General features: G+C 40.6%; 2 protein-coding genes and 3 long non-coding RNA genes across 15 annotated transcripts; 1 reads left to right on the top strand and 4 right to left on the bottom strand.

Annotated features, from left to right (window-relative positions):
- Positions 1–28374: 28374 nt before the first annotated feature.
- LOC140697834 (uncharacterized) lies at positions 28375–33694 on the bottom strand. The gene is made up of 3 exons (XR_012075200.1): positions 33644–33694; positions 32426–32543; positions 28375–28742 (listed from the first exon to the last, which is right to left on the bottom strand). It is a non-coding gene; the product is annotated as an uncharacterized lncRNA (long non-coding RNA).
- Positions 33695–114088: 80394 nt separating this feature from the next.
- On the top strand, positions 114089–191129 carry CEP162 (centrosomal protein 162). 4 transcript variants are annotated; one of them, XM_072965564.1, is made up of 28 exons: positions 114089–114500; positions 115534–115646; positions 120756–120867; positions 124108–124254; positions 124588–124771; positions 127234–127301; positions 132445–132560; positions 134172–134202; positions 136754–136870; positions 141695–141886; positions 142478–142559; positions 146705–146984; positions 147860–148121; positions 155302–155435; positions 155708–155935; positions 156445–156585; positions 158393–158505; positions 159898–160003; positions 164539–164665; positions 165369–165532; positions 166985–167089; positions 168859–169071; positions 171654–172116; positions 172201–172318; positions 175034–175175; positions 177092–177190; positions 181023–181157; positions 189555–191129. In XM_072965564.1, exons 2-28 carry the CDS (start codon positions 115590–115592, stop codon positions 189762–189764), a joined length of 4146 nt encoding a protein of 1381 aa, XP_072821665.1. In that variant the 5' UTR covers positions 114089–114500; positions 115534–115589; the 3' UTR covers positions 189765–191129. The 4 variants fall into 4 exon arrangements, with proteins under 4 accessions (XP_072821665.1, XP_006200386.1, XP_072821663.1 ...); XM_006200324.4 differs by having other exon boundaries at positions 171666–172318; XM_072965562.1 differs by having other exon boundaries at positions 171654–172318.
- LOC140697644 (uncharacterized) lies at positions 131919–145066 on the bottom strand. Its single transcript, XR_012074805.1, has 3 exons — positions 144719–145066; positions 134355–134535; positions 131919–132000 (listed from the first exon to the last, which is right to left on the bottom strand). It is a non-coding gene; the product is annotated as an uncharacterized lncRNA (long non-coding RNA).
- LOC140697643 (uncharacterized) lies at positions 155971–167825 on the bottom strand. Of its 2 annotated transcripts, XR_012074804.1 has the most exons (5): positions 167612–167825; positions 166979–167077; positions 166288–166387; positions 162842–163166; positions 155971–156181 (listed from the first exon to the last, which is right to left on the bottom strand). It is a non-coding gene; the product is annotated as an uncharacterized lncRNA (long non-coding RNA). The 2 variants fall into 2 exon arrangements; XR_012074803.1 differs by lacking the exon at positions 162842–163166.
- An 8747-nt stretch (positions 191130–199876) lies between the features above and the next one.
- Positions 199877–242994, bottom strand: MRAP2 (melanocortin 2 receptor accessory protein 2). 7 transcript variants are annotated; one of them, XM_015235973.3, is made up of 4 exons: positions 242802–242994; positions 223064–223196; positions 211647–211746; positions 199877–201465 (listed from the first exon to the last, which is right to left on the bottom strand). In XM_015235973.3, the coding sequence occupies exons 2-4, from the start codon at positions 223188–223190 to the stop codon at positions 201072–201074; spliced, it is 621 nt and encodes a 206-aa protein (XP_015091459.1). In that variant the 5' UTR covers positions 223191–223196; positions 242802–242994; the 3' UTR covers positions 199877–201071. The 7 variants fall into 7 exon arrangements, with proteins under 7 accessions (XP_015091459.1, XP_072821656.1, XP_072821662.1 ...); XM_072965555.1 differs by lacking the exon at positions 242802–242994 and adding an exon at positions 242592–242680; XM_072965561.1 differs by lacking the exons at positions 211647–211746; positions 242802–242994 and adding an exon at positions 242592–242639.
- Between the last annotated feature and the right edge of the window lie 45364 nt (positions 242995–288358).

Raw genomic sequence — 288358 nt, 5'->3', positions numbered from 1 at the left:
GTTCAAGAATGCTTTATCTCTGGTCTGGAAAAGTTATGAGAAAACCATGCCTTGCGCTTGGGTCCTTCAGCTGATTTCTGAGCCACGGCTTGAAAAATGAGACAAGAAACATGGAGTTTTTCCATAGGCCATAAAACTTCAGATCATTATGAAAGTCGTATTTACGCCTACCCTTATGAGGTGGTTTTTGCTCTCTTCATTCTGTGTCCTTTGGTGGAGCCATTTGAAAGTTTCATTGCCACCTTATCATACAGAGCCCACTAATGTGCATTTTTGTGGAAAGATTCTCTGTCTTTAAATAAACTCACATTTATACACAACTGTTCCCCTCATCAGTAAGGAAAACTACAGATTTCAGCTGTTCACAAACATGTCTAATACAGTCAATGTAAAATAAAAATTTATTTTAAATGCCCTAGTTTCCTTGTATATCCTACAGACCTCCAAGATCCTAAGGTCAAGTGAATGTCACCTCTTCCTTGTGATTTTTTTTTTGTAGATTTTTGCAAATTTACATTGTTGACTTATTTCTTGCACAAAGAGCTATACATGTAGTGGCATAACTCTTTGTATTTTCAAGAGCAAACAGCAGCCGTGAAAAGATATCATATGGGGAAATTTTTTATTTTTCCAAAACGCCTAAGTGAGAACAGCGTGAAGCATTCAGGTGTCAGTCCTGGTGGTTCTCTGCATGTTTGTTTTTGTGAAATTTTGCTCTCGTTGAAATTAACTATCCACCTGACACCATAAAACAGTACGACCACGACATAAGCCACTCAGACTGGCCACATCTGCAAATATTTTTTCCTCCAAATTTTAGTCCCATTAATGAAGATGTGATTGTTTCTCCGTGACCTTTAGCACACTCCAAATCCTAGGAGACGAGCTGCTTCTCTTCCTGACCCTACTGCACCACAGATGTTCCCGTTCACACTGAGCATCTCTTATCTCACAAGGCTCCTGCCTCAGCAGTCAAAGGAAGGCTGCCCCCTCCTCCAGATTCGGGACTGAAAATGAAGCGTAAATCTTACGGGCTAATAAGCGCGGCAGTTACTTCAATAAAATGTTACTTAAAAGTCAATAGGCTGCACATGTTAAAGACATTAGAGCTGTTAACAGACCATTGTAAAGTAAGCAGAATCTTTAATAACCTGCATGCAACATTGAACAATTCCATTTTCAGCTCAGGGCAGGCTTAGCTCTGGCACTGAGGTACCGCATTTGTGGTATGAGCCCCTCTTGCGTTTTCAGAGTTAACAATCCACCCAGATGGGATCCAGGATGAAAATCCCAGGCTCCTAGTAAGGCTTTAAACCCAGAGTTTTGCCCTACCCCTGTGGTGAGCGAGCATCAGACCCAGCATCTCTAATGCCTAGATCCCTCAGCCTCCAGCCCAAGAGGCAGGAGACACAGAACTGAAGGAAGAGAGACCTGTGAACTCCCGGCAGCTGCCGTCTTCCCTGGGCCAAACCCAAGGGACACCCCTGGAGCGCACATCTAGAGCCCAAACTTGCAGGGTCAGAGAGGGCTAATAGTGGGAAGCATATGACAACAGCAAAAGAACAATTAGACAAAATTAATTTTGAAGCATTTATGCCATTTTTCTCCCGAAGAAAATCAAGGCATTTGTTCTTTTGTCTAAGGAAGTTTCTTTCATACTGTTCTTAAATGGCAGCTACTTTACAAGACACCTAAACCCACAGACAGAGAACAAATAAAGTATAAACATCTTACTCCTTAGAGAGCGTTCCTGCCTGCCATTCTGATGTTTCTGGGCACGCCTTCATTTAGGGAATACGTCATTTTCTAGATGGAGAAAAAGTCAATGAAGAGAAATAGATTTTCTTTCTAGTTCAGGTAGCTCTTAAATATGACAAATAAACTACAGAATTTTAAGTCTGAATTATTATAAGAATGAGACCTGATTAGAAATTCTATTCAGATAAACAAGATTGTACTGTGTAGCACAGGGAAATATATACAGGATCTTGTGGTGGCTCACAGTGAAAGAGAATGTGACAATGAATGTACGTATGTTCATGTATAACTGAAAAATTGTGCTCTACACTGGAATTTGACACAGCATTGTAAAATGACTGTAACTCAATTAAAAATGTTTAAAAAAAAAGAAATTCTACTCATAACTTCAACCTAACTGATAACCTTTGCCTTGTGGTAATCCAGCTTGTATCCTGGTCATTATTTTCATTTAGAGATGGAATTTCTGGATCTTCCAAATTGAAAACTGAAAGAAAGTGATCTCAACCTAAAGTTGAGGAAGCCATGTCACTGAAAGTACTAATCATTTGGGTTAAAGAGAAAAGGGATGAATCAAAGACTGGGTTAAAATTGAGGATGTTATCAAAAGAACATGACAACTTTACAGAAGTGTTTGACATTTGAAATTTTTGATAGTCTCATCATCCAAATCATCTATATTCTTGTTTTACAGATTCTCGATCTTCATCCATAGGCACACAAATTAATCAAATTATAATAAACATAACATTTTGCATTGTGTTATTTTTCACTTAACATTTTATCAAAACCATTTTTTTTGCATTTCTCTATTATCTTTCTTATGATCACTTAAACTATTTCACTGAGTCAGGGTATCCTAAATGTAGCCATTCTTCAATTGTGTTTAGATCGTGACAGGTTTAGATTGCATTTAGGTTGTCAATTTTTGTGATAACTTGTTTGAAGTACTTACTCTGAGATCCGTTTTTCTGATGGTTAATGGAAAAAGGTTGAGATAAATAGATGCAAAAGAGTATGTCTGAAATAGCCTCCAGGTAGGTCCTCCAAAACACACTGAAGAATTCTGCGGACGGAAGCAAGGGAGGCAGAAGATGGTTGGATATAATAATTAAGAAGGGATGTAGTAACTAATGATCAGGCAATATGGCAAAAAGGGGGCATAGAGGATAAAAGATGCGGGGAGTCCCACAGTCACCTAAAGGTAGGATGGGGAGGGAGGAGAGGAAGAGACACCAGCAACAACAACGAAACTAGGAAAAGCAAAGAATCTTGGCATCCATCTCTGGGAACAGAGCCAGAGGCAGCAGTAGGAGACGAGGCGTTCCCCGGAAATTTCACAGGGACCGACTCTGCGCGATGACTGGGAGGAGCTCCAACAAGCAAACGGGGAGGAAGTTGGATGAGAAAAGGAAGTGAAGGCAGCTCTCTCTGTGAGCATTTAAGGATTTATTCAGTTGTCGAAAGCCTTGGTTTCTGTTCAGGACACCGAGCTAGTTCGGCTTCTATCTCTGACATAGAGGGTGGCCCGGGGGAACCTCTTTCTGTTTAGTTTCTCTTCAACTGTCTCATGAGGGGACCAGCTTGGAGAGCTCCTGTGGTCTATTGTGTGGGCTAATGAGCAGCTGTAAAGCACGGCTGATGTGAAACGTACGGTGTAAAACAGCAAACACCTCTCTTGAGAAAGAAAATCCTAATTATTCACCTCAATCTGTCTCCCTTCCCCATGAATTCCAGTTCAGGAGATTCACACGGTGGGTTTCCCCCAAAGCCAGCATGTGCCGAGGAAGGACTTAGACAGGTGAGACACTGAAACCGCCCCCCTCAACAGAATCACAAGGCCCTTTGAGGCATCACTGCCTGCAACAGACCAGCCAGCCTGCCCTCATGCTTTGCAGGTAATGTTTTCATAAGAGAGGTTTCTTTTTGCTCAGTTTGCCTGGTAAGAACATTTAGGGAGTAACGAGTAGCTACTGAAGCTAACCAGGGACATTTTTCTACCCAGGGAATTTTCATTATGTTCAACATTTGGAAAGTTCAGCTAAAGATAATTGCAGGTAAGCGTTCACCAACAGATGTGTTCGTTTTCCATTGTAGTTTCTTAAATGGGTACTTGTACACAAAAGACCTCCTTCCTGTATATTTCAGCTCTCCAGAGTACAATTACATGAAATTATTCAGCAGCCAAGTTTGCTTTGTATCACTTGACTGGGTAAGGACACAGAGAAAGCTGCTCCCTGGGCCCTGAAAGCTGCAAATCTTTTTTGCCTAAATGTGTAACAGCCACATTCATCACAGTCTAATAACAAGGCCTCCCACAGACAACATAGTTCACTTGTTTTCACCCTCCTGTTAAGAGTCTACCAGAAAGACCAACTCAGGTCTTGACATTGATTTGATATTCCAACTAACTGTACGCTGGCTAAAATTGCCCTGAATGTTCAACACATTGGGCTGGTCCAGCCCAAACTGGTTTTTCTTACCCTTTGCAACTTTCCAATGCCATCCGTAGTTTAAATGTTCTCACATAATATTTACGTTTTTGAGTGACAAAATCTTAAATAGGCTAGATAAAGTTAGTGACTGGAACACACCTTATGCTTGAAAAGCATTTCACTAGTTATAAAGCACACTGGTATGTTGTACATTATTTCATTCATTCCTTAGAATAACTCAGTAGCGTAGACATTATTCTTAGCTTAATAACAAGATCAGAAGATTTCTCATTTGCTTCTGTTCTCCTCAAAAATCATAAGCAAAGCTGGGCATAGACTTTATTCCTTTAACCTTCAAACCCCTGCTGGTGGTCCTTGTTCACTTATTAGTGTTTTGTTTTTGTCTTCTTTTTCAGTTTGATGTTTACTCGACGCTGCGTGCGAGAAGCAAATACATAAATCATCACATTTCAGCAGGAGACAAGTGAAGAATCTGACTGGAATTTATAGATGTCCTTCAGTTATTTTCCTCCAGAAAATAGCAAATGTATATTTCTATATGGATGATGCATGAGGGTAACAATAATACCCCCGCCTCCACAAAGATCTTGGCTATAAAGGAGCGAGGTAGAGTTGCTTTCTGAGAGTTAAATTGTAAAACAAAAGAATAATGGAAGAGTTTAGTGATATTAAAAAACAAAACAAAACAAAACAACAAAAATGACTTTAAGGAGGGTAGACTGTCTTCCAGACCAGAGCCAGAGCAACACTGTTACTCAGTCCAAGCTCATTCTGTTCACTGCAGGACAGGCCAACAAATTGACAGATGAGGTGTTCCGGCAAGGAATAGTAACATTATTAGGAAAGCCAGCAGACTGAGAAGATAGTGGATTACTGTCCCAAAGGACCATCTTAACCAAGTGAGAATTCAGGCTGCTTTTATTCTAAAAAGGGAGGAAGAGTGGCTAGTTTTCGCAAACTTCTTGGTGCCAGCCAGATCTCAGAGGGGATGCGATGATCTTTGGTTCCCACACCTGTCCCCATAGGTCTGGTCATGCGGTTCCTATAAACCTTCAGTAAGACAAATGTCATTCTCTGTTGTGCAACCTTCTATCTGTATGTGAATGAGAAGTGTTATCCCTTTAAACATCAAGCCTGGGAGGCAGACCCTTGAGAGTGCACTATAACGTATTATTTCGAGATATAGGCAACGTTCTTTTACGAAAGTGCAGAGACAGCATGGCTTAGCACTGACATCAGAGCACAAGGGTTACAGCTAAAGGAATAGATCCAATATGGAGTCAGGTCTGTTCTTCTCTGCTACGAGACCTCACTGCAACCATAAATTTTAAAAAAGAGAATCGACAAAGATATTGGTCAGTCATGGAAGCCCAGAAAAGGAGACTTACAGAGGTGCATATTCAGGGGAGAGGGGCTGCTGGCTCCAGGATGTGACTTAGCCAGTCCAAAGACTAAGTTACTCTTTGGGACAATTACGGTTCCTTGCTACCGAACGTTTGAGTACCAAGCAAACCCCATGGCTTCTAATTCCATGGATCACAAACCTATTCTGATGAAGACATGGCTTCCCTCCCAGATGCTGCCAGGAGAGAACCCACTAACAAATCTCCTATAGGTGCTTGCAGGTCTCAACAGACAATGTTAGTGCCATATTTGCCCACCCATCCCTGTAGGTTCTGTGAATTTGAGCACACCCCTAAAAGGAGACCACCAGCAAGGTTCTAGGGCTGCAAACCTGAGGACTAAGTCTGGACTGTGGATAAAGTCACAAGGGAAATGCCAGCACTGTGCTTTCCCAAGACGCCTTTTGTTTTGTTTTGGGTTTTTTTGAAATTTCAACATAACAAAATGTCTTTTATCCATGAGAGCTTTACCTGCTCCCACGTAAGACTAAAGATCATACTAGGCCATTACAAAAAATTTAAGATGCTTTACTATCTTTTTGAAAAAAAAAAAAAACTTCCAGAAATAAGAATAAAACCGTATCTTATTTAAAGATGAGGAAAAGGAATCCGAGAGAGATTAAATGATTTTCTCAGCACCATTCATTAGTGAGTGTCAGAGTCAGAAGTAGACTTCAAACCTCCTCCCTGTGCAAGGTACTCACATCCCTCAAGGACATACTAGTTGCTCTAAGTATGTCTGAACGCAAGAGGATTTCAGTTGAGGATTTGCGTTTTCCTTGCATCCACCTTTCATTTCAAACACAACCATCACCTACCCACTCTTCCCTATCCCTTCCCACTTCTCCATTTTTCTTAAATCCCTTCATCCTTCTCCTGAAACCTCCACTTTAAGTGAAAAGAGACTCATGCTGTAGAAATACCCTGAAACATTTTTTTATTAAAAACACTTACCGAAATATTTTACATTATTTTTCTCATACCAGGTCTTCAAAATCTGGTGCATGTTGCACATTTACAGCATATCTCTATTCAAACATCAAGTGCTCAGTAGCCACATGAGGCCAGCAGTTACATATTGAACTGCACAGGTGTGGACGACTGGCTGTGGGAACCAGAGTGGAGGCATAGAGGCCAATGGGAGGCCACTGCCCAGGGAGGGGCTGTGGTGGGCTCTGGCTTCCCCCTAGACACCAGTTCAGGTGGGATACACAGAAGGGACTCGGAATAACATGTCCCAGCCTGCACAAAAGGCAGAACTGACTGGTTCTGGTCTCTGTTAAGTGTCCAGTGGGCAGGTTGCAATGTTACTGAGTCCAAACTCGTTCTGCTCGCCATACAACAGGCCAGTGAATCGGGAGATGAGGTGTTGGGGCAAGGAATAATGACTGTATTCAGAAAGCCAGTGGATAAAGAAGATGGTAGGATAATGTCCTGAAGAATCATCTTCCCCAAGTCAGAATTTAGGCTCCTTTTATACTAAAAAAGGAAAGGGGATGTGGTTGGTTGTTGCAGACTTCTTGGGGTTGGAATTCTTTGTTCTTGCAGCTGTCCGTGTAGGTCAGATCATTTTGTCCCTGCAAACCTTCAACAAGACAAATGTTATTTTCTATTCTGCACTTTTTTGTCTCTATATGAATAGAAAAGTGTCATATCCTTAAAGATCAGAGCCTTGAGAATGGGCTAGTCTGTATATTTCAGGCTCTAGGCAACATTCTTTTACAAAAGGTGCAGAACCAGCAAGACTAAGCCCAGGAAACAGAGCCCAGGGTTAGAGCCAAAGGAACAAATCAAATATGGAGTCAGATTTTTTTCTTCCCTACTACAGCAAAGCCTTTGATACGGTCATGTTAGTTATAAATCCCCAAGGAAGGTGTAGGATGCATTATCCTTGAGCTTGTCTGACAAATCTTTGCACGGAGCATCACAGTCTAGTGACTGTGAACACACATTTCAGAAACGCTGCATCTGAATGTCATACTGCATGGGCTTTTTCCTTCTGACATTAGATACTCTTAGCCCCAGGAAGCACACGAGGCAGTGGCAATGGAGAGAGTTGAAAGATAACAAGAGTGGTGAGTGGAGAAAGTTAGCAGAGCCATTTAACACGCCTGCCTGTAAAACCCACCAACTAAAGTGCTATAGTATTTCTTCACACAGGTCCAGAGAGAATTCATTAATTAGTGTTTGAAAAACAGATCACTGGGGAAGGTACCATGTGAATGTGGTAATCATCAGCACCGCTCACAATCACGTCAGTAACATGTGGTGATGGCATGTTGACTCTGATCGTGAACAGTTGTTGGTGTTGATAAAGCTGTGAACTTTGAATCATTAAATGTGCTTGCTTTGTGGTTTGGAAACCCCATAGCAGATGTTACGGAGTAGAGTTAAGTTATATCTTGAATAGGTTCCTGGAGTCCGAAGCTAAAAAAGAAAACCATCAAAGAGCTCAGAGCACATGACAAACAGGTTTTGACAAAGCCTCTCCCATGAGAGCCGCCACTGAGCAGTGATATGATAGGTTAGTTCCATTGTCCCATTTCTCTTTTCTGTGAGAGAGCGTTTTGCCAGCTCAGCTTGCAGTACATTGAAGTTCACAGCGCACTGTCAACCTTAATACATTTCCCGTTAACTTTTATTCATTCTAAACACAAAGCACCAGGAAAAAAAAATCTTGATGATCAAATACATTCCCAAATGACTCTTCACTCCTTAAAATGGATAGAGCAATTTGAGAATAATTTATGAAAATGGATAATCTTCTGAAAAGTCCCCATGAGATGTTGCCTGCCCACTCCCACTTGCCAACTACATCAACCTACAGAAGACTTATTTATTTCATGCCAGAAAAGGGGGAGCAAGCGGGGGGAAGGACCGAAGCCCAGAAGTGTAACTGTCAGCCATTGAAATGCGGTGTTTGGCTGGTTGTGAGAGGAAGACCGGCTATATTGCTTTGACCTCTAACTTCTATTTGTCCTTTGGCTATTAACCTAATTTTGGTTCACTCCTTGGCTTTCTCAACTAGTACCTGAATTGTCCCATATTAGGCTTTTCTTCAGTTTCCAGACCCCAAAAACTTGTGCTGTCAATTTCTGGACCATTTGCCTACCTTCTGCTATTAGATTTTATTATCACTGCCTGCTAACAGACACTTACATGGATAGGAATATTCTAGCAGGACATGCCCCAGCTTAGAGCACCCAGCTTTGCTTTGACCTTTCTTGGTTCTGCTGCCCACGGTGTTTTAGCAAACCACTGCTGGCTGCACTCCAGACTTACCGAGAATAGATTCTGAGCTTTCTTCCATGCATTTGAAAAAAACAGTGGCTAGGCTTGTGGCTGAGGATATAGGAGGTAGTATTCTTAATGTATTTCTGGGGACGAGGAAGACAGTTGTATTAACACACTGCAACAGTAAAAAGTCCTTTATAATGAACACAAAGATTTTCGTGAATCCTCAGTTTTTTTTTCTGAACTTCACGTGATCATAGAAGGTGCATTCTAGTTATAAGAGAGATGAGATCCATTTTTTATTTTATGGACTCTGGGTTCCCATCACTGCTTTTCAATAGCTTTCAGGCAGGGAGCTGAGTTCCTGGTTCTCAGCTGAATGGACAGAAGGCGAATTTATCATATAATGAGTTCTGAATAGGTAAAGGGTTCATCCACTACAGTCCTAAAATGTGCTATAAAACTTGGTGATCCTGCCTTTTCTCTCTTCCATAGTCCTGTGATATAAAATGCTCAGTGAGGGAGAATGTTCAGTGTTTATAGTTTAGTTGTACCCCTTTCACTCTTGTTGGTCTCTTTTCGTTTTCTATTTTTCTCTGTTTTCATGTTTTGCCCTATCGTTGTCCACTGTATTTCTTTCTTTTTATTTTCTCTCTGTCTCGCTCTCTCTTTTTTTTTCTTTTGTTTATTAGGAGACTTGATTAGGGGAATAAAAAATACGGGGCTCAATAGAAGTTAGTATGTTTTAAGTAGTGAATCTGCTTCTGTGTTTTATTCCTGATCTCAATTTATACCTCCTCATCATGCTCTGTCCTCTAATCTGCTTAATTTTTCTTCCTGGCACTTACCACCTGATGTGTGATAGATGTATTTATTTTGCTTACTACTATAGGTTCAATACCTAGAAAAACATCTAGCATATGGCTCTCGCTCTCTCTCTCTTTTTTATGTTTTTGCAGTGAGCCTATCAGATTCCTGAAGCCACTTTTAAGATGAGTTGTCATGCTCTGCATTAGAGAAATTCAGATCATGCATTTAATATCCATTCTTTTATTGGTGTTTGGGTTACCTGTAAAGTTTCTATATAAATAAGATAACCAGCACATACATAGTGCTGACTCTGTATATAAGCTCTTTATAATTATTTACCCATTGAATCCTCACAGCAGCTCTCTAAGTATAAGCTCTTATTATGCTCAGTTTATAGATGATGAAAATGAAGCACAGAGAGGGTAAGTATCTTGCCCCAGATCACACTGCTCTTACATAGCAGAGGCAGGAACTGAATGGACAATCTGGCTTCGGTGTTCTTGCACTTAATCACTAAGCAACATGGCCTAAAAGTTCACACTGGACTTCATAATAATGTATTATGTATGGTCTTCAGTTGGGCCAATTGCTTATGTTTCTGATGATCTCTCTTATTTTGGTGGAACTATTAGAATTATCACCACTCAAGGTGAAGATTTGTAACAGGCGAAAGCTTTGCCAATTAATCTCAACATCCAGAATTTATTGAATGATGGAAGCAGATGATTTCCTATTTTAGTTTCCTGATCAAAGTAATGAAGCCAAAGGAGGAAGATGTGACTTTACAACCTTAAAAACATTTCCAAAATAAATTAGTGCCATATCTTCTTTTGTCTACAGGGTATATTCTTCCAGCGTTTCCCCAATAATCCCAGAACCAACACCGAACAAAATTCTACCACATTTCTCAGCAAATTCTAGGAAGGGCCCGGCAGCAAGTATATACATAACCACATACATATGTATGTAGAAATTTACAAGCTACGATATCCAGACATCATGAGGTGAGGCTCATAATTTTCTCAACCTTGCCAGACTGCAGCAACATTTATGATCTGGAGGAGATTTATTGATTTTAGTTTTTATCCTCTCATAATAGGAAACCACCCTTTAGACCATTGACCTCCTCCTGTTATAATGAGGGTGGAATAAAGGAATATATTTATACTAGCATTCATGGAAACAGGCAAGCTTTTTTAAGGTGTTATAAAGAAGTGCTGGTACTCTAATGGTGGTGGTTGTAGCAAAGGTTATAAAATAGCCGTTTAACACTTGAAAATAGGAGTGCTTATACTGATTGGATTTCCCCTTGTCTTATTACTTGACCATGTTTCATTCTGTAACTGGTTATTTAAATAACTCAGTGACAACATTTCAAAACTCTGTACTCTAGAAAGCAAAAGCTCTCCAAAGAAAATCAGATGTTAGAACAGGTCACGATCTAGTCTTGAATATGGATTATTCTAGAAGGAATTTTATTAAAGAAAGACAGAGAGGGAGAAAGTATTCTCCTCTAGATAATGAAGCTATAGAAGCAACATCCTTCTAAACTTTTACAGTGACCTTGAGAAGAAGGTGAGGGAAATAAATACCCAATATTTGAATTCTCTTGAATTTAATAGCTGAGGGATCTGGGCGTATATAAGGCACTAAATCTCTCCATGGCTAGATTCCTCTGTAAAAGCAGTCAAGGCTATCCCCTGTCTCACAGAAATACTTTGTTTAAAAATAAATTCATTATACGTATAAGCTGCTACGACGGTTAAGAGAATTTTAAAGATATTAAATACTACCTGTTGCTAACGTTTGACTGAAAATTTAAGATATTTTGTGTCTGCCTTCAGACCCCCAAACTAATTCAAATACGACTTGTTTTTATCAAATCAATATGTGTAAAATAAAAGGAAAATCAAAGGAGCTGCGAGGTGGGTCTAACGGAAGATGGAAATATATCCACAGGAGGGTGACGGTGCTGAGTCTCTCCACTCCACTCAGCCATGTCCTCCTAATTCATAAACCCATTCCAGCCCCGGTGTAGGGCTCTCCTGACCTTGTACAGAGGGACCAGCACCAGGCCTGCACACTGACTCCCACACAACCATGATTTGAGCCAACACCTGGTGGAAAAGGTGGAAGGACATCATAGGAGCTATTCTGCTAGCAGAGGTTGCCACTCAGCATCCCTCAGATCAGAGGGGTTCCTCCACACAATTGACTCGGGTACACTCAGAACAGCTGGCATTGAGCTGAAGCATTCCAGACACCAGGAAAAATGCTTGGCCATCTCTCCTGGCTTTCTACTGACCTTAGAGTTCAGCAGAACCATATGACCCAGCTCTCTTGATTATTCATTTTGACAAACCCAAGTGGCCTGCCAGTATTACATCATGATGGCTCAGTTAGTGGTGCTAACATGCAAACGTAGTGAAAGAGAGCTCCGATTTTACCTCATTTATAAATCAAATTGTAAAGAAACAATTGAACATGTGATATCCTCTCAGAAGCTTAAAACTACACCCTCTATCAAAGTTCTAAAATAATTCAGGACTCACCGAGCCCCTTTTAATCACTCTTGTCTATTGAGAGCTTGCTTTATTCCAGGAACTGGGCTAAGTTTTTTACATATATCGTCTTACTTAATCCCTACAACAACCTAATATGATAGGGATCAATTTAAACTCCAATTACAAAATGGGAAATATGGTTCAGAGAGGTTAAGGACTTCACCCTTGAGGCTCAGACAGCAAGTGGCAGAGCTGGAGTTCTAATGTGAGGCACCTGGGCTCCACAGCCAGTGCAAAGAGCTGCTAAACTCGCCAATAGAAATACTCATGGAAGGAATATATGCAGGCTGAGTGTCCTGCTGTAAGCTCATGATTAACGTATGTAATGAAAATTGAATTTCTAGTATTATGAACTTACATCCAAAATGCCACATCTAGAATTTGCAAACTTAATCCTTGTGGAGACCCAGCATTTGAACTGGGGAAGAAGCAGCCTTTTTTTTTTTTTTTTCAATTTTATTCCCCCATCAGGTTCAAATCATTCCTTTGCACAATGTTTCAAAGAGAGGGTCTCTCTCAGTGCCTTTGTAACGCTCCAACAGGACACGCCTATCACTCCTTACTTAGTATTTGTTAGTTTACAGGTGGGGCACTTTCTCTGCTGATCTGATTAACCCTCAGTCTTGTTTAGTGAGCCGCTGTGTCCCTGTATCTGGGGTCTATGGTCTTCTCAGAGCTCCTGTCCCTCCCCCAGGTGTAGTTCCCGGCCCAGCACTTCCCTTAGGACAAGAGGTTCTTCTTGTTTGTTCTCTGTTCGCTTCTCTCTAACTGCATTGAACTTTCAGTAGCATCCTGGAAATGGCTGTGCCTGCTACACTCTCCAATTTCCCCCACGTGCACACATAGTTTAAAAGGGTTTTTTTTCCATAGGGAAGGATGTGGGTGAGGCTGTGTGCCTATTCAACAGTGGCTGCTGTTCCCTGCCCCTGGCTTGGTCCATGAGGGACACTCTCTCAGGCCCCTTGTCAATGTTTTCTGAAGGTACCTATGAGCTCCGTGGGGAACGGGCTGCAAGCGGGTGAAAACTCTCTTTGTATCTGCCTCTCTAAAGGTTTCTGGATTTAGCCTTCATTTTGCCTCTACTTATTTAATAACTTTGGCTGATTTCTTCTTATCAGCATCCCACCGTGTCTGTCCCAGATAAGCAGTTTATGTCTCGTTTCTCCCTGAAGTCTCTGTGAACTCAGTTTTTAGATAGGTCAGTTTATAAGTTGTGAGTTTGCAATTGGCCAGGCTTATTTATTATTTTTTCATAGTATGTGTGGGACCTGTGCTCTTTCCAGCTTTCTATACCCCAAGCAGAAATTTAAGAAGGTCTCAATATATATTTTAGGTTATAAAAGCAATACAAGTTTATCGCAAAAACATGGGGAAATGCCCAATAATATAAAGAGAAAATAAAAATCACCCACAGCATGAATATTCTGGTGCATTTCTCATATGGGATATGTATTTCTAAAGCAAATTTTGATCAGACTGCATGTATTGCTTTGAAATCTACTTTTATTCCCTGCTTGGGTGTCCTTGAATCTACAGACAACAGTTGATGTGGTTGTGGGCTCAGGATGGATTCTTTCTTAGACTATTCACCTTAATACTACTATCAAATATTGCTACTCTGGATTGCTGGAATTCAGCATAAACCCTTAGGACAAGCACCAGCAGTAAGCTTTTTTTCCTTCTCCTAGGGTTTCTACTTTGTCTTTATTTTGAGGCTCTGCATAGTCCTTCCTTTTGTACCAGCTCACTGATATATTTTAAAAGATGATTTTAAATACTTTAGCCAGAATATTTTTGTTCCTTTGAGTAGAGTCCTTTGGACAATCACTTTGGGGATAGAAGTCAAAAGCCATTTCATCTTCCTACTCCTCTTTAATCCATCTTGTTTGGTCTTAACTAAGTTAAAAATGCCTGATTATATTATTAGCCTTTAGGTGTGGGTGGATTTTTCCACAACTCAATGATAAATTGAAGGAAGGAATAGCTCGTGTTTTAGATTCTTTATGGTCTCTGAAGGCTCTTGCAGAAGATACTGCATGTAAAAGGTGGTTAATAGATAGTTTTCTAATAATGTATCATTGATGTAAGCGCCATGTGTTCTGTAGGTTGGAACGTGGCCCACCAATATGAACAATGTGAACAGACAAATATGTGCAAACTCATGACCATGAATTTGCTATTGAATTTGAGTGGAAAAGTGATGTTACTTTCCCACTGAATAAGAAATTAATTTCTTACTTTGTAATATAGCTCTTCAAAATTTATCTTAAGGTTGAATACAGTATAATTTAATGGAAAGTCCACAATGTTGAAGTGTGACCAATGTGAGTTTTGAATCCCAGCACTGTACTAACTAGCTACACGACTTTAGTTATTCATTATTCAGTCACTCATTCAGCAGTATTTACTGAGAACCTGTCATGTAACAGAATTTTACAAAGCATATAGTTACCAGTGGCACAGACAAGACCCTTGTCCTCATGATGGCTACAAACAAGCAGGGATATGCACACTGACCAAGGAAACACATGAATTTATACTACATAAAAAAATGCAATTAGTTTTTATTGTCATTTCTTACATTCTCTCCCCTCTCTCTTAAAATAGACTTTTTCCATAAACATTGTAAAAAGTGTCAGTAAATACTTTCCGATACCTAGCCGGTGCCTCCCACTGGTCACACACAGAAGACATGGGAGCCTGGAAAAGACAGCCTCTGAGCATCAGTCCTCCTGTAAAATATAATATAATCAGTCCTCATTCAGAACAGAGGATGGGTGAGGACTGGGTAAGAGAGTAAAAAGTCTAAGAACTGACACAGTGTCCACTAACATGATAGTCGCAATGGACCATAAACCTTCACTGATTAATTACATCTAAAGTCACGTATCTGAAAATAATACAGTATTAGTTGCAATTATTAGGGATCTGAGGACTGTTTTATTTAATCTGAAGAACCGAGAAAAAAGAATCTTTTTCTTCATCAAATCTGAACTCAAATTTGTCCCACTGCACATCTTGGCATCTAATGTCCTTGGTGACCTCTTTAAAAGCTTCCTAAGCAAGAGTGTCAGAACAATGACATTCTAAACAATAAGAGGAAGCATGTTTTCCCATGTAATTTTTAGGTACTGACCACTTCACTAAAGCCCACTTTTAAAGTCTAGTAGTATTGTTTTGGGGATTTTTTGAAATGTTGTTTTAAAACATTTATTAAACTGAAAAAGTTGACATTTAACACTAGTTTCATCATTATTTGAAGTTTGTTTATATCGTTTTGGGAGAAATCCTTTGTTTAAGACATTTTCAGTGACTTGCATATATTAATTTGTGTGATTCAGGGACTCAAACTTTTCAAAATAGTGATAGATTTCCATGCAGCAAACAGTCTGTGCATTAGTTTAACAGCCCTTGAGGGATGTGTATTAATTTAATAGCTATTGGTCTATAGAAAGAATTGGTTTAAGTTACCTTTTCTCACAAGCTTTAAATAGAACTTTTAAATAGAATTCAGTCAGATTGAAAAGAGTATTTTGGAATCCTGAAAGTGTAGACTGCTACCAGCATCCAGGTTGCTCATAAATACATCAGGTATTGTCACATGGAATGGACCCAAATGGACTTATTACACAATTTTAAACTCTTCTTGTCTCATAAATGGTGGAGAGAAAGATCAGCCGTTACCATACAGGGGTAGACTCAGGAAACCCACGAACGTCCAACGTCAGACACACTCACCAAGGAGTTGCCTAACCCCAGGTCTGCATGAGGAGTAAATTGTTTTGACAGATCCAGAAAAACAATGGCACTTGCTTCTCTGTTAAGCCGGCAAAGCCCCCAGTAGTGGTGAATTCTTGATACTCTGTTTATCCCTTAATTCAGAACTCCCCCCAAAGTGTGCACATATATACTGAAATCATGATATAGAGGCCACAGAGGCCAGCCTGAGAGAAGTGTTACAACCCTTAGAATCATCTTAATGACAGTTAACATTCAGGCTAAATGCTTACATGTGTGCATGATGTCATTTAATTTTCACAACAACCTTCTAAAGTAAATGCCATAATGTTCTACAGTTCACAAGGGTACTGAGTCAAAAAGAAGGTAGGTAACTTGCCCAAGGTCTTAGAGATAATAAGATGCAGAACCAGATTTGAGTCTTGTCTAGCTGAAGAGGATGAAGCTTAATGTACTATCTGTTAGTGTCTTTCATACACTTCATCATTTCAAGTACTTAACAAATATTTATTGTGTTAGTCACTGTAATATACAGGCTGTATCAGAGAGATACAGGTTCTCTATCACTAAATTCTAAACTTCAGTGCATAATGCTTATCATCTAGAGCACTACTCTAATATTAGGGGTGATTTTTATATTGCTTGATAATATTTGATCAGAGGACTTGACTGGGATTTTTGAAACTTACCCAGAAAAATTATCTCCTTCTTCCATAAGGCTCCCAAAAGAGTTATACACACAAAGAAAGAAGACTCAAAGTATCACTGTCTTGTTTAATATGCTCATGCCCCAAACCCCACAGCGCTGAGTTCTGATAAATTTGGGTTGGATCACGCAGCTTCAACTTTAATTCTAAACCAAGCCTCTGTCTCCTTTAAACCAGAACCTCAACCTTGGGTTCTCAGACCCCTGGTCAACCACATGATGCAAACTCCAAAGCAAGGACCTAGTGTGCGTGAGAACGGAGAAAGATGCATGGCTTGCCCCAAGCCAACATCTACCTAATGATCAGTCATGAAGAAAAAAGGAATCAGAGGAGATGGAGACACAGCAGCACAAGACCACTTAACACACACTGCCTCCCCCACCACAAACAAGGTCTAAGAAGTTCTCTGTGATCTGCACAATTGCATCATAATCCCTTCTTCTTGGGAAGAAGAAAGAAGGAGCAAGGACATTCCTTTGTTAGAAGGAATTCTTCTCCCTAAGAAGCCTGGGACTAATACCTCAAAAAGTGATGCCTTCACAGACATCACTGATAAGAAAAGTATACCATGGCGACAATAACCCAGTGAGTAGCAACTGGCAAATCAAAACCAACAGCACAGAATCCGTTCCCTGCCTGTTCCCTTTCCCTCTGCAACAAATCAGTTCTAGGACTTGAGCAATTTAAATAACTTTGGGGTTTAAGAATCTCGTTTTTGAAATTAAGGAATTTTTTAAACTAATGATTAAGCTCTAGAGAGTGTATGATTTCCCAACTGAAAATAAGCCAATACCTTGACAATCCATGAAACACAGAGACCCTGAAGTAACACAGTAAGCAGGAACCCACTGCCTCTTTATAGGAAGTTGTTACTGGAGCCAAGTTAAAAAAAAAAAATGGAAACGATCTTCCAAGATTTACAGACAGACAAAAGTAATGTAACCAAATGTATGTAGACAAAGTCTCAGAGACGTCACCATTCTTCATGTTAAAGACTAACTTGACAGCTGGCAAAGCACATTGTTATTCTGTATTGCCAGAGAGATCCTGTGCAGAAGCCTTTGCATCTAAATACTGAACACACTCTCTAATCCCAGGGGATAGTTCAGGATTCCCCATCTCTACCTCCAAGAAGGAGAGACACTGACACATGTCAAGAACGTTCCATTGTAGGAAGTGGAGCTTTGGATATTGGAGTAACTTTGATATTTCTTACTTGTCTCTTCCTTTCCCATCTATTGTGGGTGCTCATGGTGTCCTGTCAAGATCCCCTTGAAGCTGGAGCACCCATGCCCCAGTGGCTGTGAGTATCAACTGCAAAGGGCTCACAGCTGCCCACTTCTCCAGAGAACTGCCCTGGGCCAAACAGAAGTAGAAGAGTTCCTCCCCGTCCTTAAGGATGGCCAGTGGCTGACCTGGGGGCAGGCCAGACCCATTCTCTTGCCTCATATTGAGAACAATTCTGCAGTGCCCTTCATGTCTAGGGCTTTCCCATGGAACCAGGTGGAAGCCAGTTTCCAGGCTAAACAACTTTCTTGCTTTCTCTCCTGACTTACACTGCTTCCTTCATCCATCTTCTTCTGAGAATATCCCATCAATAAACCACTAGAAAAGAATCCTCACTGCATGCTCTGTGTGCAGGGAACCTAACCTAAGACATGCATATGAGGCTGCTGATGGAAGACAGGCTTGGAACCATCTCTGAGATGCTTCAGGAATGTCACTGGACCAGGGGTGTCCAAGGGAAGGATGGCTGAGGTTCTGCATCACCGTGGGAAAGGATTTGTTTCTGTTCACTTCTCAGGCCTCTTCTCATAATCAGAGTAAAAAGATCAAGAAATCTGAGATCAGAATATGAACTCAAAGAAGTGAGATCAAGAAAGCCACTTGTCTTACACACACACACACACACACACACACACACACACACACAGGCTTTAATGTGGTCCACCTTAGTTCAACATACGACAGGGAGACCACAGAGATTTGGAGTCTGAATTCCGGCTAACAGGAAGTAATGTGCATGTATCCAGAGGATCTTCCAGCAATTATTGAACAGAAGGAATGGCCAGTCACAGAGTTTGTTATTCAGATTTCTGGCCAGACTGCCCTCTTGCCATCTAGAGATCAACTAATATCAACTATTGCTCGACACCAGCTGTACCCAGTGTAACGTGACTTTATACACGGGCTGCATGGACCAGCTCAGAATGGTTTCTTCTGTTTCAAGCTTTCAGTTGGTCTAACGATGTGACATTGGGAGAGAAAACTCTCATGACCAGGATCCACAGAGAAGCTTAAACCAGGAACAGATAGAGTTAATCTGTGTCCATCTGGTTTTATTTTCCTCCAGCCCACTCCATCAGCCACTACAAAATATTCCCATGTGTTTCAGGGTACTGTTGAACACGACATCTGGAAACAAGCATCCTTGTTTTTAAACAATGATAACAACAGAGGAATTAGAAAAATTATGTTAAATGCTGTATTATTCAAATGGGGAAAGTCTCTAGCCAGGGAAACTATGTTAATGCCCATATTAGGAAGCGTGCTCCCCTACTTGTCTTGTCCCAGTTCACGGGTCTGACTGGCAAACTTACAAAGGAGGTGGGGGGGCGTGGGCCAAAAGGCAGGTCAGGTCAGGTGGTTGTAGGAATCAAAACAGCCAAGCGATGTTCTGAGTTAGGAAAAAAAGAATCAAGTCAGGGGTTAAGGACCTCCAGGCTGTCTCCAATAAACAGCAAACACCAAAGGAATAATAAAAAAAAAAAAACCACGAAAAGAGGACATTTAAACAAATAAAAACACTCTATTAGATCACACGTGCATGGATTTAGTTCTCTCAGTTCAGAGAGAGAATTATGCCCTAATCTCAGTTTAAACGTAGTCATGGAGTCAGAGAATTTTAACCCGGGTAGGACCTCTGCGCTATACCAAGGATTTTGCTCATTGTACACTGAGAGCCAGAACAGTGAAGGAATGGCAGCTGATGGGAGAACCCAGGGTTCTGCCGCCCATGTCCAAGTACACTGTCCTACGCTGCGGAATGGGACAGCTCCCCAGAGAAGGGGACAGCTCCCTGGAGTGGGCTGTGGTCTCCAACGCCGCATTTAAAAACTCACCAAGACTGTGTTGAACAACATCCTTCCTCAAGAAAAAATTAATGTATTCAGCACAGAGACGTTAGCTCTGTCGGTAAGTCTCATTTCTTCCTTGCAGACCCAGAGGAACAATCCTTCCCCCCTATTGTAACAAAAACTCACAGCAATGAAAAATGCAATGATACTTAACAAACACTGGGGGTTTTGTTGTTGTTGTTGTTGTTGTTGTTGTTGTTGTTGTTGAATTGAAACAAATATCACTGTATTGCTGATACATTGGTATAAATTATCTCCAGATCAAAGCCAGGACACAGTGAGACTGGCTACAGCCCGTGTGGAAAGGGCACAAGGAAAGGGAAACATTAAACCAAGGTACCAGGCTGACAATTCTGCCTCTCTTCACGTCAATGCCAGAAGGGTAACCAAACGCTGAACTCCTGAATCTTCCCAAGCTTCAAGCTGGGACACAGAGCTCCTCTGGCCCACCCCACTAGCATTCCCTAACGAGTCCTGAGCTAGAACAACTGCCCACCCTGGAGTCGACGCAGTGCAATCTTGTGCTGGAAGGATGACTGCCCAGTGCAGAGACGCGGGTGCGATTAAAATTAAACAAAATCCCTCAACTCCGCTAGAGCTTCGGCAGCTTTAATTCTGTCCCAACCAAGTGGAAGACTCGGGCCGCCCTGCTGACATCAAATAAAAATGGATTAATTTGCACTTACTCAGGGTTGCCAGGTAACCATCCCCTCTCCCCCCATTCATTAAAAGCCCTCCAGATGTGTAAATTCCAGCTTACGTCTATATTCTTTCTGTAGTGCGTTACAAGTCCCCTTTGTGGGTTTTAACGGGGATAAAAGACGAGGCTGCACCTGGGCATAGCTACGGCTCAGAGTACGAGCTGTGGGATTTTTTAGACGGCCAGACACTGCCAAGTAGAAAAAAAAAAAAAAACCCAGCAGATTCCATTTTCTTCTGCTTTGGGGTCTTGTTTTTGATAACTCCCCCTGAAAAGCTGAGGGTCACCCTGCTACCCTTTGTGAGCAGCATGCCTGGGGTCAAACAAAGGCCAGGAGGAGCCTCTGGGACACCGATGGTGACATCCCTCCCTCTGAACCTTGACGTCCCTTGCCATCCCTTGCCAAGCCACCTTAAGAGGGTGTTACATTTAAAGCTGAGCTGGGACTATGGTGTCCCCACAGCAGGCAGTGTGTGCGCAGTAAGGAACCCCTACCTTGCTGGCCCTGGAAGGTGCCTTCGTTCATTCCATAAACATTTACAGCCTGCTTATGATATGCCAGGCTGCGCTAGGTGTCAGGGACTTAGAGGAGAATCAGAAAGTCCATGCCCACCCGGAGCTTGGTGCGCAACGCTGTAGCAGGGTTCATTGGCCATTCTGGGCTTTATTTGTTCACTTATTTCAGTTTGCTCCATTGGAATAAGAATTTTTCTTTTTCTTTTTTCTTTTTTCTTTTTTTTTTTGGTCGGTGTATGCCTATGTTTAGGAATCTTTGTCCCTTTCCTGAGGTTTTATTAGATCTGAATATCCTTCTCTTCATGACTAAAACCTTACTGATGCTGAGGATCATTCAAGTTAGCAGACAAAGCAGGAGTTGGTGCTGTGAAAGGTGGTCGGGCTGGGGCACCGTGGGGAGTGCTGAAGAATTAGAACAGCCTTGCTCCCTGCAGTGCCCCATGCATAGGACCTGTGCTCAGAAATCTACCTGGATACCTGCTAGACTAATCACTAGATTAATATGTGGAAGATAGTAATAAAATGCAATCCTAAAAGGTTACACTTAAAAAGGTCTTAGATTTCACCTCTTTTTATAGAGATGCAAATTGGAACGTAGAGCAAAGAGTTTTACAAGGTCACACTGACTGCAGCAAGACCTTGAAACACTGGGTCGTGTCTGTGTTTTCATGGCAAGCTCAGAGCTTGAGCCCAGAGGAGAGATGACGGGAGGACTGGAGGAGCCTGGCAGGCTGGCAGAGATCTCTTGTAGAAGACAGTGTCTGGATGCTCCTCTGATTCCACCAAGTAGATGTTGCCCATTCCAAGCACCCTGCCCCGGCAGCTGCCCTTGCCGAAACAACTTCTGTGGCTGTATTAGGGTTCTTTAGAGAAACAGAACCAATAGGACTGATTGACTGATTGGTAGGTTGGTTGGTTGGTTGGTTGGTTGGTTGACTGGTTGATTGATATTTGTTTATGCAATTGTGGAGGCTGAGAAGTTCCATAATCTGCAAGCTGGAGACCCAGAGGAGATGTAGTCCTAAGACTTGAGATCTGGAGAGTGAATGGTGTAAATTCTAGTCTGGATGTGAAGGCCTGAGAACCAGGAGCACCAGGACAAGGGATCAATGTCCCAGCTCAGTAGTCAGCCTGAGTCTGCAATCCTCCCTTCCTCCACCTTTTCATTATAGGCAGATTCAATGGATTAGGTAATGCCCACCCACTCAGGGGAGGATAATCTGCTTTACTCAGTCTACTGACTCAAGTGCTAATCTCTTCCAGAAACAGCCTCACAGACACACCCAGAAATGATGTTTAACTACATATCTGGGCATCCTGTAATACAGTCAAGTTGACATATAAAGTTAACCATCACAATGGCATTAGTCACACCCTCACTTGCTACAGAAGAAAATGGAACAGATGGTGGTGGTCTGTGTTCTTTGATGTGCTCTTCTCTTTGGAGTTTTTTGGAAGAACTCTTAAAAAGAATGCATTCTTTTATTACAAAAGAGTTTAAATAAAGATATTTTTACAATGTGTAGAAGTGCAGATTAATGGAAATTGATTGACATCTTTAGCTACTGCCATATTGATTAAATTGATTTCCCTTTCTTTCACGCTGTATTTTTTTAAGTGTTTCCAGGAAAGGAAGTACAAGTGAGGATGGGGATAGGGGCATGAGAAAGTGGAGACTATAGAAACCTAAAAGTAATCCCGTTTAGGTTTAAAAGAAATCAGGCAGCTGTAATAACAGAAAAATAAAGTCAGCTCTGCTATTATGTTTTTCTAATTGACCCACAAGTCTTTATAGACTTTCTCATATGTTCAAGTCACCATGGAAGACAAAAGATGTAATCACAACCGCTACATTCAAGGAGGAAGGAGGAAGTAGGGAAGAGACACACAACAATTTTACATTTCAGAGCCATACGCCACAAGTGCCAAATGAGTGAAAGAGATCATCAGTTACATCTCAAATATGCTATGTCTTTATCTCCATGGTCACCTCCCTCTTAATGGCTACCATTATCTCTTGCCTTGACTAGTACAGAAGCTTACTAACTGGCCTTCCTTCACCTTCCCTTGCCTCCTGCAATCTATTCTTCTTACAGGAGTCAAAGAGATCTTCAACAAAATCCAAATATGACTGTCACAGAGCTGCTTGAAGTTCATTTAAGGCCTCCTACTACTTTCAAGATCAACGTCCTTAACATGAGCTACTTGACCCTGCATAGTCTGGCTCCACTCTTACCTTCAACCTCATCTCCTACATGTCTCTCCCTCACTCACCTCTCTCCCGTTGTACTGGGCTTTGCACTATTCCCAGAATGTCCCAAGTTCTAACCAGTTCAGGACCTTGAGGATCACACTGCTCTTCTCTTTCCCTCCTGCTTCATCCTGCCCATAAATCAGGACATAAATTCAGTGTCACTGCCTCCAAGAGGTCTTCCAAGATCCTCTATTCTTGAATGGTTCCCCCATCATATATAGTGCCTTCTACTTTTCTCTCACATAACTTATCTCAGTTGACTATATGCTCTAAGAAAGCTGGAATGTTGTATACATCCATCAAAATTCATCAAATTGTGCACCTGAAATATGTGTAGTTTACTGTACAGATGTTATATCACAATAAAGTTGCTTTTAAAATTTTAATTTAATTAAAAAAAGAAAGCTAGAATGTTGATCAGTTTTTTTACTACTTTTTAATCAATGAACATATTAATATTTGCTCAATAAATGTTTTTGAAAGAATTATTGACTAGGAGGTCAGAGGAGACACTAGAGCATGACTATTCGAAGCAGTGAAGGGAAACTGAAGAAACTGGGTTCAGAGCCAAGCCTTAAAGATTAAGTAGGACACTAATGGATGGAAAAAGAAGGGAGGAATTATAAGATTAGGGTGGCTTTGAACGTGGTTATAGGACTTAACAAAAGCCAGTGCCATTTTTCAGGTTGGTTCCATTTTCATCTGACGTTTTACAGAAACAGTGGCTGAGTAGCAAGCCAGCTTTTGAAATACCAATCCAGTTGCTTTCCTAGGAGTAATCCAAACAGACTCCGTGCCACTGCTGTCATCACTTTGAATGCCTAGGTTAACACTTGAAGAGAAAACCAATATAGATTTGAAGTGGTTTCACCACAGACTACTTGAGAGTGGATGTGATGCTGAATCACACTCACATTAGCTGTGGTGAGTCGAGGTGGGGGGAACACCTAAAGGGGAGGTGAAGACGATTCTGCTTTATGTGGGCGGAGCCTATGCACTTGATGAGGCCAAAGTATGTAGGGAAACTTAAACATAATTTGAACTTGTCTGCTAGGCAGCTGTTAGACAATATGAATTTTTAAAACATTGAACTGATTAAGGTGAGTTGTTAAAAGCATATGAGGCTACATCACAAGTAGTTGAGAAAAATGCTTATCTATCATAAGGAGAGGTATAAAAGCTAAGATGAGTTTTCTCACTAGAGAATTGTCATTTCAAGTCGTAGATATGAAGACAGATGGAAAGGACCTGGGCATGAGGTAATTCTTAATTTGTGCATCTTTTTATTTTGTGCAGTAGAGCAGGGTCCCATTTGACACTTGTTGTCCCTGTCTTGCCCATCTGGTTTTGCTGTTCATAACCTCCTGCTCTTTTTCCTTGATTCCCTAGATTGTACCAAGCTCCCACTTGACTTTGGCCTATACATACACATCTTCCTTCTTCCCGAAGACTCTCTTCCAGCATCTTCACTGACTGGCTGCTGTGTATCCTTCAAGTCTGATCTCACACCAGCTTGCCAGAGTTCCCACCACTCATTTTACATCCTCCACACCATTACTCATTTACATCACCCACCAGGATCCTAAAGGCTGTTGAATGTGAACTGAAACTCATCTCTGGCCTAAATCACTGCTGTCCTAATGTTCTTTCATTTGCAGTTGAGGGACAATTTGACTGAAACTTTGCAGCTATGATACTTATCTGATTAGCTTCTTGACTGAGGAAAAGAAACCCAGAAATGAGTTTTTTGGCTCTATAGTGATAATGATCAGCTTCATTTAAACCAAAGAAAATGCTGAATTCTGTTTTGCCCTTTGGATTCTAAATAATACAGATACGTACTTAGCATTTTTTGCCTTACCAGTTTCCTCTCTAAGGCTTTTACTAAGTCCTTGTTTGTAAATGACATAGCCCTGGGCACTGCTCAAAGAGAATGAATTGGAAATGGCCAGAAAAATAACTAATTCAGACATGGGGATCGATCGATCGATCTATCTATCTATCTATCTATCTATCTATCTATCTAATCTGTCTTTACTACACACACATACATTTTTATTACACATATGTAAAATTTCTAGAAGTAACACCACATGTTACAATTCCTCCTCTCTAGGTAGGACGCCTGGCAGCATCTTGCATCAGCGATCATGTTCAAGATGATTAGCTTCACTGTCAAAATCCTTTAGCAGAGCCCATCTCCTTCCATGTCTTCCACGTCCACCTTAGTCCTTTCCCTTGTTCAGCAGCCCTCTTATTGGCTTCTCTTAGGTCAATCTCAGAAACTTCTCCCAAGCCGGAGATGTCTTTCTTGTCCTTTAGGAATATGTCACGACATTTCAGGGCTGTTCCCACTGCTCTTCAGCTATTAGACCAAGCTGTGTGAGTACAGCAGTCCTTCCTTCTTCTAGCCCAGCTGGCATGGGAAATGGATATATCTACTTAAGTATAAGTCCTGCCCTAAATACAGCAGGTGTAATTTTCAGGCCACAGACTCGGGCACACAGACAAACACAAATCTCTTTGTTTTACCATAATTTGACTTATTTTCTATTCCCAACTCCATTCTCACAGATGGAAGACTCCATCGCTGTTAACTCCATTTTCTAAAATAGTACTTTTATCTGGCTACAAAAATAAAACAACTTCATTGTAGAATATTATAAAAATACAAAAGAAAAGCTTAAAGAAGAAAATAAAATCACCTACATTTCCATCACTCAGAGATAGCCACCATTAACATTTTGATATACATACTTAGTCTTTTTCTCTACATAAAGATGTGAATTTCTTATTACAAAAATGTAATGGTAGCTCATATACTATTTTCTAATCCTTTAATTTATTGTGACCATTTTCCAAGTCATTAACTATTCTTCTAGAATGATTCTTAATGGTTGCTCCAGATTTAGTTATGTGTATACACCATTATCCATTCATCTAATTCCCTATGGTTCAATATGTAAGTTGTTTTTAATTTTTTGCTACTACTAAGAGTACAACTTTCTTTTAAAATAGTAAAGAGGAAGAATATGAAAAGGAATATATGTATGTATATGTATGACTGGACTATTATGCTGTGCCCTGGAAAATGACAACATTGTGAACTGACTATAGTTCAATAAAACATAATAAAAATTTTAAAAATAAAAATAAAAAATAAAATAGTAAAGAACAAATTGCTTTGCTATTACCACTAGTTTTTTGTTTTGTTTTGTTTCATTTTATTTTCAGAACAGTACACAAATTTAAATAATGCTTTCAGGGAGTGAAAGAACCAGAAAGAGAGGATTACTCTCGTAACAGTGTTGAGATTTTTAGAGGTTGTTTAAACTTAGAATAAGAAGTTCCAATCACCAGGGGGATTTCCAATCATTTGGGCTAAGACTGTAAGTTAGGGCTCATCACAAACAGAAATGTTGTGAAGGAAAATAACAAGGATTGAAGGTCAAGATAATCCAGACTCCCAAGCGGGGATTTTTAAATGATTTTTTAAGAAGCAATTTTGTTGACCTTAATGGCAAACAAGTCAGGTGCTGAAGTCGATGGAAGGGCCCTGAGACAATGTGATGCAGCCAGCTTCTAGACAAGGACTTTTGCCTCTGTGCTCACAGCTGTGCACTGGGTCTTAACCTCCAGCCAGCCCAGTTAACACACTGATGTGTGGTATTTCAGGACATGAAACTGCAGATAGGCTAAGTAGGACAAAAGAGTACAAGGCTGCAAAACTTCATCTACATCCAAAGTATCTCTGGAAGGTCCACTCTCTTGTGACTCATTTGTCCTACCCCATAAGTAACATTATTTTGAAACGATTTTTAGCACAAACAGGAATTTTCCTCCAAGTTGAAATGGGAACATGAGAAGATGCAAAGTAAAAAAAAAAAAAAAATTGAGTCAGGAAGCATGTATTCCATGTTCAAGACATTCAGAATTGCTTAGAGAGACCACAGATACCTTCAAAGAAAAGGAAGTGGACATGGTTCCCCAAGACTCTTCCCTCCTTCCAAGTACAGCCCAAGCAACAGCCCATTAAGAGCTCTGACTCTGACCTTCATTTGTGTCATGATGTTGGGGAAAGGCAGTGCCCACATTTTTTCACTCCTTAGATCTTTGCAGAGAGATGTTTGCATTTGGGCAAATGAAAGTGTTCGTGACATTAAAAGGCAACGACCTATCCCGGACTCCAGTGTGAATGGCAAGTGACTGGTCTGAATTGCTTTCCTACTCAGGAAAGTTGAAAAAGAAGTTCGAGGATTAAGTTTCCATGTGTGTCTCCACTCACAACAGATGGCCTCCACACGGACAAGCTTTACGCATTTGGTGATCTCCAGATGGGCAAATAAAATGCCATTTTTGATCTTGTTGTAAATTGCGGGAGGGTGGGCAGGGGGCAGGGTGTTACAATCTCTCAATCAAACCAAAAAGAAGAATGAATTTTCTCCATGTAGGGACCTTCAGCTAAAAGAATAAACATTAAGACTACATAATGATTCTCCATATATATGTATTAGTTTTCACTGAAGCTTAAGGTTTAATTCATTGTAAGCCTCAAAGAAAAAAAAATGAATAACTGTTGAGCATTTTTGATAGGCTATACATACAACATATTTAAGAAAAATTTAGTATTAAACTTCTGGTAAATCCTATGAGATTCAACACATATTGTGGAAAAAACCCTCTTAAATAGTTTCATTTAATATTTGATTTTATAATTATCTTCCTATTTAAAACACACACTTTTAAGATTCCCTTTCTCTTCTTCTCTCTCTTAGCAGTCAATTTTCCTCATTATTCCTAAAATGTTTCCTTTCCCCATGACTAAACCACAGCCATATCATCAGGAGCCTCTCTGATTTATGCAGTACAACACACCATTGACATCTTGTCTTTGATTTGGTGTTTCATTCTGTTTCCCTGCCTAAGCCAGTGTCTCCAATGTTCTCCTCAATTATGTGATGCCCCCATCAACAACCACACACACACACACACACACCCATGAAAGCATCTGATTTTAGTAGCTACCCCATGACTGAAGTCCAGGATCTCAACTGCAGCCAGGAAGTTTAATTAACAATTGAGTAAAAAAAGGTGCTGTAAAAACTTCAAGTCAAAAAAACAATTGCTCTGCTTTAAAAATATGACAAAGGTAATGCACACATGTTTTGATTCTCTAATTATGTTTAAATATCAAAGACTTTGCATTTCACACTAGGACACCACATAGCCAACACACTTACATGGAAATACCTGATTAATGCCTACATCTTTCATTAAACCAAAATACTTCTTGTCTTCTGCCACCTATGGGGTGCCTTTCATCAGGTTGTGGGGTTTATATCGCTACCTGCCCTTCTTCCCCAACAAGCCTTCCGTTCATCTGAATCTTCTCACTTGTTCTTGCTCTGTGACAGCAAACTCTTCACATAGCATTCCCGCAGAAGAGTTGTCCACTTGGTCACCTGCTAGAAAAGGAGCTTTATTTTGGCTTTTAAAGCCTTCATTAGTTGAACACTGAACATTTCAAAGAAAGATTCTTCAGAATATTTTAGAAGAAAAGTCATATGGGAGCTCATGACAGAATGCAGTAATGGAAGAGGCACAAACCTGGAGTCATAAGCTCTATGAGATCTGCACCTGTTACAGGAAGGTTAGCATACGCACAGTGCAGGCTTGTGACGTGCAGGGAGTGAAGTAATGCGAGCATGTAAAATACCCGGCGCCCTATGTGAGGCTTTAATGAGGACCCCATTCATTTTCCACACCTCCTCTCTGCCTGCCCTACATCTCCCCCTCGGAGTTACAATAAAGCAAGTGAGAAGACGGTCATACACACCAAGCATCTCCCTGGAACATACATTCTTGGCCCAGAGATCAAGTTTACTCGTAGGCTGTGGGGATGAGGAGGCTGTCAGCACTGGGAGGAAAGGTAATAATGGGTTCACGCTTCTGAAACAAATTCTAGCTAAGCTGAAATGTTACATCATGGCTGACTTCCTGAGAAAGGTGTTGTCTTCTTTGTAGGTCTGATAAATGAGTAAGGAATTGCAAAGAACTTCAAGCAGAGCATTAGTGTGTCAGAAGACGGAAGAATAACTGGGGGGTGCAGTTCACCCCAAGGATCGGATCGTAGATGGCTTCTTCCGGAAGGGGCTGTTTCTCTTTTCTGGCTGTTCCAACAAAGTGTCATAGGCTGGATTGGCTTATAAACCACAGAAATTTATTTCTCGAAGTTTTGGAGGCTGGAAGTTCAAGATCGGGGGGCCAGACTGCCAACCTCTTTTTACACCTTCCTATGGCAGAAAGAGAGCAAGCTTCCTCTCTGGCCGCTTCTGATAAGGGCACCAGTGCCATTCCTGAGGGCTCCGCTCTCAGCACCCGATTACCTCCCAAAGGCCTCGCCTCCAAATGCCGTCACGTTGGGATTAGCGTTTCCACATATGCACTGAGGGGGACACCAACCTTCAGTCCATGGCAGGCTGGGTTTCTTTCCTCTTTCTCTTCTGCTTTTATCTTTCTTCTTTGATGCTGTTTCCATGTGGCCCTCACTTTGTGAAAGCATATGACGGATTTGGGTTATAATTTCAGGCCACACAGCCTGCCTCACACCTGGTTTTTTTCTGTTGTCATCTAACAACGGCTTCTTCTTCTTATTATTATCCATTTTTTTTTCATGTCCCCACATGGGCTCATTTTATTCTTAGTAAGTATCTCTCCGTGAGCACCATCCCCAGCAAAGCCGCACTCTCTTAATGCTGGATATTAACTTTGTCAAAGCATCCTTCTCCGCTGTATTTGGTTTTGCTTGAGGGTCAGAAGAGATGACTTTATGGAAAGTAAGGGGGCTTTCTGTACAAAATGTGCAGCGTGTTTCTCACTTGCCCATGGTTATGGATGCCCATGGTTATGGACGTCCATGGTGACTGACAGCTCTGAAAACTCTTGCTTTGAGCAAAACTTGCTCCTGATTCTCTAGAAGACTCAGATGCAGAAAACATCAACTTTTCATAGGTTTCTCTAAACATTTCACCCTGTGGCCTAAAACTTCTGTATTTCAAAAGGAGTTAGGCTTTTTTTTTTTTTTTACTTTAATGAAAAAGGATTATAAACTCAAAATGTCGTCCTCTGGTCATGTCCTCACCTACTCCCTGACACTCAGAGATAACACTCAAATGGGTTCCCCCTGTGAGTTAAATTTATTATGTTTAATATACTTAAATACATAGTGCAGACCTTTAGGTTTTGGAAGGAAACAAAATTATGGTGCCTGGCAATTGTTCTTTTTCGTTCTCTGCGAAAGTGACTGCGGAACTGTCTCTGAACTCCCTAGTCTTAGAGACACACATGTGCTAAGTGTATAATCTCATGAGCTCTCCACATAACACATGCATTGTTCTAGAGCCTTAGCTCTGCAGGCACGCTTCTGTGAGTTAAGATGCCAAACGTATTCATCAGTTTTTCACGATCAAGAGAAAACAAATAGATTATTCGTACATTCTTAACCATGTACTAAACGCGAAAGATGATCTCGTAGACTCTGTGGTCTGGTCTCAGCCAATGCAATTATGCCAGAAGTTCCCTGTAAAAGTAATTAGGGAGGCTGAAAAGGCGAGCGCTCCCCAGATGTGATCTTACCAGTGGCCTTAATATATGACATCAATGAGTTAAATGAGGAAACTACCAGAGGCCAAACATCTAGGTTTTAAGTTTCAGATGAAGTTTGTGCTAGTGCTCACTTCAGGAAATGAATATTGCATTCATAAATTGTTGCTCTTATCCGGGAGATGAACCATAGCAGTTTCATTTAGCCCTAGAGTATTAAATTTCTTTAACACTTTGCCACATTAGAATATGTTTTCCATCTGAATATGATGATGATGCAATATTTGGAGGGAAAAATTGTTAGCCAAGTGACATTCCATAACAAGCTATAAAAGTTTATGACGCACATAGTAGGATAATTGGCACGAGAGGAATTGAATACTTCCTTATGGATAATATTTGATAAGATATGGCATGTATAACGATCATGACATTTCAATCGACCAACGATGGCTACTTTAGAATGCATTTATTTTATTGTTTCCATGATGGATTTTCCAGTGCCAGAATCATTCCTCCTCGACCAGAAAGATGAAAAAAGGGCCGTATTATTTTGCCTCCTGCTTTTATTTTCTATTGTAGTCATTGGCTGGTACCTTCCACCCTCCCTCCCTTCGACTAGATTGTTTCCCCAAAAGCTGCTGACAAATGATTTGTTGAAAACCAAAGCTAGCAGACAGCAATGTTTTATTTTCCTTCTTGAGTCGGCATTCTTTTGCATGAAGTCCTTTTACAATATTAATTAAATCATTCGGAGACAGTGTCCTTTCTCCCAGTTTCCAGATTTCCGAAACCTCACACCTGTTTTTCTTTGGGGATATGTGCTCTATCAGCTTATAAATCTTCCTCTATTTCCCAGTATAGCTTCTTATGAAATAACATTTTTTTCCCCCAACAAAACTTTTACCCAACTGTTTTCAATAGCGGCAGTCAAGCCTGAAGTTGTCAATCAAAGAACAGCTTATCAGTCTGAGCTTTTTCTTTTTAAGCTTTTACTCAGTGACTTTTGAGACCTGTCAACACCCAGTTGATTTTAGCCCTAACAATAAAGTCACACTCCATCTCCCACATAGAAGCTTTAAGATTAAATTCTGATGTCATATACGCCATATTTACATAGTTAAAACTCATAACAAGCAACCCACAGGCAATAGGATGTAATAACCATGCAACAGAGCCATTTCCTGTCCCCCTTTTTTCTCTCACACTATGTTTTGTGCAGTTTATTGGATGTGAATGTTATGAAAATGAAAATCGTCTGGGAGAAACCTGCTGGCCAGGTCTGAGGTTTAGAAGAATTCGAACTGGAGGAGTATATAGAGTTGTAAATGCTTGGCCACCTCTTACATTATAAAACAGAAACACTTTCAACATTCCTTTTACTTCCAGGAAAAGGAGAGATGGGAGGCCACAATTACAGGCTCTAACAGCGGACTTTTAATAGCTCTAATTCTTCTACTATTAAAGGAAAACAACTAACTTAGAGTCAAAAAACATGAAACACCAGAAGTTTTACAGGTTTCGTTTTTAAACACAAAGCACCTACTTCAAATGCCCTGCAAGGTGAACTTGAACTGCGATGAGATGTAGGAGTCAAATCTGCCGTGGCGCTTGGAACAGCCGATTTAGAGGACTTAAGCGTTTTCTTGGTAATCACTTCAGAGCTAGAAACGTATGTGCCATGTTAGAGCAGGGAAATGAAAGCCACTGCGTCTGAGAGTGAGTTCTTCGCCGCATCAAAAGATGAGGCTTTAAGTAAAAATAGTGACAAGAAAATAAGGCTCTAATGAAGCACATTATAAATTATTATGATGTAGGCATTTTTCATAGTTTCACTCTTTAAAGAGAAACAGAATGAAATCAGTCTCTTCATAGTGTTACCCTGGAAAACCTTCTGTATAAACATAGCCTAAAATACCATTTTGGAAAATAAGGGCTTATTCCTTCTGGGGCTGATCTTTCTTACCATTCATGTAAAAAGATGGACACTGAACTCTAACAATTGGATTTGATTAATGTGCTAGAACCCATCGGCACTGACTTTCTGTAATGCATGAAAAGCAGAGTCATATTTCTCATATGATGAAATAATATTAAGAAAAGTACAACAGAATTAATATTCCCTCGTGGTTATAATTGTATCTGAAAACAAATACAAAAAAAAAGCACTATAACACCATTTTTCATAGTCTCAAATTCCATAGCTTCCATAAAAAATTAGGTTTTATCAATATTTCTTTTGTTACATTAATTATTGTACAAAGCTAATTCTTGGACTCATTGATTTTTGTTCCAGCAAATAAACTTCCTAGAAGAACATAAGTTTTTTTTTTAAGTCCCCAGAAATGTCAGTAAAAGATGCATTTACACACCTCCCCACCCGCTCTCTTTCATGCATGCACATGCACCCATCTACGCCACGTACTCACGGGAAAACTGAGAAAATTCAGGAGAGGGCTCCTAGATCCAGAGCTTAGTGCTCCCTGGCTCAGCCCAAGCCTGAGGTTCTACTAATAGAACCCATCTCTCCTTGTTAGGCATTTTGTCTCTGATATTTCTCAGTTCAAAAGAAAATACTCCTCAAGTAGGAGGCTGTGGAGTCCCTGAACCACCCTACCACCACCCTAAAGACCTAAGACACTTAGTTAATGTTGGTTGCACATGGAGAAAGAGTTTACATTTAATGGGAGACATCATCATTGCACACCCAGGAAGGCACTGCTCTAGGCACAGTGGGGAATGCCAGGATGACTAAGTCTCTTACCTTCTAGGAAGCAAGAGACACAGGTCGACCTTGTCAAGGAAGAGGAGAGAAAGAAAGGACATTTATAATAAAACAGGCAGAGGAAGAGAAGCCAAGAAGCAAAGGAGGGAATTAAAACAGGAAACCAGAAAATGCCAAAAGCAAATTTCTTCTCTTACAGATTTGCGTAGCGTAACCAAAGAACAAAAATGTTGCAATAATTTGTCACATCTGCACTTTAGCTCCCCTGCTGCAGACCAGAAAGACTTTCAGAATAAAAAAAAGTCACGCCCAGGAGCATTTTTTAATTACACAATATGACATTTTAACCCAACTATTTGTCTGTATAAGTAAATGAATACTGTTAAGAAGTCTATAGAATTACAAACTTTTGCATAAGGTTTTATGAACTTTAGTTATTAATATAATTGCTATTGAAACATGAAACCAAGACACACCTCCACAGGAAAAAAATAACCTCTTTGTCTCTGCCTGATTCTTCCACTTGTGTGCTAAAGTAAACCAACGGTGGAGGAAGTTTCAAACTGTCTCTCAGAACTGTAAATCCTGTTGAGTGTAAGCCACTTAGAAAAGGATGATTGCTCAAAGATTATTGGTCTCTTTCAGCTGGTGTCAAGTGTAAGAGTTTGATTCAACTCCTGGAGTCTCTGATAGCAATTACAGATGGAGTGAACTTCAAACAATTTGAAGTTTGTGTTTAATTCAGAACAGCACGTGACATCTTGGACAGATCCCAATACACTCATGAAATTACGAATGGAGTTGGAAATCTCAAGAAATAAGTCAAAGATATCAACCTTTACGAGGTATGACTATAAAGTAACAGGACTGCTTTTGAACCCAATATTACAGAACCTACATGTGCACGTTGAGTGTTGCCCCTTTAAAAACAATCATGTTGGAATCTCTGCGTTCATTCAGTTATTGCTGCCGGAAACTGAGCCACCATCTTTCCTCACCAATGGAAATGCCTCTTCTTTGGAGGACAAATTTGAAATCTGAAAGCCTCAATTCTGGTGATTAGAGTCAGTAATTAAACCGAGGGACAGAGTTCAATGGAATGTAATATGTAACACAAATAGCTAACACTTGAGTTCTTACTATGTGCCAGGCACCGTTCTAAGCAGTTGACACCCATGATTTTACAGAAGGCCCACAATAACCCCACGATGCAGGTCACATCGTCACCATTTTAAAGTGAGGGAAATTGAGGCACAGAGAGGGAAAATAAAGCCCAAGACCACACAGCTAGCAAGTGGCAGAGCCAAAGATTCAAGCCTGGGAAGTCAATTCCCAAAGCCCTTGCTTTTAACCACAGTGCTCTACGGCCTTCCCACAGTGTCTGCAGGGGACTGGCTTCAGGAGCCCCCGCAGAAAACAAATTTCACAGATGCTCAAGTCCCTTATATAAAATGGCGTAGGATAGTCTGTCCTTTCTATCTGTGGATGTGATAGCCACGGATACGGGGCAATTTCATCACTCCGAGAGTGATGCTAAAGGGAAGACCTGATCGAGTGCCGGTGCAGCATCGCAGGCTGCGGGGTTTAACATTTCCTCATCACCACCTCTAAGCACCCACAGTGGAATGATGGGCAAGTATCCTCTGGCTTGGACTTCACGTTTTTGGCCAGCTCGCAGAATCCCAAAACGTAACCAGTGGCTGAGCCTCACTGAGCTCCCACAAGCCCATTTCAGGACAGCTTTGTGACAGTCGTGGAGAAAAGTTTATTTTCAGACCCCCAAAATTCAGAGGGACTGGGATGCCTTCTGAATTGGGGAGTTTGAAGATTCTCAAGATACAGTGTTTGCAAATGCCAACCTCTCTTGTACTCTTACAGGTACAAACCTCCATAATGGCTACTTTCAGTGACAATACTTAATCGGATTTCATTAAATTCAGGGTGTTTGGAAATATTCTAGAGAATGAGGGATCCTGGCACCTGCAAGCATGCTTGCTAAGGGCCTCAGGTCTTAGGTAAGGCAAGGAGCAGAACAGCATGATATGCCAGTAGGAGTGCAGACTTCATCATCAGTCAGACCTAGGTCCAGATCAAGAATCTTTCACTGATTAGATATGTGACCTTGGGTAACTTGGTTAACTTCTCTGAGCCTCAGTTTCTTCATCTGTAAAATGGGGGCTCCAATGCTCACAGGTGTGAGGATTAAATAAAATACAGTTAATCTAATTTTACCTGGCACAATCTACAGCAGTATGCCTTCCATAAATATGAGTTTTCTGACTTTAAAGAAATATCCTTGGACTCTCCAGTTGAAAACAAATTTCCTCCAAATCACTGGCTCAGCTTTCTGAGTGTTTAGGACTGTCATTGCCATACTATAATTCAGAGGCATAGAGAGGGTTATTTTTACTGGCCTTGTTCACGATTCACCCCTGCTATTTTATTTGCCTAGAGTTTAGTGCCTGCAGCAGGCACCAACTGGGTTCCGACTGTAGAGACAGCACGTGGGAGGGGGTGTGGGGCTGACAAAGGGCTTGCAGCTGTAGAGAGAGCAAATGGATTAGGCAGCCAAGACCAGAAGCATCTGGTGAAACAGACACTTTTTTCATGAAATTGACATTTCTATCATAAACAATAATTCCCAGCTTTCTTTTAACTGCATTTGGAAACTTTCTTTTTAGTGGTGGGGGAGGGAGGTGAGAAGACAGGGGTAGTTCTCTGTCTGTTTGATTATTCCTTTCTTCAGAGGAAGAGAGGAAGAGCTTTTCTCTGAGAACAGCAGAGGCCAAGGAAGTCGTCTGTGTTTGTGTGTGTCTATGTGCCTGAGTCTGTAGCACAAAGAGGGTGCAAGGGGAGGCATGGGCCCAGGGAGGCTGGGAAAATTCACTAGGGTGAACCTTGGGGGAGACAACAGCAATTTTACCAATGAGAGGTGTGCATCAAGATTGTCAATCAGATATCACTGCTCATCAAACATCATCAAACAGATGTGCCAGGATGTCCCTGAATTTGCACTGTCAGACGTTGCCCTGTCCTCCTTTCCTCATGTAGACCAAGTACCACCTTGCCCCTGAGGGGTGACTCCAGATGGAGAGAAAAGGAAGGAGGTGGCACCTAAACAACAATGCCATCCCACTTCTCAATATCCCTTAGGAGGCTGGAGTGTTTGCGGGGAGAATGTGGTGATTTTATCCACCCCAAAGAACACCCTGGTTCAAAACCCAGGACAATCTGAAAGCAAAACTAGACTCAGGCCTGGCCCAGGATTTCTCTGGCCTAAGGATGCTCCATACCCCAAGAATAGCCCAACGATGGCTGACCATCGCTCTCAATAATTCAGTCAGTAAACATTTACTGAACACCTATGGTCTTCCAGGTATTGTTAGTGTGGTTAGAAGTTGAGAAGTAATCACAAAACCAACAGAAACCTCTGCCCTCCTGGAGGTGCTCTAGGCTATGTAGATAGTGTGCCTTTAGGTGTGGCTTTGGAAAACCTACATTTAAAAGAGAGTAATAAAGGAAATGAGCCTCCTCTGTGATGACACCCCAATTCGCAGATAGTGTCCTCTGTGCAATTTTTGCCAGTGAAAGTGGACAGCTACCTTGGGTTTGTTTGCTGCTTGTAATTTCAGGTGGACCACTCTTGTTATATTGTGTACATTCAAAAGGAAGAGGGGAAATACATATGATAATCATTTCCACTGAACTACTTTTTACTTCCAGCAGGTAGATGCAAGGAGCAATGCCGGGGTGATGTCTGCTTCCTGCATCTTGACACACAAAAGCCTCCCCCAATACTCCACATTCAAACTGATGAGGAAAATTGAAATCGCTAATGAAGCTGCTGTATTTATGAATATTACTGAATAAAAACTGCTTGGATGGTTTACCTTAAAAAAAAAACCTTGTGGCAGGGAGAGAAATAATAAACAAGCTAAATAAATAAAATATACAGTAGAGTAGATGGTGATTAGGCAGGAGAAAGGGGAATAGAGAGTGAAAGGGGTAGTTTCAACAAAAAGTGATGGAGGAAGCCTGCTGGCAGTTGGGGGAAGACGCATGTCCAAGTGCAGGGCTGGGCTGGGGTGTGCACCGGATTTGAGGACAGCAGAGAGGCCGCCGAGGACAGAACAAAGGGGAGAATAATAGATGGGGTCAGGGGGATGGAGGCAGGGACAAAGGCTAAGAAAAGGGGGTGGGTATAGCTCAGTGGTAGAGCACATGCTTAGCATGCAAGAGGCCCTGGGTCTAAGCCCCACTATCTCCATTAAAAAAAGGAGGGGGGGCGGCTAGAGAGCCTTTTTTGCCTTTTACTCTGAGTAATATGGAAACAGAGCACCTACAACTGTCTGCTCCAGGCACTGAATGAGGTATTTCCTTACCAATAGTCTCTCTAGTGCTACTGAACAGATAAAATTCGCTCCTTTATCAGACAAGGTAAGTGGAACTGATAATTAAATATCAGTGCAAGATCATACTGCTACAAAATGGAAGCACCAAAGAGGCAAACCCAAGCCCACATAGGCAGAACTTCAACCCATGCGTCCTGCGGGGCAAGTAAGGCTTGGACGAGTTGGAGAGGGTGACACCTGCAGTGTTGCGGGGCTGCCGAAAAGCAGTCCTGTTGTCAGGAAGTACTGTCGTAAAATAGCTCCCTCTCTCTTACACCCCAGTGCTGTCTGCCCTGGAGCACTGTGAATTACTCATGGTTTCCAAGGTGGTATGTATGTGAATCACGTGAAGCATTTTTGGAAATACTGACTTCAGAGCCCCACCCCAGCCAACTGAATCAGAAAATTACGATTCCCAAATCATTCTGATGCTGGAGCTGTTTTTTTCACCTGGAACACCCCATAGATGTAAATATTAGGCAGAAGCATTTTGGAAATGAAACCATAAGTACAAGTCTTGTGGTGTGCAGATACAGATGCCAACAAATTAAAGGACAAAAATAAAAGCCTTAAGTGTGGCTTGGTTGGTTGCTTATGTAATTGACTTACTTCTTTATTTATTTTCACATTTTGGGGTCATAGCTATTGAGTGCTTAATAAATGTGCTTGGCTGACAGTTTTGGAAATAACTTTTTTTGTGGTCCACTTAACTGTTTTAATAAATACAACACTCTACCTGTTAAAAACAAAAATCTGAAGCCAAGGAAAACAGTTGGTTTAAACCACAAAAAAGTTTTCACAACTACTCCCATGCCTGTAATTTTACCATATTTATAACAGAGAAGTAAATTCTGCTTTCTCAAGAATTAATAAAATAATCTCCCAAGGACCACCATGATCAGTAATTGTTTAAAAATCCAGACCAACATATGTCCCCACGTTTCTTTACCAAAAATGTCATCTTTTTTTAGGGACCATGAGGTGGTATTCCTTTCTGAATTACTGAAATGTTTGTTTCAAATGGAATTATTTGCTTATGCTACCCCATAAGCCATAAGTAACTTGCTATTGTTCTGATGGGAGATGGGATGGGAGGGGGTGGGGGGCATGAGAAGAGCTTTGACTGTTCACATAGTGGAAGAGCCTGAGGATGTGTGTGCCCTGGAGCTGTCATAACCCTCATTTCCCTCCTACTACCTGTTCAGCTGCTCAGTGGCCCAAGGATAGAAGAATAATCTCTAAAGAGACCCAGCCTCACCAATCCACTGTGGCAGAATAGAAAGCAGTTTTTGGGGGGTTTTTTGTTTTGTTTTGTGTTTGGTTGTTTTACAGGTTTGTTGCTGTAAGATCACATTCTACTGCTTGAAACAGAGCAAACATTATAAAATCCCTGCTGATTGAATATCGATGAATATTCACTTTTCAAAAATCACTTCCTGATAACATCAACACTTAAAATTATTTTAAGCACTTTACCGTGTCTTAATCAGAAGTGGCTGAAGTTAAAGTGACACTCTTTAGCTAGCTGAAGGAGTGTGAGTTTATAGAAATTATTTTACTAAAATAGTCATAGAAGTCAGAGTCTGAAACATCAACATTCTTAAGTATGCATGGTACAAATTGTGGTACTCACAATGCATAGTCCTCCTTCCTTACATTTAGGGCAGAGCACATGCATAGTTCTGATTGATGAATTGGGAGTGGAAGAATTGAATTGCCCAGGAAAGTCTTCCAGGATTCTCTCCCACTGCTATAGCAACCATAGAGCAGGTGGACGTGATGGGGCCCTGAGACTGAGACACCTGGATTCCTGGGTGACCCCATGGAGGACAGTTGCCCTGACAAGACAGTCAGACTTGCAGTAGACTTTGCACAAGTGAAGGATAAAATGTGTGTTGCACTAAGCAAGTGAGATTTAGATGCTTTTTGTTACTGCACCATAACCTAACCTAGCCTGACTAATACAGTGTGGACTAGAGAAATATGCTTAACAATGCCAGATGCCAACATTATAATAACTTCATTGCAGAGAATTGAGCGGCTGACATTCTGTCCATTTGGGCCCCTACCCACTCTCCCCTTTTTGGATAACTTTTTCTTTTTTGAATCCATTTATTATGACCAAACATTTGTGATACATTGTTTTCACTGTCATCTCCAAACAGGATTCAATATTCATGTATTAGTGCTACAAAAACATTAAATACCTCCAATGTCTTCCTCCTGATCTCCTACATCATTACTGTTCTATTCTCTAGGTTCCTAGAATAGGTTGTTTCCCACAGCACAGTCAATGATTAGGAATACAGGCTTTAGAATCAAGCAGACTCAGATTAAAGCCACTTACTAGCTATTTCAATGCTCCAGTTTCCTCAGTGCAGAACTACAGTGAGTCTCTGATTTTGTTTTTGTTTTAAGATGAATAAGACAAATGCATGTAAAGCATTTAGCATAAATGTTTCTTCAAGTGATTTAAAGAGGAGGGAAACTAATATTTGCTGGACAGATCTTATTTTTTTACATAAATTATCTCACCTAAAACTCACAGCAGCCCAGCAAGACTAAGGAAACGAAGACTCTGAGAGTTTAAGGAATTTGCCCAAGCTCACAAAATCCATCACTGAGCCAGCTGTGAGTGGACTCACGTGTCAAGGGCCAAGCTGACTGCTCCTTTCACTCTTTCCTCACAGTGACAAAAAGGAAAATTTTCTGGGCACATGTTTTTAAGAAGCATTAAGAGGCAACAATGAAACTGTTAAAAATCCACCCACAGTGACTAGGCGGTAGTTTAAAGCAAATATTTATATCATACACTAAAGAATATTTTAATTATTTTCAAAATAAGTCATTTACATAATCAAGTCAAGTTTACTGGCACTTCTTCTTCCTTTAATTCCTTAGTCAATCAAGACTCCTATCAGCAAAGTCCATCCCTTTTGTTGCTAAAGTGTTAAAAGCCATTTGGGGAAATTAATTAGATCAGTGGAACCAACATCTTTCTCTTTAGGCATATCATTTGTTAAATATAATCTTAAAAAAAAAACCTTCTAGTCAAAGTCTTTTGCTGGAAACATGAAGCAGTTACAAAGAATTGACTCCTTTTGTGAGTCCCTTCCTTCTGTAGGGGTTATATTTTGTTTTTCTAGGTTTCTCTGGGGGCCTTTTCCATCACCTAGAGAACCCATTTTATAAAAAATTATAACCTTCAAAGACTTCACCCAGTAGGTTACTGAAAACCAATGGATAAGAAAAATCAAGAAAGGAAGGATGTTCCTTTCAATTTTGAATGTGTTTGGTTTTGAATTACCTCCACCTCTACATGTGCCCTCATTTTCAAAATGTAGCTGATCAAAGTGATTTACTCCTGAAATGGCAGTGCAAACAGCACCACCACGTATTTATTCAAACTGCAAATAGAGAGCTGCTAATTGTGATTGGAGGTCCTTTTTTTCATGGCCAGTCCTGTTCATTTTTTATGACTCCCAAATGAATTTCAGTCTGAAAGGGACTGGAAATCAAGGTGATAAACAATATGTCTAATTGCTGCATTAATATTTTACACACCCTTAAATTTGGAGTTTTGTATAATTAAAATTTTATTTTTAAATAAAGAAATAATTGACCCCAAGGCCACTGCCAGCGCCAGTGACGTCCTTATTGGAAGAAAGCATGGTACCCGGAATGCTCAAGTGGCACCTTCTGGACCTTTCTCCACTTCTCGTGGGGACCTGCCCCCTTCCCTGAGCCAGGGAAATAGAGACTGTACCTGAACAACAAAGCTCCACTTTGTTTCTTTCTGTAAGTGGTATATATATTTTAGCTTTCAAAATAATCTCTTTTTTGGAACAAAAACAATCTTCCTTTGAAATTTATGACCTCCTTTAAAAGGCTTGATTGTCAAACTAAAGGTTAGTTAATGTCTTGGCTTCAATAAAACTTGATTAAAGCTGAAAGATATAATGGTTACAAAATCATACAAAATAGAAAAATGACATTGGATTTTTTTAACCTAAATCTCAGCAAATATCTTGAAAGTAGGATTTTCTAGAAAGAACCAAATGGTAATTTTTCTTTATGCAATATATTTAAACTGTTTTGTAATTTCCCTGCCCCAGAAGAAAAATTACTTTTACGGTTAAAGAAAAAAAGGGGTTGGCTAAAAGATATGGTATATGTGCTTTGTTGATATTAAAAAACTTAAGGGATCATGTTTTGTAAAAAAAAAATCTGTTAAAAAACCATTTTTAATTTATCCCTAAAAAGGTACTATAAATGCCTATACTGTACAAGTAAGTGCTATATTATCTTGGAAGTTAGACCAAAACTTAATTGGGAACTAAATGAAGAGTTGCAACTTTTTTTTTTTTTTGGTTTAATGAACCTGCTTGAAGTTTGGAAAAATGCATCAAATTAAAAACAACCCTCAATTTAGGCTGCAACACAAAACACCCACAGACCTCAGGAAATCACCAGGCTCATTCACCTTGACCTTTGGCCTCTCACACATTCTAACATTTAGCTTTCTTCCTTCTGTCCATCTGCTTGAACCATTAGTAAAGTTCTTTTGCAACAGCTTGCACGAGTAAGCCAGCTGTCATCGAGCATATTTAAACTCTGCCTCTTAGTTTCCACTGAATCATGTGTTTGCCCACAGGTCTCATTAAATACAAGGAAGGGCAGTGGTGCAGTTTCAAAATGCTCTGGGGGAACAGATCGTCTACATAAAAGGGTGGTCCAGGGCCCTTAGACTAATTTGTTTGCTTACTTTTTTTTTCCCTATCTCCAGATGAGTTGTCTATAAAGAAACAAGATAAACAGAAAATGTATGCAAGGTGATCTATAGCAAAAAAGGTAAGTACATTCACAAAAGAAAAAAGAAATCTTTCTTGAAAAATCAGCTCTTATATAAAGAAAGAACCAAAACCTCTTGCACAAACTCCCATTGTTTGATTTGATTTAGGAAATAAATGACTCATTCATGATAATTTCCTGATCTCACCACCAGGAGCCCAGGAGAGAAGGAAATTCAAGAAAATGGTTAGATACAAAATCAAAACTGTCACACCTACTGCTCAAAGGTTAATTGAACTGTCTTTAGTAAAGCCCCAAAATGCATCCATTTTCCAACTGCAGAAAGGGTTAAAGGACTGGACTTCCAAGTGAACAGGATATGAAATAGAAAGGTCTGTTCTAAGGGGTAAGGCCAGGAAGCAATTAACACCAGGTAAACCAGGCAGATTAGAGTGGATATTGGGGCACTCGGGGTTCCATTTTTCATAGGTGCAGCATAGATATTTTGGCTGGTCTCCTAAATACCTTTCATTTTCACTGCCATTGGTCTGCTGACACTGCGGTCAGACTGCAAAATCAATCATGATGAATATTAACCAGGGCACACTCTGCTAAAGCCAGCCCATCAACAGAATGATCAGAAGCACAAATCAAGTAGCAGGGCTAAGAGGTCTCACCTGTGCATCACTGGAATGGCTGGTATATTTGCATCCGAACCAATATTGCCTACTCCAAAGGCAAAATTAACAGCAGTATTCCCCAGGTCTCTCTGAATCATATACAGCTCTGATGGTTCACGTCACAGCTCGTGGGCTCTCTCTGCTTTTGCTCTCCCCCTCCCTCTCCTCGTCGGGTACACTCCCACACATCCCACACATTACCCCCCCACCCCCGATCACCAGATACTACAAAATAATGTGTTATTAGTGTTTTCATGGGGGAGGTTATTGCACATAGAAATCCCTTCTGTGCCAGATACATTTTAATTCAAACTCAGTTTGTGGTGGTTTACTTTTGTGTGTTACTATTCTGGATTACTCTGCGGACAAATCCTCAAGGGGAATTGTTAAGAATATTCACAATTGGTGGATAGGGAGGACTTCCCCTCTATGCCCCTTTCTTCACATTTAAGCTTCTGCCCTTAAAAACTGCCCCTTCTCTGGGAGTGTGACATCTCCTCCTCTCCGCCTAGCCTTCCCTCACTTCTGAGAGACTGAATATACAAAGAGACGATGCTCAGACCATGTCTAAAAATGGAACTCTGACCCTACACCCTGCAGCAAACTTCCCAGGAAACCGACCGCTTTATCTGTAACAACCAGCTAGGAAACCAGCCGGCTATCGGTCAGACTTGTAGGAAGTCAGACTGTTATCTCTGGTAACAATTCAGGAAGCCAAACAATCAGCCCCAGAGAGGCCTTGATTCATAACTGACGGCATCCCTAATTTTTGTTTGTACTTCCAACTGAGGACCAACCAGAGAAAGCCCGATATGCACCCTGACCAATCACACAGAGCTCCCCACTTCCACTTAGCCTGCCTCCAGCCCCTCCAGGCCAGCAGGCTCCATGCAGGGCACACGAGAAGCCTCCCTGTTGTTCTGCTCCAAAGCCAGCCAGCCTTTGAGCTCCTGCCAAATGCAAACGATGGTGCTGAACTTCCTTGTTACAGCAAGCTCCGAATAAATAGCCTTCGCTTGTTCTCGTTTGATTGGCCTTTGTTTATTTCCACACTTCCAAGAAGGAGCAGCTACTCTGAGTATCCAGTTGGTGACTTGACTAAGGCACATTTTTTCCAGTCTTTTTGGCAGTAACTGAGTTCATACCAAAAAATGGTAAGATCATCACTCATGTCCCTTTTATCCCTGCATGTATCCCCTGTCTGCCGAAACCTCAGGGCAGGTGAAATGGTTATCAGCACCTCCTATTTCAACTCACTGTCTTACCACAGGGGTCCGCCGGGCATAGGCTCAGGTGCTGGCATTTTCATGCCAAAATACTCGACGGGAAGATCAAAGTTCTTTCGATGATGCAGACAGTTGGAGCCCTGTGGGCCTCCTTGGCTGTAGACTGTGGCCGCAGCAGCTGGCTTTGGCTCCTGTGGGCTGAGGTGGTTCATACTGAGGCCACGACTAGAGTTGTAGGCTGGCATTAGATCAGCAGAACTTGAAGGTCAGAAGGGGCACAAGGATGTCAAACTTCTGCAAGAATTTCGGGGCACCATTGTTTCTGATGTGGGACCTTTAAATGGTTACTGGCAAGCATTTCACATGCTTGGTAGCATTTGGGGGCTCTTAGATTCATTCAGTTGTCAACAGGCTCCTGGGGTCCTCAGTGCCCCACCCCACCACGTGAGGAGCCTCTGAGACATCTAAGTAGTTATGCCAAGTAGTCATGAAGTACGAGTCGGGAGCGCAGATGAGGAGTTTCTGCTTGAGAAATGAATTTGCAAGTTATATTTGCGTTGCTTATGAGGCAGAAATCAAGCCATGGGCATGAATAAGACTGTCTCAGGGGAAGCCAGATAGTGGGAGAAGGCGTGAGGAACTGAGACTGATGGAATCCTAACCCCTCCTGTCCAGACGAGGAAGGGGAGCTTGAAGCTGACTGAGAAAGAAGGGCTGAAGAGGAAAGAGCAGAACCAAAGAAATATGGGGCCCACCTCCCCGATATTCACGCCTCCCCAGAGAAATAGAGTATCTGATTATTAAATTTCCTAAAGCTTCATCTTCATAGTGTGAGGGTGTTGCAAGTAAGGAGGATTTTTCAAGTAGAAAGTTGACTCTAGTTTCAAATGTTTCTGATAGGTCATGAGAGATAAGGATTGAAAACTGCCCTCTGGATGTAGCAATGTGGACGCCAGTGGTGACCAGGTGGAGAATCAGCGGAAAAATGAGAAGGAAGCCAGGGAGAGTTGGGTGAGAGGTGAGAGGTGAGAAAATTAGACAATGAATTTAGACTACTTTTTCAAGAAGCTTTGCTTTGTAGGGAAAAAAGACAGATAATTTGGGAGCTGCCAGGGTGTGTGTGTGTGCGTGTGTGTGTGTGCGCGTGCGTATTAAGAGAAGACACCTCATGAATTTACCTGTTCTTATGAAAGGGTACTGTCGACTATCCAGAAAAGGGTAGTTAGCAGTTTAAGGCAGAAAGTTTGACTCTAAAGCATTGTTGGAGGAATTAGATAGGTGATAGGTGATAGAAAGGAATGGAGGGAGGGAGGGGAGAAGGAAGGAAGGAAGGAAGGAATGATGGATGGAAGGAAGGAAGGAAGAAAAATAATACAATATACAAAAAATGACAGTAATGGTACAGACGAGGCCAGGGGTTTGGTGTATGAAGCTGAGGAACTCACTCCACGTAATTGCTTCAGTTTTCTCTTCTGTGGGGAGGTAAACTTACCTGCAATGCAGGGGCGCCCTGAGGCTCCTCTGGGCCAGAACAGTTTCTCAGATTTCCCTTGTTTCTGATGGCCTTGGTAGTTCTGAGGAATGGTGGTCAGGCATTTTGTACAAAATCCCTCAGTTGGGATTCATTTGATGTTTTCCTAATAATTTGACTGGGGTTAAGGGTTTGGGGAAGGAAGGATATAGAATCAAAGTACCGTTTTCATCACGTCATATCCAGGGCGCGTCCTGTACACATGCCTCATCACCGGGGACATTAACCTTGATCGCCTGGCTGAGGTGGTGCTTGTCAGGTTTCTCTACTGTAAAGCCACTCTTTCCCGCCTTTTTTATATGTACTCCTTCGAAAGAAGTCACTGTGTGCAGCCCACACGTAAGAAGTGGGGAGTTAGGCTCCACCTCCTTGAAGGGACAGTATATATAGAGATAGATATTTTAGGAGTATTTTGTCTATTTGTCCCCATTTATTTGCCTATTTGATCATTTCTTTATATCATTGTGGACACATGGCTATTTATTTTATGCTTTGGGTTATAATTTAAGGCTGCCTTATGTATATATGTATTTTTTGCTCAAATTGTTCTAGTGTTGGCCATGGGAGCTTTTTCAGTTGGTTCCTGTAGCTCTTTGACGCCGTCCATCATTGTGGATTTTCTGAGCACTTCCTTACTTCCTGACACTACAAGATACTCCAGGCACATCTTGTATATTCCCGAGCTAGTTTTTCCTCCCGTATTTCCTCCATACTAGTACTGTATTCTATACTGTATCCCAGGAGACTGCAAACCAGTTACCAAAATAAGGTGTTTATTCAAATTGCCAAGAATTTTAACTAACAAGATAAATAAAACAACAACAATAAAAATCATGAACATACTCCAAAGATATGTCAAGAATTTGCAGGTATCCAAGATATGAGCTATAGAGAGCATCCTTCCTAACAGAAAAAAAATGGATCCTGAAAACTCTTGTTTCCATATGAGTAACGTTAGCAGGTCTGCTAAAGAAAGGCCTGTTAGCAGACCTCTCGGTTAACACTAATTTAGAATGCTGGGTAATTTTTAAAGTATCTTTTTGGATGCATCTATAATTTGTCAAGGAAATAAGAAATTTCCAGACTCTGATAACTAAGGGAAACAAGGAACCCAGAGCTATTAGCCACGGACTATGAACAGTTTACATTCTGAAGGCTGACTCCAGGTTAACTGGAGCTTTTGTTTTCAAGGTTTACCAAGCTTTGAAGACGGATAAAGGCCACCCCTAAAGGCATCATCCGTGTTACAGTACGCTATAAATAAACACACCTTCCTCCTCGCCCCCGAAACAGCAAGGGAATGGCCTCAGAAGCTGGTGCTAGGAAGGGAAAGGAAGCAAACTCCCTGGAAAGATGTGTAACCACAAGCGTCCTTTACAAGTGGGATGGCCCGAATGCGCTCTGCCGTGAAGACAGGAAGAACCTCAAATCAAGAGTTGCGTTAATGTTATGTTCACATGACGTATTACTAAATCAAGAGATTAGAAAGTGCCAGTTTAGTACATATGAATTAACTTTCAAATGTAAATTAGCTGAATAAAATATAAAGTAAAAGAAAAAAAAAAGAATTGAGTTTAAAGTGATTCCGGGTAGGCAGTATACCGAGTCAACTAGCAGAGCGAATATAAATCAGCCCTGGAGAAATCCACCTTCAAACTAGCCCTCAAAGAACTCACACAGATGAAATTCCAAGGAATTAGAGGTCATGATTTAATAGAATTCCTGACAGGTACAAGGAAAGAAGGTGCCGTTGTTAGAGAGGAAAAGCGCAAGATCAAAATGGTGTCACTTGTGCTGAAACCCACGATGCCAAATCTAGATTTAACACCTTTCCCCATTACTATAATTTAAAAATGCATTTTAATACCTGATAGAGAAGGAGCATCCTTATCAGTCTTAGGTTTTATTGCCTATTAATACTTACAGATGATCTTCAAAATCGTTAACAAGCATAACCATTATTAGTAGTATAATTAAGACAGCATTAAATTTATAATGTTTCCAACAAGAATCAAGAAATACCTCTCCATGTATTAAGACTTCCTGTTATGTCATTCCATAAAGTTTGCTAACTTCCTTTGTATAGTACCTATAATTCTTTTAGAGTTATTTAAATGTATTTTCTTTTCTTTTTTTTTTCTCACTATTTAGAATGCCATATTTTTAACATCTTCTTACTGGTTGTTTCTGCAATATTAAAATATTATTTATTTTATGTCTGATAATTTTACTTAATATTCTTATTATTTTTCAGAGTTTTTTATTCATTTTTTGTTTTTACCAAGTATATAACCATATGGTCTGAAATAAAGATGTATCACCTTTCTAGTTATATTTCACCTAATTTTCATATCTGATTTCATTGGTCACATATTTAGGAAAAAGCTAAATAATAGTAACAGTCATGAACATCAAATTCCTCATGCTATCAGGAAAGTCTCTATTATTTCACCATTAAATATGGTGGTGTTTCCCACTGGATTATGGTAGATATTCTGCACCATGGAAATACTCCAGTTTCCCATCTTTTTTTAACATTTAGATCAGGAATGGGTATTAAAGGTATCAAATACCTTCTCAAAAATCTATTGAAATTATCTCATGGCTATTCATATCACACCCACTGACGGAAATGTATTAATATTTTTAAATGTTAGGACATTTGGGCATTTCTAGGGAAAAACTTGATGGGTTGGGGTGACTGATTCTTTAACATTTATAAATTTTAGCATTTGTACTCTTTTTAGGTAATTATCTTTAAAAAAATTATTTAGTATATAATTTTCTTTTTGAAGCTGTATTTGTCAAATTTTGCTATTAGGATTTTGCTAGCATCACAAAATTTAAACAATAGCTTTATCTCTTTATATTCATGGTAACAAATTATAAAAATTATTTTTCTTCAGTAGTTTTAAATAATAACAGGCTATCAGTTGAAATTAATTCTATGCCTGCTACTTTTTTGAGGTAGTTCCCTACTAACTAGAATTTTCCTCATAATTGATGGTCTTTTCAAATATTCCACTTCTGTAATCATTTCATGTTCTAGAACAGGACACTTGTTTTACCAAGATTTTCTAATTCCTAAGTATATCAAAGCGAGTATAATATACTCTTATTTTGTAAATATTCATTTGTCTCCTGTTTCTTGATTATATTTTTCATATGTTTTTCTATGTTATTTCTGGCTTGTTTGTTTGTCTCTATTATCAAAAAATCAATACTTGAGCTTTTCCAACAGTTAGCCAGTGTGGAAATCAGTTCCGCCCAATTTTTCTACCCTGAAATATTTCTTAGTGTCTGGATAGTTAACAGCTCAGGAATAGTAAAGCTGATGAGATGTTTTAATTGCTCAACTGATATAACTTGTTATTAACCTAAATTTACAGTTATTAGCAAACCAATCTGGATTAGCTGTAATCTCTTGGACAGTTAATTTACTACTATTTATAAACAACGTATTCATGAACTTTATAATAACTTAGAGACCAACTAAACGGTCAGATCTCATAAGTCAGTATTTTGGATTGTTGAAAAGAAAAGCAATAACTGGAAACAGTGATATTAAAACAGACAGTGGGGATTTAGGTACAATTTTAAAACAATCAAAATTCTTCACCATGTAAACCAGGTGTACAGCATGTCAGGTTTGGAGTTATTGTCCTGCCGTATATCTCTCTGAGAGAGCCCACAGGTGCCCCAGAGCTCGCAACTACAAACAGCTAACATTTTATAAGTGCTTACTATGCAGCAGGCTTGTCTCTAAGCACTATCTAACTGCAACAAAATCTCTGTGAGAAAGGTACTATTCTATAGATGAAGAGGTCCAGGCTTAGGCTGATTAACTTATCCAAGGTCAGGAAGTTCTAAGTGACAGAATTTGGACTTGAACCCAAATTTATCTTTCAACAATATTCATTGAGTATCCAGAGTATGCCAAGACTTATGATAGGTACAGGGGATCCAGAGGGAAATAAGATAGACAAGGATCCTAATTTTATGTGGTTTTTGTTCTAATAGAGAGAAACAGATACTAAGTAATAGGTAAATATTTATGTATATTTATACACACATAATTCTTTCAGAAAATGAATGAGCTATGAATATCTATCTCAGACATAATCATTTAAAATGTCAGGAGTGAACACGAAAGCAAATCCTTGATTAAACTAACCCTTCTGCAGAGTTCAAAGGAACAGAGCTCCTGAGGACAGAGGTTTTATTGCATAAAAAAAGAGACTGACAATATTTTAAGGTAGCAGTGTTAGTTTAAATCATTTCCCAGAAACTGTTAACATTGTCATCAAAGAAAAAAGATACCAGGATGTTATCCTGAAACTCTTCAGACCCAAGGCTGGAGTGGCTTATGAAAACCTCCATAGTCTGTTCTGCTCATCTGGAGGCTCCTTTCCCCTCCCTGCTCCCTGTCTCTACACCCCATTCATCACTTTACAACAGTTCATCCAAGAGATACTGAGCACAAAGATGGTTCTGGCAGGCTTTCCTGGCAAGGTGAGATTGGAAAAATAATTTAATCATCGATGTCAGCAGAACTCAGGAGCTGACAATGACTCTGGTGAGAATTTAGGGAACTTAAGATTTCCATCTCAGCCTCATAACTTGGGGGTAAACTTCCTCAATCCACAATGAAGTCCTATTTCTTGCCAGTTGGTGAATTTCTTTCCCCTGACAATCAGCATCACTTTGGTTGAATGTTAAGCCATGTGGATTTCATCAGGACCCCTGTTTTAAACAGAATCTCAAGGAAACTGCTCTGTTTGGGCTGAGAACATACACACTGTATGCTCTTGTGTGGAGTAACCCTACGATAGAGGTGGATACAAGAAGAGAAGTGCGTGATCACCAGTTCTTCCATGGTTAGAAGTGAAATGGCACAACTGCAGTAATAAACTTTACACTTAATGTGAAAATGATTTCTGACTGTGATGCTCCTTCCACACCACCAAGGCAGAGACCACCACTGGCATTATCTAGCAAGAAGAAGAGTGTGTATGGTTTCCCCTCAGCGTAACTCAGTTTCCAAGGAGAGGCCGAGATTTACCAGGTTTGGCTTGGAGATTCTTTTCCTGATGTATAGAATGCCAGAGTGCCTTTCATCACTCTTTCCGCAGCACAAACCCCCAGTGAACATCTCAGAAGAGAGGGCAGTAATCAGACCTTCTATGAGACTTCACACAATTCTGAGGTGACATCCACTTCCCCATTTAGATCTAGCCTAGATCCATCAGGACTGACTGAGCAACAAACACAAGCATAAACATACACACTTGTTTACTCATTTGTTCCTTGTCTATTTCCAAAGCTGATTTACTAAGGCAGCTCAGAGTGAAAGAAAACAGAAAACACTCTAACACTGGCCTTGGTATCCTTCCAGCGCACTTTTATTCCGTCCGCGGTACTTGATTCCATAAAATGAGCAGTTTCCCTTTTTTCTGGGTGATGTCATTGTTTTTCTTCTTAAATCCAATTCATTTACTTAATTTATTAAATGTGTATTACCTTAACGTCTTCCAGAACTAAAGTTAACAATAAGAGGTCATACAATGAAAAATCTATCTCTTACCCCTGTCCCATGTTCACCTCGTTCCCTCTTCCTCCTCTCAACCCATCCTAACAGGAACCTCTCTTGTGAACTTTCTTATGTATCCTTTGTGAGTTTCCTCAGGCACATTCAATATACAGACAAACCTCAGGGACATTGCGGGTTCAGTTCCCGACCACCACAATAAAGCGAATTTGGCAATCACAAATTTGGCAGTCACACAAATTTTTTGTTTACCCAGCGCATATAAAAGTTAGGTTTACACTATTTTATAGTACAGCAAGTGTGCAATACGTTACATCTAAAAAATATTATGCATACCTTAATTAAAATACTTTATTGTTTAAAAAATAACCATCATCTGAGTCTTCAGCCAGTCTTTTTGCAATAATGAAACATCAATATTTTCTATTTGCAATAGTAAAGATGATCTTGCAACATCAAAGATCACTGACCACAGACCACCAGAACAAGGATAATAATAATGAAAAAGTTTGAAACATTGTGAGAATTACCCAAACATGACACAGAGACACGAAGTAAGCAACTGCTGTTGGAAAAATGGTGCCGATAGGCTCGCTCAATGAAGAGTTGCCCTAAACCTTCCACTTGTAAAAATTGTAGTGCATGCAAAGTGCAATAAAGTGAAATGCAATAAAAGAGGTATGCCTGCACATGTAAATTATATACATGTGTGTATATATAAGTCTGTGTATACACACGTGCACACACATATACATACATACATAAAATCTTTTTTACACTGAGCACCCAATTTCATGCCTTGCCTTTTTTAACATAAGTATCTCGGAGGTCTTCCCAACATCATTTAATGAAAAATTCATCTTTTGTCATTAACTTAAGATGAAACTTAGAATTCTTCATCTATTTCATTGGTCTGTCTGCCTGTTCCTGTGCCAGTACCATATTTTGGTTATCAAAGGTTTAGTAGCATATTACCTGAGAAGTATAGTTCCCCCTTGTTTCTGTTCTCTTTAAAAATTCTCTTGGCTCTTCTTTTGCTTGTTTTGCTTTCATTTAAACATTATAACCACCTTTCAAGTTAAAAATTTTTGCATAGTTTTGGGAACATGTTAAATATTTAAATTAAATCAGTGTGTGTTGACCCGTTTGTGGTTATTGAGATTTTCTATCTAAGAACATGGTATGCCTCTGCATTTATTTTTGTCTTCTCTTGTACCCTTTAGAAATATTTTAAAGCTTTCTTCGTATGTGTTTTGCATATTTATTGTTATATTTATTCATATGGTTTTTTTTCCTGTCTGTTTGCTATAGAAAATGGGATCTTCTATTGCAGCTTTGAAATTTCTTCATCACCTACTGTATATCAGATAAAGTGATAAGCAATGGATTTCAGCGCAGAACAACAACACCAAAATATCAAGTTCTCTGCCCTCTGAAGTCAGTAAATAAATAGCAGTGGTAAAGCCATCAGGTAAATAAATAGTCACACCAACAACCAGAGGATTATCATAGTGATCAAGCCCATGAGGGGAAGGTAATATGATTGACTACAAATAGGAACATAATCTAGACTGGAAGTTCAGATAAGAGTTCCCTGAAGACACATTAGTTTAAGATTACAGGGAGGAGGTCCCATCTGTATACTCAGCAAATCTTAAATAACTTCTTGGGATCCATTTGTGCTCAGCATGGACACCATTTACTAACTGTGTCCAGGCTCATTAATAAGACTGGGCCACACTTGTTGGGGACCAACACTGAGGTAAAGGCATGAGGATGAGGGGTTTTGGACTATTTCTGTTAAGGCCACAGTTATTCCTTGATGCACGAAGAGAAGCACCATGCTAGGTATCCTGGAAAATGGAGCCGAGAGTCAGGAACATGAAGGAAGTCAGTGCTGCATTTGTGAAAGAGACTACATGGAAGAGAGAGGCAGAGATTCTAATGAGGGTAGGAGATGACGAGGTGGATAGAAGAGAACTAGATACCAGCTGGTTTAGAAAAGGAATCAAGAATCATCAAGTCGGTCAATACAGAGAATCTCTGGGGTACAGACATTACCTACAGCAAGCAAGCAGTATTTTTCGCTAAGCCTGGAGTGGGCCCTTTAAATCTATTCTAGGAAAAGCCAATTCAGACCACCTGGGCGAAGACTGGCCTTAATTATGGAAAAGTCTGAATTAAGGAACATTTGAAATAAAATGCAATTTTTATGTTCTCAAGTATATTCAATAACATGGGTTTCTCTAAATGTGTAAAACAATCTTGCACAGCATAATCTTATTTATCCTCCTAATTTACCTACAATTCTTCATAGATAGGACAGAAATTAACTGTAGCCCCTGCCTGGTCCAAATGATGAAAGATACTTTATTAATGAAGCGAATGAGGTTTGTTAATGAGGTTTTCCCTGCTATCTGGCTCGCTCGTGCCCCCTCTTTCATTATGAAAGGCAGCCATCATCTGTTTTGCTGCTTCTCAGCCTACTATCCTCTTCTAAGAACTCGGGCTGTTGCGGCAGGGGCATCCCAGGACAGAGTTATACCTAAAGTCCTTCCAAGACTGGAGAGAAGTGATGCTTAGTTGAATAAGAAGGCATAGCCCTCTGTGACAGCAGCATCTATTAGATTCTCGCACTGGTTGCTTCCCCCGGCTACTTGGAATCGAAATTCCCTGTGGCTGGAAATGACTTCCCCAGATGTTATTCTTCCAGAATCCCTACAGCCAAGTGTTGCTCTTATTCAGGGGGCGCAGGAGATATATATATTTTTAAGTACCTTCCAGCAGGGGAAATCCGTGTTCACCTCCTTCCATCCAGAATAATAGAGTAGACGACTCTGCTGAGGCTGACCAGGAACACTGGGGCTAAAGGCTGGCAAAGAAGGGTCCTTTCATGTACTGGCTCTGCTGGGTAATAGCTGTCTGGAGCGTGCCTCTGAGAAAGATTCTAAAGGACACCCAAAATCTATGGGAAGGTGTACCGCGATGAATTAGTAATGTCTGCCATGGATGTTGAGGGGAAGAGGCAGAATGCAGGCTGGTTCTGTGCCATTACCAGTCACAGTTGCCCCCCACCCCCCAGGTTACCTTCTGAAAACTTCTTAATGGGCATCTAGGACTCTCCTGGTTGTAAAAAATTAGAAGAATCTACTATTCATACAGAAACAGAAAACAGAAAGGAGCTACAGCCTATTGGGAAAGTATCCACCCACCCTGGAAGAGGGCCCTGATCTTGAAGGGAGAAACATTGTGGCTTGAGATGAATGTTTGATTAGAAGAGGGGGGGAAAAATCCTTGTTTTACAGATTCCTGGTGAAAAGAGGAAGAAAAGGAAACTAAGGGAAGGCTGATGTTTCCTGGTTGCTAAAATTACGGAAGCTTGCAGCAAGCCAAAACTGTTTACATCCTATAGCAGTTTACGCTAATTATACGGAAAAACCCACAAAGAAAAGTGAGGAGTTCCCTAGTGATATATAGTGCCTCCCTCTCTTTTTTGCCACCATTGGAAGAACTGTACAAATGCTCACACGTTGGTTTTTCACCTCTGGCCTGTTTCTGAGACAGGATGACACCTGCGACCAGGGACCTTGTGCTGCAATGCCTGCACTTGGACAAGTGTCTCCTCAAGCAACAGAAGGCAAAGAAACTATACGGGACTAAAAATAATTGCATGCGTGCCCAGCTGGGGCAAGTTATGGACAACAAGACACAAAAAGACCAAAAACCCAGCTGTCATTTCTGAGGTGCCTGGAGCAAAGGTGGGGTACTGGGCATGACCCCTCCACAAAACGCCACCAAGGGGATGAGCAGACCAGCGAAGCACCCCTCCCTGGACCTGCCCCTGCCCGCACTCCATTTAAGGGACCAGCTCCCCCACGCCCCACCCCACCCCCAACTCAGGGAGCGAGCAAGGGAACCTGGGACTTGTTCTCACTTCCCCCTGCTGCTGCACGAGTCCCAGTAACGCCTTGCCTGAATTTCTTGTTTGGCCTCATATCAATTTCTATTGATTAAGGAGACCAAGAACCCTGGCCAGTAACATTTCCATTCCTCCTGATGCTGGTCCTTTTTAGTATAACTCATATTACTTCATAAAAGAATGAACTAAATATTGAGGTTTTTAAAAACCGGCAAACCTGAATGAAGACTGCTACTTCATCTATGAGCACAGGGAGGTTTTACATTAGGGACAGGGCCTCCAGTTTAGGAATGATGCTGTTGAAGTTCTGTACCACGACTTCCACATGAAGTGACTCCTTGGGGCCAGCTGGTGTAGATTGTACTCCAACAGCAACAGCAGAGTACCAGACCCTTCATCCACATGTTCCTACCGCACGGCATCAGTGGCAAGAGGCGGTTCTCTTGGCTCGTCAGGACAACTGACAAATCACCGGATCTTTTTCCACAACACTGTGCCAAATGGTGCCCCGGGTTACTTAGAAATCACATCCGCTTTCACACACTGTGTTATGAAAGAAAAACAAAGTCTACCAAGTGCCTCCTTTCATTTTAAGTTCTTGTTTGTTCTTTCGCATTCTTTTAGCATTTCAGCTTGTTTTGGAGTGTGTGACAGGAGACGGGAGCAAGAGGAAGGGGCAGAGACTTCCCCTCACTGCTTGATTCAGCTACATGATGCCAAAAGCGAGTCACACCAATCACAGTGTGGTACCCAAGAGCCAGGACTGAGCCTGAAGACTTGGACCATGATAATGCAGGACTCACCACAGAGCAAGAGGGCTCTTCTGAGATCCACAGAGAAGGCTTGAGAGAGATGAATGGAAACACGACAAGGTCAAAGAAAGGCTAAACAAGAGATACAGTCACAAATCCTAAACCCTGTGTTTGTTTCACTGGGAGTGGTTCTGGGTTTTTGGGTTTTGTCAGTCACTTCTAAGATTTTGCCTTTATCCAGCAATTTGAAAGAATAATCTTCCAAGCTTACAGAAGAAAAAAAAACTTGAATACTTCATGTCTTTGTGAACTCTAGGTTTCTTTGGGCTTCTAAATTAAACGTCTGATACTGTCAAGTGCTGCTTCTCCATCAGAAAGCATAGAGGACCTACCCTGACATCCATCGCCCTCTCCACAGCCAAACCCCTAGGTATGTGCTGTGTTGGATTCCCCAGCTACTCCCCAGAACTTCAAACCAGATACATAATCCAGAACTTGCTCTCTTGCAATGTAAAACTTGTTGTCAACTTCAAAGATTTACCGAAGATTTTATCCAACCAGTACCTCTACATTTCACTTGCAGATTCAGAGTGCATTGCATACCTCCATTCCAAATCCAGTCAGCGAGAATAAGAAGGTAGCCATCAGAGTGTCTGACCTAAAGAGATGCTAAATATGCCTGTCACAGTATCATCATAAGGCTGATTATTTTGTGAAAATGCTGGTGTAGCTTGACAAGTATCCAGTACATCAGTTTTTTATTTTGAGAGTGGAAGTTTTTTTTTATTTTTTATTTTTAAACAGAATCTGTCATTCTCATAGACTTGGTTCAAAACCAATATCAGCCTACACAGTAGGCAGACCTATTCAATGCTATTCAACCTCATCAATCAAAATTCATGCCATGTTGTATGGAGTTGATCCCACTGAACCAGAATGAGGGTTCAAAAATGGCAAGGCAGCGATAAGTGACCACAGCAGCCCCACCCACGGTGGCCCTTTCCCCAACCAACTGTATCAGAATTGTTCAGGAATGAGTTACCTCTTGGGATAAACACAAACTAAATAGAATTAGGCAGTGTCAATGACTGCATATGTACAGGCATGCCAGCTGAATTTAAGACCGAAGGAGATCCAAATAGCAATGGAGGTGGGGCAGTTAGGGTACCTGAATATGAATGAAAACTATTGTCTGCCATCTCAGTAACAAAGGATGCTGCAGCCATCTGCCATCTGCCACCACCACCCCCTGCCCAAGGGTAAGCTCAGGATGGAGACAAGCAGGCTGCCTGCTGACAAGTCCTCAGCCTCTGTGGCCACCCCCAAGGCTGCCCTCTGAGGTGGACTCAGCCTACTGGCATTGTATAAATATACAACTTCTTTTTTTTTTTTTTTTGAAAAAGTAAGCATGTCCTTAAAGCAAGAAAATTCTGGTAATTTTAAAATAGTAAACTACACATCTATAACCAATGAAATGTCAGGTCAATTTGTGTTTGTGAGTAGATTTTCATTTTTTAACTTGATTCTGATTTCCAAATTATTTTTCCTATGCTTGTATCACTTTTATGATGAAAAACACTCATAAAGCTTTCAAATAAACATTATCCTAATGAGTTAACCCTAAACTTCTTAAGTTTTTGCTGTAATCTTTTGTTCATAAGTAAGATGCAGTAAGACATACCAAACTATACTAACAGATATGAAAAACCCTTCTTCAAAGGTTTTTTTTGGGGGGGGTATTTTATCATTCAATTCGGCTAAGACATTTAAGGATAAAAACTTTATTTTACATAAACAAGAATACTAGCTTCCTGACATCATTGAGGAAAGGAAGAGCTGTGCCTGGAAGAAAATATCCAGTGACATCTGAAGAGCAGAGCTGGACACCGGAAAAGCTCCCCGGTTTCCAGGGAAACACGGTCTCCCAAGAACACAGGCTGCTGGCGGGGGCTGGGAAGGTGGTGGGCTGCAAGTCATTCTGGATGCTCCTAACCTTCTATCACTGATGCAAAGATCAGAAGCAGCCCAAACATTTTCTCCATCTCCACCAGTAGTCTGGCAGGAGGAATACAATATCCAGTATCCATGAGGATCCGAGCTCCAGGACTGCTCTCGTTAGTGACCAGAAGGGAGCCTGACATCAGGAAATACTTTATAAATGTCTGTTGAATGAGTAAAGCACATTGAAGAAACATGCAGTATTTCATTCAGCATTTTTGATTTTTGTTTTGGTCATTTGTTTTGGTTTTTGTCCATTTGTGCCCATTACAAAGTAAACTCTCTTCAGGGCAAGGACATGACCTTCTCAGTATGTAGTTCGGTATTGGTATATAACTAATTTGAAGGAGTGTCCAAAGTTCTTAAATTACAGGATAACACTATGGAAATAGGCAATACAGTACATTGGTTAAAAGTTTAGACACAGGGACCCAGCCTGCCTGGTTTCAAAGCCAGCTCCACCCTCATGAGCTGTGCAACCTTTGGCAGGCAACATAACTTCTCTCTTAAAACAGAAATAGTAACAGCACCCACCTTCCCCGGTAGTGCAAAAACTAAATAAATTGAAATGCCAAAAATGCTTGGAACAAACTAACTGCATAGTAAGTCTGATATGTCTTTTGTTTTATTACTGATTTTAACATTTAGCCTTGGTTTGAAGTCTTTTAACTAACTCTAGCCTCTAGGTTTTTTAAGTTTGTTTACTCTCAGGAAAAAAAACAACTTCCTGTTTCTAAGGAGGGAGAAAAACTTTTAAAAGTTATAAAAAGACTCAAAGCCTCTTGGACATCAAATAGCCCTTACAAAACAACATTTTGATGAGTTAAGTGTAAAGGAATCAAAAACATACGGATTAAATTTCCTTTATAATACACATGGGCTTAAAATGAAGAGAAAAGTGCTTAGCAAAACACACTTTGGGTTTGCCAAACCCAAAACATTGAAAAACACTTCAAGACATTCTGCAGACCCACAACAGAATGAGACTTTCTCCATCCACAGTTAACATCCCCGCTCCTCCGGATCCCTGAGCTCCAAATGGGTCCATAGCTTGCCATCTTTTGCTCCATCTTCTCAAAGGGTATCCTCCCCGTAATTTACGAGGAAGTACACTGCACCTCAGGAGCAGTGTGTAAGCAATTTATAAATTAGAAGACACAAATAGGTTATCATTTACATTTGATTTTCATTTTAATGTTTTATTGAAGATCTAGAAATATCGCATGTGAATGCAATAATATGTGCTGTGTCTACTAAAACTAAGATGTAGACAAATGTCTTAAAATTTTTCTGTTTGCAACATAAACAGGAGTAAGAGGTAACTTGGGCATTGGAAAGTATTATTCAGGATCAAATAATATTCTAAAAAAATTTTCTGCATGAAAATTAGTTTTTCTAAGATGATATTCACTTTGAGTCTTGATGATGTTCACTCTGTTTGTATGTTATCAGGATTGGAAAACGTGTAATTGCCTGACCTGGATGCTCTTGCCCTCATGTATTAAGTCTATGAGATGTTCTGTAGCTCTCATTTAAGAAAATTTAAGTTTCAGTTTTTATATCTCTTCTGAAATAATTCTCTACATTGAAATTCTTTACATAGTTTCATAGAGGAGCAAAGAAAAGCAGCCTAAAAAACTAACTGATACCCTAGAAAAGCAGACAGGAATAAAAAATGAATGTTAATATTAATGACCTGCTCACATCTAAAGAAGCAATGTTTAATAACACAGGCAGTTATGATGATCTGCTATTTTTTCCTGCTACATTTGAATTTATCCTGTAGTAACCTAGATCCAATATCATAAGATTTAATGCATCAGTTAATGTCTCCTTGAAAGTTAGTTATTAGGATAAAATAGAAAAGAAGCTAATATTTCTGAATATACCTTAAGTTTAGATTGGGGCGTGGCAAAAGTAACGTAAAACATATTTCTCTATTTTGAAATGGATTACTTTAATTCTTTTTTCTTAATGACTTAACTAAAAAGATGCTAGCCTTGAAAGTATGTTTCCCCATTTAAGAGCAACGTGGGTGGCTGCTTCCTTTAGGGACTGTCAGATTCTCTTTGAGTAGGAAGTTTGCCACCGAAAGAACTATTTTCAACACAAAATGTTGATCTGATATGCATGTACATGGTCTAATTTTTAGAACTAATAAATTTTGATGAATAGAGACACTAGTTTGCATTTCACTAGTTTTGTAGAAACTATCATGGAAGGAATCACAGAGGAACTGTTATAATCTCCACCAATTCCCTACCTGCTGTTCCAGTTTGCCTAAGAATCTTCTTTTTGGTGAATTCATAATCCGATTCTCTACAGGCAGTTTACCTTGGCTCACTAGAGACTGGGGAGACCTTGATCAGCCATGGAAAGGGTTTCAGCTTATAAAATAAAAATAACCACTCTGAAAGTAAAATTTTATGAGGACCATTGCACTTTATTTTCATTTTGATTTCTCATGACCAAAAAAGATAACCTATCTCAGATATCTACAATTTTTGCCATGGTAAAATATGTCAAAATGTCCCAAATTTCCTCTTTAGACAGGAGGATCAATCAAAATTAGACAAAAGACTATGTTGTGGATTATTTTCAAGAATATGCATTTGAATTAATTTAAAATTTTTGAAGTGACTCAGAATAATCTAACACAGTTACCTATACTTCAGTGATTGGTTTGTCTACATTTGTTATTATTCATATGTAAATGAGAATTTCTGGAATAATTTATAATGTATAATGCAAAGTGAATACTTAATAATATAAACTATTCTGTAATAGTATAAACATTTCCCAGAAATCTGGATTATGACATTAATCACTTAAGAAAGAAGTAAAAACAATTCAGCCTGGCCAAAGCCATCAAACCATCAAGAACATCAAATGAATGAAAATCAAATTAACAAAGTATTGGTACAACTAATAAAAGTTATGCAAAGGAAATGGCCACAGCTGCTCACTGCGCAACCTATTTCATGTCTCGTGAACTGGATGGAACTTTAAAATCAATAACTATAAGAACAACTGTGGTCTCTGACTACTTGTGACTCAGATATGCAAGTATAATGATTCTCTGATCACACTGAGATATTTTAAAAGCATACCTGTATTCATCACAATGAAATCTGTAGGTTTAAGAATGTCTGCTGAGAAAACCTCTAATTAACCTTTCTCTCGTGGAAGCTAATGAAAAGGACTCTAGGTTCACTTACTCACCAAACAGATGCTGAAGATCCAGGAGACACTGGCCACTGAGGAATCAAAAAGCAGTAAGATGGCACAGTTTAACCATATGTTATAATTTATTTTAAATTAAGACTTAAAGGCTGACAAATTACAGGGCTGAATGTGACCTCAGAGATCATCTCATTCAAACCTCTCTTTTAATCCCCAGAGCAGGTAAAAGATGTGTCTAAATGAAGTGCTGCTTGGTGTGTTTAAAATTTAGAAAAGAATGATGCATTATTTATGCTCTTTTGACATGTAGGTAAATTCTAGTGCATTGATGTATGCAGCAACCATTCATCATTTTGTTGCCTCATAATTGTGTATGCCATTCTTTGACTCAAAATAGGTTTGTTTGCTGTTTCCCTGAAGCAAAATCTCTGGCTGAACATCCACTTTGGAATAGCACTAATTAAATCAAGGCTGTGTGTTGATTCTTCCCTGGACCAGTTAGTTTGGTTATGTGTCATGGTCTTAAATCTCAGTAGGCATCTCTTAAATATAGGTGAGGTAATCTAGGCAAGACATCACATCTAAATGAAACAAAACCCATTAACTTTACTAGAAACACTAAGCCTAAATATCCTATTGAAAATCAATCTGTAAGTAGAACACGGACCTTGCTGATAGCAAGGCAAAATTATTCCATGATCATTCAAGGATCATTCAATTTCTTTTTCTCTCTCTAATTATCTCCATATCAGCTTGCCATGCAGCAGTAGCTAAAATCCATTCTCTGCTCATGTTCAGCTGAGTGTAACTACTTTGAAAAAGACATTAGCCATGGTGACAAGAAGACCCTATTCATTGATCTCCCCCTTTTTCAGAAACTCAGTTTCATTCGGTTATTCATTACTCAGGCAAGTGATCCTGTGATTAGTTCTAGACAATGGGATGTGATCAGAAGGCAAGATATTCACATCCAGAGTGTGCCTTTGCCCCTCTCTCACCCCCGTTCTGCTGCAGCCTTGGATTTCATGTACGAAGATGGCGGCATCATGTAACTCTCCAGCTTGAGATTTGTCTGGAGATACCTGCACTGGACACTGCATGAGTGAGAAATATCTGTATGAAGATACTTCTCTAAGCCCTATTTCTTCTTCAAGTACCAGAGACAAGGTGTGTCATAGAAGAAAGAGTAAAGCTATCTACTCCCACATCTCTATATGCAAACACTGTAGATATTTTACTCTGGATACTTTTTCACTCAGGGTTTTGGTTTCATTATCAGTAAAAAGACAGGGTTAGGACCAATGGTCTTTAAACTTCCTATAGGCATCACATTCCATGATCTAGGATGCAGTGTATCCACTATCCCTGCCGCAACACGGGCAAGAGGAGCCAGTACTGGTGATTTGAACATAAACCCAGAAACAAAAGTTCTGGAAAGGACAGTTTCTGGGCACTATGAGGATATACAGTTGGGGGACTAGTGCTGCATATATGTTACCTGGAAACTGTGACACTGAGAGCCCATTTGGCATGGGACACCGATACCTAAGCTTAAGCGGGCACAAGGAGCATCCTTCTTGCGTGAATCCCAAAGGACCACCACAGGCTGAATAGCTCTAGCAAACATGGCCTTGTAGATGGCTTCTTAGCTACATTGGCTTCACCATCCACATCAGCGCTCCACTGCCGGAAGCTCAAAAACAACACTAAGGGCAAACTTAGCCCATAGCAGGGCTGCCTTGAGATGAGGATTTGAGGAACTGGCTCTGAAGGCTGTGCCTCCTCTTTCTATAGGAAGCCTCCAGGGAAGAAAAGTGCCTTAGGGACCAGAGTAAGCAATCAAGGGTTCCTAGGGACTGTCAGGGGTGGCAAAGCCCAGGTTAAAAATTGGATTTCCTGCTAGTCTGGGTACATGGGGGCTTAACAGCCATTATAATTTAACCTAAAAATAAATGTGATTTTATTTTGTAAGCTGAGCTTGTGAAGTAAAATATGTCAAGTATATTATTGGGACCATTTTTTGAAATGTCTAATAGTGGACATTTTTTTCTAGCACAGAAAGTTATTTGGATACAAAATATCTTCTTTTTAAATCAGGTGTGGTTACATAGGTTGAATAAAATTAGGCCCATTATATACCTATTATAAAATGACTTGGTTAGTGATAAAGAATAAATTAAACAGGACACTGACAAATAAAAAAATAACCATTTGTAGTAATATTGAACAGTATCAGAATATTAATGAGTGTCCTAAAAAACAAAATGTACCTAGGTGCTGTCAGATAAAATCAAACAAAATATGCTCTGATTAACTAGGGTTACGGTTCTGTCTGTTCTATAGTTGTATTCATACCATATTTTTTGTCTGTCATATACATAGACATATAAATATTGGTCGACTTCCAAGAGGTTAAATTTTAAATCACTTCCATTAGTTTTTACTAACCATATCCTGGAGCATGAGGATGAATAGTGACCTAGGGAAAAGTAGTTTCATGGAATTAGGGCAGAAGCCTGGTTGGAGTGTGTTGAGTGGTGAAGAAGTGATTATCCTGAGCTGATTGGCTGTGAGAGCTCAGGAAAGCATCTCCAACCACAATCCTGGTACCCCTGCCCCTTTCTAAAGTCTGAATAAAATAACATTTGAATAGAATATACATATATGAACATATACACACATAGGTACACACATGTATACATGCATTCATGCATATTGTTTCATTTATCTTGTTTGATTATACATTGCTATATCTCCTGTGGCTCACCATAAGAGATAGTCACTTAAACTAAGTTTCCATGTGATAACCTCAAAAATAGCTCTAGAGACTTAATTTAACAAAAATATGAGAATACTTCAAAATATGCTTAGATTAGCAGGGCTGATTGCGTTAAGGTTTATTTAAAATTTGTTTCATTACCTGAAATCTACTCCCAGGTGCTTTAAACATTTCCTCTGAAATTTGCTTAGACTATTAATTTAGAAAACATTGTTTTTAGATGCTTTACTAAAGCTTTCACCCAACCTTTAGTAACACCTCCTGACACATTTTCAATATATTCATGTTCCCACCATTTAGTCTATCAAGTGCTACACCAGCTGGTTCTACACAGGCTTTGACCAGCTTCATGAGATGCTGTGATCAAACTGCACCTTGCATTGTCAACAGGGTCTATTTCTTCCAACTTGACATTCTTTTGAGCCTGGCTTATGATGCCCAATGGAACCCACTCTGCATGTGCCTGTACCCAACGCAGAAGTGTGGGGACTTACACTGTGGGCCAGCTCTGCTCAGTAGGGGATGGGACAGATATAGAAACACTCTGTTCTTATATTGTCCAGGTATTTCTGAGTTCTGAGATGCATTTCATGAAGTTCTGTGAAATATCCCAGCCTCAAGTAATTGTAGAGCAGGCATCTTCATAACATACCCTCGTGTCGGTTTTCCCTCTTCCTCTTTACTGACCTTGTCTTGCACCCTTACTCTCTGGGATCACTATGAGATCAATTACCTGCATGGCAAGACTACTTAAGGTTCTGCCTTCAGAACTCTATTTTTATTAATTGGGATGTATTTCTCTTTTTTTACATTTTTAATTTAATCTCAGGTGATGATATGGTAATAACAGACTAGAGTGAAACATGTGAGGATACTGAGAAGTCATTGCCAGTGTTGGTGACAACGTTTGTGGACTTTCCCTAACCTCCAGATAAATACAGAGAAAGCAATTATATGATAAATCAAAAGTCTCATGAACAACATTTCCCAACAAAACTAAGCAAGATATCTCCACAAACCCCAAGATATATGCAGGTGGAGACAAACCAATAATAACATAAAACCCTATTAGTTATCACCATCTTTGTGAGAAAAAGCAGAGGGATGCAACAAAGCATCTGACAGCCCTGAGAAACTAAGCAACAGTAGCTCCTGGAAAGTGTATTAGGCCAAGTTGAGAAGAGAAGCTGAAATCAGGTGTGACTTTGCCCACTCCATTGGTATTGAGTGCAATCCACTGCTATACTCATCAACTCTCCAATGTGACCAAGCAGATCATTTTCAGGACAGGGCTTCACAGTGAGCAGAAACTTCTGGATGTGGAACAAAAATCAAGCAGAATGGAACAATGGAGACAAAGGGAAAAAAATTTCAGATAAAGTGTGGGAGAGGAAAGGAGCCAAGAAAGCTCAAAAATCAAGCCACCATATTTTTTAATATCACGTGAAAACTACAGAAGAGGGAGTTCTGTAAAGTTAGAAAATCTATCAGAGCCAAGCCTCCTTCTGGAGTTCTGGAAAATGAAATTCACATAAAAATAAGCAACAGAAAACTATGATGGTCAAACCCCATGGTAAGTTACTATAAGAAAAAGGAGAAGGAGGAGAATCATAGCCTCGTAGACAATTACAGCACTCCAGAACCACGCTCGAAAACACAGATTAAAATTGTAATGCAGCATTTCAAAATGAACTAAAAGACATTAAGAATATGATGGTACAAGACATGAAAGACTAACCTAAGTCAGAATTACAAAAGTTCCAAAATGAGGTGACAGATTTAAAGAAAAGTTGAAAATCAAAGAAAAGTATCGTTTTTAGAAATGAAGACTCACGAAACAGAAGGATTACAAAAGTAAACAAATACAGTCCCCAAAAAGCCTTAAAAGAACTAGGTGAAATGGATGAAACACTTGAAAATCAAAAATAAATGGAGGGTAGAGCTCAGTGGTAGAGCACGTTCTTAACATGCATGAGGTCCTGGGTTCAATCCTCAGCACCTCCATTAAAAAAAAATTATAAATAAACAACCAACACTAATTATCTCTCCTCCCCAAAATAAAATAATTTTTAAAAGTATATAAAGAGGGAAGAGGGACTGGAGAGCTACTGTTGAATGGTCAGAGAGTCTCAGTTTGGGAAGATGAAAAAGTTCTGGAGAGGGACAGTGATGTGATGATGGCTGCATATTATGAATGTGCTTAATGCCACTGGGCTGTACATTTAAAAATGGTTAAATAGTGTATTTTACATTCTGTGTATTTTACCTCAATATTTAAAAAATAAATGAAGAAAGAGATTAAAAAGTAAAAGAGAAAAGGAAAAAATGACAAATATTATGGATAGTCAAAAAGTTCCTGAGAAAGAAAAAAGACAAGAAAATGAACAAACTAAGCACTATGATTGAAGAAAACATTGATGAAATTTAAAAAAAAATATTGAAACAACATATTAGAGCAATGCACCTGAGAATATTGACTGAGAACAACTATTATCTACACATAATTTAGAAACCAATGAACTTTTGAAAATAGGAAAAGAATCCTTTTCACATCTATGCTAAAATAGCACATGATTTATAAAGGGAAAAAAGAGGTGATTATAGACTTTTTAACAGCAGCACATAGTAACAGAAAAAAATAGATAAATGAAGTAACACGTTGAAGACACTCAAGGGAAAGAATGCAAAATGTATAAAGGCCATTGACAGACTGCCGCCAACATGTAGGAACTCAGGGAATATCATTCCTGTAGGTCTTTCCTTCGGAATTTATTAGAGAATGATCTTCAGACAGCTAAAATGACTAGAAAAATGTGGACATAGAGGCTGGAGTTGAGGAGTAAATATCTTGTTACTTATAGAACTAAAATTTAATGAGAAAAGGTGTTCTAGATGGTAAAGAGTATATGATCTGATGATATAGATACAATACAACCATTAAAAAGGGAGGAAATAGTGAGAGTCGATGGAAACAAACCTAATTGCCTTCAGTAATCATGATGGTAATCTCAGTAGAAGCTCTGTTACTCTGAGACTGTCCATGTGTAACACGGGATAAAGGAAATGAGCAATGCAGGAACATTCCAATTCTATATTGTAAGACAAAGAAAAGAATGGCTGAGGAACCTATAGATTAAAAGAGGCATAAAAGATGTATCAAGTTTAGCAAAGGCTGAACTAAAGATGCTCACTTGGATGACGAAAGAAGTGCGGGGAAGTGCTTTCTATACACAAGCGGATTGTGGTTACTTTTCGTGGGGTGAAGGTACTGTGATTGGGACATGTTCACAAAGGTATATCTGAAAAGGGTGCTGTATTGGTCAGGAAAGAGTCTAGAGGAAAAGAACCAGCAGGATATATGGAGAGACAAAAGTGTGTAGGTTCTTGCAATTTTGGAGGCTGAGAAGTCACACGATCTGACCTGCGGTCTTGAACCAGAGACCCAGGAGAGCCAGGGGTGTAAATCCCAGTCCTAGCGTCGGGAGATGTCCCAGCTCCACGGTGAGGCAGGAGCAAAGAGTCAAACACTTCTTCTTTACTTTTTGTTCTATTCAGACCCTCAATGATTGGATGATTCCCATCCACACTGAAGAGGGCAATCTACCTTACTGAGTGCACAGATTCAAATGTAATCTCCTCTGCAAACATCTTGGCAGACACAATGCCCAGAAAGCAGTGTTTAATCTGAGCATTCTGCAACCTGCCCAGTTAACACATAAAATTAGCCATCACAGCTGGCAATATTCTTAGTTCTTAAAATGAGTGGTGTTTCAAAGCTGTTTGCCTTACAATAATTTCCTAAACTGTACATTTTTGTGTATGCATTTTTCTGTACCTGTGTTTTATTTTATAATAAAAAGTAATAAAGTATAAGCATATTTCATATCAAATATAATTTTATATCTATATGAGCAGTGCATTTTGTAGGCAGGAATATTTTTCAAATGAATCATGTATAGTGTTCCAACTGCTGTGCAGAGCCCAACATTCTTAATATAAGTAGAGCAAGTATTATTAATAGTGTAACCTCTTTAAACATAGTCAGTGCCTTAAACATCTTTATGTTATCCCACAGGCCTGGCACAATGGTGAGAATATAACAAGTATGATTTACTGAGTGTTCACCCATGTGGTAGGCACTATGCCAATTGCTCTACATGACTTATCTCATGTATCCTCCTAAAACCTCAAAAAAATAGTGATTTTAATTGTTTTAAAGAACATTCCAGATAAGGAAACTGAGGCTTAGAAAGGTGAAGTCCCATGCCTGAGGTCTTCCAACTCTTACGTAGCACAGCTGGAACTGGAACCCATCCAAAGTAGATGTTCAGCGAATACTTGTCTAATTGAATTTTTCTAAATGGAAAACATTTTGTCCCTCTACTTTCTGTTCATTGCATCACTCACGACATAAAGAAATCAGACAATTTGTGTTTGAGTTTGAAAATGTTATAACAAATTAATGTAAATAATATATCAAATTGATGAAACACAATATATCAAACAACACTTGGCAATTTTCACAAAGCATAGAATCCCATATATAGTGAATGGTTGGGTCTGGCAGTTTAAAAAAAAAAAAAGGAAAAAAAGAGAAACCAATCCTCAGATTTATACTCCGTAGGAACATAGCTTCATCTCCCAAAGCCCACTTCCTCAGCAGCCCTCCTTCCATTTCTTGGGGAATTCTCTTAATTGACACTAAATAAACAAAGTGAAATGGACCCAAAGGTGTTTCAAAGAATCCATGATCATGTTGATCAGTTTTTTGTTTTTTTAATTTAAAAAAATTCTTAAAACATTAAACATAAAATACTGTTCTGTTTTGGCTGCCTTGTACACTCTGCATTAGAGTCAAGATGAATCTTTGTCTCCAGTAATTTTCATAATTTTAACTGCCTGTTTAGGTAAATAGAGGAAGTCAATACTGCATAGAAAAAATAACATAATTACTTCTATCAAATTAATACACATGAAACTCTTTAATAGGAGCATCTTTATAAGTTGTTCTGCTCAAAACAGCATTTATATCATCCAGATTAACCGGAGGTGTTCTAAGAACAGTTCATATAGATGAGATTATTGGATAATGAACTATCCAGAAGAACTGACTCCTATAATACTCCTGTTTGCAGTTGTGTGAAGATAAGGAAAGCTCATAGTATTACTAGAAAAGATTAACGAATGTGAACACCTGAACTAACCTCCTAAATTAATAAATTTCTGATGCTTTATTAAGAAAGGAAGAGGGTGGAGGGAGTGGTAAGGAAAATTCCACTCAAATAAGAGCCACAACAAGAATTATGAGTTCATGTTGCAATATCTGAATTTCAGTAGGACAAATTTTAATAAAATTGTATGTGGAATACTACATTCCAGAACCTCACTGCTTTTAAGGAGCATTTTACATTATGCAGTTAAGCTTTGGAATCTACATAAATATCAAATGGTCTTCAACACACAGTGAGGTGGTTATGGTCCTATTCCATATTTGCTATTACAAATACTGTTACTAACCTCATTAAAAACAAATTGCTTTTTACTGTTATCATTGTATTCGGTTATACCCGGTAATATTCTGTGTGAGTTTTGTTAACTGTTATTATTTCCAGATTCTAAATCAATTTAAAAATCCACTTACCCTGTAATATCAGTCTACCACCCTGTGACATCTTTTTCTTTCCTCCTTTCCTTCCTTCTGCCTTCCTTTCCTTCTGACATCCACTGAACAAATAATTGTTAACTGCCCACAATGTACCACACCCACGCTAGACAACTACAACACGATCCTGTCTTCGTGTAGCTTAACGCACTGGGGGTATAACACACACACACAGATGAATATCACAAAATGTGATATTTGCAAAGTTGAAATAAACACTGGATGGCTTGGGAGCATCAGGAAGAAGCACTGAGCTCCACCTGGCCAGGGAGGTGGAGAGTGACACTTCTTTGAACATCCCCACCACCAACAATGAGGGCTACTGCTCCAAAGCCAGTAGATAGAATCAAAATTTCTCCCATAGGATTGTCTGCAACCAGATCCATTTCCTTTCCATAGCCCCCAACTCATGGCTCTCCTGAGCTAGTCTATCCTATTTAAAGCACCACTTAAAAAATGTTGCCCTTAAAGGACTAAGATCAGGAAACTGACAGCTCACAAAGCAGTCTGCTGGCACCAGAGCTCAAAAGAACAGCCCCTAAAAGCAGAGGCTCCACTCGTTAGCCCAAACACAAGTTGTTATAATCCCTTTCGGCCTTCTGTGCTTATATAATACAGACCTTCTTCGATTACAAGACACTTTGAAGATCTCACCTTCTCCCATTACTTGTCTTCTACATAAAATACCCACAGATGTGAGTCTGTTAGAAAGTGTGAGAATTGCAGTTGATAATTTATAAACCAATACTTCCTAAGGTTTGAGATTTGTTAGGATTCAGTGGCACTGGGAGAGGGCCTGTTGCTGCAGGAGCACCCCCTACTGACCGCAGGCCGAGGTGTCGTAAATCGGGAGGTGGAAGCTGACAGGCCTGGAAATAATATTCCCCACTTCCCATCCAATAACAAGTATTTATTGAGTGATATTTTGAGATACAAGAGGACTGAGATTATATGTGCAAGCGGCCAAAGCTAGTACATGTATTTTTAATTTTAAAAACTAACACATTTAATAATTTGACCTCTTCTAGAATAACAATCACAAAAGGAACTCTTGGTTTGGCTGAATTCAAGTATCATGGAGGTGCTTTGTTTTTGTTTTATTTCTTCTCTAAATGTAGTCATGTTATGTTCCAGCTGAAGAAGAATTGCAGGACACAAGAGGGCACCTAAACAGACCATGTTCTTGCATGAGGACATTCAATAATATGAAATTGCTGGGGGAGGATACAGCCCAGTGGTAAAGTGCCTGCTTAGCATGCATGAGGTCCTGGGTTCAATCCCCAGTACTTCCATTAAAATAAATAAGTAAATAAACCAAATTACCCCCAAAATTTAAAAAGTAAAATAAAATAAGACAAAGCTAAATAGCTTTGATTTAAGGAAAAAAATAGTATGAAATTGCCAACTGCCCCAGATACATCTATAGATTCAACAAATTCTTAATCAGAACCTAAATGAAATTCTTTTATAAGTATGACAAGGTGAGTCTAAATCTCATCTCTAAAAGAATAGGCAAGAGAGTTTTTATTTGATATGCCAAGTATCAGAACACAATAGAAAGCTACAGTAACTAAAACATTGTGGTGCTAGCGAAGTCAGTGCACCAGGAACAGACCCAGAGTTTAAGGGAATTTAGGATTTGATGTAACTATCTTTTAAATTAATTGGAAGAGGATTCAATAACTGATGTTAAGATCATCAGACACAATTCCTATCTTAAAACATGCACCAGAATATGTTACAACTGGGCTTACAATCAAAGTGAAAAAAAATCATAAAAGCAATAGAAGAAAATATAGAATGACATTTTTTATAATGCTTGGAGGAAGTAGGCTTTCCTAAACCAAACATAAGTGAGCTATAGTTTCTAGCCCCAAGAAATATGTATTATCCTACAACTTACACAATATTTAACATATGCATCATTTATTTGCCCCCTGCTCAGTTCTGTTCTTCCTATCCTTACTCTTAACACACATTTTGCTATTGTTACTGACTGGTTACCTTTTTTTTTTTTGAGATAGGAAAATAAAGCACATGGAAATGAATCTACTTGGCTGATAAGTGTGGAACCATGGACATAGATTCAGAAATTCAAAGGTATAAATTGTCCTTTTAAATACTTATACTTCCTCAAACTAGTTCAAAGCTTGCAGATGCTAGCTGGATTATGTAGGTGTCTGGGGCCTGTTTTGAATTCTCTACTTTTCTCCGAAAAACTTTTATCCTAGTCCAGAAAACCAACCTCCTCCCTACCCCGAAGCAAGGAGTGGAGACTAAATCCTCTTCGCTTCTAGAGAGAGAACAGGTAAGAGGCAAAAGACTTCAGCTGCCAGAAAATTCACTTTAAAGCTAACATACATAGGCACCTTAACAACCACGCTGATCTGTGGGAGAAGGCCACTTCAAACGCCACCGTCGTCGGAAACTGGGTAAGGAATCTGTTGAAGAAGCCACTACCAAAATGTAGCATTCCAGTAATTGCTCCATAAATAGGCCCTTGAGCCACTGTGTGAAGGAAATGGTCTAGACAGCCACTCTCCAAGAATGTGCCATTGTGTGTGGAGCAGATTGGGTTTACACTCCACTCCTGATTCACAAAGGGGAGCCAGTGTGCCAGGGGCCACCTGCCAGGATGTGGGTGGTGAAATGAGTGCTCTTGGAGGGAGCAATGTTCTTCTGGGAACCGCATCAGCACACCAGCTGAGCAACAAATGCAGAACCTCTGAATGAAGTTAGACAAGCAGATAAATTGGACGTGCTTTTTCCAATGTGTAGAGGGTGGGCATTCACCAAATTTCAAAATTTTTCCAGACTGTCAAATTTCCAGGCAATTCTGTGTAATGATCAATGTTTCCCTGTGAGATTCACATGAGAAAGACTTGCCTGTGCCACTAATAGGTAGGATTCTGTGACGATACCCACATGTCTATATTTTTGATGCTACTTGAATGATTTGATTGCACTTGTATAACTATAACTACATTCCATTTAGATTCAGATGGGAGGATGGAACATAGGGACAGGAATAAATGTAGATGTTTCTGAGTGGATGTGCAACACATTAGAAAAAAGAGCCTCCTGCCAAAACCATTTTTTTCTTAATTCATTAAAAAAAGAACCTTAAGTCTCACGTCCTTCATGAAGAATTTCATTGCTTAATAACAACAAAAAAAAAGTTGGTAATTTCGCCCAGACCTCAAGCTGTTAAAATTCATTTCTCATGGTTTTATATATTATATATATATTACTTAAGAAGATATATTATTTGCCTCTGACTAATATAAATATGTTTATATTCAAAGTGTTTAATCTAAGGAATAGTTTTCTGATATTTTTTATATTGCTGCCTAGATTTTAAAGAAGAAAAAGTGTTTATAATAAAAATTTCCACACTATCACATTTTTCCCATTTTCACAGAAATAATGCTGCTGTCACCAGACTCACTAATGTAAAGCTCTTTTCCCCATCAGAACAAGGATGGGATTGAATAAAAGACCTCAATTCTATTCCGATGAAATGCATGTCAGACATCTAACCTACAGAACTGGAAGAGAAGACACTGTTTTAAACTACTGTGTTTGGGGTAATTTGTTCCAGCAACAATAGAACACTAACATTTGCAGAAACAAGGGCACTTAGTTCCAGGCACACCAGGCCCAAGAGTCAGATACTCAGGAAGACCTGGGAGGAAGGAGGGCAGTTGCAGCCCCAGTGGCTGCTTCTTGTCAGGGTGAGTCAGCAGATCACCAGGCCTGGGTGTGTGTGTGTGTGTATGTCTCTGTGCTACAAACTAGCTGCTGCTGCCCTTCACTTCCAAATCTCCCAAGACTCTCCCCTATGGCCCACGTCATTAGAAAGAGGATTCTGGGAAACTTAATTCAACCTAGCCAAAATGACACATCACAAAGCCATTTCATAGGTTTCTCATGCCTTTGACTTCTCCTCTGATTTTCCTTCCTTCCCTTTGAGAAGATTAATATCAAATTGATTGATATTAAATTTTTTCTGAAAATGCAAGGTGTTTATTTATTTACTATTTATCTACAACTTTTTTTAACGGAGGTACTGGGGATTGAACCTGGGACCTTGTGCATGCTAAGCATGTGCTCTACCACTGAGCTATACCCACCCCATCCTCAGGTGTTTTATTTAGAAGTAGAGAAAGACTCTACTCCCCATGAGTCTAGAGTACTATACATTCACATTACCATATGTTTTACATACAAATTTACTTATTTAATGGCTTACAAAAGGCGAGCTTTGCCTAAACAAACAACAGGTTCCTAACTGAGACTAGGCTATTTCAAAATGAATATTTTACGAAGATACATGGTTTCTCGAAAATTGTCACGACCGTAAAAAAAATTTACGGTCAAAGATGCAATGCATCGAACATGGGAAAATGAGTAAAGTTATAAAAGGCAGAATGACTATTTAGGTTCTAGCTCCCTCCCCACTGTGTCTGAGCTGAGCAGGCTTGTAAAAATCAAAATTTAAATTTAAAAATCCACCTATTTCTCTGAAATTTAGTTGCCTCATCTGCAAAACGAGAATGATCTACTCAGCTACCTTCAATTCCAGGAAATTTATAACTTTAAATTATTTACGGTTTTCTGAAGTTGAAGGGTATGTGATGAGAAGAATTGCTACTATCAAGTGGTTGTTCTGAACAGGATTCTTACCTGCTTGATCTAATCAGCCTCTACCCATGTAGAAAACAGCCAGAAAGCGACTAGATAGCAGCCAGTGAGACCTGTTTTTCGAAAACCTTAACTGAATAGGACAGTAAAATCCCTGGACACACAAAAGTTGTAGTTCCTCTCTTTGGGGGCAATCATAAGCTTTCGAAACATGTGGAAAGGAAACTGGCCTTACCTTATCCTGAAAAAGAACACAGCAGTGTTAAAAAGAACCACAGTTATGTAGCAGATCAAGCGAGCGAAAGCTTTGACTCTCTACTGTTTTACAGTGAGCTGTAGTGATCTTGGTCAGGGATGTGCTTTTCTGATCCACAACTCTAAAAAAAGCAAATTTGGACTGTAAAATGTATTAAGAATTTAACTGATTTGCCATGTGTGTTATCTGAAAAAGAGGGGGGGAAAACCTGCTGTGAAAACATTAAAAAAAAAGTTTGACCACATTAAAAGAGTGAGGCACAAAAGGACAAAAGGATAATGATTTTTTTCCCTAAACTCCTGGCCTGAACATAAGTCCTCCAAAAGTCCCCCTTACCAGATGGCTAACCCAGCGAGGGAAGACAGCCAACTTGATTTCAAATGTGAGAGTGATTTTTTTTATTTAAATGAAAGAGAGAAACTGTCTCAACTTTATTATATCTAAAAAGAGAGCTCAAGTGTTCAGCATGTGGGTCTGGTTTAAGTAAAAGTGTGTCTTTTTTTTTTTTTGAATAGAAATCATATGTAATCCCAGGCAGCAGCCTAAACCATTTGCTAATACTAATTGTTGTTGGTTGAAAGCAGAGTAGGAGATTGTTAAAGTCTTCCCTGGCAGAAACCTGATCTGTGGAAATGGACTTCACAGGAACTGCGATGTGGTTTGCAGCTGGCAGGAGAGGGCGGCGGTGTGGACGTCGCCGACGTCCCCATCTTCCCTTTGGCAGGGGAATGGAAACACGTGAAACAACTCTGGGAGTTCGCCAGGGGCCCAAACGCAGGTTTGGCATCCTTTCCCTCCCCAGCCCCTCCTCAGCCCAGGATTTGACAACAAAACCTGAAGCGAGTGTATTTCTAAGAACATATATTTTCAAAAAATTATTATTTAATGATGTGGCTATTTTGAACTATGATTAATAGAAGCACATTTAAGATACAACATTGGCAAGTTAGAAAACCACCAAGTAAGGCCAGATGTCTAAACTGACTTGATGTTTTAATTTAAAACACCAGCATCAAGTTGAAAGGTCTGTTATTGTATGAGTCAAGTCGCAGAGAATTCATACACAAAGTACACTTACCTCTGCTTCCTGGAACCTAGAAATCCCTGCCTTCCAGCATGCTAACTAGCTATCTATACACCATCAAGATACGTGGACTTTGTTAGTGAAAACTTGGGATTATAAAAGTGAACTTTGATTTTGTGCTCCTCGTGACAATATTTGAGAAGCCAGTTGTAAGATATAATATAAATTATCTTCTGTTTTAAATTGTTGTGGGATGTGTAAAATTTTTGCAAAACTACTCTTACATTCTTTCCTGATTGAGCTTTCATTCACTAATAGCTAGGCATTTCTGCCCCCACCCCTACCCCAATCGACAATGCGAGAACTCTACATAAATCTGTCGATTCAGTTTTATTGGACATTGCATGGCTTCCTGCAAATAGTAGAGAAAGTTACCTGGGCATAGTTGATTAGGGAAACACGTGACAATATCAAGTAGATATTCTAAATGTACTTTAGAGAATAAAGAGTGACACCTGTCCCCACTACTCATACATGTATCAGCTTTTATAAGTATAGAAACCTGCATATGGTTCTTTCCCATTTCTTAAACTTAATACTCTAGCTTTTCAGCCAAACGTTTACTGTCACCGTTTTGCAGACAAGGAGATACAGTCCCAGCGTCCTGAGCAGAACTGGGACTCAGCACTCCTACTCTTTGTGACACTTACTCATCTAAAAAGTGAAAAGGAAGAGAAGTACAGATCCTCCTCTGGAAAAAGCATAGCGTGGTCCACCCCACGAAACAAAAAGCAAAACAAAGAAATAAGAGTCAGTGTGGTTTATCAGATTTGGGTCAAAAATGTCTCAATATCTTTGTAATGTTACAGATTATAACCCTATGAGAATGCTGCCATTGTCCTGCTGCCTGGCAGAGCCCTTTAGTTCTAAATATTTAAGAGAAAACATTGTTTTTTTCAAGTTAGTCTTTTTATAGTATATTTTAAACAAATTATATTATGCAAATTTTATCTAGAAATACATTGTTGTTTTAAAGCAATTTTTCTAAAGCCTCCTTGATTTGTTTTGGACTTTGTTTTGCTCTAAAATCCTTAGTGGAGGCTGGAGTCCATAGGCAAAAGTAACAGCGTACCATCCACAATTTCCTGGCTCCTCATCCTCATGTAAGCTCCAATGTTTCCTCTAGTGAGTCCTTCTAGATTTCTGTTCCAGTTTCTCCAGCTACGAAACAGGACAGTTACCAAATATTTACCAGGATGTTCCCCCCTCCTCCTTTCGCCGGTGCACATTTGAACGTGCGTTCCACACCCAGTCTGTAGCTCCTCGCCATCCCCCACCTCCAGGCTTCTCTTGCGCTGTGATGCACTTGAAGGCAGGACCTCTATCTCAGCCTCCAGGACCAAGTCTGGCACGTGATCGAAGTGAACTGAATTGCTTAATTGGAACTTGCAGTTTCCATATAACAGGTAATCCCATCTAATAGACCAATGCTTCTCAAACTGGGCTGTGAATTAAAATCACTTGGGGAACTAATAAATTTTTTTAATTAAAATTAAAAATTAAAAAAAAAACCTAAAAGCAAAAACATTAAAATTAAAAGTAAAAGTAAATAAAAGGGTGAACTCAGCCTCATGTTTAATAAAATAAGAGGACACTTTTTAAAAAATGCTGGTGCATGGGTCCCACTTCCTGAGAGCCTGATTGGATTTGTCTGGAATATGACTTGAGCATCAGAATGTTTTAAAGATCTCCACGTGGTTCCAAGGAGAAGCCCAGAGTGAGACTCGTTCTAATGATTAGATGCTTCCTGAATTGATGAATACTACAAGGGATCCCATGTTTGTTGCGTAACTGCGATGTCCTAGGTGATACTGGACAGATAGTTATTTTCCTTCCCTCTATGATCCCATTCCCGCTCTTTTGGAATAAGCAAAGTGACGGTTAAAATCAGTTATTGGCTGATAAACCAGTATTTAAATCCATGCAACACGAAATGCTGCCCCAGCATCCAGTGAAATGCATTTAGATCGTATTTTGAGTTGGTTCTGAGCAACTTTCTTCTAGGGGGAAAAAACCATTTTACAAGCCCAGGCCCGGGGGACATGAGGTCTCTCACTTACTGCCTGTGATCTGCCAATAATCTGAAAAATGTTTGTAATCTCTAGAAGACACACACACATTATGCTAATACAGTTTTATAGAGGAAGACCACACAGAGGTGTTTTGGGAAGTCATTTTTGCAAATAAATTGGCATGATTCTTGCACCAATAGACAATGTTTGTCTGAGCTCACTGGCTTGTGCTCCAAAGTGAAAATTAGCTCCTAGTCAACTACAGGAATACATGACTGACAAGATCCTTCGTGTTCTGGCTCCTGCCTACCCTTATCTCTGTTCTTCGCCCATCCCTCCCTTCCCCTCCTCTCACTCTCGGCGCTTCTTACACTGCGAAGCCCTCCTCCCATCCCATGAATGTGCTGCTGGCGCTGCACTGACCTCACTGTGCAGCCGTCACTTGCTTACATTCTGTCTCCATCAGCAGACTGCAAGCTTCTTGCAGGGCCATCCTCTGTCTTTGGGATCTTTTTATCCCTAATACCTGGAACAGAGCAGAGGCTGGGAAGACATTTGACGTGTTGGATGATTAAACTCCAAAGTTCGCGCTCTTTTCAGGACCTTTCTACAAGAGCAGTCAGAGAAGGTTAGGAGGTAGATAGCTTGTCCTGATCCACCACAGCTCTGGGTGTGACCTGGATGTGCAGACCTTGAGTCAGTGTGTTAAATAATTCAAAGAAAGAAAAAAACAACATGAAAGGTGGCTGTGTGTTTTCAGACAGCACCAGTGGATTAAAATAGCAGAAGTTTATTTATATTATTAAGTCTGTTTTCAACACTTTCTTGGTGGAGGAACTTTAAAGGATCAGTATCTCTCTGTTTGAATCTACTTGGAACACTGGTTAGTATTGATCTGTTTCATCTCCTTCATTTCTGCCAGAAAAGGAAAACTAGCCTATGTGTCAAGGTTTACCCCCAAAGGACTCAGGCCACTATCATTATTATTATTATTATTATTATTATTATTATTATTATTATTATTATTATTATTATTATTTCCCTTAAGGGAAGCAATGGGGATTGAACCCAAAACTTTGTGCACACCAAGCATACGCTCTACCACTGAGCTATACACACCACCCTAAGCCACTATCTTAGTGTGGATTCTCTGCTATTCATTCAACTTGATTTACTTATCTTGAATTGCAATCAGGTAGACTTTTCTATTTAATAATTACTCATTTGCAAATAACTTGTACCAACAAGCAGATACTTAACACCTCGCTCTCATCTGTAATAGGCACTGTTACCTGGCCACTGAAGCTATTTGTCTTCCTGGGTAAGCAGCAAGACTACGTGTTCCAATCCTTTGCTGTCCGATGTGGTCACCTGACATGAACCATGGAAATGGCGTGAGCCCCTCCCAAGCCCGGCCCACAAACATCTCCAGTGCACACTGTCTGATGATGCTTTCTCTTTCCTTCTCCACCAGCTTGATGCCAAGTGGTCAAGACAGACAGAACCACCAGATGGGAAGAACCTTCATCACTGAAACTGCGTGGAGGAAAACTGTCTGCAGGGCTTCACGTAAGCATGAGTAAGCACTGAACTTCTGCTGTATTAAGCGACTGAGATTTGGAGGTATAGCTGTTCAGTGATAACACACAACCCGGCCCTGGTTCCCCTTCTGATGGAAGTCCACACACGATGCAGAAATGGGCAGCACAGCTGCTGCTGGTGTCTGGGAGACTCGGCACCCTGAAGCCCTCACTGCTCGCCCTCTGGGAACTGGGGACCCACCAGGGCAACACCCGCCAGAGCCTCTCCCTGGTTCCTATCACTTTGCCCACCAGCGGAGCAGATCGCCACCAGAGCCCCTCTTTACTTATGTTGCTTCAGAGTGTAGTGGTGGTGGGCAGGAGGGGAAGAGATGAAAGAGAACATTCGTGAGCATCCATTATGTACCAGGTACTGTGCTGTGGGCTCCGTCCTACATTATCTCATCTTAAACATCACAAAACCCTGTGAGGGAGGCATCATTATCCCCGCTCTATGTCCAAGGGAAACTAAGCAATCACACAAGGTTACCAGATGGCAGCAGCAGGATCTAGATACAGAGTGGCTCTTCTGTCTAGAGGCCAGTGATGCCTCCGCTCCCCACGAGCCCTCCCAGATAGGCACACACCCAGCCTGCTTCCCTGTCCTGGGGCTCCCTTGGAGCCAGCGCCTCTGGGAAGGGCAGTGTGGGAGCCTCTCCATGGAAGCCAAGTCGTTTCACAGAGACCAGAGTGGGTGGGGGATGTGTTACTAGCCTCCTCATTTAAAACTTGGAACACATTTTTCCATGGAAAAAAATATTAGACGGAGACAGTCCATTTTTTTTAACGTATGCAAAAGCACTTTGCAAACCATCCAGAAGTATATAATATGCCTATAAGGAATTACTACTCTGCAGTACATTAGCACTATAATTCCGACACTTTGTGGATTAAATAGCTTTTTGTGAAGTAGTTGGAGAATTTAACCACCGACTGTTACATTGTCTCAAAGGAAAAATACTTTCGATAGCCAAACAGCTGACTTACAACAGACATTTGGAACCCAACCCATTCATAAACTGAGAACTGCCTGGATTAACATGAAGAGGACACATCATCACCATCTTCATCAAGTATTATTTATTAAAAGCGGTGCATGGGGTGAAGGCTTCGGGGTAAAGGAAAAAAAGAAGCAAAGTGTTAATCTAATTTTTTAATGGCTAAAATTCCACATCCCCATTTGTGAATGAACTCAAGCTGTTCCCAAACCTCCCTCTCATCTTTCTCTTTACTTCCTTCCCCTCATTTTGCATTTCTCTTTGACCTTCTTTTTATTTTCCTCTTGCCATTCCATTTTTTTGTCCATCTTCCTCATTTTCCCCATTTATTCTTGCGCTGAACAAACTTGTTTGAAAAGCTAACCATCTTCTCAGACTCTATGATAAAGTCTAGAAGTACCAAGATGAGTAAAGTACTTCTAAACTAACTCATTCTAAACTAAAAGAGTTCTCAGCATGGTTACCAGTGGGTAAAGGGGGTGGGAAGGGATAAACTGAGAATTTGAAATGTGCACCTCCTGGGGAGTGATGGAAATGTCAACGATCTTGATTGTGGTGCTGGTTTCATTGGTGTAAACATATATCAAAATTCATCAAATTGTGCATCTGAAATATGTGTAGTTTACTGTACAGGAATCATACCACACTAAAGGTGTTAAAAATTAATTTTAAAAAATAAAAAATAAGAGTTCTTAGCAAAATCCTTGATCTGTAGGGGAGGCGAACCTATAAACAAATAAAATTCTGTCTAGTGTGATAGAAACACGGAGGCACGTAGGGAGCAGAGAGGGTGTTGTCCAAACAGGAGTTAAGGAGCAAGTCCTGTTCCCTTTTTGCTCATCTTCCACCTGCAGGCTCTCTCCCCTGCCACACCAGTTTAAACCTTTATTACTTCTTTTCTGAACTACTCTCAGCTGTCCTAACCCATCACCAGCACTGCCTCTCTCCACTCTAATCTAATGAATATACTGCTGCCAGAAATGTGTTTCTTTGAGATGAGTCCAATTACACAGTGCCCCCTATTTATCTCAGTGATCCTTTTTGCTCTTGGAATTTTATAATAATTCCTCACAGTGCATTTGGAGGCCCTCCATGGCTATCTCTGTAGCCCATCCCTACACAGAGCTCCCTTACTAGTTAATCAAGTCGAACTGTGTGTTATGCCTCAAACATGCTTCCTTCCTTATGCTATTCCGTCCTCCAGAACAGTGCTCTTCAAATCACTAGCATGAAATTCTATGATCCTTCAATACCCCTCTCAAAGCCCACTTACTGGCAGAGCATTCCCTAATGCCCTCAGCTATGGCTCCTTGATTCCTCATTTGGAGGGAGGAACTAGTGTTTGTGGAGCATCTTTTATGCATCAAGCACAGTACGGGGCAGTTTTCACGGACTACCATGTTGAGTGTTCACAGCATCCCTATGACGTCACAATGTCGGTTTCCCCACTTCTCAGATAAGGAAACCATGGCTCTGAGAGGTAAAACAGTGTGCTCTTGGTAAGGAAGTGACAGAGCCAGAATTTGAACTCATGTGCATCCAGACTTCAGAGCCCAGGTTTTTCTCTTTCCAGCAAGCCCTCATTGCCCCCTTCACTATTTCTCTGATAATAACAGGTTTGGAAAATGATATGTATACTCACCAACATCTCTATGATTTTATGGATACTTTCAGGTTCGAAACTTGGTCTTAAACATCTCTGCATACCAGGGTGCCAGCTGCTGTGCGTGGAGCAGTAGAAACTGAAATAATGTGACATTGATATGAAAGTGTCCCATCGGCATGACATTGAGAGGGTGAGATCAGCAAGCCGTATCTTGTTGCTCCATGCAACGTTAACTCATCAGCAAACAACCACGTAATCAGGTGCCCACAGCTACATCAAAGCAGAGACTCAGGGACGGGATTCTCACCAGTGGAATTCTCTAAAGGAGATTCTAAACAGAACAGAAACTAGAGAAATTGGCCCTTGGTGTTCGCATCTGGCAAAGTTTGAGAAGGAAAGGATAGTGAGTGTCAGCAAATACTGCAAATGCTTTGTTTATTTGCTTAAATATTCAAAGTGAGTCATTTGCCAAATTTACAGACCCAAGTACATGACTGAGAAACAAACAAGTGTTTCTTCTCAGCCAATAATAGCTTCTAATACCATCTGGAAATCTACACCAGTTAAGAAAGAAACAAACAGGCCTTTTTTTCCCCTTTTCCTGCTAAGACCTCAAAGCTTATAAATCTGAGGTCTGTTGGGTAGGGGAAAAGGAGAAAGTTCCAAAAATGCCCCCACCCCATAAAACTCAAGCCCCCTGGCAACCAAGACTTCAGATCACAGGGGCCAAGATCATGATTATTCTGATCTCAGTGGCTCAGGAACAAAATAGAGGTTGTTGTCATCTCTGTCCGCACTGAAAGAGCCCCACTGTGACCCAAATGAGCGCTCAGTCCAACCCTGTAAATTACTGTGATATTTTTATTGATGCCATGAAAATGTACCCTCGTTTCTCTATTGTCTCAAAAGCATGTTGTTGAAACACTTAAAATATCTTGGCACACTTTAAAAGTGCTTTTTGCAAAAGAGACATGAAATTAATGGTACATTTCAGTCAACACGTCCCTCACAGCGCTCTCTTTTCCCTTCCTCAAAGCTACAGAGTAAAACAAAGCGGGTCCAAACGAGAGCTCTGAACGTTTCTCTGATGATCATAACATCTGGGTACCCAGGAATAGGAAGCATTGTGACAGCCTCCTCTCATACCCTAATGTACACATGAACAGCATTAAGCTAATTTTATCATCAGATTTCACTTTTTAGTGAAGTTTTAATTACCAGCCCTTACAATGTCATTTCTGCCAGGGCGTTTTTGTAGTTTACCTCCCATTTTCTTGCTTCCTTCTGGTGGGCTGCAGCCTGTTCCTTTTCCCACCTCCTCTTTGCATCCCCCATTTCAGAAAGCTTCAGACCCAATGTGACCGCTCAGCACTCCCTTGGCATGATTTTTTTTTTTTGAACCCTGTATTATCCTAACCACACAACAGTTTCCAGCCATCAGGCACATAATCTGAGTTGCACATTAGCCTGGAAATGGGCTTTTCCCCCATTTGGTTATCTTATCCACAACATGTGCAATGATTACCTCATCCATCCTTGTGCTGGTTCCAGAGATTAACCCCCCAAACTGTCGTGATAAATGTATAATTTAAAAAATAGTCAGTTTCCTCAAACTTTGTCAGTCTTGTTTTAAATTTCATCCCCTGTTATGACGTGGCTACCAGAACTTGTCATCTTTTATACTGTCTCGTTTCCACACGCTGGAGCCAAGCATGATGTCATACGTCCCTCGCAGCACAGCACTTATCTAAAGGGAAAAGCATACCCAGAACTGTTTCTAATGTTTTTATTTGTTATAATAACACACAGAGCACAAGTTGGAAAACATATTTTTCAGGGAAACCAATGAGACAAGCTTTAACCTTTAACCATGAAAAGGATTCCTTAAGTATTTCAAAGGAAAGACAAATTCTGTTCCTGAGACAGACCGGGCACTGACGGGCAGAGGTTTTTTCTCATGAGCCTTTAGTCCTGGCAAAGTCACTCCATTTATTAGTCAAGCAGCAGTTTTGTCAAAAGCATCATGCGCATCTTATGGAAAATGTTAAGAAGTGAGAGATTGTGTTCCTATCCAAAGGGGCTTCATGTTTTATCTTGTTCAACAAGGAAACTAAAACAGCACTAAGTTTCTCCCATTTTCTAATTAGCACCAGGCGCTTACTATTGAATCAGCATAAGCGGAAGATGGAATCATGGGAAACAGAAGCCCGGGGCATGGACGTAGGAATGTGACACTGGGCAAGTCTCTTACTTCTCATTTATTAGAGATAACTGGTTTTATCTCAGAGTGCTTGAGGAAGCGCAAACAAGTAATTCATGCAAAAGTGCTTTGAAACTGTAAAGCATTATACAAATATATGGTATCATCACAGCCAATTTTTAGTCCCCACTCTTAATTTTTAAAATGCTCAGAGTTGGCACTCTGCTTCAGTTCCACATTGTGCATCCTTCTCTCCCAGCAGTGACCAGCCGTGTACTGTAATCACATCTGCGTGATCGTGCCTCCTGCTAGCTTCGGAGATCCTTGCAGCTCCAGGGCAGAGGTACATCTCAGGCGCATGATTAACTTGCCAGGTGAATACTGACAGAGAGCCCCCAATTTTCATTAGCACATTTCTCACTTTCCATCCTTCCCTTAAAGCCTAAAATTCTTGTCTTTGCCTCATTACTATACTGTCTACATAGAATAATTCTAACTTTTGTTCTATCTCCCAAATCTTCCCCTACTGTTACTTTTCTGTGGAATGTTCCCTTTGGCCAAGAAGAGAGAATCAGAATCAGTCCCATCATTGAAGTCACCACGTGCCAGAAACTTCACTGAAGTCTTAGGAGTTACTCTTTTAAAATTCAGGGAAATTCTGAATGGAAATTCATGATTTCACTGAATTTATCCTAATAAAAATAATATTTTTTGCCTAAATATTTGAGTCAAATTGGTGTTTCAGAAAAAATGGGCCTGCACATTCAAAGACCCAATAGTTCTGTATCTTGGCCACCCAAAGGCACAGGAATAATCTGTATTAAATATTTTATTAACATATAAAGATTAAGGAGGAAATTTGATCTCACAAATAAAGGTAATTTAACTGTATATTCTGAACATACTGTTACCACCAAGAAAATTAACTGAAAAGTCCAGGGAAGGTAAGTAAGCTGATTTTTTTTTAAACACCCAGGAACGTATTTGTTTGTTGGCTTGTTTGTTTAATAGAATGGACAATCCAACTCTTGTGTTATTTAATTAGTCTGTTAGGCCTCCTGAAAGAATGTTTTTAAGCTTCCAAGATGCACGGCCAGGGTTGAGGACTTCTGAAGCCGACTCAGAATTGAGACGCACAAGAGGAAGCGTAACCGAAGAACCTGGGAATAAGGAAGAAACAACTTCTACGAGTTAAAGTCCCAAACAGGAACCCAGAAGAGACAGAATGGCTCTCAGATGCAGACTTTACTGTACCTCATTATGGGTGTTGATAGGACCCCGAAAAAGGCAACTTCAATCAGAAGAAGGCACTGATCACCAATGGAAGCATGGAGAAAAGAATCAGAAAGATCAGTTTGGACAGAATGACTACAGCATTGCTTTAGGGAGAGGAACTCTAACCTCCAAGTCCATCCTCCAGTGAAGGAGGCAACATCACCCTTGAATGTCGGAAAGAGTCTTAGGTTCAAAATGACCTCTGGCTAAACCCTGGTTTTAATCACTTCTCAGCTGTGTGATCTCACATAAAGCCCCTAACCTCTCTGATCTTCATGTCCTCATCTGTAAAATCGTTTTATCATGTTCAAATGTAAATCTATGTAAATTAGCACAATGCCTCCTATGTAGCAAAAGCTCAAAATAATAGCTAGTGGTTATTTATTATTATTATTAGTTACTGTAGGTTGATGACACAGTTATTGAAATCATTCAATTAACACTCCTTTGTTTTCATGCTCCCCAAGCAACTTTCTAATTATAACTTTGCTTTCCATAAAGATTTATTTATTGGGAAAGAATGTAATGATCAGTGATCAGAAGTGGCTGATCCACTGAAGAGCTCTGTTTCTCATCAGAAATCAATAAATTAGAATTTTTGTTTTTATGTATCAATCTTTTGTGAATGTGGTTACTGAGTTCCCTGAGATAAAGTTACCTACACTTAATTTTAACATTGAATGTTTTAGCTTTAGCCTGATGTTGAGAACCAGCCCCTGGGCTGTAGAAATCCAACCAGGGACCTCCTGTGTTGCCACTGGACATGCCCCAGACAATGTGTGTTCTCTTTTTCACTGCCTCCTGCTCCAAACTACAACACAGGGGGTTAAAGAAAAAATATATTATTTTTTCTTTTTTTTCTTTTTTTTTTTTTGCAGTTAGATCCCCAGGTTTCTCACTAATAAATAAGGATAACTTCTTTTGCACTTAAAGAAGACCCCTTAGCATTTCTATTGGGGTAGGGTTAGCATTGATGAACTCTGTTTTTGCTTGTCTGAGGAGTCCTTTCTCTCTGCTTCAATTCTACATGATAATCTTGCTGGGTAGAGCATCTAGGTGCAAGTGGTCTCAAGCAGCAGGGAGGGAGGGCGGGGAGAGGGGACAAAAAGGAAATGCCAGCTGGTTGCCATCGAGTGCGAAGAGCACTCAGGCTCCAGGGTTGCTCCTTCTGAGTGGACGTTCATCTTTAATGCATATAAGTTGTAGATAATCTGAGTTATGTTTTTTGAGGGTTTGTTTGGCAATTTCGGGGTAAGAGGGAATTTCTTACAAATTCATCTTTAATTCTGTCTTGGTACTTTTTTATCTCTATCCTGAAGAGTGCAAACAGCATTTTCGTATTCCCATACGAAAAACCACTGACAGAATTTGATTTCCTTTTTTGACTTCCAGTAGCTCTTGATGAATGATGTGTGGATCATTCAAAATAGGTTTTCTAGAAATGTCATTGAATATGTTTCATTTCCAGTTAAGAAACAGCTGAAGGATTCTATGCATATGACATACTTACTTTACATACTATTTGCAGAATTTTACGTCAACCCTTGCACATCAAGAAGTGGGCGTCTCCATACTGATAACAACACGGTCTGCATTCAAAAAGAATAACTGTATCCACGAGGAAACACTAAAACAAAAAGAAACATGTGTACCTGTATTTTTTATTGTTGTGTTGTTTTCATCATCTTTGTTTCTGACCCAGAGACAGAAGGTGATGCTGCTGGAATTTCCATGTATCTCTCAGCCACCCCTTTTGTGGGTCATGGGTTCTTTACAGGCTCTGATGAATGCTATGGTCCCTTTCTCTCACAATTAACAGGCACAAAATTTTGCATTTAGTTTCAGGGGCTTGTGGCCCTATTGAAGTTTACCTGTCCTAAAGGCCCAGATTAAAAACTTCGGCTCTAAGAGATTGCAAAATCTGGCCACAGCAATCTCATGGTCTCTACTACACTGGAGCCAGATTCACATAACTTACCTGCACTTACTGGATTCAATTTGTGGGTGAAACTTCATTCATCTGTCCCTCGTAAAAGAGGAAAGGCTAGGCACTCAGTACCTGAGCTAATTCCTCCTAAGAAAGCCAGTCGGGAGCACAAGGCTTACAACTCCCCATGAATCTGGAGAATAATGTGAACTAGCAGGAGCCATACTGAGAATGGATGCATTTGTATCCACCAGAAAATAGGAGGAGGAGCTCTAATGTGTATTTTATTTGATTTGAGCCTTTAAATCCCCAAAATTGATAGGAAGCCCCATAATATAGAAATATACACCTACATGGGCAATTGTTGACATTTTATTTCTGTATGACTTGAACATGATGAGTCCGAACTAGGCTGCCTTCTCTCTTTAACCCATTGCCATAGGAACACTGTGATGCTTTCTGCACTGGCCCCTCCTTGTAGCCTCTTATCTTATAAGCAGCTAGGTCTGAAGAGATACAGTTAGAACTAGAGAAAAGACTCTGAGAGTATGGATTTTTATTTCCTGCCAAGCATTCTATTCTCATACACCCTTGTGACCCTATGGAAATGGGAACCACAAAAATATTTTCTGGCTTGGAGGTTAATCTATAGTTCACTTTCTCCAGTGTACTCCACCAAAGACCAGATGGGATACTAAAATGAACTAGATTCTAACTACAAAGCACCCTTGTAGCCTGAGGCAGGGGAAGGCATTACAAGTATGTGTGCTATGTGGAAGTCCCAGCGGGATTGCCACAGAGAGCCTGTCTGAAGACACATGTCCACTCTGGGAAGCAAACCACTCCGAAATTCCCAATTCACTCTGAGCACTGATCCTGCAGCATGGGCATGGGGGCCAATTGGAACCATGTGTATGGGTGACAGCTCTGGGCGGTCTGCAGTGCCCTCACCTCACGGCCTTGTGGTCACGGCCCGAGAGCCCTCCCAGCTACATGTGCAGAACACGCCTTAGCCTCCTAGAAAAAGGTTCCTTCCTGTGATGGGGAAACAAAAGCTTGGGCATCATTCAGTCCTGGGTTGAATTCTGGCTCTCCCACATTCTAGCTGTATAATTTGGGGCAAGTGATTGAATCTCTGGGCTTTGTATCTTCATATATAAAAGGGTTAATGACTCCTATCTTGTAGAGTATTACAAATATTAAGTAAGAAAATAGAGTATTCTAGAGAAGCAAGCTAGCCAAATGGTTAAGAGCTTAACAGTTCTACGTTGTCAGTTTCAGTTTCCTCATCTGCAAAGTGGATATAACAAAACACTCAACTAATAGGGTTCCTGGTAAAGATTCAGTGACTTAACATACTTAAAGGGCTTAACATTCTTAAAAAGCCAGAGTTTGACACATGTTCAATGTTCAGGATACTCAATAAAGGATCATATTATTGAATGACACCCACAGAACACCTAGCAGAATGCTATGGTCCAGTAGGAGCTCAAAAATGCCAATATTATTATCTTTTTATTTCTCCCTAAACATATTATGAACGGTAACTGTAATGTTTATTACTGTGGTGCTACAAATTCAGTACATTTAATGTCCTGAAAACTATCCCTTATAAAATACCCTAAAACTTTGTGTACCATATCCAGATTGTCTGTACCAAACTCAGTCTGTGTCAATTCCCCAGATCTTCTAAGAATACAAAGCATAGGCTGGGTTCAGCGAACGCTAGACAAAAATGCACAAGGAGAGAATGTGGGTCCAGGATCAAAGGTGTGTTACAGAAGAATTTAGCAATCTCTACCCACGATACTCTGGTTCTTCTTGAAAATCTCAACAAGGAAAAAAAATATGTTTTCAAAAAGCAATCTTTTCATAGTGGCCAAATGAAAGATTTGTACAGTGTTTTACACAAAACAGCAATTTTCATGCTGCAGCCAGGATGCTTTAAAGAGGAGGAAGCCCAACTGTGTGCACTGCCACGAAAATGATTCCAGGTGCAACGAGCCCTCAAGATTTATATAACTCAGCTCTTAATTTATTTCCTTTAATCCACACGATATTTCCCGGCTTCTCAATTGTCAGCCATATGTTTCTCAATAAAGACCTTGGTGGCACCAATTTCCAAGTTAGATGCTGTGAGTGTATTTCCCGAGTGTCCAATACAAAAAGTAGTTACTGTTTTTAATAATTATTTCTCTTGTGATATTTCCAGAGGAAAAAGTCAAAGGTTTAAGGTCAGACCTTGGTCTTCTGCACCGAACCAGTCAACGTACATGTGGTTACTAGAAAGCCAGATATTCAAACTCTGAAGTTAATGTCCATCCCCACGTGTCAGATCACAGCAAGGAGCAGCACTGGGAGAGAGAAGCAGCTATCTCACAGGTGTAATGCATGGAGCATGAGGAGAAGGCTGCTGATTAAAATCGAAATCCATTGCAATCTCAATATAGAAGCATTCTTTGAAAAAAAACTATAATATAGGAATATTACCCAATGTGCAATATGCTCTTATTATCTATGCAATGAAGAAAAACAGTGTAAATCTGTGTAGATAACCACAAGAAGAAGGTCTATAATACAAGTTTTAATGAACAAAAGTTCAAACTCAGTTATTAAAAATCAATCTTTTGATGGGTAGAAATAAGCTATTATCTATAAGAAGTTCATTTTGACACCTGCCTGCTTGCACTTCTTTACCTGCAAGACCAATTTCTTGCAGCCAATTAAGCAGAGGTGATTATGCAAACAGAAAAATTTTATTACATTTTCTTTCAATTATATCCATAAAAAACTATGTAAAATTAAAAGTTGAACCAGATTGACACTATTCACGCCTTCCTCTAAGAGGTCTGAGTGAGAATTCATTCGAATGGCAAGGTAATTTGTGAAAGCTTTATATGAAAGGTGACATAAAAGGGGATCCTTTTCATATTAAACATAATTTATTACATCTTCTCTTAAAAGTAGTGAAATCTAGTCTATGCCATCAGCCACCGCTGAAAATTCCAGAAGACACCACTTTGTGACCTCACGGTATTTTCAGAGCCTTTGTTAATAGAAGGAGCAGTCATCTCTGGCTGTGCAACTGGTGATGCTCATTTATTTTTTTAGGATGGAACATCCAAATGAGCAACTTTTCACACTCTCTGAGTGTGCTGTTCATGTCGACATCAGGCAGAACAAACATGGCTTGTGAGCAGAGGTTAAACGAGAGATAAATCATTTCATGAGCAGCGTGGTTAAAACCCTCTCCTCCTCACGGCCATCAGTGCCTTGGTGCTGTCATTATCTTTGCTACAGTCTGCGTTCTTTACTTTTTTCCCCCTGTTTAATATGATTCCCAGCGTTTTGATGTCATGTGTTTTGCCTTATTCGACCATTTGGAGTACAGGTGTGCCACTGTGTTTTTGATGGAGTGTTGCTATTCCAGAAAGCCCCATCCAAAACACAAGCCCACACATGTAATCCAAGCCTGAAGAGGCGTCAGCCATCGTGCCTCTGCTCCAGTCCTTAAGAGAACGCCTCACAGAGCGCCAGAGTATAGAATTAGTAACACACGCAATCGTTAAGACATAGACCTGAACTTTAAAAGACCTCAACCTTCCTCTGTGAATTTTCCAGGAAAGTTGGTTTTTAAATTCTGCGTGCATTCTACTAGAAGTACAGTCAGTGTTTTCAGATGACAGAAGTCTTTCCTTGGTGACTAAACCCCAAGGTGCATGCCTTATACCACCTCAAAAATGGGAACATTCTGCATACAGGTTAAATGATTTCTCCCATAAGAACAGGATGCTCAAGAGAATGTCTTGCAACAGAAATAGTCCCTAAAGTGCTGGTCGAGACTATATTGATCCTGACAAACACATCACTGAATTCCGATTTCTTTGAAAATGTTTCCATTTCTCATCTCATTAAGGAAACGACCACTTTCAAAACTCAGAGAACAGGTTTAACCTGGGTATTATTTCCAAGACACACTTTGGAGAGAGTCTTCACGTGCTCGGCCGGAGGCTTGTCTCTGCCAGTGTTTATTTCTCGTGCTGACGCCGTTCAGAGGTGATCAGTGAAAAGGATGCTGAGAGAACGGGAATAAGCGAGTGGACAGGTGTCACATTCTTTGTGCTGTCATTCCGAGCTCACACAGCCAATTCCTTGGTGGCAAATTTGGTGCTGTGTGGGTGGCTGCCCACCTCACATGCTCAGCTGCTCCGGCGCCCCCGCACTGACAGGCTGCCTCCTCCACTCTGGGTTCCCCAGATGAGGAGCCTCTGACCCTTTAAACAAAAAGCCTGAGCACCATATGGTGACTTTAAAAAGTGCTGTCTAAAGGTAGGAACAAAGACTTTATGAAGAACACTCGGGCGCATGGGGTCGGTTCGTTCTATTGCCATTGTTGTAAGAAACCACCTTCCAGTCTGTATCCTTTCATAGATGCAGAGCCACAGACGAATCAAAGTTTAAAGCTGGGAGGAACTTATAAACCATTTAGCATCTAGCCCAAACTTCTTCGAGGATTAAAAAGATAACATGTGTGAGGACACTTTGTAAACTGAAAAACTCTCCTTGATAGTCAGGTACTTTATTTTGAAGAGAGGGAAAGCAGTGACAAGAAAATTATGACTTATCTACCTCACCTTTGTCTGGTGGACAATGGAATAATCAATTTGAGCATTTTCATGCAGTTTGAATCACAATGTTCATTTAAAGTGTATCATTAGATCATGGGGTCCATGACTTCTACTTGGCTTTTTCTCTTCTTTTTGTTCTCTTTTCTTGTGCTTTGAAAACTAGAGAAGTTCCTTTAATATTTCTTGTAAAGCTGGTTTGGAGGTGCTGAATACTTTTAGCTTTTGTTTATCTGTGACGCTTTTTATGTCTCCATCAAGTCTAAATGAGAGCCTTGCTGGATACATGACTTCTATTTTGAATGTATATTTTGGATGAGGAATTCAGGACATTTTAGTGCAAACGGTCTAGCTGACAAGCAACATGTGACATTTCAAATAAGATTCGTCCACCACAGCCAGGACACTTCTGGAAAGGTGACCACACAATCTGGCCTAATGGACATAAACTGTTGTGTAGTATTTTAACACCAGATGTCTCTCCCATGCCTTTGTCTAGGGGTATCTGCAGTGCAAACAGCAGAAAGGCATAGGTGCCTGCCCAGAGTGGGGCCATCAGATTTCCAAGTCTGACTCCAAGGATCCCTGGACCAACAGAGCCACAGTGGTACTGAGAAGGAAGTTCCAGGGCCCACTGCCATGTGGCATCGCACAAGGAGGCACAGGAAAGAGACAGAAGTGCCAGACAGGCTCAGACCTGGTTGATCTCAGTCCGGGCACTGGACGCCGCAGTAGCCAGGAAGCTACGTGCACCTGTACCTCCACATTTTGGGCCCATCCATGGTGCTCTCAGGTTTAAAGGAGCAGGGGTGAAATAATTGTTCATTTACTTATGCATGCCCCAGAGTGTCCACAACTGTCATGGAACCTGGGACGGTACAAGGAAGGCCTGCACATCCACAGGAAGTGGCTTGAAGGGGCCTGGCTAACGGGCGGGAGCTGTGGAGTCATGGTCCCTGCGGGGGTCTCAGCTGAGCCCACCAGCCTGTTGCCTCATCCTCTTATATGAGCTGAACGCCTCCCAGCCCTCTGCACGGACGCCAGGGTTCCCTGGCCCAAGCGTGCCCCTGCTCTTCCCCTAAAGCCCTCCCCTACCTCCGCCACGGTACCTCTCAGAGGCTCATAACATATTAAAGAAGAATCAGGGTGTTGGTCCACGAAGAGAGAAGTTGAGGAATTCAGAGAGAAAAAAGGAAGGAAGTGGGACAGAGTTGACTACTCAAAGTGAAAAGCCCCATTAAATTCCTTATTTTAATTTGACTGTCTTTAGCATCTCCAGTTTTAACTGTGGGCATCAACAATATGGGAGGAAATGGGTAAGAATACGGAGCGATTTTCAAGTTATGAACTAAATGTGACTAAATGTAAGACAATCCTGAACAGTGAGTCTGAAATTCAGGGCACTTTGGTGACTTCCCGAGCCCGGAAGATGCCAGATGTCCACTCTTGTATTTCACTACCAGACCCCCTTTCGTTTGTTTTCTTTGACAACTTGGTGATGCTGGGGACGGGGACACATACTGCCGCTCGTTCAGGAGCTCTGTCAAAGCTACTGCTGACAACTGTCAGCACATGGACCACCCCCATCTCCCTGGTGAGAGTCCACCTCCAATTCGCCAGGCAGCGGACCCAGGAATCCAGTGACAAAACCCAGACAGACTTTATTTCTCAACTCCACTTAGGGGGAGAATTTCCATCTACCCTGACTCCTGTGATTCTCTTCCATTTCCACAGCTGAGGCAGAAGACTGCATTCAATTACTCCGAGGTCACATTAGGAAATTTCAAACAGCTATCCACCTTCATGACTTACATTTTGCCCCAATATACCTCCCCAGCTAATAAGAAGGCCGAATACTGGTTACAATATTGAGCACAAACATGACTAGAGAGAGAATCTCTCTCGCAGTGTGAGGCTGAAGATAAACAGACATTCACATACTGTTTATTATACTTCAAAAATTAAAAAAAAAAAAGCTTAGTGTGCAGAACATTTTTCTAGCTGTATTTAGAGAGTGACCTGAGATGTGGGAAAGTTGTCTATTGCTTATGTTATTTTTTTTCACCCACTTTTGAATTCTTTGAGGCTACATTTCCCCTGAGTTAAGCAGAGATTGCCACCCACCTTGGTTCTTCCTGCCTCTGCCCTGACAGAGCCTCTTTGTTGTTTTATCTAATCAGATTCAGAGGCCCTGCTATGGTTGGCTCGTTTGGATTTTTCAAGGAGGTTATATTACTTATTTCCCAGGCTTCAGAAGAACTAAAAATAACTGGGTGAAAATCTGAAAGGCAAAGCTGCTCTATCTGCCAGCATTATAAGGAGATAGGATCAGACTGAACCAGGACCTTCCATGACGATTAAAGCAAACTTGGCCTCTGATACTGGTTTGGTAGCTGGAGCCTCTGGTTGGTTTTATGCTCATATTTAATAGACTTTACATTTTTCTTATTTGTCCGTTAACAATATTCACATGAACACCTATGCTTCTGTGTAAAAATGAAACTGCCCTTAAGTCATGCTTGGCTTTTACCTTTCTGTATCTAACAGTAAAAAAACAAAACAAAACAAAAACACCAAAAAAACAAACAAACAAACAAACAAAAACTAGTAGGGTAAATTTCAAATAGCGCCAATGGAAGGTGTTCCATGTGAATGGCCGCTCTCAGCATTTGTCCACTTACAGATGCTCTCTGCATTGTAGTCTACTGCTGATTCTTTTCCCTCCCGATTTCGAATCTTATCCAGAAACCCAACTGGTGTGTGGCCCTAAGACTCATGATGAAGGATTTGCTAATCAAGACGAGCAGTTCTCTTTTCATGAGGCTTTGCTGGCGGAAACATCCATCTCTATGTTTTCAAAAGACAGATTATGCCCATGAAACCTGGGAGAGGGCACATCTGTCATATAGGAAAGATAAAATATATCTGGCTTTGCCTTTTTGTGTGTTTTTTTTACAGTCATAAAAAATGAAGAAACTAAGTCAGGGGAAAAAGTTCAAAAAAGGAGTTTGTACCATTAACTCCGCTAGGGCGTCAGAGGAGATATAGGGTTTCAGGTCTGAACTTACAAATATGTGAAACTAGAGATTATGAAAATAAATATTTAGCCATATTCTTAGTTGTCTTTTTGTAAAGGTTAACAGTTTCATACTGAATTAAAAGCAAACAAACAGCGGTGAATTAAGAGCTTTGTTCAAACTGCTTTCTTTGTCATGTTCACAGCGATAATCCCGCCTTACAAAACTAAGCAATAAAAAAAGTTGAAGACTCTCCAAGATAGCACTAAAAAATGACGTTGTTATTGGAAAGCATTTTCATGCAACATGGAAATTTTCATAAGTAATTCATCTGAAGTATAACACGTGCCTATATAGAACATACAAATATAAAGGAGTTCAATCATCAGATTTGCCAGACAAATTGTTTCATATAATTGAGTTAAGCCCTAATTGATGAGTCAGAATAATAGCACTGACTTGAGAGGGGCTGGGAGAGCGATGTGTCCATCAGCCTATGGGAACAGGGAAGGGATCATTGCCAATGTCTTTTTGAGTTTTCCACACTCAATCACAAAAATGGTTGGTGGAGATTCTCGGTTCTCTATGTGGTTTCCACAAAAAAAAAAAAAAAAGTCTATTTCTGACTATTTTTAAGCTCTGTCCAGGGCAAGAACATCTCTACCCTAATTCACAGCTCTTCTCCAGAGCTTATCAGTCACTGGTGCTCCTAAAATATTTGTTGAATAAATGAATGAAGGAATGAAAGTGTGAATAGAGGAGAGATGGTCTCATTTTAGGTGATAGATTTAAAATGGCAAATATGAGAAACACAAAACTTTTTGTTAGCATGGCTGATAACATTTTCCTTTCCCTCTCACTGTAAAATATTTTTCCAATGTAAAACTTTACAAACAAAGAAATAGAAAGTTAAAGGCATTCTCTGCAAAACTGAAGTCTTCGGTCACTAAATAGTTATTCCATGCAAAGTTTTATTTTAGAGGCAGAAAGGATAAATGGGTGAGCAAAGAACAGGAAATCAATTTGAGGAACTTTGTGTCTGATATAAAGTGACAAAGAGAAGAATATGATACAAAAACGCCGCAAGTAACTGACAAAACACTATCTTATGAAAACGAAAATGTCCAACCTCTGCATTACTTTGCCTTGACCAATAGCCCTTGTGCTTATTTTCATCTTCCAAGCTTATTTTGCTGGACAATGCTTTTAAATCACAACAGATTGTTCCAACCCTGCTAGGTGTTTGGAAGCAAAAGACACAAACACTTTGGCACCATATTTTCGTAGGTTCAGCCTTGCTCACAGATCATCAGTTAGAAATACCTTGACAATACCTATGCAGTTCGATCATTGTGAAATGGGATCTCGCACACACAGAGGTTTAAAAAAATACTTTATCTCCATAATAAAGAGAAGACATAGTCCCTCATACATATTAAATGACTTTACATACTCAGTATCTCTCTCATCTGTGTGTAAGTACATGCCTCTTCTGCGATACACATGGGCGCGTGCACACACACACAGGACAAGTCGGTTTTGAATGAAAAAGTCAGAGAACAAAGTGGAATCCACTTCAAAGGGCAGATGATAAAGACACCCATGTTAAATATCTAGGCAAATAGATCAGACCCATTTCTCTTAATTATTTGCCAATTGCTTGCCAGAGCCAAGTTTATTACCAACACGATCTTGTATCTTAAAGCCCTGAGAAATAAGCATTATTGTGATTCCCATCTTATAAATAATGAAACGAATGCTCACGGAGATGAAGTAACTTAAAACCCAAGCCACACAGCACCAAATAGCATAAATCAGATGTTGTCCTTGGTCTTGTCACAGAGCCATAGTTCCTTTCAAACCAGCCCAGTGGTTTGTAAGTGGTGTTCCATATGCAGCAGGGCATTTTGGCTGATGGTTTAGATACAACCCCCACCACAAGCATTCGTACATTTGCATATGCCCACGAGCACACCTTCACAAATATGTCTGTTTGACTTCATTTATGTGCTTTTTGTCTCTTTATCAGGGTGAAAGATAGTAAAAGAAGTTACAGCTGGGAGGCACGGTATGGTATCTCTTTCCATCTGGATCATTAGACTGGGTTTATTTAAAAGACAACAGTTATAGGCAGATGGAGATGTTCAGGTGTACTTCGGGCTGTGCAGCGAGGTATGTCAGAGTGTGGGAGAGAAGGCCCTTAGGCCCACCTGTGTTGGACGCCCAGTACTGTTCTGGCATCCAGGCTCCGGAGCTTGGAGAGTGCCCTGCAACAGTGCCCTTGGCGTGGACACTTCGGGGCATTGTGCAGCTCCCCTCAACATGGCACTGCAAGCAGTCACCAGAGGCAACAAGAGCCAGAGAGGCAGACGAGAAACAAGGCAAGCCCCCTGTTAAGGTAGGGAAGGCGTCCGGGACACTTTGGAGGAGGCTGTGGATCTAGGGTTGCAGACCCACATATGTGTATGTGCAGACGTCTGTTAGCCATGGAGCCTTGGGATCTGAGGAGGTGCTTCAAGGGCGTGGTCTTGGGAATTGAGGAAACCCAGCATGTGGGACTCCTGGCCTCCCTGCCTATTTCAACCAGAGCCTCTCTATTTTCAAATGTTTTATAAATTGGGGTTCCAGGCACTATGTCACTTGAAAAAAAGATTCTGCTGCTTTAAAAATGTAAATTACAAATCTAAACCCTAGTACCTTTCTTTTTTTCCAATTAACATTGAGTCTGATTGTGCTTACACAATTTATACCACAAAATGACAGGTAATGGATGCAAGAAGTTTTACAGCAGCTTGTGGAGTGGCTGCTGTTGACATTGCTGAGGCCATTGTCTTTGGCCAGCTGTTCACTCACCTGTAACTGTCCAAGGTGCTTCATCTGCTCTGAACACCCGAAAGTCCGTCTGTGTCTTTCCATCCCTCACTGCTCGGCTCAGATTCAGTTTTGTATTATGCACCTGCCTGCTGGATATCTCCAACTGCACCTTAAATGCAATAATTCAACACATCAGACCTCTTCAGCTTCCGTAGTTAATGACCCCAGCACCTATGACCCACCCATTCATCCAAGCTAGAACCCTCAAAGTCATCATCAACTTCCCCTTCCACCCCACTCCGTGCGTCAGCAATCCAATACATGTAGCTTCCGAAAAATCTCTCAAATCCTCTCTCCCTCTCTTCCTCACTACCGCTTTCTTTTAAAACTCTTATTATGCTTGCCTGACCATCATAATAGTCTTCTACTTGAACCCTTTGTCCCCATTCTCCCTACCAAACTCAGCACAGACAACAGGGCTATCTTTTTAAAATGCAAGTACGATTATAACATTCCCCTCTTTTAAAGTCTTCAACATGAAAGAAAATATTTCGCATGGCATATGAGACCCTTCACACTCTCTCCCAATCTTCCCAACTGAAACATGGACACTGTTAACCTCAACAGGGTCATTGAGTTGTAAGAATTATGGCTGATAAAAGAGGAAATGAATTCATGGCAAGCTATATTGAGTAGCTCACAGAAGTTTTGGAAAGTTTGAAGAATCAGACTCAGGGAAGGCAGAAAAAAAGGGAGGCTAAGCAGAAAAACCACACAGTCAAAAGCAGACTACAGAACCCAGAGAGCTGAGACCCACCACTACTGCCACCACAGAACAGTGGTCTTGCACTCTGATTTGCCAGCTCTCTCTCTCTCTGGACACTGGGCATGGCATTGGACCCACAGCCACTGCAATGATGCTGTTAACACCAGAAGGGTTTTCCACTCAATGTGTTTTTCTGCTTTCTTGCTCCATCTGATGGGCAGAGCCTAAATTAAACATCCATTCCTTGCCAAGAAAGAGGGCAAGGTCTGTGAAAACAAGAGGCAGGCTTTTCAGCTTCATAGGAAGAAACGGGTCATAAAAAGTAGAATCAGATGCTAAACAACAAAAAACGAACAGAAGTTCAATCTATGCTTCAGCCACTAGGGCTATGCAACATGCTCCAAAGGAGACAGGTTCCTTTTGCCTCTTTAAAAATGCTGTTCTCAATATTTGGAAAGATGATTCCCTGTTTCCTGATAAAAAAGAACCTACTGAACCCTCATCCGATGTCACCCTCTCTCTGAAGACAGAGCCGGCACTTCTTTTGGTTGTGGTCACCACATTTTATTGGATCACTTCTCACAGGATGTCGTAATTATTATGTCAGGTCACGATTCAATCTTCCCTCTCAACGTGAGTCTTCTTAACAGGGACTATGTCTTTATCTCTGCCTTTGGAGCCAGGCATCATGCCAGGGACAAAATATATTCTCAGTGAAGTCTGTTGAATAATTTTTGTGGCTTCCCTAGAGAGATCGTGTCGGGGTCTATGAGTGATCCATGGAAGATGCTGGCCTCTCCTGCCAGTAGTAGAGGCATCATCTTCCTCTGGTCCAGGAACTGACAATTCCCAGAACTTTACAAGACAACTGCAAGCTGGAAGGCACTCCTGGTGTGAACATTGGCCGTCAGCCTCATAATCAGTAGCTCTCAATTCCTTTCTCAGTTCTAACATTCATTACGGTGTGGTCTTTGGCATAATACTAAGGTTATATCTGTACCAAAGTTTATGTACCGCTGGTTTATTACCTAAATTAATTTTAAGTGGGGCAGTATAGCAACTGTGAAAAGTTGTCCATTATTTTATAGATGAAGATTAAAGCAATTTCAAAAGTAATCAAATCCCATTGGGTAATGCTCGTACTCACTGAAGTTGATATTGTCTTCCCTGTGTTATGAAGACAATAAAGAACCTATTGTCTCTGCCTAGATTTCCAGTTGCAAATAAGATTCCCTAAACTCTTTTTTTTTCAACAATAAAAAGGAGTTATTTATTGGTATATGCAACAACATAGATGAATCTCAAAATAATTGTACTGAGTGAAAGAAGTCAGACAAAAAAGTAGGCATTGTATGATTCCATTCATATAAAATTCAAGAAAATGAAATCTAACATAGTGAAATAAATTAGTTCATTCCTTGAACTCTTTAACATTGCACAATATGTCAGTATAACTATAAAACTTGATAAATTTCAGCATATATTATAGCTCTTAAATTTCTGAAAACAATAAATTTCACACTAAGTATTAAATTTTTTGATCAATAACATAAGTGGAAGATAATGTATTCTTTATACTATTAATATTATCCAAGAGATAACAGAAAGCATCAGTGAATAATGTTCATTGGTTTCAGGGATGAGATATTCTATCTGATATCCCCTTAGATGCTGGCCTAAAAGCAATATGATTCTTCAACAAACACCACTGCGGGATGCCTCTTGGAGGCACGGGGAACTATTGTTCCTTGAGCATTTGAGAGATAGTGGTGAAAAAACATGGTGGTTATCCCACCAACAAGCACCAAGCTTGTGAAAAGGAAATCAAACTGAAATAGCTAACTGGAGAAGAAATGATACTATAGTTTAAATGGGAAAATTGTGTGACAAATAAATATATATAATTCATGGGGAAGTGTAATTATTCCCTTGCTGTGAGAGTCTGTGATATATTGATTCTTCACATACGCAAACTTATTTTCTCATTTCACAACTTATGGACTTCATCAGTGTGCCTGGGAAGCCTTGGCATACCTGCAGTCCTCAGAAATTAATTTTGATAGACGTTCTTACTCTGGGTTTTTGAGAGTCCTTCTAGCCACATAGTCTTGCTTGGGTTCTGTCAGAATATGTTGGGCCAGTGCAGATGTGAGCAGTAGTCTTATGAAACTATCAACAGGGGGAGGGTATAGCTCAGTGGTAGACAGCATGCCTAGCATGCATAAGGTCCTGGGTTCAATCTCCGATACCTCCAGCAAAAGAAATAAATAGATAAACTTAATCACTTCCCCTCTAAAAAAAAATTTTTTTTAATGAAACTATTAATGTGTTCTTTTTGTCTCTTCTCTACTCCTACCTCTAAACTGCATTCTCTTCTTCACCCTGGGCCCCTGCCTTTGATCCCGTACTCCCTGAAATCAAATAATATGTGAGTCTCCAGCCTCAGGAAGAAATGTTTAGATTCACCGTGACCTAGATACATAACAATGGAAGGAGGACGTTTTATGACAAATCTCAACCTGCGTAGCCACCATTCCTAGCTTAATATTTATTTATTTATTTTGCTATTAGAGCTTTATTACTTTGGACCCCTTCTGCAACAGAAAATCTTCCTTACAAATGTACAGTAACTTATTTTATTTTCATTTAAACTATAAATATTCTTAAAAGTTTACTGATTCTTCAGTCTTCCATGGATTTTTTAAAACCTAAAACTCTCACATTAGGAACTGCCCGTGGAAGAGACATAAACATGACTGATACAGCCATGTTTACAACAATTTCTCAGAAAATTAAAGGCTTTATTACTTTTTTGGATTAGAAATGTATTTTTAAATAGAAATTAAACAAAGAACTTTAACTTCACCTCTGATAATTGATTTCTTCCCAAAAAATCTCAACCAAAAAAATTTTTAAATGAAAACAAGGGTAGTGCATATTTGTAAGTTTCATATGTAACTTGGTGTTTGCCCTTTTTTCAAAAAGACTGCACTTCAAAAAGCAGATTGTGGGGGAGGGTATAGCTCAGTGATAGACAGCACGCTTAGCATGCACAAGGTCCTGGGTTCAATCCCCAGCACCTACATTAAAAATATAAGCAAAACTAATCACCTCCAGAAAAAAAATTTTTTAAGATAATTAGAAAAATATAATAAAGTATAAATAAAGTTAATCAAATATGCCCTCCCAGCCCAGATAAGTTTCATGTATGGCCTATGCATTTTTTTCTCTGAGATTATATGCATATGTATGTATTTAACAAAATTCAAATTACAAATTCTAAACTTGATGTTTGAAATTCTATCATATCCTGAGATTTCAATCTTTAAAGACTAGAGAGCTTTTCAAAATATAAAAAGAAACCAAAAAGAAAATAGTCCTTTGTTCTTGAAGAGTTGCCAGAACTGAAAATGTAAAACAAATTCAGTTTAGCAGTATATTCTGGTTGTATTATCCAGACTTTAAAAGACTGTTGATCTGAGCCAAAAATATATAATTCTTTTTTAATGTCAGATGCTACCTTCGCAGTAGCCTGCCCCAATTGGTTTTCATTCCATTTCCTGCTAGCCCTGCCAGCCCTGCCTCCCCGCTCACATAGTTAACCTGCCTGCGGCTCGCTGCGCAGGACTGGGGGTTCTCTGTCTGTCCAATTTCAGCCTCCAGGATGGTGGACATCTCTGGTCATTTGTCTGCCATATTCCTGAATGTTTGGGTTCAAAGTATATTTGTGATGGTGATGTTTCCAAGCTCTATACAGGGTCTACCTCCAGGTTAAAATCATAGCTGGGACTCTCGTGAGAGTCCCCTTACTAAGCCTATGGCTTCTTCTTACATTTACACAAAAAGTATGTTTTTGTTAATATGTGACTTTACTTCCGTGTTACATGACGTGTCCGTGTTACATATTTTTAGATAAAAGGCACAATTTCAACTAAAATTAACTCAAATTTATCTCCTTTAAAACAGTATCAGGAAATCAGAGACAACCTTGAAATACGGAGGTCATAATCTCATGGGGTTTTTTGTTTTGTTTTGTTTTTTGTAAGAAAAGTAAATCATTAACTCCTGTCTTCCCAGTAGGGAAAAGGGGAGGGGAGCATTAATCCTGCATCTTTACCTGTGTGCTAAAAAATAGCCTTTCAGGGTAGGTGAACAGCCTAAATGTGTTTATTTTTATAAGAGAAAGGAAATAAAACTGCTGAAGATAGTTACTTTAACTTGTTACATTAATTTATGAGAAAAATATGGTAAAAATAGCAAAGCTTCTTCAGACTCCTCAAAGATATCGGGACCAGTATCTTGTCCCAAAGGCCATCACCAATGGTCTTCCTGATTCTAAGGACTCTGAGGAGCCCTATCATGAAACAGTAAGCAATTAGTCAAGATTATTCATTTGTTCTGAACCTTTCAGAATTAAGACATAAAATGAGAGCATTTCCCATTGATGTGATATTTATCCAGATTAAAAGAAGCAACTCATTCATCCATTTACTAGACCCGGGAGGGTGGAGACGTGTATGTTGACTCTGAACAGCTGCTGAGCTGTTGGAAAAGATGCTACAATTCCCATGTGTCTGGCAGCGCTCCCCTTAGACATTTGGTTTTCATGGCTATCGATCCCTTCTCGGCCTTTTGGCTAAGATCAAGTGTGGTTTTCATGGCTATCCCTGAAATTAGAGAAAGTAATAATGGATCATCACCATATTTACTTAATTTTTTTTTTTTTAGGTCAGGGGAGGCAATTAGGTATTTATTTATTTATTTATTTATTTATTTATTTATTTATCTATTTATCTATTTATTTACTTATGGAGGTACTAGGGATTGAACCCAGGACCTCATTCATGCTAAGCATGCACTGTACCACTGAGCTATGTCCTTCCCCCCATCACCACACTTAGATTGTAATTTTGATTCTTCCTACCTAGAAATAATGTGGCTGCCTAGGATCAGGCCAAAAAACAATCTCTCTATCCAATACACGGGGGTGGTTTAGTAGTGGGGCAGGGCAGCATTACCCCTATACATAGAACCATCATTTTAGAAATGTTTTAAGTTATAACAAATCATGAGAAAATAAAACGGAACCAAGAAACAGCAAAGCCAATAGTTTCAACAACCAGCTCTGCAACACCTACTTGTGCAAGACATCGGTCTGATACAGAAACTAATATAACACAGCACCCACCCTCAAAGAGTTTATAATCTAGTAAGGGAAAGGAGAAAGAGCAGGCATTCAACAAGTAAGTAAATAAGTAAATAAAAAAAATTTTTAAAGCTAAATAACTTTCCTACTGGTAATAGAAGAACTCGTGTTTTCAACTTGAAGTATCAGAAGGTCTACTGAAGGCTTGGGTATGAGCTTGAAATAAAGCTGAATTTGATGTCCTTTTGTCCTTTTTGCAGTTTTCTCAAAGTTAAATGGATTCCTTAAATAAGGCAGTGGTGATATAGAACTAATGCTACTCTTAGTATCTTTGATTATCGAATGTAGAATAATGCAGATGGTGGGTTGTTCCAGATTTTTCTTTCTTTGGCTTGCACCATTAGAACCAGTTCATTGCTCATTAAAACCTCCTGCAGAGGGCAAACAAGGGAGGCGATGGAGATGAAATTCATTTTGGAACCTGTTAGAAGCATTGGTGAAAGGTTTGGTGGAATTGTAGAAACAGCCTCTTTATATTTTCTTTTTCTTTCAAAGAAACCTTGTTTTCCATCAATGAGATTTATATGGTGACTAGAAAATGGTATGTGTACTTTGACTTCCTGGATAAAGGAGTTCTTCAAAAAAGGACTTCAAGAAAAAAATCAAAATTGTCTCCCATTTCATATCAAATATTAATTTATATTTTCCTCTTGAAATTGATTACATAGCCAAAACCAAACCAAAATAAAGTATTTCTCAACTAACAGAACACATCTCTATTCACGCAAGTAGCAGAATCTGTTTTCACGTTAAAATTGATGGACCCTAAATTTACTAAAACAAGCAAGTGAGAGCAACAAAAACTCTAAAAGTAAAATTTTTGAAAAATCGAAGGAATGACTTTAGAATAGTGATTATTATCAAGAAAGGAGCATGAATTAAAATAACAAAATCTAGGGTGTAGGTTTCTGAGGCTCCAGATGCTAATCAGCCTCCTTGACCATCACACACCCACGGTCATTGTATGTAAAACCAAGAACGATTTCAGACAGAAGCAGGCTGCACTTACAAAGAGAATGGAGGCTTCCGAAACTCTGATTGAACCCAGTAAGAGAGAACTACCTCAAAAAAGAAGACAGAAGTGAGGGGAGGAACAACTGCATGGACATTAGTGAAGACTAAGGTTTGGCTGTTTAAACAGATAGTCCACAAAATGAATTCTTCTGTGAGTCACAGACTTGTGTTTTTATTACTTTTAAGGCTTTTTGATGGTGGTGATGCCCCTGGGGTTCCAAGAGACAAACGAAAAGCATCTTTTTATACATTAGATGGAAAAACAGAACAATTAGTGGTGTTGATAGGCCACTCCCCCTCTCTCCCTCTTCAGAGACGGCCCGCACTCTGTCTACGGAGTGTGTACCTACTTTTACTCTAATATGAGCACACAGCCCCCACACCTCGTGGCCTTTCTCTTGCCTTTTGATATATCTCTAAATAAATCTACCTTTACTCAACTGTGGCTCACTCTTGAATTCTTTCCTGCACAAAGCCAAGGACCCACACTTGGCGGGGCACAGCCCAGGGGCTCAACCGAAGCCTGGGACAGGGCCCTCCTCACGCCCCACATCCATTTTTCTGCATCATCTCTTTGGTGCCCAAAGTGAGGCATTTGCATAGAGAAACAGGGCTCAAAGGGCATAATCTTGATCCGCCAATTGGGCTACGGTTCCCCTCTCTTCGGAAGGTGGCAGGGGGGTTTCTCCAGGGCCATGCAGATTCAAGTAGCCCTTAGGTGGCGGCTGACACAGCCTGCAGGATCTGGCAGAGACCAGCTCTCTAGCCGTGAAAGAGCCACCAGCCCACCAAACCCAAGGTTTTTCTCCCTTTGATCTTTTCTCATTCTCTCCTCTATTGCTCTATCTCTTCAGACTCGAGAAGATCCACTCGAACATCCAAACTAAGACCACATGGCAAGTAACTGACAACCTGCCTGGGTGAGCTTCCTTGAGCTCAATTCCTCTTCTCTACACCGTCTTGGTCCAGTTCCAGGACACCAGAACTGCAAAAGGGGCCCCAAATTAGGGGACTCCAGGTGTTCCCCTTTAGAATTTTGTGTCTTGGCTCTCCCCAAGCGCCCTCGGGGGATATGGCCTCATTGCGTCCGCAGGCAGGAGTCACGGGCAGGTGTTCCCCTTGCAAATCGTGGATTCTAGCACCCCTTGGTGGGGTCACAGGTCTAAGCACACCTGAGTGGGAGACGCGGGTGGGCACTCCCTCAGTGGGCTGAAGTATCTAGTCTAGGAAGCGTTGTGGCTATAGCATTCCTGTTTTGTCCTAGATTTCTACCTTTTGAAGCACTTTCGTTTCCCCTTCTTTCAAAGAAGGTAATCGCCTTAGTTAACTCAGGACCAAGGTCTCCTTCTTCCCCCTAAGGGATTTAGGCCCTGGGACCCTAGTCACCTCTTCTCCCACTGGCCCTCACTCCTTGACTGGTCCAAAGGAGCCACCTCAGGCTCACAGGAAGGACATCCCAACCAAGATGCAGACAACTACAAGTATTCCAAAGGACTCCCTGTTAGGATACACAGTAATTAATTGGGAAAAGTTTAAACAGGATAGTTTGAGGAAAAAGGAGTTAATTTTCCTTTTTTTTAATTTTTTTTTTAATTGAAGTATAGTCAGTTAACAATGTGGTGTCAATTTCTGGTGTACAGTATAATGCTTCAGTCATACATAGACATACATATATTCCTTTTCATATTCTTTTTCATTACAAGTTACTACCAGATAGTGAATATAGTTTTCTGTGCTATACAGAAAAAAACTGTATATCTAGTTTATATATAGTAGTTAGCATCTGCAAATCTATAACTCCCAGTTTATCCTTTCCCACCCCCTTTTCCCCTCTGGTAACCGTTAAGTTTGTTTTCTATGTCTGTGAGTCTGTTTCTGTTTTGTAAATAAATTCATTTAATATTCCTCTGTAATACTGCGTGGCCCCTATACAAACTAGGGGGCCAAGAGGTCTGGCCAAAAAAAAAGAGTCATTAAATTACAATGCCATCTTACAGCTAGACCTGTTTTGTAAAAGGGGAGGTAAATGGGGGGAAGTCCTGTATGTCCAAGAGTTTCTGACCCTACCCCAAGACCCAGGTCTAAGGAACACCTGTCGGATATGCCTGGCTCATGCCCCTTCAAAGCGGCTCCCCTGCAGGAACTCAGTGTTTTAGATGACCCTTTATGGGTCCACCTCTCCAAGTTCCACAGCCAGGAGCTTTTACCTCCCCTGACTCTAAGGGGGGATAGTCTTCCCAATTATCTGCCCTAAGGCCCCTTCTGGGCAGCTGGGGACCCCAGATCACCATGAATCAGCTCATGGATCTGACGTTTAAAGTACTTAACAATAGAGACAGGGTTAAAGAGGCAAAAAGGATTCAGGGACAACAGTGAAAGGCACAATTCTTAGCAGCAGCCTTCATCCCTGCACCACCTCGGGGTTACCCTCCACAAAGACCCATGGCAAGGACAGGATCCAGGATGCCTGGATCAGAGCCACTGTCTCGCCAAAAAGGGACCTGTTTTAAGTGCAGCCGGGAGGGCCTCTGGAAAAACAAATACCCCATGTATGGGGAAAGTCCACTGGGACCCTGCCCAATATACAAACAAAAAGGCCACTGGAAGTGGGACTGCTCCCAGTCCTGAAGGGGGCTTGGGGCTCCCAAACCAATGATGGCCGAGGTACCTGAAGACTGACAGGGCCTGGGACCCTCCCTGGCTCCCAAATGACACCTGGTCATTTCGCCGGAGGAGCCTTGGGTAACCCTTGACATGGCAGGTAAAAAAGTTGTCTTCTTATTAGATAAGGGAGTTGCCTACTCTGTGCTGACTGATTTCCCTGGATTCTTGTCCTCCCAATCCCCTAAGCTAAATGAGGAAAAACAAAACTGTCTCTGTTTTATAAATCGAGTCTTTACAGAACCAGAGGTGTGGCTCCAAAAAGGAAACAAAGCCCACCAATCCTTCTGCCACTCCCCAAACCTCCCCTACGTATTTATTTTAAGAGACAAGTATTGAAAAAAGATTTTTTTTCTGGCCTTAAAGAAACATAGTCTTCCTAGGAGAAACTCGCCTTCCTATGACTTTGAGATACAAATATTCTACTGTGTCTTCTCCAGGAACTCTGATGCACCATCTTTTTAAAATGCAAATCTCAAAAGAGGGGGAATAAATAATTTGGAACTTAATTTGCTAAGGACAAGAAAAATTTTTCTCTCCTTTTCATGAATATTAGCAAAAAGGCTTAGCCATCTAGATGGGCAACTTTGATTTGTTCTATTTGCCAAAAACCCAGTTTAAATCCAACCTCTTGTAGCTAATGGGTTTTACTTTGTTGTATCTGATTCATGACTAAAATTTTAAAATAAAAACTACAAGGCGTCTGGTTTGTATGTAATAGGTGTATGGTACTGGTAAAATTAAATGGTAAAAGAGCTCTTTAATTAGCTTAAAGGAAACTAAGTACTCATATAAATATTCAAACATAGAGAAATTGGCTAAAATAAATTTCAGGGTCACGTTATCTAAAAAGTATTCAGTACTGGTATTGGTATTGAAGCTAGCTTAAGTCTGTTGGTTTAATTAATATACGCATGTCTTTGGAGACATCAATGTCCAGTACAATACTTCTGTTGTGCCTAGGCTTACTAGAGGGCAAGTAAGACTTTATCATATCTGTTATAAATTTGTCAACAATAAAAAAACTCAATGTAAAACAACTTTCAAAAAAGTAAACAAAATGAGAGATTTGGGGTAAACTTTATAGGAGTTTTATTTTGGAAATACCTATCTAAAATTCTCTCTCCAAATGTTGGTACTTAAAACTTGAAACTAAGTTAAAAAGTTCACTGATTATCTGTGTCATTTATAAAATATCAAAACATTAATTGCTGGGCAGGTCTAAGTTTATCTACCTTTGCCTTAGGAGAAAAAACCTAAAACATAAGTTTACAGTCAGGACACAGTGATATGACAACCAGTTCACAGTTGCTTGCTTCTTGGTTTTTGTCAGAGATTTAAGGTTTTTAAGGGTTAAAATTATAATATATGTAATTAAATCTCCTAAAATAGTATTTTAATATACAGTGGGAAAGTAAGATGTACATTTTCAGTAAAAGAGTTTCATAAAAAAGAAATACTAAAAAATTTCATGCATAATCAGGATTTTAAGTATTTAACAAACTCTAAAAGTTCTTTGTAGCTCCAGCTAACTTTGAGATGCTTTAAAGGAAACCTGAGGCATCTTAGATATTAAGTTAACTAGGATTATTCGATATGTTAAGTTAAATATAATCAGTCATAATTCTAGTAATTACAAGCAATTCTGTTTATCGATTACAGATGTTTAACCATGACTTTTAAGTCTTTTGTCATTATGGACGGTTAAAACTGCTATTACAAAGGTACTTCGTCTTTAAAAATATTCATCAAAAGTCAGTGGAAACAGTGGGTTACAACAGTTCCACATCAGAGGATGGCAATGTGAGGTTTCCAGCCCATGCCGTCCTCTGATGCAAAAAACAAACGGCAGCCCTGTCCCTGGGGCCCCTAGATAAGGCATTCAGAGATTTTTACTCCCTGATAGGCAAGGTCAACGCCCCTACTCAGCCCAGAAGTAGTTTCAGAAGACAGACCATCGCCCCTCTGCAACCCCATAAAATTAAGGGAGTAAAATCTCTGAGTGGGGAATGAGATAGGAAGAGGGCAGGGCACAGCCATTCAAAGAATAACACAGCAATTAACACCAGAATGGCTAAAGATTCAACCCCTAGTAGGCCTTGAGGCTCAAGATGGTGGGAGACTTGACTTACAGTAGACATTGACATTATATAACCATTGTAATACAATAGCATTGCAAATAACATGCTCACAGGCACCATGGCAGCCCCAAGGCTAGCCACAAAAGGTCAAACAGAGTGGGAAATGGACAACTTCCTGGGAATCCCGGCCCCTTCCCCAGGCTAGTTAGACTGGTCCTTCCACTTTTTAGCATAAGAAGCCACAGAGCCCATAAAAACTGGCAACACAGCGCCTCCTGGCCGCAGTCCCCTCTCTCTCTGCCCGCACTCTGTCTATGGAGTGTGTACCTACTTTTATGCTAACATGATCACCCGCCACACCCTGTGGCCTTTCTCTTGCCTTTTGACGTATCTCTAAATAAATCTACCTTTACTCAAAAAAACAAAAAGCTGATAATAATAGGTGTCAAACCATTGTTTACCACATGTAGCATATGACGTGCTTCACAAAAAACATGATCGCTAATGTGCATTGAGCACTTTGATGTACAATCACTGATGAAAATTTTTAAATGTTTTAATTAATTTATTCCTCTCAACACTATGGTGTAGATTCTTTCATTATATTTGTTGGATCAATGAGGAATCTAGGTGGATGGTGTCACATTTCAATCTAAATTTCTTGTGTAAGTCAAATACAATTTCTAGCAACCAGGATTTTGATTGTCCAATGTCAACTCATATGCACAGTATTTTTTATCCCCCATTTTAAAAAATAGTGGTAAAATACCCACAACATAAAATTTACCATCTTAATCATTTTAAGTGTACAGATCAGGAATGTTAAGCATAAGCACATTGTTGTACAGTCTTCAGAACTCTTCTCAAATCTTCCAAAACTGAAATCCCATACCCATTAAATAATCCACAGACCCACCATTTTACTTCCTGTCTCTATGAATCTGTCTACTCTACATATTTCATACAAGTGATCCACACAGTATTTGTCTTTTTATGACTCATTTATTTCATATGTTACAGAATTTTTGAAAACATATAAAACTATGCTAATGCAAAAATACTAACAATCATTTTATAAGGTTTTTATTATTATTATTCCCCCAAAAAAGGGCCATGACAACTGACAACTTCTGTGTTTTTTATAACCCAAATGATTATCTTAATTTATTGTTCTTTTGTATTTCTAATCATTTACTTAAAGCAAGAAAGGTTTTAATCAACACATGCTACCTATGACAAAATATGTATCAATAGTAGATATTTAAAGGAAAATTTATGATCAATAAGATACTTGGTACATTTTGCATTGCCAATTTCTCAGATGAAGACTTTGAGACACACTTTACTACGCTTTATGAAGTAGATGCTATGTTCACTAAGAAATGTATTCCTAAACATTTCTAAGTTTTAATTATATTTATTTCCTTTCTTTTTTAATAAGTGGGATAATTTTTGTCAATTATTAAATCCAGCTGAAATTAAATATTCTATATTCCCAAGACAAGTAGTCATCAACATTTCGTATTTAAAATTTTATTCTTAAACTACAAATTGAGAGCACCGAAGTCAAAGAAGAGTCTCATGTTCTTGTAAACTACCAGATAATTTAATTCTTAAAAATTATTTTTCTTCCTTAACAAGTGACATTAAGTAGATAGTGGCTTTTCCTTTGTAAAAAGCCTCTTAAGAATGTTACAGTTCAGGTTTCAAACTTCAGCTTTTTCAACAAAGCTCAAATTTTCTGTTCAACATTGTTCTTTCATGACCTCTGATGGCGAAAACGTAAATTGACTTTACAAATACCAACAGAAATAAGGCCACAAATTCCATTTACCTTGTTACTGAAGACACTTTCCCTTCTTTTCATATTTAATCACCTTGAGAATGTAATGATATCAATTATTCAACAATGTAGAAAGAGCATTGGACAATTTCATGCTACTTCAAAGCATAAGAAAGCCCTCTTATTTGCAGTATATAAATCTCAAAGTGTATGTGTGCACATTACATACAGTAGAATGAACATTTTAATGATATAATGACTTACTACTGTGACTACTGGCTCTCAAATGGAAACTGAATAAAGTTTGGATAAGTTGAAACAATTATTTTAATTTACAAAACCATCATTCTTCCTAAATCTCTGTACATATGAAAAAGGCAACAAAATTGTATAATAAGATCTGAATTATTTGTATTTATTTATTACTTAAACTTAGTTAGTGAGATTACTGTATTGACCTAAGTTCCTCCCAAAAAGGCCTTCCTCAGGGAATTTATCTGGGAATGTGACACCAGAGAGCAAGTATAATGAACAAGTGGTGAAAATGGGGAAGAAGGAAAAGCTGAAATAAGGATATGTTATCAAAATGACTATGGCCAACCTGTGCTGGATTCCATAGGCCTTCCAAGAGGCCTCAGTGAAAGCCAGGAAGTAAAAAAGGAGAAGGATTTTTCCATGGGCTTCCATCACTCATGGATTTAGTGGCCCCTGGACTTTGATCACCATATAACCACTTGTAGGCTGCATGAGTATGGCAGCCCAATGGGCATTCCGCACCTGCACTTCTTGTCAGAAGACTTCCAGGGAATCTGGTCAAAGTCTATGAGAACTGGTAGTAGAAGCAGTGACCTCAGTAGACTACAGGGCCAAGAGGATGTTAAGTAATGCACAAAGTGGTTGCTGATGCATTAGAGCCTCTGCACCCCTTAGTCATGCCATGCCGTGCCAGTGAATAAGGCATTTTGTGAGCTCCAAGTTCATGGTGCTGGTGGAGGCTTTGCTGGCAGAGAATTAAAATGCATTACCGTTGAAGGTTTAGCAGGGATGAATTGTTACCATCTTCAGGGTAGAAGAGATCCAATAAAGTTAATCTGATATCAAATGGAGGGAAAATATATCACAGATTCAGGACAAGTCTCTGCTGTTGGCAAGCTGGGCATTCAGAAAGGAGCAGTGTCTAGATATGCATGGTGCCATATCTGTTCATGGGTCAATTGTCCAAACAGTGAGGTCTCTAAAGGTTATGGATAGAGTATAATTCACATTCGCAGAACAAACTAAGCTGTCCACATGGTTGTTGAGTACCTTCTATTCAGAGAACGCTCTTTGGTGGGCATTAGCATGAGACAATGATCTGCAGGCTATATACCTACCCCCATAGATCCACCTGCCTCTTTCCCCAGATTTCCTTGTCTCTGTTTTTTTTTAAATCTTGCTTTATCAAGGCACCTGACAAAAAGCCAAGTCATTTGTTATTTCCCAGTAGTGTATATGTATACGTATATGTGTGTGTGTGTGTGTGTTGAATTCTCTTGTAGATTGTAAGGGTTAAGTGAAGTGATGCATGTACAGCTCCTATCAACTTAAGTACTCAATAAATAGTAGCTTAAAAAAAAGCTCTGTTATTTTTCACATCTTTATCATAGGGCAAAGTTCCTGGCACGTACACATTTGTACTGCAATAAATACTTGCTGAATGAAAAGTTCAGGATGGACATATATATATATATATATATCTCCATATCTCAGGCCACTTCTATCTCCATATAATGTAATTTATGAATTGTTCTGTTTGGAGCTCTTCCCACTGAGAGGATTTCCCTTTAAGGATACATTCCTTTAGGGATACCTCTGGGTGAAGCAGCAGTGTGACAACAGCTCATCTATGGCTGCCATCAATATATCACTCTAACCCACATGTGAACCAGTAGCTTTTTAAAAAATCTGTTATTTTTCACATCTTTATCAAACGGCACAGCTCCTGGCACATACACATTTGTACTGCAATAGATACTTGCTGAATGAAAAGTTTAGGATGGACATGATAAGGTCCTTAACTATGTCTGCTGGTAGCGATACGTTCAACTGCTACTGATTTTACTTTCAGTATCCTAAATGCTGTCCTCTGAAACTCCAAAGTGCATTTTTTTTTTGGAGGAAGCAATAGCAAAAATAAAATTAAAAATATAATAATTGTAAGATGCCTCTATAGAATGGGGGGAAAGGACAGGTAGCGGGGAAACCAGAGAGATGCTCTGAGATGAGTAGGGCTTGGGGTGTGTCTGTGTATTTTCCATTTCTTGTCGGCTAGAGGGTGAAACAGAGTCCCATATGCTGGTAACAGAGTTCTTTTCTCACAGGTTTGAGTTTCTTTCAGGTGGAAAGTACAAACTGAAAATCACTCAGAAAGTTAATTATTTTTTTCCATTCTTCCCCTTAGAAAGCAGAAGGCTGAAACGACACACAGAGGGCAAGGTTGGGAAAAAGATGAGCAGGGATGAGAAGTGCGGAAATACAAAGACTAGCGGAGCTAAACTACATTTCCCAGGAAGCCACGGGCCGGCGCACCGAACCCATCACGCCTCTTCCGGCTCTCGCGACCCTGCCGTCCATGCGCTACTCCCAGGAGCGCAGAGAAGGAGGCTGCATATCCTCCACCGGTGCAGCAGTGACCGCTCCTGCCCGCCAGATTATCCTGGGAGACGGCGACCGCTCCAACTGCGCCCGGAAAGGCGAAGAGACAGTAACCGCCGCCCCTCGGCGCCCGCGAGCCACGTGACCAGCTTGGGTCATGTGACTCCGGAGCGCGGCGGCTGAAGCCCGTTACCCCGGCAACCCCCAGGCCCTCCTTAGACCTTCCGGGAAAGCGCGGGATTCAGAGGCAAAGGTAGGCGAGGTGTGGATGCTCGCTGCCCGCTCCGGACCGCAGGCCCGCGACTGTCCTCAGACCCACTCCTCGCGGCTTTAGTTTCGGGTCACTCCCCGTCGCCGTCCCGCTCGGCTGCGGATGCGCTCTTGTCCTCCCGCAGTCTCCGGAACCCGCGCTTCCTGGGCCCGGGGACCCTTTGCTTGGGATCAGCCTTTGACCCAGAATTTGCGGTCGAGACCTTTACCGCCCTCACCCAGACCTGAACAGAATCGCAGGTGAGGGGGAGGAGGTGTTATTGTGCAGGTCTCCACACCTCCCGCCTCTGCGGAAGCGAGCGAGGGTTAGAGCTGCCTCAGGGAATTACAGTCCGGAAGCCGGGGCAGAGCCGAAGTTTGATTCCTTAGGGAGACAGGAGAGGTTTTTGTTGCAAGTCACCATTGCATAGTTTTTGTTGGCCTTCCCTCGCCCCCAAAGAAACATAATTCGTTCTGATGTGTATATATCCCATTAACTGTCTTTTAGGTAGATTCAGAGTCTTTTAATTTACTAAAATTAATACAGAAATTTGTCTGTGCCTGGAAACGTCTCCAAATCAGGAACCAGTCTATTGGCAAAACTGTTAGTGTAGATTGATAAATAACTAGCTGAATGACAAGGCTGCACAAATACTATCCTTTGCAAAAGGAGAATGGTCTTTTGGATTTGCTAGTTTATAATTTTTAAAAGATTCCTTGTTTGTGTAAGGGATGTTAGAATATCACACGCACACACACCACAGATATGCTTGATTTAGGAAATATTTTGGCGGCCACTTTAACAATTGGATGTTAAGAATAAAGGTGTAATTCTAAACCCTAAGTACAAGGCAGACTGTGAAAGCTGCGTTTCCAAATTGGTTTTATTAATGAATTAGAAACTTCTTGTCCAAAACACTGGTCAATAATTGTGCATATGAGCTAAATCAAAGGAGAAATGTCTAAAGTTTATGCCTCGTAGTTTTTATGATGTGATGAATTTCCCTAAAGGCTGTTTCTTTTCTCTTGTCATTTAGTGTTTCCAACGTAAATACCTTGGAATGTTTACTTTGGGTAATGAAAATTATTGATAATGGCGCATTATTCCAAAGAAGAGCTGGATGAAGAGTTTGAACAGTTTATGAAAGAGGTAAGTTTCTGTTTTTAAAAGCTATATTGTATTCATATTCTTTTTCATTATAGGTTACTACGAAATATTGAATATAATTCCCTGTGCTGTACAGAAGAAACTTGTTGTTTATCCATTTTATACATAGTGGTTAGTATCTGCAAATCTTGAACTCCCAATTTATCCCTTCCCACCAAATTTATTTATGTATGTGTATGACTGGAACGTTATGCTGTACACCAGAAATTGACACAACATTGTAAACTGACTATACGTCAGTTTTTAAAAAAGCTATATTGTAAATTTGTCTCATGAGGAACTCCTTCAGTTCTCTCTTTCACCTCTAAGATACAGTCAATCACCAAGCTCTGTCACCTCTGTCTCCGGAACATATCTGTCATCCATCTAGTTCTCTCCTTTTCACTGCCACCGTCCTCATCCAGGACACCGTCATCTCACCTAGGCCACTGAAACAGTTCCCAAATACTGTCCCAGCGTTCCTTCACCACAGTGCAGCCAGCGTGTCTGTGACATAAATCAGACTCTGTTACTCCCCAGTGTAGAACACTCTGTTGGCCTCTCATCACATATAGAATAAAATCCAAAATTCTTCTTGTGGTTTGTAAAGCCCTGGGTGGTTTTGCTCATGTCCACCTTCCTGACTTTATACCACTCTTCTCCCTTGGACATTCATGCTGCAGTGGCTTTTTTTCTCCCCAGACACACCAAGCTCATTTCATATTAGGAGATTTGAACTAGCTGTTCCCTCTGTCAGTGGTGCTGTCTGTTTCCCTAATCTTCACCTGGCTGGTGAATATCTCTTCTTAAAAATGTCTGCCTAAGAGAAGTTGTTTTCTGTTGATCAAGTAAAAAACTAACCAAGTCCCTTCTTAGTACACTATGTACTTCAGTTTCTCTATGTAGCACTTAGAACCATTCACTCTTTTACTTGTTTATCTCTATGTCCTGCCTCCCATAAGAATGAATAATCTATGACATGATGGCTGTATTTTTTTTTTATTGAAGTATAGTGGATGTACAGTATTTGTTTCAGGTTAGTATAGCATAGTGCTTTTATATTTTTGTAAGTTATTGTAAAATACTGGCTATCTTCCTGTGGCATACAATTCTTACATTTATTTTATACATAGTAGTTTGTACCTTTTAACCTGCTACACTTTTTCCTGTTTTGCCTCTCCCCGCTTCCTTCTCCTGCCCGTAACCACTGGTTTGTTCTATCTGTGAGTCTATTTCTGTTTTGTTATATTCATTCATTTAATTTTTTAGATTCCACGTGTAAGTGATTACTTACAGTATTTGTGTTTCTCTGTCTGACTTATTTCACTCAGCGTATACCTTCCAGGTCCATCCATGTTGTTTCAAACAGCAAAATTTCATTCTTTTTATGGTTGAATAATACTCCATCATATGTATATATATATACCACATCTTTATTCATTCTGTTGCTTCCATATCTTGGCTATTGTACATAATGCCCCTGTTATCTTTAGAGTTAATGTTTTTTGTTTTCTTAGGATATATACCCAGGAGTGGAGTTGCTGGATCATATAATAGTTCTATTTTTAGTTTTTTGAGGAACCTCCATACTGTTTTCCATAGTAGCTGCACCAATTTACATTCCACCAACAGTGCACAAGAGTTTCCTTTTCTCTATATCCTCACCAGCATTTGTTATTTTTTACCATTTTGACAGGTGTGAGGTGATACCTTTTTAGGGTTTTGATATGCATTTCTCTGATGATTAGTGATGTTGAGCATCTTTTTATGTGCCTTTTGGCCGTGTGTGTATCTTTTTTGGAAAAATGTCTGTTCAGGTCTTCTGCCCACTTTTTAATCAGATTGGTTCTTTTTATATTGAGTTGTATGAGCTGTTTATATGTTTTAGTTGTTAACCTCTGTTTGTCATATGACTTGCAAATGCTTTCTCCCATTCTGTAGGTTGTCTTTTCATTTTTGTCAATAGTTTCTTTTTTTTCCCCCGTATATTTTAAGTGTATTAAACATAATCACTTTTTTGTTTTTGTATTCTTTTTCATTATAGACTAGTACAAGATATTAAATATAGTTCCCTGTGCCATACAATGGAAACTTGCTGCTTATCTATCTTATATGTGTAGTACTGAGTACCTGCAAATCTTGAACTCGCAGTTTATCCCTTCCCATCCCCTTCTCCTCCTGCTAACCGTAAGTTCGTTTTCTATGTTTGTGAGTCTGTTTCTGGTTTGTAAATAAATTCACTTGTCTTTTTTTTAGATTCCACATATGAGTGACATCATACGGTATTTTTCTTTCTCTTTCTCTTTCTGGCTTACTTCCCTTATAACGATGATCTCCAGGTCCATCCATATTGCTGCAAATAGCGTTATTCTATTCTTTGTATGGCTGAGTAGTATTTCATTGTATAAATATACCACAACTTCTTTATCCCGTCATCTGTCAGCGGGCATTTGTGTTATTTCCATGTCTTGGCTATTGTAAATAGTGCTGCTATGAACATTGGGGTGCATGTGTCTTCTTTTTTTTAACTTTTTTTAATGAGTTATAGAAATTTTACAATGTTGTGTCAAATTCCAGTGTAGAGCACAATTTTTCAGTTAGACGTGAACATACATATATTCATTGTCACAGTTTTTTTCGCTGTGAGCTACCACAAGATCTTGTATATATCTCCCTGTGCTAAACAAGATTATACTGTATAGTACAGGGATGGTTTCCTTTGTTGTGTAAAAGCTTTTAAGTTTATTGAGGTCCCATTTGTTTACTTTCCTTTTGTTTCCTTTGCGGTAAGAGACAGATCCAAAAAAAAATATTGCTACAGTTTATGTCAGAATGTTCTGCCTGTTTTCTGCTAGGAGTTTTTATGATTTCAGGTCTTAACATTTAGATATTTATACATTTTGAGTTTATTTTTGTATATGGTGTGAGAAAAATGTTCTAATTTCATTCTTTTACATACAGCAGCTGTCCAGTTTTCCCAGCATTACTTATTGAAGATGCTGTCTTTCCTCCATCGTGTGTTCTTGCCTTCTGTGTTGTAGATTAATTGACCATAAGTGCATGGGTTTATTTCTGGGTTCTCTATTTTCCCTTGATTTAAGTGTCTGCTTTTGTGCCAGTATTACACTGTCATGATTACTTTAGATTTTTAGTAGAATCTGAAGTCAGGGAGCTCAACATCTCCAGCTTCTTTTTTCTCAAGATCGCTTTGGCTATTTGAGGTCTTTTGTGGTGTTATATAAATTTTAGGGCTATTTTATCTAGTTCTGTGAAAAATGCCATGAGGTACATTAAGTCTGTAGATTGCTTTTGGGTAGTATGGGCATTTTAACAATATTAATGTTTCCAGTCCATGAACACGGGATATCTTTCCATTTCGTTGTATCATCTTCAGTTTCCTTCATCAATGTTTTATAGTTTTCAGACTGTGGGTCTTCTCCTCTTTGGATAAGTTTATTCTTAGATATTTTATTCTTTCGAATGCGAGGTAGAATTATTTGCTTGGCAGGTGGAAATGTGTGTGTAGTCATTTCGGAAGTTTAAAAAGTCACCGAGGTAAGACTGTCCTGGTTGGGGGACTGTATAGTGTATTCCAAAGTGGATTTAGTCAGAGAAACCCGAGTTTGAATCCCAGCTCTGTATCACTTAATAACAGTAGCAACTTGGGCAAGTTGCTTAACTTCTCTGAGTTTATTTCTCCATTAGTAAATCTCTACTGGATTGTTTGGAGACTGAGATAACCTGAGTATAGCTTCTGACATGGACAAGGGAAGTTATTAATAAATGTTGGTTTCTTCTCCAGAAAGAGTGTGTAGAATGAGGATGAAAAGGATCAAGAGCAAGTCCTGGGAAGTCTTGTGTTTAAAAGAAGGGAAAAGGGCCGAGAGCTGTTAGAGTTGGTTAGAAAAGGTCACAGACTACAGTGTCACCCGGGCAGTGGTGCTGCGAAATCAGGGGGGAGAGTTTGGGGAAGTGAGAGCTGGTCACGGATCCAGTCTGTGGCGTGATCAGGGACAATGACTGACAGTGGTCCTTTACTTGTGGCGTTCAGGAGGCCTTTGGTTCCTGGAGGAGAGCTGTTCTGGACGGGAACCAGATTTCAGAGGGCTGAGCAGTGAACTTGTGAAGTTGGTATATACATAAAAAAGAAGTGAAAGGGAGGTAGGAATAAGTCTGTTTGTTTTTGTTTTGCTTGCCTTTTTCCCCCTTCTTTTAGGTAGAGTAGACTTGAGTGTTCATTCTTTTATTGCACAGTTGTGCCGTGTGGTGTGCGAGCCCTGGGGTGCAGGTTTATACTGTGAGGGGGGAGGGTGGGGAGATGGAGGAGGGAGTGGCCATACAGAGATGCAGTGGGATAACCAGGGAAGGGAGAGCCTGGCGAGGTGGGAAGTGACCCCTCTGCGAGGTCTCCTTGGAGTGGTGGAGCGAATTTCTCTTCCGAGAGAGGAAAGAAATGTCCTAAAAGGTGAGTTTAGTGGTGGAGTAAGGTTTTGACCAGAGGTCTTTATTTTCTCTGTGAAGAGAGAGGCCAAGTTATTGACTGAGAGTAAGGGAAGTAGATTGGGGTTTAGAGTAGGGGATACAGGATTGTACTAAAATTTGGACCTGAAGAATAGAAAAGGACAAATGAAAGTTCATTAATCATTGTGATATATGCTAATTTCTCTGGTAAACACCTGACACTCAGTTCTTCCGGTCTTAGAATTTTTTGTTCTTCTAGAGTGATGATAGGTAGTTTTTCTCAATCATTGTTTATTCCTAAACCCTAGAGAGGATTTTTGTCCTTTATACAAGAGGATTTTATTCTTTTTTTTTTAACCTTTCCTGATTAAGATTCTTGATCAAGTTTTCTTTATTTCTTTGTGTTTTTTTTTGATGTTTTTTTCCCTGGTTAACGGCTTGTTTAATGCTGGGTGTGAAATCAGTATTCCGAGGTGTATTCTTGGTGTATAAGTTATTTTGGCCACATATGTTTAGAGATATAAATATATACACTACTACTGATAGGATTGTTTATGTGACAGCTGAACCATGAGAGAACTAACAGAAACGTTTTTAGTGGGAACTTTGGGATTCTTGAATTTAAAATTCAGTGGCTTATATCTGATTCAGCTTTCAGATGATTCTTTTGAAAATTCAAACAAAACACCTAGACAACCTAGAGAAGTGAAGAAGAAAGACGCAGTGCCGTGGTGGATAACTGAGGATGAATTTGAAGATGGTGGTAAATATTAGTTTTTAATTTTAAGTTATTTGACCACAAGGGGGCAGTCAAGACTTTTAATTCTGGGTTTTCTTATTGTGCTATAAATATATAAAGAGAATAATCCTGATAGTGTGGAGTTTTGAGATTTGAATTGATTTTCATATTACTTCATTTTATTACATATTTAGTATATAATTGAGAACCTGTGTTTCTGTATTATCAGGTTATTTTACGTTGAGATAATTTATATGTACTCAAATTAAGATGGTGAATAATGCAGGTATATTTATATATTATTGTGTTTAGTAGTAAATTGGTTTAAGGTGATTTAATAAGATATTCTGACAATGTATTTTTTTAGCAAATCAAAGGTACCTTTAAAAATATAAAATCATGCAACAGAAAGATTGTTCAGAATTTTTTTGTACATTAGATTTCAAACAGCATACCATCAACTAGGAAGAAAGAAAATATTAGTTTGAGAATCAAGAGATTATATGTCAAAGTTGGACTAAATCTTCAGTTGTCTCCAGATTTAAAGTTCTACATTATCTATTTTGTTTGTTTTCCTTTTATTTTATTTAGTTTTTTATTGAAGTATAGTCGATGTGTTAATTTTTGGTGTACAGCGTAGTGATTCAGTTATACATATATATGACAGTGTATTAATGTCATTGCAGTGGGAAGGTTTTAACAAATCTATGGATTTTGATATCACTGTCTGTTAATAACAGTAGAAAAAATAATTTATTGCCCTAATGGTGAAGAACTCATTATTGATCCTGCCTGGCACATGTGTATACCTCTCCTAGAACTCTTCCTAGTCACATCTTTACAAATGGAAACTTCTCTCTTGAATATTTTCTTCAGTATACCTACTGTATGTGATGTTGCCATTGTCTGTAAGGACCCCCAGGCTGTCTCTAATAAGTATGTATGTTCACACTATTTGTGGATTATTAAGCACCATTTTATGAACTGATAGCATTTCTATATCTCTCCTCTAGGGGAAAAAAATTTACCTACAGCTTTTGTATTTTCTTCTAAAAATTGAGCCCAAATCCTTTAATGTGACGATCAAGGCTCTACATCCCTAGCTAGAAAATGTGCTAGAAAAATCAGTGATTCCTCTTCCCCGGGAGACACCACTGGCGCCACGCCTCTGTGCAATAGCTCGGGCTTTCTTGCCACGGAGCCCTTCCTGTCATCATCCTTGTCCAGTAAAGCCTGGCGTCACTTACAGTCCTTGTCTAACTGCTAGCTCTCTTGTCAGCATAGTTCCTTATTTTCTCCCTGATTTTGATGTCAGAACATCATGACAGTACTTACACATTGTGTTTTGGTCTGTAGGGCTACTCCTGAGGGTGGGAACTTTGTGAGGGTGGGAAGCACTTCTTTTTCCTTATATCCCTGACCCTCAACAGTCAATATAAATATGTTTATCAATGAATGTTACGGAGAGTCTGATAGTCACTTCTCTGTTTTTTTCTTAATACTATTTTAAAGGAATTACCTTTTTAAAAATCTAGTGTGTTTTTTTCTTAAATCCCCAGACCATGCATAATGTTAAAGTTTACATGTAAAAGATTCTTTTTGAGAACCTTTCCTTTTGTTGGTGCTTGAGAAGGGCATCATATGATTAAGTACTATTGAAATTATTGACAAAAGATTTGAGACTTAATTAACATTAAAGTCTCTTTTCTAGAAAGTAATGAATCAGATATAGAAGACACAGACTTACCCTAAAGGGAAAGAATAGGTTCTAGATCTATTCTATAACCTGACTAAAGATACTGAAAATATCTTTAAAAGAATGTATCAATCAGAGTGGATTTGATTATAAAGGATGCAAAGGATCCTGAAGAAGGAAACTTTGACAGTGTCCATTTAAACACAAGGGAGAAGGTTTCTCTGCCCAAGGGCATAACCTGGTCCCTGGTTCAATCACACTCAAACATGTATTGAGTTCATGTTATGTTCTGAGTACTAGGCACTAGTATACAAAGACAAAATATGGTTCCTGCCGTCAAGAGTGCAGAAGTTGCTAACGAAGAGTTGAACACCCCTTTTGTGGGGAATGCATTCCCAATCTTAGGTAAATGCCATTAAACATCAACATTGAGCTACTCTGACCTTTTATGCTTTCTCTTTCAATTACCTTAAGGACAAACTGTTCTGCCTAGATGGTGAAACTATCTAATTCTTCTACTGGCTGTACTCTTTACTAGAAATAACTAAATCATAGCTAAATCAGATCGTGGTTTCAGTTGTATTAGTCGCTTGTGAGGTTGGCTAGTGTGGGTCACATCCCTGAGTCCAGCCGCAGAGCTGGGGTCAGACCCTGGACAGATGCCCCAACACACTCTGACCTTGGCATGTGTGTTTTCATTTAAAGTGCCTACAGATAGATCTCTTGATTTTTTCCAGTTCTGTGGAAGTTATTATTTGATGCATTAAAACTATTATTCACACAAAGCCGTGAAATAGTTTGATTCTGAACCCTTTCCACTTGTACACTAATTAGGAAATTGAAGTTAGAATTTGTGACTTAATAAAGCTTCCTTCTAAGCAAAAGTGATTTTTCTAATCTTAATATTCATATCATACAATATAGTTACTTACTTTTTCCATATATCAGTTTTTTTTTACAAGAAATACATACTACTAAGGTAAAGAAATTTTGATACTGTAGAACTTCTCCATTGTTTTCTGGTGCTTTTGGATAAAGAGCAAAACACTACCCCTGGCCTGTGAGGATGAGTATGGTCTAACCATTGACCCCCACTTGGGGGTTATTTCCTCCCAGACCACCCTCACTCTGCGGCCCCAGCCTCAGTGGCCTTTCTGCATCCTCAGACGTGGCCTGTTCCCCCCAGTGTTGACCCTTGGGCCTCCTCATTGCCTGCAGTTGTCTCCCCTTCTCCTTCACATAGGCAGGAGATACACTTTAAAGTGGCCTGGTGTACCGTATTAAGTGCTTCTGCTTCAAAATAATTTTTAAAAATCTTGTCTCATTATACAAATTTTTGAATTACTCTATTTAATACAGTGCAGTGCAATCAAATAGAATTGTAACTTTTTTGTGAATCTTTGGTTTGATGGATTTTTATTTAATAGACAATATTTATTTTGTAGATACTGTCTACGTATAACTAGTATAACTGGAAAAAACTAGTGTAACAGTACTACCATTTTGGCATAATGATCAAAATAGTCTTGTTAATATAAATATCCAAGTATATTAAATCCCCTCCCTAGGACTGCTTGGAACAAATGTAAGCTATTTGAAAACGAAGAAGACTTCTCAGCCTGCTATGGAAGTAGAAGAGGAGTCTGCTGAAAGGATTCAATTTCTTAAGAGCAGTGGAACCTCTATCTTAAGTATTGACAGCTTAGAAGCCAATGGTAAGAAATGTGAGGGCTGTGAGTTGACAGGTTACTGTGCTTATTGTCAGAATTTTTAGAAAAATTAATTTATAACCATTGTGGAGCCTCCTTTACTGAAGCATGTAGACAGTTTTAATATCTTCCTAGAATGTTTAGAATTAAACCTCTGGAGAAGCCTTACATCTTTACATATCATTAAGAATGTAAAGCTATATTTAGTGGGTAAGAGTAAAGTAAAATATGTTTCAAATTTTTTTAAGTTTTATTATATAATATCAATAAATGCATCATTAAAATTAATTTTATCAAAATTCTGTATGTTAATAAAATATATTTGTGCTTTCCATTTAGACATAGTAGTTTCTGAGCTCAATCACAGTGTTCTCGGATTGGGATTGGACACATTAGAAGAACAAGAGGAAAAAGAGCAATTTTTTGCCAGGCTTGAGAAAGGCTTAACCTCTTCCATTGATTATTCACGATTAAATAAGGAATTGGATTCCAATGGCTCCATACATTTTAAAGCTTTACCTGGGTAATGTAAATATAATATAAACTAATCATTAAATGATATTTGTGTCTTTCTATATTTTTGGGAGGCTGGTATATGCATGGACTTAAATGTGCAAGTATTATAACAGGCGAAAGTTAAATCTTATTTTTAATTCTCTTCTCTGTTCATTAGTTTGGTTGGAATTTCATGTGTGTATGTATACATATTCATATATACATATACATAAATATGTATGGAATATGTTGATTTGTATTTGAGAACCTCCAAATATCTGAAATTTCATGCCTAAGATACTATCAAGTCTAATAGCACATTACCAAAAAGACGTAACTAAGTAATTTATTAAGTGATTTTCCAAGATAAGGTAAATAAGAGAATCCAGGTAGCTCTTACAAACTCAGGGGAGATAGGAACAGAAAGGGAAGGAGGAACCAGGGAGCGAAGACTGATTTGGTTTGTGTCCTACCTTTGTGTGTGGTTGACCCTAATGATAATTAAGAAACCTCTTTTATCTTGGAAATCCTGCTCGTTGACCGAGCTGGTGCGGTGTAAGTGCAGTAGACCTTTGGCATTCTCAGGACTTTTGTGAAACCTGATCTCTTTAATTTCCTCAGTTTCAGTTTTTCATTTAATTTTTAAAAGTATAAATGGAAGTCATGTAGCGATTTAAGACTTTAAGAATACCAAACTACAATTAAATGAAGGCTCAGGAGAATCATAGCCTCTGGTTACTAGAGTGCCTGTTCTCCTCAGGATGCTTCATTTTTTTATGTAATGGACAAAGCAGTGATTGTCATGAGCTGCATGGGGTAAGAGATTTTTAATCTACTTGCAAGCCAACAAGTTGTTATTAAGTCAGTTTTATGGATGCTGACAACAGATGCAAGATTCCTGGATCAGAAGCAAAAGGACTTTATTTCTTATCACAACAGAAGTACCTGGATGTCACACTTATTTGCCTGGGTTTCTCATGCCCTTCAACGTTCTTAGGGTCCGTGACGGCTGTCCCTCCACGCAGTGGCCTGCTTTACGGGAGAGGGTCACTGAGCCTGGGGCAGGAAGTGGTGACAAGCCTGCTTTGAGGGCAGAAACACTGCCTTGCCTCATGTCTCCAGGTTGCCCGCTGCAAACAACCCTGAGAAATAACCGAGAAAAGGGGAGTCCAGGCCTTGTGTTCCTGGCATACCCCGCAAAGATATGCAGAGACACTCAGGGCCCATGGTGATTGCCTATTCTAACAGGGGATAGCACAGACTATAAGCATACATAGGTTTGCTGGCCACAAGTTTTTGCCCCTTTGCAATATTTCTTAATATTTTCTTATTTAACAATATTCTTTTTAAAATTTGATTGATTGATTGATTTTGATATATTTTTTTAATTGAAGTATAGTCAGTTACAGTGTATCAGTTTCTGGTGTACAGCACAATGTCCCAGTCATGCAAATACATACGTATATTCGTTTTCGTATTCTTTTTCATTAAAGGTTATTACAAGATATTGAATATAGTTCTTTGTGCTATACAGAAGAAATTTGTTTTTTATCTATTTTTATATAATGGCTAACATTTGTAAATCTTAAACTCCCAAATTTATCCTTTCCCACCCCCTTTCCCCAGTAACCATAAGATTGTTTACTGTGTCTGCAAGTTTGTTTCTATTTTGTAGGTGAGTTCATTATTCTTAACTACTGACAGATATCTCTCTACTCAAGAACAGTATGGTATTGCTGTCAGAGCAGTGCAGTACTGAGTGTGCAATAGTGTTTGCTATTAGAGTTTATAGTTTCTAGGATCTGCTAATGATCTCACTTAAGACCCAGCTGGGGGACTGAAGAGGTAGAACTGATTTCTTGGTTTGAAAGAAAGCAGTATATGAACTAACATATCCAATAGAATTAAAACTTGCTCAAGTTCCTTTGTCACCTTCTGAATATTATTGGTTTAAGGCTCTTATTCAGCTTCCATTTCAGGGTTAAATGACTTCTCGGCATGTAAATGCTGGCTCTGGCTTTTTTTCCTGACTTCTAGTAGACTTCACTGGTTCCCACAGCCTGTGGTCAGTTCCTAATCTTTAGTGTGGAAAGGCTGTCTGGGCCCTGAGACATGAGATGTATACGCATTTATGTATAAAATCGTGTGTATTTGTGTATAAGGTTAAGAACTACAGCATTTTTTCCTTTGTATTACTTTGGCAGCTAGCTACAGTTAGTCTTAAACTTTGAATCTCCTTTATTTTCAAAACATTTTCCTCATAGCTTCCAAATATTTAGCTTTTGATAGAACAGGAGTTCTTTTTTTTTAACATTTTTTTATTGATTTATAATGATTTTACAATGTTGTGTCAAATTCCAGTGTTCAGCACAAGAACAGGAGTTCTTGAGAAGACATTTGTACTGTTAGAGATTTTTTTAAATTTACACAAAAGATTGCATGGAAATGTACTGTTAACATGTAATACTCAATTAAGTAAATTTTTTTTAGTAATCAAGCTAATGTGGAACTAACTGAAGATAAACAAGAGAATGAATCAAAACATGAAGAACTGGCAGGTAATTTCATTGGCTTTAAAATTTACAATATTTGAAGAGATAATATAGCTTTCAATAAAGACATTAAGAGAAAAAAGGAAAATTGTATTATTTTGGAAAGAGCTTGAACGGGTAAGTAGAGTTGCCTATGTTACAGTCTGAACTACTAAGAAATTATAGGTGCCCTGCCGCCTCATTCATTGGGAGTGGGTAGTGGACCCATTGGGAAGACAGAAAAAGGATTTTTATGCTTGGTTGGACCAGGGGAATCCATGAAGCCAGGACAGATACCTCCAAAGCATGGTTGGGGAGGTATAACTTTTTCCGTCTCCAACTTTTAAGGTGTCTGTTTTTATATTTGAAATGGTTTTCTTATAGATAGCATATAGCTGAGTTTTGCTTTTATGTCCAATCTGACAATCTCTGACTTTTAATTGAAATGTTTTTACCCTTTGCAAAAATATATTCACTAGTATGAATGTATTTATTTATTTTTGCCATTTATTCCTTTATCCTTCTATCTTTTTTTGTTACTGCTTTTTTGTTCTGAATTTTTTTGGATTGAGTGTTTGTAGTGTTCCATCTTAACCCTTATTTTGGCTTGTTAGTTGAACTTCTCTGCTGTATTTTCTCTTTGTTGTCCTATGGTTCACAATATGCATCATTATCTTATCAGAGTCTACTTTCAAATGACGCTGTACCACTTTATATGAGTCCGTAACCATGATAAACTCCCCCCAACCTTTTTGCCATTTTTGGCATATTTTTTTCTATTTATCTTAGAAACCCCATGATTCATTATTACTACTATTATTATTATTATTGCTTTCAGTAGTCTGTTACCATTTTTTTTTAATTTTAAGGAAGATAAAAAATTTATATAAAAATTTATATTTATCCACATACTTACCATTTTCAATGACTTACATTCCTTTGCATAGATTTGAATTTGTTTTTTCTTTCACTTTTTAAAATAAGGTATAGTTGGTCTATATAACATTAGTTTCAGGTGTACAACATAGTAATTTAATATCTGTATACACTGTGAAATGATCACCACAATAAGTCACCACAATCTGTCACCTTACATAATTACAAGAAAATTATTTTTTCTTGTGATGAGAACTTCAAAGATCTACTCTCTTAGCATCTTTAAAATGGTTGCTATCTAGTATTATTTTGAGTTTCTATCTAGTATTTTTCTTCAGCATGAAGAACCTCTAACATTTCTTATAGTGAGATCTAGGAATAAATTCTCTCAGTGTTCATTTGTCTGAAAACATATTTTGCCTCTGGTTTTTTTTTCTCTTTTTTTTTTTTGGCTTGATTTAAAACTGTGGATTTTTTTTTTTCTTTGAGCACTTTAATCATTTCATTCTCTTGTCCTCTGACATTATTTCTCATGAGAAGTGAGTGCTAATTCCTGGTATTGTGATTTTGTACATATTGTGTATTTTTTCCCCTCTTTTCAAAATTTTCTCTTTATGCCAGTTTTGTGCCAGTTTGACTATGACGTAACTTGGTGTGCTTTTGCATGTATCCTATTTGGAGCTGCTTGAGCATCAGTTGATCTGTGAATTTATATAGTTTCCATCAAAATGAAAAAAATGTTTCTGCCATTAATTCTTCAAGTATCATTTGCTTTCTGTTCCTAACGACAAGTATGTTAGAAAATTACATTTTTTCCCTCGGGTCACTAAGACTTTCTTTTTTTTAAAGAGTTTTTCCTCTCTGCTTCAGTTTTTATTGCTATGTCTGTCAAGTTCACTGATTTTTTTCTTTAATTTTCTGTTAATTCATTGAATGATTCTTTTTTCTTTCTGGAAGTTTCTTTTGGATTTTTTTTCCATCTCTTTAGTGTGTTTCCTCATGTCCTTTTTTTTTTTTTTTTTAAGTCTTCAACATTGAGCACATTCTGCTGATCCCAGTGTTCGTTTCTGGGTCACTTTCTATTGACTGCTTCTTTTTATTTTTTTATTTTTATTTTTTTATTTTTTTTACATTTTTATTGATTCATAATCATTTTACAGTGTTGTGTCAAATTCCAGTGACTGCTTCTTTTTATTGTGGTCACTTTTTCATCCTTGTAATTCTAGTAATTTTTTTAATTCCTGTTGGATATATTGTAGATTTTTACATTATTGAGTGTCTGGATTTTGTTACCTTCTTTTAAAGAGTGTTAAGCTTTGTGCTGGCTGGTAGCTTGATCCTTTCAAGGCTTTCCTTATGCTTTGTTAGGGGACGTCTAGAGTAGTTTTTATTCTAGTAGAACTTGACACTGCTTCCAAGGAACAGCTTTTTAGAGGTTTCTACTGAATACCTCTCCTGAACAACAAGGAGTTTTTTCCACTCAAGCCGGTTAGAGCTTCAAAGTCCCTTACTCTGTGTGAGCTCTGGGAATTGCCCGGCCTGCAGCTTTTCAGCCGTTCTTTGTTCAGCCTGCGTGTAAATGACTTGGTATTCAGGAAAAGACTCGAGGGGGTCCCATGCAGATTTCTAGTGTTCTGTTTCTGCATGGGTGCCTCCTCTCTTTGTCGCTGCCCTGTGGCTTCTCATCAGCTCATCTTTTCTGTACTTTTTTATCTTTGTCTCCTTAACACGGTGAGACTGTCCTGATCTCCCCCTCCCTGCTCGGTACTCAGATACTCAGTACATGTACCTTCAAGTACTCCTCTCACTGGTTTATTTTTTCTTAGGAGTCATTTTTTTGCATTGCTGGTTGTTCAATGTCTGAAAACAGTTGTTTTTATATATTTTGACTCATTATTTACAAAGTCCTTGAAATTCAAGATGGCAGAGGAGAAAGTCCACTAGATTACATCATAGTTAAATTAAAATTTTCAGCCAGATTTTCCAACAGAGAATGAAAAGTGTTTCCCAAATGTATCTTCTGGGTCTTTTACAAATTGAGTGTTATTTACTTATTTTCTGTTTACGCAAGTTATATTTTCAAAGTTGCAAGAGTGTGGAATATAATAGTAGAAATAGTACCTTGAATGGGTAACAGCTTCTTGCCAAAAATATCAGAACAATAAAAATTAACATTCTTACTATTTTTCAGTGTAGAAGGGCTGGGTATTATTATCTCTGATTTTTCTCTTATGAGAATCACCTTCTTAGTTGGGTTTTATTCTTTCATTTTTATATAAACGTAATTTGCCTATGTGTTTCTTTCGGAAATCTCTGATATGCTGTTTTCCTCCCTTTTATTTCTCGTCTGTCTCATTTCTCTTTGTGTCAGCCGGTGATATTTCTTTCTTGCTTCAAACCTAGTTTATTCATGACAAATTCCTGCAGAGGGAGTTGGTCATTTATATATTGGACAGTAGTGCTTGCTGATAAACAATTCAGTTACTAAGTGCACCTAGCAAAATATAGTTTTGAAAAGTGCATATTAGATTAACACTTTACTTTTCTTCATCAGAAGTAACATTTGGCTTTGTTAACTTTCAATTCAGAATAAGTGCAACACAAGCAATAATAATACTGACAAAGATAATTATTACTACTAAATATAATCAGCAATACTTTGAAGTAAATACTATTATCATCCCCACTTTAGAGATGGGAAGAATGAGGCAAAGAGGGTTTGTGACCTGCTGATGATTCTATAGCTGAAAGTGATAGAACCAGGAATTGAATCCAAGTCTTCTGGCTCCTGGTTAGGCTCTTAAGCATTTTGCTGTCCCACCAGAACTGTATCTTATACTGCTTCTTTGTAGTGACATAAACACTGCATCTCCTTACACTGATTTCAGATAGTTCCCAAATCCTAAGTAGTTGTCTGAGTTTATTGTCATACCCTCCCATATCTCCTCTCTCCTTGTTTATCGTCTTTACTTAAACAAAACTAATCTCCAAGGTACTAAAATTCAATGATTCCTGCCTAGACTATTAGAATCTTAATCATTTGACATTGGTCCTAGCGCCTAGAATTTGTCTAATACAAAGTAATTTCTCAGTAACTGTTTTGTGAATTTAATTATATCTACTGATACTTAGAAAACCCCTGGAAGAGGAACAAAGGTGAGCCTCTCAGCCTCAGAATATAGATATTGACATACTTAACCAACTCCCCTAGCTTATCCACCTAAGTTACAGTGCCCATGCTGCTCCACTCTTGTGTCCCTGTGAACTAAAATGGAGATATTTATGTAAGTAGTCTCACGGGAAGCATCTCTAACTTACTCATTTTCATACTTTCTTTGTTAATTACACTCAAGTTGTCCCTCTATTCTAAGAGAAGACTGAAAGACAGTCATTCCAGAAGCAGACTCTGTAGTACCTCCTGTAGTCTTTCTCCCATCAGGCCATCCTGTCTCTGAATGTGATCTACTTTCTGAGATACAAATAGGATTATGTTTATTTCTAGAATGATAAGTTTCATACTGAAAAGGCCATTCTTGTCTACAGCCCACGGCCCACTTCAGTCTCAGTCAATCCTTTGACTGAAGGGCTACAAACAACAAATTAAAAATGGATGAAGAGGTCCTGGCCGGGTAGTCCCTGCCCGCTTTCACCACAAGTAGTCTCATGGCATCATGTTGACGTGGACACTTTTTCCTTCTGCTGCAAAGCCGTTGAGATATAAGTTGGGACTTGAGCTGAGAAGTGCCCAGGAATGGGAAACAGTAGAAGTCAGATAAGGCTAGTATTTACCTGAGGGAGGGGTCAGAGACAACTTTCCATGAGTGCTGCTCAAGGGTTATAGGAGAGATACCTGTAAAGAGCAAACAAACAAACAAATAAAAAATCAACTTAAAAACGTAAGCAAGATCTAACCTTTTGTTGAGTGTCTCCATTTCACACTAGTGGTGCCTTTTGTAAGCAGTATGAGATTTTTATCTTTAAAAATCAAGTAATTAAAGTTTCTTTTAAAGATATGAAATCCTTTGAACAGCTCTAGAAGTTTTTAGTTGGTTAATAATGCAAAATATTAAAGATGTAAAACTCATAACTATTTGAAAGTGCAAGACACGAAATAAACCTAAATCTTATGGACTGCATTCTCATTAAATCTTTGCCCCCAAAGTATGTTCTTAGAAGTATCTTTATGTTTAAATAAATTATTCTTATGCAGACTTCTTTTGGAAATCAACAATATTTTCTTGAAATTTGACATGCCAGTATGATCCTTGAATTTTTTTAAAACCATTTTCTTCAGAATATTACAGTGATGATTTTGAAGATGAGGAGGATCTTGATGCACCGTTGGCTCCTAAAGAAGAGACTAATTCCAAAGAAAATTCCAAATCAGAAAAAATAAATGTGCCCAAACAGGTATGTGTCAATTATACGTTTGACAGTCTAGAAGCTGCTTTCATCACCTTAGCTGACTGTTGCTGTATGAAGAGCTGTACAGCAGAGTTCTTTATAGTCTTGCTCATTGCTGTAAAGTTACAGGTCTCCTAACTCTCAATTAGATGTGTTCTTAACTCAGGATGTCAATGTAAGTCTGAATGAAATAACATGGCAGTTGGTGATTTTCTAAAGGATTTCTTCTGGCAAGTTTCCTTAAGCTTTAGAAATTGAAAACTTTATGAAGATCTCAAATCTAATTTTTGAGCAGGTATATTAAATTATACTTTTCTTTGGTAGGTCTTAGTCTCATGAAATGCAGTACATACCCTCCTCGGTATTTGTGCTAATAGTGACATTACTCCCTAAAATTTACTTAGCTAAGATTGTGACCTCAGTTATTCTGTTCACACTCATTGTCACTGTACCCTAGTTCTCTCATTTCTCAGTTCCTGCCAAGAACTGGCCACCAAGACTGGCTAAGGGTGCTGCTCCATATTCCCTGCCAGACAGAACTTACCCTTGAAGCTGTCTAGAAGTATCCAGTAGGACAGATCCTTACTATTTGTTGTGTTGGTCTTGACTGTGTGTTAGGACTGGATGTTTTGAACATGTATGAAACCACAGACCCTCTAAATAAAAGCAAGGATCACTTTCTGGGTATTAAGACATGCTCTTGTTTTTTTAATTTGCCTAAAGCTTTGTCCTTGGGTGTCTTTATGTCACTCAGTTTGGGGGAGAAAAGAAGATGGCCTTGGAAGTACATGAAGATTAATGTGATCTGATGATTATTCTTGGAAATTTAATGGGATTCATACTAGGAATATGGCAATTACAGTGTTTTGTATTATGATCATTTCTATTAGAAAAATGAAAGGTTACGCAGAAGGCACACAATAGTTTGGTATATTAAGAAAATCTAGCCTGTGTAAAAACGTGTCAACCTAAATGTGGAAGCCTACTAGAGAGCCATCTGGGTAAAGGTCAAAATAGGAAGGAATTAGAGCTGTGCTGTTACGGGTTGCTCCTACACACGGCCTATCCAAGTGGAGGATATAGGTGACACCAATGAGAAAACTTGCTCTGAAGGAACCTCTAATTTTGACAAATTTCAGCTATTGCTATTTGATGACCTGCCTTTTTGAAGATTTTTGTGTCAAAATGTAGGTGAAACAATGAGTACATGTTCTATTTGATCATTAATTTTGAACAATAGGATAAAGTGATGGGTGATGTTATAATAGCAGGAATCTTACATAATTAGACATCTTATCTTGGAGTTCAAAAAATGGGAGAATTTCTGAGTGAGGCAGATGAACAGATGGGATTTAGATACTTTAATCAAGGCTCATAAAGACTTGAATTATTTCCTGGTAATTGCCTAGATTCTAGAAGTTCTCTCACAGCTACATTCTCTAGTCTTACAGTATTGTTAGTGAGTGAGAGCGATGAGAGAAACCTAGAAAGCACATTTCTTGATCTTTTCATAATGGAGTAAAGCACTGGCTCTCAAATTTTGTTACTGTTTGCATTGTGATTATTTTATATAACTTTGATTTCAAATCATATAATCATCTTCTTTTTTTAACTTAGGAAGAAGAGAAAACTGGCATGCTGGCCAATGGTAAATATTATGTTCATAGATTTTAGTTGACAAAAACTGATCTGTTTAGAATTACATGTAAGTAATTCTGAATAAATTACTATCTTTGTTTTTAAATATCTTTAATGACACAAGTTTGTAAGTCTTCTCAATAACATGTTCTTTACACCTACCTTAAATCCTTCCTGTTGTATTTGAGAATATTTCTTTTTTTAAAAGCCCAGGACCAGATAGATGCCTTTATGGGTAAATTCTACCAAACTTTCAAAGATGAGTTGATATCAGTCCTTGTTAAACTCTCGAAAAATAGAAGAGGGAATTCTTCCAAATTCGTTCTGTAAGGCCAGCATCACCCTGATACAAAAACCAGACAAGACAAATACACCTCAAAAAAGCAATTCCACTAATAGTAGCATCAAAAAGAATAAAATACTTAGGAGAACATTTCATGAAGGAGATAAATTTACATAAAAGTATAAAACATTGATGAAAGAAATTGAAGAACATGCAAATTAATGGAACGATAATCTGTCCTCGTGGATTAGAAGAAATAATACTGTTAAAATGTCCATACTCTCCAAAGTGATCTACAGATTCAATATAGTCCCTATCAAATTCCAGTGACATTTTGCACAGAAATAGAAAAAAAAAATCCTAAAATTTACATGAAACTTCAGAAGACCCCAGATAGCCAAAGCAAGCTTGAGAACGAACAAAGCATGGAGGCATCACATTCCCTGATTTCAGAATATATTACAAAGCTATAGTAACCAAAGCAGTATGGTACTAGCATAAAAACAGACATATAAAACCAGTGAAACAGAATAGCCCAGAAATAAAGCCATATATTGATGGTCATCAGATCTTTAACAGGGGTGCCAAGAATTTACAGTGAGGAAAGATGATCTCTTCAACTCTTCGTGTTCATAACACTAGGCATCCACATACAGAAGAATGAAATTGGACCCTTATCTCACACCACATACAAAAATCTACTCAGAATGGATCAAAGACTTAAATATAAGACTGGAAACTGCAAAACCACTGGAAGAAAACAAAGGAAATAAGCTTCTTGACATTGCACTGGGCAGTAATTTTTTGGATATGATCTCAAAAGCACAGGCAAGAGAAGGAAAAACAGACCAATGGGACTGCATGGAACAAAAAAAAATTACTGCATAACAAAGAAAACATCAGAGTGAAAAGGTAGCCTATAAAATGGAAGAGAATAGTCGTAAACCATTTATCTGGTAAAGGGTTCATATCCAAAATACACAGGGAACTCTTTCAACTCAGTAGCCAAAACAAACAAACAAAAAAGCAAAAGTGGGCAAAGGACCTGAATACACACTTCTTAAAAGAAGACATACAAGTGGGCGAACTGGTATGTGAAGAGACAACCTCAGTAGTCATCAGTGAAATGCAGATCAAAACCACAGTGAGCCTCACACCTGTCAGAATGACTTATGAGAGAGGAAAGAAGTTTTGGTGAGAATGTGCAGAAGGGGGAACTCTTGTACACTGTTGGTAGGGATGTAAATTGGTGCAGCCCCTATGGGAAACAGTGTGGAGGCTCCTGAAAAAAATTTTAAAATGGAGCTACCGTATTCAGAATCCCACTTCTGGATATATATCTTGAAGAGATACCTCGTACTCCCATATTTATTGCAGCGTTCCACGATAGCCAAGATACAGATACAACCTACATGTCCACCAGTGGATGAATGGATAAATAAAATGTAGTGTATTTAATATTATGCATGTATACATATGTACAGTGTAATATTTAGCTTTTTAAAAAAAGAGGGAAATCCTTACATTTGTGACAACATGGATGAATGTGGAGGACATTATATTAAGTGAGATAAGGCAGACAAAGAAGGACAAATGCTACATGATCTCACCTATCTATGGAATCTAAAAATGTCAAACTTCTAGAAGCAGAGTAGAATGATAGTTACCAGGGGCTGAGATTAGGGGGTATGGGAAGATGTTGGTTAAGAGGTACAGAGTTTCAGTTACGGGAGATAAATAAGTTATGGAGATCCAGTGTACAACGATGTGACTGTAGTTAATGTTGTAGACTTGAAACTTGCTAAGAGGGGAGATCATAAGTGTTCTCATCCCACACACAAAAAAGGGTAATTACATAAGGTAATGGGTATGTTAAATTAGCTTCGTTGTGATGACAGTTTCACAGTGCACACATTTATCAAATCAACAAGTTATGCATCTTAAATACATAGTTTTTAATTGGCAGTCATACCTCAATAAAGTTAGGGGTCAGGGAAAGAATGTTTCTTCTTGCTAATTCTCTCGGGCCTTTTGCCTTTCGCATAAATGTACATTAGACCTGTATGTAAGCATAGATTTATGTTGATGTTAAGCGTGCTCTTTTGTATGTAAAAAGAAAATCATGCTTGTTTTAGATATATGGTTATATATTCTTTACATGTAAATATTTGTCTTTATTTCTATAACAGATTGCATATGGTTTGAGTATTTTACTAACAGAATGGAGCCATACAAACTTGTCTGTATTCCTAATATTTTTTCTTCTGTGTTATTCCAGTAGTGCTGCTTGACTCATTAGACTCTGTTGCAGAGGTCAACCTTGAAGAACAGGATAAAGCAACGGCTAAGCCGAAGGCCTTGCCAGATGTGACTGATAATGAAATGACAGGAACAGGTAAAAGTGAAAAAACTAGTTACTCTCTAAATATGTCAGAGTCTATGGCTAATTGACTTCATTTCTAGGGAAATATATGTAATATATAAAAATAGATATAATAGCTATATCAACAATAAAACCTTACATTTCACATTTTCTGCCTCAATGCTAGTAGGCTGAGTAAAGTGTGTTTTAAAATAAATACTTTTTTAAAAAAATGAGTGAATGCTGTTGGTACAAAGTATAGCACTGTAGATGAATATTAACTAATTTTCTATGCCCCCCAGAATATTCAGTTATGTTTGCCATGTGTAAGACAATTGAGACTTCAGTTTTGGGCTTTTCCATAGTTACCTCTGTATAGGAAAAAAGCTAGCTCACATCCCAAAATTCTGCAATGTCTAGGACCATCTAGGTTTCGCTAAAGGTTGTAAAGGTCTTTAAGACAATGCCTTTTCAGACTTTTTTAAAGCAGTGGAATCTTTATCTCCAAATGGAATCTTAGGTAGTACACTCTATATAGATAAAAATGGTATTTTATCAGTATAAATATAAATGTTTACATTTGTGACATTTACTTAAAAAGTTAGTGATAACAGTAATAGCCTATTGAAATTTTTAAAATTAGAAGTTATAGATATTTGTTATATTCTTATATCATCAGGCTTCCAATATATTTGTCTATTTTGTTTTTGTTGTATAATGCGAAAATATTCTTGGTTAATCACATAAATAGGTGCAAATGGGAACTTTTCAACTTGCTTTGCAAATCTCAGTTGACTAGTTTGGTCAACCAAACTAACCCAGACATTTTTCAAATGTTTACATTTGTGACATTAAAAAAAGAGCAATAGAAATAATAAATTACTAGCCAACTCTGAATGTTTGCTTGCATTTTATTTTTGCTATATTTTTTATTTCTTTTTACTTCTTTATTGAGCTGTCATATACTTGTAGAAGAATTCATGTATCATCGTTGTGCAGATGATGAATTTTCAGTTACTGAACACAGCCATGTAACTAGCAACCAGATCAAAAAAACAAAGCATGATCAAAACCACAAAGTCCACTCATACCTCTTATTTCTAGTCACTGCCATTCCAAGAATCACCACTATCTTGTTTGATCCACTTCCATTTTAAAATGTGAATATAAAAATTTTAAAGTTACAACAGAAACTTCCCATCAAGATACATCACTCGTTTACTTGTAACTACCCAGTTGAATATTCCACCACGATGAAAGCATGTGCTCAGTCTTCCTGCTGTTTAAGTATATGTCACAAATGTGCTGTAATAGTCCACTTGCACTGTTCTCAGTAAGCAGATATGAATTCTTTTAAAAGACCAATGTAGAGCTACAGCTTTTTAAATCAATGGTGCATTATAGGAGGTTCATTTATGTACAGGGTGGCCAGAGGAACTTTATTCTATGATGTGTGTGAAAACAAAGCTGGAGGCAAAAGTTATCATGCTGGTGGTCTTCAGAAATATTATAGTTACATAAAAGGCACATTTGAGTGTGCAGATTAATTTCTATTACAGTTTTTATGTTTTAAAATGAAATTTCAATCAGATATCTGTGGAACCCATGACTTTCTCTGAAAACTATTTTATAAAACTCAATATGAAAACCACTGCTATAGATTATAAGAAAAACTCAGAAATAAAAACAGTATTACTGAAATTGGTTCAAGATTTACAGATACTAACTACTATGTATAAAATGGATAAACAACAAATTTTTACTGTATAGCATGGGGAACTATATTCAGTATCTTGTAGTAGCCTATCATGAAAGAGAATATGAAAATGAACATATGTATATATGTATACTGAAACATGCTGTAGACCGGAAAAACTGACACAACATTGTAAACTGACTGTATTTCAATTAAAAGAAAAAGTCAGAAAACTGTATTGCTGAAAGATAAAGTCTGTTAGGATGGTCTGGGCAGTTATATAATGCTAATTGTTTTGGCCTTATTTCTTAAATGTTCTCAGTTCTGAAATAATTTGATGAGTCAGTTACTAGAAGAGTGTAGAGTATGATCTTAATTGCCTTGTGGCCTTGGATCTATATTGCTGGCCTTGCCGGTTAGCAGCTGGGTGACCTTGGACAATTAATGCCTGTAAGCCCGTTTCCTCTTCTCTCAAATGAGACCATATGATGATCAATGAGATAACGTTATAGTGCCTAGTATATTGCTGAGATTCCGCAAGTAGTACCAACTGTATGGTTCCTATTATTTGCATCAACCCTTTATTAACAGTACAGATTATATGAAAGAACCTGAAGGCACACAGTATAAATACCTGTTGGCTATGAGGTATTAAATTTACCTCGTATTTCAAAAATACACTTGAAAAATCTTCAAGTCAGCATCTGAACTTAGTTTAAAAACTGAAAAGATCAGTGGGTGTTTTTTTTTTTTTTTTTTTACATGTGTCTTCCAGGATTAAGCAGGCTTGGTTTAGGTGGTATGTTGTCAAAGATTTTCTCATTTTTAATATTATTCATGAAATTCTTTGTGCTTTATTGTCTTTAAAAAGTTGGTAACTGTAAAATGAGAGCCAGATGTAGCCTTTTGCTTGTTTTCGTGTGTCTCACGGGCAGGCACTAATAGTGCTGTGGCCGTGAGACCAGCACAGTCACAGGTTGTGACAGTATTCTCCACATCGGGATCCTTGCCTCTGTACAGTAGGATTTGACTTGTAATAATATACAAAATAATTACACGATGTCTTCTCTTTTTAATGTAAAAGACAGAGAAGTCAGTCCTTTACTTTTCTCTCCGTAAAATGCATGAAAAAAAGTTAGCATACATGACCCTGGAATTATTTTTAATATCAGTTGGGTTAACGACTCAAATTAGGAGAAAAGTACCCTCCCCTTGCTCTGTTGTCTGAGCAGCCCCTGATACCTCTCTATCTTCTTATTATACCTCTCTATTTCTTATTTCTAACTTTTAGGTCATTTGCTTTTCTGCATATTTGCTCTGCTGTTGCTTTAAGCCAGAACCTCTTCTTTCTGACACCTCACACTTGCCAAATTAGGCTGAGTGCTCAGTACTGCTGTACTGCTTACCATTGGGGTCATTTCTTTTATCTAAGCAGATACTTGCACCCTCTGGTATTTCTGTAGAGGAGAAAAAATACCTGTGCCTTTTTTCCTTTCTTCATAAAAATCAGTTCTCTCCTTCAGTCAGGCTACTCTGGGTCTGATCGATGATGGTTTAGGGGGAGAATTAGGCTTACCTTACTTAGCAGGCACAGTCTTTTCCTCAAGTTCTACTGAGTATCCCTGCCGCTTAACTGTTAGTGATTCTCCTCTAATGGTGTCTCCTAGTTTTTTGTTTTTAGTTTATTTAAGCAAACCTGTTCCTTTTTGGGGCATGCTTCAGATAGCAGTGGTGACCTGAAGCATTAGATAGACAGATGGCCCATCGTCAGGCATTCTTACTCAGTCGTATGTGGTACTTGGCCGCCTCTTATGTTTAAAGTTGAAAATAGTCCCTCACAATTTCATACTATGCAACTTACAGATTATACAGAGGAATAGGAGGTTGTATATAGTATTTTATTTTTAGGCATTAATTAATTAGTCATGGGTATCAAGAGAAAAGGAGACTGCTCACCCTATTTCTCTTTTTTTCCCACCCTTCCTCTTTTATTCTTTTCTCTAACTTTGAGAATTCCACTGTTAGTAATGAAAGGTACAAAATGAGTTAAGAAAACACTCCTCAAAATCGTGGATCATTATTGTCATTAGATCCTTAGAATTCTTTTTCCAGAGTTTATTTCTCAGTTGGTGGGAAGAGGAGGAGTTTAATAGGGAAAGAAGAGTGAACGGTGACATCAAATTTTCTATCTTGGATGACTGGGTGAATAGTCATGCCACGGCCAAAACAGCAGATCCTGGGAGTAGAACAGGTTTTGTTGGGGAATATAATTAATTCGCTTGAGGTTGTGTTAGATGTGATTTACTGATGGAACAGTCTGAATGTATGTTTGGAAGTTTAATATTCAGGAAAGAGATAAGGACAAAGGACATAGATTTGCAAGTCACATGCATACAGGTAATAATTAAGCGAAGGGTCTTGATGAAATTATCCAGCCCTCCCCCCAAAAAAGAGAGGTTTTAAAAAGAGGGCTAAAGATAGAGTCCTGAGATGAACAGTGTACCATAAAAGATGGAGAAGTATCCGTCAGGGTGATCAGGAGAAGAAGGCGCTGTAGGGAGGAAACAGTTCCCAGGGAAAGAGGGGTGTCTCATGTCTCACAGGGTGAAGAAAATTAAAACGGTGGAAGAAATTTAAAGGCTGAATTTGGCCACTAGGAAATTACTTTTTTGTTATAGCAGCATTAGCAGAATATTGGAACACATACTGGATTGCAAAGTTAGAGGATTGAATTTCAGTGGAAGAAATGCAGAAGACGACGAGATGCGTGGTGGCATCAGGAGACAGAGAGCAAAAAAAGAGAGGCAGAGGAGAGACAGAATCCTTGAAAAGTTGTGTCAGTTTGAGAAATTTAGGAGTAGTTTTATCCAGTGCAGAGGCAGATTACGGATGGTGGGAAGAGACAGTAACTAGCGGCGTGAGATTTTACAACGACCATGTCAGACACATCTCCGCCTGCTGACAGGGGTTACTGAGCCCACTGTGGTTTCATGCTGGTGGGCCGTGCCACATATTACCAAGGTTTGTATTTCACTCTGTCTTTATCATGTCACGTTGTTCCACAGCCTTGTTCACCATTCCTGGTAGATTAAGGGATGACATTAATGTTATGTTTTCATGTGTTCATGTGGTCATACTAGAGATTAGATTTGTTTCAACAGGTGTATCTTACGGACAGAGCAGCAGTGACATTGAAGCTCTACATCAGGCTTACTGTCACGTAGCCCATTCTTTGGAAGATGCAGATGAACAAAGAACTGAGAGTGATGCAGGGGGAAATACCAAGAGCTCAGCGAAAGATCATCTTCAAGAAAATGAAGGGTCCTCTAAAAACATCTCTACTACAGAATCTGGTAAAAGCTTCTTTGTTTGAGACCCTCTCTGAACAGTTTCCATTATGGTGCAATTTAAATACAGTTCGCTATAGTGATTGTTTCTCAGTCTGTGAATTTAAAGGATTTGTTTAAATGGAATCTGGGAGTCATCGGTTTAACTATAAAATTAGAGCTGAACATAGGATAAAATTTCAGTTCCTCCTGTAATATGTCTTCCCAAATTAAGAAATCACTTAAGTATTTTCACATTTTTTACACATTTCCATGAACATATGCTAAAGTTATTTTTTAAATGGGGAGTGGTATTTGGGGATTGATTAAATACATTACTTAGCGTGTGTGTGTGTGTCGTGTACACCCATACACATGTATTTGATGTGTGTATATAAATGAGGGGAGGGAGAGAAAATATATAGATACATATATTTCTAATATAAACGTCAAAGAAGATTTTCTTGTACAAACAGGTTTATAGTGGGAAACTGGGATTATTATATGTGCCATTTTGTTAACTATGTCAATCAGAGAAAATGTCATCTTGTTGGTATTAGACGTTAAGCAATTTACGTAACTTTTTTGGTTGATGTTTTAACTTTTGTCCCCTCTTAGACCTTCCCACTGTAGAGGAGCTGATGAAACCTATCAGAATTGATGCCTTTGAGGTCGGTGATTTTGATTTACAACCTGTCAGGTATGAGTTTTTTGGAATGGATTGTGCAGGGTGTTTATTTCTTTATTGTTTTGTCACTGGAAACTTGGGGCATTATTTGTTCTATGTAGCCCTCCCTAGTGAATGATTAATGGTAGCTAGTATGAGTCTACCTGTGAGACACTCCTCTCTTCTTTTAATACTAGTTTCTATCAACTAGTTTATCAAAATTCTTCTAGTGCTAAATTTTTTTTTAAAAAATGGATACTACTAAAATGTTAATACCATTAGGCAGGTAGTCTTAAAGCTTTTCACTGGAAAATAAAATCCCTTCAGCTTTAAATAGCTCAGGGATAGTCAATTCTAATAGTGCGAGGGAACATGAATTTTGTTCTGTATACAAGTCATCCATTTGCTTCTTTTTTAAACCAGTTAGTTTTGCAATTAGTCACAGACCATCTGTGATCTCCCAGAGTGAGTTCTTTGATCACAAGAGTAACAGGCTTTGTGAAAACGTTCCAGCTCCAGCACCTTTTAATGGAAGCTTGTGGGACCTTGCTGTCATTCACCAGCACAGAGTAGCTTGTCACAGTAACCTTGTCGTAAGACAAATGTCACATCCATTATCTCATGAGATGCGCACAATAAGTAGGTCAGGTATCTTTATCCCCATCATTCAAGTGATGAAACTGAGGTCAGCCAACTTAGTGGGGCTCTCACAAGAACTGGATGATGGTAGCTAGCGTTTTTACCACATGCTTACTGTGGGCTTGATATTGTACTGGGTTCTTTACACACTAAATTTCATTTAATCTTACAGCAGCCCCATGAGGTATATTTCATTATCACCTGCATTTCATAGGTGAGAAACTCAGGCCTAAAGAGGTTGAATAAAGTGTTCAAGATCACATGGCCATAACCCAGCAATGCACTTGAATTGTCAGGTCTTTGATCTCCAAGAAATAATTTCTGTGAAAAGCCTGTCATCCAGTCTTGTATTCATTTGTTCATTTGTGTTTTCAACGGACAAGTGTTTGAACCCCATCCTCATCATGAAATCCATTTGCAGTGATTTCTTGGCTTTGTTTGTATTATCTGCGCTAGTTGAGAGAACATCATGCACTGTAACTTACACTAAACCCCATCTACGTGAACGCTAAGCCTAGTATCCTCCACTGACCTGCAGTGCTAGGTAGTGTTTTTACGAGGCTGTCTGATATCATTGCTGTTTGGGGCTACACTTGTGTCACTGAAGGGATTTTTTTTTTCACACGCCTCATGTCTTTGTTGGCATAGCTGACACCATTTTAGTAATGTCAATTCTAAATAGAGATGTTTACATTTTTGTTTAAAAGCTGAAAACAAGTATACTTACATTAAAGGCATAACAATAGTTATAGGAATGTCAGTAGTAGAAACTTGAGTACACATATCCCAAAACTCTTAAACTATAGGATAAGTAATCCTAGCTGCTGTACACATAATCCTTGAAATTTTAATAATTTAACATCATCAACAGTTTATTTCTTGCTCACATCATAATTCCACGTGTCTCAGTGAAGTTGGGGTGCGACCCTGCTCCACATAGTCATTAGGGACCTAGGCATCTTTCTGTCATCAACACATGGTTTTAAGGCCCTCCTGGCCTCATCAGTCGATAAGGAAAAGAAAAGGAGGGTTAGCATACTTCCTTTTAACTGCCTAAACACAGGAGTGTTACCTCACTTTGGCCCACATTTTGTTGTTAAGAACCATCACATCTAGCTAACAAGGTCCAAGAGGGCTAGGGAGCGTGGTTTGCTCATGTGCCCAGAAAGAAAAGTAAATGCTTCTGGTAGGCATCTAGCCGGTCTCTACCAGAATCTCCCCTTCTAACAACCAAATATCCATTCCACTCTTCCTCAGACAAAGACCTACTCGGCCCCTCCCCAAAGCAAACAGCCCAGAGTCCCATTCAGAACTGGATCCATCTGGAAGGCCAGGCTTTCCAGGTGAAGCACAGTTCTCTTTGCCAGGTTTGAATGTAGCTCCTCGTTGTCTACTAATCAATGAATTAAAAGACAAGTTACTTCCTCACCCCACCTAATATATGATGTGAAACTGTGAGGACACTCCTATCCAGAAATGGAAAGAGTGAGGAAGCTACAGCAATCAGTAGTGCAGCTTGGAGATCCACTGAAAGGCCTTACAGAGACCCCTACCTTCAGATTGGGCAGTTGGGCCTAATCAGGCCATTGTTCTGCTCTTAAGGAGGAACTGCTTTATAAATACATTGTTCCGTGGAGCTCCTGGTTCCAGTAGTCTTCTGTTTCTTTACCACTGGCTTCAGCTGAAGTGGGCGCTGCAGGGGGAGGGCATGCCCATCTTTGAGGATGCACTCTTTTCTCCATGCACTTTCTGCCTGCAGGTAGGTGGTTTTAAGGCTGCCAGCAAGTCTCTAGCCTTTTTTTTTTTTCCTTAAAGTAAAGTTGTGGTTTCTTTGTCATCTTTGTCATTACAGTTCCTTCAAAAAGTTTATTAGGCTTCTGATCTATTTCCAGTCAGTTCCGGTCAGTTCTGTGTGCCAGAAATTACATTTAAAGAACACTAGTTTTTGTTGGTTTCTCAGTTTAATTGCAACTTTCTGGTTATTATGAGGAACAATAATCTTAAGTTTGAAGATGACACTTCTAATGTGATATTTTCCAAGGAACTGAGTCACTCTTTTCAACCAAGAATTCTCATGAAATCTTGCTTTTTCTCAATTTCTCAATGCTGAATCTTACTGTTTAAGCCCAGACGCAGAGTGAAACTAAGAGGCCCTGAGTTTCTGGACTCTGTTCCCTTTGTTTCCTTCTTTAAAAACCAGCCTACTCTGTCTTGCTCTCATCTTTTTCCCGTAGTATCTTGTCGAAAGTAGCCAGTAGTAGCCGGCACTTACAGACTTCCTGTCCTCCCCTGCCGTTCACAGGCTCTGCTGAGGACCCCAGACTCAGGAGCCAGTGGTCTGCCTTATAAACTACTGTAGGTGACAGTTTAGCAGATGTTTTGTCACTTTACATAGAACGTGAGTTTGCCACCTCTCCAGCCTCTAATACCAGTTTCCTTGCCACCCAGAACCCAACCACTAAGCCCATGACGCATATTTTAGGTTCTGATCGCAGTAGCACTCACATTCTAAAGGCAGGAACTAGTGATGGTCCGTCTAGATTGAAGGTGGTGAGGAAGGTGGTTTAGTTGGTGCACAGCAAGCATGGGAAACAGTGTTAATGAGTGGCTAGCCAGGTTCTGCTGCCATAAAGAAAGAGCTATTGTATTTTCTGATGATTCCAGCTACTTCTAACAGTTATTTCTAGCAATTATTGAGAAACCAGTCTATCTTACATGAAAATGGTAGCCTCTTAGACTTTCCTTTAATCTTATTTTATAAGTCATAAAATTAGATGACCTAATTGACTGTAGTTAAGTAATTTGAAAATGACAATATCCATATTTTTGGAGCTCCCATAATATGCTGATATTCACCCACAGTTATAACATTTCCTTAAGGGATATTTCTCATATTTTAAAATTTAATGATCTAAAGTGTTACAGTGCATTTAAGTGTTTTAAACTACACAAATAATTTCATTTAAAAATCCTACTGATTTTGTTTTAAGATTTGCCTGTACATGATGGAATTTATGCATTTTAATACTTGTATTTTATGTTTCATTGATATAAATTACCGTTGCTTGTTTAGTTTCTACTGGAAATGTATGAAATGTTTTTCCTACCTCAAATATATGTTGACTTTATAATATGGATAAAAGATATATTACAAAAAATCCATTTAGAAATTCATTTTTTGTTTTTCTTAAACAAAAGCAATCTCAGTCTTACTTGGTTTGGCTTTCCTTTGAAGTAGGTCACTGAGTCAGCATGAAATCCCTTATATTATACTGCATTAAAATTATTATCTGAAATTTAAAACAGTTATGCGACACTATGTGAGTGTATTCTGTTAACCAGGATGGTAAGTAATATATTCAACATTAATGACCTAATTTTAATAGTTACAGATATTCAATATATTTAATAGTATATATATATATTAATAATATAAATGTGTTTTTACATATATCTCACATGTATACATATATATTAATAAAACTGATATTTGAGGAGTTACATAGTGTTCATTCTCTCTGTCCTATTTTGTTTTATAGCTTTAAGAAATTGGATGAGAATAAAGAAACTGAATTGGCTAGCCCTTTACCCCTGAAGATGAATCCAAATGTTATGTCTCAGGAACCACAAAATGTGAACCAATTTTTGCACAAAAATGAAGAGAATATAGTTTTACAAAAGATAACAAATGAAGATACAGAAAATAATTGTCCAAGAGTAAATACTGTGGAAGAACAAATAGATAAAATGTACCTTGATATTTTGAAGAAAAAAATATCTTTTGGTGACAGATTACCTCAGGATGACAGAATAAATAAGGTAAGTTTTATAATAAATAAGATAAATTTTATAATTTAAATTCATTTGACATATTGATAAATGAAGTTATATACATACTGCTGATAGGTATGTACTTCTTAAGCCAGCTGGATTGATTACAGACTAACTCCACAGGGATCCTGGGTATCCGAGCAGTGTCTGTTACAACACCCTTAGTCCCCAGATTTCAAAATGCCATTGTAGCATTAGTTTTTTTTAGAAACCATTCTTGCATTTTAAATTTTTTAAATAAATGTAGTCCAGAATATGAGTAGCATAAGAAAATTAAGTTTATTCATCATTCTAGTGTTTTTTATTCAGTCTTACCAGTAATCTGTGTTCTGCAGAAGGAGGTGAGTTGGCATTTCATATAAATGCTGTTAGCAGCTGTTGAGAAACTTATTCATCACTGTTCCTTTTTTGTGTGTTCTTGATTTGTTCTGGTTTATGGGTTCCATAACCCCAGTATTCCATTTTTATTTTACAGTTTTGATTTAAGTGTTTACCATAAACTATCTCCAGTTCCTTGTGGAATAACGCAGGGTTCTGATCAGTTTTTACCTTAAGAAATCTGGAGAAAAAAGATAAGATTTTAAGTCATTTCAAACTTCCCAGGTCCATTCTCGCAATTATGTCTTGCTTTCTGGCAAGCCTATTTTGTTTTATTACTTTGCTTTGTTTTACTTCTGACTTTGAAGATGTGCTTCAGAATACTAAAATTCTGATGAATTAGCCTTGGAGACCTTTAATTCAATGTCATGGCTTGCCTTCTATGAACTGTGTTCTTCAATAATCGCTATGGTTTTGCAGTCTGTTAAATCTTACAATTGTAGTTGAAATTTGTTTAAGTATTAAAAGTTTATACTTGTACGCAGACTCTTAGGTCTCAGCTGAGTTCTGGAGAAGAAGGGGCTGGGATTGGTACACAGCTACCACACAAGAAGGCCAGGAGTGCCCCTCCTTTATTTAAAAGAAAACCCCAGAGTGGATTATATGCATCAGTTAGGAGCTCAGGCTACGGCAAACCCAGTTCACCATTCAAGACATTTTCTAATCTTGAAAAGAAAACTTCAAAGGACATTATGAAAAGCAAAAACTTGAGATCTATCCCTGCCTCAAATCAAGCTAGGAAAAAAGGTAATTATATGCACTTCATAATAAAATTCTGTACGTACAATGTATTATTCCATCTTCCTTATTCTCTACTTTCCCTGTTTTCCCTCTCTCCTTCTGTGAACTTTCCTTATTCATAGAAAAAAATTAATCTTAAGGTACTACATTCCATTTCTGAAAGATGGATTTTCAGCTCTGGAGGTTTTTCAGTGTTAGTTCTAGGTTTTCCTGAATGAGACCCAGAAAGTATGGGATGTGACAATAAGATAGGAGAGAGTCAAACCCCTCCTCATCTGGTTGGCTTTGTGGTACCTGAAATGTTTGCCAGAAAAGAGCTGTAAGTTTAGAATGCAAAGGGCAACATGCAAATGAAGGCTGATATAGAGGGAAATACCTGGATATGAGTTGGTCTAGTGTCGGAGAGTCCGGTGGTTTTACAAATCACATGCGTGCGCTTATACATCACAGGGCCTCTCTTGGTTATTTCCTGGTGGAGTCATTATCTTGGCGGTAGGAAAGAGTGGTTTCCCGTGTAAAAGCCCATGCCTCTCTTAAGAGAAATAGAAATGTTCAAGTCAGACCAACATCTCTGTTGCCCTTAGACTCCAGTGGGGCAGGGAGAGCAGTAGAACCAGAAGCGTTTTGTCCTTTCCTTTGTGATTGAATCGAATAGGAGACCAGTTCCATCACTGCTGTCTGCTGTGATAGAGGAGAACTAACCTCATTGGAAAATTCATTTCTAGCTTAAAGTGTCTCCCTTTCCTTTCCCTACAGCAATCAATTCCAGGAGCAGGACTCTATTAAAATTCTTTCAGCATTAGAGACTCTCCTCTTCTCTCTGTGTGGTTGTGTGTTCACTGCAGCAGCCTATCCATCCATGTCAGATGGGAAGGGCTCACCTCTGTCAGAGTGTAAGAGAACAGCAGGAGGGGCTGGTTATTCCGAACAGACAGGACTTAGATTCTGTTGGCTTAATACCAGCATCCTTTCCTCTTGTTCTTAACATAGGGACCCCTGATCCCTTCCCCTAAGAAGTGTCTTGTTCACTTATTTTCTCTCACTTTTTTGTGGAACATCTACTTGTGCTGTTGTCATCTGTTCATTGTTATTAATAACTAACCATCCATTGGATCTAGTGCTTAATGTTAAGAAAAAGCACTCAATGTTTCCCAAATTTAAGAATCATCAAGAGAGTGTGTGAAAGTTTTTCATTAATGTTTTAGGAGTATTCATTCTGTCTGTACTTTTGAGAGCAAGAGAATGAAATTTTGTTTTAATATTATTATATTTATTTTAGATAAACTAACCCCCAACATTTTTGAAGTTTACTTTATCCAAATTCATTCATGTAACAAATATTTTTGAGTACTGACCTTGATCTAGGCAGTGTTGGAGGCCTTCTAGGTACATTGGTAAACAAAAAAGGCAGCGACACCTCCCCTCCCCCATCTTGTGGAGCTGTCATCTGATGAGAGAGAGACATTTAACAACAAGCATAATAAGTCAGTAAATGATGCTGTGTACTAGGAGAAACAGAAAGCAGAGCAAGAGTGTCAGCGGTGGAGTCCAGCAGGTCGCCATTTGACATAAGATAGAGTGGTCCTCAGTGAGAGAGAGCCCTTTGAACGAAGACTTGTAGGAAGAATCAGAATTGGCTGTGTGGTTGTGTAGGGGAAGCATATTTCCGAAAAATGAAACAGTCAGTGCAAAAGTCCAAAGAGGGAGGAATGCCTGTCATTTCAGGGATCAGCCTAGAAGCCGTTGTGGCTGGGGCAGAGTGGGCAGAGAGGGCAGGAGGAGGAGGTGAGATCGGGCATCACAGGGACAGGCACGGCAGGCTGTCTAGGGCATTAGCAGCCTTGGGGTCTCACTCTCAGTGTGGAGAGGTGAGCCGCTGGCAAGTTGTGAGCATGGGAGTGGCTTCATCTGACTTACCCTTCAGACAGATTCCTCTGGCTGATGTCCTTGACCGTATGCAAACAAATATGGACCCACACCATAAGGGCACAGGGAGAAGCACAGAGACCAGTTAAAAGGGGGTTTTAGGAATCCAGGCTGGGAGTGATGGGGCTCAATCCAGGGTGGTGGCAGTGGTGGTAATGAGAAGCAGTTGGATGGGGATATATTTAGAAGATGGAGCCAGAAGTCTAAAAGATTGGTTTGAGGTTGTGAGGGAGGAGTCATAGATGATGGCAGGGTTTTTGGCTTGAGCAAATGAAAGAATGTGGTTCCTCTCCAGCTGGGATAGAAAGTGAGGTAGAGTGGTTTTGGGGGTGGAGAGAAGATCAGGAGTTGAGTTGCTGAGGTGATGTTTTTGAGATGCCTGTTCTGCATGCAAATGGAGTTGGCAAGGAGGCAGTTGGAAAGAAGAGTCTAGAGTTGAGAGAGAGATGTGGACTGTAGGTATCAAATGTTGTTAAAAATGAATATTTTTGAAGCCATGGGTTCTTTTTAATTGAAGTATAATTGATTTGCGGTATTGTGTTAGTTTCAGGAGTACAGCAAAGTGAATTGGTTTTTTGCAGATTATATTCTGTTATAGGTTATTGCAAGATATTGGGTAGAATTCTCCGTGCTGTACAGTGAATCCTTGTTGCTTGTCTATTTTATGTACAGTAGTTTGTATCCATTAATCCCATACCCTTAATTTGTCCTTCCCCCCGCCTCCCCTTGGTAACCACAGGTCTGTTTTCTGTGTCTATGAGTCTTTCTGCTTTCATATATATTCATTTGTATTATTTTTGAGATAGCACAGATAAGTGATATATAGTATTTGTCGTTCTCCGTCAGACTTACTTCATTACATGCGATATTCTCTGAGACTGACAAAGATTATCAAGGGAGCATATACAGAGAGAAAAAGCAAACCAAGGCCTGAGCCCTGGGCGTGCTGACCTAAAGAGGTCAGGAGGAAGAGGAGTAACGTGCAAGGACAGAGCAAGGCTGGAGGAAACCTGAGTATGTGCACTCCTGAAGCCAAGGGGAGAGAGTATATAAAGGAGAGTTGATCTGCTCTATCTGTTGCTGCTGAGAGAGAGAAAATGAGGACTGACAGCTGACCTTTGGGTTTAGCAAGAAGGAGGCCATCGGCATTGGACAAGCAATTTCCGTGGGGAGGTGACTCTGAAAGGCAAATTGAGTGGGAACAGAAGTGGAACTGGCTACTTTAAGATACAGACAGCCCTGGAGGAAAGGGTGTAAAAGGTGGGGGGGGAAATGGGGCAGTAGCTGGCAGGAGGGTGGAGTCAGGGGAAGTCTTTTGTTTTGCTTTGTCTTGATTTTAATGAGAGAAATCACGGTATGAGTGAATAACAGTATGTTTATGCTTTTTGGAAAGATGCAGTAGACAGGAAGCAATGCGTGATGGGAGGGGAGAGTTGTAGAGCAGTGTCCTCAAGTAGAGGGGCTGTAACGGGGTCCAGTGCACACTGGGAGAGTTGGCTTCAGATGGGAACGTGGACAGTTCACCTGTGGAAAAGCAGAGAGGAGGAGTGAAGAGGTGGGTCCGGATACTGGTAGGGGTAGAAGTGGTGAGAGATGGGGGTGAGTTCCTTTGATTGCCTCCACTTCCTCTGAGAAGTAAAACGTGCTGTGATGAGGTGGCAGTGAGGATGGGGCCGGGGTGCTGGAGAAGAGCAGACATTAAAGAGCTCTCCTGGGGGGCTGGACTCCCAGCAGCAAGAAGAGTCTGCTCGAAGTTGTGACCATGAATGTGAGTTGAGACCAGGCAGGCAGGAGGTGTGTGTGTTAATCTGTGTGCACAGCCACTTTCTCCCACACGACTGCAGGTGTTAGGTAGCTGTGTAGTTGGATTTACCGAGAGAAGTGGTTTTACCAAATGAGTGCAGTGAACTGAGAGAGACTGAGATTCAGGAGTGATTGCATTACTGGTAACAGAAAAAGACCTAGAAAGCCAGTGGGGGAGAGCAGCTGGGGCAGAGAAATGCATACAGGGAGGGAGTTGAAAGGATCTCTGGTGAGTAGTTGGAAATTGCTAAGAGTGAAGCCAGAAGTCAGGTCACAGTGGGTAGAAACGAGGGGGATGGCATAGAGGTTGATGGACGAAGGCAACGATATTTTTATGAGTATTTTCCCTAATTTCAAAATTTCATAGTGTTTGTGATTGCCAAAATTAACATGAATTTTTAAAATTCATATTAAAGTACAGTGACAAACTATGATTGTCTGTTTTTGTACTGAGCTACTTTTTTCTCATTAGACCCTCTGTTAAGTAGGATTTTTTTTTTAAATCTCTGTCTTTTTGTTGGAAAATTGCCCAGAGTAATTTTAGTTTTATTCCAAAGAACTGGAATTTCTTGGGGGTGGTTGTTACCTGTCGTAGGTTGGGTGTCAGAGAAGCAGCCTCTGAGTCGGAGGTGAGAGTACAGAAAGTCTAGAGAACGTGCTTGGCATCAGCACTGGTTCCGAGGAAGCAGCCCCCACCCCCCCCCACCCCCACCATGACTGCGGCTGATGCATTTCAAAGGCTTCTCTTTTTCACGTAACCAGGAAGGCAGAGCCAGTCAGTTCTAAGCTGGTGCACCTGTGCAAGGAAACAAACCTCCTTATTTCCTCCTGCAAAATCCCTAGTCTGTGACTTTAGTCTTCCTTGTCACCAGACAGCTACACAACCTCCAGCCTTTCAGGAGGAGGAGAGGTGGGACGTCAAAGGTGCATGCCAGTAAATTCAGCAGCTTAATCAGAAAAGGTAGTCGCTTTCCTGGAAGCCCTGTATTGGAATCTTTTGCTTTCATCTTATTGGTCAGAACTTTGATCCTGTACCTCTGCCCCCGAACCCCATCTCAATTGCATGGAGTCCAGGGAAATGGGTGGTTTTAACTGGCACATTGCTGCCCGGGGCAAAGTTAGGTGTCTTTTAGTGGGGAGGAAGAGGAGATTGGCAGCTAGCAGTGTCTGCCATGTGGTGATTTTCCTTTTTATTCTAAAGTTAATTTTCTTTGGCTGTCGACTCTTGTGTTTTTATTTTTAGATTAGGAAGTTTATTGTCACAAAAGGAATAGTTGCTCATTATTTAAATTCAAAAATACAGAAAAGTAAAAAGGAAGCAATAATTTAGCCAGAAACAGCTGGTGTCATACTGGTGGCCTCATTCCGTGCCTCTCCTGTGTGTGTCCACATGCAGATGGGAGGAAGCGGGGATGAGAGCTGGAAGGAAGGAGAAAGGCAGATACGTGGACAAATAAAAATGGACAAAACATTTTGTAAGAACAGATCACACTTTATCAGTTCTTTTAAATAAAATATTAGATTTTGTTTTACTTAAATCTCTAAGAAGAAAAAGAAACTTCATCCTGAGGAATGTTACATCCCAAAAGATCCCTTCAACAAAATAAATTATAAAAACCCCTGAAAGATTGCCAAAACCATGTTATTTTTAACTGCATTTTCCAATTTTTATATGTTATCAATTTTCCCTTCTATTAAATATGTAGTAAAACTCTTACATCCCCCATCCCATGCCTCCTACCCATTTTTGTTGGCTTTATTTCTAATAAATATAGTGTATATTATAGTATAGGATATGGGTTACATATCCTGTTATACATGTTATATTTATATATAATTATATTATTTATAATCAACATATTTATTATATTCTCTCCAGCAGCTGTAATTCCCTTCAGCTTTTGAATGTGGATCTTGGTTCTGGTTATTACAGAGTCCGAATGCTTTTCCCCAGTCCCTTAGCCATCACTTCTCCATTCTGGAATTATTTTGATTGCCTTATTATTTGACTGAATTTTTTGAATCCATTGTTTTTTTTAAGAAGGGTTCAGAAGTCTCAGTGTTTTCATGTTTGAATTTTATATCCAAGCAACTTTTCTTTCCTGTATAAAGGGGAAAGATACTGTCCATGTACTATTACTGAAAATAACAACTTAGAGAAGTCAAAATTAAGAACTCCAGGAGGGAGAATTCTGGGGTAAAAGCACTGGCTGACTGCAGCTGGAGCAAGAACCACCTGCCACATTCTTGGCTGCCCTGTGCTAGGGAGAATCACAGTGCTGGCAGGTCTGACCCCTTCACTGGCCACATTAATGGACCTCCAGTGACTTGGAAGGATTAATTCCTGCTTTTACAATGACTCAAACAGATCCTTTATGAATGCTTTAAGAGATTCCTCTAGAAAACCTTCTACATCAAACTGTCCAATTAAATATGGTTACTACTCTATAAGGAAAACCTGGGGAAGATTAGAAGGAACTGTTGGGTGAAGTACTGTTGGGGGCACTTGTTTCTTCTTCTGACTTTTCTGTATTTTCCAAATCTTCAAGAACCATGTATTTCCCTTTTAACAAAAAAGTAAACTTTGCATTTAAAAAGCTAACATTTAAAGAAATTATATGAAAAATATTGATTTTTAATTCTTCATTTCCCTCTAAGGCGATCAGATAAATGTTCACTGGGGGTTCAGTTCAGAACCTGTAGTGTTTGAATATGGGCCTTGAGAGCTCTTTTAGGTATTTCCCATAAGCTTTTTTTTTTTTGTATTATTAACTGAATAATTTATTGGCCTTAGAACTATTTCTGCTGTTTGGGGATTTATGAGGTACCTTAAAAGCTAAAAAGTTGACCAAAATATATATATGAATAACATTGTTTCTAACGTAATGTATAATATCACAGTATTAGAGCAGTAATACCATTTATTTTGTAATCAAACTTAAACTAGTTGTTATAAAGTTTCCATGCAATTTATATGATTCCATTGACACTATATCTTGACATGCATTATATAGAAAACTGTGCTTTGAAAGCACACTTAATCTGAACTAAAATGCTTCATAAAGTTATCAGCTTCTCTTTGATTCATCTTTTAGATATTTTTAGTTGTTATTGCTATGAACATTTAAAAGAGTAATTTATTTAAAAGGGATAAAAGCTGAAATTACCCCAGTCCACATTCTCCTTACATTTATTTAGCTCCACTTGTCATTTGACGTGGACCGTGGGTCAGTCGGCCTCTGTGTCAGGTGGAGTAGAATGCCGATTCCAGGCAGCGGTTCTGAGCGCGGGGGGACAGCTGTGTGAGGGTGTTTGTTTGGTGTGTATCAGCCTGTTTTGAGATCCTCGCTTGTCTTAGTGTCCCCGTGTATTACTACTTCTGGTTACGTAATTGCTGAATACACATTCAACTTAGTTTGTATTTGTGGTGCTTTTATCCATTGTTTACAATATTTAGAAATCTTATCTGGAACAAGACTCATCAAGCCTGCAGCTGTGGGTAACCCAGCTTCCCCCAGGGAACGTGGCGTGGCTACCCCTGAGAAGTCTGAGGGCCCTGCAGAAACGGATTCCTGTGTTCAGTTTCCGAAGGTAGGTATTGAATTTCAAACTAATATTCATAATGTTTTCATGATCTATAATTATATATTGAAACTAGAGTATAAATAATGAAATATATGAAATTTCTTCTGCATTGAGTAATACTCCAATCACTCACTCTTACTGAACATGCATTGATTTTCTTGTGTAGTAGAACATTGTTAACCATGTCATTTTCATCCTTGGTGGGGTTTTTTTCCCAACTACTTGTGTGCAAATCTAACGTTAACTCTACGTAATGAAGCAATGCTTTTCCTTAAAAGGATTCTTCAGGATACGGTGGTGGGAACAAGGAAGCAGAACTGACTATGTTTGAAAGAGTTCAGGAAGCAGAGGGAAGATGGAGAGGGGCACAAGCCCTCATTGAGCAAATCAAAGTCACATTCTCAGAAAAAGAGAGAGAGCTGGAAAATAAGATGGAGGAACTAAAGAGACAGCAGGAAAAGGAACTCTTCAAACTGAATCAAGACAATTACATTCTTCAAGCCAAGGTACTAGACACTTTGTCCTATTTTTCCTTTTATTTATGAAAAAAGAACTTGTACTTCCCGTGAAATGCATTGTCATCCTCTGTCCCTGCAGCTCTTTGACTTGATGTATTTGCTGAATCAAACATCAACATGTTTCCAGAGAGTGCCTCCTTCCCCTGGGCGGGTATCAGAATTTAAATTGGCTCATTTTGATTGTTCTCTTGTTAGCAGCCCGTTTTGAAAACAAATCCCTTGGTTCACAGTGACCTTCAAGGAAGACAAAGTTTCAGAAAAATTACTATAGAAGGTCTTAAGTTCAGAGAATGACACTGGGTAGCATTTCTGAGTTAATTCCATCATCAGAACCATCAGCACAGAACATCCTGTAATGATTTAACTGTGCCTGGTGTTACCTTAATTCCAGTGTGGTTATAAGACAGTTTTAGGTCTGTGCACCTTGGTTTTCTTTTGTTCTTCCTTACTTCATCATTTCCTTTCCCAAATAAAACAATTTCTGCATTTTCTCAAAGTTAAATAGCTTTGAAGAATCAAACAAAAAACAAAGGTGGTTGCATTTGGGGGAAACATCTGATCCTGTCACCGAAGAAAAATTGAAGCAAATCCAAAAAGAAATAGAAGAACAAGAGACACTTCTTCAGGGATATCAACAGGTAACAGTTCTTCAACACATAATGAGTTTGTTATGAGATCCTTTGGTTGTAAACATAAGGCATTTAGAAATATTTGTGTCCATTTAACAGGTAGTGGGAATTCTGCCATTGTGAGGAAGTAATGATTTGGCTGGTCTGCACATTTATCATGAGCAAAATTAAAGTGGTTAAGAGCATGGGTTCTGGATTCAAAAAATCTGGTTTTAGGCTTTGCTTCACTACCTGCTGTGCAGCATTAGGCAAATCATATTCCCTCTCTAAGCCAGTTTCCCCATCTGTGAAATGGGAATGAGAATGACAGTACCTGTCTCGGAAGATGGTTGTGCAATTAAAACGAGACAGCGCAGACCAACCTTAGTGCCTTCCACACAGTAACCAGTTAATGAATGTTGCCTGTTACTAATTTTAATAGCCATATTTCCTTAGAAACTGTCCTATTTTTCTTTCATTTTCTATAATGTTTTTCAGTAGATAATATTGGCTAGTTTCGACATTATATTCAGAAATATGAATCTGAAATCAGTTGCCAGTGCCCTGAGATTGAAAAATATTTGACTTAAGTGGAAGAAAATGTCTGTGTCCTATAGTCAGACATCTGTTCTGTGTGATGGCATCTTGGTGACATTGATCTGACAGGCAGGACAGGTTTGGTGATCTCCAACATGAGACTTCATCTTCGTCTCTCTCCCCTTTTTTTCTTTAACTTCCCTCCCCTTCCCCTTCTGTCTCATTACCTTTCTCTCTTTTGACAACAGTAAAAGCCTACCAATAAAAAGCATTTTCACTCCAGGGTCATCCAGAGAAGGCATTACCGCATCAGAGATGACAGCGTTCACTATAAAAGAAATAGTACTGATTTTGCAGGACGCTCTGCCCTAGAGTTAGTGAGAACCTTTCAGACCCTCTGCTTGCCATTCAGAGCTTGCCGTGTAGAGCATGCATTTTAAGGAGGGTTTCACAGACCCATAAGTATGCCAACCCCCCACCACACACACACACAAAAAATCCCACAAAATTTGTGTATCAACATATGTACGTATTTTTCTGGATTTCATGAATTCTGCAGAGAATTAAGCACAGACTATCTGCCAAGCATTAGGCCAGACACAGTGAGACAGTTCAGAATTTATATTAGATCCAGAAAGTTCTTTGGTTTTCATCAGATTCTTAATTTTAAAGAGGTTAATAAGCCAGAGCATCTAACAAGCACAGAGTGGGACTGATCTCGCTGTCTGAGTCCCCTTTTAGCTCAGGCCAGGTGCTGAACTGGGTCTAGTCTTGCTCTGCCTTGTTCCTGATCTTCCAGAAACACCTAGTCTCTAACTCCCTGCTCACAGTTCCAGAAACAAGCATGGTTACCCTCTGTGGCTCCCTCCAGTTACCTCACCACAGAAAGATGGGCCAAAAACAGAAAAAAAAAAAAGAATGTACAAACAGTCCCGCTGGCCTTCCCATCCCTTATACGCAAAGTCGGGACATAGTTACTCCTGCGGTCACTCGCCCACTTACACCTGTGAAATGGAATACATTATACTGACAGGCTCTTTGGCTTTGGGAATTTTTGCAACTTTTTTTTCCAACTAAGCATTTTGAGCATTTTGGAAAGAATTGTTTTTAGCTAACAAATTTTCTTCCAAGATAATCAAAAGATTTTTGAAAAAGATTTGAAGGCTTACTCAAAAATTGAAGAAATTTAATAAAAGACTTTTAAAATGTTTAAAGGATGTATCTTTTATGAGTACATACATTAATATTATATAGGTACTACTGACTTTTAACTAAAATGTAATTTTTTATTTACAAAAAGGAAAATGAAAAATTGTATAATCAAGTGAAAGATCTTCAAGAACAAAACAAGAAAAATGAGGAGCGAATGTTCAAGGAAAACCAGAGCTTATTCAGCGAATTAGCTTCCTTAAAGTAAGTCCTTTTTAAATTCTTAAAATCAAATCAATTCTTTCTAAGCACTTTATTGTTATATTAATAATACATTTAGTTATACCTAGAAATTTTTAAAATTATACACTGGTTTACAGTTCTACAGCTTTCATATTTTTAATTTTCAATGGATTTTCTTTTGGCATTAGATGACTAGTACACACTTCAGTATTTTCATCATATTCACATTTGAATTTGACCTCAGTTTTAGGAAATTGAACAGTCCTCATGATCAGTCATTAAGCCTGAGATACTTATGTAATGCATCTCAGTAATGATGCTTTTAGTAATAATAGTAAAATATATATACAGTATTATTTACTGTCTTAGGTCAGGTTCCGAATAAGTAGAGCCTGATCTGGGGGTCCTTGTGGAGGTGATTTCCTGGAGGATAACTCTTAGAAGAAGGGGCAGGAGAAGCAAGATGTAGGGGTGGGGAAGGCTAGTAGGACCATGGTCTCAGCCAGAGGCTGGCTTCATTCTTCTCTCACCAGGAAGCTCAGAAGAACAGACTGCACCCCAGAGTTGGTCCCCAGTTGAGGCAGGTGGGGGAAAGCCATTTGTGCCCCACAGCTAGTCAGTCCCCAGCTGAAGTGTGCCCCACGAAGTGGGTGGCGGGTATCCTCTGGGCGGGGGCCGGGGCTGCTGTTTGGCAAGTGCGTTTCTCCAGAGAAGGAGAGCCTGTGAGTTGTGAGAACCAGCACTCACTGTGACAGGCTGGCAGAGCACCAGCACCTACTTAGGAATCATACTTCACACTATAAGGTCTTTTGGATGTTATTACATCCATCTTTAATACGTTAAGTGAAGGAGCTTAGCCAACAAACATGGGCAAGTTAGGGTCCTGTCTTTTAGGAAGTAACTAATCATTTCACCTAAATACTCAAATAGGACGGCTGTCAGAAGAAACTTCTTCGGCTGTGAATGTCATGTGTGTTACATTTATTCACATATTTCTTCCATTTTTTTGTAAGATAACTTAGGCGTAAGAGGCAGGGCTGCTGTTAGCTCACACTAATCTTTCATGTAAAATAGAAAAAAGCACACATATACAGACAAAGCTAGAAAGTACACAAGTTGGCAAGCAAGGGCACTTCTGTGTAAATTAGGAGGGGAAAAGCTCCTCTCCCTGGGCCAAGGCTAATAAACCAATACTCTCAGGGTTTCCATTCTTTTAGATTACACATAAACATTTCCCTTAAAGTATACTCCTCTTTTAGTATTTTAGTATTTTATTCTTTAGAGTAAATAAAATTTTTATCTTCGGTGACTCACAGAGTTCCACTGTGCATTAGTTTTTAATTTTTAAGAATGGAATATTTTATATTGAAAGGAGTACCTTGTAAAAAAATTTTTTTTTTCAAAATAAATCAGAGAACAGATGCACAAAAGCCATTTCCTCTCTCAAGCACTGGAAGGTGCAGAACCCACCCAAAACCAGAATTTTACAGATCTGTTAGCAGAACTACGGGTGGCACAGGTAAGTTGCATAAGAATTTTAACTATTAATGATAGTGAAGATTATTATAAAAATCCCCATATGTGTAAAAAAAATATGTTTTTGTAATTATGAATAAATAAAATCCATTTATAAATTCCATGCCTTTTAAAAATTAAGAAATACCTAAGATGAGCATTTGGCATACATGTGACCTTAATATAGAGGCAGCAGTGTAATACCGGATTTAGATGGCTTCCTCTTTGTAATCCAGCCTCTTACCAGGCATTTATCACATGCCTGGCATATTAGAGACATAACCTTATCTGGGGATGTATGCCTGACTTCAAATTCATCATTGGAAATGTACAGCTAAAATGGGAGAATAATCTGAAGATGACTGTTCAGCTTAAAAAGTTGATTGGCTTTTTCCCTGTCTTCCTAAGTAGACTGTGCACTTCTAGGGGGCAGAGACTATAGCTGCAAATACTTGTATATGATGTGCCTAACACAAAGGTAAAATGTGTAACTTTTTTCTTTATTTTTATTAATTTGTGTTGTAGAGAATATAGCCGAGAACTTTCTAAAGTAGTATTTATCAATGAGAGAAGCTCTGAAATTTAGGGCAGATTAATTCTATCTTAAGCAGAACAGTTCTATGAATTGCATGATTTTTATCATCCCTGTCCCCAGGAACTATGGTCATAGCACCCACCAGTCATTGTAGCACTTAGAACCACTGCCGCGTTTCTAGACATCCCCTGTGGGAAGGCAGTTAAGTCTCCACTCCCTCCCATAAAGAACCATAGCACTAAACTAAAAAGCCTTTTCAATCTATTTGATTGATTACGTAAATTAGAAAAATTCCAGTTACATAGCACTTTTTAAATAGAAATTCATTATATAAAGTTTAGGTTACACAGAAATTTAAACATGCTATAATTTAATAATTGACGTTTAACAGGTTTTTGTAGTATATAAAATGCAGCTTCAAATATGAACCCATTAGAGAAGTTTCTTCAGCTGCATGTATGTATTGAATGATTAGATAGCCAGGCAGATAGGTAGAATGGATGATTGGGCTCCCCCACCTATCAGTAGGCCTCAAAATTGAGTGAGTTAAAAGAGAAATTAATATTGCTGTGGTTCATGAAGGCTTGGGAAAACACGGTAAGGCTTTAAGCATAGGATTAGTTTCATTTGAAGGCTGTTTTTATTGACCTTTTAAAAGTGCTGTTTTGAACACATTTTTCTGACAAGTAGGAAACTAACACTGCCACTGAAATCACTGGAAAACGCCAGATAAAATATAATAAACATCATGTAAATGCATAACTCACACGCATACTTCTCTCCAGAAAGTAAAGAGAATCTCGGGGGGTCAGAAGTGGACAGGCATACAAACCTAACGGTAAGCATCTGCTCCTAGGCTGCCAGTGCAGTAACCGTGGGGCTGGGCTCTAACAGCAAAGTGCAGACGGGGCCCCGGGACTTCAGAGGGCCACATCCTTCAGTAAAACAGTGGACTAGGAAAGAATCCACCCATCTTCAAAAGGGGCTGAGACGTCAAGGAAGCTTATTTGTCTTAACTTGATCTCTAGATAGAGAAGAGGCAAAGTCTCCTTTGCTCAGTACTTTACTGGTTGTTCAGTTTAAATGTCATCCCTTCTGCCTTCATTTGTGTTTTAATATTTGAAATGACTACCGGTTAGGGTTGGTTATGCTCAAACTGAAAAAAAAAATACCATAAACTGTGGTCCTAAGTCAGTTATCTCTAGTGTGTCTAGAAGAAATAAGTGCAAACCAATTCTTAGAGGTGTCTGCCTTCAACCCAGCTCACACAGTGTCCCTACTCCTGCTGACCGTACGTTCACAATGCAGAATCTAATTACAAAACCCAGAGAAACAAGCCCGCATGAGCAGGCATGGGGTGATTTAATAAACAGCAGGGTTAGAACCCCAATGGAATTACTGAATAGACTATAAAATAAATAGACTTAAAATGATTAAATATAGAAAATAAATAAGGAACATGTGAGGAAAGAACAAAATAGACCAGGAAAATTCAGAAAAAAATCAACAGTTCTGGAAATAAAATATATTCCTGGAAAGTAAAAAATAAATAGAAAAGTTAAATAGATGATCATACACAACTAAGAAGAAATTGGTAAACTAGAAGATAGATCTAAGGAGTTTAAAGTGAAACAGAAAAATAGAGAAATGGAAAATAGAAATGTGAGATGCTTTTAGCATATATTTAAATATTTTTAGGTGATGACTAAGAATGTTCTAGAAATTATAAAAGGGATGAGTTCTCGAATTTAGGAAGCACAGTGAGTTCTGCTTAGTATATATAAGTATGAATCTACACGGGGGCCTATCTTGGTGAAAACACCAAGGGCAAGGAGAGCCTTAAAAGAAGTCAGGGGAGAAAAGTTTAAGATAAAAATGAGTAGAAATTCTTGGAAGATTTGTGCAAATACTGAAAGATGGAATGTAAATATACCTTTACTTCCATTCACTTTGACATTCTGAGTTTAAATAGTTTAAGAGCAAAAATTCATACTTGGCTAAATCTGTAATATTCATATCAAACCTACTTGTGTACAGTCTAATTTGTACCTTAAAAATGAATACCAGTTAGTGCAGTCTTAAGATGTGAGTTCGGGTGGACACGTACTGAAAGCCAAGGCCTAAGCCCTTTCCTTCTAGCTCCCCGGGATGGGGAGGAGGACGGGCTGCCCGCGGCTCAGTCGGGCAGCCAGGAACTCATCCTGGTGTTGGAAGAACGGCAGGTAACGAGACAGGCCTGGGCCTTGCTCACTGGGAACATACAGTCTCCCAGGGAACACAAGGAATAAGCAAACAAGAGTTACTCACGGAGGTAAGTTCTTTGAGGAAAACGAGAATACAGACGAACGGTAGGCAGGGCAGTGTAAGGAGCACTGGGTGTGGTCGAGGAGGCGCTCTTTGAGCAAGTCGTGTCTGCGTCAGGAGCTGAAGAGAAGCAGCGGCTAACCATGCAGCTGTCGAGCCTTCTAGCCAAGGGGAAAGTCAGGAGTGGGCTTGGTACCTCCCAGAAGCAGAGGCCTCGGAGGCAGAAGTGGATGAGTCAGGACCAGAGTGGTGGACGATGAGATCAGAGAGGCAGGCGCAGCCTTGAGTGTGTCTCCACAGTAAAACCTTGAAGAACCTCAGTGCTCTCCTGAAAAGGCATCCACAGAAGGTCACACAGAAGATTCAACAGTGAAATGATGCAGCCGGAAACTGTGATTATCCAGGGCTTTATGGAAGGATTTATTTTCTTTGTAAGATTGGATTTTAGATCATAAGGCAGTGTGATGCGGAACTTCTAACAATTTTTATTTTGAAACAACTATACCAAGTGTACTGCCATGAATCCAAGAGTTTCTTCTGCCGTTATGAGTTGAGTTTATTGAATACCTGCCCTCTGCTTAGTGCCACACAGTAAACGGGTAGTGACATCAGTCTCGGTCCCCAAAGAGCTTTCAGCTTATTAAAGAGAAAAGGCCTGTGCACAAATCAGCGCCATATGAAACAAAACACTGACTGCTGTGCTAGAGGTACATGGGAAGTTTGTGGCAGTGCCGGGGAGGGGATTATCAGGAAAGGCTGCATTTGAACTAAGCTTGGAAGGATGAGAATGACTGTGTCAAGCAGAGGAAGGAGGCTATTGAAAGTTGTGTGGAATGTTGGGCACATTGAGATTTCCACTTTATTTTTTTCTAATGTGCCAGGCTTTTTTTTTTTTTTTGCATTTGTGATAGAAGGATGAGCAAAATCAAGTTCTGCTTTCAAGTAAACACGTTCTGTGTCAGGTGCTGATGAGTATTTTGAGAAGAAAATAAAGCAACACACCTGGGGCCAGGATGGGGGCTGCTGTTTTAGGAAGAGGGATCAGGGAAGGCCTTCCTAGGGCCTCACCTGAGCAGAAATCCTGAGAAAGAGTGGAGCGAGACACCTGGCTCTGTGGGGGCAGAGCTGTAGGCAGAGGAAACAGTAAGTGCAAACACCCTGGGGTAGGAATGCACCAGGTGTGTTCAAAGAACAGCCAAGAAGTCTCTGCGGCTGGAGTGGAGCAGGAGGGGGAAGAATTGTGGGAGATGCATCAGAGGAGCGGGCAAGACTGGGTTATGCAACACTGAAGGTCATGGGAAGGACTTTGGGTTTACCCTAAGAGAGAGGGAGCCACCGGAGAGTTTCAAATGGAGGAATGATACTGACTCTTCAGAACAATTAGTCTGCTTCCCATGTGGAGGACAGACTGTAGTGCCGGGAGTGGAAGAGGCAGACTGGTTAGGAGGCCGTAGTGATCCAGAAGGCAGAATGGTAGATTGGAAGGGCTTTGAAGCTGTGTTGAGTTATGTGACTAGAACTGATTCTGGTAGGCTCTGGGAAGCTCGTGATCATTTGGAGGGGGCAGTGATAAAATCCGAGCTTAAATTTAGGAAAAATAATGAGCAGCAGTATTTATGACGAATTGAATGAAAGAGAGCCTTTACCACAATCTGTTATGGTTAGAAGTCATTTGTTTCTGTATTTCTATGAATGTCAAGAAAGAAAAAACCAGTTTATTGGAAGACCTCAAAAGACTGAAGCAAGACAAGCAAGCTCTCGAAGTAGACATGGAGAAAATGAAGAAAGAGAGGGACCAAGCCAAAGAGCAGATTGCTTACATCACAGGTAACACACTGCACTGCAGCAGCTGCCTTTATCCTCGTAACCCAAGGGTGAACATGGCCTTCCCCACCGGGAAAGACAAAGGAGAAGTAAGATTAGTATGCAGAAAAGTTTAATATTAAAAAAATTAGAAATAAACAGGAGGGTGCTAGTAAGGGCTTCAGGGAGGAGGGGCATTTGAGCTGGGTCCTGACAGGTGGAGGGGCTCAGGGGTAAAGGAGTGGGGGGAGGCTGCTCAGGTGTGTTTCATGGGCATGTTACTGATCGCACCTATTTTGGATCGTGGGCGGGCAGAACACAGGGCTGGAAAGGTCCATCAGAGGAGCCCTTGTTTGCCGAAGTAAGGATCTTTCCTCTGTGATTTTATGATCTTCAGTGTAAGATGTACAATAAAATCCACTTACCTGTTTTTAAGAAATTTGCTTTCCTTGTCTGCAAAGTAGAATAATAATAATCCTTCCCATCATATATTTGTTGTGTTAAATAAAATCATACAAACTTTGAGGATTGGGACTATGAACACAGTCTTCTTCCTTTCACTAACACACTAGACTAGACACAACCTTGTATACCTCAGTTGTTTTTTTGCCTCTTATTTTTTCATAATGCTTTCATTAGTTAGGCATTGGTTTTCATGTAAAATCTTTTAGTTATTTTCATATTTTGAAAAATTACAGTCGGGTTATTGAGTTACTGTATCTTATAGGTGAAAAGTTATATGAAATAAAAATTTTAGAAGAAACACATAAACAAGAAATCAGTCGCCTGCAGAAAAGATTACAGTGGTATGCTGAAAATCAGGAACTTCTGGACAAAGATGCTGTTCGACTTAAAGAAGCAAATGAAGAAATTGAGAAGCTCAAACTTGAGGTAATAAATAACTTCAGAATGTGTTTTCTGTAGATGAACTCTGTTATGTTTAACAGTCAGTTCTTAGCCTTGTGTCATTGAATCAGTACTCTAAATTCTGTTAATTAAAACAGCTGATTTGGTTTTAGTTTGCTTTTATTTGTGTAGTCTATTTTAAACTGAGAATACAGTCAGCTCTCCATATCCAGGGGTTCCCGATCCAGCAGATTGGAAAAAAACAAAGTTCCAAAAGGCAAAACTTGAATTTGCCACACACTGGCAACTATTTACATATCGTTCACATTGCCTTAGATATCATGAGTAATCTAGTGATGATTTAAAGTATACGGGAGGATGTGAATAAGTTCCGTGCAAGTATTATGCCGTTTTATACAAGAGGCTTGACATCCATGGATGTTGGCATCTGAGGAGAGTCCTGCCCTGTGGTTACCGAGGGATGACTGTAAGTCCAGGCTCCTTATATCACAGCCTGTCAGGTCCCCACGTGGTCTGAATCCTGCCTGTACCACACTCCCCTAGTCACTCCTCCAGCCACGCCAGACCGCCCTCTGGTTCTTGAACAGGCGAGCTCACCCCACTTGTTGCCTTGGCCCATATCTCCCTCCTTGTTCAAGTCTCAGCTCAGATTTCTACTTCTCAGAAAGGTCTTTCCTGATCTCTTTATCTCATGTAGCAACCACTCTCGCCCCCTCTGACTCTTCTCATTCCTTCACCTATTTTCTTCATGGTACTTGTCACTCTCTGATATTACTTACTTTTTTAGCTTCTCAACTGTCTCCTTCCATTAGAGCATAAACACCATGAAAGCAGGGATCTGGCTTGTTTGCCCTCTGTATCTGCAGCACAGCGCCCTCTCTGGGAAGCAATAAATAAGTGAATGAATAAACTGCCATTTTGTGTCCCTCCTGCTGTTTCTCTGCTATGTTTTAATTCTTTTTTTTTAATTGAAATGTAGTCAGTTTACAGTGTTGTGTCAATTTCTGGTGTACAGCATAATAGTTCAGTCATACAGATACATACATATATTCCTTTTCATATTCTTTTTCATTATAGGTGACTACAAGATACTGAATACAGTTCCCTGTACTGTATAGTAAAGACTTACTGATTGCCTATGCTATGTATAGTAGTTAGTGTCGGCAAATCAAAATAAGCTTCTTGGAGGGATAAATTAAGAGTTTGGGATTAACCTATACAACTGCTATGTATAAAATAGATAAACAACAAGGACCTATTATTTAGCACAGGGACTTATATTGAATATCTTGTAATAACCTATAATGGAAAAGGATCTGAAAAAGAATATATATATATGTATGAACACATACATTTGTACATGTATAATTGAGTCACTTTGCTGTGCACCTAAAACTAACACATTATAAATCAACTATACTTCAATAAGAAAATAACAGAAGTCAGCTTCTCAACAAGGTCTTTACTTACTGCTAGGTTGAGAAACTGAAAGCCGAATCTGGACATCCATCTATACAGCAGAAGATTCGTTTAAAAGAAAAAGCAGCTGATGCCAAAAAAATTCAGGATCTAGAACGACAAGTATGTGTTCAGAATAAATTTTCATTAAGGTATTTCATATACAGTGCATTTTTGTTTTCTCTTTTGTTTCAGGAGTTCCTACAGGATATAGTCAACCTGGAAATTCTTGTTTTTATTTATTCATTTTAATATAGAATGATACCTACTTTAAATATGCCTGATATACATTATTTAAAGGAACATTAATAAAAGCAGTAAACAACATCATTTTATATAATCTGTGGCTTGATGCATGAAGAATTTTTAGAGTAATGTGTCTCATTAGATTGTAGACCTACTGATGAAAGGTTATTTTGCATCCCAGCTTATTTGACATCCAGGAAAAAGGAAAGAGAACTTGAAAACTCTGGTGTAGAGCTAGGATTCCTTCTCCTGACAAAGGGTAGGTGAGAGAGCAGGACAGGAAAGGAGATCCTCAGGTTGGGGACGTGTTAGTAGCACTGGGGAAGTCTTGCAGGACACTCTGGAAGCAGAACAGCCAGCCTCCCAGAGAGCCAGCCATAACTTTGAGCTATTGCTCACCGTTTAGGCTTAGAAATACTAATTTCATTGCCACTGTGGCTGGGGGACCTTTTAAAAAACCGTATGGTGATGCTTATTAATTAAGATAAAGATTTTTTTTCATTAAAATAGTTGTTTTGTAGGCTGGAATATTAATTAACTTTTTCCTTATGTTGTTGAAACCTTCTATAATGTAATGTTTGTATTCGTAACTAAATACTGAAACAAAATTAGAATTTCCAGCCCTTCATAAAGGAACACAATGCTGTGGTCACGTCGTGACACTGAAACACACCGCTATTATTCCATCACACACCTAGAACTGTGAGGTCATCAGTGGGCTGAATATTATCCCAGTTTTATGAGAAGAAGGAAAACTAAGCAAAAATTAGCTTTGTTATTACAGGACCTGTTATATTAAAAGGTATGATTTGGTATTTTGGTTCAGTGGCCAGGAAAGGAACAGAACAAAGGGGGTTTGAAGAGCTAGAAATATTCCAAAATAACTATAGTCCAGGATTGCCTGGCTTCTTTTTCAGTGCTTAAGGCTCAAATTAGCCCACGTAGAAGAAGCCATCCAGAATTGTGAGAGAGAAAACCCCAAAGGAACTATTTCTCCACTAGATGATTTTAAGAGAATCATGTAGAATGGAATTACAGAAAGATCATGTAATATGTTATTGTTTAATAGACTAAGTGAAAAGCAGTTTTTATGAAGACTTCATTTAATGTCATTTAATCCTCTTTGCTTCCTAATTGAAAGAAGTCATTTTAAAGTAGATTAAACTTTATTTGGAGGAGGGTTGGGATGGGAGGACTGTTGCAGGTGGGAGCAGGTGCTTAGGAAGCCATACGTTTATTACAAAAATTGTGCACATCCATGTGCATATAAGTAATTTTTCAGTCAATAGATAAACACTATTATCTGAGAGGGGTCTGTGGAAGAAAGGGAGGGGAAAGAGCTTTGTCCTCAAAAAAACTGGTTAATACTAGTATAATAAGATCTATTTCACATAAATATAAGAAGATTTCTGTAAATTAACCAGTATTAAATTAGATTTCATGCTATAGTGTTGTTTGATCAGATAATCTAGGATATGAAATCTGAAATTAATTTGGGCTACTGTGCATTTGATTCAGTCTTGAGATGTGATATAAACATCTCTTTGAAATCTAGACCTGGCTACAGCATAATCTAAGTTTATATATTAAACTGCTTAATTTTAAAATATTTGTGACCTTACCTGTATACAAAAATATTTTAATAGGTTAAAGAAATGGAAGGAATTCTGAAGAGAAGATACCCCAATTCCTTACCTGCTTTAATACTGGCTGCATCAGCCGCTGGTGATACAGTGGATAGAAATACGGTGGAATTTATGGAAAAAAGGATAAAAAAACTAGAAGCTGATCTGGAGGGCAGAGATGAAGAAGCAAAGAAAAGTCTTCGTACCATGGAACAGCAGTTTCAGAAAATGAAGGTGAGCGCCTGGTAGCCTTGGAGGTGGGGCTCAGAGGTGCATCGTGGGGGTTGGGGGCTTCTTAGATCTCATTTTAACAAATAGCTCTAAATAGCTTTTCCCACAAAACCTTTACCACAAGTGTCAATAGATGAAAAAGAAGCCTAGAGCCCTCCTGTCTTCCTTCAGTGACTTCTGTTTCGAACACATAATACTCGAGCATAGGATAATCTTTACATAAGCCCCTCTCAATGATATTAGACTTAGTGGAAATTAAGTCATGAAAGGGCAGAGTAAAACACCGCTAATGTGCATTAAATATAATTTTTTTAAGTACTATGGTTGAAAATACTTTTCTGCAGTTCACCCAGACAAGGGAGAGGGAACGAGATGAGACAGAAGACTGTGTTTCTGGGGCAGAGCAGGGGACAGGGCAGTGTCTGCTGAAACTGTCTTCCTGTATGAGTTTTCTGATCCTTGATCAGGAGTGAATCAGAAAATACAGGTGCTGGTGTGACCAAATATGAAACAGGGCATTATATGTAATTTACTTAAAAAAATGTATTGAGTGCACAGTTTCTGCAGTAATTCATGCTAGACGCTTTCTCAGAAATTCTAGTTCATCCTGTGTACTCCTTCCAATCACCCAAGAGAAATAGATATTTTACCCCGTATTACAGACACTTCAGTCCAGGCCTAGTTTCACCATTTATAGCTCCATGACTTTCCACAAATTAACCTCTCTGAGCCACAGTCTCCTCATATGTGAGAGAGATAGTAACTGACTTACTGCCAGTTACACCACTTTTACTCCTAAATTTCTTTCAATTCCTCTGTTCCTCTTAATCACCGTGTCACTCTACCGCCATCATTAATACTACATGGCCTGAATTACTGGCATAACCTCCTGGCCTATCCACTTCATCCCGTCCACTCATCAGCTTTTGACACTGAAGTCAGAATTTTCATCTCTCTCTGTCTTACACACACCCCTTTGTTTATACCCCTCAAATAACTTAGGATAAAGAAATAGCCTATAAACCCATGGACAGCCAGGCCCCTCCTTTCTCTCCAGTGTTTCCTCACACCAGGCTTCCTCTGTCCAATCCATTGACCTGTCTCTCCTATTTGCCATGTTTCCTACGGCCACAAACATGAGTGTGCTCTGCAGCCTCTGCCCAGTGTCCCCTGCCCTCCTCTTCCACAGTGAGGGCCTTCCTAGCTTTGACTCTCAACACAAGTGTTGCTTCCCCAGAAAACCCCTGGCCTCCCCGGTAAGCGGACGGCCCCACGCGCCTCTCCTCCACTGCAGTCTCCGCATGTCCGGCCGTGTTCATTGATCTCTCTCCCCATCCAGCTTCTGGGCTTCATGATGGCTGGGACTGTTCTGCTTTCGCTCACTGTTTGATTCCATCACTGAGCAGAATCCTGGCACAGAGCAGATGCTCAATAAATATTTTAATTAACTCATCTCTAACTCATAGGATTGAGGCTGAGTACCTGCAGAGCCCTGGTACCATGTCTGAAGTGTAGCAAACACTCAGTAAACAATTATAATAATTACAGTTACTAGTACTATTTCACTGACCAATAAAGGAATGAATTCCAAACCCCCCTTTTTATCCTTCTACACCTACCTACCTTTTCCCTTTTTCCAGTCCTGCCCTACTCCCCCTCCTGCCCCTGCTCACTTTTGCCACTTCCTCCTTTCACGTCTGGTTCCCAGGACACACTGCGCATTCAGGTGCCTTTGCATGTGCTCTTCCTGCTTCCAAAATGTCCCTGCTTCCACTCACCCCAGATTCACACTCACCCCTCAAGGCTGAACTTGAGTGTGCTCTCTTCACCCTGTCTTCCCACATTCCCTCGGGCCTCCAGACACATTCAGGTGCCTTGTCCCCTCTGCGCCATGTTCCTGGCCTGTCATCACCGTTGTCAGAGGGCATTGGAACGGTTGCTATGGCGCACTCTCCCCAGGCCGTGAAGTGTGTGCAGGCAGAGCTGAGTGTGTCTCCAGAGTCCGACACAGTGCCTGGCATGCAGTTACAGCTCAGTACATATTCACTGAATGGACTAACAGAACTCTGTCACACTTCCCTCCACGGAGTACACTGTTAGGTTATTTCACTTATAAATACTAAAGCTCCAGTATGCAAATTCTGAGCTGACTTACTCCGTATGAGATTCCTAAATTGATGTTAGAAAGTTGGAAATGTACTGTTTCTTACAGACATCAGTAATCCCAGTTGCTTTCCTTATTTATCCTCGAGGAGTATGGTTTGTCAGTTTGCATAGAGAAGGGTACACGATAATAGGTTTGCTTGTGAGGTTTGAAATAAGTTTCGGTATACAAAAATGTGTCATCTAATGTTTACAAAGCACCATATAATTATGAAATTATATAACATACACTGAGAATATATAACAGTATGTGTGCCCTTCAAGATTAGGACTTGAGCATATTTGACCGACTCGAGAAACATGGAGTTGGGGAGGTCAAAATATGCGGTGAGTGCCTGAGGGAAGGAAGAGGCAGGCCCCGGGAGGACACGGGGCGTGGGTAACTAATGAAGTGGTTAGCAGTGGTCTGGCATTACGTGCAGTCTTTTCTTCAGATTCAGTATGAACAGAGACTGGAGGAGCAGGAGCAGCTACTTGCCTGCAAATTGAAGGAGGCAGCCCAGAACCAACATGACAACTCCTCCAGGGTTCAAGCTCTAGAGAAGGAACTCGACGACATTAAGGAAGCCCATCAGATCACCGTGAGAAACCTTGAAGCTGAAATCGATGCTCTTAAACATCAGAATGCTGAATTGGAACGCAAGAAAAATGCTAAGGATGGTAAAGATTTCCAGTCTATAGAATTCCAGGTGGAGCAGGCTCATTCTAAAGCTAAACTGGCCAGACTCAATGAGGAGCTGGCGGCCAAGGGGAGAGAGATACAGGACCTTTCAAAAACGGTGGAGAGGCTTCAGAGGGAGAGAAGAACCATGCTCTCCAGTCAGAACTCTAAGGGTAGAGAGGAGATGACTGCGAAAAGGGTGAAGAGAGATGCTCTGCACCCAGGTAAAGGAAACGCTGCCTCCTTCTCTGGGGCCCTAGAGGACAAGCTTTACCAACCACAGACTTTCACTGATTCCCATGTTTCAGAGGTTTTACAAGAAAACTGCAGATTGAAAAATGAACTGGAGAGATTAATTGAGGAGAGGAATGAGCTGAAGATGAAATCCGACGTAGCAGTGAGCCAATTTGAAAACTCCATGAAAAGGTAAGAATGTGAATGTGTCAACACAGGGGGACATAAAAAGATAAAAATGTAAAGGTTGTAAGATACATTTCTCCTAGATATTAGTTTGATCCTGAACTAAATTCATAACTAAAGTTGAGGAAACTATTACATTGCTAAGCAGCGATCTGGTTCAGTTGGATCCTCTCCCTGTTGGAAGCCTAGGTTCTGATGAACTTGAATCTCCATGTCAACCCAGTCCTTGCACAGACCAGTCTTATCTTTCTGCATGCGTCCCAGTGGTGTTAGGAAGCTGGCCCGTTGGGCCTTCCTGCAAATCGAGTATCATCCTTTATTATTGCCGCAGGCAGATGGCTGTCAGAAGACAGTGTACTAAAACTAGTTGACGTTATAAGAGGAAATGTCCTCTTTTCCAGAATAACTCTGCAAATTAATCGTGATCACATCTGTTCATGCCTTTGTTGAACTTTGTTTAACTTTCCGTCTCAGAATCTGCAAGTACTCCCTCCTGTCTCTTTGCTCTGAGCCCTTTCACATGCTCAGATTAACTGTTTTTAACATCATTTATTGTTTTTTTTTTTTACTGAAGTGTGGTTGATTTACTCAGATGTCTTCCACCCGATCAAACCAAGTTCTAGGCCTCTTTCTGCCTTTTCTTTCCGGTTTCCCACAAGTAGCCTCCTTTTGGTCCCACCTCACTTCCTCTAAACACAGCCCATCCGCCTCACTCTTTTGAACCCTGGCCTCTCGGCAGCTGGTCTTTCTCGGCCAGTGGAGTGGTCTCCATCCTCATTTTCCGGGACTTTGTTGACCACACTCCCTTTCCCGCAGTGGTTTCCTCCCTTAACCTCCATGACTTGGCAGCTCTGACCAAAGCATCTTTTCTGCTCCTTTTAACTGACTCCTGACTCTTCCATCCTCCCTCCTCCAAAATCTGACTTTCTGCCGAAGTCCAGATCTTGGCTTTCTGTCTTTCTCCATGGCCACACTCATCCGTTCTTACAGCTTCTGTGAACCATGACTCATAGATTTACTCTTCAAGGCTTGTTCTCTTCCCTGAGTTCAGATGTTAAGTCTAAGAATTTTTGGATTGTTTCTCTTGGAATCAGTAGTATCTCAAACTGTCTCTCTTACCTGTAAACTAGCTCCCCCTCCCAATGTCCCCATCTCTGTCTATGACCATATATTTTCGATTGCCAGGCTCAGCTTTTACCTCCTTCATTCCGTGGGTTCACAGTCTCTGGGGTGCTTCCTTGTAAGTATTTATTTTGCTTTCTTCCTCCTGTAGTGTGGTTTTCCTGGTTTACTAGGCAGTTTCCTCACCCTCATCTCCCCAGCCATCTTGCTTAAAAACCGTGAATATTCTTTAAATGTTCCTGTGTTTGAGTCACTCAGCCCTCCAGTGATTCCCAACTTCTTGAAGTATCAGGACTGAATTTCTCTGTCACCTCAAGTCCCATCACCATTCTAATCCTGCTATATTAGAGTAGATTACTTGCCAAGTGTCTTCATTGCTTTTTGCCCGTTTGTGTTTCATTTTCTAGGAAAAATCTTACCTCAGGCTTCCTAGAAACTTCCTGCTCCTCCCTCCAGCTCCTGTGTAACTTACATAAGAAAGCATGAATCATACACCACTTAATAGCTCCTTGAGAACTGATGTCAGACTATACTTCTTTTGCAATCTATAGGAAATAATAGGTGTGATTATGAGGTTTAAAATAAGCTTTGGGCTGTACAAAAACACGTGTAGTTTAATGTTTATCAAGTAACGTATTATGGAATCCTACAACATATATTGACAATATATATAACCATTGCCCTTCAAACATTAGGATTTCAATACATGTGACCGACATAAGGAACCTAGAGTTGGAAACATCAGAATATGTAACAAGTACCTGAAGGAAGAGGCAGAACCTGGCAGAAAGCAGGGCTCCTACCAGAGCAGCTGTAGGAAGCACCTAGCAAATGCTTATTGGTTGATTCGCAGCCACTCGGATTGAGTCGTCATGGCAGCCATATTGCTTCCAGTTTGAAACCTTGTTTCTTTAGTCCTGATTGTGATAGTAGTCATGAAGCTATTTGGAAATATCTTCCTATTTGAAAATGTTCTTTCCTAGAAATAATTTAAAATTTAGGTTTTTCCTATAAATTTTCCTATACAGAATTTATAATTTTTTAGTATCCTTAATCTGATTTTCAGACAGCTCTGGACCTGAGAAGTAAAAAGTAACTTTTCCTAGTCCCAGATTTAGGCTGCTTTTTACATGGTTCAGTTATCTCATGGATGCTTTAGATTTTTATGCTTTTCCTAGGACCCTAATCACACTGTTTCAGTGAAGAATTATTCATATTGTCAAATAAGCAACTGATATATTTGTTTGTAGTTTGGGAATTACCATATTAATCACTATCAAATTTACTAAATATCTGGTTTGAGAAAAATACCTGCTTTGAGTACCAGCTCTGTAGCTTACTGATCTGAGACCCTAGACTTATCACTCAATTCCTAAACTCAACGTTTGCCCGTACAGAATGGAGTAGATACGTGTGAGCCCAGGGAGTGGTTGTAAGAACTCATGGCAGTAGCGCACTAAGCACAGTGCCCTAGATACTGGTGCCTTCTCTCCCTTTGCTTCTCTAATTTCCAGGCTTCTTATGCTATTTTTGTGCGAACTCTGAATTGGAGGTTGAAGAGCCACTTTTATGTGTGGTTTTCTTTCATTTGCTCTAAAGGTTCAAGGAAGATACTGCAGCGCACATCACATCTCTCAAAGCATCTCATCAGAGGGAAGTAGAGAAACTCCTTTGCCAAAATGCAGTAGAAAATTCTTCTTCCAAAGTAGCTGAACTAAATCGTAAAATAGCAACTCAAGAGGTAAAAGACTTTAATGAACTTTCTTTGACTGGAATACGATTGTGTTTTCAGGACTGTTGGCAGAAGATTTATTTTGTAAATATTTTAACTTCAGGTTGGTGATAGAAGTGGGAAATTATTGTTGCCTTGATTTCTTTTAATAGGAGATGATGCCATTACCATATATGTGTTTAACTATTCTACTTTGCAGTTATACCTCTGAATAAGCGTTTTTGCAATTGTGGCCCCACCATTTCTCAAAAAGCTCTTCCCCTAAATAGGTTGTAACAGATGGCCGAGGGGCACATCCAGTGGGACTGGGACCTTAGTCCTGGGACCTTAAACCTGAATGTTGAACCAGCTCCCTCCACCCTAAGTCCCAGCTGACAAGTAGTTATTCTAGTCATTCTTCTTTCCCCTTTACCTTTTAGTCGTTAAATGATTTGTGGTCTACGGACAGTCAGGCACTGGGGATAAAATAATGAGGCAGGTACACAGCTGTAGCCATTATGAAGCACAGACTTCTGAGAACTATGACAGGGTGTGGTGACAGCTCATCTGCATGTCCTCAAGTGTGTCTTCCTTCTTGGATAGCGTGTATGTCTACTTGGAATATTTATGAATATCTACTGCGTGGCCTGTCTTCTGTGGTGTTTGCAGGTTGAAAAAACAGCATTAAAATAGAACTTGCAACTTACTTTGAAATAGTATATCCAAGAAAAAAAGAAGAAAGCAGAGATGTTAGCAGCTGGTAATTCAAGTTGAAGATTATATGAATGTTCATCGTGCTCTTCATCTTTTCTGTAGGGTTTCATTCTAAAAACTAAGCTGAGGGAGAAAAAATTTCAAAAAGTAATTATCTCATCACCACTTCTCCCACCTGTAATTGTTGAATAGTAGCTTAATTGAAAACAAATCCATAAATTGGGGAAGTTTGAGTATGGACAGGATATGAGAGAGATTATAATTATTGTAAATTTTCTTAGGTATAAAAATGTTATTTTGGTTTTGTGAGAAAATGTCCTTATTATAAGGAGATGCATGTTGAAGTGTGTGGGGTCTCTAAGGATGAGATACAATGAGGTCTGTAATTTAATTTCAGATAGCTTAGAAACAAAGAACTTCGTTTTAATGCTCCAATGAAAAAGATTTAAAGTGCTTTTCAAAAGTAACCATTATACAGCCTTGCAGATTGCTCCTGTAGCTTTTTTACCCGAAGGAGCTGGGTGTCAGTGGGCTGTGTAAGCACTGTGTCGAGTGATTATATCATAGAGGTCTGAGAGGGATGGGAAAAGTAGTGACATTTTGCCACAGTGCCATAAATATGTTATTTTCCCAGACGTCTAAGTGTGATACTGTAAATTGGGAGTTAAATGACATCAGCATAATCTGATTGTAAAAACAGTGAAAGTAAATCATTAGAGATAAGAGATGAGGTTTTCCTAAGTTTTTGCAGTTTTTTTGATGGAAGTATTTATGTACCTCAGTTTCTTTGTCTAAAAATATGAGACATTTCACAGATACTAGGTTTTATCTTTTTTTAGTCAATAACTCTTTGATAAAAGCTACTATCTTAATTACAAAGTACAGTGATAATATTGGCCATTTCTTCACAATGTTTAGACTTTAGAGAGGTTTATTTTAAATGCTATTTTTCAGGCCTTCAGAAGAAAAGTACTAGAGATAAAGAAGCCAAGTAGTTACATAGTGATTAATTTATAATGCATAGTATTATATATAAAATGTTGAAACAGAATAATGAATTTATTTGAGTTTAATTCATTCCATGAACTTAATTTCAGTGGCAATTTATTTGTGTTAGATTTTGGCGATTTTAAAATAGTAGGATCCTTTTTATTTTTTAGTACAAACAAAATTCATTAGTTCACTTTCTTAAAAAGCTATTTTAACACAGTACTTCTAACATAATTTCCTAGGTACTTATAAAACATTTCCAGAATCAAGTTAATGAGCTACAGGGAAAACAAGAGTCTCTTGTAGTTTCTCAAGTTCGAGAAGAAATCCTACAGAAGGAGGTAAGAAATAGCCAAAATACTGGGCTAACATAAGCTTTTCTTAGCTATTTCAGACATACTTGTATTTCTGTATAAATTTTTTTAACTTAAAGTTACACATAGACATAACCCAAAAATATCTATCATGTCAATAAAATATTAATAAAAGTCTCCTTACCCCAGATGACAGATTTTCTGGGCAGTGGGGAAATGGAGTGGGGTTGGTTTGGTTCTTTTGTTTGAATTTTTAAGAGGTAAAATTGGATGGTTAAGGCCATTTCTGCATTAATTAACTAAGACTAATTTGATTAAGAAATAGGTAAAGAAATTATGACAGTGAGGCTGGTTCACCAAGAACAATATCACTACAGGAAATAGATCTTTCTGGAAACTCACCATTTTTATTACTCTAAGATCCTTTTGATTCTAGAAAGTATGAAAAAACAGATAAGCTATGCATTCTATTCTTTGAAACATATACATTATTTTTTTATTATTCAAAGTTTTATTAAATCACATGATATAAGCAAAACCATCCAGCTAAATTGCATTATGAAAAGATTAATGTAAAAATACTCCACAATTATGCAGCTCTGTTTTTAAAATCTTGTTCTAGTAGTTGAAAGGCTGTCGTCCAGCACTGTGCATTCTTTCAGTGTTTAAGAGGTACATAAACTTTGTTGTGTAAGCAGTAAATTTACAGACCCTCACAGACCTGGAGTAAAGTTTTTTTAAGAAAGCGGTAAAAGGAAGTATGTGTTCATGTTCATGTTTGCAAGATAAAGAACAGGGTCAATTTTGGTCAGGTTACAGTGTTCTGAGTTTGAGAATAGCTAAGTATTTTGAAACTAGAAAAGCTGTGACTCAGGATTTTTAAAGCTGTTTACGGGAAAACTAAGTAAAGCAGTCTGTCCTTGAATAAAACTAGTGACGGCCTGCCTTTCGCTGTGGAGCGTGTTTATAACAGCTGGTTTAACAGGGCGGATTTATTCCCACTACCGCTAACCCCCGAGGGCCCTCTCTGGTGCCCCGTGCTGTGAGGCATTCCCTCTCAAGCCCGTGGGAATACGAGCCACCCCAAGTCTGTGTGAGCCCAGGAGTCCTTCAGACTGCTTCCTCCAGCTTCGAAACTGCGTCCAGGCAGCAAACAACGCGGCAGCCCGTCTTGTTTGCTTCCCTCTCCTGTGAACCCCGGCCCTGCAGTGCTGTTAGCCAGTGTCCAGAAACAGTCATCTCATGTGTTGTCTGGTTTTTCAGTTGTTTAAGGAAAGAAAGTAGAGCCCTGTCTCTTACTCCATTGTGGCCGCAGGAGAAAAGCACACTGTACATGTTTAAACAGTGATAAATTCTGTTCTGCGGTTTTGACTGCTTGTTTTTAATTTTATAGACCTCTAAGAAAACGGAGGGATTTCAGATGTTTCAACATAGTTCAAGTCTGTTGTTGGAGCTTTTTAAGTTCCTTTGGTGGTGTTCCTTTGGCTGATTTGTGTGTGTGTGTGTGTGTGTGTGTGTGTTTGTGTGTGTGAGACCCTTGATCTCTTGCATCTGAGTAAGTGGTGTCCTCTTCCAGACTTCGCAGGTTTGCTTTGGCAGAGGCAGCTCTTCACTAGTCAGCTCAGTTTGGGTTTCTGGATGTGTCTGCTGCATAGGTGGGGCCTGCTGTTAGGTTGTGTTTTGGGGCAAGGCCACTGCCCAAGCTCTGAGGCTGGGGGGAGAGGAATGCCGCTGACTCAGGACAGTTGGACAGGATTTCTGGTTCAGTCCCCTGCCTAAGTGAGTCTGTTTCCTGGCCTTTATCCAGAGTACCAAGTGTGACCTAGGATCACCTCATGATTCTAAACGTTTACTTGAACCTACATTTTCTAATAGAGGAGTCAAAATAGTAAGAATGATAGTTACTATTTATTAAGTGTTTATGGTATGCCAGGCACTGTGTTAAATGGCTCTATGTGGTTCTCACAATGACCCAAAAGAGCAGGTACTATTATTCTCATTTTATAGATGAGAAATTGATTCTAAGAAAAATGAAATAACTTGCCTGAGGTTACCAAGCTGCAGTGCCAGCATTAGAACCCAGGGCCTCTGGCCCCAGGTCCCAGGCTCAGAATTGTTTTAGCAGTCCCCTGTTGCTGGACATTCAGGTTGTCACCAGTTTTCTCAATAGTATTCCAAGTAGCAGGAAGCATTTTTTCATGCATCTTTGCTTATCTATCCAGTTGCTTCCAATGGATAAATTCACTAAAATAGAAGGGTTTTTAAAAAATAAACGCTCAACCGTAACTATACTCTTAAAGATGCTTTTACGTGTGTACAAAGGAAGGGAAGTTTACTCTGTCTCGAACCAGATTTCTGAATTTATGTAGTTTACAAATGAATATTTAAGCTTTGAAAGGCAAATCCATTGATTTATTCATGGATAATTATTGAACGCCTGCTCTCTGCTGTGCACAGCTCTAGGTGCTAGGAATACTGAGGAGAACAAAGCAGTCAAAATCCCTGCTCTCATGGAGCTTACATTTTATTTGGGGAATCAGCCAATAAACAAATGTATATTTTGATAAATAAGATTAACTGAAACAACATCCAGAAAGTACTCAGCATGGCACCTCGCACATGACAGTGCCTCTGAGCTTTCTTAGGTCAATAATCATTGTTTTTTGTTTTGGGGTTTTTTTTGTTTGTTATTTACAATTTTTGTACTAATCATTGTTTAGACATACAAGATTTTTATGCCCAGCATCCATCACCACAGCATGGTATATAAGGCCTCTCTCCCTGATCTTTCTGCAAATCATCCCAATTAAAGCCTGCTTATTTCTTTGGTCACTGATGATATCAAGGATATCCCACTTTTAAAATATTACGACTTGCCTCTGATTTAATTTCCAGATAAATTAAGAAGAATATATCCATTCTTTTTTCTTTTTTTTTTTAGTGTTACGAGTGTTATTAGATACTGGGTATTTCCATGTAAAACATGATTGAATTTGTTAATTTTATCTATTTTCATTTGCTTACTATTTTGCCTTTTGATGTTAACAATTAGCAAGTTATCATAATTATATGGTGTAGAGAAAATGCAGTTAATTGTTTTATCAGGCCCAGTATAGAGTCCTCACATTCCCTCCATTTCACTCTCTGGTGCCATAAAAATAGTACCATTTTTTCTTTGTGCCGTGGTATGAAAAACGAGGTACTGCACTAGACCGTCACCTCCGTGAGCACAGGGAGTACCTATGTCTTTCTTTCATCTCTGCATCTTCAGGACCTAAGACAGCAGCCAGCACAGAAAGAGTTCAGCACTTCCTTATCTCTATTTTACATGAATACATTAACTAGTGGAAGGAATTATTATAAATTATAAAATTATAAAACTCAGAAGAGAATTACAAATAGAATTATAGTGAGCTGACAAAAAAGATTCATATTTATTGACTCTTTTTATGTGTTAGGTGCTTTAAATATATTACATAATTCTTAAAATAATCATCCTATTAACACATGCCTTGTAGCAAGGCTGAATACATCAAAGAAAGTATCCAGCTTCTTTTTGAGCATCACAACCAGCCTAGCTACGTGGGAGGGAGAAAGTGGTCCAGTTATCTGGAACCTTTTGGAATGTGAGGTCAGTTCAGAGCTAAGATGAGCCTTTACTTTCTGGACCCAGGAAATGAAAAGTATTAACTATTTTAACAACCCCAGATACCTTTATTGTTAACAAGAAGCCTCTTATCTAGAGAAATTTTATACAAAGAAGATGCAGTGAATGTTCTTACTTCTTATGACTGCCTGTTGAAAATGAGTTATTTCCTTATTATCATAATTTTCCACTTATTTCATATCTCAATTTTAGATAACAAAACTCTTAGAAGAATTGCGAGAAGCCAAAGAAAACCATACACCAGAGATGAAACATTTCATGGTCTTAGAAAAGAAAATTAAACAGATGGAAATGAGACATGAGCAGAGAGAGCAGGAGCTTCAGCAGGTGAAGTAGTAAATCACATTTATATTTGTATAGTTCTTCATGGTCAAGTTCCTCCAGTTTGCAATGGTGTGGTCATCCTTAGCAAATCACTACTTAAAGTGTTTCCATTGTATATTGATTGTATTAAAAATAAATGTATAGCTTTTAAGAGAAACTAAGACTTTCTCAAATACCAGAAGATTGATTTGCCTTAAATCTAGACAAATGAGAAACAACTTTTGTATCATGTTTTTAATTACTGATGGATGCCTAAAAGTTAGGCATTCTACCCTGGGAACAGGGCTCTTAGAAACCATGTTCCATATTTAAGTAATTTCAATAAATATTTGTAAAAAACAGGTTTATATTAAAAAATGATAATTTAAAATATTATATGCCTAACACTAGTAACATTAGGATTACTACGCATAATTGCAAGTAGATAAATTAATAGAAATTAAAATGGCATAAGGGCATGATGTGTTTTTAGTTACTAGCCTTTGTCCTGAGATTTGCTTGAACAGTGTATTGGTCTGCTTGGGCTGCCACAGAAAAATATAAACTGAGTGGCTTAAAAACAAATTAGTTTTTTCACAGATCTGGAGGCTGAAAGTCTAAGATCAAGGTTACAGCTGATCCGGTTTCTAGTGAGATCTCTTTCTCGCTTGCAGATTACCTTTTCTCTGTGTGTGCATTCAGTCTGAAACAGTATAAATTTATATACTCTTTGAAAATGACAAGTATCACATACCTGCATTATGGTTGACCCAAATTCCACAAAGAAACCCTAGCACTGTTTAATCACATCAAGATTCTAGTTCTTTATCATCATAGAAACTACAAAATGTGACATGGAGAACAAAGAGATTAACCGATTTCTCACTCACTTAGACTTTTGTGGACTTTTCTTAAAAACACAGAGCAGCAAAGGGAAAAAAAATGAATGAAAAAATAGTTGAATATAGGTTAAGGGACTTATGGAACACCATCAGATAGACCAACATTCACATTATAGGGTTCCCAGAAAGAGAAGAGAGAAAGGGGCAGAAAACCATTTAACAGAGTAATGGCTGAAAACTTAATAACTTGTGGAAAGAAACAGAATCCAGATCTAGGATGCTCCAAAAGTCCTAAATAAGATGAACCCAAAGAGATCTATATCAAGACACATTATAATTAAATTATGAAAAACTAAAGACAAGTGGAAAATCTTAAAAGCAGCAAGTGAAAAGCAACTTATTCCATAAAAGGAACCCCCATAAGACTATCCACCGATTTTTCAGCAGAAACTTTGCAGGCCACGAAGGAGTGGCCTGATAGTCAAAGTGCTGAAGGGAAAAACCTTCCAACCAAGAACACTCTACCCATCAAAGCTGTCATGCAGACTTAAAGGAAAGATAAAGGGTTTTCTAGACAATAAAAAGCTAAAGGAGTTGAGCACTACTAGGCCAGCCTTAAAAGGATGTTAAAAGGGCATCTTTAAGCTAAAACAAAGGGCACTAATTAGTAACAAGACAATGTGTGAAAGCATAAATCTCACTGGTAAAGGTAAATGTATGGTAATATTCAGAACCATCTAGTGTTAGAAGGGTGGTGAGTTAATCACTTATAAAAATAAAGGTTAGAATGCAGATGGTAGTCAAAATACAACTACACTAATTTCAGGGATACACCACATAAAAAGATACAAATTGTAACATCAAAAACAAAACATGACAAGAAGGAGTAAAAATGTAGAGCTGTAGGATGTGTTCAAACTTAAATTATCACCTTAAAATAAACTGTTAAAAATATAAGTTGTCTTACGTATGACACACAGTAACCACAAAGCAAATATTTTCAAAAGAAAAATGGAATCTAAGCATACCACTAAGAAAATCATCAGGTGACAAAGGAAAAGCACAAGAAAGGAACAAAAGAACTACAAAACACCCAGGAAATAATTAACAAAATGACAATAAGTACATACCCATCAGGAATTACTTTAAATGTAAATGGGCTAACTTTTCCCTTGAAAAGACAGAGTACCTGAATGGTTAAAAAACAAGACCCATCTATATGCTGCCTACTTGAGACTCACCTCAGACGTAGGGACACAGACTGAAAGTGAAGGGGTGGAAAAATTTCATGCAAACAGAAACCAAAAGAAAGCTTGGGTAGCTACACTTAAATTAAACAAAATTGACTTTAATAAGACAAAGAGGGTTATTACATCATGTGAAGGGTCAATCCTACAAGAATATACAGTATCAGCAAATATGAGCACCCAACATAAGCGCACCTAATATAGAAAGTAAGTATTAACAAGCCTAAAAGGAGAAAGATACAGCAATACAATAATGGTAGGAGACTTTAATGCCCTACTTTCATCAATGGATATATCATGCAGACAAAATCTGTAAGGAAATAATGACCTTAAACAGTCTTAGACCAGATGCACTTAACATGTAGAGGGTATTCCATCCAAAAACAACATACGCATTCTTCTCAAACACATATGGACAATTCTCTAGTATAGATCATCTAAGAGATCACAGAACAAGTCTTAATAAATTTAGGAAGATTGAAATCATATCAAGCATCTTTCCTGACCACAATGGAATGGAAATGGAAATCATTTACAAGAAAAGAACTAGAAAATTCGCAAACATGTGGAGTTAAACCACGTGCTCCCAAGCAACCAGTGGGTTAAAGAACAAATCAAAAAATAAATTTAAAAATATCTTGAGACAATGGAAAATGGAAACACAATATATACCAAAACTTGTGGGATGCAGTAAAGCAGTTCAGAGAGGGAAGTTCATTGCAATAAATGCCTGTATCAGGAAACAAGTCAAAGACAAAGAATTTTTAAAACAGCAAGAGGAAAACAGCATGTTACATACAAGGGAGCCCCCCATAGGACCATGTGCATATTTCTCTACAGAGAATTTATAGGCCAGGAGGCAATGGATTGATAAATTCAAAATACTGAAAGACTGTCAACCAAGAATACAAAACCTGGCAAAGCTGTCCTTCAGGAAAAAAATAAAGGGTCAAAAAAACTTGGGGATAAAGGGAGCGGGGAAGCCAAGGGAATGAATGCATCACCACTAGCCCTGCCTTACAAGAAATACTAAAGGGAATTCATCAAGTGGAAATAAAAGGATGCTAATTAACATCATAAAAAATATGAATGTGGGGCGGGGAGGGTATAGCTTAGTGGCAGAGCTCATGCTTAGCATGCAGGAGGTCCTGGGTTCAATCCCCAGTACTTCCATCGAAAGTAAATAAATAAACTTAATTACCTACGCCCTCCAAAAAAAAACCCTTAACTTAAAAAAAAAAAATCAAGGAGGCGAAAGAATTATACACAGAAAACTATAAACCATTGATGAAGGAAATTAAAGAAGACTTTAAAAAATGGAAAGATATTCCATGCTCTTGGATTGGAAGAATCAATATTGTTAAAATGGTCACACTGCCCAAGGCAATCTACAGATTTAATGCAATCCCTATCCAATTACCCAGGACATATTTCACAGAACTAGAACAAATCATAATAAAATTTATATGGAACCATCAAAGACCTAGAATTGCTAAAGCATTACTGAAGAGAAAGAAAGAGGCTGGAGGAATAACTCTCCCAGACTTCCGACAATACTATAGAGCTACAGTCATCAAGACAGCATGGTATTAGTACCAAAACAGACATATAGACCAATGGAACAGTATAGAGAGCCCAGAAATGAACCCACAAACTTTTGGTCAGCTCATCTTTGACAAAGGAGGCAAGAATATACAATGGAATAAAGACAGTCTCTTCAGCAAATGGTGTTGGGAAAACTGGACAGCAGCATGTAAAACAATGAAGCTAGAACACACCCTTACACCATATACAAAAATCAACTCAAAATGGATTAAAGACTTAAACATAAGACAAGATACAATAAACCTCCTAGAGGAAAACATAGGCAAAACATTATCTGACATACATTTCAAAAATTTTCTCCTAGAAGAAATAAAAGCAAGAATAAACAAATGGGACCTAATGAAACTTACAAGCTTCTGCAGAGCAAAGGAAACCAGAAATAAAACAAGAAGAAAACCTACGGAATGGGAGAAAATTTTTGCAAGTGAAACCGACAAAGGCTTGATCTCCAAAATATATAAGCAGCTCATACGACTCAATAAGAAAAAAATAAACAACCCAATCCAAAAATGGGCAGAAGACCTAAACAAGCAATTCTCCAAGGAAGACATACAAATGATCAAAAAGCACATGAAGAAATGCTCAATATCACTAATTATTCAGAGAAATGCAAATCAAAACTACAATGAGGTATCACCTCACACCAGTCAGAATGGCCGTCATTCAAAAATCCAAAAATGACAAATGCTGGAGAGGCTGTGGAGAAAGGGGAACCCTCCTACACTGCTGGTGGGAATGCAGTTTGGTGCAGCCACTATGGGAAACAGTGTGGATATTCCTCAAAAGACTAGGAATAGACTTACCATATGACCCAGGAATCCCACTCCTGGGCTTGTACCCAGAAGGAAATCTACTTCAGGATGACACCTGCACCCCAGTGTTCATTGCAGCACTATTTACAATAGCCAAAACATGGAAACAGCCTAAATGTCCATCAAAGGTGACTGGATAAAGAAGAAGTGGTATATTTATACAATGGAATACTATTCAGCCATAAAAACCGACAACATAATGCCATTTACAGCAACATGGATGCTCCTAGAGAATGTCATCCTAAGTGAAGTAAGCCAGAAAGAGAAAGAAAAATACCATATGAGATCGCTCATATGTGGAATCTAAAAAACAAAAACAAACAAACAAACAAAAACAAAGCATAAATACAGGACAGAAATAGACTCATGGACAGAGAATACAGACTTGTGGTTACCAGGGGGGGTAGAGGGTGGGAAGGGATAGACTGGGATTTCAAAATTGTAGAATAGATAAACAAGATTACACTGTATAGCACAGGGAAATATACACAAAATGTTATGATAAATCACAGAGAAAAAAATGTGACAATGTGTATATGTCCATGAATGACTGAAAAATTGTGCTGAACACTGGAATTTGACGCAACACTGTAAAATGATTATAAATCAATAAAAAATGTTAAAAAAAATATGAATGTAGATGTAAAACTCATTGGTATTGGTAAATATATGATCAAAGTCAGATTCTATAATCTTGTATGGTGGTGCATAATTCATTTAAAACTTAGTTTAAAATTTAAAAAGCAAACATTAAAAATCATAATTATATTTGTTATTGGACACATAATATTAAAAATACATAAATTGTAATATCAGTAACTTAAAATTGAGGTGGAAAGAAGCAAAAGTGTCAAGTTTAGGTATGCTATTGAAGCTTTTATCATCTTAAAATAGGATGTTATAAATGTATCACATTTTATGTAAGCCTCATGGTAACCACTATAAAAAGTCATCAAAAGAACCCTAGAAATGTAAGAAGCAAGGATCTACAAAACAGAAAATAACAAAATGGCAATATTAAGTTCTTATCTATCAATAATTACCTTAAATATAAACAGTTTAAATTCTCCATTCAAAATAATGAATTGCTGAGGAGATAAAAAACAGGATCCAAACAATAAGCTACCAAAAAGAGGCTCACTTTAGCTTTAAAAACACACATAGACTGAGAGTGAATGGGATGGAAAAAGATACTTCAAGCAAATGGTAACCAAAAGAAAGCAGGAGTAACTACAGGTACATCAGACAAAACAGATTTTAAGCAAAAAATCGTCAATAAAGACAAGGTAATTATATAGTGATAAAGGACTCTATCCTTCAGTAAGATATAACACATAAATATTTATGCAGCCAACATCAGAGCACCTAAATATATAAAACAAATGCTAACAGAACTAAAAGGAGAAATAAATAGTAATACAGTAATAATTGGGGACTTTAATACCCCGCTCTCAACAGTGGATATTTCATCTAGAGAATCAATAGGAAGCAGCAGAATTCAAATGATACTAGAGAAAAATGCATCTAAGAGATACATACAATACCTTCCCCCTAACAACAGCAAAATATGCATTTTTATCAAGCATACGAGGAACATTTTCTAGGGTGGAGCCTGTGTTAATGCCTCCAAACAAGTCTTAGCAAACTTAAGATTGAAATCATAGCGAGTATCTTTTCTGACCACGATGATACGAAACTAGAAATCAACAGGAGGAAAACTGGAAATTTGACAAATGCATGGAAATTAAACTGCATACTCCTAAATAACCAATGGACCAAAGAAGAAATTGAAAGGAAAATTAAGAAATATCTTGACATAAATGAAACTTGAAACACAGCATACCAAAACTAACGGAATGCAGCAAAAACATTTGAGAGGGAAGGTTATAGTGATAAATGCATATATCAAGAAAAAGAAAGATATCAAATAAAAAAAAAACCTAGCTTTATACCTCAAGGAACTAAAAAAAAAGAACAAACTAAGCCCAAAGTTAACAGAAGGAAGGAAATAAAGATTAGAGCAGAAGTAAATGAAATAGAGAACAGGGAAATAGAAAAGATTAACAAAACAAAGAGTTGATTCTTTAAAAAGGATAAGCAAAATTCACAAACCTTTAGCTAGACTAACCAAGAAAAAAAGTGAGGACTCAAAATTATGAATGAAAGCAGAGACATTACAGCTGATACCACAGAAGGACAATGGTCAGAGGAGACTACTATGAACAACTAAGCGCCAACAACCAAACAACTTAGAGGAAATGCTAGAAACACACAGCCTACTAAGACTGGGTCATTAAGAAATAGAAAATCTTGAAAAGACTATGCTAGAAAGGAGATTTAGTTAGTAATCAAAAATCTCCCAAGAAAGAAAATTGCAGTACAGATGTCTTCACCGGTGAATTCCAAATTTTTAAAGAATTAATGCCAGTCCTTCTCAAACATTTCCAAAAGGTAGAAGACGAGGGAACACTCTCGAATTCATTTTACAAGACCAGCATTATCCAGATAACAAAGCCAGTTAAGGACACGACAAGAAGAGAAAACTACAGGCTGATTTCCCTGATGAATACAGATGCAAAAATTCTCCAAAAAAAATTACAAATTATTAGCAAACCAAATTCAACAGCGCATTATACACCATTGACCATACACCATTATCAAGTGGAGTTCATCCCTGGGATGTAAAGATGGTTCAGCATATGCAGATCAGTAAATTAATTGAATGAAAAATGAAAATCATGATCCTCTCAATAGATGTAGAAAGAGCATTTGACAAAATTCAGCACCCATTCATGACAAAGAAAAAAACTTCTCAACAAATTGGGTATAAAAAGAATGTACATCAACATAATAAAGGTCATAAATAGCAAGACTACAGCTAACATCACATTCAACAGTGAGAGGTTGGAAGCTTTTCCACTAAGATCAGGAACAAGATAAAGGTGCTCACTCCTCTCTCCTATTCAACATAGTACAGGAAGTCTTAGCCAGAGCAGTCAGACAAGAAAAAGAAACAAAGGCATCAGAATTAGAAGGGAGTAAAATTGTTTCCATTTGTGAGTGACATGATTTTATATACAGAAAACCCTAAAAACTCCACCAAAAAACTGCTGGTTAGCCAACAAATTATCAAAGTTGCAGGATATCAAAATCAGTGTACAAAGATCAGTAATGTTTCTGTATACTAACAACAGATTGTCTGAAGAACAATCCCATTTATGGTAGCATCAAAAACAATCTTGAAAAACTGATTCACATAAGCAAGGCGATCTGATTTGGTAGTTTAAGAGCAGGGGCTCTGGGGCCAGCCTGCCTGGGTGTAAATTCTCACTCTGCCCAGCAGGTTCCTGGTGAATCTTTTTTACACATCTGTGCCTCTGTTTCCCTACCTGTTAAATGGGGAGGGGGCAATATGTAGACTCTTATCTCCTAGTGTGTTGATAGGATTAAGTGAGTTAACATATGTAAAATGCTTAAAACCAAGCCTGGCACAGGATAGATGTGTGTGCTTTTCTCTTAATTCCTACTGCTACAGTGTGTGGTTCATTAATGACAGGGATTGCATTAAAACTGTCTTGATTGTATCTCAAGCTCATTTTGGGGATGTTTGGATTCATTCCAAGGTATTAGAAATGTGATGCTTTAAATGGTACCCTTTTCCCCTACTTAAGGACGTTAAAGTCTTTTTCTCTTTTTAACTCCCTGTCGGAATTAGGAAGTTAAATTTCCCACTTACTCTCTTCACTTGCAAGCCTGTTTATTGACGCAGCGGAGGCTGTTAGGTAAAGCTCCCCTCCCTCCGCGATATTTAGGTCACCAGTTTACCACTGCCCCACTTGAGCTCTTCGAGGTTGTTAGATGGTCTTCACCCCCACTACAAACTTAACAATAACATGGCTTTTTTTTAATTTGCAGATAATACAGCAGACACACCAAGTAGTAGAAACTGAGCAAAACAAAGAAATCGAGAAATGGAAAAGACTTGCACAGCTGAAGAATCGTGAGCTGGACAAGTTTCGCACAGAATTAGACTCAATACTAGATGTTCTCCGAGAGCTGCAGCGGCAGGGAGTGGTCGTGCCAGTTGCTTTAGCAGATGAAGTGAACACACGAGAGCATTGCTAGACACTCGCGTTTCACGGGACCTCACAGAAAGGCCTGAAGATGTACAGTGGATGGGGTCCCTGTCAGAAGGAGGCTTTAAAAAAAAAAAGTGTTCCAGTATCTTGCCAGAATGCAAACAACACAAAAGCAACATTTCAAAATAAATTACCCTTAACCAATTAGAAAAAAAGAGCAGCACAAATGGTCTATGTCACTGAAAAATCATGAACTGGTCACATTTTAAATAATTTGTGGACAAGTCCCTTTATATCAGAAGATTAGAACTAGTAAGATTTATTGTAAAAGGTCTCATTTACATCCTAGATATGGAAAGCCGAAATTGCACATACTTTGCCATCATTGACTTAAGTGTGTATTCTTAATTCTCAGTGCCTGAAAAACAGCTCCCCTTTCTCATAAAACACAGGAGGAATGTGAGCACCGTGGCTTGGAAAGTCACAGTCACCTGAGTGGTGGCGCTTCCGTGATTTTACTGTGAGGAGAATTGTAACTTCTGTACAAGTAGACAGCGAATTCTTGTTCTCCCAGATTCCACTCCTACTGGAGGTGCCTCATTTTGCACCTGATGTAAGGTGCAAAGTATATTTCCCAAGTAATAGGAGAATTTGATTTATTCATTGTTTTTAATCTTTTATGCTACATGTCTTAAATTCCAGCCCCCTTTTTTTTGTAACTAAGAATATAGACAAAATATGACATTTTTACTTCCTCCATTTAAAAAGTAATGTATGCTCATTAGGAAAAAAAAATTAAAAGCATACATAAAAGCCAGATAGCTACTTTATTTTACAATTCCATTTCCAAAAGCAGAGAGTGGGCATATGAGATACTGATAAGTTCAAGTTCTAGCTACTTTGTTTTTAAATGTTCTAGCCTGGTGCTGTCCTATAGAAGTACAGTGTGAGCCACAGGGAATTGTAAATTTTCTCATAGCCATTTTTAAAAAGATAAGAAACAAATGAAATTAACTTTGGTAATTTATGTGATATATCTAAAATAATACAAAACTTGGGTTTTTATTTTTTTTTCATACTAAGTCTCCAAAATCTGGTAAGTTCTACAGCACATCTCAGTTTGGACCAGCCACATTCCAAGTACTCGATAACCACATGCCAGCAAGTGCAATTCTAGAATAATCTTTACAGAGTGAAATACTTTATAGAGGACAGATGAAGTGGATACTGGTGGAATTACAGGTAGCAAATGTGAAATGTGGAGATTAAATACAGGAATGCAATTAATGTCTTAACGTTCATTTTTTTAATGTCCTTTTCCTAAGAGGGTAGAAAGCATTAATTATAGTTTGCCATTTTTTATGTGAAAGAATTTTATAAGTTATAATATAAACTATTTTGGTTATTACGAGTGTGCTTTGTATATTTTTTATCTGCAAGCCTGTTGATTTATAGCTATACCCTCCCACCCTTTGCCCTTTTGACTCTCTCTGGGCCATTCATTCCAAGCACAAACATGACTGATTCTGAAACACAGGTAGTACAGACATCCAATAGAGCATCACTTACAGAGAAGGCACATCCTGTTTTAATGAGGAGTCCATATTCTGTACATAAGCTGTATACGTGGCAGACTCAGTTTTATCTACAGATTGAAGATCCATAAGTACTATCAGAAGTATCAGCTACAATTAAAACCCTTGGGGACCAAGCCCTCTTCCTTAGTTACTGCACCACGGGTCTGCGATGAGAACACAGAAGGTAGACACGTTTAGGCTGTCTGTCTTGAGAAGGAAATCTTCCATGAAGATTTCAACTCCAGAAATTTCTTCTTCTAAAACCAGAACTTCTACCGGTGCCATCCCCCTCACTGTGGCATTAAGACACCTGCATCCACAGGACTTCCCTTTAGGAACCATATTAAGATCCATGGTTGCTGCTCACACCACTGCTTTTGTGCAGAGGTTTCTGATCGGATCTGTTACGTGTGAGCCCACCGTGTTCTATAACTAGTATCTGTCTACCCATCAGCCCACAGAAATCCAGGCTTTAGTATTAGGGTCCCATTCCATACTGCAAGAATCCTAAACTTGTGACTGAATGCCAAAAAAGACGGAAACATTCCTCCTTCCCGCCCACACCTACTCAGGGCTCTAATTAGGTAGGTCTAAACTCTGCAGGCGCATCATGTAACAGGTCATCTTAGACACTGTAGTTATGCAGCTGTTCAATGGCCACCCTGTTTTGAAGAGCTTCTTAGTGATGAATGGTGGGAAGAATGAAGTTTGAGAGTTCTAATCCAGGTTACTGATAATTCTATTTTAAACATTTGAACCCATTAATTATAGCCTTCCCTTTTGGTTTCTATGAGTCTTTAATGGAAAGCACGTGTATTCCTTCTCAGCACCTGCCCAGCTTGGTAAAGGATTATGTCCCAGCCGTAATTAACTTATTTCCTCCCCTCCAAACCACAGTAGGTCCATTTTTCTCTCCAGGTTTGCCAACAGCTTCAATCACAACCACCTAAATAGAGCAAATAGGAGGAAACATTCTTTCCCACTGATACCTACGTTATAGGATTGTGGTAAGAAATTTAAGTTTGAAGGGCAGTATTAATCAGAGGGGAAATCTACAGGAGGAGGGGAAGAGGCATCAAATTTCATTCGTAGAATAAAACGAGTTGTTAGTAAATTCAGCAATGAGACTAGACTGGAGAACCAGGCCAAAAAAAGGGGGGAGGGAGGGGGTAATTGTACTGGATATGCATCCTTGGAGCACAGAAGTGAAGAGGCAAGAACACAGCAGGAGTGACCCAGTGGGGCCGGTCTCTGTAAACCTGCCCTGCATTTAAATGCCTCCTGGTCACCTGCCAATGGTCCCCACCTCAAGGTATTGCTATTACAGTGAGAAAGTCCCGTCCTGATGCAAAGGGCGGATAATAGAATTGCAAATAGTCTGTGTAAGTCCTTGGAGAAAGGTCTGGAAGGGATTTGGGGGAAGGATGTGTGAAGTAGGCAGAAGTGAAGTTGTGAGAGAAAGAATGTTTATAAAAGTGTTAAACTGAGCCTATTGGAGAACCCTGAGTGGAAAGAAGCACCTTTTTTCTCCCACCAGCTCCAGGCAGGCAGTGTCAGTAATCAAAGATAGTTGCAAGCCCAGGTCTTGCTCATTATCATGGCCACGTGCAAAGAGCCCTAATGAGAGCAGGCAAGTGTTCACCCACCCAGCTTGAGGCCAGAGCCTTCACGGCAGCCTCATTCCTCACACGTGGCAGGGGCTTAGGAAATGCATCACCTTCTGTTGTCCTTTGACCACCACCTACATACAGCCCCGTCCTCCCTCCAGTCCCCGGAGATCACATCTATGCTCACACTCATGGCACAGCTACCACACCAGCAGGAGAACAGGATCATGCTGGATCTGCATCTCTACCTTTCTTCACTCCTGAGTGCCAGACCTATTAACCAATTCCTGCCAGAATTACCACTGTTCTCATAAAAAGTCAACGTGTTTGAATCCAGCTCCTTACTTTTCTCCCTGAATCCAGCTGCTCGCTTCCCTGGGTTTCAGCATTCTCCTGTCAATCAATTCCAAACTCTGAAGAGTTCTCCACTGTCTTCATCAGTCTGGGATGCTGTAGCAAACTACCATGGGTTGGGTGGCTTAGACAACCAGCATATTCCTCAAGTTTGGAGGCTGAGACATTCAAGATCAAGGTATCTGGGAGAGGATTCGCTTCCTGGTTGAAGATGGCTGTCTTCCCTCTATCTTCATGGGGCGGAAGCAGAGAGAAGCAAGCTCTCTTGGGCCCCTTATAAGGGCACTAATCCCATTCATGAGGGCTCTACCCTTATGACCTCATTTTATCCTAATCACCTCCCAAAGGCCCCACCTCCTAATACCGTCACACTGGGAGATAGGGTTTCAACGTGAATTTCGAAGGGACGCAAACATTCAGTCCACACAGTGACTAACTCTCCCCAACGTGGAGTCATCAAGCCTGTAGCTAATTTCTTCAAAATAATGCTTATCTCTATCTGCCTATTTCCATTCCTACATCCACTACCACTGAAGCCCTGTTACATTTCACTCCTCATGTTTCTGGTAGAGGTTTAGTTGATTCCTCTACTCCAACGTTCTCCTCACTCCGAATAGTCTTCTCAACAGCCCTGCCAGGTAGTTCTTCCCAAAACTCGGCTTGAGGTCACCACCTTCCCACTTCATCCGGTTGTTCCTTAGGTGTAAGTGTCAGAACCCTCTCCACACCCCATCCCAGACCTTTAATCCCGTACACAACCCCTCCCTATGTTAGTTTTCTATGACTACTGTAACCAATTTCCATAAATTTAATGGCTTAAACCAGCACGGGTTTATCACCTTATGGCTCTGGAGGTCAGAGATCCAACGCAGTTCTCATGGGGCTAAATTCAAGATACCAGCAGAGTGTATTCTTTCTGGAGTCTCTAGAAGAGAATGTTTCCTTGTTTTCTTCCTGTTCCCAGAGGCCACCCACCTTCCTTAGCTTCTGCCCCACAACTTCCTCCATCTTCCTGGCCAGCAACCTTTCTGAATGGCTACACCTCCCTCTGACTCTAAACTCAGCTGGGATGTGTTCTCTGCTTTTAAGGACCCCTGTGATTAGATTGGGCCCACCTGGACAATCCAGGCCACTTGCCCCATCGCCTCATCTCAGGATCCTCTTTTCCCATCCCACTCAGGCATTATGTAGCTGTGACACTCACCTTGGGTATCGTTTCCTCTCATGAGCAATTTAAGGTTCAAGACACTTATGAATAATTTTTGTTTTTCTTCCTTAGCCTCTCCACACTCAGTACGTCTGGTGAGACTGTATGAATCCTGTTATTTGTAACCCAGCACTAATCTTTAACAATGAATCATGTGTTTAAAAGGCTAATGGACAATTTAGAAGATAGAAATCCTCAGATTTTTTTGTCCTAAAATATCTGCCGCCCCTTTTGCCATGTACAGTAGCATTTCACAGAAGGCTATCCTGAGGGGGAGGAAGGGACATTATTCTGCCCACCACACTCCCCTCATTCACACCAACGTGCTGATCTTCTAATCGAGGATCTATGCCCCTGACTTTGCTCACTTCCTCCTCCTTTCCATTGACCATCCCATTCCCACCACTTTCTTTGTTCACCACATCAAGATTTCATGGCCACATTCTTCTCTAAATGGAACATATATTCTGCATCTAATGTCTGGTCATTGTTCTCAGTGTATATGCACACACTCACATACACACATCCCCTAGCCATCTCTTAATTTTTCTAGAATCTTCTAGAGGAATCCATTCCATGATGACATTGACAATGATGACAGGGGCCTCTCTAGGACTCTAATAAAGAGGGAATCAAAAAAAAAAAAAAAAAGGGAGTCACTGCAAAATTGCCACAGAAACAGGCTTAACGGTAAATAACTGCTATAGTATTTAATGAAATCAACTAATACTTAATTATGTTTAAATTTTTATATCACTGAATTTAAAGTTTTCACGAGAATTTTCATTCACCACTAACCAAGATTCGACTTCAGGAGAAAAATCTAAGAGTATTTCTAGATTCTAAGAGTATCTTCCAACAAATTGTCCACTAGCCTTTCAAACACGTGATCCTTTTAAAAAAATTAGTGCTGGGCTGCAGATAAACAGGACTCATATAATCTCACCAGACATAATGAATGTGGAAAGACTAAGGAAGGAAAACAAAAAGCTATTCACAGTGTCTGAACCTGACGTTGCTCACAGGAGAAAACATTAGCCAAGGTGAGTGTCACAACAACACAACGCCTGAGTGTGACGGGAAAGCTGATTTCCCTAACCACACGGTCATGCTGCTAATTTGTTAGGCGCCAAAACAATTTCGTCACTGTATTTGCTCCTAATAAGTATGGAACAGTTTAGGCTCTACAAAAAGCAGACTAAACATTTTCCCCTGCTGTCAGATCCCTGGACTGAACGTCCCCATAAGAAGGACATGATTATATTTCACACAAAACTTCCTGAGAAACGACTGGCTTTCAAAGGGCATAACTGTGGTTCCTCCGGTGGAGGGCTGGAGGAGGGCAGAGGGAGCCACTGGAAATATTGCAGGAGTGAGTTAAGATACTGCTGCTCAGGCAGCCAAACATACCATTGCTGTCTCTAAGGATATGACATTCTCCCAAACATTAGACAATAGATGCAAACCCACAGGTGATGTGGGTGTTAGAGTTAACAACAAAGACAATAAACTAATTACATTAATGTATTCAAGAAAATAAAGACAATGCTGGGACCAAAGATAACAGGATAAAAATTCTCACCAGAGAAAGACACTGGGATGTATTTTTAAGAAACATCAAACAAGATACTCTAGAAGTGAAGCTTTCAGTTCTGGAAACAGGTGAACAGAGCTAAATAGGATCCATTTTAAGTAAAACTTTCAGTAATGCTGGATAAAATACAACAACAAAAATAGCATAGAACTAGCTATGGAGAGAGATGTTCCCAGGCTACCATATAAAGAAACTTAGAACCAGAATGGCAATCCTGTGAGCTGATGCCACAGCACCCTGGAGGGGAGGGGCTTTAATCTGCACATGAATAGGGCTGTGAGGTCCATTTAGAAAGAAAGGCTTCATACCAGGTGTAGCAGAGTCTTCCCCTACAGAAACCCCACACATAAAGTCTGTTGGAAGACTTGCCTCTTGACTGAAAGGGAGACTCGAAGGTCTCCACACACACGCACAGGGAAGGGGTGAAGAAGCTGGTTCTTCAGGGAAGAACAAAGTCTCTCCTAAAAAATCTAAACTCCAAGCCCCTGCTTCATATGAATGCGGAATCCAAGTTGATGCTCCACTTATGATTCAGGAATTCCCAAACAAAAAAATGCAACAATTCCAGGTTGATCAGATCACTTGGGGCCTTAGGATATGCAACAGAAAACCATTCTCCAGGGAGACTTTAAATCCAGGATATAAGGGACAGTCATATGAAAAAAATTGTACTTGCTGAAGAGAAGCTCACACATAGACAACTAAAAGCAGAAAGAAATGATTGGCCTCGGGGAAGAAATGGTTAACCCTAAAACCCAGGATGATTAATATTCCAGAGCCTAAAATTATGAAACAATCTAAGAGAGAGCATAAAATAAGTATGACTGAATCATTAAAAAAATAAATTAGAGAAAACATAATGAAAAAACTCAGGACATCGTGAAAAAGAAAACAGATCAATTTTTTAAAGAACTAAACAGAACTTACGGAAATAAAATACATAACATTCGGCATATGAAATTCAATGGGTGGGTTAAACAACATTTTAACCTTAAATATCTAGTATGGTTCATTAAAATTCAAGAGTAATCTCTAAAATAATTGTTTAAAAAGAGACTAAAAATACGGAAGTCAAAGTGAAGCATGCAGAATAGGCCAGTCACTATTCTAAGTTCTTTAGCTGTTTTATCACTTAATGCTCACAAACTCTGAGGTGGACAGTGTCCCTCTTTGTATATGAGGAACGTGAGTCTCAAAGAGATTAGGTCTCCCGGTAAAGACCGCACGGTTAGCAGGGGAGGGAACCAAGCCCAGATAGGCTCCCTCTAGACGCCACGCTCGGAACCAGGACTGCAAGGCATTAAACAGGCAGGAGAGAAGCAGAGAAAGCAATCAGGAATCACAAATAATAAGATGCCAGAAGTAAAACATCATCACTAATCACAATATATTTAAATGAAATAAATAATGAGCTCAAAGATTGACAGATTTCATTTGTTTACCTGAAACCAAGCAAAATTAAAACTTAAAAGAGATAGAAAGTTTGAAAGAATAACAGAAAGAGATCAAAAGTTAGAGACAGAAAAAAGAGACACCTGGGAAATACTAACCAACAGAAAGGGAGTCATTCAAGCCTCCCCCAGGCTCCTATGGACTCGAAACCCGAGTTGGTCTGCCTGGGTGAAACTCAGTCTACCAGAACCCTAGTTCACTCACCTGTGAATGTAAGTTACGGTCCCTCCCTCCATCCAGCCTGTTCTTATGGACTGCTGAGTCCCAGGTACTGGCCAAGCCACCTGACGCCCATCAGTGAACAAATAAGGGTCCGTGTCCTGCAGGACTTACATTCTGGTAGGAGGAGCAGAACATAAACTAGTCGTAACGGTCACGTGAAATGCACGGTGACAGAAAGAGTATGATCGGGAGGGGGCGTTCTAGGGCAGAGATAAGGGGAAGGCAGCTTCCAGTTTAAAATGAGATGGCCAGAGCTGGCTTCACTGAGGACACGGAGAAGGGGTGCTAGTTGCTAGGGCTTCGTCTACCAAAGCACCACAAACTGGGTGAAGCAAACCAGTTCTGGAGGCTGGGAGTCAGCAGGCAAGGTTTCAGCAGGGTTGGTTCCTTCTGTGGGCTGCGAGGGAGAGGCTGGTCCAGGCCTCTCTCCTTGGCTTGTGGATGGCATCTTCTCTCCACATCCCTTCACATCATCTCCTGTCTATGTGTGTCTCTGTGTCCACATTTCCCCTTTTTATAAGGACACACATCGGACTGGATTGGAGCCCACCCTAATGACCTCATCTTAACCAGTTACATCTGCAACAACCCTATTTCCAAACAAGGTCATGTTCTGTAGTGTATGAATTGGACAGAGACCAGCCAGGGCAACAGTCCTGTGGACGCACATCTGATGTTGCAAAGGGACCGCAGGGAGACCAGTGTGGCTGGAGCAGAGTGAGTCAGGGAGAAAACAGGAGACGAGATCAGCTGGAGGTGGGGGAGGAAAGCTTTGAGGTCATTGTAAGGACTCCTGCTTCTTCACTGAGAGAAATGAGAAGCCACTGCAGGGTTTTGAGCAGAGAAGTATCACACCCAGGGACACGCATGCCTGACTTAGAGGATCAGGATGACAATATTTAGGCTTTTGAGCTGATAAAACTTAGACTACATATTGGACTTTGAGTTGATGGTGTAGTAATTGAGACTCTGGAGGGTGCTGGGATGAGGTGCATGCATTTTGCCTGTGGGATGGACATGGATCTGTGGGGCCAAAGGAAGAATGTGGGAGAATAATAATGTTCTAATCCTTAGAACCTGTGAATATGTTACCTTGCTTGGCAGAAGGGACTCTGCAGACGTGATTAAGTCAAGGATCCTGAGATGGGAGACTACTGTGGGGAAGCAAATATAATCACAAAGGTCCTTACGGGAGAGAGGCTGGATGGTCAGAGGCAGAGATGTAAAGCAGAAGCAGAGGCCACAGTGACACAGGGCCCTGGGCCAGGGAGGGTGAGCAAGCTCTGAAAGCTGGGAGAGGCGGGAAAGCGCATCCCTCCCTAGGGCCTCTGTGTGGAGCGCAGCCCTGCCCACACCTGGGTTTCAGCCCACTGACACTGACTTTGGACTTCCACACTCTAGAACGGTGAGATAGCGAGTGTGTGTTGTTTAAGCCACTGAGTTTGTGGTCCTTTGTTACAACAGCAATAGGAAATGAACTCAGGAGCCAACAGGAGCATGAATCACAGGCCGCCTGCTGTGCTGGCAGGAAGCTCTTTGTCTCTGAGCTGGGAGGGAGTCTCTGTCTTCCAGCAGCATCCACAAAACTGAGTCATGTGCTAATTTGCCAGCTTGCAAGAGGGGTCAAATCTTAGACCCTGCACAGTTCTTGACATTTAGTTAATATAAATGATGGTGTCATCATGGGTATTTTTCCATCTTTTAAATACCCTTCAGTCTTCTAAGAAATCCACTCCTAAACAAGAGACCACTTAAATAGTTTTGCATCTTAACAATAAATAACCATGGTTTTATTTGGTTACTTAAATTATGAATAATAATATTCACATTAGTAAAAGTTATTAAAATCAACATTCTTTCATGAAAATAGCAAGTTTCTTTTTGCATGAACATGTATTAACTACACGAAATGTTTCATGCTTCGTTCTGCAGTTTAGTGTTAGGGTCTTAAAGAACAGTATTTTCCTCAAAAGACATTATGGGAAAGGGGTTTCTTTTGGTGGAACAGTTCCGACATGAACTCTGGTGCATGACTCAGACCACTGGGGTCCTAGAGATGATAGAAATTAGGAGGCATTATAAACACGGAATCATTTTTAAAGGAATTAAAAAACTGGATGTGTGAAAACAAAGAACTAGAGAAAATTGTGGTGCAATAAATGTATTTATTTTTCAGCTTAAGCAAGGCAGGGTGGGGGAAAAAATCCATTATGAAAATGCCACCTGGAGATCAGCAGTGGGCCACGCATGCAACGTGATTGAGCAAAACCAAGTTGTTTCCAAACCAGTGTGCAGGTTTGATTCCTTCATGAAGCAACTCTGCGTGGCACCAGGACACCTTGAATAAGTGTTAGTGGGGTATTTATAACCCCTTCACCATCTCAGCTCAAAGCCCACACACGAGCCACACAACCATCACCTATACAAGTGCAAAGTACACAGCCTGGCGAATAGCACTTTTCTTGTAGCCAATGGCAGGGCAGCGTGAGCAGACAGAGTTCACTGACACAGACACAGAAGGCACCTCCCCTCACTGACAACCTTCCATGCATTTCTGGGGACAGGACTGTCATAAAGATGTACCATGGATTGAGACTCATTCCAGGAGAAGAAAGGTAGGACTGGCCTCAGGTTTGAGCACAGGTGGCCGGAGGGTCTCAGAAGAGCTGTTTCAGCACAACCAACAGAAATGTGGGCCACCATGTCCACGAGAGACAAGTCTCCTGCCATCCCGGTACACACTTGTGCTCCTGACAAAAGCTGGGCTCGGTTAAGGGTTGAGAGGATGGTACAGACCTGAGGGATGCTCCAACAAGAGACAGGAGGCAGCGCCTGGTTATGCTGCTCTGGGTGCATCCCAGCCTCATCTGAATATGAAGTCAGAAATTCGCAAAACAGCAGGGCTGGGCTGTATCATCTACTCCAGACTCCTCACCCTACTGTTAAACATGGCAGCCCCAAGAGGCAAAGCAACGTGCTAAAGGCAGAGCGTGGAGGTGGCAGCGCCAGATAACAACGCACCGTGCCAACCCCCGTTTAAGGACGCTGACACTGAGTATGGGGCCAAGGTTTCAACAAGGAAAATGAGACAGTGTAAATACTTCTTTCCCCCGTAAACCCCAAATGTGTTTTAAAGGCATAAAAACTCAGCATAACTAGCTCTCTTCTGAGGGGGCTCTCTTCTGTCTCTTCATCTTTCTGTCTCTTCATCTTTCTGTCTCTCTGTCTCCATTTCTCTCTCAGACACAAACACACACACACACTATTCTGTGAAAGGAGACTTCTTGCCATACAAAGACAAACTCCGCATCTTGAGAAAGACACTTGACAAAACACGTTCTCAATCCAAGTCTTTGTGTGAGGTCTGGGCAACTGGCTTATTTTCTAGAACAATCGGTGGTTCTGAAATCAGGAGATCATCTTCCCCAAAGGAGGAGTTCTGGTCCGTGTTGACGAAGTTAGGGATGTCAAATTTCATGAGTCTGTTCAGCTCCTCCTCTGGCTGCCTGCTGCATCTGATGGCTTCCTGGAGCTGAATGTCACTGTCGAGGGCTGTGGTCTGGAGACCAGCTTTGGCCTTGTCCAAGTGGTCCACTTCATTGATGTAGCAGTGAAAGAAGGACCTAGATTCCTCATTGCCCTGTCGAGAAAACACCTTGTCGGGCTCCAACGGTCTTCCAAAGTCTGACACAAAGCTGTTCATTCTGAGTCTCTTCTCGGAAGACTCGGCATTGCTATAAAGAAAAGCAGAATAAGCGATTGCTTACACTTTAGCTCAGCGACCTGCAGAATCACGATTTTTGCCATCTACTGAGTGCAAGTCCCTGCACAGAGCGTGCTGACAAGCATCGGAAGTGAGAAACATCACTTCTGAACACATACAAATAAACCCAAGGCGAGGGCCCTTGGACCATCCTGAAAAGACGCCTTCCCCTGGGGAATGCCAGAGAGCATGCATCACACACCAGTGTGGGACCTTCAGATCATCTGCATCAGAATTACCTGAAGTGCTTCTTAAAATGCAGAATTCTGGGGTGCAGACACTCAGAATCTCCGGAGGTAGGGACCAGTAGTCTGTATTTTCATAGAATCCCCAAGGATCACTGCTCATGCTCAGGTTTAGAACCACTGGTCCGCATCAGGCTACCAGCATTATGTCGCAGGGGTGGGTCTCATGTTTGTCAAAGCTCTGTCATGCCCGCGTACCTCACCCGAGTCTCAGAACTGACCAGTACAGTCCTGAAGGGCAAGAACTACTCCATCTCACAGAGGCATACGCAGGTCGCCCGACTGATGGAAACAATCAGTGACAGGAGAGGGGACAAAGCAAGGTTCCTAATCCTTGCTTCATTTACTGTGGGACAAATTAGCAATTCAAGGGTAGGAAATCAGTGAATGAAAGAATAACGTAGTTCTCAGTTAGTCCCAGAAGAGCCTGGAAGAAAGAGCCTGGGCACACTGAACAACCTGAGAGCCCATCTGCTTTAATCGCCGTCCTTCCCAGGTTTATACAAAGGTTCCTCCCACCCAGGCAGTGACTCCTGGAGGGCAAAGATCATGTCTGAGCACCCTCTCAAGTCCAGAACAGAACCTGACAGAAATTAGGCTCTGGAGCCTGAGTTTAGTGAGTGTGGACTCTCAGTGATTCCAGCTCTTACGTAAACCTCTGCCTTCCCACCCCATCCCTCACCATGCAGCCCTGTGACCAAGCTCTCCCAGGGCGGGGGCCACAGAATCCATTTATGGGACTGGAAAAACCTGACCATGTAAACCAACCTCCAAATTATTATCAAGAGTCACCTGGATTTCAGGGATCAGTAATCCCAGAAGCTTTGCAGTTCAGGCAGCTGAGGGATTTTTATATCAGATCTATCTCCTACTGTGATTACCTGGGTGACATGAGACAAGGAATTCTTCTCAGAAGCCCGAGTTTCTCCTTTCAGGAATAAGCCTGATTAACAAATCTCATTGCCCACTCAACAAGTGTGATGTGAAGATCAGTGACTGACACAGGAGTACAGCACTCACTAGGTCATGGAGTTAGAATTCAGAAAAAAGTCATTTTAGAGAGACTAACAGAATGCGGCTTTAATGCCAACTTAAGTAGTCTTATCTTTCAGTAAATCATCTTCTTCCCCTACTTCTCACTTCACCCAAGTTTAAAAGATGTTTGAGAAAGGGATGAGTGTGCCAGCAATCTGTGACTCAATAAGCTAAAATGTCACCTAGGAAAAAGGGAGGAGGAACACGTTTGGGAAAAGCATGGTGAGGATGGCGGGGCCACATCATCCCCCAGTTCCAGGCTAAGAAGCTCTGAGTAACAGCTTTCCTGCCTGCCTGGAGCATCAGCTGATGTGAGAGCCAAACCAGAAACCCAACCCAGAAACCCCACGGTGTCCAGCAGCTCTTCCATAACCCAGGCTACACTTTCTCAGGATTAAGAACTGGGTCCACTGACCCGCTTGCTGAAGAACAAAGACACAGGAGACCAAGAGAGTTCTGACCCTCCCCAGGAGAGAGCCCAGACCGTGGACAGGACGATGCCTTCCCTGCCCAACCCCGCTCCCACTGGTCTTTCTCCCCATGATCTACCTGTGATAGCAGTGCAATCTGTCTGATTCTCCCTCTCTGCGAGCAAGGGAAAAGGTCATCTTGGTACTCTGAGAGTCTGGTAAACATTAAACACTCAAGAGATCATCCTTTTATTCCTTTTTTCTTTCTTTGACTGATACACAAAAAAACATGCATGAGAAAAGCTGTGATCCTGGACACAGCCTGCCTCCATTCAGTTTCTCTTCATCCCATCGTTGGGTAAAGTTTATGCACTGAAATCCACAGATCTCAAGTACAAAATTCAATGTGTTTTTATTAATGTATACATCCATGCAACCCCCCCCCCATCAATCAAGATATAGATATTTCCTTTCTCCCGGAGAGTTTCCTTCCTTTCAATGTCCACCCCTTCGGGTAACCCTGCTCTGATTTCCATTTTTATTGATTAGCTTTGCCTGTTCTTGAGTTGCCGGTCAATTTCCTCCTGGAGGAGGCAATCTGTTTTGATTTGCACCGTCGCAGATTAGTCTAGCCTGTTCTTGAAATTCATATAAATGGAATCATGCCATATATGGTGTTTTGTGCCTGGATTCTTTTGCTCACCAGAATGTTTTTTGAGATTCATTCTTGTTGTCGCACGTAACATTAGTTTGTCCATTTTCTTGCTCAGAAATATTCTGTTATACACATAGACTACAATTTGTTTACTCATTCTTCTGCTAAAGGGCATTTCAGTTGTTTCCAGTTTGGGGCTGCTGTAAGCAAAGCTGCTATGAACATTCTTAAAAACTCTTTGTAGATACACACTTGTATTGCTCTCGAGTAAATCCTAAGCGTAGAATTACTGGGTCATGTAGTAGATGTTTCTTTATAAGAAACTGCAGAGCTTTCCAAAGTGGTTGTGCGTTCTTATACTCTCACTGCGGTGTATAAGAATTACAGTTGTTCCTCATCCTGGTCAGCATTTGGTGTTGTCGGTCCTTTTTATGTTAGCCATTCTAGCGAGAGTGAAATGGCACTCAGGGCGATTTTAACGTGCCTTTCTCTGATGACTAGTAACACTGAGCATCTTCTCATGTCCTTGTTGGCTCTCGGTTTACCTCCTTTTGTGAAGTGCCTGCCCATTTAAAAATGTGGGTGGTTTATCTTTCGTTATTGATCTGCAGAAGTTTTTACTATATTGTGAATATAAGTCTTTTGGTAGATTTATGTGTTGCAAACATTTTCTCTTGATCTGTGACTTGCATTTTCATTTTCTTAAAGATGGCTTTTGATAAGAAGAAGCTTTAAATATCAGTTAAGTCCAAGTTATTAACTTTTATCTCCTATGTTGGTGCTTTTTATATCCTAAGAAATAACTGCCGACCCCAAAATCACAAAGATACTCTCCTATGCTTTCTTCCAGAACCATGGTGTCCAACACAGGAGCCACTAGCCACAGGGGGCTATTTAAATTTTTTTAATTTAAATTAAGTAAAATTAAATAAAGTAAAAACTTTGGTTTCTCAGTCATATTACCCACATTTCAAGGGGTCAAGGGCCATGGATGGCCAGTGGCTACCTAATCAGACAGCACAGAGAACATTTCTGTCATCACAGAAAGTCCTATTGGACAGAGGAGAGTTTATTCTGGGTATGTAGTCTATGTGGAGATAGGGGTCAAGGCTCATTTTTTTTTCCCATATGTGTATCCTGTTGTTCCAGCACTGTTGTTAAAAAAAACCAAAACAACTTTCTTTTCAATTGACCTTATATAAAAACCACTGCATTTCTACATACTGGTAACGAACAGCAAGAAAATGAAAAAATAATTCCATTCACTACCGCATCAAAACATAGAACACTGAATTTAACAAAGGATGCATAAGACCTGTTCACTGAAAATTTCAACACTGCAAAGGGAAATGAAGGAAGACCTCAGTACATGAAGAGATGTATCAGGCTTGTGGACTGGGAGACGTTAGGTGAAAAGCCATGTTACCATCGACATAAACTATCGAAGCTTCCTTCCTTCGAGGGACAAAAGCCTTTCTCCCTTCTGTTTCTGTCTGCAGAAATGGTAATGTTCACTCTCCAGTGCCTTCCAACAGTCATTCTTTATATTTTGCCCAGATTTTATCATTACTGTTGCTAAGAGGCTCACACGCCCTGACTGTCCTCAGGTTCACCCCATACAGGAAAAGCGGTGGGCAGTCCAGCCTGCGGGCACCTAGTATTTCCAGCAGTCACTCCCAGTGCACTCTGAGAGACGCATAAGCCAGGCAAAGACCGACTAAGCGAGAAACCACCAGCGAGAAAATAACAATCACCATGAACGGACCCACAGCCTGTGCCGAGCGCCTTCTCCCACGTAACGAGCCCTCACAGAGGCACCAACCAAAGTGTTCTCTGTGTGGTGCCTTTTGGTTGCTTTGGCTGGTAGTTCTGCCTTGCCAGGGAGATGTCAGTCTCTCTGAGGCAGGACTCTACTACCTTAGAATGACCCTTGTCACATCCAGGGCAACACTTCTTAATTGATGGGGAATTAGAAGTGACTCCTAAACACAGGTGTATAACTTGAATCAGACACCTAGGGCAGGTGGATATTTTTTCACCTGTTGATATATGGAAAATCTTCCAGAACGACAAGCCTTCCTCGGGAACCACTTACAACATCTGCACTTAGCTGGTTCCTGTGAGTTTGGTCATTATCAAAGACCTTGAGCATATTCTCCTGTCATTCGCTTTCCGGTGCACTGTACCCATCCTTTAGTCAATGTCATATTCAGGTAAGTTACATCTCAAGGTGAAGTGTCACTTCCATTTTTACAAGGTCATGAGTAATCCTGAACTCGCCCCTAGAAGAAGACCATCCCCACCTGTTCAAAAGCTACAAAAGGAGGTGTCTGAGGTGTATGATATCTGGGGTTTGATCATTTTTAAAGAAGTCCAGAACACTCAACATGGAAATGTGATCCAAGCCTTTCCCATACTCTTTCTCTCCGGCAGATTTATGATAATGGGGCTATAATGCCTTAACAAGATGGCAAAGAGAGTAAATGGCTCCTTAGTGGAGAAAGCATGGGGGAAAATGGTTCCTTTATCTTCACTGTCCAAAAAGGATCCAGGTAACAGGGTTTCCCCATCCACCCAATAATTCAGCAAATATCCTGTGGGAAAAATAATCCTCATTAAAGCTGCTTCTTGAGCCTAAAAGCTTTTAAGTAAGGTGCTGTCAGCTTTATAGGAGTCTTTCTCTCTCTACAGTCTGCTTTATTCATGCTCCCCCCACCCCATATCTGGTTGTCTTCTCCTTCTGGACACAGAGATTACCCTCCCCAGCCTGGCAGTCAGATGGGTACCACTCGTTCTAGCCAAGGAGCTGGAGGGGAAGGCACGTGCGCCACTTACAGGCTTAAGAACAGAAGGGCAGGTGTGAGGTCTCGGTGTGCTCCCTTCCCCGCCACAGTACCCCGGGAGGCTATGCGTTGGAGACACTGCAGCCACAGCGGAGAAGCTTCTGCCCACCCCTTGCTGACCTTCGGAAGATGTGTAGCTTGAGCCAGAAACAAGCCCATGTTACATTATACTGAGATTTGGGGAGCTGTTTGGTGCTGTCTCACAACCTAGCCTGACCATGACACATCCTCTCCTTCACAGAAGCCTCTGAGGAGTCAGTGACTCCAGAACTGAAGTTCTTAAGCTAATACGATCCCAAGTTGAAAACTTCAGGGAAGCAGCCTGTCTGCCATCCTTGGTCTCACTACTTTCAAGGGGATGCACGCACTCCTTCCACGGTCGGCAATGACCGGATGCTGGGGAGATGTCCAGCCTGCCCGGATGCCTCCATGGAGAAAGAGACAGCCCTCGGTGGCAGGGTTAGCACTAGTCCACTCTGAGCTCACAGGCTTGATCGGGTATCTTAACCAGAATGTTGGAGTCATATTCCAAAAGGGTGCTGCCCGATACCCCACTTGAGGAAGTAACCGTTCTCCGTGACGAACCACCCCCGAGGGCCCCTTATATAAAGCAGTCAGAACTCAGACATGTCGGTCCTTCCAACCCATCACCAACATCTTCTACGTAACTTCCTTTCTAAAACCATCTGTTTCACTGAGAGACACCCCCAAGGGGAAGACAGTGTAGAGTGAGGCCACATTTTGGCACGTGTAGCTCAACATGAATGCTTAGGGCCTGGCTGTCCCGTGAGGGGATGGGTTTCTTCTTCTCCCTCCTGCCCTTTACCTGCACCCCTCAGCTCCCACCAGGACGCCACCAGCCGCAGCCGGACTCGTCCGCACTGAGCGCCGCCCTCTGCGAGCCCAGCGCGCACCAGCAGCCCCGCCGGCATCAGCTCACTTCACCTTTAGAATAATCCTAGGGAGGCAGACAGTTTTATTTTCACAAAGGAGAAATCTCAAGCACAGAGAGGTTAAGAATCCAGCCCAAATCTGGAAATGTTTGACTCCAGGGCCCTGCTTGATCCAATACGTGATAAAAGAGAACAACTGTGATTGCCTGCTAGTATCTTTGACTCAGTAGAAGGGGGAGATTACAAATGACTCATATGAGATAATTAAATGCAGCGTTAACAGGAGCTTCAGAGTCAAAGAGGCTTTAGTTTAAGGTCTGGCTCCACAGGTTTGTTTTTTTTAACCTGTGAATCCTCCTATGAGTGATTCAGCCTCATTTTCCTCATCTGTAAAGTGGGAACACTTAGAGGATTTACTTCATCTTTCTGTGTGGACTTAGTGAGAATGTATAAAGTGATTAGCAGACTCTGGCGATGGTAAACATTAAAAAAAATGTTCTTAGTGTTATTCTCAATGATGTATCATGCTTTCCTCCATGCTTTCCTCAATTATCACAGGCAAACGTAAAATTGATTGATTGTTTTATAACAAAGTTGGCTGAATGGAAAAAATAATGTCTATTTTAGTAAAAATTCTTGCCAAATAAATGCCAAGTTTACTAAATCTAAAAGCCTTTTAAAACTGATCCATTTGGGGATTTTTCCACATGTCTGTTTCTTTCAGTTTGATTATGATATACTGCCGCCAAATGCCATGTCTTACACTGCCTCAGACTCAAAAAAGCATTTAAAGTGTGACCCTGAGGATTGATCCATTATTTTATTAAAAGTGAAAAAAGGTTAGACTTTCTCCTTAACCTCATTAAGAGCACGTAGAGTTACAATGACCCCTGTTCTTTGAGATGACTCAGAATTTCCATCAAAAGAGAAACCGTCTATTAGAAGGATGAACTGCCAGTTGGAAGACTGGAAAGGTGGTCTCAGCTACCCAGGGTCAACGTGAAATGCTAAGGAAAAGTATTAGTCAGTGTTCTCCAGAGAAACAGAACCAGCAGGGTGTGTGTGTGTGTGTGTGTTTCTAAATCTATCTATTTTTCTACCTATCCACCCACCCATACATCCACCCATCCACCCATTCAGCCATCCATCCAGGATGGGTCAGCAGAGAGAGACACATTTATTTTAAGGAAATGGTTCATGTGATGGTGGAGGCTGACAAGTCCAAAATCCATAGAGTAGGCTGGCAGGATGGAGACCCAGGAAAGAGTTACAGTCTCTGCCAGAATTTTGCTCGAGGGTGGTCATTCTATTTCTAGGAAGGCCTTCCACTGCTTGGGTGGGGCCCACCTACATTATGGAGGATAATCAGCTTTACTAAGAAAAGCTATCACATCTAAAGAAAAACCTTCACAGAAACATCTAAAGTAATGTTTGACCAAATATCTGGATACCATGGCCCAGACAAGTTGACAAATAACATTCGTCATTACAGGAAGTCATGTTCTAGTTGGGGCTAGGGTGTTACCATGGGTAAAATCACCTGCATCCTACATCAAATAAATACACCTCAACAACCCCACAAACATCCATCTGTCCCTCTAAGGAGAAGGAAGCTAAGGGAGTTATCGTCCCCTGACCACTCTACAAGATGTGTGCTAATCTGAGTTTGTCCTTGGCTTCTCTTACTACTGCTGTAATCCATACCATAGTTTTCAATTCCCTGGACCAACACAATGATGCAAAGGCAAGTGTAGATGTTTATGAGGACAAGGAGGGAGAAAAGGGAAAGTTCATATTTTTTTAGTGGCTATTAAGGAGATTCTCAGCTATACATCTTCAGATGCTTCAATAAAATGGTATTTCCCTTTCATTTAAAATGTTTAATTTTTTCACAGACTTTAACGTCTGCACATAGCTGAGTGATGGGCAGAAGTGTTCCCTTTACCTCTAACTAGCTGTTACAGTTCAAGTGCAGGCTGAAGACTGAACAGCAGACGCCACAGACTGTATGACGAGATACAAGGAGAACGTTGCTGCCAGGCCGTGAGGATTAAGGGAGGTCCTGAACGTAAATGTTGGGATTTATGCTAAATGTCTTCCATTTACTCCCCTGGTCACCCTCTACCCTTCCCCATCCCCTGCTCTGTGCTCCGGGAAACTGACCTTTGGTGGAGGTTCTGGCTACTGGTTGTGTTGTGATGTTCAGCCAGCAGCGAGCAACGGTCAGAAACGGGAAGGAGAGAGGGAAGTAAGGTCTGGGTATTTATTTGAGTCTCCCCTCTCTGAGAGGTCACATTGGGCTAGCTGTGCCCTTAACCTAGGTGACTGAGATCACTCTCTCAGCCAGCCCCTGCAGGATTCCTGGGTGCCAATCAGGGCCCCCTTCAGACCTAGGGTGGTACTTACTCTTCAGTGATCTGCACCCTGGCGACCTGTACTATCCTGGGGGGTTGTCCCCTTCCCTGACCACAACTTGTGAATAGTCCCTTTATCAAAAGCTCTCCTAATTACCTAGTTTGGGTGTGCTACATGTTGCCTGCTGAGACTGACTGGTAAGGTATCCAACACACATTATTTTTCCCTTTTTGGGAAGAGCTGGGATAAAAAAAATCCTCTAGGTATAGAGAAAAGGGAACGCTCCTACACTGTTGGTGGGAATGTAAATTTGTGCAGCCACTATTAAGAACAGTGTAGAGGATCCTCAAAAAACTAAAAGTAGAGTTACCATATGATCCAGCAACCCTACTCCTGGACATGTACCCGGAGAAAACTCTAGTTTGAAAAGATACAGTGTTCATAGCAACACTATTTACAACAGCCAAGACATGAAAGCAACCTATGCATCCATCAACAGATGACTGGATAAAGAAGATGTGATACACACACACACACACACACACACACACACACACACACACACACAATGGAATATTACTCAGCCATAAAAAGAATGAAATGCCATTTGCAGCAACATGGATGGATCTAGAGATTATCATATTAAGTGAAAAGTCAGACAGAGAAAGACAAATATTATATGATACCACTTACATGTGGAATCCAAAAAAATGATACAAATGAACTTATTTACAAACTAGAAATAGACTCACAGACACAGAAAACAAACTGATGATTACCAAATGGAAAAAAACGGAAGGGATAAATTAGGAGTTTGGGATTAACATATACAAACTACTATTTATAAAATAGATAAACAATAAGGACCTACTGTATAGCACAGGAAACTATATTCAATATTTTGTAATAACCTATAATGGAAAAGAATCTGAAAAAGAATATATTCATACATATGTGTAAAACCAAATCACTTTGCTGTACACCTGAAACCAACATAACATTGTAAATCAACTATACTATACTTAAATAAAAATACATACATGTTTTTAAATCCTCTAAAAACTTTCTGAATTTTTTGCAAAACAAAACTGACCAAATATGTTTTGATGTCACTCAGTGTTCTTTAAGCATCTAGGTAATCGTTCCTTCCATTAATCCAATGCCCGACACAAATGTGCTTTACATGCCTTGAGAATTACATAATCCCAGTGTTTCCACTTTTAAATTGTTTCAAGAAATGTGTTGAACTCAGTGATTATTGTCAATAATTAATTTAGCAATTAATTAATTCAGTAACAACTATTTCCCAGCTCCTTGAAATGCTTTTTAAAACTAGTTTTCAATTCTATTTTTACTATTGTCTTTTTTCATTGTTTTCAGTCTCATGAGTCATCTAAATTCTTTTGGCATACAGAGAAAATACATCCTAATTAATAAACCTTTCAAAATAAAAATCAAGCCTAAATCAGCATTAAGGAAAGAACAGAAAAGAACAAAGAAACCCAGATACACAGGGGTTTACTTGAAAACGAGCCCCCGAGGCAAGAGGCAAAGTACCAGGAGGAAGGCAGATCCTACCTACCAGCACCCAGGTCCAGACAGCAAATCCTTAACCAGCCGCATCTCTCCACCTACTGGAAGCAACCCCAGCCCTGGATACTATTTCTGCTTCTTCAGGTCCCTGTGGGGTTTAACAAACATTTAGGAACAGCTTACTCTTGGTGTGGGGCTCCAGTCTTGGTCAGCAAGGTCAGCACAAAAAACATGAAAATCACGAAGACCGCGAGACCAACCCAAAATCCAATCACAATGGAATCTGCAAGACAGTTAATGCTGGGGTTAGTATTTCCTGGCAGTTTAAAACTGAAATACTCAGGGAATCTGTGCTTTTTGACTCATGAAATGGGAGAGGACATCAGCCATCCTATGAGGTAATCTTGACCCATCAGTCATCGGGGGAAAAGCTCACATGTAGGGGATGAGGGAGACAAAGGAATCTGTGTGCCGCCGGGTTCCTGTCTCAGGTAACACTGAGAGACACCAGCCTCACTGAAGCTTGGTTTCCATATCCCTCTGGAGGAATCTAGGATGGAAAATAGGCCGCCTAGGTCTTCAAGATTCCACTGAAGGGTCTTGAGTGGGAAAATCCAATTTTTAGCAGAAACTGCAATATAAATTTTAAAATGACTTCTGATTCAAACCAACCCAATTTTGCATTTTCACTTACATTCATGCTGGAGTAACTCAGGTCTTCATTACTTCTTGCAGGGAACATACAGATGGACTCTTGAGTGATCTTTCTGCCTTGTCTTTCCCTGTGCCTCATCTCCCTATGAGTCTGCTTAATTATAGCTCTGATAATATTGCTCTTTTATGAAAAACTCTTCAACAAAAATAGACCTGACCTTTTCCAGATGAGAAGAGACTTCGTATACAGAGCACTCTGACAACGGTTGGCATCGGAGAAGAAGGTGGCCCACATTTGCTGGCTATTACTATTAAAATGATCATTTTTCTCCTAGCTTAGCCCTACTTTAAAACCCCTGTTTCCAATTGGACTAGGGGATATTGTATCCCTGTGTTTACCTGTACTCTTAGGCATAGTTTCCTAACACCCACACCTTTTCAGGGGTTCCTACCTTCACCTGGCTGGAATGACTTTCCCCAACCTGGAGCTAATAAAAATCTAACCATCCTTCAAAGCCCATTCTTCACACCATCTCCACCACAAAGCCTGACTCCCCCAGCTGATGTCCTTACTCCGTCCTGTGAACCCCAAGGCACTTTTGTCTGTGCTTCTCTACAGGGGGCCTCTTCTTGATTCCATCGTGGGTGTTAGTCACTTGTGTGTGTCTCTGGGACGGGGATGGGACTAGACTGTCCACAGAACCAGGTATGTACATCACAGGGTCCCAAATCTGGGGGAGGCAACAGAGTTGAATTATTTTACATTTTCTGATCTATTCTAAGAAGTTTGCCTATGTGGCAATACACTGAGGGTGCTTAGCAATTTAATAAAAGAGGCAGGGAGAGGGTATAGCTCAGTGGTAGAGTGCATGCTTAGCATGCATGGTTCTGGGTTCAGTCCCCAGTACCTCCATTAAACAAACAACTTTAAAAAAAAAGGTGAATAGAACTTATGCACTAAATACAAAGCATTATTCTAATTAAATTATCTATATATGTAAGTTTTCTAGTATGAAGAAATCAGATTAGCAACTGACTCTGCATAATTCATCTTTCATTCTACATAAACTGTAACCCAGAGGTTAACAATTTTAATTCAACAACATTTATTCAGCACTCTGGATGCAAAACTAATGTATCTCTCCTGGGGTTAAAAGTGCCAAAGAAACAGAAACTGTAGACTTTGCCTTTCAACATTATGGCAGTGAGGCCAAAACGATGTAAGGACAAGTACCAAAAAACACATGTGCACCAGTGCAAGTAACGTGTAACCCCAGCTCCTGACCGCGGGGCACAGACTGGGAAGCACCCCTGTGTGGAGAAAGGACAGCTCAGCGCACTGTACTTCACTGACTGTCTGCATAGCAAGAGCAAATTCTAAAATGACACACCAGCGTTATGCAAGTCTTCAATTGAGAATTTAATCTAGCCGTGTTGATTCATTTTCAAATCTGTTTACTAGGAAGGGGTTCCATGAGGACAGCTTTCACATTGCCAGTGGTGGCTGGATCCCCATCTGTGCTCCAGTCCCCTAACCCAGGGTGGACAGAGGAGCCCACCCAGCCCCTCTCCCTGTCCCCATCCTTCTAGGGCCCCAGGGAGCTGATTCAAAAGCAACAATAATGGGCATGGGGGGGATCACAGCCCTCAGAGAAGTCGTGGGGGAGCAACGTGGGAAGAAGGAGGGCTTTGGTTAGAATTTGAGACTCCCTGTGATTCAGTGGCATTCTCCAGTGTTTTCTTGACAATGTGGTATCCACGTTTCTCATCACAATATGCTTTATGTATTTGCTTATTCACGTTATCTATCAAAGGAAATTCTGCTTCCTTGAATTATTTCCATTCATTCTTCTCTACCTCATCCTCTGTCACATGACCCAATCCCAGGGCACAAGCTCACCCTGAGCCCCTTTCAGAGAACATCAGAGATCTCCATCTCAACCCAGGAATAGCCAAACTCTCTCAAAGCTTCATTTATACGCCAAGTTTCACAGGCACGGGCACGGCAGCAAAACAAGGAACGCAGAGCCTCTGGTCTTCCCCAAAGTACCCTTCCTTGAGAGGAAGTCAGAACAGCAGTTTACACAGAGGGAAGCTCTAGTGAGGTCAGTTGGTTAAGGGAGCCAAGAAAAGCCTTCCAAAGAGGTTTCTGATAGAGCCAAACAGCTCTATCTCTGGACAGAGAACTTGAATAGACATTTTTCCAAAAAGGACACACAAATGGCCAATAGGCACATGAAAAGATGCTCAACATCACTAATCATCAGGGAAATGCAAATCAAAACCACAATGAGATAGCACCTCACACCTGTCAGGATGGCTATCATCAAAAAGACAAAAGATAAAAAGTGTTGGTGAGAATGTGGAGAAAGGAGAACCCTTGTGCAGTGCAGTGGAAACATTAACTTGGTGCAGCCATTATTGAGAACAGTATGGAGGTTCCTCAAAAAACTAAAAATAGAACTACAAAAACTGTACTGTCTAGAGACTGAGCTACTTAGAGACCATTACAGTAAGAGGGTAGAGCAAATTGCCCAGGGGAATTCCAAATAAAATGTGTCCTAATAAAATAATTCCCTTAACTTGGCCGCTAATGAATGAAATGAAACCAGAGAGCTGAAAGCTGACAGCTGCACGGTTTTCACTGGTCTGATATTTTTCTCCACATATTATCTTTTCCGCTCTATGGTAGGACTAAAGCAACCATCCCATCCCATTCCCCCTGCTCTCCACCCCTTAGGAATAAACTGTGACTCTTCCATCTCGTGGGTGTACAGAAAATGAGAGTTAATGCTTAATTTGAAAGAGAGGGCTCATGTCTACGGCCACACCACCCTGAACGCACTGGATCTCGCATTTTGAAAGAGAGGGCTCAGGGTGCCAGAGCCAGCCTTGTCTTCATACCACTTCTGCTTCCTAAGGTGTCAGGGTCAGTTTTGTGAAATGAATTCCTGGCAGGGATCCAACAGCGTAGTTCCAACCGTGGTACCTACCGTGCTCCCAAGGACACCCCTTACTCCCAGCCTTCGTAAGCTCTAGCTCTGCTTCCCACCTTGATGACATAGCTTCCGGCTGACTCACCCATGCATGTATCTGGTATGATCTGCTAGTTGGCACATGACAAGAGTACATGAACTGTGGCCACCACCGATGGGTTAGAATGAGAGGATGCTCCTTCAGTCTTATCTCAACCCAGTAGCCAGAGTAGTCCTGCTAAAATGTAAATGTGGCCACTCATTGACCCATAGACTTGTTCACTCATAGACCCATAGAGTTTTGCTTCTGCTTCTCTAAGAACAGCCTGATTCACCCAGCCAAGCCCTTCACAAATGCCCTATTTCTCACCTTCCCTTCACAGCACAATTCTTGAGAGATCCCTCTGTACTTGCTGTCTCTAATCCCTCTCTTCTCATTTTGTTCTTGCACAAATTCTAGCAACTTTTACTCCTAATGCTCCACTTTTAAGATCATTGACAATAACGTCTACATTGTAAAATTCCTACAGTCAAGTCTCAGTCCTCAATTTATTTGATCTTAACAGCAGCATGAGACGCAGACCATTGTCTCATACTTGAAATTCTCTCTTCACTAGGCTTCCAGGAAACCACAATAACAGAGTTTTCTGCCTGCTTTTCTATAAATTCCATTCAGGCTCCTTTGCTGATCTCTTCTGAGCAACCCCCAGTTCCTAAAGGCTAGTGTGCCCCAGGACTCAGTGCTGGGACCACTTTGATTTTCTAACAATACACATTCATCCAGCCTCTGGGGTTTGAATACCATTTATATGCTGATGACTCTCAAATTTATACCTTCACTGTACACCTCTGCCCCCATATCCTCCTGAAAGTCTGTTGGTCTCAATTTAATGGGTCCAAAACTAGCTTCTGATGGTTCTGCTACTCCCAAAGTCTTCCCCACCTCAGTTAATGGCAATTCATCTCACCAACTATTCAAATCTCAAGGCTTCACCTCATCCTTGGCTCTTCTCTTTCTCTTGCTCCCCATTGCCAATCCATTGACAAATCCTATCTTCAAAAATACCCAGAATTATGCATTCCTTAACCACTCCACTGCCCCCACCATGGTCCAAACCACCTCAGCAGCTGCCTGGAGTACTGCAGTAGCCCCCTGCCTGGTCTCTGCTCCCAATCTCATCTCCTTCCTTCCCCAGCTACAGAGTAAACTCATTGAAAACTAAGCTACATGCTACCCTTCCACTCCAAACCCTCAAATGACTTCCCAGAGGAAAAGTCTGGTCCTTATCATGGCCTCCAAGGCCTCAATGAGCTCTTCCCCATTCCCTGATGACACTTCCTCTGTTCTGCCTCTGATTCATGCCCCTGGCACCACACTAGCCTTCTCACTGTTCCTTGCATGTTCTATTTCACATTTGCCATGGAGCATTTTTCTACAGTGTTCTTCCCTAGGCATCTTATAGCTCAATCTCTCACTTCCTTCAGGTCTTTTCTTAAATTTCTTCTCAGTAAGGCCTTCCAGGACCACTCTGTCTATACGTTAACCTCCACATCTCCTTTCCCTACTTCATATTTTTATCACCATCTGGTGTAGTTTGTTTATATAATAATGTATTTACTGTATGCCTCTCCCACTAGAATGCAAGATCCATAATAGAAGGTTCTTTTTTTTTTTTTTGTCTTTTCTTTTCACTGTTGTATCTCCAGTGCTTAAAACAATGTGGCACAAGATAGGTGCTCAATATATATGCGCTGAAAGAATGAATGAATGAATGTCCATGCTGCTGGTACTAAACATGTGTCAGATACATGTCCACTTCTGATGCCTTATGAGGTTTAACACCAGATTCAAAACTGAGGACAAAAGGAGAATTCACACTGACCATCAGAGGTTGCTTCTCAGACGAAAGGCACCCTTTAGAGGTAGGCCTCTCAATTTCGGCAGGCAGAAGACCTTAGGCTCATGAGAGATGCACCTGTTGTTGCTAAGAATGATTCATTACAGGTAAAGAAAATGAAGATAATTGTCTTGTTCTTTCCTATCATCATAAGTGCTTCCCTTTGAAATGACTTGCTTCTATTTTTTTTAAACCCACACCTAACTGGCTTTGAATTTTGGCTCAGCAAAACAAGGAGACACACTTGAAGGCCAGAACCATAGCATTTGGAAATGGAAGAGACTATATACCAAGGTGCACAGTACAATAGTTGACTAAATCTTTTTATTTTCCTGCATGTCTGAGGGGTTTGTTTGGTTGGCTAGTTTTTATCCTTCTCTATAGATCTCCTATATTGTCAGATCCCTGAAGTTAAGTGCCTCTACTTTAATCAGATCTCTTACAGCAGAACAGTAAGGACTCACCCAGGAATTTTTTCTTTTTCCTAATGTGAATGTTAAAACTAACAAAAGCACTCCTTATGAATGGTATAGTGGTATACACGTGATGTATCACACTTCCGCCTACATTCTGCAGGACTTTTTTCCAGCTATCATCATTTCTAAATGTAAAATGCCCCAAGGGATTTTTAACTGTCTCAGGAAATGCACCAACCAAAATTACAGCAGCAGGCCTGTTTTCTTTGCCCCTTAAACTAAGAAAAAGAGACAGGGGCAAAATGACACAAAAATAAAATCTGTGTCACCGAGCTGTAAAAGCTCAGATTAGAGGAACACATATGGCAATTTGCCCAGTCATTCTGGTTTCCACTAAAATTCTTACCAGTAAGAATCCTTACCTAAAGATTATTCCAGAAAAATAACAGATTAAAGAATTAAAGTATATTAAGGAGGGTGATTTCACACCCTGACGGCATCAGCCATCCGTCAGATAATCGATGACAGCACATCCTAGTGGATTCCATGTGCTTTTATCTTTTTTTACTTCCACAAAGAACTACGGAGCAGACTGATCAATAAAGGAATGAGTGAAAGCATTTAATCGTTACTGTTCACTTCAGGGGTAAAGGATGTGTGGTTTAGTTAATGATTTTTAAGGAATAAAAATAGAACGCTCTTGATTCAGGAAATTAGTAACTCCGAAGCCCTTTACAGCCCCATCGATGGAGACGAGAAGGCAGGAACCGGCCAGAGAATCGCTGCCCCGTCACTCTCATTGTCCAGCCAGACGCTTTGCTACAGGCACCAGCAGCCAGGCCTCCAGACCCTCAGGACCCGCACGCGAAGCCTGGGCTCCTGCGGTCCTTCCTGCAATGAGGAAGCGGGAACAAAGGCTGAGCACTTAACCAGATGGAACTGGGAGCTGCCCTAGACGGAGGCTTAGGGAGCCCCCGAGCTCCCCTCCTCCCACGGACACACCAAATAGACAGCTACCCGTGGAGCCATTTCTTCTGAAAGAGATCCGGAAACTGGCTGAGCGACTCCCCCACGTCTGACAAATGAGAAAACACCCACATTCAAATGAGGAGGAAGGGCTGAGACACACTGTTACCACAAGCCCCAGCCCCAGCACAGCAACACGCACTGAGAGGTAACCCCCAGCTCCCGCGCTCTCCTTGAGGGAGGGCTGGGACCACACCGCTGGAGCCCACTGGAGGCAGCGCCGGTGGTGGTGTAGGGAGAGCCTGAATTCATCTCCTCCCACAGACACAACAAAGCTACGGAATCGTTTCCTCTAAAAAAGCCAAAAACTAGACAAGCTGAGCTGCCACAACAAAAGATAAAAAGACGGTATTGAGACAGTTAGGAGAGGCAGAAACAGTCTCACCTAAAAAAATTATTTAAAAAAATCCCTACCCTAGGTGCAGCGACCCACAATCTTAGAGCACCTGCTGCAGAGGCAGGAGCCTGTTGGGACTCTTTCCAATGATGGAAACCCTGGCAGATGCCATTTGTGTGATCTCGTTCTTCCTTACTAATGCCAGCACCAACGGGTGCCACTTTGGAACTCTCCCTCTAACTTGCTAGTGCCAGTAGGTGTGCCCCTGAGAGTCCAGTCCGCCCCTGGGCCACAGCTGCATGCCTCAGGTCCTGCCCAGCCCACTCCTGCACGGCAGCAGGCAAGCACATGCAGCCCATGCAGGGGACACCCCTCGAGTGCCTAGCATGGGTAGCCAGCACTTCTGAGCCCCACAGAACATTTTCTGCACGAGGCCACTCCTTCAAGACTAAGAGAAGTAGCTTTTTTGCCCTATATAATAGAAATAAACACAGAGAATCAGGCAAAATGAGGAGACAGAGGAATACGTCTCAAACAAAAGAACAAGACAAAAACCTCAGATAAAGACCTTAATGAAATGGAGATAAGCAATCTACCTGATAAAGAGGTCAAAGCTTTGGTCATAAAGATGCTCACCAAACCTGGGAGAACACTGGATGCGTGCAGTAAGAGCTTCAACAAAGAAAGAGAAAATATAAGAAAGTACTAAACAGAAGTTAGAGAGTTGAAGAATACAATAACTGAACTGAAAAATTAACTAGAGGGGTCCAACAGCAGACTGGATGAAGCAGAAGAGCAGATCAGAAAGCAGAGAGAGAAAGCCATGGAGCTCATCAAGACAGAGGGACAAAAATTAGAAAGAATTTTACAAAGTAAAAGATATTTTAAGGGAACTTTGGGATAATGTCCAGAAGAATAACATTCCCATCACAGAGGTCCCAGAAGGAGGAGAAAAACGCCAGAAAGCTTATTTGAAGACATAATAGCTGAAAACATTCCTAGTCTGAAGAAGGGAACACATTCAGGTTTAGTAAGTTCAGAGAGTTCCACATAAAATGAAGCCAAAGAGAGCCACACCAAGACACATCATAATTAAAATGATAAAAGTCAAAAGTAAAGACAAAGAGAGAATCTTAAATGCAAAAAGAGAAAAAGACTTCTTAAATGAAAGGGAAACCCCATAAGGCTATCAGTAGATTCTTCAGCAGAAACTTAGCAGACCAGAAGGGAGTGGTATGATATATTCAAAGTGCTGAAAGGAAAAAAATTCCAACCAAACATTCTCTATCTGGTAAGGTTATCAGTCAGAATTGAAGGAGAGATTAAGAGTTTCCCAGATAAACAAAAGCTAAAGGAATCCATCACCGCTAAGCCAGACTTACAAAGACGTCAAAGGGACTTTAAGTTGAAAAGAAATGGCACTAATTAATAACACAAAAATGTACCAGAGCAAAAATCTCACTGGAAAAGGTAAATCTATAGTAAAGGTAATGGACCAATCACTTATAAAGCAACTTTAATCAAAAAACAAAAGTAGTAAAATTAACTAAAACTACAATAATTAGTTAAAAGATGCATAAAATAAAATGATATAAAAGGGATTATCAAAAATATAAAACATGAGGGGAGGGTAAAAAAATGTAACCTTCTGGGATGTGTTTAAATTCAAGTTGTTATCAACTTAAAACAGACGATTATACACATAGGATGTTATATGCAAACCTCATGGTAACCACAAGCAATAACCAGGAGCTCAGGCCTGGCTGAATGGTAAGGTTCATCTCCAACACTGTTAAGCCGGCTGTTTTATCCAGTGCGTGGAAACCCACATAGAGAGTAAAGGAGAACGATGAGCTAGAGAAACACGTGCCAAACCGAAGAAGAAGATAAATCTCCAGAAACAGATATTAGTGAAATAGAGATAAGTGAGAGTTCAAAATAATGGTCACAAACACAGGGGAAAACGTCTTTCTTGTTTTTTTGTATTTTCTTTTCATTTTATTGTTTCTTCCCCCTTGTGTTGAGAACTCTTAAGAAATATTCTCTTAACAACTTTCATATATAATATACAGTAGTGCTCATTATATTTATCATGTTGTACATTACATCCCCAGTACTTCCTGACATCACTCTTGGTAATGATTTTTTTGGATTTAACACCCAATGCAAAGGCAGCAAAGGCAAAAATAAACAAGTGGGACTACATCAAACTAAAGGGCTTCGGCACAGCAAAAGAAACCATCAACAAAATGAAGAGGAAATCTTTGAAAGGGGAGAAAACGTTTGCAAACCACCTATCTGATAAAGGGTTAATACCCAAAATATACAAGGAACTCACACAACTCAGCCGCAAAAAGAAAACCCAATTTAAAAACGAGCAAAAGACCTGAATAGACATTGTTCCAAAATAGACATCTAAATGGCCAGCAGGCACATGAAAAGGTGCTCAGCATCACTTAAAGGTGATGGCATCTCACCCCTGTGAGAATGTCCATTACCAAAAAGACAAGAGATAACAAATGCTGGTGAGGATGTGGAGAAAAGGGAACCTTCGTACATTGTTGGTGGCGATGTAACTGGTACAGCCACTATGGAAAAGTGGTATGGAAGTGCCTCAGGAAATTAAAAACAGAACTACCATGTGATCCAGCTTCTCCAATTTGGGATATATATCCAAAGGAAGCAAAAACATTATCTGGAAGAGGATGGTTATTCTCCCATGTTCATTGTAGCAATATTCACAATAGCCAAGGTATGGAAACAATCTAACTGTCCATCAATGGATAAATGGATTAAGAAAATGTAATGATACATAGATAGATAGATAGATAGATAGATAGACAGACAGATAGATAGATAGACAGATAGATATCTGAATACTATACAGCCTTTAAGAAGAAGGAAATGCTGTCATTTATGACAACATGGATGAAACTGGATGGTATTATATTAAGTGAAATAAGCCAGACAGAGAAAGATAAATAGTGCACAGTATCACTTATATATGGAATCGAAACAAAAAAGAAGTCAAATTCATAGAAACAGAGAGTAGAAGAGTGGTTGCCAAGGGCTCGGGGTGAGGGAAATAGGGAGAAGTTGGTAAAAAGAAGTACAAACTTTCAGCTATAAGGTGAATAAAGTCTGCGGACCTAATGTATAACATGGAAAGTATAGTTGGTAACACTGGCTTGTACAACTGAAATTTGCAATATATGTTCTCACCAATAAGCAAATAAACAAACAAACAAATACATGTATCTGAGGTGATGGAAGTGTGAATTAACTCGATGCGAAGCATTCTTTCACAATATATACATACTGTGTCTGTTTCGTACACTTTATTACAATTTTATTTGTCAATTATACCTCAACAAAGCTGAAAAAAAGAAAGGCCATCTCACAAGGGAGCAGCAAGAAGGGGTGAGGGGTCACGAATGCCAAGGCGGCCCTGAGTGGCAGCGGCCAGGAAACACTAACGGCGGGAAACCAGTTTCTTTGCCACATTTGCGCCTCCAGTTCTAATCTCTCTTCTATTTCCTCATGTGCCCCATGACTCCGAGCCGGTTAAGAACCTACCACTTTTATGGTGCTGCAGTTACTCACTCTGAGAGAACCAAACATCTCTCGAACGTCGATGGGGTCACCAGGACAGGACCGGGAAGTGGACGGCAGTTCCTGCTTGTTACGGCAACTCTCCTTAAGGAAACTGCCTCATGGCAGCCAGGCAGCGTGCAGCCATGGCTAGAGTTGGACAGTCACCTTTCATAGAATTATATTTCCTTTCTCTGTGCTGGATCATTAATCACTCCAATAACATGAAGCACAGTCCATGCCTGTAACACGGAGCTGGGAATAACCGCAGGCTATTCTGGTCTGCTCCTAATAACACACCCAAGCGGACTTGCCTGAACAGCCCTGGAAAACCAGCACGGTGGAAAGGATGCCGTGGACTGTTGCAAAAGAAAGTTCTTCAAATAAGAGTTCCAGATTCTATTTTGATAGTCCCAATGTCCCCACAGTTTTGGAGAGCTGGAATCATTGATCTTGGTTTTAACCTCAGTTTGAAAGTAACCTCAACCCATGTTCCCCAACGAAGGGAACCTTTCAAGTTCTTTGTCACTCATGTTATATCCTTGAGCAAAGACGCTACACTTGGAGGGAGTGTTTTCTCAGTGTCTGAGGGGTAGAGGACAGATTTCTATAAAAAGACAGCAAGTTCGGGAACAAAAACCACTGGGGATTTCATAGGTTAAGGCAAACACATACTTACAATGGAGAACTGCATAAGACTTACATTTGTGAGCCTTGAGTCCTTCAAAGGAAACTGGTCCAATCTCATAATACTCATATTCCCAGGTGTAATCAGAATTAGATGCAGATTGCTGGGACGTTCTGTTAGAGATCAGCCTCTGCGCAGACATCTCCACCTGCACACATGGGGAAAGGAAAGAGTCGGGTCTGTGTGCTCACCCACAGCAGGTGCTCCCACTGCTCTTGACCACCACGTTCAAGAGGTCAGCAGGAGAAGGAGGTCCAAGCCCCCAGGTCAGGGGGAGGCCTTCCCTGGCTGCCCCTGCCTCAGCCCAAGTGGCCATCATTTCCTTTCCCCTCTCCACTAGCCTGGCACGCCTCTGCAGCCAGACACCATGTCTTCTTTGGTGGTTGTCCCGCTGAACTTAACCCAATGCCCGGCACACAAACAACCTTCAATAACTGATTGAAAGAAGGAAGGGAAGCAGGGAGCGTGTCAACATCTCTGAGCTCACACCGTCAGCCTCACCACCTGTCCCTGCATTAGTATGTAAAGAGCTACAGAGAATAAATAAATTCAGGGTCAGAAGAGAAGTCACTCAGGTGATGTCAATTAAGCTCCTACCCTGCACCAATTAAGACCCGAGGCCTAAGTGTAGGGAAACGGGGTGGGGAAAAGACGAGCAGACCATAAACGTGACATAACTGGAGAAGATCCTCGGTGCAAATCCCAATGTTGGCGACTGCTAACTCCTGAAATTTGTCCTATCTTCAGGATGTCCCAATGCCTTGCATGAGATGATTTTAGGTTTAAAAATGCCGACTTCTTTAGGAGAAGAGATTGCACTGTGCAACACGGACGCTAGAGGTGGCAAGTCCACCGAGCCAGCATTCAGTCCTGAGCATCTGCTGCATGTGAGGCACTGCACATTGTGGGACAGGAATAGACACTACAGACACAGACCAGGACCCCACAGACCTTCCCTAACAATGGGGAAAGAATACAAAGTGACAAATAACAGTAACATAAGGGAAAATCTGGATGAAGTACCAGCCAAAATGAAGATTCACTGAGCAGTATAATCACTGGGTCCCACACCCACCAAGAACTTTCTGAAACTCCCCTGCCCCCTACCCACCATGGATCAAGTACCACTCACCACTGCCTCTAGGCACAACCCCCAGAGAAACTGAGACAAAATCCCCACCACCCTGCTGCCCAGGCAATGAGTCTTACCTTTCCCTCTTCCTTTCCTCCCCAGGCTCAGTCCTGAACTCCAGGGAACCAGACTCCAACCCCTTGGCATTACATTGCTCAAAAGATGATTGCTCTGAGCCAGAGATGCATGTCAGTGTCAGAATAGAGGGTGATTCTGAGCCCCCAGTCAGATGAGTCACTCCTCCGAACATAGCAGAGAATGTATCCAATTCTCGTTTGGGAAAGGAAGCTTCACAAGCTCCAAGAAGAGCTGACCTTTAAGTAAGTATTCAGTTCCCTTTCTAACACTGGCACAAAGGTAACATAAGACCATTACCACAGTCCTTTCTTTGGCATTTCTATGATTTGAACAAGAGTTTAACCTCCCTCGACGATGAAATAAATTACCTCGGGAAATGAAAGTTAACTACTCAACCCAAGAAACACTGTCCTCATTTGTACGCACGCTCTCTCGGGAAGAAACGCATCGCGTGAGGGAGAGGGGTAGCTCTTCAGCTGTGAGGTCCAGAGAGAAATGGCAGATTAGAATAAAACATAACTTTCATTTGAGAATATTAAGAACATCACTCAACACAGAAAAAAAGGCACTGGATTTGAAGCCAGGACACAAAGGTCTTCATCTTTGCTCTGCCTCCAATTGTTGCCAGCAAGACACTTCATCTCTCTCCGACATATTTTCCTCATCTGCAAAACTGATCATCCCCACCACCTGAAGTTGTCCTCAGGAAGTGGTTCTGGCTAGTCACTGACAGACACCAAAACATCACCCACCTGGACCACTTCTCGAGCCTCCTGTTGTTTGGTTTTTGCTTTGTATTTTTTTCTTCTACTCTTACTAACCTGTTGCAATCCATTCTCTACACATCAGCCAACAATGTTTTAAAAAAACAAACTGCCCTTGTCTTTCCTTTCCTTAATACTTTAAAATAGCTTTCGATTGCTCCGAGGACAAAGTCCAAAATCCTTAAAATGTCCTGCGAAGTTATGCCTTAGGCTCTGCCATCTCCTCTTATCTCACCTCATAGCCTATCAAGCTGTACTTGGATTTCCTGCAGCTCCTCAAACATGTCTTGCTCCCTGCAACCTGCACACATACTGTTCCCCTCTGCAGGAGTATTCTTCCCATCACGTCAGCCTCACCTCTCCCTCCTTCCCTGCATCCTCTCATCGTCCGCACTGGGGTCGGCACATCCAGCCCACCATCTGTTTTTGTAAAGCCTGCAAGTGCAGAATGTTTTTCCATTCTTTCATGGTTGGGGAAAAAAAATCAAAAGAATGATAACAGTCCGTGACCTGAGAGAATTATATGAAATTCAAATACCAGAGTCCATAAATAAGGTTTCCTTGGAACACAGCTACCCTTGTTTGCTTTTGCATTTTTTATGCCTCTCTAGTGCTGCAAGAGCAGGGCTGAGTAGTCAGTACAGAGCGAGTGCCGCCCCCAAAACCCAAAATATTTACTTTCTGGTATTTTATAGGAAACCCCCTAAAAGGGTTTTTATTGCCAACCCCCTCCTCTAGAGCCATGGGAAAAAAATGATCTGAGCTTCAGTTTTTCCCATCAGGAGAATAAAGGTGATAACAGTTCTTACTTCATGGAGTTGCAGTAAAGATTAAACGTGATGTTGCATGAAACGTGTGCAGCCAGGACGCAGGTTAAGATCAATCAAGAGTAGCCAACACTATGAGAATAAGCTAAGAAATGTTGGTCTGGGATAGAAAAGCCTCGATCTGTTCTTCAGACAATACCAACTCTCCTGTGAGCTAATTCCTTTCAAATTCACCACGCGCTTAATTGATCTATGTGGTCTAGACAAATGAATAAAACTACTATAATAAAGAATAAGTCAAAAGGCGTTCATTTCGATGGTGGAAAAGTTGTAACAAGAAATATGTATGTCATGGGATTCGTGATGTTTCATCAAGTCAAAAATAAAGTAATAATCTCTGTCTCTCTCTTTTTGAGGAAAATAAGATGAAGCCTGGCTTGATCATATCATTTTTATTGGAAATCAGCATTACAGATAATGTAATAAACAGAACAGAAGGAGACCCTGGGCTCTATTTCACGTCAAAATAGAAAACAGAAAAATAGCAAAAAGTACATAAGACAATGAAGAAAATAAAGATGGGAGAGTGTTTCCCATGATCTAAGCATCACGCCCCTTGGCTGTGCTCTTCTCCACATCTGAGCTCAGTGGCCCCTCATCTATGGCTGCCCAGGCTTGTGAGACCAGTGTGTTTTCCTGCTATTCTGTGGGCTCAGAAAGAAGAACCAACACCACCTTCACAGGGCCAGCCGGGAGCTAGCAAGTAAAATATCTGTAACAGTGTCAGGTATCAAGAAGCATCCACCACTTAGCTACCACAGAGAAAGAGTTTTTCCATTCCTTCTTTTTTTTTTCCTACCTTACATCCTTCCTGTTCATCTAAATGAACTATTAAAGGATGGCTAGAGACCAAAGGGTAATGAGAGTCACACGTGCAAAGGTCCTGAGTTGGAAAGGCTGTCCTTTACGAGGAGCAATGCCTGGCAAATGCCTGGAGACAAGAGGTTCCCCGGGAAAGCAGAATGGGATGCCAGCCCCCATACCCTGCCCCCTCGCGAGCAGCCGCCACAGTGGTAACCTTCAGATAAAAGGAGCAGCTTGTGTTTTCACTGGCTGGTTCCTCTCGGTTCCTGAATCCCAAAGATGGGTTTAGAGGACAGAACCTCCAGCTTCCCTTTTCACATCACACCCTCAAGGAAGTCCATCAGGCAGTGTTTTTTTTCATCCAAGTCTCAAATAAACCACCTTGGGCTATCACATGCACAAAGACAACACGCAGAACGCAGCATTTTGTGTAACGTCCATTATCAAAGCCCAGGGTGGCCTTTCTGAGCTTTACCAACACATAAGCTGGCACTGTTTCACCATCTGGAAACTTCCAGTAGGTCTGGGTAGCAGCCCCCGAGTCTGATACTCTCACCGCAGTGAGGACTGGCTGGGCCTTGGCACACGGGGAGGGAGAGGCGGTCACGCACCCGGGCCGACTCATGGGGGCGCAGGAATCACACAGCTGCTCTCAGAACACAGCAAACAGGAAAAGCAGGGCTCAACCAGCAGCTGCCTTCTGGGCCCCCGGCCCCTCTCCGGCACCTGCTCCTGAGATTCTCTGCCGGTTTTCTTCATAATATTAGCATCATTAAAAACAACTTCTTGCAGGGGAAACGTATCCTAAACAAGCTTTCTGGAGCTGCCCAGAGAGACTCACTGCTCTTCTGAGCAACCGAAAGCTCTCTTGCCAACGTCAATAATGAAAGATAGGACTGTGTCTCAGAGCCCCACGTGAAAAGGAAGCTGACCTTTCCAAGGTGTGCACAGGGTCATTTAGGCCAATTTATGGGGATGGGAGAAGGAGGGACGATCTCAAAGCAAGCACAGGCTGCAGATGAGCAAGGCCCCAGACACTGGGCATGGCGGCCTAGACATCCCCCTTCTCCCGCCCCCACCCCAACACTTTGATCCCTCCTTCCGATTATCCAGTCTTTCCTCCTCCAACCCAGGTTCCCACACCACTCCTGGGCATTCTCTTGCCTTTTTTTTTTTTTTTTAGTATATACATTTTTTATTGACGTAAGTCAATTTACAATGTTGTGTCAATTTCTGGTGTACAGCACAGTGCTTCAGTCATGCATGAACACACATATATTCCTTTTCAAATTCTTTTTCACCATAAGTTACCACAAGATATCGAATATAGTTCCCTGTGTTATACAGTATGAACTTGTTGTTTATCTAGTCTGTATCAGTTAGTATCTGCAAATCTCTAACTCCCAATTTATCCCTTCCCACCCACCTTCCCCCTGGTAACCACAAGTTTGTTCTCTATGTCTGAGAGTCTGTTTCTGTTTGGCAAATAAGTTCGTTTGTCTTTTTTTTTTTTTTTTTTTAGATTCCACATACAAGTGACATCATATGTATTTTTCTTTCTCTTTCTGGCTTACTTCACTTAGAATGACATTCTCCAGGTCCACCCACATTGGTGCAAATGGCATTATTTTATTGTTTTCATGGCTAAGTAGTATTCCATTATGTAAATACACCAAAGCTTCTTTATCCAGTCATATTTTGATGGACATTTAAGTTGTTTCCATGCCTTGGCTATTACAAATAGTGCTGCTGTGAACATTGGGGTGCAGGTATCCTTTTGAATTAAGGCTCCCTCTGGGTATATGCCCAGGAGTGGGACTGCTGGATCATATGGTAACTCTATTTTTAGTCTTTTGAGGAACCTCCATACTGTTTTCCATAGTGGCTGCACCAAACTACATTCCTAACAACAGTGTAGGGGGGTTCCCTTTTCTCCACACTCTCTTCAGCATTTATCATTTATGGACTTCTCTTGCCTTCTTAAAGACAGGTCAAGCAATTCTCTCCACCTCCTGAATATGGAAGATGTACATGGACATGGAACCTCTCATGGAGTGAATAAACTCTTCATCAATATCCTTGGTGGGTCATGATGGGGACACGTGCCAGGGGAGCTGTTTCCTTGGAACTGGACATTTATTTCCATGTTAAGGGGTAAACATCAGTAGATGAGTTTTCCAGGTGACCACCAACTTAGGCATGGGACTAGCATATTAAAGAGAGATTCAAAAGATGCCTATAAATCCTAAAAAACAAGGGCACACACGCGCACATGCGTGCGCACGCACATACACACACACACACACACACACACACCCCTGACAGCACAGCCAGGAAGACACTCCACGCAGCTGCCTGCCAATGGCACAGATCCAAAGACCCACTAGAAAGACCTAATGACCTGTTCATATTTGAGACCAAAATTCCCAGTCAGAGAGTCATAGCCATTCTAGCTTCTTCCTCTTCAATTCCCAAATTCCCAACATGGGCACGCCACCCAGGATGCCAACCCTTGTTCTGACCTGGGCCACGAAGTTCTCATCAGTTGCTTGTTCTTATCTCTTTCTTCCTTCTATCCCTAGGAACAACTATCTCCATCACAAGAGAGAAGTCACCATCTTGACCCATCACCCTGTCTCTCTCCCAGCAAAGGCATCTGAGAAACCATAGGTAAAGTCTACCCAGGCCACATTCTGGTCACTGAGGAACCAAATATCAGAACGTCAGAATCACAGCTTTAGAAGCTTAATTCCTTCCTTGCATAGAAGTGTGACCAGGCACCCAAGTCAGAACTGACGGTGTACCCAACTTACCTGCATCTAAATGGGGAGAACCCTGCAGGGATCAAATGAGAGTCTGCAAGGTTCTGAGTCAGGCTCACCAGAAGAGCAGAGCCAGCTGCATATTCCTAAAGCATCTCTAAAAGGCACCACATCCCCACAAGGAATCACGCTGGACCCTCTGACATCAGAGCCTCCCCGACCCCCTCCCAGGTCGGCGCTTATCAAACGCTGACACAGTCTTCTTCCCATTTACTCCTCTTTATTGTAGGTTCCATGTGAACCACCACCTTCTCCTTGCACTTGGCATTTTAATTCTCAAGTTTGAAGATGCCTTTTCTATGAATTCATCTTAAGTCAGCAACTTCCTTCACAGAGTGTGGATTTTTACTTCCTTCAATTAAAGAGGCCATGTTTCCAGGACAGTAGACTTCAGTCCTCTTCCTATTATCTTTGGACTTGAATACACATCTTACTTTTGAAGTCTGAGACTCTGGCCACTCAATTCAGGTTAGAGATATTATACACAGACACACAGACACACACACACACACACACACACACACACACACACACACACACACACACGCTGGGTTCCTCTTCCCTTCTCAAATGGACAAACTTCCCGAATTTCTCTACACTCCCAAGGTTTCTGCCACTCTTGGGCATTTCCTAGAAAGTACTCAGTTACCCAGCAGACCTCAAAAATGTGGTAACTGACTGACAGCTGGCAGAGAAAGTCTCGATGCAGCCGTTTCCTGTCTCTCCCTACTTCTCTACTGCACACCAGCAACTTATATCCAGGGACAAAACATGGAACAGAAAGTGTTTGCAGGCCTGAGGATTTCCTGCCTTAAAATCAGAATCAATGCCAACAGAAGAGTAACTTCCAAATGCAGAGATGGGACTTAATATTTTGTGCAGCTGGGCATGCAGCCAACACCTGAAACGGAGGGAAACTGAATTAATGAGTGGGCACCCTTCCTCCATCAGGTGGTACCTCAAAGAAGACAAGGGGTTAGGACTCCTAAATCCACCTCCTCCAGTTATGTCCTGGGCACCTACGTAGTCGTAAACAGACGAGAAGGTAGTTTCTAAAGGTAGCACCTCCTGGCTCTGTGGTACTCCCTGCTTCAGCCCAGCACATGCTTATTACATACGTGGTACACAATGGCTGTCCTTGAGCTCTTCAGAGAGGTCTTTGGAAATGATGACAGATCTCTGAAATACACCATAATACACACAGGCTATGCCAGGACTGCACGAACCAACCCTCCGGTGACATTCTCTTTTCTTTGATCTCTGTTCCATCAGGGCAGGGCCCTCCCCCCTTGCTCACACTGTCTTACTTCCAGCAACCCACCCAAAACCTGGCTCATAGCAGACATGCGATAAATACTTGTTGAGTCAGTTTCTCCTGATGTGGACAAGCCACAAGATTATCTTTCACTCTCTTTCTCAATCCTGAGCCAAGAGCAGAGTTCTCCCATTCTAACAGAGACTTCAGCTGGACAGCAGGAAGCACATCATGGCCGTGCAGGGGAAAAACACCCTAGAAAGGCGCTGTAAAGCCTCCATCGGGAAGGACTTCCTAAGAAGTGCCAAGGCGCAGCTCTGAGATACGTGTGGGGGCGGCAGGCACACTGCCCTCAGCTCTGCAGATGGAGGAAAGCTGGGTTTTCACAGTCCTCCGAACTGAGTCATGCTGACCAAGCGTAGGAGAATGATTTATAACCAGAGCATCAATTTGTTGAATTATGATAAAGATAAAATAATCAAGCAGACCAGAGCACATGTTTTCTATGGTCTGGGAAACAAAACAGCAGATGAGAAAATTAGCTGATGAATGTGGAATCAGGGCAAAGGAGTCAGGTAATATAACAGAACCTCCTACACACGTGTCAGGATATACTTTTGTCTGTCTTGCATCCCCACCCAGATGTCCTGTTGCAGCCACAAAGTGAGGCCACACCCACCCACAGTGGGATTGAGGTCCTCATCACAGAAATATCATAGGGTTAACTCCTGCCTCTTCTGGATCTTGCTTTTCTTGATCTGGACTTCAAAACATTCTAGGTCTGTTGAGGACACCAGTAGAATTCCAACTTGACCAGTATGTTACAGTTTGGTCTTCTGGGTTCCTATTGCTGTCCATTTATTGTAGTTCTATAGCTGAGCCTTCCATAAAAGTATGGTTAAAAGTACTAGAGTCAAGGCAAAGAACCAGCTATCAAAACTCAGTGCTTTGTAACGAAGTACCATTTCACATCCATTAGAATGGTTGTTACAAATACAACAACAAAAACAGAAAACGAGTATTAGCAAGGATGCAGAGAAATTGGAACCTTTGTGTGTTGCTGGTAGGAATATAAAATGGCACATGACATACAATACAGTGGTTCCTCAAAAACTGAAATATGGCATACCTTATGACCCAGAAGTTCCACCTCTGGCATATACTCAAATGAATTGAAAGCAGGGGCCCTAAAAGATATTTGTACATAAATGTCCATAAACGCATGATTCACAATAGTCAAAAGGAGGAAGCAACCCAAATGTACATTGGCGGACAAATGGATAAACAAAATGTAGTATGTACATGCAATGGAATATTACTCAGCCTTAAAAAGGGGAATGTTGACATATGCTGCAACATGGATGAACGGTCACAACATTATGCTAAGTGAAATAAACACAAGGACAAATATTGCATGATTCCACCTATTGAGGCACCTAGAACAGTCAAATTCATACAGACAAAAAGTAGCACAGTAGTTGCCAAGGGCTGGGAAAGGGGGGGATGGACAGTTATTGTTTAATGGATAGGGAGTTTCAGTTTGGGAAGATGAAAAACTTCGAGAAGTGGATGGTGGTGATGGTTGCACAACAGTATGAATCTACCTAATGCTGGTACTTGCTATCTGGTACTTTTCCTATAATTTTCTGTTGGGTGTAAATAAAAGCAAATGTTAAAACTATGATATAGAGAAAATTAAAATGAACAATGAAAATAATAAAATTTATAAATAATGCCTAGATTATTTGTGCTAACCTGACTCCAAAACACTAAGATGGACACTGAAAAATGGTAAATTTCATGTTATATATATTTTACCCCCAAAAGTATAATTTTTAAAATCAGAAAATAATAATAATAAAAATCAGCACTTCCTGACCCATGTAGGGTGGGGGCAGGGTAATTGAGAGCTCCCCAAAGTAAAAGACCATCAACCCAAGGGACAAAAGATGGTGCTGGGACATGTGGGCCCTTCCTCCATGGCCAGCCTTCCAGGATCCAGCGTGGCTCTGTTCAAGAGCTGTTGTGGCACTTCCTTGCCACACAGCAGGAGTACTCTACCCAGGCTGTGGGGAATCACACGTCCCCATGCCAGCGAGAAGCTGGGACAGCTGTGCCAGCCATGGTCCTCTCACTCTAACTAGTCCTGGAAGTACAGATTGCTTCCCAACCCCTAAGTCTTAGTGGCCCGAACAACAGAATTGTTTCCCCTTCCTGCGGTCCTGGTCATTAGCCCACCTCACTCCGGCATAAGTCTATTACCAGTTATCATTCCAAAGCTTCCAGGGTCTCCTCATGCATTACATTTAAAGTCAGTTGCTTCCCAATGACAAAAATGAAGCAACTTAATCTCAGAAAGCTGGCTCCAGTGTCTGAGAAGTGTTTCATGGAGGCCAGTTGGATTTCATGGACCTGGAAAGTAGGGATGTTGACGTTATTTTGCTGAGTAAGAAAATTTTTTAAAAACGATGACCATTAACAATGATCTTTCCCCAGACAAAAATGTTTAAGCACTCTTCAGGCAGGGGAGAATCTCACAATAAAAATAATCAGTCCTCTGCAAGAGAAGAGAGGCGGCTGACTAGCCTCAGTATTTCATAGCGAGCAGGTATTGCCCTGCAGGTTGGAACTACATTGCCTCTGTCCACTGCATCCACATGGTAGTTACCTGGAATGGCTGAAATATTCACTCTCTCTGAAAGCAAAGGAAAAGGACTGAGAGGGATGTGGTGAAATTCCCTTCCAGATCCATGATTCTAGAACGTAACAAAATACCAAGCTGCTTTCCACTTGCATCAACTACTCAATGATGTGTGTCTGTTTGTAAAACTTACGTGTGTGTGTAGTGCAATATGGAGAAGGTGTTGTTATGGGCTGAGTTGTATACTGAAGTCTTAACTTCCAGTACCTTTGAATGTGACTATTTTTGGAGACAAGGTCTTCAAAGAGGTGATTAAGTTAAAATGAGACTGTCAGGGTGGGCTCTAATGAAATCTGACTGGTATTCTTATAAGAAGAGATGATAAGGACACATAGAGAGACACCAGGAGCACACATGCACACAGGGACAACCATGTGAAAAGGCCGATACAGCCCAAGGCAATCTACAGATTTAATGCAATCTCTATCAAATTACCCATGACATTTTTCACAAAACTAGAACAAATAATCCTGAAGTTTATATAGAATTACAAAAGACCCAGAATTACCAAAGCAGTACTGAAGAAAAAGAATGAAGCTGGAGGAATAACCCTCCCAGACTTCAGACAATACTACAGAGCTACAGTAATCAAAACAGCATGGTATTGGTACAAAAACAGACATATGGATCAATGGAATAGAACAGAGAATCCAGAAATAAACCCACAAACTTTTGGTCAATTAATCTTCAACAGAGGAGGCAAGAATATACAGTGGGGAAAAGACAGTCTCTTCAGAAAATGGTGTTGGGAAAACTGGACAGCAGCATGTAAGTCAATGAAGTTAGAGCACTCTCTCACTCCACACACAAAAATACATCCAAAATGGCTTAAAGACTTATAAAATGCAAGACAAGACACTATAAAACTCCCAGAAGAAAACACAAGCAAAACATTCTCTGACATAAATCTTAACAATGTTCTCCTAGGGCAGTCTACCTAGCCAATAGAAATAAAAGCAACAATAAACAAATGGGACCTAATTAAACTTATAAGCTTCTGCACAGCAAAGGAAACCATACGCAAAACAAAATGACATCCTACAGAATGGGAGAAAACATTTGCAGCTCATACAACTTAATAACAAAAAGCAAACAACCTAATCCAAAAATGGGCAGAAGACTTAAAAAAGCAATTCTCCAATGAAGACATACAAATGGCCAATAGGCACATGAGAAAGTGCTCAGTGTCATTAATTATCAGAGAAATGCAAATCAAAACTACAATTAGGTATCACCTCACACCAGTCAGAATGGCCATCATTCAAAAGTCCACAAACGATAAATGCTGGAGAGGCTGTGGAGAAAAGGGAACCCTCCTACACTGCTGGTGGGAATGCAGTTTGGTGCAGCCACTATGGAAAACAGTTTGGAGAGTCCTCAAAACACTAAAAACAGACTTACCATATGATCTAGCAACCCCACTCTTGGGCACATATCCAGAGGGAATTCTAATTCAAAAAGATATATACACCCCAATGTTCACAGCAGCACTATTTACAATAGCCAAGACATGGAAATAGCCTAAATGTCTATCAGCAGATGACTGGATAAAGAAGTTGTGGTATATTTATATAGTGGAATATTACTCAATGATAAAAAAGAACAAAATGCCATTTGCAATAACATGGATGGACCTGGAGATTATCATTCTAAGTGAAGCAAGCCAGAAAGAGAAAGAAAAATACCATACAATATCACTTATATGTAGAATCTAAAAAAAAATGAAAGAAAGAAAAAAGAAGACACCAATGAACTCATCTACAAAACAGAAACAGACTCGCAGACATAGTAAACAATCATGGTTACTGGAGAAATGGGGTGGGAAGGGATAAATTTGAGTGTTTGAGATTTGCAAATGTTAACCACTATATATAAAACTCGATAAAAAACAAATTTCTTCTGTATAGCACAGGGAACTATATTCAATATCTTGTAATAACCTTTAATGAAAAAGTACATGAAAACGAATATATGTATGTATATGCATGACTGGGACATTGTGCTGTACACCAGAAATTGACACATTGTAATTGACTCTACTTCAATAAAAAATAAATAAATAAAATAAAGTTCATGTGAAGAGGCCACAAAAGATGGTCATCTACAAGCCAAAGAGAGATGCCTGGAACAGATCCTTCCCTTATGATCCTCAGAGGAAACCAACCCTGCTGACACCTTGAGATTGGACTTGAGTCTCCAGAGCTATGAGAAAATAAATCTTTGTGATTGGAGCCACTCAGATTCAGGTATTTTGTTATGGCAGTCCTAGCAAACAAATAGAGCTGCTGAAATTAAGTTTTGTCAAACTGACGTTTATTTTGATGACTTCATTAGGTAAACTGTCCTAGAAAGGCCATTAACAGTAACTTACTTTATACCCATCACTCCTACTGTCACTAAATAACAAATACACTTTCGGAAAGAAAACCAAATGCTATTAATCTACTCCACTATATGCCATCTTCAGCCGACACATTTATCACATTGTCATCATGTCTTGCAAGCAGAAAGAACACTAGCTTTGAACATGCTAAAATTAGCATGAGTCAATGCAGCCCAATAAGGATATTCTAAACACTATGGCTTTGAAAGATTTAGTGGAGGTTGGAAAGTCAAGGCCTGTACCCCCAAGGAATTCAGAGAATTCAGGCTTGTATTTAGAACCATGGTCTCCCTTGTTGAATTTCACCCTCCCAAACACACACACACACACACACACACACACACACACACACAAACACACACACACACAAGTTAAGCAGCATCACAGAAGCCTGATAACACCAACAGACAACAGGTGCGACACAGTCATTAAAAAAGGAAGGGCTCATAATGGCAGAGGGGCTTGGGGTCGGGAGACCCACATGGATGGTCCTCTGAGTCTCTGCCCACACTGTCCCGCCTGCCAGGCGGGGCTGCCACCTCCCTCTCTACAGATCCCACCTACCTTTGAGGGCAGGGCTCCACGGAGTTCTGTCAACTGTCTCAGCCCCCAAGGACTCTCTTCCTTCTCCCAGATCTTGTCATGGGGATTACTTAAATCTCTCATTTTAATAACGAGAGAGTATATATAAGGGTCAGCCTTTGCCTCGCACTGAACCCTCCTTCGGATTTATACAGATGCTATCACAAAGCGTCACCGTCAGGTGAATTACCACTTTAATGGTACCAGGGAAACCACCGCCCTGTCCATTTTAATTAGTGGAGTGTTTGAAACACTGGGCACAATAAGACTGAGGAGAGTGAGACTGGCCATCCCTTAAGTCACTTTGAGGATGATTTGGCAAACAAGCCTACTTTGTATTTATCACCGAGGGTTTCTGTCTCCAAGCAGCACACACCGTTCTTTACAGCCCGGAGCTGGATCATTCTTATGACAAACAAGCAAGAGAGGAGAGGGTATTTCCATCTCTGTTCCACAGAAAAGGCAATTTAAAGTTAAGTGGTGGTTTAAGAGCTCGAGACAGAGAAGCAGGAATGATCATCTTAACCTCCTAGGTCTGGGATTCTTGAGCCAGCTGTATGTCTTTTCTAGTTTCTCCACCTACCCCACTCACTGCCACCGGAGTGCAGTCCCTGATTATAAGCAAACCAGGGCTTGGTCGAGCAAAGGCAGTCCGGCTGCAGCTACCCTAGGGCCTCCTGGACTTGCAGAAAGCGGCAGGGCCAGAAGTGAGCCAAAGAGGGCCTCGTAGAGCCTGGGGCAACCCCCTCAACCCTGCCCCCAACCCACTTGCCTGGGACTGAGGATGCCAAATAGCCCCAACTCTTGGAGCACACCTGGTTCAACCTCCTGGAGCATCAATTTTAAGAGAAACTTTGGAGGACATTTTTATATTAAAAAGTACAGATATGTTACAAAGTAAACTGCAAATATCAATGAAAGCTCAAGATAAACAAATACTTGCTTCTGGCGCCTTGGCCTTGACCTCACACTTCCAGAAAAATGTGTTAACTCTCCTCACCTATTGAGATAATTTAGTGGAAATTTAAAAGAAGCTCTGGTAGGCATATATGTAAGTTGACATGGTATAATTTCTAGTAGTTTCCAGATTTTCAGAACATCATCCTAAATTTGTTTTTTTCCTTTTTTTTTTTCTAACAGAAGACAGAATTATATTTTCTGGGAAAACCTACACAAAGGTTGTTAGAAAGACAGGTGTTATATGTTTCTAACCACATATCTTTCAGTCATCTCCTAATTATTCTTTTTTTCTCGATCAACCAGGCAAATTCGGAGCCAACCCATAAAGAAGTAGCTCCCTCAGCTGCCTGCCTTCGCCTTTAATCATTTCTGCTGTTACCAAGTACACGCAGGAAGAAAACAAATGCACCTTTAGGGAGGATAAGCTTACAAATAAGTTTCACTTGAAGTTTTATGAAATTTACCAGTGTTCTCTAGTCAGGGGGACATTATACAGATCTTGTTAGCACAGACTCAGGCAACAATTAAACTGAGACTTTTAAAAAACATCCATCAATTTAGCATCTCACAGAGTCTCACCTTCTGCTTCTTCACATCTCAGCAACACCGTAATGGACTAAAGATCCACGTTGGCAAAGAAGAGGCAACATATGCATACTTGGCTTTCTTTCTGATAGGACTAAACACTTCATATACTTAGTCAAGACAAAAAAATCACTCTGTACCCTGAAATAAGCCAAAAATAACATGACCATCCTGTCTGGAAGTTGGTCTCCAAAATAATAAAACTTGGAATGCATCCAATAAACCTGGACTCCCTAAAAAAAATTCTTTCCCTGAGTGTTTGCCCTAGGGACGTCTGAAGATAAGTCATGACTTTGGGGAATGGGATCATCGTGCAAGAAAATCGTTTTTAACCGTAACAGCAGACAGACGTGCATTTGAGAACTCTGGTAACTTATGGAGTATTTTCCTTCATGTCTTCATTGCGTTTTTATTCGACAAGCCAGTCTGCTGAAGCCCGATTCTGTTGCACTCTTGTCAAGTAAATGCGTTCTTCCCTTTTCTAAATCTCCTACCTCGAAATCTTCTTTTGTCTGGAAGGACACAGCACGTCAAGTGCAGACTGCAACTCTTTACCATTTCCCCTGAAGTGTAGAGAACTGCACACTCTGAGCTGGTACAAATGTGGGACCTGATCACCTGTCAATATTATGGTTTTTTTCTGCTGCCCCTTAAAATGCATTCAGTGGATTCACATTTCCTGCCCTCAGACGAATGCTTGGGTGGAATAACATGACTTTTCTGCTCATGCAACTACTTCCAAGTCCCAAAAGAATGAAAATGTGCAGTCTGGGAAATTAAAAAAAAAAACCCTCCAACCTGGTTATAACATTAAATCTCCTGCCTATGCCAGGAGATTGCTTGCATGCTCGTCCCCTGTAGGGACTGGGGGGCGATGGACCCCTTTTCTTTCTCTACCTTATGCACAACTGCTGGCAGCAACTCATCCCTCCAAGATCAAAGACTGAACTGTCTTTACATCCTCTATTTATGGGTGCTTGAGTGGTATTCATTCTCCTTCAACTGACTGCTCACTCCTATCTTAGCCTCTAAATTTCTGGACACTAGCTGCTGGGGTGCCCTCACTTCTGGGCTGAACTTGGATTGGCCCCAGGCCAGTTATCTTTTCCACAGGGTCCCACCAAGTCCTTAGGAAATCCTCAGGCATCCTTTGCCTGACAAACTCTGGGAAGGTGGGTGAGCCTGCTACCCGGGCCACCACGTGAGCCCCAAATGTATGTCCAGCTCAACTAATGGTCCCATGACATCGGCCCCACACCAAGTTTGGGATGAAGGAAGTGACCACGGAGGTCTCTGAAGAAATCCCTTTCACAAAGCTTCCTTTCTCAATCTCTGTATCCTTGAAGGGGCCAGCGGAGTCCAGGAGTTGGGAAAAGTTCTCAAATATCTACACTGAAATTTCTTCTTGCTAGTCTAGCACTTTCCTTTACAAAGTCACATAACTTGAGTGGGTGCCTCAATCAAAACTTTGACTGAGTAACCAATTTTTTTTATACACACACAGAAATGTTTAGGCTAGATTGTTCATTTCCAATTATTTTCAAGTTCATTTTACTCTTGTAGAGCTAATAAAATTGAGGAAGTTGAGCATTAAAAGGGGTGTTCTGAGACATAAAATTCAACTCCCCCTTCACCCAGTGGGGAATCCTCTCTACAATCCTGACAGAAGGTCACCTGGCATCGGCTTGACCTGCCTCTGGAAATAAACCTACTTCCTCTTCCTCAGGTGTCTGAGGAATGGCCTCAGAATTGGCCAAGGCTCCTTTTTGCCAGGTGAAATGTTCTCTGCTCCTCACACAGCCCGGTATTCAGACCCAGATCACCTTCCTCTGGCTCCTCTGAAGTTAATCTCTGTCCTCTGCAAAGGAGCCACCCAGGATGGGCCCCTGAGTAGAGTGGACCCCAGCCCCTTTGCTCCAGATGCCACAGGTTGGGGGTAGAGGGCAATGGCTAAGCACCCGGGTTCTAATCCCAGCTCTACTACTTACTGGCTCTGTCATCTTGGACCAATGACCTAATCCCTCTGTCCCTCAGCCTCGCCATCTGTTAAGTGGAAATGGTGACAGTTCCTTACTTCATGGAGGTGCAACAGGATTGAGACCAAATTGTGAAACACTCAGAACTGTGCCTGGCACATAATAAGCCCCATGCAAATGTCTATTTTTTTAAAAGGCCCATTCTTATCACTGCAACCCACACTGGCTATTGAGCAGCTGCTTCACACTATGGTTCGTGCAGGCCTGGTGGGCCACTGAGATCGCAGGTTTCTTCCCTCTCATGAAATGCTGCTTAGCAGCGCCACGCGACCCGTTACTTTCTTGACTGATTCTGTGAATGCAAATGCAGAATGAGACCTTCAACTCTATTGTGAGCTCAACATTCTATAAATGATCTCTTGTCCAGAGACAAAAATGGGTCTCAGAGAGTAACCAGATTTATGGTTGCCATAACTCTGATCAATGTCCCCTCTATGTCTCTCTCCTGGTGAGTGACACCAGGGAGGTGCAGGGACAGAGACAGAGCCTTGGGGTATGTGCATCCTCCTGCGCCTTATCCTTTGGGATAGTATGAGATTTCAAGAAATGCTTCTGCAAAAGTAGGACCCACTTTACATCGAACACCATGGGGAGGGGGCCAGTGACTGAATTATGTGTAGGTCCCCAGCTTTGGGAACCTTGGTTTGTGAAATGTAAACAACCACAGCCACCAAGCTACAAGGACCAAAGGGAGCTGTGGGTTAGAAATCATCCAGCCAAGTTGTGATCACACCAAAGTCATCACAAGGTCAAAAATAAAGGGTTCAGAGATGGATTTTGATTGACCAAAATACCTCGACATCTGGGGGCCTGGAGAAGGTGGGTGGAGGAGGACTGTATTTTCCAGAAGGTGCTGATGGTATTTGCAAGGTAAAAGATGACCCACTGTCAGCAGACGGGGTTCCTCCAGAAGAAACAAAGGGGGCAACCAGGGATATGTAGGCACACCCTTGCAGAGGCAATAGGATAAACAAGGCAGAACAACACACACACATTCAGAAAACAATATCTGCCCTTGCGCATACAGTGCACTCTGGTGTTCTCTTCCCTTCTATTGAATTTCATGCTTTAAAAAATGCTGGTGAGACTCACTATACTGGTATCATTCCACTAATGAGTCACAACCCACAGCTGAAAACTGGTGTTTATGGCATGTCCCAATCACTACAGCCCAGGAGGCTGCCAGAAAAGAAAAAGGAGTTAGTTTGGCATAAATTGAATTTGTAAATCCTTTCCTAGGTGGTCTTGAGCTAGCTTCTTTAAGAATTTGTTCTAGAGGGTTGCCAGGATTCAGTGTTTCCTTGTTTGAAGTCTGCTGGCTCTGCTCCCACTGCTCAAGCCGGCTCAGAGGGACTGTGAACACTTCACTGCTCTGCGATGCTTGTTATTTGGGCTTTGAACCATCCAGCCCAGATTCAGTTTCCAGACCCTGTTAAAGGGGTTTGGTCTGGTCTTTCCATATTGAAAAGAAGGAAACAGACTGGAAGCAACTCTGTCTTCCCCTGTCACCTGTCAGTATCCCCTCATCTTCCATAAACACTGGAGGATCTTCCTGATTAGAACAAAACTCTTTGCTGCTGGGCACCCAGCTCATGGCAGCCTCTCCTGCACCAGGACTGTATTCTTTCCGGGCCGTGCCTTACCTGCCTGCGTTCTTGGTGATGCTTCCCCCTGTGATGGACGTAAGGGCCACAGCCTCACAGTCCTAGTTTCCAGACCCCGCCTCCCCACTATTAACTAGGGGATCCAGCTGGGAAATTTTATTTACTGTTTCAACCCAATTTTCTTCACATGTAAACTGGAAATACTACCACTTACCTTTGGGGCTTTCAGGAGAATTAATTTATATATGAGGGGTCCCTTCTCTTCCCTGGAGTACCAAGAACACCTTCCCCCAAGTGCTTTCCTCCCTCTGCTTTCAAAACACCACGAAAGGTTTCATTTGCGTCCGATTAAATTAGAGTGTTATGTGGGACTGTCCATGTCTTCTGTACCGCAACGGAAACCGCAAAGCCTCCAAACAAGTTTCTAATGAGGCGATTCTTTGTCTTCCTCATTAATTACACAGAAACGCGAGAAAACCGAAACGGGTATTTCCCTCTAATCAGTAAAATGACCTGCGGGCATTAATTCATCAACAAGCAACAGACCGGCATTTTTTCCGAGAGCCCGGCCCCGGGGGCTGCGGGCAGTGCGTCCTGCCTGGACCGGCAGGTCCCCCGCGCCAGGAGTGGCGCTCTCGGTTACCGGGCGCATCGGGGCAGGCCGGCCGGAGCCAGGAAAGTTTTCCCCTGGCGGGAGAAGGTGTGACCGGCCCCGTGAGCGGGAACGAGATGCGGCAGCCCACCCCAGCCCCGAGTGCCGCGCTTCCAGCCTCTTCGGATGCCCTCGGGCCGGACGCGCACATCACCCCGCTGCAAGGAATGCGTTAAACTTGGGGTGCTCACCAGGGGTCCTCACTCTTCCCCGGGTCACCTTGCAGCCCCAAGTCTTCCCTCCCTGCTCCCATCCTCCAACCCCCCCAAACTAAAACCCACCCCCAAACCCTAGCGAGCCCAACCATAGGAGCCTGAGGCTCCGATCGGCCCGGGCGCCCCGTCCCGCCCGCGGTTACCGGCTCCTGCGAGGTGCGTGAGCGCCGCCGCCGCCTCCAGCCGCCCGTCCGGCCGGTCGCTCCCCGCGCTGCGGTGCGGCGGCGGCGCGCGCTCCCGACCTGCGGCGGAGGCGGCGCGGGGCGCGGGGCCGCCTCCCGAGCCCGAGGGCGCCGGGGCCCGGCGGAGGCGAGCTCTGCGGAACCCTCTGTGCCCACGCGGCCCTCACTCACCGTCTGGATAAGAGCCTGCCGCCAGCAGGGGAAGCGGACCAGAGAGAACGCTTTGCCCTGCGGCTCAGCAGGGTGTCCTCTGGCCAACTTTGGGAGACAGGAGCCCGTGAGCTGAGCTAGCGGGAGTGTGGCAGGGTGGATGAGGGTTAGAAAAAATGCTCAGCATTGGGATCAAGTTCAGTAGGGCTGGGCTCCACCATGTGCTACTTAAATTACGACTTCCAATTGACTTCCTGCTCCTGCCCCGTGGTACGGGTGCCCGCCCAGTCAGATGTCCCCCAAACAGGGCATTTGGGGCTGGGCCTGGAATAGTTTCAAGTTAGAGACGTGACTCCCTTCTCCCTTTCTGTAAGTAATTATCGAGTCCAGTCCATTGCCGACACTGATCTGGGCGCTGGGAAACAGCCTCCTGGAGCTTGTGTTCTAGAGAAGAGACAGGCAATAAACATAACAAACCAGTACAACGTGTCCCGTGTGGATAATGATAAGTGCTGTAGAGAAAAAATAACTCAGGAACGGGACAGAGAATGTTGATTCAACAGGGGTACGGCGTGGTGGTGGTGGGGTATAGCTTTAAACCAGGTGGTGGGAGATGGCCTCACAGCGGAGATGGCTTTTAAATAAGGAACTAAAGATGAGGGAGCTGGTGGTGAGTGGAGAGAAAGCAACTGCTGTGGGCCCGGCGCTGAGACGGGCTTTACTGAAGGCGTCATTTCTTTACCACGCTCAGGCACCCTATCAGGTGCTACCATTACCATTTCCAGTTTAGAGATGGGGAAAACTGCAGCTTAGAGACGTTCAGTGAATTGCCCAAGGTCACATGTGAGTACACGAGGGGCTTGCCTTGCTCAGGAAGCCTGGTGCCACAGAACCATAATTTAACCAGAACTGTACTGCAGTGGGGTAAACAGCAAGGATGGCTGTGTGATTAACTCTGTCTGCCGGTGCCAGGAAAGGATTCCTGGAAATGACAGCTGATTCATTTTTTTGAAAGCTAGCTTCATTACTAAACGTAAAATGAGATATTTTGCAAAGCCACTTTACAGCTGTCCTCATCAGCCTCATCCACATCACGTAACGTGACCTAGTCCTTGCCTAACCATCCGCACTGGTTCCAGCTGCACATTCCTGGTCAGGCACGGGGTGTCGGTCTATCCCCCGCGCAGTAGAGCCTGCGCTCTGTGTGGGCCAGGCATGGTGAAGCCGGGCAGAGAGCAGAGCCACAGAACTAAGCTGCTGAAAGGCAGCCGTGTAAACAGGCCCGTCTCTGCCTTAGCCGTCAGAATCAGGTGGCCTCTTTCGGGCAGAGTGCCAATGGCTCATGAGGCAGAGAACAAGGTCACGCTGTCCTGCATGGAAAAGGCTACCAACCATCAGGTTCAGAGGCTGAAACCACAGCATCCAGCGGGAGCAGCATCATCAAGAGGATGATGGCAGAGCTCCCAGTTCTGTCCTCCGTATCTCTGCCTCCCCACGGCTGCATCCGTTCCCTTCTACCCTCCCCCAGTGCCAGCAACATTTTCCTACCCTTTCTTCAAGGTACATCTCAAATGGCTCTTCTTCCAGGAAGCCTTCCTTGCTGCCTTAGCTACAAACACACCTTTTTTTTAAATTGACATATAGTCAGTTTACAATGTTTGCTTGTTAACTTCTGGTATACAAAGTAGTGATGTATATATATATACATATACTCCTTTTCATATCCTTTTTCATTATAGGCTATTACAAAATACTGAATATAGTTCCTTGTGCTATACAGCAGGACCTTGTTGTTTATACAAATGAACTCTTATGCTAAAATCTGATACCTCTCTTATGGCACCTGTCATTTTCAAGTCTCACTCTAAAATAGATTCCTCCTATTTCTCCATAGGCCTTCTTTATGTTTAATTTCTCCACAGGTCCTAGCATAGTGCTTTGCATCCAGTAGACATTTAATGGGTAATTTAAAAAATAAATTTAATAAATTAATCTATAAGAGCACAGCTTTCTTTTCCCTTTTTTTATTGAAGTACAGTTGATGTGCAATACTATATGTTACAGGTATATATTATAGTGATTCACAACATTTAAAGGTTATACTCCTTTACAGTTATTGTAAAATATGGGCTACATTTCCTGTGTTATACAATACACCCTTGCAGCTTATTTTATACATAATAGGTCACACCTCTTACTCCCCTACCCCCATGGTGCCCCTCCCCCTTCCCTCTCCCCGCTGGTAACTGCTAGTTTGTCCTCTTTATCTGTGAGTCTGCTTTTTTTAATTCATTCATTTGTTGTATTTTTTAGATTCCACATATAAGAGATATTACACAATATTTGTCTTTCTCTGGCCATTGTCCCTTAATTTTGTCTTTTCATTCTAAAACTACCTTTCACACTCACAGTAATTTAGTGATAGGACTTAGTTACATGTAGCTATAGCTGTTACTCATCGATATAAACTGAACACAGTTTACTTGGAGGTGAAGTCTATTTACCCCATTTTGAAACTGGAAAACTGAGGTTTAAGGGTAATGTCCCCAAGGTCACGGTACCAGTTGCTGACAGAGCCAAGATTTAAACCCAGGACTGTCTGACAGCAAGGTGCGGGTCCTTCACCACAACCTCACGCATCTCCTCAATCAGTCATCCATTCACACATGCATCTACCTGAGTGCTCAGCAAATATTTCTGCTCTTCATCAGGCACTGTGAAAATGGCAATGATTAAAACATAGTCTTGCCTTCAAAACTGCTTGCAATTTAGTAGAACAGACAGACAAGTTAGGAAATAATCAGACTTCAGTGTTGTAAATCTCATAAAAGAAGTGCAGAGAGGTCCTACAGGAGCACTTCAGTTTACCTTTAAGTAATGACAGTAAGGATGCCCTGAGATAGACTATAATTTTAATTTTGAAGGCTATATAGTAGTCTGTTATAATGATAATGGAGTAAAACATATGGTAGGCAGAGTAAAGAGCATCTGCAAAACTACAGAAGCACGGGAGGAAAACTGCATTCAGAGAATGGCTACAATAATTTGGGAGAGCTGCCGCATGGGGAGAGTGCTACTGAGATGAGGCTGGAAAGGTAAGCAGAGCCAGACCACAGGGGGTCCATCCATTAGCTTCATGGAGTCCGTTACTCCCTGAACATGTATAGAATCATGGATGTCGATGTATGGAAACTCCACAGGAGAGGTTGGTTAGCTTTAGTCAGATTTTCAGAGGGGCTGACTGACTGGGGGATGCAAGGTTAGGAAGTCAGTTTTCCTTGCCACAGCATGCTGCCTGATCCATGGACCACAAGGATCCCCCAAGGATCACAATGTCAGCTGGGATGCTCTGGATACCTGGCGTGGGTGCAAGGCTCACCCATGCCAAATCACCTCCAAGCAGGCAGTGGTGCTTCCCATCCTGGGCAAGGATGGCTGGACCCTGACCCTCCTAGCATCTGCTCCTGGGTCTGCTCTTAAGGATGGGGTAGCTGGGCAGCTGGCAGGCAGGAAGCTGATGACAGAGAACACATCCCAGGGAGGCAGCAGAAAGCAGAACTACCTGGAGCCAGGATCCTAAGCTCCAGCACATGCTCTACTGCCCCGCCAGACTTCACTTACTGTTACGGGCTGCACCGTGTCCACCAAATTCCGGAGCTGAAGTCTTAACCACTGGTACCTCAAAATGTGGCTGTATTTGGAGACAAGGTCTTTAAAGAGATAACTAAGTTAAAACGAGGCTCTTATGGGGGGCACTAATCTAATCTGATGGTGTCTTCATAAGAAGGAGAGATTAGGACACAGAGAGACACCCATGTGGAGAGGCAGCAAGTAGCTGGACATCTGCCAGCCAAGAGGAGAGACCTGGGACAGATCCCTCGCTTTCCTTCCCTCAGAGGAAACCAACTCAGCTGACATCTTGACCTTGGACTTGAGTCTCCAGAACTGTGAGAAAAAAAATTTCTGTTCTTTTAGCCATGCAATCTGTGGTCTTTTGTTATGGTGGCCCTAGCAAACCAATATGTTTACAAAACGCAAATTCAGAATTCAAAGATAACGTTTGTGAGAATTTCAATATGGTGGCCACAGAGCATTAAAGCTCAAATGGGGGCCCTCCAAAGCATGGAGTCCTATGCCCTGGCATTGGTCATGTGCCCATGATGACAGGTCTTGGGAATATGGGAGCAGTGATCTGAAGACAGCTTGGGTTCATCAGTGGAGAGACGTGGTTGAACCCTGAGAAGGGGAGAGCTTGCTCCCTGGGAACACGAAGAGAAAACCCAAGAGGGTTGGGATCAGAAGCTTGGAACACAGACCTGGAAGGAAGACAAAGAGTAACTAGAGAAATTGGGGGCGGACAAGAGAAGGAAGGTGGAACCCAATGGAGAAAGGACAGTAATGTCTAGGGCCCAAGGTCATGTGATTACCTAAAGCCCGCCGGCCTTTGCATGGAGGTTGGACAGTGGGAACTGAGGCCAGCTTGCTGCTAGTTAAAGAATATGGGCTGCCGTTCCCGGCACCTCCTTTAAGGAGGCTGGGTGTGAGAGGAAAGGGCAGTGGGACTGCCAGGGCCTCGGTGCAGGGGACCAGGAGACTGAACTCCAGCTCACTCTGTCACCAAGGCTGCATCAGCCTGCAGGAAGCGTCAATGGAAGATCTTCTAACAGCACCGAGTGGCCTCGCCTTGAATGATAGAGCTGCAGCCAGAGCTCTTCGCGTTTGCTTACGTGTTATCTGCAAACCCCCTCACCAGCTCCCTGAGAGCGGCAGGTGTTCTGTCTCCATCTGGCACCACCAGCAGTACCAGCACATAGTAGGCACAGTAATATATGTTGAATAAAGGAATGGGATGCAGAGTTAAAGGAAAGGTTTTGTGTATATTCATTTACTTGTTTGCAATGAAAGAGCCTTAAGCCTGTTTATAGATTGAGAGCAAGGACTCAGAAGGAAGAGAGAAGGTGAAGGCAGAGTTGAGAGAGGAAATAATTGATGAAATAAGATACTAGGGAATACTAGAGTAAGAATAGCAAGATAACTACTGGAGGCAGAAAAAAAAAGTTATCTGAATTGCCTTGGAGAAATTCAGTCATTTGTTCATTCACTGGTGAGTACCTTGCTTTATCCTGAACCCTTCCAAGGATGGGGAACTTTTGGGAAGGGGAGGGTGGAGACTCAAGAAAACATGAGAGAGATTCCCTTCCAGCTGTTCAAGGTGACGACATCTAGTTGAGAAATTTCTCCTGGAAAAAAATAAACAACAATGAAAGACGGCAGGGGTGTTCCCAAGTGTCTGAGTAACAAGGAAAGATTTGGAAGAAGAATGAACTGGGAAACAACCTGGAGGCATTAGGAAAATCACTGCAGAGATGGAGAGGAGACGGGAAACAGAAGGAGAGAGTCCAGGAGGGCGTGCGGGCTCTGGTGTGGCCCGCTGGCAATGGCTGATGGCAGCTTCCAGGACCTGAAGGCAGCGCTCAGTGTTGGCTCAAGACCTGGGACAGCTCCATTTATTTTCCAGTTGGCCAGGACCCATGCCAGCGAGCCAGCAGGAAGCAGTAAAAATCCAGACGTGTCTCAGAGAAGGACACATCGCTAATAGCTAGTGTGTCTGGGTGAGGGAAACTTGGCAGTGTTTCATTAAGCCCCACAATGAGGCAAGGACACGCTGGAGAAAAGGATGGGAACGAAAAATGGACATTGTTTTCGGATGTTAAAGTACATAATGCAACACAGTTAACCATGTCGATGTAACTCAGTTGTTTTCTTCAAACAATAGGATACTTCATACTCTATCATCAATCCAAACGGAAGGCAAAGTCATACACACACAGATACACACACGCAGGTCTCTACTGTGCACAGTCATCCAAGGCAGCGGCGAACGCAACTCGCCTCTGTCTCGTTGCTCAATTAAGTTTCTGAAAATAAACAGAAGGGTGAGCATTCAGAAGTCGGCCAGGTGAGGACGCAGGCTGCAGCTGGCCACGTTCTAGCGGCGAGGCTCTCCCAGGTCGCTGATGGTAGGACCTCTCCACCAATTTTCTTAGGCGATTTAACAGTCGTCACCTTTTTCCTTCCTTTTTGCATAATTTGGATTTCATTGCCTTGTCTTGGCTATCCTGTCGTTCTTTTCAAATTAGCACGCTCGTTCCTGAGTATATGTAAACTGCTCTCTTTTCCACGGAGCAAATGTGCGCCTGGGAACGCCATCCCCACACAGGTGCACACCCGGACCCCCCTCCTCGCGATATCCGCCCCATTCCTTCCCTTCCGAGACTTGAGCATCTGTTTGGAGCTTCCTTTTGCTGTTCATCTGATTTTTGCTTCGGCAGAACTGCACAGACTTCCACCCACAGACGTGGCAGCAGGCAGACAAAACATCTCATGTATTTTAGCTCATGTTTGGCATTCAATCTGGAAGACGGAGCTGCCAGCTACTCTGAAATGCCAACTAGAATATATTTTACACTATCAGGGAGAGAGAGACAGGGCGCCTGGGAGAAACTGCAGCCTCACGGTGATAACTTGTAGCTGGAGGCCCTAATGCTTGTATGTTTCTTTTCCTCAAAATCAAATTGTGCGTTTTGGAGTGAATTTCTGGTGGCTGCTTATTTGTTTTCTATCACACAATAACGAGGAAGTTTCAGTCTGTTGGCTCTGGGCTCATCGACTCTCTGACAGCAAATGGAAAAGAAAGATTGGCTTGTCCTGGCTACTTGCTCCTTATTTTTCCTTAAATTGTATCGCAGCCAATATAAGGCCTGCAGGAATTATGCCAAGGTGGAAAAACGTATTGACCCCAGCTCTGATATCGGAGGCTAGCGCCATGTGGGTGTCCCTGGCGTTTGCACGCCTCTCTGTCTGCACGCCTCCTGACCTGCGTGGCAACCCCACCACTGAGCGCGAGATGGGGTCTTGAACCTGCGTGGCTTCATCTTCCCACGAAGCCAACTTCTCTCCATCTTTCTCTTCCTGGTCCCTTTGCCTCAGGGGAATTTTTGCACTCAGTATCTTGGTAAGGAAGGGTTTCATTCTCTGGTTTCAGTTCATGACTGAGCCAGTGTATCCCTGCCATCATAGAACACAGACTGACCCTGATGCAGCCCCCAAAATTCCCTTGTTTAAATGCGAGCCCACCACCACCTGCCTTCATGGAATTCCTGCAGGTTCCTTAGCACCACTGGTCCAGAACCTGTCCAGTGTGCTCCACACCCTCTGTGTTTCTCTCGCACCTCCCAGGAGCATCAGGCAGCCTGGCCCTTGGGTGAACTTGCCTGGGAGAGGCTGCCTCCACCTCTCAGCCACAGTCCTGTCACCCTGGGCCCCCTCCTCTCTGGCCGTTCTTGACAGCTCACACACACACACACACACACAATTTCAATCCACTGCAATTTTGCAGTGATCTCAGAGAACGGCCCAGTAAAACTCTGAGCACTTACTCCGCGCCATGCCAGGTGCTTGGTGGACAGCACTTTTGATCCTCACAACAACCCTATGATACAGCTGCTGCTGCTGTTGTATCCCCATTTTACAGATGGGGAAACTAACACCTAACGAGGGGAGGCCATGGAAGCCCCTCCCCACACACTGAAAGCAATCAGCTTACTTCTCCCTCTCTTCAAATTACCACCAAAACCATTCTTGATGTTTCTGACTCCACCAGAATGTATGTCTCGATTTCATAGAAACTGACTCAGTGTGAAAAAGATGAATAATGAGGAAGAGATGATTGTGTGTGGGGGGGGTATGTGTGTTCGTGTACAGAATCTCAGAAAGAAACATTTAAATAAATGTAAAAGCATTTATATTTTTACTATTTTAAAAGTACCATTAGTACCTTATAGAAAGATAAAAAGAACATGATAAATAACTTCACAACCATAAAAATACCAATGACAGCGTTTTGCACTTTCCTTGAGACTGTTGTAAAGCATTGCTGTTTACAACTGTGTTTACGTAGTAATCATATAGTTCTTACAAATTTGTATATGTTTTCATTTAATCCTATTGTATGGTAGGCATTTTCTATTTTATTATATAATCTTTAAGAGTATCAGCTTCTTTTTATTTTATTTTATTTTTTACCAAAAGGCCCTTTATTGTTTTTATCCAACTTAATACTGAATAATGAGATTTTACCCACACAGTTCCTCAGGCCTCAGCTGGTAAGATTTCTTTCTTTATTTCAGAAGTCTGGATAGCTGCAATTGCTCTTCCTACCCCACTCCTCCCCTTCTTAAGAGAGGAAGATAAAATAAGATTCATCTATAGTTAAGGGCTGTGGGGTAACATCTTCCAAAGGTGGGGTGCAACACAGCCTTACTCATTCTTTTATAACCCAGATCAATGGTAGCACTGGTATACAATTGCAATGTTTCTCATTTGGGACACTAAGAGGTCGGTTTTCACCATTTTCTAACTTAATAAAAACACGAAGAATAAAATAATGTCATTTGCTGCAATACGGATGGACCTGGAGATTAAGTGAAGTAAGACAAAAAAAGAGAAAGAAAAAATACCATATGATGTCACTCATATGTGGAATCTTAAAAAAAAAGACACAATGAACTTGCTTACAAGACAGAAACAGACTCACAGACATAGAAAACAAACTGATGGTTACTGGGACGGTGGGGGATGGGTGTGGGAAGGGATAAATTGGGAGATCGAGGTTTGCAGATGCTAACTACTGTATATAAAATAGATAGACAACAAGGTCCTACTGTACAGCACAGGGAACTATATTCAATACCTTGTAGTCACCCATAATGGAAAAGAATATGAAAAGGAATACATGTATGTACATGTATGACTGAAACATTGTGCTGTACGCCAGAAATTGATGCAACATTGTAAACTGACTATACTTAAATAAAAAATTGAAAAAAAACCCACGAAGAGTGTCAACTTTTAATAGCTGTAATATTTCATTGAGTAGGTGCCACAATTTAACTATCTTGTTATTAACAGATGGATTTCAGATTTGTTCCTCTACGAGTTTTCCTGTAATGATATTTGCATTTATCTAATATAATGGCAGATACGACAAAATTCATAGCAATTTTCTCTCTCTGCTTGAATATTCATTTTGCATTTGCAAACATTTTCCACACGTCTGCCAGTAGGTGGTGCCAGCAATGCCCGCCTTTGCAATAGCCTGCCCTGGGGACAGTAGGCGTGTACTAGTAAAAGGTTTTGTTTTGCTCAAAAATTCTATCTGCACTTATCTTATTAACAAGAAATACAGTTATTAAGTACCGTAAGTTTACTGATGAGAATTTATTTAATTTAGCCTGGACGTGAGAAATCTGAGGGCAGAGAGAGATGATAACTGTCCTTAAATATGTGAAGGTGGAGGAACTGGGGGAGGATTATTCTGTGGCCCCAGGTGGAGGCAGGTTTCAGCCAAGTGAGGGAATTTCTGCTGAGTGACCTGGAGAGCGACCCCCTCCGTGGCTGTGATCTGGAACAGGCTGAACAGAGCCCTAGCAAGGACTGAAAGGGAATTCAAGTCACCCTGCAAGGTTGGACTGGGACTTCTGTAAGACCATCCCTAAGAGGCAGTGACTCTAGAAGTTATACAAAACAAGTTTTCCCTTTTGAAAACAGAAAAGCATCAATTACCATAATATTTCATAGTTAAAGTGAGAAGGCAAGTTATTTGATTGTGGAGTCCATTCATGCAGTAAACACTCATGGTGCATCTATCATGACTCAGGCATTGTATTAGACACTGGGGATGCAAGAGTGAGCAAAAGAGAGCCTTCACAGAGCTTACCAATACCTAGCACAGTTTTCAAAATCTTTTTGAGTGTATTTTCTTATTTGACCTCATGATGATTGTGCAAGTTGAGCAGAGCAGGGATCCTCCCAGCCATGCACGAGGAGAGCTTAGAGGGTCCAGTGACTGGCCCAGGAGCACACTCGGAGTGATGGGGAAGGAGGAAAACCCAGCCCCACGAGCCCCGGCCCCAGTGCTCCGTGTGCTGGGCTGTCCTGACCTGTGGGCCCTGTGTGCCCAGAGGGACCTGTGTCTCTACTGTCCACCTCCGACTTCCGGAGTGGGCTACGCATCCTGAATTCCCTCAGAATGACTGCATCTTTAATATAGGCAAAGAGATTAAATCTCAGAAGTAGAGCAAGCCTAATATTTTCATTTCTAAGCTATGAGATTCTTAAAGGCTGACACTGCCTTTAATCCATTAAAAAAACAAGTACAAAAACATCTCCATGCCTGGCACACAGCGCGTGCTTCACCAGCCTTTGCTGACGGAGAACCACAACTCCTACTTACCGAACGCCCTTCTCATACTGTTTTTAAGGTGTACTCTTCTCATGAATACGCAGTACCTCGGAAATGGGAAGTTATGCCATTTCACATGACTTCGAGGAAACTAGAAGGAGAAGATAAGGATCTGTGTCTGGAAACAGAAATGCTTGGTAAAACTCCCGCAGGACTGACGCCTGGGTGGGACAGGGGTCTGACTTCATCTTGGTTCTCAGCGTTGGTTATTCTCCCATCCAAGTACTAACCAGGCCCGACCCTGCTTAGCTTCCGAGATCAGACGAGATCGGGCGCGTTCAGGGTGGTATGGCCGTAGACAGCGTTGGTTATTCTGAGAGTTGCGTGATTCTTTTTCAGTGATTTCACTCTGTTCTGTTGAATTAAATTCTGGCCTTTGGTTTTCCAATTGTTTAACTAAGTCTTTTGTTATTATCATTGGATTGTGTTTACCCGGAAGTAGAGTCATCTTGTGACATCACATTCTCTGTGCCTGAAAATTAAGGTAGGTTTCTAGCCAGTCTCTGTCTGGAGGGAGAAGTTAATGCAAAGATGGCAGCTTGTTCCCTCTTCAAGTCCTCATTACCCAAGGACAAAGCCGTAGCAGACGTAGAAGAGGAGATATATGCAAATATATGTTCATATGGACCTACACATATACAGATGCATGTGTATGCACACATGTATAACATAAATACATGTTTATAAATAGATATACTACATTTACATACTATATGTGATTTATGAGAGAGGGAATATTCAGTGGAACAGAAGAGATGTCAGGTGAAAACAAGATAAAACTCGCTTATCTAGGTAGACGGGAAAACTTGTAAAAACTCAGTCCTGAAGAGAGCTCTAAACTCACGGTGTCTGTACCCTGGCAGGATAGTTGCTCACCCTTGTTCATTTGAGAAAAAAAAAAAATGTTAAAAATCAGTTGACATTTGGTGGGATCCAAGCAGTGAAGGAGACATGATGTAGCAGGTGGTGAGAAGGCAGGGTTGGAGTTAGAGAGACCTGGGTTCGAATCCTTGCTCTGCCACTCACTTGTTCTGTGCCTCAGTTTTCTCACCTGCAAAGTAGGGGTAAGCACGGTGTCCCAGGATTGTTGCAACTAGAATGAGATCACTCACATGAGGAGCTTCGGATGGCCTCTGTCCCAGGGTAGATACTCATCACACTGCAGCAGCCGTTGTCCCTGGTTATGCCTGATGTTAGCAGTAGCCACATGGCCACAGTCTGGCCTTGTGGAGAAAAGATATTTTGAATTTGGACTTTTGAGTTTGAGTCCAAAAGTAAATAATGTTGTGCTCTGGGCAAGTCAGTGAATCTGTTCATGCTCCTCTTGGTGACAAAGCATCAGCCATCCAATCCTCAGAAGTTACAATCAATTTTGTTCCAATTCCAGGGTCACATGAAAAGTGGAATCAAGGATGGCCTACTTCAAACCAGCCTCATTCCAGAAAAGGGAACCGCCCTACACTGCCGGTGGGGATGTAAGTCGGTGCAGTCTCTATGGAGAATAGTAGGGAGGTTCCTTAAAAAAACTAAAAACTGAGCTACTGCATGATCCAGCAATCCCACTCCTGGGCATATATCCAGATAAAACTCCAATTCGAAAAGACACGTGTGCCCCAGTGTTCATAGTAGCACTAGTTACAATAGCCAAGACAGGGAAGGAACCTAAGTGTCCACTGACAGATGGATGGATAAAAAAGTGGTGTATATACACAATGGAATACTATGCAATGATAAAAGAGAATGAAATAATGACATTTGCAGCAACATGGATGGATCTAGAGATTATCATATTAAGTGAAGTAAGTCAGACAAAGATAAATATCATTTGATATCACTCGTAAGTGGAATCTTAAAAAAATGATACAAATAAACTTATTTATAAAACAGAAATAGACTTGTAGACATAGAAAACAAACTTACGGTTACCAAAGAGGAAGAGAGGGGAGGGAGAAATTAGGAGCTTGGGATTAACAGATACACACTACTATGTGTAAAAATAGATAAACCACAAGGACCTACTGTATAGCACAGGGAGCTATATTCAATATCTTGTTATAACCTATAATAGAAAATAATCTGAAAAAGAATATATTTACATGTATATGTACAACTGAATCACTATGCTGTATACCAGAAACTAACACAATATTGTAAATCAACTATACTTCAAAAAAATAAAAATAAAAAACCAGCCTCACCCCAAGATCTGAGAGGGTTTTGCCTCCAACAGGCTTTCCATGGAAGTAGACCATCTCCCGCAGAGATGACACAGCCGCTCCCTGTGGTTCATGTCTGTGCTGTGGTTTTTCTCGGTGCCCAAGAGCATTTTCTAGAGCTGGGTTGCTTCCTTCTCAGAAGACGTGATGATGGCTTGGAGAACTCAAACTCTTACACACAGGCAGAACATAATGAGGGGGAAATTCCTGCGCAGAAATATTCTCATCTCAAAGCAGTTTTTCACTGTCTGCTGTTCGGGAGCTCTTATCACAAGGCTTTTTCCTTTGATGGGAAGAATGGACTCAGGGACACTTTCTTTCAATGTGGGCTGTTTGTTGTAGGGCTCCTCCGGCTTCCCAAGTGAGAAGCCACTGTATCTCCTGGAGGACAAGACCAAACAGCAAGTCCGCAGCTCACTCTCCTCATTAAGGGGACAGAGGTGCCCCCAGGAAACAAGGAAGGTAGCTTGGTCTAATCTCCTTGTCCAGATGCTAATGACAGTTCTCCTGCCGAGCACAGTAATTGAATTGCTGTCAGGAGCGTCCTTCTCTAAGGAGAGTTTAAGCCGCGTGCACCGGCTTGCGCAGGATGGCTTCTGGTAAACACCCTGGGGCTTTGTGAACTTCTGGGGCAGGGCTCCCTGTAACAGTCATGTGAGCTGATTCAACTCAGAATAGGAATATGTCTGTAGTTCCTTGAGTCACCAGAAATAGTTAACTGTAGACTGCAGATGAGAAACTGAGCTGTCAATTCCCTCTCAGGACCAGGTGAAATTATCTCACTCCAAAATCGGACAAACTGAGCAAGGCGCGTCTTTAGGTGGCTATTGCACTGTTGGAAAGCCAGTTCTTTCCTCCAGCTTCTGGGGAAAACTCAGGGCTTGTCATGCTGATTAGAGAGCAGAGATTTTTGCCAAACTCTGACGGATGTTCCCCCAGACTTTGGAAGCAGGATGGAAACTGAGTCATCAAAGTGTAATCAGCTATGGGCTCCATTTCAGATGCCTCTTTGGGCGGGAGAGGTTCAGCTCTACATCAGATGCAGGGTTTCAATCAATAACTCACGCTTCCTTAAATCCCATGGAGACAGAATATTTGCAACAAAATGAGACACCTTGGATGCTAATATACATGGGAACATCCTTATCTTCTTTCTCCCCAAAATGATTGCTTGTTTATGTAAATTTTTTTAACTTTTTTTTTAGTAGAGGTACTGGGGATCGAACCCTGGACCTTGTGCTTGCTAAGCATGGCTCTACCACTGAGCTATGCACACCCCCAATTGTTTGTTTATATTTAATAAAACACTTAGCCATCATTTACTGTTCTTAGTACTTTATAAAGATGAACTCACTTTGCCCCCATTTCAACTGTGTGAAGTAGTATGGTTATTATTATTACCTTCATTACCATTTTACAGCTGAGGAAATGGAGGCACAGAGAGTTTAAAGAACTTGCCCGAGGTCCCACAGCCTGCCTGATTCACATCCAGTCTGCTCCAGAATCTATGCTCTTATCCACTCAGCTGTGCTGCCTGATTCAATATTTTAATCACACAATTTAAAAGCATTTAATTCACTCTCTATCTTAAAATATTTCTTCCACACACATGGAAACCTCAGCATGTGCATTGGGGAACCTCCAGCAGGAAATGGGCAGAGATCACTCACAAGATGTTGGACCAAGTGGGCGCCTGCTGCCTTGATTCAACCATCTCACTGAGGCCTGGAAACTTCCCTCCTGTCCCAGGTCTCAGTGGAGGGAGGTCCCTGCCTTCCTGCCCTCTGCTCCATGCCCAGGTTTTCAAATTATTGTTGCCTGAGAGTTGCCAAATAACTCTCCCATGATCACATATTCATTTATTCCATAAACCTCTTCAAAGTACCAAGCCTGTACTTGGCATGCATGAAGAATAATTGAAAGCATCTTCTGGGAGAGTTAAAATATGAGGATGCTACTGGAACTAAAATATAATAAAATGAAAAATATAATTAAAAACGGGGCTAGAAAGCCCTGAACTTAATGCAAGTTAATCCAGCCTGGATCAGACAGACCAAAAGACAGCAATTCCTCCCTCTTTTATTGAGTACCGATGCTAGACACTACAATGGGACACATCAAAACTAATGTTATTAACCACCTTTATGTTCCTGCCTCTGTACTGCTCTGTTCTGGGGATATATTAATGAACAAAAGAAACTCAGCTGCTGCTTCAAAGAACGCACAGTCTTTGCGGAAGACTGCCAATAAAAAAGTAATTACAGGTGAAGTATAAATCACAAACATTCTGAATTATGTTTCTAGGTTTGACTTTGTCAAATTCAGAGACTCCCTGATCTGGCGCTTATATTCTCAGGAGCTCTTTCTCCAGTCTGGTGATTCAAGTCGTCATTTTAAAACTTTTGGAATACAAACGATAATGGGCAGTAATTTAATTTTAACTTGTGGAGTTGACATTGCTGGGGAAGGAGAGACATCCGAAAGCTCCACAGACAGTGTCATGGTGGGGTGCCCTGGGGAGTTCTCAGTGGGGAAGGATTCCTTCCATCAAAGATGCTAGAGGCAGAAAGTCAGCAAAAGCCAGCACAGACTTGGCGGGGAGCAAACCCTCCCTTAGAAGTCAACTGACAGTGAGTCATTGTTGTTTATCTGTTTTATATATAGTACTGTATATCTGTTGATCCCAAACTCCTAATTTATCCCTCCCCTGCCCTTTCCCCTTATATATAAAATAAAGACCAAGGACCTACTGTACAGCACAGGGAACTATATTCAATTTGTTGTAATAACATATAATGGTAAAGAATACGAAAAGAAAAGAATCTGTGTATGTACATGTATAACTGAATTGCTTTGCTGTACGCCTGACACTAACATTGTAAATAAACTGCACTTCAATATAAAAAAGGATAAAAGATGATTATTATATCAATAGCAAAAAAAAAGGAAGTCAACTGACAAAAGATTCAGTATATAAACTCCATAATTGGAGCAAATTTTAAAAAATTCTTAAGATAGTGACTTGGTAATAAGGGCCCTGAGCAAAAGGAAGAAGTTAATTCAGTGCAGCTGCTGAGGACGAGAGCCACACGGGCACACACGTGGATACAGACTGCTCTGCAACCCAGACAACTTGGAAGAATGAGAAGTGGCGCCTGGCACCAGGACCCCCCCTCCCCCGGCAGTCTTTGCAGAGTGTGTTACTTAAGTGCAATGAACTTACAGATTCTGCTTAGAGAGAATGGACTGTGATTTCTTCCTGTTAATCTTCATCACTTTTCATCTCTGTTCCTGGAGAAGGTGAGCCCTTCCTAACTGGAACGGAACAAGGTAAGCAGAGCGCCGAGGAGATATTTAGTTCTCTTCAGCAGAGCTGTGCTCTCTGTTCTCGGCCTCGTTCTGCTGCAAGTTGCAAGTGTTTGGAGAGGCGCCATCTCATCAAACAAGCATCTTTCTCTTTTAAGCTTTATTATTTCCTCTCAGATGAGCACCTTGGCTCCAAGTGAAACAGTCAAGGCTGTAGCCTTAAGCCTTGCGTATCATTAACATTCCTGTTCACACTCTCTGGGCAAAGCCCCAGTACCTTTTGGACAACCTTATTCTTCTAACAGAGATTTACTGAAATGTGTCTAAGTGTGTATAGCACACGATAGATGTGCCAACCAGTGTGACAGGGCGCATCCAACTGAAGTGTGTCTCCCTGTGAGAGATCTCAATGCCCTCAACAATTATGGGAAGAAGCAAGCCCAAGGTACAGCTATGGACCGGTGACTGCCTAAGGCTGTTCGAGGAAAAGCTTTCAGGGCCTCTGTGTTCAGTGGCCCTTGGCAGGCCTTCAGCATTTGGTTAAACAAGTTCCAGGGCAGTGTGACTGCTTCTCTGGGACAATAGCAGGAGTTTGGAAAGGGAGGTAGGAGGAGAGATCTGAGCTGTGCCCTGCAGTAACCACAGGGCAACTGCCAGAGTCATGTGCCAACAGTAAAGTTCTGAGATGCTCCCCAGGCCCATCAAACCCAGCACTGCGGGACAGCGAAATGTCCACACAACAGCACGCACCAGAATACCCGGGCTTCGTGCTGATGGCAGGTTTACTTTCTAAATAGACCAGCTTCCCCGCTTCCCCAGCAAAAATCAGGTGTGGGTAACGATATCTAGTCAAGTTATTGGTGTTGTATAACCGGCCTGGGATTCAGAGTTACATGGGGGCAACATGTTGGTGAATGGGATGTGCTAAGAGACCACAGAGATAAAAAGCAATGATGGGCTCAGAAATTGTTTTCATGTCATTTCCATCTGAGACGTGAGACCTAAAGAAAAGATATTTAAAAACAAACAAAAAAATCATTCTAATGGAGACACTAGGGCTTCAGTTCAGTATGTGTAAGAAAGAAATATAGGCAAAGAAAAGATGCCAAGCCAGTATTTCCTTTCCAACCCCACTGGATTTAGAGATAGAGATTTGGGAGGCAAAACCTAAAACCATGAAATTGATTCCATGGCTTTTGACTAGTTTAGGGTTTTGGATTCAGAAAACCACTTGGTTTACAGACCTCCAACTAAAGACTGTCCACGGCTCTTCTATATCCTCCAATATAATGGTTTCATCAAATCCCCCTTCAGCTGTAACACTGGAACTTTGCTATCCTAGCAGAGAAGTACCATTCTGAGCTCACCCTTGTTTTTACCGGCCCGTCCATTCCCAGGCAGTCAGCACATTACCCTGGGATTCCATGTGTTTCTTTAGAACAGCCAAGGCCCCTAGAACACAAAGAAAGGGAAAAAATTCCATCATGATTTTTGATGCTGCGATTCAAAGTGCGACTACCTCCTTTGAGCGAGCTACAAAGAGAGTGAGAAGTAGCGGTTCACAGGATCTGTCAGCTGGCAGTAGAGAGAAGGCACTTTATAGCCATTATAAAAGCTTGAGAAAACATTTGAAAGCTCTTCATTAGGCAATTTCTGGCTCATAGCATTCTCAGGGTGACCTTGCTTGTCCTAAGCCATACACCTCACGATACCCAGGTAATACAAAGTATTTCCTTCTCGCTAGTTAGTAACCATGATTAACCTGATCAACAGCAAGTGACCCTAAAGTCTGGGAAAGCTCAAATTCCGCTGCCTCATTTCCTGATGCCAGAAACACAGGTTCCCAGCTCTGTGCCTCTCTGAAGGAACAGAGGAGAAGGAAAATTGCAGCAGAAGTTTTACTGTTTTACTTTCATCCTTTTGCCAGATTTTAAGGACTTTACCATGAAAACCACAAATGAAGGAAATTCTGCCCACAGTTCTAAATGACTTTTTAAAAAATCTCATTACTTGTTTCTAAAGAGAAAAATGATATCAAAACTTTGTATGTATTTGTGTTCCCTTTCTAAATCCAAGGCTGGGAAAATATGAATTTAGTGAGGAAACTCAGGACAGAAGTAGGAACAAAAGTTAATTAAAATAAGCCAGAAGCTGGCTGAAATTGTGTTCGCCTTTTTGAAAATGGTTTCCCCACTCGTTCCTTCTTTTGTTTGGAAAAAGAAAGCCAGATAGCAGGGAGAGTACAAATTCTACCAAGGGAGTTATAAGCAGCCTTCTCTGGGCAAAACCGAGATCCAACCCAGAACGTCTTACTGGAGACACCACGTGAACGTGACCCAACATTAGTTCCTGCTTCTACTGGTCAATCTTTACCTCTGTTTTTATTTTATGATCTTTTCTAACTGAAGTTGAAAGCACCAGCGACGGCGTTACTCATCATCGTGTTGAGCTTTGTTTTGGGAGGGGAGATAATCAGGTTTATTTATTTTATTTATGTCTTAGTGAAGGTGCTGGGGATTGAACCCAGGACCTGTGCATGCTAAGCAGGCACTCTACCACAGAGCTGTACCCTCCCCGCCCTGTGCTGGCCTTTGAAGTTATATCTACAGGGCTCCATAACATTGGTGGGTGTACTAGCTTCCTAGAGCTGCTATTGCAAAGCTCCACAAACTTGGTGGTTTAGAACAACAGACATTTGTTCTCTCACAGCTCTGGAAGACAGAAGTCTGCAATCAGGGTACGAGCAAGGTCGGTTCTTTTTAGAGTCTCTGAGGGAAATTCTGTCCCAGACCTCTCCCCTAGCCGATGGGGGCATGCCTTGGTTCGTAGATGAATCACTCTAATTTCTGCCTCCATTGTCACATGTGTGTCTGTGTCTGCTTTCTCTTCTTCCAAGGATGCTAGTCATACTGAATAAGGGGTCTGCCCTCCTCCAGTATGACGGCATATTAACTTGTATCTTAATTACATGTACAAAAACTCTATTTCCAAATAAGGTCACACTCACAGGTACCAGAGGTGAGGACCTCAACATATCTTTTTGTGGGACGTTATTCAACTCACAACAGTCAGAAAAAAAGAAAAAACAAACAAACAAACAAACAAAAAACTTCCTGAATTTAACAAAAACAACTAAAAGGGAAAGAAACCATTTTGGGTAAACAAATTTTGTAGACCCTTTTTACCCTTAAAATTTTTACCCTTTGGCTTGACCTATTTAAAAAAAAAAACAGAACTAAGACCACATGTGTCTTTGAAGTCAATAAATATAAATGGATTGAACACATCTATTAAAAGGAAAAGGACTGTAGACAAGATCCAAAAGTAAAGCGCAACTCCAAGCTGTGTGTAAAATACTCATCTAAAGCAAAGTGATTCAGAAAGACTGAGAATAAAAGCGTGAGAAAAGTTGTACAAGGCAGATATAAACTGAAAGAAAGTGGGGGTCCCAATTATACTATCAGAACATATGGAGTACCAGAAAAAGAACATTAAATGAGACGATAAAAGGGCATTTTTTAATCTTAAAACTTGCAATTAATGGTGAACACACAACAGCTATAAATATTTACTTGAGCACAGAATTAGCATAGCATCAATTTTCATAATTTAGAAAGTAGAGGAAATACCAGAAAGGTTGACAAAAACATGTCTAGTCGGAGTTTAATTTATATCTCCATCTGTGAGAGATAAATTGGTAAAAAAATGAGTAAGAAAGGATGTAGAAGACCTAAGTAACAAAAATAATAAGGGTGATAAATTAATAAAAATTCAATACCCAGAAAATAGAGAATACATCTTTTTTTTTCCAAGCATCCATCTTATAGTCAACTAAAATTGACCAGATGAGGCCGCAAAGAAAATCTCAAAAAATTCTTTACCATAATGAGTTCTGCCCTCCAAGAAAATGAAGGCCTTTCCATTTGTCCAAATCCTGTTTTTCCTTCAGGCATGTTTTTTCATTTACTTCACATAGATTTTTGCCTAATTACTGATACATTTATTTCTTGATATTTTATCCTATTTGTCACTATTGTTAATAGACTCTTTCATCCCATTAAATTGTTATGTAACTATATTTATGTATATAGAGAGAAACATATAGGTGTGAATATATATATTTCTGAATAGCAGTTTTATACTATGCTCCTTTACTGAACTGTAGATCTTTCAACTTATTTTTGCTGCCAAACACCCAGAAACTGGCTTTTGGCCCAGTTACTTTAGAACAGAGTACAAAGTCCATCATAATCTGCACCAGTCTACCCCAGGGCTATTGCCAGACACTTTCTGCTTTCTTCCCTCCACACAATAGACTCTCAGCTCTGGTTATAACTTCCTGGTTATTGAATCTACTGTGCATTTTCATGTCGCCATGCCTTTGATGCTGGTCTCACTTTCTGGGCCATTCTTCTACCTGTCTTCCTGAAGAGCCCCTCCTCACACCTGAGACCCATCTAGTGACACCTTTGGGAAACCACTTTGGAGCCCTCCCTAATTAGGGCATAATTTGTTGTGCCCTCGGAGTCTTTCCATGTGGAATGCCCACATCTCTGCTTTATTGTTCACCAGGCTACATGATGATTAGTGGAGTAGAGGTCTGGTGTCTCATGAAATTGGCAGATCTCAGGTATTATCTTTTTATCCTTAGAAATCAATATGGTGGCCCACAGTGAGCACAGTTCCTGGCCTCAAATTATGCTTACTGTGTGGAGAGTGAGGTATAAAAAATGCATCTGGAAATAAGAAAATGTAGGCACTCACTCTGTGCTTAGATAGTTCAAACACTTTGAGGAAATGAAGTGATCACTAGTCTGCTAGGAATGTTCACAACTTCAGGGACAGAATCCAAGGCAACCTGTGGATCCTGAGTACCTTGGCATATATTCCATTTCAAAAGATGCTGTGGGCTTGCTATCAGTGTAGCTGTACAGCAGGGAATATAAATGTGCAAACATGCTCTGAAAGTGAGGCACCATCTGTGGTACATCACATGAAGAAGATGATAATTTGGGTGTGTATCGTCTGATAACATGTATGTTTAACACTCCCAAGCTTAACTTACCCACTCATTCATTCCAGCACTTTGGTTCTTTTCCTCAAGGAGAAAAAAGAAGAAAAAGCCCACAGAGGCTTCTGCTCTGACCTCACCAACACCCAACTCCACAGTGCCCACCACAAAGTGAACAGAAAGAGGACCTCTTTATGAAGCCTTGGTTTTAGAAATGGGTTTCTTACACGTCAGACAAATACATTTTAATTTATCAAAAAGGTCCAATCAGCAAATTCAATCTCAGGTTCATATTTTACATGTTTGGATGTTTGGCTTGTTCAAACATCTGAGTCCTCCTGCAATCATGTCATTGATTATAATTGAATAAGTTATGCATAATTATCATATATGATCATATCATTTGTCAGGAAATTGAATCAGAAATACCAACGCCTTCTTTCGGTCCAATTTCGCATTGAGTCTATGCAAGAGAAATGGAAACACACTCCCCCAAAGTCAGGCGGAGCCAGGCTGGACTTCCCATCCTGTCACAATCGTTGGACCTTCGGCAAGTACTCATCGTCACTAAATCTGTTTCCTCCCTTATAAAAGAGGGGTAATAATAACAACGTGCCTTAGAGAGCTTTGCATTAAGAGGAAAGAAATTGGTTGCATGTGGTGCCTAGCGTGTAATAGGTTCTCAGTAAGTTGTGGGCTTTTTCTAAATCATGGTCCCATTTGCTAATCAGTATTTTCTTTGCTTTATTTTGGTTTCCTTGGTCTGAGGCCTTTGCCAGCCCTTACCTTACCCTAGGTTGGTTGGTTGGTTTATTTATTTTGATGGAGGTTTATTTTAATGGAGGTAATGGAGATTGAACCCAGGACCTCGTGCACGCCAGGCACACACTCTACCACTGAGCTATATCCTTTCCACCCCTCCCCACCCCATGAGAGATTGTGTCCTGATCTGTGTTATCTTAGCATCTTTACTTCTAATGCCATGTCTGCATTTAGAAGGGAAATAAAAATAAGGGCTCTTAAAATGCTCTAATTAAGACAGCTAAAATGAAAGAAACTATAGGTGTTAATAATATTTTGATTAAGAACTCAAGGGGAAATTTCCTACTATGCCAAATGTTTAATGTTTTCTAAGTCCTGAGTTGGTCACTACTCTTTTCAAAAAATAAGAGTATTCCTCTTTTTAATCTAAAAAAATCTTGAGTTCTGAATCTAGTGTTTTTTTTGACTGACCTATAATTAAAATGGCAACTCTACCAGAAGCAAATTCAAGCACAACAAAGTCAATGTCCACAATGTATGTCCACAATGTCCAAAGTCTGTAATAGTGGCTCAACAAATCTATAGATGAATAAAGGATGAACTAGTGACCCTCTGTTTTAGGTGAAGTTCAGGTTTGGGAGGAAGGTTAAGAAGTTTCACTGATGAGTGTTTGCCAGCTGATTGTACGTATTTAATTCTCTGATGTTTGAGGGCGGAGTAATGCTGGTTTCAGAACGGGGCTGGAAGTATGTAAGAATCTTCCATATTTTCTTCAAATCCCTTTTCACACACAAATGTTTCCTCAATTAAGATTAAGTGAATTAACAAGATTATTTTTCAAAATGGAAAATAGCACTGCAGAATGGGAAGAGAAGTGAAGTCATTTGAATGCTACCTTCAAGCACTCAATTAGAATTAGAACCACTTGCTAAGGTCGGAGGCAGTCTTACACCAGGAGTCTGAAAGGCTCAGGCTCTTACTCTCATTCTTTGTACTTTAATTTAGTGCAGGACAATGTATCCAGATTTTGTTCTTGTTGCTATCTGGAGAGGCACTCTACTTCAAAAGTCAAGAAACGTGGTTTTCAAACCAAACATGTGCAGGAGTAGCTCAAAGAGTTTTTAACACAAACAGAGAAAAAAAAATTTTTTTTAATTTATAAATACCCCTTATTATTGAAGGAGGAAGGATTTTGAAAGATTTTGTTCGTGAAGCACAAACAAAGCCACCCACGTGATGACATCTGGCTTCCTTAAAAGACGGGTTTGGGAAGTGGGTGTGAGGAGGTCCAGCTGGAGGACCTTGTACTTGATCCTGTTGATCTGCCTAAGGATGGAGATGTGGAGGGAGGAAGGGCTGGAAGGAAGGAGGTGGGAAGGAGAAGAGGCCACAACAAAAAGCACGAGGAAAAATCATCTGCCACGGGGAGGAAGGAGGTGAAAGGGTCTGAGCTCTGTCATATAAACCAGCTTCAATACTAACTACTACATATAAACTAGATAAACAACAAGGTCCTACTGGATACCACAGGGAACTATATTCAACATCTTGCAGTAACCTATAATGAGAAAGAATATGAAAAGGAACTTATATGTATAGCTGAATCACTATGCTGTATACCAGAGATTAACACATTGTAAACTGACTATACTTCAATAAATATATATATATAAAATAAACAAAATTAAAATTTCATATAAAAAATTAAAGTAGAAAAGATATCACATTAGCAAATTATTGCTAAATAAAATTAAACCACCAAAATGTTATATTCTGCTATTTGTAAGTTATGTTGATACTCATGTGTCTAACTTATCCCCACTACATTTTATAACTAAGAAAATATTTGTAAAGGAAAAAATAAATCTCTGAATAAGAAAGGAACGTCTGTGGCAAAGGCCAGCACAGGAGAAGGTGGGAGGTAGCGCAGGTTCATTTAATTAGAATTTGACGTCTGCTTTGCATTTGTCTCTGACAACAGTGGTAAACTTTTATTTTGGGGAAAAAAAAAACTGACCCACAAAACATTTCAAATATTAAAAAATAAAAATAAAAATAAAAATAAAAATAAACCAGCTTCCCCACCAATCCTTCACTGAAATGTCTGTTTCTCACCAATGCTTGAGGGAAGGGCTTTTTATCTGGGAAATGAGAACCTCTGAGTTCTGCTCCAAGACAGTCATGGGGTGAGGACAAAAGCTGACCCCGGGGCCCAGCCACACCTGTCTCACACAATTATTTTAGTCTTTTGGTTCGATTTAAACCCCAAAGGGGACCGAATAATTTCACCATTGACAGAGCTGAAAGAAAAAGATAAACTAACGCCAGCCGACACAGGGGTTGTACATCTTGCAGAGGTTTGCTTCTGGGAACTGATCGAAAACAGTGATGTTAGTTGGAGATAATGGTGGATGAACTCTTTAGAAGTCCTCTGAATTGAGTTTAATGGGCCGCGCTGTCAGTCTCAACTGGAGCAGCGATACTGAAAGGGCTGTAAATATTTCCCTTTGAAATCACAACAGTCCAATATAGGGTGTCTCTGTAGTAAAAATCCTCCCTCCCAGCCTATGAAAGTGGTTGCCATGGTAACGGGTGAAGGCAGCAAGTGGCGGAAAATCATTTTCCATCCTCAGCATGATGCCTTCCCCTTTCACAAAATAACACCAACAGCTCAGACAGGTGAAGTAACAAAAAAGAAAAGCCTTAACTGTAGATACTCTAGAATTCAGTTACCCCCTCTTCCTTGCCCTATGAACTCATCTCCCTACACCACCCCATCCCCTGATCCTTACCATAAATATTTTTTTGATTCATCCCTCCCCTTGCTACAAATCTCCCTTGTCTTTGGACTGATTTGAGAGTGATTGTGTCATTCCACAGTTCTTCACCAATGTTCACAGGCAGCCAGGAGCCAGGACAGACCCAGTAACACCCCCAGGGCCCAATTCATCCACACTCTGTCCATTTACAAACAAATCCTGCTAGATCTTTACCTGTGAAGGTGAATGCATTGCCTTCCCCTCCAAAAGGACCTTCCTTCCCAAGTTCCTCATATCATCTCAAGGTGGGGCCACTTCCCCTGGTCCCAGATTCGTAATTCTGGTGTCACTTCCATACATCTCCATCTCTTCTATTCTTCAGGCCCCACCAGCTACTGAGTTCTCCAGACACTTGTTATATTGCTTGAGTCCATCCCTTCCTCTGCCTTTCCTAGCAACCTGCCAAACGCAGAACCTTCATGACATGCCCCCACTCCTTGTGCTAACCTCTCTCCTGGCTTCACATTCTTGCCCTCTGAGCTAGTTCCTCACTCTGGTATTTTAATGTAGAATTCTAAAAGCATTTTTCTTTTCTCAGCCTTGAAAAACTGGGGAAATCCTTGTAGAGCAAGACCTGCCCTTGTTGAGGAAATGATCTGAATCAGAATCAGCTGCTTTGGGATAGAAGCTCCTCCTGAAGGGCCTGAAAGTGGGCGGAACTGTTGTCTGTGGGGTGAGAGGAAGAGTTTGTCCGTTACTTCACAGCAGGGGAAGGATGTGGGAACCAGCGACATGGCAGAGGCTCTGCACCCCCAGGGTCCCCAAAACGCTGGGGAAGTGATCAAAGTGATCAAAATGCCTGGTGAAAGTAGATTTTGGTTTGTTTATTTTGTGGGGGAGGGGTGGTGTGTGGCAACGGAGAAAGTGCTGTGCTCCGTCATCCAGATGGACGTGGCAGGACTCAGGCAGCCAGGCTGCTCCCTTACGCAGACAAGGAGCTGAGGGAAAAATCGTGACTAAGTGAGGAGTCAGAAATCCTCAAAGCCATAGAAGGGCTCTGGACTCTCCTTTGTCATGTCTGAGTGTCGGATGTCTCTTTACATAAATATCTGAAAGAGGCCCTAGCTGATGCCTGGCATACATTTTACTAAACTGATGTGATTGTATAACCTGCCATTACCCCTATCTGGCCCAAAGGAGAGCTCAGAAACAAATAAACCAACAAATAAAATTTAAAGAATGTGAATAAGGACACTTTTTTTGCCTCTTTTAAAAAATTGAAGTATACTTTGTGATTATAACCTTATAAAAACTATTCATATGAAAAAGAAAAAACCTAAAATATCAACTGTTTGGCAGTAGAATTAAGGATAACTTTCTCTTTTCTCTTTTTCCAACATTCTGTAATACGGTTATATTTCTTTAGTTTCACACTTTAGGTAGGTAATTATGAAGGCTATGGAATAATGTGAGGAACTGTTCATGACAGAATGTTGGGTTTAAAAAATAGAATAAAAGTGGTATTTTGGTATGTCTGCAAACAGGTAAAATAAATATAAGACAGGTATCCTCCGCTCTCCGAAAGTTCACTCTACACCACTTCACTTTTATGAAAGATCTACATTAGCACCTGTTTTCACTAATGGCGAGAAATCCTAGGAGGATTTTTGCTTTTATGAAAAAAGGTGGAAAGCAAAATGGGGTTGAGCACTTGTTTTGCAGAGAGCTGTTAGGGAAACAGTGTGCACCCCGAGCAGAAAGCGCGGCACCACCGAGCTCCCTGCCTGGGAAGCACGCTCAGCATTCCAGCATCAAGTTGCCGGGTATTTGAGCTGTGTCTGTGAGCACCTGCACTTTGTCTTGATTTATTTTGGGCATCCATTAGCTGGATGTATCCTAAGATAATCGTTTCTTCTCTTTACAAGGTTCTGACCCATGAAAGGGGGTTTCACAGGAACGCTCTACTTTGGATTTGGGGGAAACCTGTATGGTTAGACAGGAGGTAGAAAGGATGCTAAAAATTGTGCCAGTTTGATTCTTCAGGGAAGTAGACTCTGGGACAGAGGTGGGTTCAAGATATTTATTAGGGAGCCCTTAGGATCAATACTTAGGGAAAGGAGGAAGCAGAGGCAGGGAGGGCTGAGGGAGAAGTCTAGTGGAACTGGGCCCTGAGAGTTGTCCCCGATGGTGCCAGAATCCCTGTCCTGCAAACGCCCACCGCACTTGGTCACTGGATGGGGGCCCCTCGGGGAGGGGTGACCTGGCGAGAGGCAGTGCTCATCCTGCTGGGCACCCCCCCCCACAAAAGGTCGCCTGCTGACAATACTCCTCGCAGCTGAATCAGCAGTTCCTTCCTTGAGGGGGGATCTGAGCCATACCTCTAAGGATCTCAGCTCTAAGGATGCTGAAGCAGAAGAATACACAGTCTGGGTCTTCAGTGGGGTTGCTGAGATGCCAAGCCACCCTTCTGACCTTCTCACTAAGTACAGAACAAATATCCTCTCAGCTGAGCTTTGTTATTTGCAACACTACAAACACTTCTAACTAATATTTAGGGAAGGAAACATAGATGGAAGATTGGGAGGAAAGAAAAATAAGGAGTTTACAAGATGGCTTGAGTTCTGTAAGTTGGGAGAGTTGTGTGAATATGGGAATGTTACAAATAGAACTTAATGATGAGATCACTTCTGACCATGTCTGTTTCAAATTGATCCATGGTTTAATTGTCTGAATAGCTCCCTGCTCCTGACACAAAGCAAACTAATCTCTCCTTTGCCTCTAGGCTGTATGGAGCAGGTGTGCAGGGAAAGAAAGGATACTAATGAGATTTTCTGTTACTGATGTGTACTGGTGTGGCCATTAAAAAACAAAACAAAACCCTTCCCTCAGGACACTGAGATTCCTAGAGCTTTGATAAGAAGACCTGCATTCTGACAATTTCCAATATTATCTATACTTTTAAACTATTTATCGTCTTTATTATTCAGCAAGGATGAGCCCTGTGGAGTTGTGGAAAGACACGTCAATCTCCATCCTTAGCGCTACATGAGCGTGACTCCTCTAGTGACAGGCAAGGGGCCATGGGGAAAGAAAATTCAGGAACGAGGAGTTTCAACCATTCGCCAGCATCCTCCCAGCAACTGAGGACGAGCTAGGAACAGACTTCAGTGCTTCCCAAATTTTTATTCTTCATCCTAACTCTCTAAATGATGCTGCTTGTCAGAGGCAAATTTCTAGCTTTTATATTGTTGTAGATAAAAAGAGACAGCTACAGACAAAAAGCTCCCAGAATTATTATTTGAGATGAGTTTCTGGGACTGGAGAGTTTTGAATTGGAACATGATGAAAAATAAGACTGACTTCCCTAGGTTGGCTCTTAAGAATGGAGTGAATCCATTTCCAAAGTGGGTGAATAACGTGATCCAAGCTCCAGGCCCACTGGGCCCACACACTCACACACACTTGGAAATGTCGGTTCACTCGTAAGGTGCTCCTCCAAGTTAGCGAGATACTTTCAGTTATACGCACGTCCTAAATTCTGTTTTGTTTTGGCTCCTAACTTCAGGTGGGTGACTGCATGCTCGTCCCAGTGAGGTGATTTCTCCGTGCGTGCTGGGGCTCCACAGGATCAGCAGCACAGCTCCCTTCCCGCTCCCCAAACTCCCCAGCCCGGACATCCTGACACATATTTCCAGACCTGTCTTTCAGTTGCTTACGGGGTTGTGTGACTATCAAGTGTCATGCGATCAAGTCCACACATATAATGTCCAGGTAGCTGGCTCTACTATAAGGCTCTGTCTCCTGCTTCTCCTAGCACGTTAGGTGAATCCAAAACCCCGAGGAGGGGCACTGGGGCAGCTGGTGAGTGCAGCACCGCAGAGCCTTACTCTGACCTGAGCGCTTCTGTGAGCGGGCCGGCTCTCAGCTCTTCTGTTCCTGCTCCACTCGGGCCCTCTGCTCGTCAGCAGTGCCTCAGCCGAGCCGGCATGGCGCACAAGTCAAGCCAGCACATCCTCACCTGCCTCCAAGGTGATTAGGTCAGGTGATCGGAGCAGATAAGAGGGCCCACACGAGCACAACCATACAAACCCTGAACAGATGCATCGGATGCATAAAAGACTGTGAGTTACTTTTTAACCTCAAGCCAAAGCACTTGGCACAGAAGGGACCCATTTTAATCCGTGAGGAAGATTAATAGTCGGCAGAGAAACAGAGTGATTCCCTATAACTCATATATTCCATGAATTAGTAGCAGAAGCAGAGCTGTAGAACACTTCCTCCCAGATAACACACTCTTCTTAGAGTTCTCTTTTTAGTCTAAATGTGGGCAGGACAACATTGGAGTGTTTCCCCAAGTGTGGGCAGAGGGTCGTTTTCCCCAGAATCACCAGAGGGAGGCTTATTGTAAATACAATTTTGTGGACTCCATCTCAGAGCTACATCAGAATCTCTGGGGGGTAAGGAGACTAGGAGTGTGTATTTTAATCAAATCACCAAATTTGGGACCTACAAATACAGGGAATTCAGAGTTTTACTCACCATCTCTGTTTCCCCGGTGTGCCTGGAGCCCTGAGGGTCTTGATTAACAGACTCCCAGACCCCTTCCCTGGAGAAGCAGGTTCAGTAGGTCTGGGGCAGGGCCCTGGAATCTGTAAGTTTAATAAGTGTTCCAAGTGACTGTGCTCATGGGGCAGCTGGAGGGACTCCGATAGGAGGCGACTGCTTAAAGCACATCCCGGTTAAACCGTAACAGGAAAGCTGACAGCGACTGCGTCCTTACCACTAAAACTCTGCTGAATGTTTTCCTCTGTCAGCTCACCTCAAAACAATCTTATGAGATAAATGGTATTTTGATTGATATTTAATGGAGGAGGGAAACGAGGCTTAGCAAAAGGTACCTGAAGTCATACAGCACGTGAGTGATGAACCCAAGCCTGAGGAGTCAACGGTCCCTGCTCTTTCCCACCGAACTAGCCTTACACACCAGACGAGCAGCAGAACGGAGCGCATCCTCTCCCGGACTGCATCTGAGAGATTCTCCTCTATGTGGTTTGCAATGTTTTGAACCAGGACTTAGTACTCAAGGTCATAAAATACATTCATTCTGCAAAGTGTTTTTCTGACCAAAGCTTTATTTTTAGGTTTATATTTTAAAAATTATTTGTCGGCTGTTCCCATTTTAAACCAAATTCACTTCTGCATCGGAACACCTGACGTTTCACACCATCAGCTTCTCCTACAGTGATCTTGCGGACTTGGCCTCTATGTCACAGCCCAGAATGCAGAATTATTTATTACCACCTGGAGGCTAGCAGGAACATCATAGAATCTCCCTCTGAGTAGTTGCAACAAAAACACTTTGGTTGTAGGTGTTCTTGATTTTTTTTAAAACTGTATCTATTGTTCACATCAAAATTCTGAGTCAGGCTGATCTCTTGACCTCATAAACTGCTTTTGAAATTTGCTGAAGGAAGTTTGCAGAAAAAACATCTTCAGGAAACTACTTCCTGTGCATACATATTGTCTGGGGCTGCAGTATATCAAATAAAGGGCTGTATCAGGGTTAGAGAAGGACATGGGGAGGTCTGGGCAGGGTGGGGGGTGGAAGAAGGGGATGATGTTGGCCTTATCTTGAATAAATGGGCATAGGTGTCTTTTCTCCTTCAAATTCAAAGATGGGAAGAGGAACTTGATGGCAGGCACGCCAAGCTTGGAGTGTGGCCACCACCCTGAAGGGTTATTTGGTTCTGGGCCGTCTCTGAGCAACTGAGCAATGGCTCATGACTAGTTCAAATGGACAGGAAAAACAAATCAGGAATTGTTCTTAAAAAGTAATTGCATTTCGGTAACCAGATGAAACAGTAGCCTGTTTAATTATTGGGAATGCCTAAGGCACAGCTCAGAACTGATTACCTCAGAGTCCTCTTTTTGTCTTTGTTTTTCTTCATAAAAAAATTTTGTAACAGCTTTATTGAAGTGCAGTTGGTGTAGAATACACTGCACATACTTAGAGTGTACAGTTTGATACATTTTGGCATATGTACCCAGTCGTGAAACCATCATCGCAATCAGCGTAGTGAACGCAGTTTCCTTTTACAGCTGTATAAAGTAGCGTCTGTAATCCCAAGCTGCCTCCTCCACCCCTTGGCAAAAACACTGATCTGCTGTCTGTCACTACGGATTAGTTTTCTAGCATTTTCTAAACATTAAATCATACAGTTTTTAATTCTCTTTTTGTCTGGCTTCTCCCATTCAACACAATTATTGAAATTAAATCCATGTTGTGTGTTAATATTTAATTCCTTTTTTTGCTGTGTAGTATTCCATCATAAGCATATACCAAAATCATTTACCTGTGAGTCTGTTGATGGACATTTGGGTGGTTTCTGGATTGGCACTACTATGAATAAAGCTGCTATGAACATTTGCTTACAAATCTTTGTGTGATGTATGCTTTTTATTTCTCTCAGGTAAACACCCAGGGAGAAATGGTGGGGTCATTTAGTAGATGCAGGCTTTGATTTTTAAGAAACTGCCAAACTGTTTTCCAAAGTGGTTGCACCATTTTGCATTCCCACCAGCAGTGCATGAGAGTTCCAGTTCCCCCACATCCTCACCCAACCTGGTCTGGTCAGTGTTTTTAATCTGAGCCATTCCAATAGGTGTGTAGTCATATCTCGTCATATTTCCTTAATGACTTACAATGTTGAGCATCTTTTCACTTGCTTGTTTGTTGTCTATGTATCTTCTCTGGTGATACGTTTGTTCAAATTATTTGCCCAAGTTTTAATAGCATTTTTTTTTTGAGTTTTAAAAGAGTTTTATTTTGTTTTGGCATTCTGGATAAAAGTTCACAGGCACCCTTGAGGCTGTTTTGTAAGCGCTTCCTGTCTACCTTCAAGCAGGACACCCCACTGCACGCTGGATTGCTGGTGTGCCTCCTTTGACACCATACACCAGTGAGTAAGTTCGTTTTTACAGGTCCACGGACTGGTACTTGTGTTATCCACTGGCAAATGCAGTCATGCTAGGGTCTCCCTAGATGCTTGCTGAAGACCATCCATTTTCTAAGGGCGAATATCGTGACTGGCATTTTCCTATGTATGAACGATATGGTGGCGAATGCACGTGAAAGATGTTTCTTTCTACAATGCCTGGTTCGCATGATAGTTCTAGGAGATTTCTCACGCCTCCAGGTGCTTATTTAATTTTCCCTTTACTCCAGTTCTGAAGAACATTATCCCCATTGACAGCTCCTAGGAAATGAAACACATCTAAACGCCAGGTATTATGGTGTAAACAGGAAAAAGCAAGGCTTGCAACCGATCCGACGGGAACTGATTTGAAGGGTCAGCCAACAAGGTGCAGCTAATTCAAACGGATAATAATGACCTGCTTCTAGGGCACAAACTGCAGACAAAGATTGTGTGCTTTCAGGAGACAAGCCTTCTCAAGTTGCCTTTCCAGTGTCTGAAAGTGTACATACTAGACAGAAAAGAAGATTTATTGATCCTTGTAGGCAGCAAGGCTCTTCCCAACTACACACGATTTGTAACACAACCCAGACATGTTTATTCCTGGTTGATGCTTATTTTCCTTCCCTTCTTCTGTTTTGTTCCTCAGTAATTTCTGCTCTGAGAGGACACTCTTCTCAGCCTCCTTCTGACGGAACATGAAACCATTGTGTTTGGAAGGTAGCAGTTTCACTCATCCTAGATGTAGGTGGAATGGCCCGTCTCAAAATGCAGCCAGACGTGACCCCATTGGGGGGGTAGGGGTCTGTCACCAGCTAGGACTTGGGTCCAGAGAGCTGCCCACTGGGGCAGGCAGGGGCTGGGGGAAGAGGCTCTGGAAGTTGGACACCTCCACCTCCACCTCCACTGTGAGTCTGATGGGCTTCTAAAGGTCAAACAAGCCGTACTGCATTTATTTCAAATGTATTTAATAAACATTAAGAGCTTATTGTGGCCAGGCACCATCCTGATCACTTGACAAATAGTCATGAAATTCTCATAATTGCCCTGTGAAGATAATACTGCTACGATCCCCACTGTACAGAGGATGGAATGAAGGCACTGGCAGGTTAAGAAACTTGCCCCCAGAGTCACCCAGGGAGGAGGTGGGAGAGCCAGGCAGCTAGGGGCCTGAGTCCACTTCCTTAGTCCCTATTTGTGCTGCTTCCAAGAAAATCCCAGCCTGGGAAAAGGGGCCATGGTAGCAGTCATGACAGTCAGACGGGAGCAGGTGGCACTCAGGAGTCCAGGCTAAGGAAGGGTATGCAGGAAGTCTGTGGGACAACAGGGACAGAACTCGGGCTCTCAGGCCAGCCCACCTTTGGGTGACGAAGGAAGCTCTGAACCCGAAGCACCTAATGGCACGTATTCAAACCTCAACTTTGCTTCTAATTTGTCTTATATCTAAAGTGGATCTTTTAATTAAGGAATCTCTTCATTCATCCATTTGCACATTCATTCACTCATGTATTCCTCATTTATTCGATCAGTCAGTCATTCAACAAACATCTTCTAAATGTGTCATATTCCCAGGAACCTTGCTAATCAAAACAGTGTGGTATTGGCACAAAAACAGATATATGGATCAACGGAACAGAATAGAAAGCCCAGAAATAAACCCACACATCTATGGTTAATTAATCTTTGACAAAAGAGACAAGGCTATATGATAGAAAAAAGATGACCTCTTCAATTAGTGGTGCTGGGAAAACCGGACAACTACCTGTAAAAGAATGAAATTAGAACATTCTCTAACACCACATAAAAAAATAAACTCAAAATGGGTTGAAGACCTAAATGTAAGACTGGATACTATAAAACTCCAAGAGGAAAATATAGGCAGAGCACTCTGACAGAAATTGCGTAAGTATTTTTTTGGATCCATCTCCTAGAGTAAAGGAAACAAAAGCAAAAATAAGTAAATGGGACGTAATTAAACTTAAAAGCTTTTGCGCAGCAAAGGAAACCATAAGTAAAACAAAACAACCTAAGGAATGGGAGAAAGTATTTGCAAATGATGTGATTGACAAGGGATTAAGCTCCAAAATATACAAACAGCTCATACAGCTTAATATCAAAAAACACCAAACAACTCAATCAAAAAATGGGCAGAAGACCTAAACAGACATTTCTCCAAAGAAGACATCCAGGTGGCCAACAGACACATGAAAAGATGCTCAATATCACTAATTATTAGAGAAATGCAAATCAGAACTACATTGAGGTGTCACCTCATACCAGTCAGAATGGCAATCATCAAAAATTCTCCAATAAATGCTGGAGAGGGTATGGAGAAAAAGGAATTCTCCTACACTGTTGGTGGGAATGTAAATTGGTGCAGCCACTATGGAGACCAGTATGGAGATTTCTTTAAAAACTAAAAATAGATTTACCATATGATCCAACAATCCCAATCCTAGGCATCTATCCAGAGGGAGCTCTCATACAAAAAGATACATGCACCCCAATGTTCACAGAAGCAATATTTACAATAGCCAAGACATGGAAGCAACCTAAATGTCCATCAACAGTTGACTGGATAAAGAAATTGTGATACATACATAATGGAATACTACTCAGTAATTAAAAAGAATTAAATAATGCCATTTGCAGTAACACAGATGGACCTAGAGATTATCGTACTAAGTGAAGCCAGACAGAAAAAGACAAGTATCATATGATATCACTTATATGTAGAATCTTAAAAAAGATACACATGAACTTATTTATAAAATAGAAACAGACTCACAGACATGGAAAACGAATTTATGGTTACCAAAGGGGAAAGAGGGGAAGGACAAATTAGGAGTTTGAGATTAACAGATACACAGTACTATATATAATATAAACAATAATGACCTACTGTATAGCACAGGGAACTATATTCAATCTCTTGTAATAACCTATAATGGAAAAGAATCTGAAAAAAAAGTGTGTGTGTGTGTATATATATATAAAATCACTTTGCTGTACACCAGAAACTAACACAACATTGTAAATCAACCATACTTCAGATAAAAAAATTGGGAACTCTAAACTAGCAATGAAGAATGACAACTTAATGATACTCTATATTATCTGAAAATTTTCTGTTGCACGAGACCCAGTTGGCAAATTATTAATATCTATAAAGTGAGAGAAACATAGCTTTTGTCATTTGTTTCCTTTAGTGCTTTGCACAGGCTCTTTGGAGAGTCAGAGAATTCTGTTGTGTCAGTCTCCATGTTCTTCAGCACCTCTAGACGTGGACGGTACAACTGTGGGTTGTGAAAGCAAATCTGCCACATTTTCCATTTTATGACAATATATCTTCTTTAAATATAAGAAAAATATAACTTTAAAATTTTACAATAAAATTATTGAACCTGAATGTTTTAAATAAAATTTTCAAATATAGGTGTTCAATAAAATTTTTCAAGTATTGTAAAATTGTATAGATAGTATGATCTCATTTAAACAAAACGATATTTGTATGTATATCTATACACAGAAAATACATGTAAGAATGGTCACTGACATGTAAATGATAACCATCTCTGAGTGACAGGATTTCAGCCATTTTTGCTTTGCCTAAATTTTTACCATGTGTTTTTTTTAAAGAGCACTTAAAAGCTATTTTCCTTATTTGTTGCAGGGAGAGAACCCGTTCCCAGTAGTCACTGTGCAAACACCTTGGATGCTGCAGTGTGATGTGCTGTGGAAAGGATGCGTGGGACCAGTCAGATTTGATAAATCTGCCTGGAAGTAATTTGGGAGAGGAAATTTGTCCATGCTAATCAGAGCTTGCAAAGGTGGATTTGAATACCAAAACATGAATATTTTCATTTAATTTACAAAGAGAACTATAGCTGTCAAATTCTACCAGAATATCATCTCATTCTCTTCCAAATCACAGCACCGATTTGAAAAAACAAATTATAGAGTCCTAGTAAGCCAGAACAGGAAAGGAACTTAGAGGCCATCTGGCCCAACTGTGTCACGTTACAGACTAGAACACCGGGCTGCCAGAGGAGGAATTGTGTCTTCCAGGTCATGGAGAAATCTCAGAGTGAGTGTGTCATGAGGACCAGTGCCATCTGGGAGGCAGGGATGAAGTCTTCAGGAGAGCCCTGATTTGTCAGCACTGGAGAAACAGTGTCCCAGCTCTTATGCCCCATCTCTCCCTTATCAACACCACCAAAGCTTCCCCTAAGCTTCTTGCCACAGCTTTCAAGATGTCTTCTTTATCCCGGTTTGACTTCATTTGCTCTAATCTTCCTGCTTCCTTCAGAGATGCCACCGCATTCTTACAAACATATGGTATCTAAGTCTTACGGCAGAATGAAGAGCCTTCACACATTGACAAATAGGCTGCTAATGCTTGTTAGCATCAATTACTGACTGAACCCTGTTTCCAGATTCCAGAGCTCAGTCTCTGCTGAACCCATCATTTCTATTCTTTTCATGTATGTGCTGTAAGGATCATCAGCCAGGGGGGCAGTGACCTGGGACAGTAAGCAATGGATTGAAAGGAAATAAGAGACACTCAAAAATCTACTGAAGGTACAATTCATTGCCTAAAAATTGCATACCCCTACAAAATGTAAAGCCAGATTATGCTGAATGTGGTTGCTTGGCCATCTCAAAGTACTTCTGGAAGCAGTTGGGGTATGTACTAGGGTTCTCCAGAGAAACAGAACCAATAGGAGATAGACAGATAAAGATAGATAATAGACAGATAAGCAGGTAGATAGATCTATATACAGAAATATATAGATAGAGATGGATTAATTGACTGATTGACATAACGACAGAGAGAGACTTATTGTCATGCAGAGTACAGTATATTGGTTACCAGTCCCTGGTAAGGACTCCAAACATTTATGCCCATTGCATCTTGGTACTGGAGTGACTGAGGAAGACACCGCACGGTCAAGCACTATATGGAACAAGTCTTTACTCACCTAGAGAAGAGACAGAGCAAGATTAGCTCCAAGAGCATGCACTGGTCCTCGTGGCTGGTGGGTCCACCTCCACCACAGCCAACCCAGGGCACTTGGCCTATGAACCCCCAAGCCCCCGAGCTCCCCTGTCAAGGGGCAGTAGAAGGACCCTGACCAGGAGTGAAATACTGAAAGCTGAGCTGGTGCCTGAGGGCCAAACGGAACAAAGGGACACTCATTGCATGTGACAGCAGGAAGGATATGCCCACCCAAGGAGATAAGCAGCCCAGGCTGGGTGGGCTCTTAATCTCTAAGGCCCGAGGCCCATTCTTCTTCAGCCAGACTGGGGTGGAAAGATCATGTACGTAACACTGTCTTTGCCAACATTTAGTGTAAGGAACTGACTCACAAGATGATTGGGGGCTGGCAAATCTAAAATCTGTGGGGCAGACTGGCAGGGTAGAAAGTCAGGGAAGAGTTGATGCTGTGGTCTTGAGTCCAAAACCTGCAGGGCGGGGCAGGCAGGTGGGCTGGAGTCCAAAACCAGGCAGGGCTTCTGTGTCTTGAGGCAGAATTCCCTCTTCAGGAAACCTCGGTCCTTTGCTCTTAGGACCTTGAGCTGATTGGATGAGGCTCACCCACATGATGGAGGGTCATTTACATTACGTAAAGTCAGTAGATTAATCTGTAGATTAATCACTTCTCAAAAATGTCTTCATAGTAACATCTAGATTAATGTTTGACCGAACAACTGAGCAGCACACTCTAGCAAACTTGATTTTTTAAAAAATGCTCTGATTACCTTCCTTATGCTCTAGATCACTGGTTCTCTGGAAGAGTATCACTGATACTTAATTCTCAAGCCATTTTCCTGCTAGAAAATGTTCAGAGGGTCCCTGCTATCCTTAGAGTTATGGACACACTCCTCAGTCTGACACATAAGACCCTTTGACCTGGAAACACACCCCACCTGCCGCCACTCACCCTTATGCAGGCAGCTGAACTGCACACCTGACCCTGCCAGGCTCTGGTATTTGCTCCCCAGCTTACCCCCCAATGTCAGCTCAAAGACCGTCCAAAACATCTTCTTCATTGTTCATAACTTAAAATATCTCCCTCTCCTATGATTTCAAAAAAAATTAGTTTCCTTAAATCCTTTATTTTTAATGTTCTGCCTTATAGAGACCTTTTGCATTCATTATCACCCTTCTGGCTGTAAGCACCTTGAGGACACGAATCATCTCTACGTCCCCAGAGAACAGGCACTCATAGATGCAGGTCACTTCAGAGCCAGAGAAATAAGGAAGTGGAACAGTATCCTCAAGGTTACTGAGCAGCATGAGAGTAATCTCTACTTAGAGGTGAAAAAAGCAAAGTCCTGCTGTAACTACCTGCTCTCTGCCCTCTGGGGCCACTTCATCCCCACCTGTGCATGCCAGCTGCCCCGTCCCTGGCCCTGGGGGAAGGAGTGTGATGGGTACAAGGTCAAGTCCTCTAAGCGCTGACCCTGCTTTCACTTCAGACTCCCACTGTGCTTCACCCTGACTGAGACTCTGCTCAGTCTGCCAGGCCTTAAAGGACCAGACTCCTGCCACATCTCCATCCTCTCACAGCCAAGGTGAAGAGAGGTTTCTGAGAGTTACCCGAAGCCACGGCTGTGGTTAGGGAGAGGAGGTGGGCAGAGGAATCTGATGAGCTGGCTATCAATTCTGAATGTTCCCCTTTTCTGGTGAGTTATGTAACTTCCCCTAGCATCTCTTCCCCATCTGCAAAGTGAGAATTATTAATATAGTGCAATGCGTAGGCTTTGGTGAGGAACAGATGAGATGCAGCTCGTGGAAATGCTCAGCAGTAGTTGCTACACATCTCAGTTATTCCCGTGACTGGGGCTTACTGCAGCCCCTCTGCGCCAGAAACACTTTGAATCAGGGACTTGGTCCCAACTGACCAACCTTTCATCTTGGGCCATGTTGGAGGACAGAGCGAGTGAAAAGTGTCCACCAAATTTAGAAGGCATCTTGAGACTGAAAAACAGGCAGGCAGCTCCATGTAACCACTGAATCAGTTTATTATAGGGTAACTTACTTGCAGGGTGGCATCAGAATCGGGGAGGGAGGAGACAGTGATCTGGAAGAATTCATAGCTCCACTCTGCACGGCTCAGGGGCCACTGGGACAATCCTGTAATTAACCTGTGGTACCTGGGTATGTATTTGGAAATAGGAAGTCCATTCTTTTTTTTTTTCAACTTTAAATTTATATTGTTTTCCACTATGGAACTCATACTGTAAACATTTTTTTCACTCTATCAAATACTTAACAAGATATATTAAGTAATTTGTTTTTCAATTTTTAAATCAGAGATATTTAACTGCCAATCAGAGTTTTTTTTTTAATATGGTAGGATGTAGTGATCACTAGTAATAAGATATAGTCATCTTACTAGTTTGCATTTTTTTGCTATAACAAATATGTACAGGTACAACCATAGGAAAACAGTGTTTTAAAAACCGTAATTTTGCTTTAAATGAGGCCACAAAGACCAACTAAAAAAGTTATATCATCTTATTTTTTGCCTGGAGTTGGAATCATCCTGCTATGTTAGGAAGTCCATTCTTAAGTCAAGATTCATGAAAGGGTAACTAGTCCCCTGGATGCTGGGAATATGTGAACAAAGTTTTCCATCATTGTTTGGGGACTGACTGAGCAGAGAGGCTACCTGGTCCTAATGATTATTTAATAGTGCTTGTTAACTACAAAGCCTGTGATGACAGAGAAGTGATTTACTGTCCAGTACATCCTGGGTGAGTCTGTAGCAAGAGGACAGGAGGAACCGTAAGAGCCCATTTGGCACCAGTAATACTCACAGCCACACACTCCACTCTGACATCTCGATGCCCGTACGACCTTATCTGACATTCTTCTGCGTGGACCCTAGGGCCAGATATAAAGATTAAGACTTTATATCAACTGATATAAGTGTATGGAATTCTAACACAGTCTTCTTACATTTCATATGACAATAATTTTTGAAGTTATTTTTCAAATAGAACATTCTCTGAGAATGTTTATGTCCTCTATTTGCTGCCCTGAGGCTCAAGGTGGGAGCAGTCAGCACGGCCTGCATCCAGCTTCCATGTCCTAAGGCTTGGCGTCTACTGACCACATCAGCCTTGGCCCCAGTCCCTGATCTGGCTCAGCTGCTACTGTCTTCTAGAAACGACAAGGCAGGATACAAGGTCAGTGAGGAGCAGGGTCTAGACAAGGAGAAAGATCTTGTCCCCAGATCAGTCACTTGAGAGCACACGCAGCGGGCAGCCTGGCCAGGTGACATGGGAGCAGATGGCCCCTCCTCTGTGTGGCACCAGCTGAGTGACACTGCCCTCCCTCTCGGTGAAATCTGAGAGTCGGTGTACATCTTCTGCGCTGGAAGTCACCCCCACTGATCCAATTAAGACAGGGATGCTTCACCACCCACCCCTTCTCTCCTCTCCTGCCTCCTTTCTCATTACTGGAGTGTTTGAGCAGATGGGAACACTGGCTTCTCCGTGGGCCTGGCCTCAGTGCCTTTATATAGCCCACCAATCGGCTCAGCCCTCTGGCCTTAACTCCTTGCCCGTCCGTGCTCATTCTGAAAGAGATTCCACCAGCTTGATAATCTAAGCTTCAGTTCTTCCAGGAAACCTGTTATGGTTCCTGAAGACCAGGGAGAGATTCTGTCTCTACCTCTCATAGCACACTTTGCCTGTTTCTAATGCAGCATTTAGTGGAAGGCACCCACAATTGTTTATTTACTTAATTGTACACATTAAATTAGAAGCTTCTTGATTTAAAAAAAAAATTCGATTATATTGAGAGATGGACGTATCTGCCCAAAGTTGGCTCAGAGGACGTCAGAAATTCTGAGTTAACAAAGGGGCCAAGTTGGTGGGGGACAATAAAGACCTCTGTGAACAAACTCTTCCTAGCAACTGCATATCACTTGGGTTCTTGCAGATGCTGGAGGTTGGGAAAACCTTGTCATTCACGTGGGCCTCAGTTTCATGGGGGGTAGGGGTGTATCAGCGAGGCAAAATGCCAGAGCTCAACCCATGAACTGTGGCTTAGAAATAAATTGTATAGTCATTGCTTTCTTATTTTCTCCTCCTGTAATGAGGCATTTATGAGCTCTGCAATGAATCACAGCAATAAAGAAAACAGAGAGCTTTCTCCTTTTGCCTCTGAGATTGCATAGAAATTTGTCATGCAGGAAAAACAGCATAAACCTTCTCCGAAAATGTTTCCCTAGAACATACCTTTTCGGGTTTTCCAAACAGCTCAAAAGAAGGGTTTCAAAACTTTTCCTTTAAAGAACAACTTAAGCCTAGCACTTCTCAGAAGACACGCCAGCCTCAGTTTTTCTTGGCTTAATTTCGCTCCAGGAATAGTACATTTTCTTCCTCCTCTTGAGCTCCACTCCCTAGTCTCAGGAAGAAATGGAGCCACAGTAAAGCAGCCACAGTTAGTAGATTAAAAAGGAAAAGCAAAAATAATGAGACTGAAAAAACAAAAATACATTTGGAAAGATGGACAAAACCAGAAAATTAGTGTTTATAAACACTAATAAAATAGCCAAAGCTTTGAAAAGATTGATACGAGAGAAAGAGAATGAATTTGCAAATAGGAATGAAAAAAAAATGCCCTTAGCTACAGATATAGACACAATACCCAAAATAAGAAAATACTTTGAACAGTTTTTCCCCAGTGAATTAGAAATGTTAGATAAAAGAAACCATTTTCTAGATAAATGTTAGCAAAACTGACTCAAAGAGGGGGAAAAAAAGCACAGAATCCCTGCTATAGTCTAAATGTTTGTGTTCCCCAAGAACTCATACACTGAAATCCTAACCCCTAAAGTTGATGATATCAGTAGGCAGGGCCTTTGGGAGATGCTTAAGCCATGAACGAGATCTGTGCCTTACGAAAAAGAGAGCTCTCTGGCCCCTTCCACCATGTGAGGACACAGCGGAAAGGTGCCAGCTCTGAGCCAGGAAGGGACCCTTGACCAGAATACGAGCTTGCTGGCACCTTGATCTTGGGCTTCCCAGCCTCCAGAACTGTGAGAAATACATTTCTGTTTATAAGCTACCCTGTCTGTGGAGCTTTGTTATAACAGCCCAAACAGACTGAGACATCTGCAAATATTAAAGACAATCAGTCAAGAATATAAAAACCTATGTCTGTAGGTCTGTTTCTGTTTTGTAAATAAGTTTATTTGTGTCCTTTAAAAAGATTCTACATGTAAGTGATGTCGAAAGGTATTTTTCTTTCTCTTTCTTGCTTACTTCACTTATGGTTACCCGGGAGAAAGGGGATGGGAAGGGATAAATTGGGAGTTCGAGATTTTCAGATACACACTACTATATATAAAATAGATAAACAACAAGTTTATATTGTATGGCACAGGGAACTATATTCAATGTCTTGTAGTAACCTATAGTGAAAAAGAATATGAAAAGGAATATCTGTATGTATATGTATGACTGAAACATTGTGCTGTACACCAGAAACTGATACAACATTGTAAACAACTATACTTTAATTAATAAACATATATATAAAAACCTGCCCATGAGATCAGAGGAAAAATGATGAAACAGTTTTACATACAAGATCTACCAACCATTGAAGGAATAGATTTCTGCCATGTAGGAATTTCACCATAAAATAGAAAAAAGGAAGATTTGCCTACCCTAAAAATACATGTTACATGACCAGTATTACTCTGTTATTAGACCAGGTTAGAATGATTTAAAAGATGAAAATAACAATGCTAATCTCACTTATAAACATTGACAAAACCTCTTTAATAAAAGATTAGCAAAGAAAATTCAATAATTAAAAAACAAAACAAGAATTATGACCCAGCTGGGTAACTGGGTTTATCCCAAGAACATGAGTTTGAGTTAAGTTTAGAAAATCTATTTTTTTTACATTTTATCTATTATCACATTAGCTGAGTAAAAGAAAAAATAAGATCATCTCAGTAGATAAAGAAAGACATTTCCTAAAAATTTGATGATTTAAAAAAAGCAGCACATTTGTTTACAAACTTAGAAGGAAATTTTCTCAACTTAAAAATGTTAAAAATAGAAAAATCATACATAATATAAAAATGGAATAAGAAAAACATTGGATAAAGTTAACACTCTTAAAAATTAAAAACATAAATTCAGATATAGAGAATAAACTAGTGGTTACCAGTGGAGGGCAGGAGAGGGGGAAGGGAAATATAGCGATGGGAATTGAGGGGTACAAACTATTAGGTGTAAAATAAGCTAGAAGGATAGATTGTACAACATGGGGAATATAGCCAATATTTTATAATTGTAAATGGAGTGTAACTTTTAAAAACTGTGAATCACTATATTGTACACCTGTAACATATAATATTGTACAGCAACTATATTTCAATAAAAAAATTTAAAACAAATGATGTGCAAACTAGGCGTAAAAAGGAACTTCCCTAAAACTGGTAAAGCTACAACAAATATCCTATTTAATAGCAAAACATTAGAAGCATTCCTTTCTTAATTTAAAATTAATAAGATAAAGACCTTCTAAGATTACACTTTTTTGAGGAGGTGGCGATGGGGATCAATTTCCCGCACAGGAAGAAAGAATAGGAAAATTATAGGAATAAAGATTTTAAAGGAAGAAATAAAATTACCATTTAGTCACAGATAATATTCATTATCTAAATAGAAAACTCAAGAGAAAATAGGCCAATTATTAGAATTACTAGTTGAAGCCAGAATGAATACTAGATATGAGACAAATAAATAAAAATAGGTTGCATTCCTAAATATCAAAAAATACATATACATGTAATTCTAAAGCACATTATATATACAACAGCAACAAAATATAAGATACTAGAAGTAAATCTAGTGAAAATGCAAGTCTTCATGAAGGGAATTATAAAAATTTATTGACAGACATTAAAGGAGTTCTATATACGTGGAGATATGTACCATGTTCAAGGTTAAGAAGAGTAAATATTTTAAGGATGTTAATTGCCACCTGACCCCCCACCAAATAAGCTATAAGGCTTCAGTCATAATCCCAGCAGTACTGTTCATGAAACTTGACAACTTCGTCTTAAAATGTATACAGAAGAGTAAAGAACCAAGGACAGGCATGACAATTCTGAAGAACTTCAGGGTGAGGACCCTCACCCAAACAGCTATGCAGACTCTCCTAAAGCTTGAAGAGTGAAGCAACGTGGTGCAGGGAAGGGCCAAAGAAACCCACAAACCCACAGACTAGAAAACTCAGGTATTGATGCATTCCTGGATGAAAACCTGACACCCAAGAACACGACACACTTGGCTTTTTAAATCAAGGAGGAAAGGACAAAGTGGTCCAGTGCTTTTCACATTTTGTTCTACCAGTCACCCACAATGAGAAATGCGTTTAATATTGCAACCCAAACCACAGCCATGTGTCTGTAGGTAAATGTATACATAAAACAAAACCAGAAGATTCAAGGAAAATTGTTATAGTGACTATGTGCAAGGCATTCCGGCATTTTCTATTTAGCCCCATTTCATTTAAAAAACATAAATAAACCCCATAAAACTGTTCTAACCCATAAAATTTATTCTATAACCATGACAGAGTTGTGACCTTCAATTTGAAACCCTGCACTGTACAATGAAGTTCTGGATAGAGAATTGTGTGCAGAGTGGCATGCTGGTGTAGGTCACCGGAGGTCGGAGAAGGAGTTGACTTGCAGCATTTGCCCATGACCATGGTATAAAAATTCCTATAATGGCCAATACGAGCTAGCAATGTGTTTAACACCAGCTACTGGAATTCCTGAGCATTTAACAGTGGACTTTCACGGGCTGGTACGAGGTAGCTCTAACACACTACTAATTCTTGGATAACTGGTTACCCATATGAAAGAAGGAAAGAATCAGACCACTACATCTCACCACACATGCACATTAATCTCAGATGAATAACATACCTGACATGTGGAAAGCAAAGTCATTTGTGAATGTGAAATGTGAAAAGCAAGTTAGAAAAATGAAAAACAAAAACAGTACTATATCTTTTTGACTTCCGGGGAGGAAAGGATTCTTAAATGATATTAAAAACACAAGCCACTAAGGGAAAGCTTGATACATCTGATTACATTTAAAATAAACATTCCCGAGCACTTAAAAAGTCAAAAGTCAAAAAACAAGAAAACAAAAAAACCCCAAACAAACAAACAAACAAACAAAACAAGCCGCAGACTAGGATACAACATTTGCAACTCACAGGACAATTCAGAATTTTAAAGGCATTCTTACAAGTCAGTAAGAAAAAGATAACCCAACAAAAAAAAATACACAGAGACATGTGCCATTAATTAACAGCAGTGATGCTCTAAATGGCAGAAGAAAAAGGCAAGGAGGGAAAGAAGGATGGAGGGAGGAAGAAAAAGAACTCAATCCCACTTGGGTTAGTTGTATCCCTTGGGCTCAGACTGGAAAGCAACATTCACACCCAGTTGTCCAACATAGGAAATTTAATTCAGAGGCTTTGGAAACCCAAAAGGGAAAGCAACCAAGAGCTGTAACTGCAGGAACCCCTAGGCTGGAAAGGAAAGAGAAGAGATTGTGTTTTCAGACTCCAGGTCTAGGGCCACCCAGCAGGCACTGAGTGAAGGGACCAGCCAGCTGAGTGGGAGGCAGAATGGATGGGGAGAAAGATCCTGGCTTCTCTCTTCCATCTCCTACCAGTACTTCACATCAACTGAACAAAAATGGAAGCTAGTGGGCAAGGGACCCTGGGAACTGTCTTTTCAGAGACAGGCTTCCCAAGGTGGAGGAGAGGAAAGATCTGAGAGCAAACAGGTAAATGCCCAGCACGTCAGGGGAAGACACTGAGACCATTCCGCACGTTAGACCTGGAATATTTCTAAAGTCAAACAATAAAAAGCATTTCAAGCATACAAACTGATGAGAACTCTAATAGATAGTGAATGAGCAGGTAAATTGACACAACCAATTTTGAAAATAAAGGGTTTTTTCCTCCAGTAAAATTGAAAGTGCATATCTATGACCTAGATATCCTACTCCTAGGTATAAATATTCCAGAGAAAATTCTCACACATATGCACAAGGAGACATGTCCAAGAATATTAACCATTTGGGGATGGTTAAAAAATTGGAAACAATTTCAAGGTTCAATAGGAGAATTGATTTTTAATGTTATATATTCATACAATAATGGAATACTATTTCACAGTTAAA

Source organism: Vicugna pacos, chromosome 8, assembly GCF_048564905.1.
Source record: "Vicugna pacos chromosome 8, VicPac4, whole genome shotgun sequence".
NCBI lineage: Eukaryota > Metazoa > Chordata > Mammalia > Artiodactyla > Camelidae > Vicugna > Vicugna pacos.
Note: the sequence above shows the minus strand (reverse complement) of the source record. Positions and strands in the feature narration are given on the sequence as shown.

What these genes read in the sequence shown, in the direction of transcription:
- MRAP2 (XM_015235973.3), bottom strand. Translation starts at nt 223,190, where the DNA reads ATGTCTGCGCAGAGGCTGATCTCTAACAGAACGTCCCAGCAATCTGCA. An exon ending in AGGACTCAAGGCTCACAAAT is followed by an intron (nt 211,747 to 223,063) that starts GTAAGTCTTATG and finishes ACTGTCTTGCAG; the next exon opens with ATTCCATTGTGATTGGATTT. An exon ending in ACTGGAGCCCCACACCAAGA is followed by an intron (nt 201,466 to 211,646) that starts GTAAGCTGTTCC and finishes TTTTCTTTATAG; the next exon opens with CAATGCCGAGTCTTCCGAGA.
- CEP162 (XM_072965562.1), top strand. Translation starts at nt 115,590, where the DNA reads ATGGCGCATTATTCCAAAGAAGAGCTGGATGAAGAGTTTGAACAGTTT. An exon ending in TTCAGGATCTAGAACGACAA is followed by an intron (nt 167,090 to 168,858) that starts GTATGTGTTCAG and finishes ATATTTTAATAG; the next exon opens with GTTAAAGAAATGGAAGGAAT. An exon ending in TTTGAAAACTCCATGAAAAG is followed by an intron (nt 172,319 to 175,033) that starts GTAAGAATGTGA and finishes TTTGCTCTAAAG; the next exon opens with GTTCAAGGAAGATACTGCAG.